The sequence below is a fragment of the Pristis pectinata genome, chromosome 25, assembly GCF_009764475.1.
Source record: "Pristis pectinata isolate sPriPec2 chromosome 25, sPriPec2.1.pri, whole genome shotgun sequence".
NCBI classification, from domain to species: domain Eukaryota; kingdom Metazoa; phylum Chordata; class Chondrichthyes; order Rhinopristiformes; family Pristidae; genus Pristis; species Pristis pectinata.
Window position 1 is genome coordinate 8,440,404 of NC_067429.1, and position 243,793 is coordinate 8,684,196.

A 243,793-nucleotide genomic window follows, 5' to 3' on the forward strand; every position below is an offset into this window, starting at 1 on the left:
CTAACGCTGAACAATATGTGTGCTGAGGGTCCGAAGAACTGAAAAACGTATTGAGTATAAATAGAATGCTGTGCATTTGTGGTTTTGTTCAAAGCAAGACTTGAAACCATGCCAGTTCAGCAGTAGTCTATGGTGTTGTTTAGCCACAGTAGTTACTTTACCCATTTGTCTAGTGACAAAAGTAATCCCAAATAATTTGTGTACATAGCATCAACTTCACCAAAGTTTATTTTCATCGAATTTCTTCCACGAAGGAGAGAGGCTATCTCTCCAATGAATTGATGAACTGTCTATCCCACAAGAATTAGACACATTAGACACATTGGACACGTCTTGGTTTCTGGATCAAGAGCTATGTTGGTAGGTGCAATATTTTCTTGTAATCGAAGTATTTACTGGAGGATTACATAGGAATACCTTAGAGAAACAGCACAGAAACAGACCATTTGGATGTTGAATCTCCACTTGAACTTCCTTGTTTCTTTCCTTATCTACATCTTTCAGTGTGACCCTCTATTTCCCTTTCCCTCACTTTCTGGCCTAGCCTTTCCTTCTATGTACCTGCACTATCGTCTTCAACATCTCCCTCAGGTAAGGTGTTCTATGTTCTTACCAATCTCTGGGTAAAGGTGTTACTTCTGAGTTCCTGACTGGACCTTGTCGATTATCATAAATTGATGGCTTCTGCTCTTCCCTGCAGGTGAAATCATTCTTTCTCCAGCCACTCTATCAAAACTTTTCATCATGTTAAAGACCTCTATTAGATCACCCTCATCCTTCTTTTCTCAAAAGCGGCTGTTGATCCTTTCTTGATAGGTATGTCATTACACTTCTGATACCGTAAATCATCTCTACACATTTTTATTAAGCCAAACAGAACTGTTCGTAACATTCTAAATGTGGTCCAAGCAAGGTTGAGCAAGACTTCTCCTCTTTTCATTTCTGTCCTTCTAGAACTAAATTGGTTTGCTTCATTGTGGACCTGTTAACCTGTGGCACATCTTTAGGGCTGTTAATCTAACTTGGGTTGAAGGGAGGAGTGATCTCTAGTGCCATTCTCAGGAAGAAGAAATTTCTCCTCATCTCAGTCTTAAATCGCTTATCCTTATCCTTAGACTGTGACGCCAGGTTCTGGACCCCCCCACCACTGGGAACATCCTTCCTGCATCTAATCTGCCCAGTCCTGTTCGAATTTTGTAAGTTTCTATGAGTTCTCCTCTCATTCTTCTAAAATAGTGAATTTAAGCCTTATTGACTCGACCTCTCTTCGTCCAACTGTCCTGCATCCCATGATCATCTCTAATGAACCTTTGCTGAACTTCCTGAATAGGAAGAACATCCTTCCTCAAATATGGTTGCTACACAAATGCGAGCTGTTGGTTGTTCTTGCCCAGCTGAGGTCAGCTAACAGGACCAAGGGACTGACCTGGCAGATCCATTTAAGAAGCATTTCTCTGGGACTTGGGGTCACGGCATTTATTTTTCTTTTCTGGATGCCCTTGAAAGGTAATTCTAGGTCTCCTGAAACCACAGAGAAAGCTAATCCATTCTTTGAATGCAAAAGCATGGGATAGAGAACCAGAAGGGAGATGATGGGAGCTTTCTGTGATGTGGAATGTTCTGCCTACAAGGATTCAACAGTATCTTTCAAAACATAACTGGATGTATATGGAAAATGATAGAAATGTATGGCACAGAAGGAGACTATCCTGTCCACGATGGCCAAAAGTGGACTTTAGGTTAACCTCACTTTTGGTCCACAGCCCTGCAACTTACAAGTCTTCATCCAGCCACTTTTCCAGGGTCATGAGGGGCTCAACCTTCACCCCCTTTCAGGCAGCTGTTGAAAGGGGATTAAAAGAAAATGGGATTGTGGAGTAAAAGCAGGGCAGTGGGATTAATTGGAGAGCCAGCCCATAGAGAAAGGATTGTATGCACTCTCACTGAGATGCTAGAGTTGAAGGTGCACAGCCTGAATGATTGGCATGTTGTATCAGCAGCTGAATTATTTGCAATGCAGGTCAGTGATTACAAGAGCCAGTGCTGAACATTGATGTCAACACTCAGACTTGCCCGCAATACACGGTCTAGAAAACCTATAGCTGGGAGTGTTAACTGCTCAGCATGAAGTGTGCCAGCCTGACCTATTTTTAACATTTGATCTCTGCACAGGGTTTAGTTCCTGAGGGGCTACACTGTCTCCCGTCACGTGTCAGTTGCTGGAAAAAGGGTCAATTTGCTTTAACCCTCCTTGTACCAAAGCTCTTGCAACTCATTGGATTTGCAGGAAAATATTTTTCATTTTCTCTTAGCAGTTCTCTGTCCTCCTCTGCCCTCCTGTAAACCACATGGTCACCAGTGACACAGACCATAAATTGGAGGCAGGGTGGGATTTATGGTCAGTCGGACTTCAGGGTAGAAAATCATTCTCTGTTGCTAGTGTTAAATGTGCAAGGAAGTAATTGGTTGCAAATTATACTTAGCTTCTGAAATTGAATTCCACTGCAGTCAGTGGAACTGAAGTTCAGGAGCAGATTACAAAATGTAGTTAAGCTATTTCCAAGGTCTGATTTTTTTATTTAGCTCAGACAGAACCTCTTACAACTTTTATTAGTGTTTGGCAAAACCAGGTACTTTCAGTTGTTGAAAAAAAATGTTACTTGAGAGGTGTATTAGCTACACGTTGGTACAGTGGTTAGTGCTGCTGCTTCACATCTCCCAGGCCCGAACTGACCTTGGTCACTGTCTGTGTGGAATTTGAACATTCTCCCTGTGACCGTGTGGGTTTCCTCCACGTGTTCTGGTTTGCTGCCACATGCCAAAGACTTATTGGTTGGTTAACTGGCTACTGTAATTGTTCCTAGCATAGGTAGGTAGAAGAATCACAGAGGACTTGATGGGTATGTGAGAGAGGATGGGTTGCAGGGATTGGGGGAATGGGACCGATGGGATTGTTCTTGGAGCCAGCATAGACTCATTGGACTGAATGGCCTTTTTCTATATCTTTGTGAAAGAAGATATGAAAAAAAACAAATCTGCAATAATAACAAGTACAGACTAGTTCAGTGCTTATATTTATTTTTAGCAAAATCTTCATTATCTTTAACAGTGAGTATTTTCTGTGTTTTGCCCCATTTCCACCCATGCATTAACTATTCTGGTCTGTTTCACCACTGGCCAGTGAACCCCTCAAACAAATGGGATCTATATGAATATTTGAAATCCACTTGCAGCATTCTTAAAGTAAAATGAATGGAAATGGAACTTCTACATGGTGGGCTTTTGCTGCCGGCATGGAGTTTACTCAGTGAAAACAAACTCTATTCTTCAGGTAGTCCTTCAGTAGATTCCTCATTTTTTATCAGTTAAAAAACCAGTCTCCCCTCCATGGACTCTGTCTACTCTTTCTGCTGCCAGCATAATCAAAGACCCCCTCCCATCCCAATCATTCTCTCTTCTCCCTCTTCTCCCCACTTCTATCAGGCAGAAGATACAAACGTTTGAAAACACGCACCACCAGACTCAAGATATGACTCTTGAACGGACCTTTTGTACAATAAAAGTGAACTCTTGATCTCACAATCTACCTCATCATGGCCCTTGCACTTTTGCACCTTATTGTCTACCTGCACTGCACTTAATCTGTAACTGTAACAATATATTCTACATTTTGGTATTGCTTTTTCCTTTGAACAACCTCGATATACTTATGTTTTTAAATGATCTGTATGGAAGGCATGCAAAACAAAGTTTTTCACTGTATCTCAGTACATGTGACAATAATAAACCAATTACCATTTACAATTAAAATTGAGAAGTCCAGGACCAACGTATTGAACATTTAGCATCAGTCCCTGAGAATAAATTTCACTCCTTAGAACTAAACAAGAATATTTTTGAAATAAAAACAGAAAATGCTAGAAACACTCAGCAGATCATTCAGATTCTGTGGAAAGAGTTAACATTTCATGTTGAAGAACCTTCATTAGTTCTGCTGAGTGCTTCTAGCATTTTCTGTTTTTATTTCAGAATTCCAGCATCTGCAATATCTCTTATTCTCAAGAGTATTTTGCCCCAAACAAAACAGACAGCAAAGCAAATAAAACTACTTAGAGCTTGTGTAACCATAACTATAGAAGCAGCCTCTGCTAATAGCAGCAAACAGAACCAACGTGGGAAGTTGATCCCAATGTTTTACAGCAGACTGGTCTCTGGGTGTGATTGACAGGGGAGATGTTCAAACACCTCCACTCTGTCTAGGAACAGAATTGTTACAATATATACTCCATTCAAAGTGAGGGGATAATTCTAGCTTCTCTGATCTCAATCAATCACCATCCTTCATGTGTGAGAGCCAGCATTTGATTTTGGAGAGGATCACAGCCCATCCTAGTCCAGTTCTGCTTGCACTGAAGATCATGCCTAGTCTGATGTCAATACCACTCAAAGATTCAAGGCAAGATTCAGAGAAGCAACCACAAGGCAGCAAGTTTCAGGAAAAACAATTGAAACATTTAAATTTTCGAGGGATTTTGACATGATAGCTGGGAAGAAACCGGCCGGAGAGTTGGTGACCAGAGATGTTGAATTATAAAATATAATACTTAAGATGACAAGAGACCTAGAGGAATATCAGATTTCCTTCTCTACATAGCAAGTTGTTTTGATCTGAAATGGACTCTTGAAAGGCGCTGGAACCAAATTCATTGGCAACTTTCCAAAGAGAATTGATAAGAAAGGAAAAAATGTGCATGGGTCTAAAGACAGAATGCGACTACATTCAACCTGCTGGAGGAACTCAGCAGGTCAAGCAGCATCTGTGGGTGGAAAGGAATTGTTGACAATAGGGGTCTAAACGCTGCACCCAAAACATCGACAGTTCTTTCCCCCCACACCTACTGCTCGACCTGCTGAGTTCCTCCAGCAGATTGAACTTAAGAAATGGGTGCAAGAGAAGACCAGTCATCTCCAGAAACCTGCTCCTTCATTCAGTGAGATTGTAGCTGATCTTCTACCTCAATTTCACCTTCTCCAACTGTTCCTTAACCCTCAGCGGACCCAAAAAGCTATCCAAAGACCTCCACCTTGAATACACCCAGTGATTGAGCATCCATGGGCTGAAAAAGTCCTGAGACCCCTAAACAATTTCCCCTTGTGGTGAATATAGAATTACTTTCAGATTAAAGGGTTATCAAATTATGATGGTGTTAAGGAGAAATTTCTTCACTCAGATGGTTGCAGATTTTTGAGGTTTCTGCCACAAGGATTTGTGGACACTGTGCCACTGCATATTTTAATAGCTGAGATAAATACTTCTCTGGAAGTCAAGTGTTGTGGGATTAAAGAAGTCCAAATCAGATTAGCCGTGATATTATTGAATGCTGGAATAGATTTGGGAGAGTGGGGTTGTGGTGTGTGGGGTAGTTTTATGAACTATCCCTGCTCTTATTTCTCTGTTCTTATGCAAGTTGAGTAAAGAAATTTCTCCTTGTGTCAATCTGGAAGGGTGACCCTCTATTCTAAGATATAGTCACTAGTTTCAAAGTCAAAGTCGAGTTTATTGTCATATGCACAAGAACATGTGTGCACAGGTGCAATGAAAAACTGACTTGCAGCAGCATCACAGGCACATAGCATCAGATAAGCAGCATTCACAAGAAAAGCACAAATTATACACAATTTTTACAATAAAGAGTACAATTAAAACAAAAAAAAACAAAGTCTATTTTAGTGCAAAGTGATCAAAGTGGTCATAATATTGCTAAACTGTAGTGATTAGGGTTGTGCCAGTTTGTTCAGGAACCGAATGGTTGAAGGGAATGGTTCTTGAACCTGGTGGTGTTGGACTTCAGGCTTCTGTACCTCCTGCTCAATGCTAGCTGCAAGAAGATGGCATGGCCCGGATGGTGGGGATCTTTGATGATGGATGTTGTCTTCTTGAGGCAGCGCCTCCTGTAGATACTACCGATGGTGGGGAGGGATGTGCCCGTGATGTATTGGGCAGAATCCACTAATCACTGCAGCTTCTTGCATTCCTGTGCATTTGAATTGCCATACCAGACCATGATGCAACCAGTCAGGATACTTCTGACTCCCCATCCAATAGAAACACACACATCAAAGCCCGAAAGAGTTTCACTGAGATCACTGTTCGTTCTTCTAAACTCTGGGCAATAGAGTCCTAGTTAACTCAATCTTTCCTCATAGGGTTTGTGACAAGCAGCCTTGTCACTAACCCTACTCCCTACATTCTGATCACAAGGAGAAATCTAACTTTGATTGAAATGTATAAGAATCTGAGGGAAAATCGTAAGCTGGAAATCTGAAATAAAAACTGCAAGTACCCAGCACAATAGGCAGCATCCGCAGAAGAAAAAATAAAATTAACATTTCAGCCTAGAGACCCTTTGTCAGAACATAAACGCCCTCAGGGGTTTTGGCAGGATGGATGTGGAGAGAATATTTCCTCTTGTGGAAGAATCTAGGGTCACTGCTTAAAGAAGAGATGAAGCAAAATATTTTCTCTCAGTGGGTCATCAGTCTGTGGAACTCTCTTTCCCAAAGGACAGTGGTAGAAGAGTGTTTGAATATTTCTGGGAAGGTAGATACTTGATAAACAAGGAGATGAACTGTTACCCTGGTAGACAGGAATGCAGAGTTGAGGTTACAATAAAATTAGCCATGATTTTATTAAATGGTGGAGCAGATTTGAGGGGCCTAGTCCTGTTCCTAATTTGTACGTTTGTATGTAAAGAATCAGCTTCAATGGAAAATGACAATAGCAATAAACATGACAATAGCAGTAACAGACTATAAACCTATCAGCCACCCCCAGTTACAGGAGGGATGGATCACAATCCAACTTCAAGTTCATGTTTATTGTCATGGGCATAAATACTCAGGGTATAATTGTCATGAAATTTTGCTTTTTGCAGCAGCAGCACAGGCAATACTTTGTTAATGTAAAATCCACTATTAGCCTTGGTTGAAGTTTAGTTTGCCCCATATTTTCCCAGCTGAAAGCAGCTGCCTCTGCAAAGATCAAAAAAAATGAGCAAGGGAATTTATGTTCATTGGTCTCAAAAATTACTACAGTTACTTGCAAGGTTATACTGGGAGCTCACCAACTCAGGACATTTGTGAATTTCAACCCATCTATCTTTTCCTCATTTAAGGATTGTGGACATAATTGTGTTTAATGCCAACACCTAATTACCCTAGTGAAGGTAAAGGCAAGCTGCCCTCATAAACTGCTACAGTCCCTCTGGTGAAGGTATTCCCCACAGCACTGTTATTCAGTAAGTTCTAGTCATTTGATTGTCTTCTTAAGTAGATCCCTGGGACTACTGCTGACTTGCTTCCACTGCAGTTCTGTGGGTTTTGAGATGCCTGATGAGTTCAAAGTGAGACCTGGAGACTCTGTCACAAGTAGATTGGGAGAGGCTTAATGGGATAGGCAGGAGGGTAGTTTGTGAGGTGTCTGCTCTTTCTGTTACTTACGCTAGGTTCTGTGTTCTCCTTAATGGACTTGATATTCTCCACCCCATTCTGAATGCTCCTTCTCCATTTTGAATGGTCAGAAACAGGAATATCCATGAGTTAATGAGGTGGTCACACTTTTACAAGGAGGATTTGAGAAAAAAACTTGAATGTTCTTCCTCTGAACACTTGGTAATCTCTTGCCATGACAGCTTTTCTCGGGAGTCTGGTATTAGGCATGTGACTATCATATCCTGCCCAACATGGTGTTGTACAGCAGGGATAGGTTAGTAGAGAACCTTTGTTTTGCCAATGTTAAGTGCAAGACCCATTCTCTGCTATGTCTGAGTGAATGTTTAGATTGTGATTTGGAGCCTGGCCTTCAAAAGCACACCTGTAGAAGTGTCATTTGCATAATGCAGCTCAACTGCTGAGGTTGGAGTGACCTTGGTTCTGGAATGGAAGCATCATGGATTGAATGGGTTCCCATTTGTCATGTCAATTAACTACATGCAGCAGGAGACTTGCTTGAGGTAACATGCAGCATTGAGACAAAAAGGATTGAGAAGAATGCTGGGGCAATAATGCAACATTGTCTGATACTGAAATTGGGTCTATTGATAATTGGTTTATTATTGTCACATGTATTGGTATTGGTTTATTATTGTCACTTGTACCAAGGTACAGTGAAAACCTTGTCTTACAAACTGATCTTACAGTTCAATTCATTACACAGTGCAGTTACATTAAGTTAGTACAGAGTGCATTGATGTAGTACAGGTAAAAAAAAACAATAACAGTACAGAGTAAAGTGTCACAGCTACAGAGAAAGTGCAGTGCAATAAGGTGCAAGGCCACAACAAGGTAGATCATGAGGTCATAGGTCATAGTCCATCTCATTGCATAAGGGAACTGTTCAATAGTCTTATCACAGTGGGGTAGAAGCTGTCCTTAAGTCTGGTGGTACGTGCCCTCAGGCACCTGTATCTTCTACCTGATGGAAGAGTAGAGAAGAGAGAATGTCCTGGGTGGGTGGGGTCTTTGATTATGCTGGCTGCTTCACCAAGACAACGAGAGGTAAAGACAGAGTCCAAGGAGGGGAGACTGGTGTCCGTGATGCGCTGGGCTGTGTCCACAACTCTCTGCAACTTCTTGCGGTCTTGGGCAGAGCAGCTGTCATACCAAGCCGTGATACATCCTGATAGGATGCTTTCTATGGTGCATCGGTAAAAGTTGGTGGTACTGAGATACAGTGAAAAACTTTGTTTTGCATGCCATCCATACAGGTAATTTCACAACATATGTACATCGAGATAGTACATAAGGAAAGCAGAATAAAGTGTTACAGTTACAGAGAAAGTGCAGTACAGGTAGACAATAAGGTGCAAGGGTCATGACAAGGTAGATTGTTAGGTCAAGAGTTCATCTTTATCATACAAGAGGTCTTATCATTCATGTAGCAGATGAAAGATGAAGATGACTTTCTGTGGCCAGTCAAATTTGAGAAGATGCCTCACAGTTCAACTTGATTATTGGACTCAAAAGCTTTTATGAGGTCAGAAAAGGCCATGTATAGTGGTTGATACTATTTCATGCCTTTCTCTTAGAATTGATGACCAATCACATACTGCTAGAGGATGGCATCTTTTCCAACTCTGGTGTTGAAGTCAGACAGGAACATCAGTTTTTCTCCTTCTAGGACGTTGGTCAGGGATTTTTAAAGATTGGAGTAGAAGTCCTCCTTGGTTAAATTTGTAGCTTTCAGGGTTGTGGCATTTGTGCCTGTAACTGCAGCGTGCAGGGGAGGAGGAAGGGTGCAAGTGACATGTGACATAGTGGCAAGTTTGAAGGGAGGTTTCTGAAACAGGGAGGGAAGAGTCAGGAGCCATAGCAGAAACTGAAGGAAAAAAGGAATGGGATGGGTGGATGAAAGGTGAGAGGAGTCAAGGGAGTGTGAGTGAGTGAGTGAGTGAGTGAGTGAGTGAGTGAGTGAGTGAGTGAGTGAGTGAGTGGGACGTGCGTGTGTGTGTGTGTGTGTGTGTGTGTATTTGTGTACATGTGCAGTTGTGTATGTGAGTGTGTAGTTGTGTGTACAGTTGTGTGTGTCGTTGTATGTATGTAGTTTTATGTGTGTGTGTCTGTGTGTCTGTGTATGTCTGTATGTGTGTCTCTGTGCGCATCTGTGTGTCTGTAGTTGTGTATGTACGTTTGTGTGTGTGTGTGTATCTGTGTGTCAGTGAGTGCATGTGTGTCTGTGTCTGTATGTGTGTGAGTGTGTCTGTGTCAGTGTGTGTGTCTGTCTGTGTTTGTGTGTCTGTGAATGTGCCTGCATGTGTGTATGTATGTGTGTGCATGTGTAGTTGTCTGTAGTTGTGTGTCTGTCTGTCTGTGTGTCTGTGTCTGTCTGTGTATGTGTGTGTCTGTAGTTGTATGTGTGTGTATGTGTGTGTGTGTTTGTGTCTTTGTGCATCTGTGTGTGTGTGTGTGTGTGTGTGTGTGTGTGTGTGTGTGTGTGTGTGTGTGCGCGCACTAATGGCATGCAGCAGAGACTGGTCTCCAGTCATCCTGTCACTGGCCCAAGACCTCACTTTGCTAAAGCCAAGTGATAGTTGCCGATGTTAAATCACACACAGGAATTCCACTCCTCAACAGGACATGATGTCAGGATCCTCACGGACAGTCCCAGCAGTGACAGACCAGAATGTGGCTCCATTACTGGAGCTTGTGAAGTTAGATGCTTTGACATTGACATTGTCATCTTCAGTGAGACATGATGGGCAGGAGACAGACAGAATAGAGGTGAGGCTGGGTACATCTTCTAGAAGGGAACACCAGAAGAGGAAAACTACCTTCTTTGGGTGGGTTTTGTTGTTGAGAATGAGAGAGTCTGGTGGCTCAGTGACTCACGATTGTTTCATGATCCCCTGGCTCACTCTGGTACACTGGTTGTTACAACTGAGCAGGTTGCTGGGCCACTGCAGAGATCTGCTGGGTTATGAGTAAGGACGGTAGATTTCCTTCCTTGAAGGATATTAGTGAAACAGGTGGCTATTTATAGCAGTTTTGTTGTCTTATGGTCATCATTACTGATATTGTGATCAATTTTAGATTTAGAACATAGAACAGTACAGCACAGGAACAGACACTTGGTCCACGATGATGTGCCGAACTAATAAAGCTAACGACACCTAATCCCTTCTGCCTGCATATGATCTATATCTTTCCATTCTCTACATATTCATGTGCCTATCGAAGAGCCTCTTAAACGCCTCCACCTCCACCCACTATCCATTTATTTGATTAATTAACAGAATTCAAATTCCCCCACTGTCACATTGGGATTTGAAAGTGTCATTTCTCCATTATTTTCCACTGATGACAAGTCTAGCTCACTGGAGTGGTGAAAAACAAAAGGCCAAGTCCAGACTGATCACCATTCTTTCCCTGTGCTAAATCCCTCCACCCTGCATCGAAAAGCAGGTACGCAAACTCAGCGACCTGAGACCACAATTAGAAAAATCCCAAAGAACACGTGTTCCATTCACCAGCCCTTTCTCTGCCCACATCACAGCACCATCACAGGATCTGACAGAGATATGATTGCCCCACAGCCTTGGACCGCTTCATGCTCCCATAACAAACAGCTTCCCCACTTGGGAACAAATCAGAAAAACTTCCCAGGCAATTGAGTAATCCTTGGCACAATGCTTGTTCAGGTAAATCAAACTGAAAAGAAGCCGATAACATGATCATTTCATCTGTTTTTTCCCAGTTTAAACAATCCACAGTGGTAACAAGAGGCAAGTCTTTGATGTCAGAAGCTTGTTGAAACTAATAAGATTCTGACTGGGTCATCAACCCAAAACACTAACTCTTTCCACCTTAGCTGCTGAGTATTTCCGGTCGTTTCTGCATTATTTAAGGTTCTAAAGGGGCCATGAGGATATTTTCCTTGGTGGGGGAGTATTAGACCAGGGGCGTAGGCTCAAGATAAAAGGATGCTCATTTGAGACTGAGTTAATGATGAATTTCTTCTCTTGAAGAGCTGTGAATCTTTGCAATTTCCACCCCAGAAAGCGGTGGAGGATGAGTCAAGGCTGAGATAGATTTTTGGACTTTGCACAAATCAAGGGTGATGGGGATTATGCAGCAAAGTGGAGCTGGGAGACGCAGTGGTACATTTCATGGAACCACTGCCTCACAGTGCCAGAGAGCTGGGTTCAGTCCCGTGCTGTCTGTGTTGAACAGTCGTCGTTTCGGGTCGAGACCCTTCATCTGGACCAGATGAAGAATCTCGACCCGAAACGTCAGAATCAGGATCAGGTTTATTATCACTGACATGTAATGAAATTTGTTGTTTTGCAGCAGCAGTACAGTGTCAGACATAAAAATTACTATAAGTTACGAAAATAAACAAATAGTGTGAAAGAGGAATAACGAGGTAGTGTTCATAATAACGAGGTAGTCGACTGTCCATTTCCCTCCATATTTGCTGCCTGACCTGCTGAGTTCCTCCAGCATAGAACCATAGAACCATAGAACCATACAGCACAAAACAGGCCCTTCGGCCCACCATGTTGTGCCGTCCATCAGACCACCCTCACACTACCTAACCCCTTCCTCCCGCATATCCCTCTATCTCACATTCCTCCATATGCCTATCCAACAAGTTCTTGAACCTGTTCAATGTATCTGCCTCCACCACCACCCCAGGCAGTGCATTCCATGCACCAACCACTCTCTGGGTGAAAAACCTCCCTCTGACATCTCCCCTGAACCTCCCACCCTCAACCTTAAAGCCATGACCTCTCATCTTGAGCATTGGTGCCCTGGGAAGGAGGCGCTGACTGTCTACTCTATCTATTCCTCTCAATATTTTATATACCTCTATCATGTCTCCTCTCATCCTCCTCCTTTCCAGTGAATAAAGCCCTAGCACCTTAAGCCTCTCCTCATATTCAATACTCTCCAATCCAGGCAGCATCCTGGTAAATCTCCTCTGCACCCTCTCCAACGCCTCCACATCCTTCCTATAATGAGGCGACCAGAACTGAACACAGTACTCTAAGTGTGGCCTAACTAGATCTCGTATGTTGCTCCAGATTCCAGCATCTGCAGCCTCTTGTGTCTCCTGTCTGTGCTGAGTTTGCATGTTGTCCCTGTGACTTTTGGTTTCCCAGGTCCTCTGTTCACAAGGACATGATATCCGGCAAGCGTTCAAGGATCTCCAGTTGCCCTACCTGAGCGCCAGACCACAGACGGTAGCAATCACTTCACCTCTTTCTCACTTGTGTGCCAATAATAACCAGCTTCTAAGAAGAATTTTGCACATTGTAAGTTATAGTGGCACAATGGTTATGTTACTGGGCTAGAATTCCAGAGTCTGGCTCTTAAGATCCAATGATATGTATCCACCGCAACTACCTCAGTTAATTCATTATATCTGGAATGAAATAAATCAGTAACAGTGCTCATTAAATAAACACCTTGTTGTTGAGTACTCTTCTGTTTCACCAAGGTACATTAGGAAAGGAATTTGCATTTTAAGTTTACCCGAATTGGCCTGAATTGGCATTCAAGGAAGCAAATCTACTGCTCTGGTCCATACGTGACTCCAGTCCCAGAGCAGTACAATGGATTATTATTTTTATTTAACATTCATACGTACACTGGCATTGCCCACACTTATTGTCCCTAGGCTGAGGAAGTAGTTAAGAGTCAACCATATTGATGAATCTGAAACACTTATGGGCCAGAGCAGTGTATTTGCTTCCTTCAAGGACATTACCAAACCAGGTGAATTTTTAACAAAAATCTTACAGTTTTGTGTTAAAAAAAACATATTAGATTTTTCATTCCTGATTTATTTAATTATTTGAATTTAAATTCCCCAGCTCCCAAGATAGGATTTGAACTCCTGCCTTCAGCATCAAAGATCTAGAACTCTGGCTATTAAACAAAGAACACAGAACAGTACAGCACTGGACAGGCCATTTGGCCCATGATGTTGTGCCAATCTTGATGCCAATTTATACCAAATGTCCTCCTCCTGTGTATCATCCATATCCCTCCATTCTTTTCATATTCATGTGTCTATCTTTAGATAGAGTTTAAGCCTCTTAAACTCCACCAAACTGCCCAATTCCACTACTACCCCTGGTAACTAATTCCAGGCACCTACCACTCTCTACGTAACTCTCTGGTGTTTGACATTTCTACCCTGGGGAAAAGATTCTGACCTCTACCCTATCTATGCCTCTTATAATTTTAAAACCCTCTATCAGCTCTCCCCTCAGCCTCCAATGCTCTAGGGAGAACAACCCAAATTTTTCCAACCTTTCATAGCTCATACCTTCTAATCCAGGCAGCATCCTGGTAAACCTCTTCTGCACCATTTCCACAGTCTCCATATCCCTCCTATAATGGGACAACCAGAACTGCACACAATACTCCAAGTGCGGTCTGACTGAAGTTTCATGTAACTGCAGCATGACTACCTTACTCTTATACTCAACACCCCTACCAATGAAAGTAAGAATTCCATACGCCTTTTTAACCACCTTATCCACTTGCATAGCCACTTTCAGTGAACTATGGACCTGGACCCCAAGATCCCTCAGTACCTCAATGCTATTAAGGGGCCTACCATTAACTGTATACGTTCTCCTTTAATTTGACCTCCCAAAGTGCAACACCTCACACTTGCCCAGATTAAACTTCATCTGCCACTTCTCTGCCCATATTTGTAACTGATCTATGTCCCGCTGTATTCTTTGATAGTGCTTTACACTGTCCACAACTCCTCCAGTCTTGGTGTCATCTGCAAACTTGCTAATCCACCCATCTACATTTCCGTCCAAATCATTGATACATAACACAAGCAACAGAGCTCCCAGCATCGGTCCTTGCCGAACACCACTGGTCACGGACCTCCAGCCAAAATAACAGCCTTCCACCCCTACTCTCTGTCTTCTATGGACAAGCCAGTTCTGAATCTAAACTTATAATTCACCCTGGATCCCATGCATCTTTATCTTCTGAATCAACCTACCATGAGGGACCTTATCAAATGCCTTACTGAAGTCCATGTGGATAACGTCCACTTACCCTCATTAAGCACCTTTGTGGCCTCCTCAAAAAACCTCAATCAATCAAGTTTGTAAGGCATGACCTGCCCTGCACAGAGCCATGCTGACTGTCCTTGAGCAGGCCATACCTTTCCAAATGCGCATAAATCCTATCCCTCAGTATCCTCTCCAATAGCTTCCCTACCACTGACGAGAGGCTCACTGGCCTATAATTACATGGATTATCCCTATTTACCTTCTTGAACAAAGGCACGACATTTGCTATTCTCCAGTCCTCCGGAACCTCGCCTGTTGCTAGTGAGGACACAAAGATCCTTCTCAAAGCCCCAGCAATCACCTCACTTGCTTCTTTCAATATTCTGAAATATATGCCATCAGGCTCTGAGGATTTATCCACCTTAATGCTTTTCAGAAAACCCAGCACTACTTCCTCCTTAATCTCAAAATGTCCCAGCACATTAGCATGCCCCACTCTGTTTTCACTATCCCCAATTCCTTCTCCTCAGTAAATTCTGACACAAGGTATTCATTTAGTACCTCAGCCACTTGCTCTGACTCCAAGGACAAGTACTCTCCTTTATCCTTGCGTAAAAAATGCCTTAGGATTATCCTTGACCCTGCTATCTTTATATTGTACAAGGGTCCAGTCTGATTTTAGCTTCCTAAACCTTACATATGCTTCCTTTTTTCTTCCTGACTAAATTTAGGACCTCTCAGGTCATCCAAGGTTCCCTAACCTTACCATCCTTGTTGTTACTCCTTATCGCAACATGCCGATCCTGAGCTCTGCTCATTTGGTCTTCAAACAACTCCCACATGTCATATGTGGACTTGTCCAACAACAGCTGGTCTCAATCAATGCCCCTTAGCTCCTGTCTTATCCTGTTGTAATTTGACCTCCCCCAATTCAGTACCTCTCCACAAGATCCAATTTTATCCTTACTACCTTAAAACATAATGAATTTTGGTCACTTTTCCCAAAATGTTCACTCACTATCAGATCTGTCAGCTGGCCTGACTCATTTCCCACAACTAGGTCCAGTATGTTTTCTCCTCTTGTTGGACTCTCCGCGTACTGTTTCAAGAACCCCTTTCAGATGCACTGAAGAAATCCTGCCCCATCTAAGATTCTTGTATTAAGCAAGTTTACTAACTCCACTCCCATACTTCGGTATCTCCTAAATGGGTACAGCAAGCCATTCAATTAACAGGGTACTTACAGATGGGCAATAACTGCAATCCCTACAGCCATTGAAAGAATAAAATAATAACAAAGCTTTGGTTTAATAGGCCAGTTCATTTAGTCATAGAGTCATACTGCACGGAAACAGGTCTTTTGGTCCACCAAGAACCCATTGATACTAATCTTATTTTATTCTCCCCACTTTTCTTTTGACTCCTCCCAGATTCTACCACTCATTTACATGCTGGGGGCAATTAACCTTACAACTCAGGCATCTTTGGGATGTGGGAGGAAACCAGAGCAGCCAGAGGAAACCCACATGGTCACAGGGGGAACCAGCACCAGAGGTCAGGATTGAACCCAAAGTACTGGAGTAATGCAACAGCAGCACCACCAGTTGCACCACCATGCAACCCTTGTGCAACTATTTCCCAGCACTTTGGTCACCGGTATAGGCAAGGACAATCCCAGAATAAACACAATGGATCACCGAGTCTGGCTCCAGTAAAGCAGGATTCTCCTCACATCAAAGCAACCTATCTAGAGCCTGAAGCAGATAAGGCCATTGACTATTGGTCCTTGGGGCTCCTGTTTAACTTGTCTACACAGTCACCTCTACTTTGACTTGGAAAATTTTTAAGACAAAGGAAAGAGTTGATGCTTATTTTTGCACAACTGCCCAAAGCAAGAACTTTTAAATAGCCTCCACTGAGCAGGTTCAACCACTTGTAGAAGCAGCCACAACCACCAGTGAAACGACAATGGCAGATAAAAATATAGAGGCATGTGGTTTAACCAGCTGCCTTTTGAGAAATGAGGACTGCAGTTACACTGGGCATTATAATTGGGTTTGTCAGTTCAACGATGTGCAGCAAGTAAATGTGTTTGGGACGGGGTATCTGTGAGTTTGAGCTTTCATTAAGGTGAGCTTTACATTTCAGTTATAGTGGCAGATATATATCAGAGTAGTCTACAGGGACAGTGAAACTTGGAACAGTTGTGAATTCCCGTGTGCAGCTCCTGCAAAAGGTTTATTCTCATTCCATTCTCCAGAAGTATGCCCAAAATTTGCAGCTATTGAATTTCCTGCAGCAAGGGCATTAACATAGCCCTCTATTGCAAGCCAACACAAGCAAAAGAAGAAGTAAACAGAGAACAGCTCCATGTCTGAATTGAGTTTATTTTGTCAGACTATTTATTGACAACACTGTGCTAGCCTATGAGGAGGAGGTGGGGCAGAGTGTATGACTCATTGCAAAGGCTCCACTGTACTGCAAATACAAACTCAATTTATTCAGGAGGCAAAGTTTTTAAAGAATGTAGGAAGTAGAAATTATAGCAACTTCTCCCAATAAAAGCAAGGTAACTTCTCCAGAAGAACCAGAGAGTGGAGGATAGTTACATATAAATTAAGTGTACAAAATAATTCTCAGTCACCTACAGCAGATTGGTCATCAAATCTGAATGACAGGGCGATGATGTATTAGTTCCATGCTGGTCAGCTCTACTTAGCTAAAGTAACACCACTTTATACTGTTTTATTCAATTATGTGATGTTAGCATCACTTGGTGATATTTTTGGGTTTGACCCTGGGTTCCATTTCAGTTCAGTGCCTGGTCTGGTAGATCGGACCTTCATGATCAGGCTTGGTCCCCCAGCCCATGAGTTAGCCCTGGTAATCACAGGCCCATGTTCAGCGAGCAAACAACACTGGAGCCTGCAATTTTTGAGCAGATTCGGTAGATTCCGTGTCCCAGGTCTCTGCTTCGTTCTGGCCTATGTTCTCTTCCTCTTCCTCTTCCCTCCATCATTGTCACAATTTACAGAGGTTTACCAACATTCTCCATTGATTAAGTTTTTGCTTCTTGTTATCCTTGCGGCTTCATCCCTAAACTTTAGAGAATTTGATTTTAACATGTTTATAAAGAATCTGTATCCTGTGTAATACAACCTTTGTAATATATTTACAAGTCTGGCCAGGATGAGACTTGAATGTCATGGTCAGATTACTAGACCAGCAAATTGGACTATTGATCAAAAGGTATGAGTTTGATTCTACCTACAACAGCTAGAGAATTTAATTACAAGTGATTAAACAAAGCTGGGATAAAAAGTAAGTAAGTCACAGTCATGGTAATCATGAAACTGGTGAATAGAGTCAGACAGCACTGGAACAGGCCCTTCGGCCCTCCAAGTCTATGCCAACTGTCAAACACCCATTTATACTAATCCTACACCAATCCAATTTTATTCTCCCCTCATTCTCATCAACTACCCCCAGATTCTGCCTTTCATCTACACAGTAGTGGCAATTTACAGTGGCCAATTAACCTCTCATCCCACCCGTTTTTAGGATGTGGGAGGAAATCCACAAAGTCACAGGGAGAATATGCCAACTCCACACAGAGAGCACCAGGAGTCAGGATTGAACCCAGGTCGCTGGATCTGTGAGGCAGAGGCTCAACCATTTACACCAGTGTGTCACCCGCTGTGTTGTTATAAAAGATAGATAGATATTTATTTATTAGTCACATGTACATCGAAACACACAGTGAAATACATCTTTTTGCATTACTGAGAATGTGCGGGGGGGCAGCCTGCAAGTGTCGCCACTCTTCCGGCGCCAACATTGACTTTTTAACAAACAGACCGCAATCAGTGAGGATAGGCAGCAATCCCTCTGGCACGATTATTCTCAACACTGGTGCACCTCAAGGCTGCATCCTCAGCCCTCTACTCTACTCCCTATACACTCATGACTGTGTGGCCAGATTCTGCTCTAACTCCATCTACAAGTCTGCAGATGATACGACCGTTATAGGCCGTATCTCAAACAGTGATGAATCGGAGTACAGGAAGGAGATAGAGAGCTTAGTGACATGGTGTCATGACAACAACCTTTCCCTCAATGTCAACAAAACTAAAGAGCTGGTCATTGACTTCAGGAAAGGGGGTGGTGTACATGCACCTGTCTACATCAATGGTGCTGAGGTCGAGAGGGTTGACAACTTCAAGTTCCTGGGAGTGAACATCACCAACAACCTGTCCTGGACAAACCATGTGGATGCCATGGCCAAGAAAGCTCACCAGCGCCTCTAATTCCTCAGGAGGCTAAAGAAATGTGGTTTGTCCCCTTTGACTCTCACCAACTTTTACCGATGCACCACAGAAAGCATCCTATCAGGATGTATCACGGCTTGGTATGGCAACTGCTCTGCCCAAGACCGCAAGGAGCTGCAGAGAGTTGTGGACACAGCCCAGCGCATCACGGACACCAGCCTCCCCTCCTTGGACTCTCTTTACCTCTCGTTGTCTTGGTGTAGCAGCCAGCATAATCAAAGACCCCACCCACCCAGGACATTCTCTCTTCTCTCTTCTTCCATCGGGTAGAAGATACAGGAGCCTGAGGGCACGTACCACCAGACTTAAGGACAGCTTCTACTCTACAGTGATAAGACTATCGAACAGTTCCCTTATACAATGAGATGGACTATGACCTATGACCTCATGACCTCACGATCTACCTTGTTGTGACCTTGCACCTTACTGCACTGCACTTTCTCTGTAGATGTGACACTTTACTCTGCACTGTTATTGTTTTTTTTTACCTGTACTACATCAATGCACTCTGTACTAACTTAATGTAACTGCACTGTGTAATGAATTGACCTGTAAGATCGGTTTGTAGGACAAGTTTTTCACTGTACCTCGGTACAAGTGACAAGAATAAACCAATACCAATAATAAACCAATACCAATACATAGCATGCCCACAACTTCCTAACCCATACATCTTTGGAATGTAGGAAGAAACCGGAGCACCTGGAGGAAACCCACACAGACACAGGGAGAACGTACAAACTCCTTACAGACAGTGGCCGGAATTGAACCCGGGTCGCTGGCTCTGTAATAGTGTTATGCTAACCGCTACACTACTGTGCCGTTCTGGTTCACTAATGTTCTTCAGGAAAGGAAACCCATCATCCTTACCCAGTCAGGCCCATACATGATTTTGAACTGTTTTGAACAGTTATGAACAGACTTGTAATATAACAGATCTATAATAGTAATCAGTAATATAACAGATCTGTTATGAACAGATTTTGAACAGTTGCTACTTAACTGTGTCTTCAGCTCAAGGACAATTAGAGATGGACAATAAATACTAACATTGCCACCAACAGCCACATCCTGTGAATGAATAAAGAAAAAGCTTGTGCATCGTGATAACCTTTTACATGTGACCTGTACTTAAAGCTAACCAAAGGAATGTTTCGTTTAATTCTAAACACAGTGTAGGAGGGACAATGGGTTTAAAGGGAGGAAGAGAAAGGAAAGCTCTCTACAAGCCTGTGATGAAGGTCACTTCTTGGCCTTAGGGGCTCTCAGTTCACATTAGCAAAACTGAAGTCTCCCAACATCTTGACTGCCTCCCACGAAACAAAGGCATGGCGCAAGGATACTTAAATGTTCAAAAACGATTCACAAGATTCTAACTACATGACTATTGCCACTGTGTGTTGCCTTAGACCGCCTCACATCTACTTCCACCTCCAAATGCAAGGAGTTCATGGACTGACTGGTCACTGAGATTAATAATCCTCAGTCTGTAGCACCGAAGTAATGACAATGTCTTCTTCTTGTCTTCCAAAATTCTCTTCTACTGAAGTCAATGCAGCTTCACTTATGCCCTCTCTTAGAAAAAATCTATGACAGAGGATGATGAGGGGAATGGTGTCTTCTCAAAAAGAACGTGTCTTTTGTCTTGGGTTGAGTGGCCTTCTTCTGTGCTCATGCACTGCTGTATTTATATGCAAGAAATCTGCATTTATAGAGAATGATTCTTCAAAGTCTCATCTTTCTGGTCCAGTTGAACTAATATCCTGGCAACACATTTTTTCATAAAATCATAGAATTGTACAGCACAGAAAAGGGTCCTTTCAGTCCACCGTATCCATGCTGCTAGAGATGCTTTTCCACACTAATCCCATGTGCCTGCATGAGGCCATGTCCCTCTACTCCTTTGCTATCCAAGAACCAGTCAAAATATTTTTTAAACATTGTAATTGTATCTGCCTCTATTACCTCCTCTGGTGGCTTGTTCCAGATATTCACAAACCTCTGTGTGAAAAACTTGTCCCTCCTTTAAATTTCTCCCCTCTCACTTTAAACTTTTGCCCTCTAGTTCTAGACTCCCCAGCCTTGGGAAGATTCTGACTATCCTCCACGATTTTTTTATGTTGTCTGCAAATGTATTAATTATACCACCTATGTTCTCATCCAAGTTATTTACATATTACAAACAAAAAAGGTCCCAGCACTGATTTGATAAGTATCTTTTGGACAGGTGACCTGATGATACACTGACAAGGTTATTACAGGAAGACAACAACTTCAACCCACAATCTATGCTGAGTAAGACCTCAGCCTGGGAACCTTGTGGGACGATGATTCGTCATATGAGAAGAGACTAAGCAGACGAAGCCAGTACTCTACTGAGCTTAGAAGAGTGAAAGGGGATTTCATTGAAGCATATCAAACTCTTATAGGGTTTCACAAGATTGATGCCGCATTAATGTTTCCTACAGCAGAGGTGTCTAGAAGCAGGGGCACAGCTTCAAAATAAGGTGTCAGCCACTCGGTTCAGAGAGGACAAGAAATTTCTTCACCCAGATGATGGTGAATCTTTGTAAATCACTGTTCAAGAGGGCTGTGGAGGCTCTGTTGCTGAGTGTATTCACAATTGAGAATGATAAGTTTTTCAGATATTAAATAAAGAAATCTAGGGTTAGTGCAGGAAAGTGATGCTGAGGTAAAATATCTGACCAAGCACAAAGGGTTGAATGGTCTATTCCATGATCTTATCACTGCATAACTGAAGAGAAAAATGGCTATTATTATTCATTCATAGGGTATGCATGACATTGCCAAGGCCAGCATGTATTTCTCATCCCTTGTTGTCCTTGAGAATGTAGTGAGGAGTTGCCTTCTTTAATTGCTGAAGTGCTTCAGTACTATTGAGTAGGGAGTTGCAAGATTTAGGCTCAACAACAATGAAGAAACAACGACATCTTTCCAGGACATTAAGATATGGAGGTGGTGGTGTTCCCTTACTGCCTGATGCCTTGTCCTTCTTGATGGTTGAGGTTGTGGGTTTGGGAGGTGTTGTTAAATTAGCCTGAGTGAGTAACTGCAGTGTATTTGAAGCTAAGATAAGATTTCTTTATTAGTCACATATACATCAAAACACACAATGAAATGCATCTTTTGCATGGAGTGCTCTGGGAGCAGCCCGCAAATGTCGCCACACTTCTGGCGCCAACATCGCATGCCCTCAACTTCCTAACTCGGATGTCTTTGGAATGTGGGAGGAAACCGGAGCACCCAGAGGAAACCCACTCAGACAGGTGGAGAACATACAAAATTCTTACAGACAGTGGCCGGAATTGAACCGGGTCGCTGGCGCTGTAACAGGGTTGTACTGTAATAGTGTTGCGCAAACCGCTACACTACCATGCGTGACCGTGCCAGCAATGTCAGTCACCATGTACAGTGATGGAAGGAGTCAATGTTTTGGATGTAGAGATGGGTGTCAATCAAGTAGGCTGCTTTATCCTTGACACTGTTGAGTTTGGAGATGCATCCTCTTAAACAATTCAGGACACTATGCTCCTGATGTCCCCAGTTTTGATTGGTATCCTTAACAAAACATGGGCAGCCATGAGGTGAGAATTGCGATCTAATGCCCTTCATTGCTTGATAATCCACTGGTGAGGGAGCAGACAGATAGACTGCTGCTTCAGGAAGCTGACCTCAGTGAAGATAAGGATAAGAATGTGGGGTGAGGCGAGCTGAATTAGTAAATTGGTAAATTTGTTTATTATTGTCACATGTACCGAGGTCCAGTGAAAAACTTTGTTTTGCATGCCATCCATACAGATCATTTCATCACATCAGTACGTTGAGATAGTACAAGGGAAAAGCAATAACAGAATGCAGAATAAAGTGTTACAGTTACAGAGAAAGTGCAGTGTTGGCAGACAATAAGATGCAAGGCCATGACAAGGTAGATTGTGAGGTCAAGAGTCTGGGATATGGTGGTGAAGTTATTATTTTACTGGATTATAATCCTGAGATCTGGACTAATGATCCAGAGCTACTGTACAAATACAAATTCTGCCACAGCAGCTGCTCTCTAGATACTCTCGCTGGCCATTCAGTTCAAGGGCACTAAGAGCGGCAATAAACACTGGACAAGGAAGTGATGGCAACATCCTACAAAAGAATTCATAAAATTGACAATTAAAGATTGCTTTGTTCCAGAGGAACAATAGCTGACAATTATGCAGTTGGCTGATTGCGGTAGCAGCTGGATTTAGAGAACTGATCCACCTCATCTACTACCTTAGATTAAACAGAAGGAGCATGTTAAGGCAATCGGATTTCATCTAACTGGTAAATGTAAGATTGATATGCTTTATGTACAGTGATCTGCACTGAGAATAAACTTTTAGGTAAAGGCCTAAAAAGTATAAAAGCTATGAAGAAACAATGAAGTAAATTTGGGATCTTTCTGTGCATTGCCTGCAGCGCTCAACTCTGAGTCAACAGGTCATGGTTCATCAGGCTAGTGCAGTGGGTTAAGCAGTAAAACATTTACGTTTCTGGCCAGTACTGAGGAATGCAGAGCTGTCTGAAGAGATGCCTTTAAGATAATGTGTTAAACCAAGGCTCCAACTACAGGTCCTCCCCTGGCTACCAATGCCTGACATAAAAACACAAGCATTTTAGAGACTGGCGGGATGGATGGGGATGGATTTGCCGGCTGCTACAGGGTTGCAGGCAGTTTCTGCCTCCCCTTTCTGCCCTGAGCCACAACAGTCAGGGGCTTGGTCAAGCCAAGCAAAGCAGACTCACGCACACGCTCAGTCACTGAGTCAGTGAGGTCAGCCGGCGGCTGCACTTTCCATGCCTGCTCGCTCCCCTGCCATTTGTACTACATTGAGGTAGTACAACAAGAAAGCAATAACAGAATGCAGAATAAAGTGTTACAGTTACGGAGAAAGTGCAGTTCAAGGCCATAATGAGGTAGATTATGAGGTCAAGAGTTCATCTTAACGTACCAGAAAACCATTCAATAGTCTTATAACAGCGGGATAGAAGCTGTCCTTGAGCCTGGTGGTACGTGCTTTCAGGCTTTTGTATCTTCTGCCCAACGGGAAAGGGGAGAAGAGAGAGTATCCGGGGTGGGTGGGGTGTTTAATTATGCTGGCTGCTTTTAGACAGAGTCCACGGAGGGGACAGTGGTTTCTGTGATGCGCTGAGCTATGTCCACAACTCCCTGCAGTTTCTTGCGGTCCCGGGTAGAGCAGTTGCCATAACAAGCCGTGATGTATCTGGATAAGATGCCTTCTATGGTGCATCGATAAAAATTGGTGAGGGTCAAAGGGGTTATGCCAAATTTCTTTAGCCTCCTGAGGAAGTAGAGGCGCTGGTGAGCTTTCTTGGCAATGCTTGGGAGGGAGTCGGAGATTGGGACTTGTTTGTGGGTCACTTCAAAGAAAAGCAGATCTGTCTCACGCTTCACAATCCAAAGTTTCTTCCAATCTGTGCATTAAAATTGGAACCTCTGGTAACTGGACCCTGCAGGAAGACATCTTGGGTGGGGAGTCTGGAGGTTTGTGATGGTTGAAAAAGTTAACATCACTAGGATCTGGGGAGGGTCAGGGTTACTTTAAGAAAAACAGAGCCAAGCCAAGTTAATCTTCTCTTGCCAGACAGGCCGTGTTTACAGCTTGTTAACACCTCTCTAAGATGGTAATTAGCTAATTTCACAGTTCAGACTACACTGTCTGACTGCATGGAGCTGAACATGGTTTAGTTTGTGTGTGTGTGTGTGTGTGTGGAGTGGGGAAGGAAGGGGGGGGGGTGAATTGCAGCAAGGTTGGAAGGGGACAAACACAAACTGATTTTAAGCTGCAAAGGTCCTGTCAAAAGCAAACATTTGTTCCTGAGTGTAAAGGAACAAGGAGAAGTTTCAACTTTAATTTCTTAAAAAGTTCCCTTGTGGCTGGCCAAGTTTATTCATTCAGCTGTGACAGACGGAACAGGAGGGACGAGCTTCCGTCCTCCAGTCTGCGTTGGGTTAGTTGACCACTGCAGGTGGGTTGTTAGCAGGGACAGTTACAAATGCCATTAGCATACAACTAGGGAGGGAGGGCGAACAATGAATTCCCTCTCCTGACCTCGGTCCACAGGGGACACATTTGAAGGGTGCTTAGGTTGTAATACCACACCATTTTGGTCAATTAATTCACTGTCACTTACGAACAAGAATAACACATGATACTGATGGAGACCAATACTTGGATGACCTTCTGGCACCCATTGACCTGAACCAAAAGATATAGGAGCAGAATTAGGCCATTCAGCCCATCGAGTCTGTTCTGCCATTCAATCATGGCTGATTTTTTCAACCCCATTCTCCTGCCTTCTCCCCGTAACCCTTAACCCCCTTACCAATCAAGAACCTATCAATCTCTGTCTTAAGTACACCCAATCACTTGGCCTCCACAGCCCTCTGTGGCATTGAATTCCACAGATTCACCACCCTCCTCATCTCAGTTTTAAAGGGACGTCCCTTTATTCTGAGGTTGTGCCCTAGGATCCTGGACTCTCCTGCTAATGGAAGCATCCTCTCCATGTCCAATCTATCCCAGGCCTCAGACGGGGAGGGAGTCAATACCTCTAGGGAAAGAAATCGAGGGGCAGGGTGTGTTGATAGGAAAAGCTCTTAAAATCAATGAGATTCAGTAACTGGCAGATGGATTTTCTTTTTGCCAATCTGTGAAGTGCCTTGGGAGATGTCTTGCATTGCAGATGCTATGTTAGAGCAATGTGCTGTTGGGCTTCACAAAGTAAAGGCTGGGGGAGAAACAGCTTTTAAACATAGACTGACGTTTAAAGACCCTGGGAAGTCTCTGACCTTTCCCAGGTCCCATAATCATTTCTGCACACCTAAGGTGGAAGCTGGTTAAATCCTGAATTTGCGATTCTTTTGTTTCAATAAAGGCACCCCTGTGGAATGCATCAAGTCTTTTAATAATGCAAACTCACTAACGTCCTACCAAGTTCCCACAGCCAGTTGATTGAGTGTTAATTGAGGACAGGATGAGACTGCTGTCACAGAGAATGGGCAATAGGCCTGTTGCAAACACAAATTAAAGCAAAACTTGTTTTATCTGTTTTTTCCAGACATTCTCCTGAAGGGAATGTTTCAAGAATCACCATTGAGTTTAAGAATGCTAACTGCACACAATTCATTTCTAAATGCACTAAATGCATTGCCCTTTCCAGGGACTCTGCAAGATAAGTATAATACCTGCTTCCCAGGCTCAAGTAGCTAAAGTCCTAGGGCTAAATTAATGAACAGACAGCAGCTATGTTCCCAGCTCCCCTTGAAGTCACATCTTATCTTTTGTCATCTTTGGCCAGTGTACTGGCTACCTCCCCTCTCCCACTCTCAGTCCTGATGCAGGGTTTCGACCCAAAATGTCGCTAATTCCTTTCCCCCCAACAGATGCTGCTCGACCCGCTGAGTTCCTCCAGCAGTTTGTTTCTTACCCAGATTCCAGCATCTGCAGTCTCTTGTGGCTCCTCTGTGGAAGAGACTTGGCTGCAAACATGGGGAAAGAGCCCTTTGATACCATCTGGACCCCCAATCCCACCAAGCGAGCAACTGACCTACCATAACCTGCCAATGCAGAATGTCCTAATATCCTGCAGTTGGAACCTGATCTGCACATGACAAGAGTCAGGAAACCTGGGAAATATAATCTGAATGTGACGTTCAAAACGCATTAATGATTTCAATAAACTTGAAAGTGAGCTCATGAGTGAGGAGGCTGGCAAAGGCCCATCCACTGCCTTTGCGTGTGAGCATGTGCATGTGTGCATCTGTGTGTGCGTCTGCACATGCCTGTGCACATGTGTGTGTGTGTGTGTGTGTGTGTGTGTGTGTGAGAGAGAGAGAGAGAGAGAGAGAGAAGCAGTCCTTGACTTAAGCGACCTTGGCTCCAGCCCACAGTAACCTACCGGCTTTGTTACCACTACCACTCCTGAATGACAAGAAGTCAAAGACACTATCCCAACTAAAATACAGAAGTGCCTCAGGAACAGGTGACATCCTCTCTGAAATCCTAAAGCTCAGGGACGAAGAGCTTCAACCACAAATTCACAGTTGTCCACGTGTGAGAAGAGGAGGATGTTCCAGAGGACCTCACATATAACACAATGGTGATCACCTTCAAAGAGAGAGGCAAATCCGACTGAGGGATCTCCCTGCTGTGCTTTGCTCAGCTAAGGATAAGGGTATTTGAAGATCAAGATATCACAACTGGAACAAAGCTCATGGTCTACCAGGCAGCAGTAATCTCCACCCATCTATATGCTTCCGAGATCTGGACAACCTACTACAGGTTCCTCAAGGCACTGGAAAGATAGCACCAATGCAGTCTCCACACGATCCTCCAAATTCACCAGGAAGACAAGGGAGCCACTATCAGTGTTCTATCCCAGGCCGCCATCCCCAACATTGAGGCCCTAGTTGCACCCTGTCAGCTTTCCTGAGCAGCCACATCATTCAGTGTCAGAAACACATGGCCTACTCCAAGCTCTGTGTCACAGAAAGCAGACAGAGAAAAAAGATTCAATGATGTGCTCAAAGCCACCTTGAAAATTTGCAGCATCCCTGCTGACTTGTAGGAGTCCCTGGCCCATAAGATCTCAAAGTGGAGAAGGAGCATTAGAGATGGTATTGAGAACCTTGAGCCCATGAATTGCACACTGAAGGCCTGCATCAATGACAAAAGGAGCACGTCACTTCACAAACTACCCCCTCCCCCCAGCTTCCCTATCAAGCACCCGCTGTCCCCATCTGTGGAAGAGCCTGCTGTTCCCACATTGGCCTCATTAGTCACCTCAAAACCCACAGAGCTGGAGTGGAAGTTAAGTCATCGTCAACCCTGAGGGACTGCTTAATGAGGCTGTGTGCATCACATGACTCTTGCGTCGGGACATATTTTCACTCTGCTCCCCAGGGCAGGTCACATGATTCAGTGTGAGAATACCACAAGTTATTAATTTTCAGTCCTACCCGGTGTTTGCGTGCCCGGAATACTATTTTCACTATTTTTAAATAAGAACAATGAAGAGAAGTGTGGATTTATACATGCATATACACACCCTCCCACACAAGTGTGACTCTGTGTGTTTGTGTGTGTGTGTGTGTGTGTGTGTGTGTGTGTGTGTGTGTTTGTTTGCTTGTTTGTGAGAATGTATGTTTCTGTGTGTGTGTGTGTGTGTGTGTGTGTGCGTACATGTTTGTGTGACTGTATGTTTCTGTGTGTTTGTTCTTGTTTGTGTGACTGTATGTTTCTGTGTGTGTATTTGTGTGTACATGTTTGTGTGACTGTGTCTGTTTGTTTCTTTGTGTACGTGCTTGTTTGTGTGACTGTGTATGTTTGTTTCTGTGTACATGTTTGTGATTGTGTGTGGGAGGGTGTGTATATGAATGTATAAATCTGCACTTTCTTTCATTGTTCAGTATTTAAAAATAGTATTCAGGGCACGCAGCCACCGGGTAAGACTGAAAATTAATAACTTGTGGTATTCTCACACTGAATCATATGAGCTGCCCTTGGGGACCAGAGTGAAAATATGTCCCAGCGCAAGAGTCAGGTGATCTGCGTCTTCCCGGTTTATATTTAGACGGTAATAAACTCCATTCTGTTCCTTGGCAGAGAGGCTGAGAGGAGCAGCTGCCGCGGATAGGGTTATCACGCCACATCTGAAATGCCTTGACAGTGCAGACTGTCGACTGCAGGGGGACGAGGCAGGATCGCACATTTAACACATGATAGGGGAGGCCAGATGGGATGGGAGGCAGATTCCTTTACACATCCTCTAGTGGCTTATTTTCAGAAGGAACAGCGAACCAGCCATAGAACACCTCACTCCCCTTCCCGCTACATTCCCCTCCTTCCCAGATAAGCTTCTCCAAAGTGAAAACCTATATCTCAATTACTTGTAAAAAGAAATATTAAAAAAATGCTGAGATTTTTATTTTATTTTGGGAGTTGATGGTGCAGTCTAAGGATGGTTTCCTTAAAGTGGTTTGCACTCATGGGCCAGGCATTGGATGTTCCTCAGCCCCGGTGAGTCTGTAGTGGCTACCAATGGGTTTGAGGTTCCTGTGTCCACTGATGTCTATTTTTCTGATAGTAATAGCATTGTGATTTCATTTTATATTATCCTTCTGAAATCTATTTGAAATCAGTTTTCTTTATTAGCTTTTTCTCCTTAAGACAAATGACCAAATGCAACTAGTGTCATGGAAAGTAATTGGAGCAAAGGGGCTACTTAAACCCTTGTTCCTGTGTTGGCTTTTTAAGAACTAGCTAAGCGCCCCTCCAGTTCTTCGGCACTGTCCTGCAAATTTATCCTTTCCAAGTATAAGTTCAATAAAGGTTTTCTTCTGCAGAGCTCTTACCATAGCAGCAGATTATTCCTTTAACACATAAACCCACATTTCCTTCAAGTTTCTCTCCTCTTGCGACTGAGTAAAACGGAGGTGGCAGTCCACAAATGCCAGCCGTTCTCTGGTGCCAACCTCAGTCTGTGAAATCCAAACCTGTCTCTTGGCAATGTGGTGTTGTAGACACAGACAATTGGACCCATACCGCCAACTCACTTGTCTGTCCTGTCCACATTTTGTGAGGATGGAGAGGACTGTTCCCATTTGTGGATACATCCTGCGTCAAAATGCCAGGGCACCGTGGGGTCATAACTTGGAGATGAAGGAACTGAATGGGAACGTGGATTTAAGCCTTAAACCTGCATTGCATTTAACCTCCGTGGTCAAATGAAATTTAAAAGGTACTCAGACGGGTACATGGACGGGAAAGGTTTAGAGGGATATGGGCCAAACGCGGGCAAATGGGACTAGCTTAGATGGGAATCTTGGTTTGCATGGACCAGTAGGGCCGAAGGGCCTGTTTCAATGCTGTATGACTATGATTCTATGAATAGACAATGACAGAACCACCTACTCATGCTTCAGAGAGGGGAGCAAGGCTCGAGTTGCTCAATAAAGAAAGATATACATTTATGCGGCGTCTTCCACTTCCCTTTCAGGACATCCCAGAATGCTTTACTACCAATGAAGTGCTTTCAAAGAATAATCACTGTTGTGATGCAGGAACTGCTGCACACAGCAAGATCCCAGAGACTCTTGCAAAGTAAGTTGAATCTCTGGAACTCTCTACTGAAGAGAGTTGTGGGGGCTGGATCAATGAAGGTATTTAAAGAGCAGGAACATAAAGCTTTTGAAAGACTGGGGGATTGGGAGCTATGATGAACTGGCATGGAAGAGGAGATGAAGCTGGGGAGAGATCTGGCTGAACAGTGGGGCAGACTAGAGGAGGCAAGTGGGCTGCCCCTGCTGCTATGTTCTTGTGTTCTGTCATGTGATAATGGCCAAACAAACCACTTGGTAGTGTTGACTGATGGATAGATAATGGCCTGTACCCCAGGGATAAATATTTTTTGGAATAATATTCATCATTCATATTTATTTATTTTTGTAATTTATAGATTTTTATGTCTTTACACTGTACTGCTGCCGCAAAACAACAAATTTCATGCCATATGTCAGTGATAATAAATCTGATTCTGATTCTGCTGTGGCATTTTTGCTCACACCCAATAGGACAAGTGAGACCTGCATTTAAACCTCCCAGTCAAACAGTGTAGCACTCCCTCAGTACTGCACTGGAGCATCAGCCTAGATTCTGCACTTCTCTCTAGAGAGCAACTTCCTGATATAGATGCAGGAGTGCCACCAACCTATTCATTAAAGTAAGTGCTCACTGATCAAGAAATGGCATTCATTTCGGAGAGGAACAAAGATCTGGGAACGTTATAGGACTGGAGGAGATTGCAGAGAATAGAGAGGCTACAGAGGAACTTGACCTAAATATGAACTAATTTGGGTGAACTTAACCACCAGCCTATATACTTCAGCTTTACAGTGGAGCAACCCACTGAAAGATCTGTAATTTTATTCCTCTTATTCATTTGTTTTTTTCAGGCCTCTCCTCTACTAATACTGGATAAAGAAATGGCAAACTATTCCATTGGATTGCCTATCTGGGACTATCCAAGCCAGGAGAACCACTCTGGTGGCAGAGTAAGGACAAGAAGCACGCCAATGGTCAGAGAGGTGGGAAAACATTACAGCAGTTACAAATATTGTAAAGGCGCAAATAGTATTTTCTAGGATAGTACCAATGGTGAGGGACAATTTACGTGGTGATGGTGGGAATTCTGGTGTTCATCTCATGTAATAGAATATTCAAAATCATGAAAACTTTTCTTAGAATTCCATATGGACCATTCAAGCCATCTGGCCTAATGTCCCATTGAATCACCCGCTAATTCTATCCCATTGTTATAAGGTTTTGAACGGACCTCTTGTATGATGAAGAACTTCTGATCTCTCAATCTACCTCCTTATGTAACTACCTACACTGCACTTTCTCTGAAACTGTTACACTAATTTCTGCATCCTGTTATTGTACGACCTCGATGTACTTATGTTTGGAATGATCTGTCTGGATATCACATAAACAAAGTTTTTCACTGTATCTCGGTATATATGACATTAATAAATTACCAATTACCAATTCTCTTCACTTAACTCCTTCACTTTAACTCTCTACTCCTTTCTCCTTCACATGCTTCTCAGTCGGGAGGAACTGTTACCCAAGCAAGAAAGGACGACACAAATTTATTAAGGGATCAGAGATACCATGAGCAAATATTATCATTGGTATCAATTATGTTTTCATTTGTTCAATCATTGGATCTGTCTCTCTGGAAAGGCCAGCATTTATTATTTTTGAGAAAATGCAGGCCTCTTGAACCGTTCCAGTTCTTTTGGTGAAACTGTTCCCACAAGCTGTTGGTTAGGGAGATCCAGGACGCTGACCCAATGACGATGAAGGAGGTAGTGTAGCGGTTAGTGTAACACTATTACAGCGCCAGCGACCCTGGTTCAATTCCTGCTGCTGTCTGTAAGGATTTTGTACGTTCTCCCCGTGTCTGCGTGGGTTTCCTCCAGGTGCTCCGGTTTCCTCCCATATTCCAAAGACGTACAGGTTAGGAGCTGTGGGCATTCTATGTCGGTGCTGGAAAAGTGGCGACACTTGCGGGCTGCCCCCAGCACATTCTCAGTAACGCAAAAAGGTGCATTTCACTGTGTATTCCGATGTACATGTGACTAATAAGTAAATATCTAATATCTAAATGTATACAGATTGGGCTGGTCTGATGCTTGTAAGGAAATTAGAGATGGTAATTTTCCAAGTACCTGATCTGTCTGCAGGTAAATTCACTAGAGATTATCAGAAGAGAATTGGATGAGTTACTAAAGGGAAATGATGTATTGAGGAGTGGGGAAAGCATAAGGGAATTGGTCTAAATGGCTAGATCTACCAAAGAGCTAGAACATGCATGATAGGAATAATGGATTCAGTTTGTGTGCTTGTAAAAATGAAAACAAAAGCCATGCTCAATAAAATTAGTTTTCTTACCATGGAAGAACTTCTTAAGGAGCATCACAGTGAAATTTGGCACTAAGCCACGTACTTGGGCAAATGATAAAAAGTTTGTTCAAAAACTTAAGGAAGTGAGGAAATGGGGCGAGATAATTTTGGGAAGAGAATGACAGACCTATATTGTACAGCTTCTAAAGATGGAGCAATTAAATTCAGGATGATCAGAGCTCCAGAAATTGAGAAGAACAAGGATCTCATAGGGCTGGAGGCGATTACATAAGAAAGAAGAGGCAAGGTCAAGGAATTTGGAAACAAGGGTAATATTTTTAAAGGATTGCTTGGCCAGATGTTGTTGTTAGTCAGCTGGGTCAGAGGCAATAGATGAATGGGACTCAGCTGTAGTTAGGATAAGACAGAGCTGTTTTGGATGGCCTCAGATTTACAGTGGTTAGAAGAAGGGAGGGCTCTTTCAAGAGTAGAATAGGGTTGTTCTGACCCTATCACATAATGTTTTATTCCTATCTGTTTAGATGTCTACATCGATTCCCCTCAAATGCATCAAAGCTTTTCACCTCAACCACTCCTCGTCACAGTGGGTTGCTCATTCTAACCACTCTTTGGTTTAATTGGAGATTCTCAGAATCAAAATCAGAATCAGAATCACTGACATACAGTGCGTCGTGAAATTTGTTGTTGTGTGGCAACAGTACAGTGCAAGACATAAAAATTACTATTGTTAAAAAATTAAATAAATAGTGCAAAAAGAGGAATAACGAGGTGGTGTTCATGGGTTCATGGACCATTCAGAAACCTGACGGCGGAGGGGAAGAAGCTGTTCCTAAAACATTGACTGTGGGTCTTCAGGCTCCTGTACCACCTCCCAGATGGTAGTAACACGAAGAGGGCATGTCCCAGATGGTGAGGGTCCTTAATGATGGATGCCTCTTGAAGATGTCCTTAATGGCAGGGAGGGTTGTGACCATGATGGAGCTGGCTGAGTCTACAACCCTCTGCAGCCTCTTTCAATCCTGCGCACCGGAGCCTCCATGCCAGGCAGTGATGCAACCAGTCAGAATGTTCTCCACCGTACATATGTAGAAATTTGCAAAAGTCTTTGGTGACATACCAAATCTCCTCAAACTCCTAATGAAGTAAAGCCACTGGCATGCCTTCCTCGTGATTGCAGTTTGATGTGAGTGTAAATGTACGTTAGAAATACAGTGACTGGGAGGGTCCCAGGTTTAATCCTTGCTCTGCCCAGGAATTGCTAATCTCAGCACATCAGCTATGCAGAAACCACAATAGTCCTCAATCCTCTCTGGGTAAACACTACAATGTAAAATTGCCTGTTTACCGGGTGCACTCCATTTCACCAAGGTATTGAGGTGCAGCTGCTAGAGCCACTGCCTCACAGTTTCAGTAACATGGGTTCGATCCTGACCTCTGATGCTGTCTGCGTGGAGTTTGCACATTCTTCCTGTGGGTTTCCTCTGGGTGGTCCAGTTTCTTCCCACATCCCAAAAATGTGTGGGCAGTAGGCTAATTGGCCACTATAAGTTCTCTCGTGTAGAAGGATAGTCAGTAGTTAATAGTCAACAGTCGAGTTTATTGTCATCTGCACAGATACATGTCTGCACAGGTGAAGTGAAAAACTTACTTGCAGCAACATCACAGGCGCATAGCATCATATGGTTGAATTGATGGGAATGTGGAGAGAATAGGTTACAGGAAATATTAATGGGGGAATTTGATTGCTTTCGAACTGGCATAGATTTGATGGGCAGAATGGCCTTCCATGTCATAAGGAAATATGGTATAATACGGTCAAATACGGTCAACCTCGTTGATCAAGTATGAGATAACCTGCACTAGACTCTCCTTGATGTTCATTCCAATTTCGTTTTTATGAAGCCCCAGTAATGATTCATCACACCTTTTCAGCACTTCAGTGTCAAGAATGTCTTACTTCCATTACTGATCTTAATTACCTACTTTCTATGACATAGAAGGAAGCCATTTGTCCCTCTGGTCCATGCCAGCTCCCAACAAGGCAATCCCATCAGTCTTGTTCCCCTCTTTCCTTCTTTCTCTCTCACCCTGCGCCTTATTCCCTCTCACGTGCCCATCAACACCCCTTTTGATTCTTTTGCCACCTACCTACACAAGAGGTAGTTTGCAGTAGTCAATCTATCAGCTGGTCCAAGTTCCAACCTGGTCCAACCAAGTTCCAAGTCTCCAACCTGATGGCATCAACATCAATTTCTCTAACTTCCAGTAACCACTCCCCCTATTTCCCCTCCCCCCCCTTTGGTTTTCCCTTATCCCTCTGACCCCTTTACCCCTTCTCTTTCCCTCCCCCACCCTCGCAACCTCACCCACACCTTCCTTCCTCTGGTTCCCCACCTCCTTCCCTTTATTCCGTGGTCCATTGTCCTCTCCTATCAGATTCCATTTTCCCTTTGCCTCTTCCACCTATCACCTGCCAGCTTCTCGCATCATTCCCGCTCCCCCCCTCACCTGGACTCACCTGTCACCTGCCAGCTCGTGCTCCTCCCCCTCACCCCACCCTTTTGTTCTAGCTTCTGCCCTCTTTCTTTCCAGTCCTGATGAAGGGTCTCAGCCCGAAACGTCGACTGTTCATTTCCCTCCATAGATGCTGCCTGACCTGCTGAGTTCCCCCAGCACTTTGTGTGTGTTGCTCCAGATTTCCAGCATCTGCAGTCTCTCTTGTGTTTCCATAACGACATTAGTGCAATGTTTGGGATGTGGGAAGAAACCAAAGCACCCAGCAGAAATCCGCACCGTCACAGGGAGAAAATGCAAACTCCACACAAGCAGCGCCCAAAGTCGGGATAAGGCAGCAGCACTAACTGTTCCACCACTGTGTCATCATCCCGTGTGGGTCCTAAGGTGGCTGAAGAGTCCAGTGACGGACCCTGCCATGGGTGGGGCCAGCAGTCCTTGACTGGGCAGGGCAGTGGGTTGTTTGGGATGCCATGTGCTCTTTCAGCTGATTGCAAATGGTCTTCACATGCTCTTGTCGTAGACAGTTGAGTATCTTCAGAGATTCCTCGTCTCTGTTTGACTGCTCACATCCCAGAGTTTGCCAAGAGTAGGGAGGATGTTACAATCTTTAAGGGAGACGTTGAGAATATTTTCAAAGCACTTTCTCTGCAACCTCCCAGAGATCCCTCTCCATGATGAAGCACAGAGTGCTATGTCTTATCTTATACCTATGATGACATAGTAGGACACAAAAGAGACTGCAGATGCTGAAATCTGGAGAAAAATACAAAGTGCTGGAGAACCTCAGCAGGTTAGGCAACATCCATGGAGGGAAATGAACAGTCGACATTTCAGGTTTAGACTCTTCATCTGGGCTGACACAGCAGGAGGCCATTCAGCCTACTCACTCCCAACGGAGCAGTCTCATCAGTCCCATTCCCCCGCTCCTTATTTCCCTCTGCCTCTGCAACTTATTGTCTCTCACACATGCCCACGGAATTCCCCTTGATGGAGGCAGATTCTGCAGATGCTGGAAATCTGGAGCAACACACATGATGCTGGAGGAATTCAGCAGGTCAGGCAGCATCTGTGGAGGGAAATGGATAGTCGATGTTTCAGGTCAAGCGAAATGGCCTCCTACTATGCTGGTCCAGAGAAAGGGTCTCAACCTGAAATGTTGACTGTCCAATTCCCTCCACACATGCTGCCTGACCCACTGGGTTCCTCCAGCATCTTGTTTGTAAATCTCCTTTTGTAACTAACCACCCTAAGAAGTAATTTACAGTGGCCAGTTAACCTATGACCAAAAATTTGGGACATGAGGGGAAACCAGGATACCTGGGGGAAATCCAGGGGTTCACAGTTCTGCAGATGCTGAGATCAGGACTGAACCCAGGCCTCCAAAGCTGAGGCAGCAGCATTAACTGCTGCACCACTGCACCAGCCTAAAAGCAGGTTATTATTGTTGACCCGGGTAAACTGGGTGCATCATCCCACCATCGGTAAAGCCTCTTAATTTGCCCAGATTTTTTTTATATTTCAAAAATAAACTTTATTCATAATTTTAAAAATATACAAAAGAATAAACAGTGTGAAACTGGTCAATACATTCAGTGGTGTTAACTTATTTTTTAAACTATAGCACCATTGCCACTCATGTGGCCCCTGGGGTGATACACCCCTTCACTGTTCCCCACCCAACTCAGCCCCTCCATGTGTGTTAGTGGAAGGTGCCCAGACTGACATCCTTCCCCACAGAACCTTTGCATTGGCTGCACCAAGCTTCAGTGCATCACTCAGCACGTACTCCTGCAGCCTGGACTGTGCCAGTCTGCAGCATTCCCTCATGGACATTTCACTGTGCTAGAAAACCAACAAGGTTCAGGCAGACCGAAGGGTGTCTTTCAGCGAGCTGTTGATCTTCCAGCAGCACTTGATGTGTCTCGGTGTGTGTCCCCGGGAACAGCCTATAGATCAGAGAGACCTCTGTCACGCAACTGCTTGGGATGAACCAAGACATGGACCCTTGCATCCTTCTCCACGCCCTCTTAGCAAATACACAGTCTGTAAAGAGGTGGGTAATTGTCTCTTCCCCCACTGCAGCCATCCTGAGAGCAGCATGCATCTGTACAGGAAGGATATGACTGTGAAGGCCCCTCTCACCGCCATCCAAGTGAGATCTTAGTGTTTGTTGGTGAGTTCTGACGATGAGGCATTCTGCCAGATGACTTGGACAGTTTTCTCAGGGAACAACCCCACTGTATCCATAGAGTCCCTATCCTGCAGGACGTTCCATGCTGATCAATGCCTGGTGGACATGCGGTCAAAGCTGTTTGCTTAGAAGAACTCTTCCACAAAGGACAGGTAGTGCGATAAAGTCCAGCTGACTGGGACATTGTGCAGGGTTCATATGGTGATGGTCTGGTTGTACGAGTACTGCTTGTTAAGACCTGGTCTCACAGACACCCAACTAAACTCAATACACAAACAGCATTAAGGTAGCAGCTTCACAAAATGAGGGACCACTGGCAAATCAAGTCAATGTGAATTTGAGATAAAGTGACAAACTCTGAGAAGCTCCCCTTATTGAGTATATTTGTATATTTGATTTACTGTGGCTAGACACTGCATTCAAATGTAAGTGAGTTTCCTGGCTGGTTGAGAAGGGAATATAAAAGGCACTTCCCCATTCTAACAGTCTAGATGTTTAATTCAAGTCTTTTGAAATGTTAAAGATTTAGATTAGACATTTACATTTGCAGCCCTCTTCCCATTTACTCCCCTCCTGAGGATACTTTTGGAAAAACTTTGTTGAATAGTTTCCTCAAATTTACACTGGAGTGAAAGAAGGGAGAAGAAAACAGAATCTCTTTTGACCAACATTTGATATTTTTCACTCAAAGCTTCACGTACCTCATTCCCAGGATCTTATGAGAATCCACTTATCCATGGACCAGTCTCGGCTCAATGAATGCCACCTGACTCAAAAGGTTATGGGAATAAGCCACACTCAAGGAACTTGTGTAGGAGTTTCTTCTTGTGGAGAGTGGTGAACCTCTGGAATTCTGTGGAGGGTTATGGAGTTCACTGGAGGTATTTAAAGATGATATAGATACATTTTTGAAAGATCAGGTAATTGATGGCTCTGTGGAGCTGGTACAGAAGAGGAGTTGAGGCCTGGGGACAGATTAGCCATGATCATATTGAACAACAGGGCAGATTTAAGAGGCCGGATACCAAAAACCCATCCTTGGTCAGTGGCACTAAATGGGCTGTATTGTTGTGACTGTATGTTCTATTCCATTTCTGAAATCTGCTTCACACCAGAGATGAATTTCACCATTTGTTTTGACACTGCGCTCGCAATTCACCATGAGCAGTTTTGGCTGCTAAATGTGCTACATTACTTTAGTGCACTGGTTACAACAGGGAGCACACTTTAAAATGCCTGGAACATCCCAAAATGGACATGAAAGGTACCATCTAAATGCAAAAATGAAAGAGAAGCAAAAAGTTATAGATGCTGGAAAACTGAAACCAAAACAAAAAATGCTGGAAACACTCAACAGGTCAGGCAGCTCTGCTCTGAAGGGTCCCAGACCTGAAATATTAACAGGTTCTCCTTCCACAGATGCTGCCTGACCTGACGATCAAAATCGAAGTATTTTCTTTTATGAAATCAATTTAAACAAAGCCAGCGTGTCAGCATGTGATGTTAGGATGGACCAAAATCAAATTCTGGAACTGCATTGTTGGTAATCAAACTAATTCTCTATGAAAATATGTAAATAACCTCTATCCACCTGTGTTTCTTTCCCCCTCCCCCTTGAACTTTCACCTTCTTTACATGTCTCTCACTCTTTAATCTCCTGCAGCCCTAAACCCGTTGAGATCTCTGCTCTCTTCCAATCCCGACACTTTCGATTTTAATTGCTCTACTGTTTACAGCTGGTCCACTCCATAAAACTCTGGAATTTACCCCCTAAGACTCTCTGCCTTTCTTTCTTTTTTTAACATGTTCCATAAAACCCAACCCTTTGATCAACCTTTCAGTTGCTCACCTTGATATCATGAGGCTTGATATCAACATTTGTGTGATAATTCTGCTAGAATGCTTAAAATATGTCAAAGGCAATGTACAATTGTGAGTTTTTGTTGCATAATTGAAGAATAAAAATAGACCAAGGGAGATCATATTACTTTATGATATTGAAGGATGGCATGCAGCCCATTGTCTATGCTGCCTCTCAGAGTACACCTATGAATCCCTTCTCCTACTTACCTCTCTACAACCCATTCTCTCACACATTGAAATCAACTCCCCCATGGTTCTCCTGCCTCCTAGCTACACCAAGAGACAATTTAACCACTGGCACGTCTTTGGGTCGTGGGAGGAAACCAGAGCACACGGGGAAAGCCCACACAGTCACAGGGAGAAAAGGCAAACTACCCAATCAGCAGCAGAAGTCAGGATCGAAGGAGCTGTGAGGCAGCACCTCTCCTAACTGCACCACGGTGTTACTCACTTTTGGTGAAAGCTGAGCTCTCTCCACTTTGGTCTTTTCAGAAACACAGAATGTTATCTTGTGAAACCTACACACTATCGCGTACATTTTTGGAAAGAAATAAACAAGGCACAATTGGAACCGCTTGAAATTGGTTTCTTTCTAAGTCCCAGTTTGCAGTACAAGTCAGGAGCTGTTAGGCACAACTTCAACACCTCTGATGTGAAGAAGCGAGCCCCATCTCTCTGCATTTGCAGTGTTAACGAGGCTGCTTCTGACTGGGTGGCTATCGACGTGTTTACAGCTAGCATTAAAACATAATGCTCATCATTTGCATCAATGCATTAGTGAGTTGTGATGATTCATGGAGTCTGCAGATTGACTCAGCTCGTACCGTGCACCATCACACCATGGCAGCCAAGGCCAGAACAGGAAATCAGGCAGCCTGTTAGTCCTCGCTGTGAAACCCAGTGTTGCTAAAACGTGAGATTCCGCTACAAAGCTTTCTAGCAAAACAGATCTGCAAAACGTTAGTGAGGCGTGCAACCTCCAACACTGTTACGTAGAAAGACAACGAGAAAGGTTTCACTTTGGTGCATCAACATAGCCAGTGTGAGCATCAATACATGCTACTAACACCCAGGTTCAAAGGTTACTTCCTGTTGCATCATTTCTCAACCTGATGCAAGTTAAAATGGAGGACATGAAAACTATGTAGATGGCTCAAGTAATGTAACTGCTGTAATCTAGGTAATCCCAAGCATGTTGTTCTCCCATTCTGTGCTCTCAACTGCAGTTCACACAGGGGCCCCCAACTTGAGATTCCAAAGGATCCTAATCCAGCATTGTATTTTCTGTCACAGCAAAAGTTCATCCTATTTATTTGTGGGTCACCATTCTGTCTTTATGTTATAAACAGTATTGATACCTGCCCCATCCTCACAAGTTCAGGATGTCTCAAAATACTTTATATCCAATGGATTGCTGTTGAAGCATTGTCACTGTGGTAAGCACATGTTTCTTTAAGATTTTTCGGCCCATTAATCCTGTGCCAGCTCACAATTGCTTTATGGGTTCAATAGATTGGAAAAGTACGGATAAGGTAAAAGGGAAGGAGAGTGCAGCAGAGGTTACTGAAATCTCCAGAATAAAGAATAAGACAGAAAGGTTAAAAAGGGGTTAGAATTTAACTTCCGGCAACATGGAGACAAATTTGAGAAGAAGGGTGGTAAATACAGGACTGAGAGAGTTATATTTGAATGCACACAGTATACGAAATAAGGTAGCTGAGCTTATAACACAGTTAGAAATTGACAGGTATGACATTGTGGGCATCGATCACAGCTGAGAGCTGAACATCCAAGCATACACATCTTATCGAAAAGACAGGCAGGTGGGCAGAGGGGGTGGGGTGGCTCTATGGTAAAAACTGTAATCAAATCCTTAGCAAGAAGTGACATAGGTCAGAAGATGTAGAATCCTTGTGGGTAGAGTTAAGAAACTGCAAGGGTAAAAAGACCCTGATGGGAGTTATATACAGGCCTCCAAATAGTAGCCAGGATGCGGAGTACAAATTACAACAGGAGGTAGAAGAAGCATGTAAAAAGGACAATGTTACAGTGGTCCAATAAGCAGGTAGATTGGGAAAATCAGGTTGGTACTGTATCCCAAGAGAAGGAATTTGTAGAATGCCTACGAGATGGCTTTTTAGAGCAGCTTGTGGTTGAGCCCACTGGTGAAAAGGCAATTCTGGATTCAGTGTTGTGCAATGAACCAGATTTGATTAGAGAGCTTAAGGTAAAGGAACCCTTAGGAGACAGTGATTATAATATAACAGAATTCACCCTGCAGTCTGAGGGGAAGAAGCTAAAATCAGATGTGTCAGTATTACAGTTGAGTAAAGGTAACTACTGAGGCATGAGAGAGGAGCTGGCCAAAGTTGATGGGAAGGGGACCCCAGCAGGGATGACGGTAGAGCAGCAATGGCAGGAGTTTCTGGGAGTAATTCAGAAGATGCAGGATCAGTTCATCCCAAAGAAGAAGAAGCATTGGAAAATCACAAATGTCATTCCACTCTTTGAGAAGGGAAAAAGATAATAAATTATAGGCCAGTTAACCTGACGTCAGTGGTTGGTAAGATGTTAGAGTCCATTATTAAGGATGAGATTTCAGGGTACTTGGAAGCATATAATAAAATAGGCTGAAGTCAGCATGGTTTTCTGAAGGGGAGATCTTGCCTGACAAATTTCTTGGAATTCTTTGAGGAAGTAACAGGCAGGATAGACAAAGGAGAGTCAGTGGATGTTGTTTACTTGGATTTTCAGAAGACCTTTGACAAGATGCTACACCTGAGGCTGCTGAACAAGATAGGAGCCCATGGTATTATAGGAAAGGTACCAGCATGGATAGAAGATTGGCTGACTGGCAGAAGACAAAGAGTGGGAATAAAGGGGGCCTCTTCTGGTTGGCTGCCGGTGACTAGTTGTGTTCCACAGTGGTCAGTGCTGGGTTCACTACTTTTCACGTTACATGTTAATAATCTGGATTTGTGGCCAAGTTTGCGGATGATACAAAGATAGGTGGAGGGGCAGGTAGTGTTGAGGAAACAGAGAGTCTGCAGAAAGACTTGGAAGATTGGGAGAATGGGCAAGAAGTGGCAGATGGAATACAGCGTAGGGAAGTGTACGGTCATGCACTTAGGTAGAAGGAATAAAGGTGCAGAATATTTTCTAAATGGGGAGCGAATTCAGAAATCAGAGGTGCAAAGGGACTTGGGAGTCTGAGTGCAGGATTCCCAGAAGATTAACTTGCAGGTTGAGTTTGTGGTAAGGAAGGCAAATGCAATGCTGGCATTCATTTCGAGAGGACCAGAGTATAAAAGCAAGAATGTAATGCTAAGGCTTTATAAGGCGTTAGTCAGACACATTTGAGTATTGTGAGCAGTTTTGGGCCCTAGATCAAAAGAAGGATGTGCTGGGGTTGGAGAGCGTCCAGAGGAGGTTTACAAGAAGGATCCCAGGAATGAAAGGGTTAACATGTGAGGATCATTTGATGGCTCTGGGCCTGTACTCACTGGAGTTTAGAAGGATGAGGGGGGATCTCATTGAAACCTACCGAATATTGAAAGGCCTGGACAGAGTGACTGTGGAGAGGATGCTTCCAGTAGTGGGAGAGTCTAGGACCAGAGGGCACAGCCTCAGGATAGAAGGATGTCCCTTTAGAACAGAGATGAGGAAGAGTTTCTTTAGCCAGGGGGTGGTGAATCTGTGGAATTCATTGCCACAGACAGCTGTGGAGGCCAAGTCATTGGGTATATTTAAACGGAGGTTCTTGATTAGTAAGGACATCAAAGGTTATGGAGAGAAAGCAGGAGAATGGGGTTGAGAGTAAAAAATAAATCAGCCATGATCGAATGGCAGAGCAGACTCGATGGGCTGAATGGACTAATTCTGCTCCCATGTCTTATAGTCTTATGGTATTTCCCCATTAACTTTTCCTGTCCCCTATTTTCCCCTCATTCCCATCAACTTTCCCCAGATTCTACCACCCACCTACACACGAGGTGCAATTTACAGCAGCCAATTAACCTACTGGCACGCATGTCTTTGAGATGTGGGAGGAAACCGGAGCACCGAGGGGAAGCACAAGTGGTCACAGTGAGAACGTGCAAACTCCACCCAGGCAGCACTTGAGGACAGGACTGAACCCAATTCACTGGAGCTGGAGGACAATGTCTCTACTAGCTATATCACAGTGCCTTCTTCAATGCAACAAGACGCCATGGGTAGCATTGTGATAATGACCAGGTTTTTTGCTTACTGGAAGTTCACTGAGGGATAAAGTTTGTGCAGGACATTGGAGAGAACTCCCCTGCTTTTTTTTCAAATGAATCACTTGTCATCTCTTATTTCTATGTGAATGGGTGATAGTGACTCTGCTCAACTCATTCAGAAATGAATGACCTGAAACATTAACTCTGTTTCTCTTTTCACACTTGCCACTTGACCTACAGAGTATTCCCAGCATTTTCTGTCTTCATTTTATATTGGTCGAGTCAAAAGTTATGTCTCACACTTCAGAACTGGGCATGAATTTGACCGAGGTTGAAAAACCTGGATTTACCAGAACGTCTTCATTTCTGAGGCAACCATTTCAATGGGGCATTGGAAAGAAGCAGCTACAAGTGAACACAAATCATCTCGCACAACTCCCCAGACGGCTGAACTTAAAAAAAAATGATTAATTACTTCCTTTCATGATCACAGTATGTCCATAAACTGCTTACAGCAGATAAAATATTTTTACATGTAGCCACATGTTACGTGTGAAACCTGTCGGCCAGTATGTACATATCAGGCTCCCAGTGAATGTGGTGACACAATGGCCTAGAAATTCTTCAACTATTACATGGTGTGTTAAAGAGCCACTGACTGTTTGAGGATGGCCCCACCATGGCTCCTGAGGCCCAAGGTTTTGGGTGATACTGTACACAGATCACACACTTTCCTCCACAGTGTGGAGTGTAGCAACGAAATTACAAGTCTAGTTGGGGATTGAGAGGGAGACAAGGCTGGGAGCTTGCTCAGGGTCTGAGGATTGTGGCTACCCAGATATCAGGACCAGAGGATGGAGACAACAGGGTTTGTTCGGAGATTGTGAGGAGAATGGGATCAGCACAGTGGGGGCTTGAACAGAACAGTTAAGCTAACTAATCAATGGGCTGGGCTTTCTAACAGTAGGTGCTGACTTGCTCAGGGATCTCCCCATAGAACCCAGTGCTCTGTGGGAGTGTCTTAGATTGGAGGCCAATGTAGGTCAGCATGCACTGGAGGCCATGCACTGGAGCACTGCATAAGTGATGGAGCGCACCACCTCACAAACTACCCTCCTTGCCTGCCCTGTCAGGCACCTCCTGTCCCATCTGTGGAAAAGTCTGCAGTTCTCATTGCTTCGTTAGACATCCCAGAACCCATAGAACCGGAGTGGCAGCAGGTCATCCTCAACCTCGGAGGTCAGAAGGAGAGAAGCTGACCTGGAGAGCATTGGAGTTGTGTGCAGTGGTAACAAGACCAGGATCAAGGGTGTAAGCAGCAGATGAGCTGAAGTGGGGGGGTGGAGTCAGACAGCGTCACAGGAATATGAGGTGATATTTAGTGGCCAAAATGTACCTGTTGCTAATCCAGGGTTCAAATACATTAACAATCCTAACCATCCCATTCTTCAGACAGAGGCTGCAGAGAGGTATACAGGAAAATAAAATCTAAAATCTGGGATCCCCTGCACTGTGTGACTCAGCTGCACAATGGATACCATGAAAGAAACAAAACATTAAACAAATTCAAATTTTATTAAATGAGATTCATAAGTTTTGATTGAAAGAATCAGAATGCCAGTAAAGTACTTACACCTGAAGATTATCCATGAGCTCAAGTGTTTGTGCATCTTTCACCTAATAGACAACTAGGATGTGAGGTGATTCCTCCTCGCCAGTATCTAGGTTTGCACAGAGAAAACACAGACCCGTTGAGGTAGTGGAAGTGTGCCAGTAGGAATGACTTCCCAGTAAATGTCGGATCCTTGGGAGGAAATAAAATGTAAGATTGTGAAAAATAAATCCCATGCCAGTGTGAGGTGACAGAAAGATACCACATCATGAGTGGCATGAGGAAGCTTGGAGCTTGTGGTTAATCACCAACTGTATTAAACCAGTGTATCAGATGGGAGTGCTTGTGTGTGAATTAAAAAAAGATGAGAGAGCACGTGTGAGGGGGAATGTGTGTGAGCAAGTGGCAGTTTATCTCAAATATCACATTTCAATTCTGTAATTAAAGCTAGCTGTTAGAATCAAATTTACACAGATATATCTTGCTTTTATATCAAAGTGCAGTTGATGGGACACATGCAGAATATATTCCAGTGCTATCCTGCCTCACCTATAACCTACTGTAAACATGAGCTTATCTAAATTGTACTGCCCCCATTCCAATTCACACCAAGCATTCCTCACCCATCAACTGTATTGGTTAACATACCTTGGCTCCCTGAGCAGCCACACCTTATTCTGTGGTTAAGGTTCATCATGGCCTCACCTTACTCTTTCTTGGTGATGTCTTCCAGCCCTGCATTCCCCTGCAAGGTGCCAGTGGCTCCAATTCTGGCCTCTTGAGCGACGGCAGCTTTCTTGGTCCCACCTCTGTTGGATGTCATGGTCCCCTAGATCTGTGCATTTCTCCACACTCCTTTGATGCCTCTTCAGACAACGCACCTTGATCAAATAGAGGCACAATAGACTGCAGATGCTAGAATCTGGAGCAACGTCTACAATTCCTTGTGCCCCCACAGGTGCTGCTCGGCCCACTGAGTTCCTCCAGCAGACTGTGGCACCTTGATCGAATGTCTGGTCACCTGACCAAGTCTGTCCTTTAGTAAAATGGAGATACAAGACACTGCAAACGTTGGCATCTAAAGCACCAAACAATCTGCTGGAGGAACTCAGCAGGTCCAAGCAGCATCTGTTGGGGAAGAGGAATTGTCGACATTTTGAGTTGAAACCCTACATCAGTGCTGAAACATCAATGATTCCTTTCCCACACAGTTGCTGTTCAACCCACTGAGTTCCTCCAGCAGATTGTTTGTTGCTCTCTCCTTTAGTGCATTGGTATTAAGTTTTAAGTGCATTTGGCCTCATGAGGCACCATGGAAAGTTTTATAAGCTAAATTCACAACTAAAGTGCTTAGTTTTGATGTTCTTGTCACCACTCCATAGAATTGGAAAAAAGGCCCAAGAGATGCACCTTGGTGAAGCTGCTATTGGTTCAAGAAGACCAGTTGCAGGAGTCCAGTGCCCTCCAGATTACATGATGAAATCTGCTCTGCAGCCACTCACAGCTCAGCTAGCAGTCATCGTGAAAGGGAGGGAAAGTGAGGCACAGATACAGGAACCAAACAAATGAGCAGAGTGGAAGTACGTTTCCCCTCAAGTGAAACTCTGCAGCAGTTTAGAAGAATTATTTTAAGTGAACACCTTTGACCACAAGTACATCAGGCAGTGGTCAGCGTGGAACGTACTTCAGACACTGCAGGACAGGGATGCTATGGATTTTGTGGGTTTGTTCTCTGAGCAAACGGTCCAAACCATATGGCAGAATGCCTCATCGTCAGCACCAAGAGCTTGATTGGATGGCAGTAAGAGGTGCCCTCCCAGTCAGAGCTTTCCTCTCCAGACAACATTTCACCCCCAACGTACGCTGCTCTCGGGACGGATGCTATAGGGAAGAAATGGCCACCCACCTCTTTGCAGACTCTGGATTTGCTAAAGGGGTGTGGAGAAGGATGCAAGGGTCCGTGCCCCGGTTCATCCCCAGCAGCTGTGTAACAGAGGGCTCTCTGATCCACGGGCTATTCCCAGGGTCACACACCGAGACAGACATGAAGTGCTGCTGGAATGTCATCAGCTCGGCGAAGGACGCCCTTTGGTCTGCCTGAAACTTGTTGGTCTTCCAGAACAGCGAGATGTCCGTGAGGGAATGCTGTAGACTGGCACAGTCCAGGCTGCAGGAGTGCATGCTGAGGGATGCACTGAAGCTCAGTGCAGCCAATGCTAAGTCTCTGTGGGGAAGGACCACAGTCTGGGCTCCTTCTGCTACTGCACATGGAGGGGTGGCATTGGGTGGGGAAGCCCCTTGAACAATGAAAGGGGTATCACCTCAGGGAGTCACGTGAGGGACAATCGTGCTATGTTTGTTTGTGTTTTTTCTTTAACATTTACACTACTGAATATAACGACCATGAATGTTAAGGTTTTGTTTTTGCACTGTTTATTCCTTTGTATATGTTTTTTATTATGAATGGTTTTCTTTTGAAATTTAAAAAAGTTCAGAAGCAAGACTGACATGCAAGTGGTCTTAGTTACCTTGAAAAGTGACACTTCACTCAGTAACTTCCTGGCCATTTGATATTGTAGCTGCTTAAATGGGTACTGCCTTCGAGGCAGGAAGTGAAGCTTCTTTTAAACAGAAGTTCATCCCTCAGCACTGACAGTGTGGTTAAGGCAACAACGACAACTCTGTCTGCACCAATGTCAAACTCACATATACTCCTCAGAGAGTGAAAAACTTTTCATGAACGTAGTGATCACCGTGAGGGCCAATGTCGAAGGTCTACCTGTAACAGTGCTGAGCTCTGTAAACAAGGTGGTGGTTGTGGGTACTGTTCTGGATCAAATGATCCCCATTACACTCTTGGTTGTTTGGTTCAAGTCAAGTCAAGTTTATTGTCACAAGTCCATGTATGCACAGGTGCAACGAAAACCTTACTTGCAGCAACATTACAGTCACTTGGCATTAGAGGCACAACATTCAGAAGAGAAAAAATAAATTAAATATAAATTATACATAAATTATACAAGAATTGTACAAGGAAGAAAATTGTTCTCTTTGTCAGGAGAATAGCTTGTTCCAACTTCACTGAAGCATCAAGTCACGTAAATGTCTTTTACCTTGAAAGAGTACAGGTGACACCAGACATGTGATTCTCCCATTCTGTGCTCTCAACTGCAGTTCACACAGGCACCCCCAATCTGAGATCTCACTAAATACATTCCAAAAAAATATTCTAATCCAGCATTATACTTTCTGTCACAGGTTACTTGGGCTCATAGCCTAGAAAAGCCTCCAATGTGGCTTTTTTTGCGTTGCTAAGCTTTGACAGACTCCCCCCACCCTGTGACACCCACCCACATCCCATCCCCCACCATTCACCCCGCAACACTTCCCAGTGCTGAAAGCAGGACTTGGAAACAGCTGCAGAGTCACTGTTGGCATCATCGCTTTCAATTGCAAATTGAGGAGCTGTGCTCTCACAAAATATGCAGACACTGCAACCTCCAGAATAAACATTTCAGGCTTTTCGCTTGGGTTCAAAGTCATTTGGAGACGCATGTGACATCCTGATGGGAAAGTTACATTTTCCTCACCAAAAGAACACAGCAGGCGGCCAGAAGCTGGGGAGCAAATTTCCTTCAAAACTCTTGAATGAAACAGAAAATAGGTGATGTGTTTCGCACGTCATAAAACCCATAGACTAGTAAGAGAATAGTGGCCATTGTCTACTTCAGAGGGTGTGGATTCTCAGTCATTGAACATATTCAAGCCTGAGATTGATGGACTTCTGGGCATGAGAAGATATGAGGACCGGGCAGGAAATTGGACCAGGCACAGAATTATCCACGACACTGAAGGGCACATAAGACTCAAGGGGCCAAATGAACTCTTCCCACATTTATTTCTCATGTAACACACAAGGTGCTGGAGGAACTCAGCAGGGCAGACAACATCTGTGGAGGGAAATAGACAGTCGATTTTTCAGGTCGAGACCCTTTATTTGGGACGCAAACATCAACTGTCCATTTCCCTCCACAGATGCTGCCTGACCCACTGAGTTCCTCCAGCATCTTGTGTGTTGCTCCAGATTCCAGCATCTGCAGTCTCTTGTGTCTCCTCTTTATTTCTTATGTTCTTACTACTGTTCACATTGTTTCTCCAGCATCAGCCACACATAGAACCAACATCGTCTCTGACTCATGGAAATATGAGTGTGAATCGCCACAACCTTTCCAAACCCCGCATTCCTCTAACTCTGGCCTGTCACGCATCTCCAATCTTAATACTTTACCATTGAAACCAAACCTTCAGCCCCCTTGCTCCAATGCTCAGAGGTTTCCCTGAAACCTTTTCAACCTTCCTTCCTCGTTTACATTTCTCTGACCAAGCTTTTTGTTATTGAGTATCTGGTTTAGTGTCAAATTTATACACAGTTAGTTCTGTTATAATGTGATAGTTATGTTCCTAAGAAGCCTTGTGTTATAGAAAGTCAGGTTATAGCAGAACAGGCTGTAGTTGCCTTCAAAGAAAAGATTTAAACAGGTTTTCTGAATTGTGCTGCAAGCAATGTGGCCTGTGTAATGCAAACAGTGTTTCCTAATCCATCAATCGTGTTATAACCAATTCGTGTTATGGAAATACGTGCTGTAGCAAAACTACCTTGTAATAATATTCTCATAAAGTGCTCTATATATTAAAGGCACCATATAAATGTAAGTTGTTGTCATGGAAAATTGCCAATAGACAGCTATAGAAACTAAACATGACTGGCAGACCTTCTCCATCTTAGGTAGTTCCTCATCATCAACAATGACTGGCTTCCATTGTGGTTCTGTGGGTACTGAGGTGGCTGATTAGGCTGGTGTAGGACCCACAGATGCTGTCACAGGTGAGGTAGGAAGTGGTTGACAGAATGGATGGGTGAGTGGTTTGGGAGATTATGCAATCCTGTCGTTTATGCTGGGCTTCTCCTTGCTCCCAAGAAACTTCTCAATGCCATGCCAAATGTTCTTTCTTTATTTTGAATGGTCATGGGCCAGGGATTGCCATGCGTCAGTGAGGGTGGTACAATTTTTCAAGCATCCTTGAATCATCTGGTAATCTCTTCCACTTATACAGTGCCTCTACTATGTCAAAAATGTCCCAAATGGTTTGACAAGAGCATTTTCAAACAAAATTTGATCTATTAGGAAAGATAACTGAAAGCTCTGCCAAAACGGTGAGTTTTAATTTTAAGAGGAATGGGAATTTGAGAGGCAGCAAGAGTTAGGGAGCGAATTTCAGAGGTTGGGATGTTGGTGGCTGAAGTAATGAAGCTCAACTATCCAGTACTTTGTAGGGGATTTTATTACACATTATATGACACTTTATCACCTTCTCAGATTGTCCAAATCATTTTGGAATCAATGGCTACCTTTTTTAAGTGTTGCATGGATAAACGTGCCAGTGAATATGTACTAGCCAGAGAGAAAATTTTAACCTTGAAAATTACAAAACCCTTATGGTGCCTTTACACCCACTTGTGCATAATAAGGTCCCATAAACATTACAAGCCTGAATGTTCTCGTTTGAGATGGAAAGTTGGCTGTTCCCTGCTATTCTTCAAATAATGCCAAAGAACATTAACATTTCATTGGCAAGCACGCACTTCAAGCTGAGGACACTCATCCCCAGTATCCCAAAACCCAAACTCAAACTTCATTACAGGTGTCTTATCAAGGTAGTGTAGGGCTTTTGCTCATCAGAGGAGAGCAACTTGTCTGGCTGGTGTCTCTAGTGAGATTGGAAATGTGTTTGCAAGAGTTTGCTCAGTTCTGGGTCTCAGGAAATATCAAAAACACAATTTTGCTCGGAATATCAAGCTGAGAAAACTTTCATGAATGGCTAAATTGGGGGGAAGTTTGGCTCAGTAGTAGAGTATTTGACTATAGATCAAGAGGTCTCTGGTTCAAGTCCAGATGCCCTTTCAGCTACCTCTTGTTTCACAAATAAAAGTTGTTTAATGTAGTTGATGATCCACAGCTAGCCTATCTGAGGTGGACTTGGTGGGTCAAGGGCCTGTTTCCATGCCCTGTGGCTCTCTCTATGACTCTCTTTGATAACACTTCCAGCAAAGCAAGGCTAAAGAAATTTGGCATGTCCTCTTTGACCCTCACCAATTTTATCCATGCACCATAGAAAGTATCCTATCCAGATGCATCATGGCTTGGTATGGTAACTGCTCTGCCCGAGACCGCAAGAAACTGCAGAGAGTTGTGGACACAGCCCAGCACCTCACAGAAACCAGCCTCCCTCCCATGGACTCTGTCTACACTTCTCACTACCTCGGCAAAACAGCCAGCATAATCAAAGACCCCATACTACCCCAGACATTCTCTCCTCTCCACCCTCCCATTGGGCAGAAGATACAAAAGCCTGAAAGTGTGTACCAAGGATAGCTTCCATCCCACTGGTATAAGACTATTGAATGGTCTCCTGGTACAATAAGATGGACTCTTGACTTCAAAATCTACCTCATTATGGCTTTGCACATTGTCTGCCTACACTGCACTTTCTCTGTAACTGTAACACTTCATTCTGCATTCTGTTATTGTTTTCCCTTGTTCTACCTCAATGCACTGATGTGATGGAATGATCTGTATGGATGGCAGGCAAAACAAGGTTTTTCACTGTACCTCATTAGATATGACAATAATAAACCAAATTTACCAACTTACCAAAGCGGCACTCCAACACTGAACTGAATGCTTCAGCACTCTAATTAAACTGACTGTACAGAGGGAACATGGCAAAAACAAGGCATCAATTTCAGAGCCAAGTCAACGCAATCAATAGTCCAACATGGGATGAAGTCTTACTTACTCCCGCTTACATCTACCATCCAAGCTGTTCCTCAAAGCTTCATTCTCTTACACACACTCTGAGGAATGTCCCAGGAGTCATGTTTTACTCATGTACAGAATATCTTGTTTATTTGCTTCTGTCAGCTCATTAATGGTATCAGGATCCCTAAAGACTGACACAAACCAAAGTAAAAATATACTTGATTTGGCATTACTTACTGGAATCATGCTTCTGCAAAAGTGAAATAGAGCCTAGGTCACCTTAAGCCAGGAATAATAATTTCAATAAGAAATAAATAATCTATTTTAAACTCTCCAGTTCAATGAAGGTTGAATACATGGCTTGATTCACCACTGTGCAACTATCACTGTGATATTCATATAAATTAACCAATTTCAAAAAGGCAGTGGAATTTTTGTTGATTCATTGGTGGGATGTCAGTGTTGTTGGCATTTATTGGCCATCCCTAATTGCACTTGTGAAAGTGGTTGTGAACGGCAGTCCTTCTGTTGAGGGGATCCAAGAGTGCCACTGGGAATGATGATTTAGACACAGCAATGATGAAGAAACATTCCTTCTGGAGAGTAGGAATGTGGAACTCCCATCACAGGGAGTAACTGAGGCAAATAGCATTGATGCCAACGTAGGAAAGCTGAATAAACACATGACAGAAAGGAACAGACAAATATTGAAAAAGCAAAGAACTCCATGCTGAAAGTCTGAAATAAAAACTTGCAATGCTGGAAATGCTCATCAGGTCAACAAGTCTGTGGGGGGAGAAAGTGAGAGAACTGATCTGTGCACAGTTAGTGGTTAGGCTGCTGATCTTTCATAAGGACTAGAGAGGTGAGCAGACTTGTAGCAAGTATTGGTATTGGTATTGGTTTATTATTGTCACTTGTACTGAGGTACAGTGAAAAACTTGTCTTGCAGACTGTTCAGACAGATCAATTCAGTGCATTGAAGTAGTACAGGGTAAAACAATAACAATACAGAGTAAAGTATAAAGTGCTACAGAGGAAGTGCAGTGCAGGTAGACAATAAGGTCATAACAAGGTAGATTGTGAGGTCAAGAGTCCATCAAAGGGAATCGTTCGATAGTCTTATAACAGCAGGATAGAAGCTGTCCTTGAGCCTGCCAGTATGTGCCCTCAGGCTCCTGTATCTTCTACCTGATGGAAGAGGGGAGAAGAGAGAATGACCTGTGAGGGTGGGGTCTTTGATTACGCTGGCTGCTTCACCAAGGCAGCGAGAGGTATAGACAGAGTCCATGGAGGGGAGGCTGGTTTCTGTGAAGTGCTGGCTGTGTCCACAACACTGCAGTTTCTTGCGGTCACGGGCAGAGCAGTTGTCATACCAACCCATGATGCATCCGGAAAGGATACTTTCTATGGTGCGTTGATAAAAGTTGGTGAGTGTCAAAGCGGACATGCCAAATTTCTTTAGCTTCTCGAGGAAGTAGAGGTGCTAGTGAGCTTTCTTGACCATGGAATCTATGTGGTTGGACCAGGACAGGCTATTGGTGATGTTCACTCCTAGGAACTTGAAGCTCTCAACCCTCTCAACATCAACACCATTGATGTAGACCGATGCATGTACACCGCCCCCTTTCCTGAAGTCAATGACCAGCTCTTTTGTTTTGCTGACATTGATGGAAAGGTTGTTGTCATGACACCATGTCACTAAGCTCTTTATCTCCTTCCTATACTCCGAGTCATCATTATTTGAGATATGGCCCACTACAGTGGTATAATCTGCAAACTTGTAGATGGAGTTAGAGCAGAATCTGGCCATGCAGTCACGAGTATATAGGGAGTAGAGTAGAGGGCTGAGAACACAGCCTTGTGGGGCACCAGTATTGAGAATAATTGTACTGGAAGTGCCGCTGCCTATCCTCATTGATTGCGGTCTGTTAGTCAGAAAGTCAAGGATCCAGTTGCAGAGAAAGGTGTTGAGTCCCAGGTCTCAGAGTTTGGTGATGAGTTTGCTTGGAATTATAGTTTTGAAGGCGGAGCTGTAGTCAATAAACAATAGTCTAACGTAGGTGTCTTCACTGTCCAGATGCTCCAGAAATGAGTGTAGGACCAGGGAGATGGTGTCCACTGTTTCAGCGGTAGGCGAGTTGCAGTGGGTCAAGGTTGTCTGGGATGCTGGAGTTAATGCGTGCCATGACCAGCTTCTCAAACCACTTCATGATGGTAGATTTCAGAGCCATTGGTCGGTAGTCATTGAGGCACGTTACCTTGTTTTTCTTAGGTACCGGGATGATAGTCTTCTTAAAACAGGTGGGAGCCTCATATTGAAGCAGGGAGAGGTTAAAAATGTCTGCAAATACCCCCGCCAGCTGATCAGCACAATATTGGAAGACACGGCCAGGGACACCTTCTGGTGCAGATGCTTTCCTCAGGTTCACTCTCTGGAAGACCAATCATATGTCCTCATTGGTGACTGTGGGTTTGGGTGCAAAGGAGGCTGTCAGGGTGGGTGGTGACAAACCAATCCCCTTCTGTTCAAAATGTGCATAGAATGTGTTAAGCTCATCGGGAAAGGAGGCACTGTTGCTGGCGGCGCCCAACTTCATTTTGTAGCCCGTTATAGCATGTAAGCTCTGCCACAACTGGCGGCTGGTCTGAGACTCAATTTTGGACTGGTATTGTCTCTTGGCATCTCTCATAGCTTTACAGAGGTCGTGTCTCGATTTCTTGTAACAGTCAGGGTCAATTCACTTGAATGCTGCAGTCCTCGACTTCAGTCGGGAGTGGATCTCCCAGTTCATCCATGGTTTCTGGTTTGGAAATGCCCAGATTGTCCTCTTTGGTACACAGTCCTCAACGCAATTGCTGATAAAGTCCGTGATGGTGGTGATATTCTCATCTAGGTTGGCAGCTGAGTACAGAGGCAGGGAAGGAAGGAACAAGAGGGACAGTCTGGGACAGGGAGGAAGGAAGGGGAGATTAAATAACAAAAAACAGTGACGGTGCAAAGCAATGGACAGTAAGGAAGAAAAGGTGGGACCAGAGGCAGTACAAATGGAAGCACCCGACTCGTTATCAGTAACCACTGTGCAGAAAAGTATTGGAGCAGTAGGTCAGTACTGGAAGTGTTGAATTTATGTTAACCATGGAAAGGTATAAAATGTCTAATTGAAGGTTGACCTGCAGTTCCTTGATTTAGCTTCATTAGAATAGCATTGGAACCTGAGGACAGAGAAATCAGAATAGGATTGGGACGGTCAATGTAAACAACAGGCAACCAGAAGCTCAGGGTCACTCTTCTAGACTAAATGGTGTTCTGCAGAGATGCCACCCATAGTGGGCAGTTCAGACTGTAAGAAGTACATAGATCGTGGCTGCATCGGGAAGAAATGTTTGTGCTGCAGGACATGGGGAATGTCCGAGATAACAGTGCGGTTGTTACGCCTCCTGAGCATGTATTGGAAGTTGTTGTGGATGCAGGAGGGATTATTGGGGGGATTAAGGAGTGGATGAGATTGTTTCTGGCAGAGCATTCCCTTGGAATGCTGAAAGGTGAGGAGAAGGGAAGATGAGGTTTGCCAGCAGCGTCACACCAAATGTAGTGGATATAGCAGCAAGTGCCCTGTTGAATTTGGACACATGGGAGAATAAAGGGAACTCTGGATGTGACTCTGGGGCAGAGGGGAATGTGTTACTGAGGTCATTGGCCGTGAGGAAGGAAGTGGGGGTTGGTGTTTGAGAATTCAGTAACCTTAACAAGTTGCTTATTATAAATCAAAAGGAGGTCATTTGGCCCATTATATCTTGTCCAACAGAGCAATCCCATCAGTCCCACTTGCCCTCTTATTGTTTTACCTGTGGTCCTACTGCTTGGGGTAACACAGCAGCACAGTAGTTAGTTCTGCTGCCTCCCAGCTCCAGTGATCCACGTTCGATCCTGACCTCTGGTACTATTTGTGTGGAGCTTGCACATTCTCCTGTGACCATGTCAGCTTCTCCCAGGTGCTCTGGTTTCCTCCCATGACATAGAGATGCGCTGGTCGGTAGGTTGATTAGCCACTGCAAACTACCCCTAGTGCAGGATAATTGGAGGGAGGGGGATAGTCGATGGGCATGTGAGAGAGAATAGGTCACAGGGAAATAAGTGGGGGAATGGGATTGATGGATCACTCTGAGAACCAGCACAGAATCAATGAGCTGAACAGCCTCCATTAAGGAAATATGAAAATAAGAATAATATGAAATAAGTTAGGAAGTCATTGATCAGAGCAAACCTTGAACTCTGCATCAGCAGCTGAGTCAGATCATATGCTTTAACTAACATTAAAGAAGTCTCAACCATCAATTAAGACTTCCTTCAGTATTGTCAGTCACCCAGGTTACACATTAGATGTTTGCACAAACAATGTCAATTGTACACTACTTGTGGCCACTCAGATGCCACAGCAACATCACACATACAAGCATGCAGCAATTTCAACTCAATCTAATGCTTCAACAAAAACATGGCTCTTCAAGCACAAGAAGTTGGTTTGAAAGGGTGAGCAAAGTAGAAATATTGAGGCAGTTCATGTCATACCAGTAATCTGCAATGAAATAATCCAGAGGTAGTGAGTGACAGAAGGATGAGTTAAGGTAGAATGGGAGTTCTGAGGGCAAAAGGGTCTGGAGGTAGAGTTCTTGGGCAAAGACTTGGGCATGGAACTGAAGGCGATAGAAGAAGAACTTTGTGTTGAATGGGGCTTGAAATTCATTGGGGTTTGGAGATAAATGAAGCTAAAATTTTCACAAATGGGAGATGGATCAACAAACAATCTGCTGGAGGAACTCCGCGGGTCGAACAGCATCTGTGGGGGGAAAGGAATTGTCAATGTTTCTGGTCAAAACCCTGCATCAGGACCCAGTATGAGGGATGGTTTGAGTTGAGCATAAAAACCAATATAATCCAGTTAAATTTAAATGCCCTGTTTCCTGCCATACGCTCTATGTAGATATTTAAATAGATGCTTCGCTGAAGGAGCTCAACTAAATCAATACCGAGGGTATTTTAACCTTGTTGTTGGTGTGAAATGGGTTTTAGTCACAGAATATCTACAGCACCGTGGAGGCATACAGGACAGACAGCCCAGCCTGAACTGCCTGTTTTATGTACTAACAGTCCAATCGACATTTTCTTTCACACTGCATTCAATTCCAAGCAACATTTTTCTGTCGTTAATTAATCACTTTTCAGCCAACAGATGTGGTGTTTGATGCTCATTAAATCACAACCGTTAGGTTGAATAGTGATACTTGCATTAATATAGCACCTTATCAGGTCAAATGTTTTTAGGTTGAAATATCTCAAAATTCTTCACTCAATGAATTAATTTTCACAGCATCGCTCTCCATCCCTCAAACAATCAATGGTCTATACTACATTTATGCTTTCTCAAACACCCATCAATATTTTCAGCGTTTTAGGCAGGGATAAAGATTATAAATTTAAATCAGTCAGGAAGTTGCAGGCAATTGATGTAGAAATTAAAATTCCCCCTTCAGCTGTTCTTAAAAACTTTATATTGTATATCTTCTTTAAACTACATGGTGGTTCTGAGTAAAATGATAAAAATTCTTTCTGAAATGTATGCATTCCTGAGGTTGGAATGCCTGGATTATCTTTTATTCTCTTTCCTTTGGTGTTTCAATCTTTCTCTTTTCAATATTTCTTCTTTTTTCAGAATAGATATGTGTGGCACTGCCAAAACCGTATGTATTGCCTTTCCCTCGATAGTCTGAAAGGGTGGAAGTGTGCCTTCTCCTTGACATTAGAAATTTAAAAATTTTGGTTCTTGGTCAACAGTGATCTGAACTTTCTGCACATGAATTGTAAATTCCAAATTCCACCACACCCATCACAATAACGAAGGAGCTTCCATTTCTGTAGTGCTGTACACAACCACATGACATCCCAGAGTGAGTCACAGCTAATGATAGCCTTCAAGTATAGTCTCCACTCTAATGGAGGAAAGGTATGTAGAGCAAGCTCCTACACACCACACGTTTAACAATGACCTGATGATCTCTATTAATGCTATAAGGGATAAGGGTTAAAGGATAAAGGTTGGCCAGTACTCCTGGGAAAATGCCCTTCTCATTTTTCAGTTAGCGAAAGTGGCATTTTTATGTGCTTGTGAAAGAGCAGAGGAGGTTATGGCTTAATTACTCATGGAAAGATAGCACCTTGACAGAACAGCACTTCTTCAGTGCAATGCTGGGATGTTGGCCTCAATTTTGTGTTCAGGTCTCAGGGAGGGATTTAGTCCACAACCTTCCAACTCAAAGGCAAGTGTACTACCACAGTCCCAGGACTAACACCATGTACAAATCAGGACAAAGACTTATTGTTGTTTATACACGGAGTCATAGAGAGATACAGCACAGAAACAGGCCCTTTAGCCCACTAAGTCTACACCAACCATCGACACTACATCATTTACACTAATCCTACATTAATCCCACATTCTCATCAATTTCCCCCAGATTCTACCATTCACACTAGCGCAAATTGCAGTGGTAATTAACCTACTAACCCACAATAATTGGTTTAATTGGTAATTGGTTTATTATTGTCACATATACTGAGATACAGAGAAAAACTTTGTTTTGCATGCCATCCAGACAGATCATTCCAAATGTAAATACATCAAGGCAGTACAAAAGGAAAAACAATAACAGAATGCAGAATATCAGAATTGATTGTGGACTTAAGGAAGGGGAAGTCAGAAGAACACACACCAGTCTTCATTGAAGGGTCAGCGGTGGAAAGGGTGAGCAGCTTCAAGTTCCTGGGTGTCAACATAAGATAAGATATTTATTTATTAGTCACATGTAATCGAAACATATAGTGAAATGCGTCTTTCTGCGTTACTGAGAATGTGCTGGGGGCAGCCCACAAGTGTCGCCACTCTTCCGGTGCCAACATAGCATGCCCTCAACTCCTAACCTGTAAAGTTTTGGAATGTGGGAGGGAACCGGAGCACCCAGCAGAAACCCACACTGACACCGGGAGAACATACAAACTCCTTACAGACAGCGACGGGATTTGAATCCGGGTCGCTGGTGCTGTAATAGCATTACGCTAACCACTATGCTACCATGCCGCTCCAGTTAACATCTCAGAGGATGCGGCTCTACTTCGTTAGGAGTTTGAGGAGATTTGGTATTTTCGACAGATGTACGGTGGAGAGCATTCTGACTGGTTGCATCACCGCCTGGTATGGAGGCTCCAATGCACAGGATCGCAAGAGGCTGCAGAAGGTTGTAGACTCAGCCAGCTCCCTCACGGGCACAACCCTCCCCACCATTGAAGACATCTTCAAGAGGCGGTGCCTCAAGAAGGAATATAGTGTTACTGTTACAGAGAAAGTGCAGTGCAGGTAGAGATATAAGATATGATATACTTTAAGAGGAGTGTTGAAGACCGATGACATGGTCTTCAAAAGCAGTTACTTCTGAATATTTTGTTCACCAGCATAACATGAACATCCTGACCCCAGTCTGAATAACTCCCTAATCATCGTCATTTATTGCTACACAAACCAGCTTATTCAGGTATGCTTTGTTAGAAAGGTAAACTGCTGCTGTTGTAAATATATTAACTTCCTATAATGGGGCAAAACAGTATAGGACTTGTGATAATGGTACAAAAAAAACAATATAATTAGAAAGATATTCATGTAAGTTCTGAAAACTGGGAATATGGATGTTAACGGATGTGACAAAGTTCAGTGCTCAAAACCTGAACTACTTTTCTGTTTTTAGGTCTTGAAGAGTCTGACTTATATATCCAAGATTGTTTTTAATCTATGTTAATTGCTTGAAATGTACTTGTAAGTATCAAGAAACCGGATATTTTTGAATTGTACAAGGTTCTGATTGCCATTCAGTGTGAGGAATCCTTAGGGAAAAGGTATCTTGATTCATAACATAATTCAAACATCAATTAGATTTGTGTCCGGATTTTTTTTCAGCAAAGTATTTAAAAAATCTGTAATGTACTGGGAGCAACAGAAGTGCATAGCTGCTAATCTTAGCTGATAATGGTTTTGTGTGGTGGGAATAAGATACCAGGCATCAAAGGGTTAACAATATGCAAATGACATCCTTGCCTTCAATACCTGTAACATACAACAAATATCACGCAGCCTGTGGGCTCAATAGGGGTGTGGAGCAAGGTGTGGGGTAAGGATCCAGCATTTGATAAGTATAAATGCAAATGTCACGGTTGAACAGAATTATCTGCCATCGAGTCTCTGAATGTCAAACCGCTTCAAAGTCGAGCTAAGATTGAAATCAAACAGCTATTGACTTTCTGTTTCAGTATTTTACACATAACCAATCCTTAGCATCTTCCAGCTCAGCTTGAAATTTCTTCACCGTGGAGGATGATTGGACTTCCTTTTACTTTTGCTCTCTCCTTCTTTCTTTCCAATAAAATCTTACCACTGACCTTTTGAAAACTCTTGGTTAACTATTTTCTAATAGACAAGGAGATTGTCTTCAAAAATTTCCTGCGAATTGTTCAGTAATAGGGTATGAGATGGAGCATTCATTTAGCCACTTGAGTTGTGGGAGTACAAAGGGAGTGTGGGGGGAGATGGAGGGATATGGAGAGAGATGGAGAGAGTGAGGGAGAGAGATGGAGTGAGAGAGAGAGAGAGAGATGGAGAGAGAGAGAGAGAGAGAGAAAGAGAAAGAGAGAGAGAGAGAGAGAGAGAGAGAGAGAGAGAATTATGAAATAGTTATACCAGGTTGTAATTTGATGTGAGATATTTATATATGTGTAAGGAAATGGACGACCTTCCTGCCCCATTTGTACCAGCTATTGTGTCACCTGTCATTTTAAAAAAGCACTTCAAATTGACTCCGTCAGTGTGTGGATAACAGCATCAAGCTAAACTGGAACAGAACAGATTAATTTGTTCTGTGTGAGAAACAGCAGCAGATCATAGAGAAAAAAGCACACTTCACAGTTTTCTGCAGCTTAATAAACACCTCAAACGTTTTGGGAACCCACTGTTTCCAATAACTAACAAGATTACATATTTGAAATTGTCTGTAATAAGATGCACTTAAAAATTTTAAAAAGCTGCAGATTCCAGAAATCTGAAATAAAACAGAAAGTGCTAGAAACACTCAGCAGGTCTGATAACATTCAAATCTGATAAAGGGTCATCGATGCGTTATGTAAACTCTCTCCACAGATACTGCCTGACCTGCTGAGTGTTTCCAGCACTCTCTGTTTTATTTATGATGGGATGCAATATCTTTGCAGCAGTCTATAAATAGAAAAAAAAGGCATGGTTAATAAATCAGCAACTGAAAGAGGAAGATATATATTTTAGTTAGGTCCCTTCAGTGGGAAGCAGTGTCCTTTGAGAGGTAAGGTGTCCTTTTGACTGATTTTTCTTTGAATTTTATTTACAGCGTGGTAACAGGCCCTTCCAGCCCAACGAGTCCACGCCGCCCATTTTAAACCCAAATTAACCCACCCGTACGTCTTTGCAATGTGGGAGGAAACCGGAGCACCCGGAGGAAACCCACGCAGACATGGAAGAACGTACAAACTCCTTACAGACAGCGACGGGAATCGAACCCCGATCGCTGGCGTTGTAATAGCGTCGTGCTAACCGCTACGCTACCGTGCCGCCCATTTTGATATAACAAAAGTCTATGCATGAAAAATTCAATCTGTACAATTTATCTAAGAAGGGTGTTTCAGAAAGATCTTTAGCTAGCTTTAAATGCACAGTCCAATACTGCAATAAGTGCCTCCAAATAAATAGCTGTATAGAAACATAAAGGTCATTCCACCTTTTAATAAGATCATGTCTGATCTGTGAATGAACTCCACATACATGCATTTCCCTTTATCATTTAGTGCTTTTGGTCACAGACTATTATAAAGGTCAGATTTAAAGATATCAATTGACTGAACATCAGTTTCCATTGTGGAATAAATTTCCAAATTCCTACCACCCTTGTAACTTCATTCCTGAAAGATGTGGCTCTAATTTTTAGACCATTTGCCTTGGATCTGGCTCCCCAACCAGTAGAAATAGGTTTCATGTCATATGCACAAGTACTTGTATGCACAGGTGAAATGAAAAGCATATTTGCAGCAGCATCACAGGCACATTGCATCTGACACACAACATTCACAAGAAAAGCATAAATTATACAAAATTATACAAGAAAAAACACAATTAGAATGAAAAAATAACAAAGTCTATTGTAGTGCAAAGTGGCCAAAGTGGTCATACTGTTGCCATACTGAGGTAGTGATGAAGGTTGTGCAGGTTGGTTCAAGAACCGAATGAACATAGAACATAGAGCACTACAGCACAGTACAGGCCCTTCGGCTCACAATGTTGTGCCGATATTTTATCCTGCTCTAAGATCTATCTAACCCTTCCCTCCCACCTAGCCCCGCCCATTTCTCTATCATTCATGTGCCTATCTAAGAGTCTCTTAAATGTCCCTAATGTATGTGTCTCCACCACCTCTGCCAGCAGTGCATTCCATGCACCCACTACTCTCTGTGTAAAGTACTTACCTCTGACGTCCCCCAGTATCTTCCTCCAATCACCTTAAAATTATGCCCCCTCCTGTTGAAGGGAAGTAGCTGTTCTTGAACCTGGTGGTGTGGGACTTCAGGTTTCGGTACCTCCTGCCTGATGGTAGCTGTGAGAAGATGGCATGGTTCGGATGGTGAGGATCTTTGATGATAGATGTTACCTTCTTGAGGCAGTGCCTCATGTAGATATTTCTGATGGTGGGGAGGGATCTGCCCGTGATATATTTGGCTGAGTCTTAAGGTGGGGTGCCTGGTATTACAGATGTTCTCTAACCAGGGATTTCCATATCTGTGGTATAACTTCTAAAGCCTTGAAGTCCAACATTTTAAATTTTCTGATTATTTTCCGTAGTCTTCTGTATCTTTTTATGATTTCTGCAGAGGGCTTTTTGAATCTCTTTATCCATGTGTGTGTGTGTGTGTGTGTGTGTGTGTGTGTGTGTGTGTGTGTGTGTGTGTGTGTGTGTGTGTGTGTTGAAAGAGAGAAACAATGTTAGTATATGGTATTAGATTGATAGTGGCATAATTTCCTTAAAAATGATAATCCAGGGTGGATAAAGGAACTCACTAACCTCTGGTATTATCATCACATATCATAGAGAAATGAGATTAATCAACAAAGTGTGATGTGCATGTGAAATTTTCATGAGTTTGGGATACTGAATGCCAAATTCTGCTCATAGAGTTACTGTTGATTTAACAGGATTCATTTATAATAACAATTGCCTTAAAAAAATTGATCTCCCTTTGCCTTTGGGGTTACACACCCAGATTATTTTAACCTGTATTTTCTCTTTATCTCTTTACAGATGCCGCTGGATTTGTTGCATATTTTGAGAATTATCAGATTTTTAAAAAACTATTAATAATGTACGCGTGCATTATACAGGACTTTAAAACATCTCTGTCAATCATCCACAAGAGCAAAGAAGATGCTGGAAATCTGAAATAAAAACATGAAAATTGTGAAATTACTCAGCAAATCAGGCAGGATCAATGGGAAAAAAAAGTAAAATTAACCTCATAAATGTTATTGAACTGAAATTTTGAGTCTGTTTCTCCCTCCATAAACACTATCTACCCTGCTGAGTATACCCAGCAATTTTTTTGTCTTCATTTCATTTCCTAAATTTCATTTCACAACCTGCAGTTTAAATCCCAATTAATTCCCACATAATGTCTGCTTTTGCAGTATTGAGTTGATGTGGTGTTAATTCCTATTCCAATTTGGCATCAGCTGTGGATAACTATGCCCCAATTTTTGCCCCTAAGTCAATTGATTGTGGGTTCAATCACCACTTTAGTAATTTGAGAGTTAAAATCTAGGCTGACACTAATAAAGTACTTAAGGAATGCTGCATTGTCAGAGGTGCTGTTTTTCATGCAGGCTGTTTAACTAAGGCCTGACTGGTCTCTCTACTGGACATGGAAGATCCAATGGTAGCATTCTGAAGAAGAGCAGGATTTTTCCAAGTATTTTGTCTAACATTTGACCAGGAATCAATCTTATTCCACTTCTGATTGTAACAGATTCCTGTGCACAATTGCACAATTTGGCTCCTGTACTTCTGATAATGCATCAGTAACTATATTTCAGAGGAACTGCACTGGTTGTAAAATGTTTCAGAATAACCAAAAGGTATCCGAAGGGCTATATAATACAAATGTGCGTGCGCATGTGTTTGTGTGTGTTGAGAGAGTGAGAGAGGAAAACAATGTTAGTACATGGTATTAGTTTCGTAGTAGTAGAATTTCCTTGGTAATGATGGTCTAGGTGGTTGAAGGAATTTGACGAAAACAGTTTGGTTCAAACGTGTGGGGTCCCAATCAGTTCCTGGATTTAAGAAAAATTACATTTATAACTTTTAATTTTGAATCAATCAGTTCCGATGAAAGGTTATCGCCCACAAACGTTAACCCTGTTTCTCTCTCCATAGATACTGAGCTTTTCCAGAACTTTCTCTTTCCTTTCTGATTTCCAGTAGGTCTGGTGTTTTACTGTCGAACTGCGGGCACGGTTGAAATAGTCGGTAAGACCGAGACTGCAGCTGGGAAGGTGCGACAGAAAGTAATGTGCATGAAAACACAAGTTGCTGTTGGAGGATAAGCATTATCCAGGACTTCTTTGAAATCCAGTGACACTTTGAAATAATTTGTGATCTTTTCCATCCACCTCCGGCCCCATCATCGGACAGTCCGACCCCCAGCGTCCCGGGTCAATGCTATTAAGTCACCTGAGATTTATACCCATATTTCTCCGGTGTGCGACTACCGAGCCACCAATTACTCCAGACAGGAATTCAATCGCCACGGATGATATGCTTTCTCCGTTGGTAAACTTTCGTTGCACTGAGCAGCGTTCAATAGCTGTACCAATTTATGTCCATTTTATCTGGAAGGGAAATTGTAAACTTATGGGATAATGTTCAATGAGCAAACTTTTTTGTAAGGTTGGAAACGTCGCCCATCTAAAATGTAAGATTTATTTATTGAGATGAAGTGGCAATTTTATTTGTAATTAGGGTTCACATAGAAACCGTGTGTGTGTGTGTCAATGTTTACACCAGATTAAATAAATCCAAGAAAAGGTTTTCCCGCAAAATATGAGAGTTTCGTTTAGGTGTGTGCGACTAAGATCGACTTACTTCAGAAGGTAACTGCCCTGGAATTATAAATTTATTTCTAGCAAATTGCAAAGCCAATTCCCACCGTTGTTGTAGGCTTGAGAAGCGAAAGGTTTATGTGTGGTCACTTATACCAGGGGTAACAGAAACATTCAGTCAACAGATTGTAGTTTCTGTACAGTCGGATGTTGAAATATTTCGGTACGGCGTTGAGAGATCGACGCTTTTAGGAAGAGAGCTACATTTAACCCATGGCAGTTAATAATTCTACGTATTTGTTTACCTGCTGCACAGCACCAGGTAATCTGGATTTAGTGAGATAACATAAAAATGGCGAGATAGTTTCTCCCCCTCCCCCTGATTGTGTCTGTTACCAGAATCCGCAGAATCTTGTATTGATTGTACTCTTATTGTACTCTTGTCCGTCCTTCCTTACGATTGGGGCTCGGGAAACAAAAACCATTGTTATTGCATCGATCAACTAAATGTGTGAATGAAAACACAGCAGTTCGTTTACATTAAATAAATCAACCATCAGCATTTAAACTGAGGGGGCACAGGATGGGGGGGGGGGGGTTCACTAATTGGATAATGGTTCTGGATACAGTGGGGACCCAGGCAAACGGAGTTGGGTTATTTTGCGTGGGAGAGCGCAGACATGATTTACAGAATCTTCTAAACAACGGAACCAGTAAATCGTTGAATGAGTGTGGGGTCTGTGTTTAAAAAAGGTAAAGTGCCTTACATCTGAAATTATCAATTAAAATAATGATTTTATTTTATTGAAAATATTTGATTGGAAACATGCAAAGTTAGCAGAGTGTACGGAAGGTCACTTTTCTCGTTAGAAGTTGCCTCTTTGAGCACCTAGATCAACAAATTAGATCCCCTACTCATCAAAAAAAACGCTATCGAGGGGGCAAAAAAGGTTTTCATAAAAAAGCAACATTGTGGATTATTGTTTTCTAGTCACATGTAATTTGACCTTAAATCCCCCTCAGTAAGGCTAGTTCATATATAAACCATAAACTATGTTTATTTGATTTAATTTGAGAATTCATCCTCAATATATTTAATTATTTGCTTTCCTAAAATAAATGTTAAAAAGTACCAATCTTCTTAATAAATATGTTATCGTTTTTGACCAGTTTATTAAATCATCTACCTTTCTGCAAGTTTACTCTGATCAGTGTGAGACAATTAAATCGCAATGACACTTTGAAGATGTTGTCTTAAATGTAAAATATCGTCAATATTGTAACTGCTATGACGTTCAAGATGGTCTCTGTGATAAGCTAATCTCTCTTTAGTTGTCTGCTTTGTGGAGTGCAGTTTGGAGAGGTCTGTCACAATGGAACAAATTTCAGGTTGATTCCTGAATGTTCGCACTTAATCAAGGGGCTAATGATATAACGCGTGCAGGAGGACATCTGTCTGGGTCCCAGTACACAATCTCATAAACCGTCTGCAACTCACGGCTGGCTGCAGAACACAGGGTTGGGAATGGCAATGCTTTTACTGGGAAGCGTCGTTACAGATTTGCCTTCACCTTTATTTCAGTTTACGGAGGGGAAAATTCCTCCCTACATTCATACAAAATATAACGAAAAAATTTTCGTGACTAACATTTCATCGTAGTTTTGCCCAAGTCTTCATTTAGAACACATTGTTCTTTCTAATGGTTAAGACAGAATTTCTTTGGGGTGCTGCATTATGTAACTTATCTGACATTACTCACTTCCTCCCCCTTAATGATTAGTGTGCAAGTATGCTGTAGACGAACCGATTTGAATCATTATTTTGTAAAGGTGTTCCTTGTATGAGTTGAACGGGGAGGGAGGGTTTAGGAAGCAGTTCATTTACCCAAGTCTATAAGGAGACAATCTCAAAAGTGATAACTGAACCACTTTTTTCGGTCATTCTGAATCACCTTTTCGGCCTTAACCGTTTTTCTTTCCATAGATGCTGCCTGACTTGGTGAGTGTTTCCAGCGGTTTTTATTTCAGATTTCCAGCATCTGCAGTGTGTTTTATTAAAATATTCGTGCACACTTTTTGGTTGTAGCCTTGTTCCCCCCACCACCCCTCCCCCATTCTAGTCACCGGTTCTACTCCTGAAAATGATGACTCCCTGCTTTTGAATTCAAGTTCACTCCTGCAAACCCCGTCGTCGATTTATTTTCCCTGTTAACGTTATCCCGCCCGAACTGTAAGTCGACATTTTCCAAATTCACTCCTGTATTTTTTGTAAATTAAAATCCAGAAATCATAATCTTACTTGATGAAACTTATTAGGGTAATTAAAATAATCGTCAGAACCAGTGGGCAAAAAGTTTTTAAGCCTTTCAGTATCTAAAAGTATAAAGGGATGGCTCTGACCACTGAGAAATATTGGACGAAATAAGCGAAATGACTCGTGCCCGGTTAAAATAAAATTGAACACACGAAAAGTCTGGGCTCGGATTGCGTTCAGAAGGTTATCTGATTTGCATTATTCTTAGTAAGATCCAATTTTTAAACAGTAATTTGTCATTCGGCCCGAGTTGCCTGTGCCAACTCATTGAAAGACTTGCCTAGTTTTGTCCCGCGCTATCTTATCCCCATATTCTTACAAATCAATCCTCTTGCTCAACTTGTTTACAGCAATCAGAACCTCTCCTTTTTCGTGTGGCACTGCAGACATTTGCAGGGTAATGTTTAATATAAAAGATTATCCTTAAATTCTTGCCACACATTTTTTTTCAACTCCTGGCTGCAATACAGCCGAGATTTCCTCTCGCCAATTAGTCCTGGGCGGGGTTTGAGCAAATTAGCGTCATCTCTGCAAACGACGCTGCAACCTAACCAATGAGGCGCACGCTGCTATGACTACTAAGAGCACAGAACCAATCGGATAGAAAGAGCCTCAGGCAGCAGTGTGTAATCTTTAATAGGAGCTGGTACCTGAGAGGTTGAGACAAGTGTTTAGGTACCCGTGATGGACATTATCCCACGTTGCAGCAGCTTTAAGAGACTTTGATCTGTTGCTTTTTTTTTAAAGTTTACATTTTTTCTTCCCTCTCCCTCTCTCTGGACAGTCCATGGGAGGATCGACTCCAGTCTCCGGCTCCAACTTTCCCATCACTATGTTGAACCAGCCAGAGTCCAGCGAGAACTTCAACAAAGAAGCCGAGAGGAATAAACCGATGCAAGACTACCAAGAGCTGAGATATGGAATGCAGGACAGGTTCTATTTAATGGGAGACCAGTGTCAAAGCACCCCGGACTCTGTCCCCCTCCCATACCCGAGCCAGCACATCTCGGCCACTGGAATCGCCGTGGGCAACGCCAGCAGATATTTGACACCGGCATTGCCCAACTGCCCGTACCCTGGCAATAGATCGCAGGTCCCCGGAGCGCCGAGCTACCCGTCGCCGGGAACTGAGGTCTACGCGACAGGCACTGATTCATTCTCCGCCCCCTATCCTCACTTCCAGCGGACTTCAATCTGCACTGTGCCGGGGTTGCAAGTATCTGGCAAGGTACAGGTTATACTGTGCAACTACCAACTCTGGACTAAATTTCACAAACATCAGACCGAGATGATCATCACCAAACAGGGCAGGTGAGTGACCTGGCGTTTCGTTCCCTTAGACCCACCCCGTTTTGGTTTCAGAAATGTCTAATTGACCACAGAGCGTTGGATAAAAAACTGTAGATATCATTAATTCATTAGAAATACAAGATACCTTATGCCTTTTCCAATGGGAAAAAAATACCATTTGGAGAAGGGGGGAGGGGGTGAAATTTCAGGCAGACTGAATTTCAGGACACACTTGGAAGCACCTCACGCAGATTTCTGTCGCCGCTCCATCCCCGCGCTTATTAGAAGCGCTCTTTCCAATTAGTTTTGAGAATGACTGAGGTTACACGGGGACTGATCTAAACCAGAGCTCCGAGTTTCAGAATTACATTGTGCGTATGCGGTTTCCAAACATGAAAATCTCTTTCCGCTGTTACATTATAAGACTTTTTTTTGTTTCTCTCTGTAAATTATATTGTGGATAAGAAAATACAGAGCAAAAAAAAATAGTTTTTTTTAAAGTGTGATCTGGCACCGCACCCGTCAGAACTTGTTAGTTTCCGGGTTGTATTTTTGGAGAGCGTTAAATGCACACCCTTCTTTTTTGAAAATAATTTCCCTCCCCCCCGCACAAGAGAATTTACACCGTGGTTTCTACTAACGTGGAATGTATTATTTGCAGGCCAGTGCATTGCGAGCGGGTTAAACCGATGTCTCATGAGCTCAGTAGTCTCATCCCTCCACTCGCTACCCAATGCCATGAATTTTTTGACCCCAGCAGTTTGCCCCTAGGTTAAAGTGGAAGGTTCGGGAACAGGGAATGCCATCAGAACAGCTTAAACAAGTTCACTTGAGTTAGCTGCTAAGGTAGTTAAGAACAGGTCAAATAGTCAGGAGTATGATGCGGTATGTATATAGATGTTTGGTGAGAAAGATTTCTGCAGAATTATTCCCTCGTACGCTTGTCCCCAAAGCTGTAAGAAAATCGAGTACAGCAAGATCCCACGATAAGGAGCAGTTTTAGTGATGTTTGGGATAAATGTTGACCAGGCCTCCAGGAACAACTGCCCCGCTCTACAAAATAGCCAAGAATGGGTTTCCATCCATCAGAGAGGGGAGTCAGGGCTTTTCACATCCCATTTGGAAACGGTCCATTTGGAAGTTTTGGAAAACCTGGATTGAAATCCACACCTTCTCCGTTCTGTGTGCGGATTTACAGTGCCAACGCGGGCAGCGGCTGGAGGGGTCAATGCTTGCGCGGAGACTGTCCGCGATGAGACCACCCTGCTTAAATGGCGAGTACTTTTGTTTTAAACGAGATGGTGATTTCAGAAGTTACAACTCTTTCCCTGCAACACAGCTCCCCCAACCTCCAGCACACCCTACTTCCCCCGAATCTGAAACATTTTTCTTTTTACAAACCGTTTCTACAGCAGGGTGCAGGTGGCCGCTTATTCTGTTCTGGTTTCCCGTGCGATCTGCTCGATAAACCAGCCTGAATATGTGTGTAGAGGCAGGGCGAAAGGGACATCCGTGTTCACACCTGTTACTCGGGATTACAGAGGCAGCAAATTTCTTGTGATCGAGGATAATTTTAAAGTAAAGAGGTGTTAGTTCCAAAACTTTTTACAATGATGCATACGTGGTCTGAACGAATGTGGAGATTCAAACAAAAAAATTGCAGTGGCTGGAAATCTGAAATACAAGCAGGACATACTGGAAATATTCAGCGGGTCAGGCAGCATCTGTGGAGCGAGAAGCAGTTAACGTTTCAGGTCGGTGACCATTCATCAATGATATGCCTGGTAAGGGGACGCTACAAATGCCAGCCAGCTTTGCAAGGAAGACTTGAACTAAGCAGTTTAAATTCCCCCTGGTTCCGCCATTGTCAGAGGTTGGGTTGATGTTTGAATGAAGTTTGCAAAGTGTAATCAATCGCTTTATTAGCCGGAGCGCGTGTGTTTAACGGTCAATCTGTAGATTATGCGGTCTGCACATGGGTTTGTACTTGACTGCCGTGTGATTATTGAATTAGAACAAGATTTAGGGGGAGTTAGGTACTGAAGGGGGGGGGGGGGTGGAGACAGCAGTCACTTTTCAACAAGACTTAGGAACATTGGCGTTTCTTGAAGAAAATAAAGAGCGTTCTATATACAGGAATTTCAACATCTGTGCAGTCTTTTGCTGTTTCGCGCTATATCTGGTTCGCCTCCTCCAACGCTGGTGATTGTGTTTAACAATGGAATAGATGATGGCTAACCATAGCAGTCAGCTTCTATCAGTGGGTTTTCAACAGACTCAGACATGACAACCCCCAGCGGTGAAGAGCTTTGGGAACCAGAGGCTGGAGTTCACCAATACTTTCTCAATCATGCTGTAACTATTTGGAGTCCTGTTAAACAGAACCACACAATTGTTAATTCACAGTACATTTTAGGACCCTTTTCAAGTCCGCCAGAGTCTATAGACTCAGATATTTCCAGGGATCTCGGCAAAATAACACAGTAAAAATTACGCTGGAAATCTGAAATTAAAACAGTAAATGTTGGAAACATTCAGCAGGTCAGGCCGCATCTCTGGAGAGACATAACAGTTAACGTTTTCACAGGTCCGAGACCCAAGGGTCGGCGATCTACAATGTTAACTCTTAGCTTCTCTCACCACAGATGTTGCCGACTTGTTAAGTAACCGTGGTTCACGCGTCAGCAAGAATAATAAGCTTCCAGGACTTTCAAGGCAAAAGGGAAGAGAGTCACCTCAGCCCAGTTCAATTCTCTCCTCATCAGACATCAAAAGTATAGCTGGGCAGGTTAATCCGGATTGGGAGAGAGTCCTGGTCCATTGCCACTCTGATAAAGAAAGGAGAATCCGATTCTACTTGTAACTGTGTTGGTAGAATGGGTTAGTTAAGCGAACTCAGCAAAGACTAGGATATAAACGGGGATCTTAAGTGACCGTTACTTATACCAACAGTGTCTTGCTCTTATACGTAAGTTTTGAACACATTTAAAAAAATCCTGTTTGAATTTAAGATGTTCCAAAGTATTTTGCAACCAAGGAAGCAAAGTCTGAAATGGTACTTTTGAAATAGGGCATTCATTTACAAGAAAGTAAAACTTGCTCCTTGTACAACGAAAGGCAACATTGAGGTATTCCTTGAGATGTACTTGTTAATGTGCAGAATGCATAAACAATATAAACATTTTCTCCCTAAACTGACAACGTACTGAAATAGTCAAAGCTTGGCTACATTCTAAGGGTTTTTTTGACTGTTTAATCATTGCATTTTAATATTCAATCAACCCAAGAATTTCAGTTTAGGGGAAAGTGCAGATGAACTATAATGACTAACAACAGTAGAAGAATACACTGTCTTTATGTCAAGTTCCACTTTTAAGCAACGTTTGATTTCTTGTAAATTTGTCGATGGAGATATTTGCAGTGGAATCTTAACCCATTGAACAAAACAGACAAGGGCTCAGACAAGGCTGTAGAAAGTATGACCATCTCCTCATTCGGAAAATGTCCCTGCTGAAGTTACCTTTAAAACATTTGGGAGAGCAATTAAGCAGCTTGCTTTTGCTGTTGTCTGCTGCTTGCTTTCTCTCTCCTTAATCTGTTTCCTCTAAGAAGATATTTTCTCTTCCTGCCTATTTTTGCCTCTCTGTGCGGATATTTCTATACGTTCTCCCCACCCATGCTCTCTGACTCTGTTCCTCCCTCCGCCTTTGTCTCCTTCCTCTGTTCTCCCCACCCGTGTTTTGTTGGAATTACCGACATTTCGTTTCTCCCATTGGGTTATTTTGTTCTACTTTGCACCCCCTGTCCGAGGAGCTCTTTTTTCTCTGCTTACAATTTCCTTCTCTCTGCATATTTCCTTTCTGTTCCTGTTTATTATTTCCTGAGCTTGTCTCTAGCTGATTTCTCGTGTGTGAGAAAGAGAAAGAGAATAGAGGTTTCTTTCGACTTTTCTCGTCCTGTGAGTTTTCCTCTCTGTATCTCTGTGGGTACATGTGCGTTAGCATGCCATATTGGAATTCTTGGTCCTGTTTTTATTCTGCAGTCGCCTCAGCAAGTTGCATTCGCCATATGTGTGTTTAACCTAACTGTGTTCTTTCATCTTCATTTTACGGAAATGAATATTAAAACCGCAAGTCAAAAATTGTTTGCAGCCTGTCCTCAGCAGAGACTCCAAGTACAACACTGTATTCAAAATGTTTCTGCAGAAAACTGCAAATAACCGCTGACTACTGCGCCTCCCACTAAGAGGGGTGGGTGGATTGAGGGAGAACTGGTTGAATTTTTGACAGGACCAATTGAATATTTGAAATGGAGTGAGGAACAGCGGTAACTGGTGTGGAATTGTTTCTAAAAAGCAAATCTCCCCATCACAGCCAGCATAAGAACAGATCGAGTCGAAATGAGTAACCAGGAGGTGATTCACTGAACTGAGATCATATTTTCTTACAAGTGTAGGAGTTTATTTTAATTCTCTGCTCTTCAAAGAAATCGCCCATCATCCAATTTAATCATAGCCGCCCAAAAGTAAAAAAAGTACACCGTCCGCAACAAACTTTCAAAAAACAGCCCCCTTTGATTGTTGAAATTTCTCCCTGAGTAACGCCCTGTTGGAAGTGACACTTCTCTTGCATCCCAGGGAGAAAGTAAACGCATTTATGTAACTTCATTGTTCAAAATATAAATCTTTATGCTCGTTTACTAAGTAAACCTGGCAGTTTTCAGAGAATTAAGTGCAATACTGGTGTCTCCTCATTTGGTTTTATCCGATTGTTAATTAGCTTAACCTTGGTGAAGTAACCCTTCATGTTATAGTGGATTTATCCTACATTTGCTTACACTTCACACTCTGCCGCCAGTTATTGAAGTCTTGTGGATTGTGCTTACATCCTTCGCAAACCCTACTTGCCTCGCCCGTCACTAAAATTAATAACCTTATACTTAAAAACAAAGTAGGCCAATTAAAATCAACCCTGCTAACATAACCAAAATAACCAAACATCGTCCACTGTAGAAAATATTACTCTCTGTGGTCGTGACGTGATGATACTTGAAGCCTGAACTTTTGAGTTACACATGTCAATCTTCATGAGACTTTTACTGCTTGAATTTGCCAGTAAAAGAAAACAGAACTTGGCCCGTTCTGCAGTCTATTTTATGCTCAGTCTAAAGACAATTTTCTCCCTGTAACTAACCATAGCCACTAGCTGCCATCCCTATAAATAAACCTCATTCCTCCCAGAGGAGAAGAGGCAGCCCTTGTGTGTTGCTTGCAGAGCTCAAGTCATTTCAATGTAAGAAGGTAGCATTTTAAGTATTGCAAACTTTACTGTACACACTAAGTTTGTTTCAAGCATTTAATTTACTTTAAAAAAAAGCCATACCCTGAAATATCTGTTCTGGACACTTTGGTTATGTTTCAAGTGAGTGTTCAGATTCCATGGAATGTCTAGGAAAAGAACTTTGGTGTGCCTGATGTCCTGGCCAACACTCCTCCCTCAGGCAACAGATAAAGCTAGATGTCATTGCAGTAGGTTGCACCTTGCTATGCACAAAATGGTGGCTTAAGTTATCCACGGTAACAAATGTGGTGAGTTGTACGTGAAACCCTTAAATTTCTGCTTGGCACCAAAGAGCATTATTTAAATCGAGGTACTTTCCAATTACATTACGATTAACTGCCTCTTATTCATTGAATTAAGATAATTACATAGAATTTATGGCATTGTAACAGGCTGTTTGACACAGCAGGTCCTGTCCTCAATTAAAAGTGCTTACAATTGTTTGCACTGAAGTATTTTTTCTCCTATCATAAACTGACAGGCTCCATAGGACAGCAGTTCCCCAGCCCTGGGATGGGGGTCACTAGGATGCTTGATGGTGTAACATTAGTTTTTTTTACACTTGGAAGAGTAACTCATTAACTGCAGCATACCAGAATCTTTTCTATTCAACAAACATTTCTAAATGATCAATTTATTTAGAATTTAAACAAGTCAGGCATGATTGCACCATTTTGGGATCACAAAAGTCAGAATCAAAATCAGGGTTTATTATCACTGGCATATGTTGTGAAATTTGTTTTGTGGCAGCAGTACATTGCAAGACACAAAATAAAGGCATCCAATGTTTAGATCAAGTCTAGCTAAGAAATAGGTGGTGAAGCATAATTAGCCAGCCTTATGATTTTAAGAACAACACAAGCAACGGTAGGTCTCGAGTCAACATTCTCACATAGTTCTGGCCAGGGTCACTGGGTGGGGGTTAAAAGCAGGAACACTAAGATAAAGGTGCTGAGGACAAATTCAGCAACTGCTGTTCTGGCTATAGTAGTCTAGTTAAACACTGGTCAGGGATTAAGCCTATGGGCTGCTTCTGGAGCGCTCTCAATGATTGTTTTGCTCACATTGTTACCAGATGGAATGATGGTGCATCCTTTACATAATATCCGCGAGGAGTTTATTGCAACTTACAATCATTTCAGTGAAATTTATCAGTGGGTGTCTGAATAATTTTCCATCACACCCATGTACAGTGAAATGATATATTATAAAGTTTGCTCATATATATTTGGAGTTTTTAAAAGCAAGCTTTTTTTTTGCTATTGAAGATAAATTAAAGCCCCGTCACTGGTAATGAGAACAGTCTTTGCAATATAGATATTAGCTTTCAGCTATTTTTGACTATGCAAGAGTGCCTATGTCACTTTCATGTCAAAACACAAAGACACAACAGATTGAATTAAACAAGCAGATTCAAGAAGCAGGCTCAATGTATTTTTTGGTTAACTCAGCACACTGAAATATGTTGTTTGGAGAAGCACCTGTTAGACCAGCTTGCCCAAATATTCATAAATGTCATTACAGGTCTTCATGTACAGGAAGCCTGCAGCCAGTTCATCATTACAACCTATTAGTCTGTGCAGTGCTGGGTGTGTGTTGTAGGCAAGGAGCCATTTTAATTATCTATCGCTTCCCTCTCATATCTTGGCATACTTTGTACATGATTGTTGCAGTATCTTGCTGTCAAGCACTTCTCTGCATAATATTTATGGTGTCTAATATGACTGTGCTAAATGTGTATCATTTCATGCTTCTTGTGTACCATAAACTCCTGATAAATGCTCACCTTAATTCGTTGGGACAACTTACACCCAGAATATACTTCTGAAAGGGAGCAGATGTGCAATGGGAGCTTTTTACGTTTAAGCATGATAGTTTTCATGTTTCATAAATTAACAGGAAATGCACAGTTAACTAGTTAACATTTTGGATAAGTCCTTTGATTCTCAAATGCATGTGATGTCTTTTAAGAAGGGTAGTGAATGCTGTCTAGTTGCAGTGGTTTCTGCTTATTTCAAGTTTCTTGGATGTCTCCTCTGCACCGCTAGCCCCTGCTCCACTTCACCTTTATCTTTTGTTACTCAAACTCCCTTTTGCGTGTTGTCTGTAAATGAAAGTGCGAGTGAGTGAGATCATGTGCTGCTGTATTTTGCTGGAGAACAAACACTCTGTTTTCCAGTGCTGAGTGTTAAGGACATGCCTTCTCTTGGCCTCACTGAGATACTTGCCAGCTCAGTAGTAGCACGTGTTGGTGTTGTTCTGGGAGTAGCTGAACTCTGCGTTACCCCAACGCTGTCAGGAGACATGTTTATAAACCTGTTCAATGAGCCACGGTACAGTTGGCCCTGGAGCGAGATGAGATCCAACTTCTTAGAAACAACATTTCCTGAAGCTGCCATTAAATATGAAATAATCCCACTTTAGGAGGGCAGGATTTCAAACGGCAATGTCCAGCTATGGTGTCTTTCAATATTTGATAATGGTGTGTTTAAAAGCCACACATTACACAGCAGCTTGGAGAGTGTAGGCTGGATCAGTTAAAAGAAATGAAGTACAGTCTGTGTGCTATTTCCCATACAAGAAAATTCCTAAACCTTGGGTGAGTTTGGGAATACAACATTGGTTTGTGAATTTTTTTTCAATTTTAATCATGCTTCAATTCTAATTTTATGTTCATGTTGTTTAACAGAGATCGATGTTTGATACTTGTTTCCAGTGACCTACTAATGGGTCACAAGGAATATCAGCAAGCCTGTATCAGCTCGCTTCAATAAATGGTTCAAAAAATAAAACAACATTTAATGCAGGATATAAAACTGCATGTCATGTTTAGGATAGATCACTGGGCTCTGGAAATTGCCCAAGAGGGAATAGCTACCCGGAATGGCAATTTCTCAATGTAAGAAGGTGCCTGAAGCTAAACCTTGGATCTGTTAACCCTGCATGTTAAAAATATTGTGGTCCATACATGGCTACGAGCAGAGCTATTCTCCATCAGACATTTTTTCCTTGTCTATAGAGAGTGGTTGTTATTAGGGTCATAGATTCATGCAGCGCGGAAACAGGTCCGACAGTCCATTGAATCTGTGCTGACTATCGAACACAATTTACACTACTCCTATTTTATTTTATTCTCCACCCATTCCCATCAACTTCCTGCAGATTCTACCCCTCCCCTACACATTGGCGGAAATTCAGAATGCCCAATTAACTACCAACCTGTATGTCTATGGGATGTGAAGAGACCGGAGCACCCAGAGGAAACCCACAGCAGAACTTGCAAATTTCATATGGATAGCATCAGAGGTCAAGGATTGAACCTGGGTTGCTGGTTCAATCCTGACTTTCCAGTGCTATCTGTATGGAATTTGTGCCATTTTTTTCCAGTATTATGTTCTACATGTAGGAACCAGGACGGTGGTACTTCTAACTGTGGGTGCTGGCAAGTTTTATTGAAAGGGACAATGAGGGAAGAGAGGGAGGAAGAGTGGAGTTAATCCCCACCCTCACCAAACATACAACTTCAACAGACTTCTGACGCATTTTTGCTGCAGAGATCAATTCAGCACAGGAGAAGGCCAGTCAACTTATGGAGTCTGCACTGGCTCTTTTGAAGAGCAAATTGCACTGCCCATAGAAAGTTCTATCTGCAAACGTGGGAGAATTCATTACCTTGCCAGAGGGAGAGGGAAGGTGAGAGTATATGACACCTAGGGCTGGCACGGGAGTGTAGCAGTTAGTGTAACGCTATTACAGCGCCAGCGACCCAGTTCAATTCCAGTCGCTGTCTTTAAAGAGTTTGTACGTTCTCCCCGTGTCTGCATGTATTTCCTCTGGGTGCTCCAGTTTCCTCCCACATTCCAAAGACATACAGGTTAAGAAGTTGTGGGCATGCTATGTTGGCGCCGGAAGCTTGGCGACACTTGCGGGCTGCTCCCCAGAACACTCTACGCAAAAGATATGTTTCACTGTGTGTTTTGATATACATGTGACTAATAAAGATATCTTATCTAGTATAAATATCAGAAAACTCACATAATTCCTCTGGGAAAATCAACAAAGATACTTTTTCACTTTCACTTCATCCGCTCAAGCCCTCGTTTTTAGGGCGAAGTGTCCCACATTCATAACAAGTTTGAAGATATATATCTTTTTCTGACAAAGCTGCTGAGAAAGATAATGTTGAATAGCTGCCTCAGAGCATGAAAGAGCTATCCCACTCCTAATTTTGCATGAAATTCCCTATCCATTGTGGAAAAGTTAGGAGTGAAAGAATTCAAAGTGGCTGGCTTTTGCACACAAACACACACACTATTTTATGGATGTGTATATTTATAACCTCGCATCGTGGTCGAGGTGGTAGGGGAGTTCATCTGAGGCCCTTCTTCTCAGTCTGCCCCCTCCTCCCCCTCCCCTCCCTACCCCTGCTACATGTTGCAAAACTATCTTGGGCTCTCCCGTTGAAGGAGGCCAAAAATCCTGTGCATTCATTCCAAGCGACTGGCTTCACCTCCTTCCATCGGTTGTGAAAATTACTGTCGGGTGGACACCTGATTTGTCAGGACAGCGGTGAGCTTTCTCACACACAAAGAATGACTTCATTGACAGGCACAAAGACTGGAGAGATGCCTATTGATTTTGGCCGCATCCTCTGATGGGAGCTGGCATGCCTGTTGGAGACAAGTTAGTGGGATGGTAGGAGTGGATGGGATGGGAAGTAAAGGGTTAGGGGTGCAGGGAGAAACAGTGCTGTACTACAGTACTGATCGTATTATTCAGGTCACCCAACCTCAGTACCCTATTATCCACTACATTGGTATTTACACACTGCAATCTTCAAAACTGCAGCTATCGGCAAATTTACCACATCAGAGAAAGTCCTTAGTGCTGATAAAAGACTAACCAATCTGTTAACTCTGCAAAAAAAGTTAAAAAGAGGAAGGGGTCACAGAGCCATAGTTTAAAATGCAAAGATCTTTTTAAATCTTACAGTGGATTATGTAAATCATAACAAAATAAGATCTAATTCATACAATAGCTCACAGTTCCAGCAATCCTAAGCTTCAAGGACTGTTTGTGTATACGTCTGTACATTCAGCCTGTTACCTTGTGGGATTCTCCTGCATGCTCTGGTTTTCTCCCACATCCAAGGACATGGTGGTTAGTACGTTAGTTGCCACTGAAAGTTGCCATTAGTTTGTGGGCAAGTGGTGGAATTTGGGAGCAGTGTGGGAATGCGGGAAAAATAAAATGGGATTAGCGTAAGTAGGTAGTTGATAATTGGCATGGACTTGGTGAGCAGGAGGACCTGTTTCTGTTAGTTTACTGATTCTTGTGGGAGGAAGGCAGGGATATTCCTATAGTGAGACAACTTGCTTGATTCATTTATTGTTAAAATAGGATAGAAAAGAATGTCACAAATTGGTCAGAGGCTTAATACCAGAAACTGTAATTTCTGTAAAACAATTTCTTGCTGCAGACGTCACCAGCGATAGCTTTCGGATTTTGTTGAAAGGTAGTCGACCTGAAACCTTTATGGCCAGAAAGCTGACACTTGACAGATGCTGGAAGAGTCTCTTCTGGCACAGTGGCACAGCTAGTAGAGTTGCTGCCTGACAGTACCAGAGACCCAAGTTCAATCCCGACTTCAGGTGCTGTCTGCATGTTCTCCGTGTGACTGCGTGACTTTCCTCTGGATGCTTCGGTTTCTTCCCATGTGCCAGAGATGCGCAGGTTGGTAGTTTAATTGGCAGCTGTATATTGCCCCTAGTCTACAGATGTGGTAAAATCTAGGGGGAGGTACTGAGAATATGAAGGAAGGAGGGGAATAAAAAATTGGGATTAGTGTAGAAATGGGTGCTAGATGCTCGGTGGAGACAACAATCCTTCACAGTCCTGACAAGGTGGTGGTGAGCTGGCTGCAGAGGCACTCATTTGGTTTGGTGGCAACAGAATGACGGTTCCAAAAAATACTGCAGATGCTGGAGATACTCAGCAGGTCAGGCAGCATCTTTGGAGAGAGAAACCATCAAGTCAATAACTTCTCTGTTCCAGTTTTTATTTTGGAATTTGTGACACCATTTGAGAGAGCTGTTAAGGGTTTAGTCTGTGGGTCTGGAGGTCAGAGTATGTTAGTGCACCAACTATGACAATCTGGTAGCTTCATGGGTTCCATCGTTAAGGCAGGACTTTAAATTCCAGATCTAATTAATTAATTGATTAATTTGAATTTAAATTGCATATTTGTCACACTGGTTCTTAAACTCATACTTCCCCATCACTAGTCCCAACCTCTGCATTCCTAGTTCAGTAATGTAACCATTGTGTTGGCATACCCCTTTGTACCAAAGTAATTACATTTTCCATGCATGCAATTTTCTTTAAATAATAAACTCTCTTCCTGGATATATTTTTGTTTCCTTCTGAACCATGTGCATTTTTCTGCATTGAGATGCATCTGCCAGCACTTGGCAGAAGCCTCATGTTTATTCAAATCCACCTGTTGCTTATCTTGGGTCTTTTATTCCCACCCAGTCACTTTTCATTAAATTTGTATCATCTATAAATTATGTCCTTGCACTTGTGACATCTTTCTCCTGTTCTTCCATTCCATAGACCAGAAAAATCATGCACCTATAATACGTGGCCTGCCAGAGCCTTGGAGCCGAAATCTCCAGCACCGCTTGTGGTTTCTGCTGTTCCAGTTCTTGAGTACTTTTCATCCCTGTGCCATTAGCAGCTGTTCCTTTGGTTACAAAGGTCCTGAGCTCTGGAATTTCCTTCCCTGTGTTTTTGTCTCCTTTAAGGCACTTCTTATAAACAATCACTTCAGATGAGCTTGCTGTCATTTGCCTGAATTTGGTATTGAAATTTTGTCTGTTAACCCTCCCAATGCAGTACCTTGAGACATTTGGATACATTCAAGGTACAGTGTTAATAGTGATTGTTACATTTCCTTAAAAAATGCTACCTACCATCTCATCATACAAGAAATTCAGCTACAACATTACAATTCATAGATAGTCCAAAAACAATATTGTCGCAATTCTCTATGTAATTTAATGGATGTACTTATATATGAAATGATCTGTGTGGATGGCACGCAAACAGAAGCATTTCACTGTGTCCCAGTACATGTGCCAATAAGCCAATTACCATTATCATTAATCAATCCTTTCAAGAAGTGACATCACTTTCCAATTTATTTTATTTGCAAAGGAAACACAAGGGGATGGTTCTACAAATTCTGGTTTTACATGGAAATACATGAGCAGTTACACTACTGCTAGTAGTTGATGTTTTTTAGACCACACGGTTTACAGTTTTGGGACTTCTTGTGCACTAGGACTAGATGGTTGACCTAAACCTAGTCCAGAATAAGCTAGGGGAATTTGAATAAAGCTGGAGGTTGTGTTGAGAGCTGATACATGCAGTACTACGTCAGCATAGGTAGGGGTGTTTCAAAGGCAGCAAAAAAAGAATCAGAAATGCATTTAAATGCAGAGGTGTACACAGGGGAGAATCTGCAGGGACACAAACCCACCCAATATACAATGAAACAAGATGTGATGTTATGGATGCATTTACTTGTCACATAATATTATGGAAAAGTGCACAAATCCTTCAAAAGATCAGCAAATTTAGTTTTACCTGCAATTTGAGTGGAATTCTTTGCATGAATAGAAATAAAATAATTCATGTGGGAAATGAACATTTGGGGTTTATGACTGATGATAAATTCAAACCATTGCCATAATGCTTTCAAGTAGTAAATAAAACGAATCATATTTTAGAATGTGTCAGAATGTCAATATTCATCCAATGTAGTGCAGTTATCGTGATAAATTACTCATTAGTGCAATTGAATTTTTGTGTGTGTTTAGTCCTTGTGGGGGAACCTCCCTGCTCTGAAGCTGAGACTGCTGTAGACTCATTGCTAGAGACTGATTAGTCAAATACTCTGTTATCATAGACTGTGTTTTGTGGGGTGGGTGAAGATAAATAGTATGGATTATGCTATTTTTCTCCATCTGGAACTTCGTAACGTTAGTTATCTGTGACTGAGATTATACTACAAATTGTTACAGAGTGGTAACGAGACAAACTGAGTGAACAGAAAAAAAATTTCATGAAAATATTTCATAAAAGATTCAGGCATCATAAAGAAACTGCAAGGAAACCAAACATAGAACCACAATCTGGAATTCAAATCAAACCTTTTATATCATTGCTTTCTCATTTGGGTTATGGGTGTACTGTGAACTCTAACCATTGAAACATTTTAATATTATTTTTATATTATAGCAATTTTAAAAATTGCTTATTAACATTCATAGTAGGTGCTATATTTGTGGGTTTGCAGTATTGTTCCAGTTTCCAGTTTTCCTTGTACAGTTTGTCAAAGACTGGTCCTGAGACTTGTGGATGTTGGCAGGTTAGTACTTTTGATTGCTATGAGTGCAAGACCATTTAATGCCCACCATGTAACTTCCAATGAGATGGCAACAGCTGTAGTCACCCAGTTGACTTCCACAGAACTGTAGAGACAAGGAGTTCCAGGACTTAGATCCAGTGATGGTGAAGAAAATGATATATTTCTATGTCAGGATGATACGTGATCGAAGGTGGTGACATTTCTATGTGGTTGTGTGCTTCTGGCTGGTGGGAACCCTGAATTGGGGAGCACTATTACAGAAGCTTTGACAAGTTACTGCAATGAATCTTGTAGATGACACACTCTGCAGCCACAGTGTGTCAGCGTTGAAGGGGGTTTCAATTTTTCAGGGTGATGGATGTGTACTAGCTTTGGATGGGTTGGGTTTTTGGTTATAGTTGGAATTTCACTCGTCTGATGGCGAGGATTCCATCAGACTTGTCACATGCCTTGCAGATGGTAGAAACGCCTCAGTATGTCAGGAGGTGAATCATTGGCCTGCCTTGGTAGCCAAGTTATCTACAAGATTGATCTAGTTACATTTTTGGTCAATAACCTCAAGGATGCTGATCTTGGGAACGTCAGTAATCATGATGCTGTTTGATGCCAAAGAGATCAATGATGATCAATTAGCAATTTAAGTATAATCTTTAATTTATTCATCAGTCCCAATATTTCCTCCTTTGCCGTGAGGCATTTTTGCCCACTTGAGCTTTGGAATTCACGCTGGAATTTATGCACTTTTTTTGTAATCTTTATGTTCACACAAACCCCGCTTGGCAAAAGCCCATTGAGATTGTGATCAGGAGTAGGTTTCAGAGCAGACATTAATTTGTAGTTAGCAGTAAGTCAGTGTTAACTCATTTGTGCCGTTGTCAGTCAGTCTCTTCTGAAATTTACTCATTGTCTTCCTTGTGTGCACTATACATGTTTAAAAAACCTGCACCCTGGCCATTTCAGAGACTCTTAATATTGAGCTGTCACAGTCTGATTTTCATAACAACTGGCAGATATATGTTTCAAATCAGTTCCAATCCCCACTTCCATTTCATGGGCTTAACTGTTTTCTCAGGGGTAGCACAGTAGCACTAATAAAGCTGCTGCCTCAAAGCTCCAGCAACCTGGGTTCAATCCTGACTTCTAGTGCTCCCAGTGTTGAGTTAGCACATTCTCCCTGTGACTGTGTGGGTTTACCCCCTTGGGTCTCTGGTTTCCACTGCCCCCCCCCCCCCACCCCCACCAAATCCTAAAGACATGCAGGTTGGTGGGTTAATTGGCCACTGAAAATTACACCAAGTGTGCAAGTGAGCAGTGAAATACAGGGGGAATCGATGGGAACCTGAGGAGAATAAAGAAAAGGTATTAATGTAGGAGTAGTGTAAATGAGTGTTTGATGGTTGGTGCGGACTTGTTGGACCAAAGGGCCTGTTTCTGTGCTGTGTGACACTGTCTCTATGATATGATCTATGTCTACCTAACCATCCTAATACAGGAAAAAATTGCACAACTAAACATCTTGCAATTTTTGTGGACTGCTCAAATATTTAAATGGAATTAATAACTCAGCTGTATCACAGGAATTATTAGCTCACCTACAGTTGCTTCAGCAGTTTCACAACACCACTGCCTAAAAAGGCATAAATTCAGATGTTCTAAACCTTTAACGCCCATTATACCATACAACGGAAACAGATTGTCCTCTTAAGGTTCACAATAAGTAGTTCTGCAACGTAAATGGTAGAGAAAAAGATGTTTTGATTTTACTGAATTTCAGATCCAAAACCAATGCAAAGTATTTTCCATTGACATCATCCTCTGTAATGGTTTCGAGTGCTTTAACATAGAGAAACACTGTTGCATATGCAAAGAGAATAGTGTATATGTTTTCCAAAGTTTCACCCATCCTTCTGTATCATTGTGGTCTGAATTGCAATAAGTTGACTCAGAAGTGTAGACAACCTTAAAACAAGTTCAGCCCGTTAAACGTTTTACTTACTGTGTTGTCTTGTATATCAATGAGTGTTACTTTGGGCACTGCATTGCCTGAAATGTGTGTATAAAACAATGTGTCAGAGTTGATAAAAACAAATTAGTGCACAGCATTGGTCAATCACCAGACCAAATGAATTTTACATAAGCCTGTTAATCATCATTCTATCAGAAAGACTTAATCCTGCAATTTTCTCATCGTGTATTCACTGCTGCTGTTCCAATAAAGCTGTGAAGGTTCTCTTCAGATATGGCTTAACCAAAGTCTTATACAGCTGCAATGTGACTTCCCAACTTTTATTCTCAATGCCCCGACTGATGAAGGCAAACATGCCATATTCCTTCTTTACCGGTATTCTTTAATGTAGATTAAGGCCACGAGATTGTGGTCAACCCTCTTGGTTATCTTCCCATAACACAATGGGATCACTACATCCACCGGAGAGCACTTGGGTCTTTGTTCATTGCCTTTTCCTCTGACAGCACATCAATCTCTCAGTAATGCACTGTAATGTCAGCCTAGATTTTGTGATCAGATCTTGGGAACTGGATTCAAACTCAGCCTTCTCATTGAGCCACAGGAATCATTAAACCGTAAGAAATGAACACTGACTTCGGGGCAGATCATGCATTGGGGCCTATGGCTAATTGAGTTACATAAAGAAAGGTGTCGTTAAGAAGGAGAAACTGTTTCGTGATATCATTTTCAGCTCAAGTCCCCTCAATAAACATGCCATGATCTAAGGCTGGTAGTCCTTCCTTCAACTCTTGTTGAGATTTTAGATCACAGCAAGTCTTGAATTGACATCCTTTCCAGAAACCAGTTGTGGGTCTCGGCTTTAGTGTTTATTCTCTGCTTAAAAACCTTTTATGCGCTGTGATCCCCTCATGTTCAGCAGAGTAGGCAAGTCAGAAAAATCCATTGCGACCAAAGATTCTAAGTAAGTCACTCCATCACCATGCTAAGCCTGTGAGAAGCCAACCAATTTAATTTTTTAAAAATAGCTTACTTTACAAAGAAGTAGCTAATATCAAAAATTAAATTCAATGCAAATTGTTTGTTTCAACAAAACATCTAAAACAGAAGATTCTAATTCATGAAAATCACTGTACCCAGGCACAATATGAAACTAAACAGTATTGCATGAAGTCTCATTTATGCTTTTTCCCAATTACTAGTCTTAGCCTGCTGACATTTTCTTGGTGGCTGTTCTGAAAATTATGTTTCTTTTTTATTTTTTAAAACATCTGCCGCTGAATAAATAACTGTTAGGTTATAAAATTGGTTTGGCATTCTTTTTAATTTAGCGTCTTTGTAGTTGTTTGAGTTTCCTCTCTCAGAAGAAATGATTAGCAATAATTACTTCTAATAAAAATGCATTAGCACATTCTAAACAGGTACTGTCACTGTTGGCACTGTTAATCATGGGCAGCCAATTTGCACTCACCAAGGTCCCACAAACAGCAGAGAGATAACAGACCAAGTAACTTTGGTGATAAAGCAGCGAATACTCTGCAGATAAGCAGCAACTGTAGAGAAAGAAACAGCATTTGAAATCGGACTTTTCATCAGAACCGATGAAGCATAACAGCCTCAAATATTAACTCCAGGAATGTTGCCTGACCTCGGAGCAATTCTCTGAATGCAAAACTGGTCTGTTGTCAAATGGTTCATTTTCCCAAAATACTAAGTACTGACATTTTTCTCCCCCTCTTCTTCCAGGCGGATGTTTCCTTTCCTGAGTTTTAACATCACGGGGCTGGATCCTTCTGCTCATTATAATATTTATGTGGATGTTGTCCTGGCAGATCAGCATCACTGGAGATACCAGGGAGGAAAGTGGGTACAATGTGGCAAAGCAGAAGGCAATATGCAAGGTTAGTGCGCCAGAGACTAAAGGAATGTGTATTCATGGTGATGGTTCCTGAAAGTACTTTAAAGTGGCCCACACGTGCATACTCAGCTTTGGTTCATGCACCCCTTCTGCTGCCTTGTTATGAGTTTATAGGAAGCAGTAGATCAAGATACATTCATAATTCAGCAGTACAATCCAATCTGTCTGGTGATTTCACTCAATATATTTTAATTCATCGGTGTCCATATGCAATAGGAAAATTCTGATGTATGCTATTATATATTTATATCTGTGGCTAATGGTTAACTTTCCATGTTAGTGCATGATGGGCACTTGAAGTTGCAGAGACAATGTATTTCGAAAGCATTTTTTATCCATAAAATTTCCAAACTTCCTCATTCATTGCAGCCTGTCACTCGAGGTCCAAAACACTTTTTGTTAGTGGTCTGTTTTTAGGCCTTGAAGCAAAAATCTGAATGGCAAGGGAATGTCCTGAGGTATGAAAGCTGATATATAATTTAAGGATTTAAACTCTACTTCAGTATAGTAACTTGCATTTACATATAGGGTAATGTTCGATGGAGAATACAGTTCTGACAAGGTTGAGGTGTTGGTTAGAAGCTTTATTTAAGAATGCAAACCACGCAAAATGTGTTTCAGTTAAAGAGAAGAGATTGTGAGAGTAAATTGGAAGAGCCAAAGGATTGAGCCTGGATGGGTTGAAGACTGTACCGCCAGTATTGGAGGGACAGGGGTCAGTGCCCGAGGTCTGCACTGAGTTTCTACTCCAGGTCACTCTGCAGCACAGGTTGAATTAGGCTGTCAGCACTTTCTGGGCTCAAATGCCTAATTGACAGTCACCTTCAGGATGCACAAGGGGAATGAATGTTATTCGAGAGGGGAAGGCAGAAAAGCATTTAAAAAACGATTAAACCTCAGATTTTCCGTCATTTAGTACTTTACTGTGTGAAGTTCTCAGAAACCATCCACACCCTGTGGATGAATTACATTCCCACCTTTTAGGTTTTACATAATTTACTGCACACTTGTGATATTCGCTCCACAATATTGCATTGAAATAATGAATGCCCTGGTTTTACTTTGGCTCATGTAGTTAATAAACTTTCATCATGCCTGGCACATTAATAATTGGAATAGTTTTAGTCAATACAGCACCAAGTGCTGCCAGTTATTTGATGTAAAGTTGCAACTGTGGGTACACCCAATGAATTTCCCCTCTCCTATTCAGGGTGTCACTGTGGTACAGTTGTGCAGACCCAGTCCTCGTGTACGATCACAACCTGCTTCTGTTTTATATCTGACCCTCAGAATCTTTGACATCAATTTGTCTGTCATTAGCTATTCAACCACAATGCCGCATCAGCAGATCCTACTGATGTTCTCGCATCCAGAGACGTCAGGCAAGCTCATTTTAGTGATGAGAAATCCTGATCTTGGACGGTGTTCTGTACTGATTGAGATTAGGTCTAACCCACCACAGACCAGAGACTGAACCTGAGCCCCCTCATCCCCAACCTGTATGAAAATTATTTCATTTCAAAAACACCTTTCACATCCTTAGGATCACCACCCCCTTTCCACCCAAAGCTCTTCACAACCAGTGGCATGTTTCTGAAGCCTCGTCAACTGTTAGAACATAGAACACTACAGCGCAGTACAGGCCCTTTGGCCCACAATGTTGTGCCGAAATTTTATCCTGCTCTCAGATCTATCTAACCCATCCCCCCCACATAGCCCTCTATTTTTCTATCATTCATGTATCTATCTAAGAGTCTCTTGAATGTCCCTAATGTATCTGCCCCAACAACCTCTGCAGGCAATGCGTTCCACGCACCCACCACTGTCTGTGTAAAAACTTGCCCCTGACACCCCCCTTATACCTTCCTCCAATCACCTTAAAATTATGTCCCCTCGTGTTAGCCATTGTTGCACTGGGAAAAAGTCTCTGACTGTCCACTCGACCTATGCCTTAGAATGTAGGAAATGTAGCAGCCAGTTTAATCCAACATGCTCCTGCAAACAGCAATGTGATTCGGCCAGATGTTCTACTCTCAGTTATGTTGTTTGAGAGAGAAATATTATTCAGTACATTGGGAATAACTACCCTGCTCTTCTTTTTATTTGAGTGAACTCAGTTTAACATCACATTTGAACAGTGCCTCTAACAATCCCTCAGTACAACGATAAAGTACTGAGGTATTGAGGGTTTTTGTGCTAACATCTCTCGAGTGGGACATGAAACCACACCCTTCTGAGGTGAGAGTAGTATGCAGTGAGCCATGGTTAACACATAACTTGCTGAGCAAACATGTACCAGAGTAGACCAAAGTTTGCAGATGGCCTGAATCAGTGTTTTGCGCAGTCAACGATTGTGGTGAAAATACTAGAAATTACTGAGAATGAGTGTTTCACGGAACTATTATTTTTCTCAGGTGACGTGCTTGTTCTAAAGAGCCATTAGAATCACAGAATTGTTGCAGCAGAGAAGGTGGCTGTTCAGCCCATCAAGTCTATGCTAGTGCCTACTAAGGCAATCCTGTTAGTCCCATTCCCCTGCTCTAACCCCATAAAGCTTGTATTTTCACTTACATGCCAGTCCAATTCTACCCTGAAAGCCTTGATTGTTGCTGTTTCTGCCACAGGCAGTGGCATCTCTCCCCTTTGTACCATTTGAATCTGTCCCCTAATCACTAATAGGAACAATTTCCCTCTTTATATCACACCTAAACTAGTCATGATCTTGTACACTGTTATCAAGTCACCTTTCAGTCATCTCTGCTCCAATGGAAACGACTCCAGCACAACCGATCGAATCTCATAGCGGAAGTCTATCGTTGATGGACTACACCAGAGAACTGAGAACCATGAGACACCCCACACCTGCCCTCCCAAACCTCCCCAAAACCATCCCTCACCATCTCTCATTTCAATTAGATTAAGCTTTCCTTGTTTCACAGCCTATCTACCCACCTCAGCTCAACTATCGTTGTCACGGTCACATAACAGAATCAAGAGTCAACTTTTAAATTTCCAAATCGCCATCTTTAACTTGTTGGGGAAGAGAGTTGTAGGCTTTTACCACCCTTTGTAGTGGAGAAAAGAAATCTTTCTCCAAGTTCACCACCAAACAACTTGGCTCTAATTTTAATTTGAATCTTCCTTTTCCCTCAGTATTACTACACTTAGTGTTTTACTTCACATGGTATAACATTCAACTGAAGTAGGGATGAATTTATATCTTTGCTCCCAGTGACTTTCCTCTCCACTTCTGGAGTGACCATCATGGTTTGTGCATTCCACACCCAATGACAATGGATAATTAAAAGCATCATTATTACCATTTTTATATCAAAGGCAAGCACTGTAAAATAATCTGAGGAAGGGATTGCAGGGGCATGACACGTCTGTAAAGACTCATTGGAAAGGTGCATTGGTGGTAACATTTAAGAACAGAGACTGAACATGCCCAGGGATCGGTCACTTTAATGCCAATAGACTGGATTGGAATCCCCACTAAAACAGAAAATAGCAAATCATCCAATAATTAATAGTCCACATGAATTTCCAAAGGCAAAAACCTAATTTGGCCAACCTCAATGAATTTGCTGAAATATCATTGTCAATAAATGAGGATAGAACAGTAGATGCTATTTTACCTGGATAACCAAAAAACCTTTCATAAGAAGCAACATATTCGTTCAGTTCATAAAAGCTCGTGGTGTAGGAGATAGAAGACTGCTTGTCTAATACAGGAAGCAGAGTAGACATAAATGTGTCCTTTTACCAAGTGGTTTGCCACAGGGATTGGTTCTGGGCCCGCAACCTTTTCTTCAATTCATATCAATGACTTGGGTGCAGGCACCAAAGTTATGGTTTTAAATATGCTGATGATTCAAAGATAGGAACATACGTTGTGAAGAACACATAAAAAGGCATAAATGGATATAGATTGGTTAACTGATGGGCAAGGATCTGGAAAATGGAATGTCATGTGGGAAAATGTGAAATGGTCCATTTTAGCAGAAAATGGGAAAAAAGTATATTATCTAAATAAATGGAGACAGATTGCAGATCTTTGAGACACAGTTCTGTGTGTCCTAGTGCAAGATTTATAAAAGGCTAGTATGCAGGTGTAGTAAGTAGTTAGGAGAGAGCTAACAGAATGTTATTGTTGATGACAGGAATGTTATTGTTTATAGAGGAATTAAATACAAAAGTTATGCTTTAGTTATATAGGGCATTGGTGAGATCACATCTGGAGTATTGAGTACAGTATTGGTCTCCTTATTTAAGGAAGGACGGTAATACTTTGGAAGCAGTTTAGAGAAGGTAAATACCTGGAATGGGTGGGTTGTCTTATGAGGAAAGATTGGACAGGCTTGGCTTGTATCCACTGGAGTTTAGAAGAGGGAGAGTTGACTTGATTGAAATATATAGGATCCTAGCATGGATGTGGAGAGTAGTACTGTCATTTTGTTTTCTCTGAGGGTTGTGAGGGATGGTGCAAGTAGAGTCTTCCAATATTTTTAAGACAGAGATTGATAGATACTTGAAAAGCAAGTGGATAAAAGTTTACCATAGGTAGACAAGAACGTGGACTTAAAGTTACAATCAGTCCGGCCATTGTCTTATTGAATAGCAGAACAGGTTTGAGGATCAGGTGCTGTTTTACCACTCCTACTTTGGATGTTTATATGTCTGTAAGATGTGAGGTGAGTCAGGAGGTGAACAAAAGAATAGATAGCTCGTGGGACTCAACAGAAAGTGCTGCATAGGAAGTGAAGGATACAAGCATCAGTATTGGGAACACCAGTGTCTGTTCACAATTTATGTCAAGGATTTAGACATTGGAATCTGTCATTTTAAATTTGTGGGTGAAGAGCAAACTGCAAGAAAGCATTAATAATAATGGACATAATAATGAATTTCCACACAGCTAAGCCTGATGTAACAAAAAGTAGGATAATGCTTATTACTTATAAAGAGGGTGAAGGACCAAATTGTCCTTGGAGAATAAACACAGAAGTTACTGAAAGTAGCGACACAGATGGCCACCAAAAAGCAAACCTATTTCTGTACTAGTGTTTATACATACAAGGATGGACTACAAAAGGAAACTGCAGTTCTATGGCATCTTGGTTAACCTTCACCGGGAATGATCTGTACAGTTCTGGTTGCCTTGTTACAAAATGGACAGAGGACAGAAGATAATTTACTAGGGTGGAACCAGCAATGTGAGGTTATATCCAGTGAGAAAGGATTAAAAAGCGTGACCTACAAGAGGTCGCTATTTTTTGAAGGAGAGAGAGAGAGAGAGAGAAAGACGCAGAAAGGAGTTTGGCAACATCTATGGAGAGAGAAACAGAGCTAATATTTCAGGTCAATGACCTTTCATCAGAATCAGGTTTACCATCGCTGACTTACATGAGGTGAAATTTGTTTTTTTTTGCATTAGCAGTACAGTACAAAGATATAAAATTACTATAAGTTACTAAATAAATAAATATTGCAAAAAAAAGAATAATGAGGTTGGTTCATGCATGGACTGTTCAGAAATCTGATGGCAGAGGGGAAGAAGCTGTTCCTGAAATGTTGAGTGTGGGTCTTCAGACTCCTGTACCTCCTCCCCGATGGTAGTAATGAGAAGAGGGCATGTCCTGGATGGTGAGGGTCCTTACTGATGGATGCTGCCTTCTTGAGGCACCACCTCTTGAAGATGTCCTCGATGGCAGGGAGGGTTGTGCCCGAGATGGAGCTGGCTGAGTCTACAACCCTCTGCAGCCTCTTGCGATCGAACCCAGATGCTCACCTGCTGTCTGATCCTGTGGAAAGTTCAACATAAAAAAAATTGATTCCATATCTCTCTCCCCAGATGTTACCTGTCCCGTTGAGCTTTTCCAGCATTCCTTGGTTTTACCTTGGTTCCAGCATTGGTTTTGTTTTTGGAAAATGTTGTGCTGTAGTTATCAATAGATCAAAAACAAAATTCAAAAGAAACTTCTTTATCTAGGGTATGGTGAGATGATGGAACAAGCTGGCAATGGGGAGTAATCACTAAATGCTCTTAAGGGGAGATTAGATCAGTGGTGCTGACCAAGTTGTGTAAGAAGAGTGGAGGGGGCACAAATGGAACATAAAAGGCATGTATGGGCGGTTGGGCTGCTTCTACGTTGTATCAAGGAAGCAATGAATTGTTACAGCAAAGGAGGCTATTTGTCCAATCAAGTCTTTATAGAACAAATAACGTATGAGGAGTGTTTGATGGGTCTGGGCCTGTACTCACTGGAGTTTAGAAGGATGGGGGTGGGGGCGGGGGAATCTCATTGAAACATACTGAATATTGAAAGACCTGGATAGAGTGGATGTGGAGAGGATGTTTCCAGTAGTGGGCGAGTCTAGGACCAGAGGGCACAGCCTCAGAATAGAAGGATGTCCCTTTAGAACAGAGATGAGGAGGAATTTCCCTAGCCAGGGGGTGGTGAATCTGTGGAATTCATGGCCACAGACGGCTGTGGAGGCCAAGTCATTGGGTATATTTAAAGTGGAGGTTGATAGGTTCTTGATTAGTAAGGTCGTCAAAGGTTACAGGGAGAAGGCAGAAGAATTGGGCTGAGAGGGAAAAATAAATCAGCCATGATCAGAATGGTGGAGCAGACTCGATGGGCTGAATGGCCTAATTCTGCTCCTAGATTTTATGGTCTAATCTGGAGAGTTCTATTTTCCCTGCTCTTTCCCTAGAGGACAATTTTTTTTATCCTCGAGATATTTCATCACTTTAGATGTCTCAGGCATCTCTGGGTTTTTGCCGTTCACTTTAAATCTGTGTTCTTTCACCTCTCTCTAATGGAAACTACCTCTCTATTTAAACCAATGGTGTTGACATAATACTTCTGTCAAATCTCTCAAGCCTTTCCAGCTGAGGATGACACTCTAGTAGGTATTTCACCTACTTGAAATTCACAATTCTTGGAACCAGATTTTGTCTTTTCTCCACTGTCTTGCAGGGTCTTCACGTCTCCCTGTAGTGGGGTGAGCAGAATTGGATGGAACTTTCTTTGAACAATGATTTCCCAACAAAACAAAATAAAATGCTGGAGGAACATTTTGTCCTCCGTTCCCCTTGACTATAAAATTTTTAACTAGCATTTAGTCAACTAGTCCTTCCACTTTCAAAAAGGCGAATTCTCTTGGAGGTATCCCTAGGCCACTTTAATCATATCACAGCTCAGGCACCGAACTGGCTCCTGACGACAATAGCAGAGCTAATAGATCTGCAGCCTCACAGCTCCAGCGAACCAGAATCCAAACAGTAGAATCATAAAGTGCTGCTTTAAATCACATTCCCTCACGTTAATGACTTGTTAATGGTCACATTAACAGCCACTCTTAAAGACGTCCATTTGTCAGAGCATTAACAAATGAGCTGAACATTCAGTTATCTAAGTAGATATATCAGGGGTTGATTTATAGTGGCTGAAAAATGGCAAGACCTTTGTTCATTCCTGCGACAAATCCACACGCAGTGTAACGTATAACTTTTGCAGTGGTGGTTCTAGTGAGAATTAAATGGCTTGCATTTATACAGCACTTTTTACAACCCCAGGACACTCTAATGTGATGTACAAACAATATCTAATGTAATTGCTGTTCTTGTATATGAAACACAGCAGCTGATTTGCACACAGCAAGCTCCCATAAACAGCAATGTGACAATGGCTGGAAAACCTATTTTAGTGAAGTTGGCTAAATATTGACCCATACTTGGGAATAAGTCTTATGCTCTTCTTTGAAACGGTGCTATGAGATCTTTTACAACCACCTGATGCAGTGGACAGCTCACTGCTTCAACATCTCAAAGTGTGTAGCATTCCCTTGGTACTGCATTGGAATGACAGCCTAGATTTTCTTGTGCTGAACCCATAATATTCACATACAGCAGTAAGAATGCAACAACAGTGGTCAGCTGAGGCTAATGGTCTCCACAGCTGTATAGGGGTGAGAGCAGAGAGTGTGTGGTTTGATGCTGCAGAATACAAAGCACAATTCCAATTCCTAAACTTAAAGTACTCCAGACGTTGGTATGCTTCAGTTCCTACGTAACTGAAGTACGATGAAGGGTCCTGACCCGAAATGTCGACTGTCCATTTCCCTCTACAGATGCTGCCTGACCTTCTGAATTCCTCCAGCATTTTATTTTGTTTTACTGAAGTATAACTTCCTCATTTTGGTATTCAGTTCCCTGAATAACAAACAATAATCAGCTTTCCTAATTATCTGCTGTATGTGCATGGAATCTGTCAGAACAGGGTACCATGGTGTCATGATGTGATGAAGTTTGTGGCACTGTTGGTTACAGCAGTTACTCAGAGCCAACTAAAGCAGCAGTGAAAGGGTCAAATACTGGTTTGATTCCTCACTGCAAGTCCAGACAATTCAAACGACAAATTAGGAATATGAGTAAGATTTCCGCTGTAGAAATTCTGGAGCTGCATCTTACTGCTGAGTTGGCAGAGTGAGTATCCCTACATATAGGGAAACATTACTCTCATCTTAAAGCTATTTCATACACAAAGAAGAATGACCCATCTATTAAAAGGTTTAGTATTGAATTCACTCCCACGACACTTACCCCACATGCCCACACCACACCAATGTACTGTTACTGGGTTTCACTGTCCCTCAGACATTTAAACAAACAGTTTCTATGACTCATGACTTTTCCAGCCGTGATCAGGTGTCCCGGTGGATAATACACTGTAATATTTTCCAGCCAGTTCTTTATATTTTAACAATCTAATATTACTCCAACTGTTCCCCTGCACATTATCCACTAGAGGCCTCAGCGCCCTTGTCAGTTAACATCCGTGATTTAACCCCTTCAGTTTTCAGACTCAAACTAGAACATAGAACACTACAGCACAGTACAGGCCCTTTGGCCCACAATGTTGTGCTGACATTTTATCCTGCTCTAAGATCTATCTAACCCTTCCCTCCCACATCACCCCACATTTCTCTATCATTCATATATCTATCTAAGAGTCTCTTAAGTGTCCCTAATGTATCTGCCCCCACAACCTCTGCAGGCAGTGCGTTCCATGCACCCACCACTCTCTGTGTAAAAAAATTTTACCTCTGACATCCCCCTTATATCTTCCTCCAATCACCTTAAAATTATGTCCCCTCGTGTTAGCCATTGTCACCCTGGGAAAAAGTCTCTGACTGTCCACTCGATCTATGCCTCTTATCATCTTATACACTTTTATCAAGTCACCTCTCATCCTCCTCCTCTCCAAAGACAAAAGCCCTAGCTCACTCAACCTATCCTCATAAGACATGCTCTCCAACCCAGGCAACATCCTGGTAAATCTCCTCTGCACCCTCCCTAAAGCTTCCACATCCTTCCTATAATGAGGCGACCAGAACTGAACACAATACTCCAAGTGTGGTCCAACCAGAGTTCTATAGAGCTGCAACATTACCTCGCGGCTCTTGAAATCAATACCCCGACTAATGAAGGCCAACACTCCACGAAGCTAGGATGTGATTATCAGAAAGAAAGGCTTTAGAAAGGGATTTGTTGCTTCACATTAGGAGGGAATGGGCTTCTGCCTTCAAAACAGGAACGGAGTGCCTCTAGGCTGATTTTCCTCTCCATTCACAGCCCAGGGATGTGGGAGCAATTACAACACCCCTGCGTTGGTTTGTTCTCCGGGAATTTTCTGGGCTTGGAGTTTGGAATTGGACAGTTTCACTCTTGCTCTGTCTAAAGCTCTTAACTTCTGTGGTGGCACCCCCAAGATGTTTTAGAAACCAATGCAACAGTCGTGATTCTCCGTTTCGACTTGAAACATCGACAGATCCTTCCTCCTCACCTTCCCCGCACCCCCCCCCCCATGGATGCTGCTCGACCCATTGAGTTCCTCCAGCAGATTGTGTGTTGCTCCAGATTCCAGGATCTGCAGTGCCTTCTGTCTCCAATGTAACAAGTCTATCTGATCACCTTTTAGTTTAGAGATCAGCAATGCACCATGAGATCAATAGCATCAAATTATCCTTTCTGAAGCTGTCAGTTGCTAGCCATTTTTATCCCCCTCCCCATTCCCACACCGACATGGCTGTCCTCAGCTTCCTCCTCTGCCAGGCTGAGACTAACCACAAACTAGAGGAACAGCACCTCGTATTCTGCCTGGGTAACCTACAACCTGACGGGCATGAACAGTGAGTTCTCCAATTTCAAGTAACTGTTCTCCTTCTCTCCCTTTCCTCGCTCCTCCTGATCTACCCAGTTGCTCCTACACCCACCCCAGCCCCCACCCCCCCACCATTTCTTTCCACGCCTCCATTCACTCCATTTGCCCATCACCCACACACTCTTCCACTGGGTGCCCTCCCACCCCTGTTCCTATCTGCCCACCCTCCTTCCTCACTTGAATAAATGCTCCACCTTCCTTCCCTATCAGATTCCATCGCCTGCAGCCCTTTGTTGCCTCCGCCTATCACCTTCCAGCCTCTAGTCACTATTTCCACTCCCCCCTCCTCCATCTGCCTATCACCCTTCCTTAGCTGGATCCCTCTTTTTGTTTGCCGGCTCTTGCTCCAACCCTGTCCTTTACCTCTCTATTCTGGCTACCTCCCCTCTTATCTTTCAGTGGAAACGAAGGGGCTTGACCCAAAACGTCAGCTGTCCATTCCCCCCCACAGATGCTGCCTGACCCGTTGATCTCCTCCAACATCTTGTTTGTTTATCCATCCACAAGACTGTGCTCTGTCCTCTGATTGTCTGTTAGAAGGCACTAGAATACACCCTGTGGAAGATTCTGCCATCTTATTTCTGCATTACAGAATCTTGTCATCTTTGAGCTTTGGAGAGATTTTTTTTACCAAAGATGTGATGTAGTGAATCTTCCTGTCTTGCCTGGAAGAAGCAGAAGTCCAACCTTGGTTCAGTAGCTGGCATTATTGCTTGAATATGAAAGTTGTGGGTTTGAGTGCTATACCAGACAGCTGCCCGTGCCAGCTAATTTGATACCTCACTGTAACACCAAGGGATTGTTAGTCATAGAGGTATACAGCACAGAAACAAGCCCTTCAACCCAACTCGTCCACGATGACTGTCTAGGCTAGTCCTATTTGCCCATATTTGGCCTACATCCCTCCAAACCGTTCCTATCTGGGGGCAGGTATATGATGATGTAGCGGTTAGCGTAACGCTATTACAGCGCCAGCGACCCAGGTTCAATTCCAGCCACTATCTGTAAGGAGTTTGTACGTTCAATATTGTGGTGGCACAACATCGTGGGCCGAGGGGCCTGTTCTGTGCTGTACTGCTCTATGTTCTCCCCGTGTCTGCATGGGTTTCCTCCGGGTGCTCCGGTTTCCTCCCACATTCCAAAGACATACGGGTTAGGAAGTTGCGGGCATGCTATGTTGGCGCCGGAAGCGTGGTGACACTTGCGGGCTGCCCCCCAGAACATTCTATGCTAAAGATGCATTTCACTGTGTGTTTCAATGTGCATGTGACTAATAAAGACATATTATCCATGAATTTGTCCAAGGGATTGTTGAGCTGTCATCTTTGCCACCTTTCAAATGTAACATCATCTTTTAAAAGTGAGGCTTCAGTGTGACATTTCAGAGGACTAAGCACAAGGTGACCTCCAGCTTCAGTCATTAGTGACTTCAGCCATGGAAGCTTGCTTCACGCATGCTCACTGTCCAGTCGAAACCTTGAATTTCTCATCTGGAACCTGATGGTGCCATTATCCAGTGATTTATGTGGTAAATCAATGGAGCTAACCTGTTCAGGTGAAACAGAAAATAGGAGCAAGAATGAGACATTCAGCCCTTCGAGCCTGCTCTGCTGTTCAATACAATCATGGCCGATCTCTAAATACCATGGCCACAATCTCTCCCCACGCCCTTTGATGTCTTTTACATCCATGTCCTTCTTAAATACATTCAACAATCTGGCCTCCATAGCCTCTGTTGCAGTTGCCCACTCTGAGAAGAAATATCCCATCATCTCGGTACAGAATCTGATGCTGACCACGCATTTGGGACCCCCCTCCCCAAGCCAGGAGAAATATCCTGATACAGGGTCTCAACCCAAAATGTCAACTATCCCTCTGCCTCTACAGATGCTGCTTGACCTGCTGAGTTACTCCAGCAGCTTGTTTCCTGTTCTAGATTCCAGCATCTGCAGTCCCTTGTGTCTCTGGGAGAAATATCCTCCTTACGTCCCAGCTGTTTAGTCCTGTCAGAATTTTGTAAGTTTCAATTAAATCCCGTCTCATTCACTCCAGTAATTACAAACCTAGTAAACCTAATCTCTCATACAGCAGAACCACCATCCCAGGAATCGTTTGGGGAAGGTGACTGTGTATCGAGCTGTGAGATCAGTGTCCCAGTCCCAGTCCCTTTGCAGACACAAGGATACATCCAACTAAGTAGTGAGTGAGATTATTGGTCCCCTCAGACAGACAGGTGATTTGATGCCAATGAACACACTGTATATAGTGTGTTAAAGGCACTCTTTCAAGAAGACTTGAGAATTCTCTCTGTTGTTTAGACTATTGTTTATTATTCAACCAACATTACTTACAAACAACAGATTGGTTAACAATACACTACTGTGGCGGAAACTTAATGTGTGCAATGTGGTTGCCCTGTTTCCGACACTACACAGATAATTCATTGGCTGCATCTTACTGAATTTTTTAAGGTAGCTTTTGATGCCTGGAGAATGCAGTGTTGCTTCCTTAAGACTCAAACCTTTACCCCAATGTCTGCGATCCCAAGGGGAATTTGTCGGTGTTTGCCCCAGGACATGAAGCAGGAAGACCATCTAGTTTCACTTTAGCTTGTAGACAACCTCATGAGACTCCAGCAATCAAAACCACTGCTGGTGTGACAGAGTGACTTGGCCTAAAGATCATACAGCAAGGAACCATGTTGAATCTTGTGTTAATCAGTAATTCTATTACAAAGTATACCAAACTGTTTAAAATATCTCCACACTAGCTGTTCAAGGTAACAAGAAAATTGCAGAGAAATTTCAATGACATACCACAAAGTTACCCCATGTTGCAATAGATTTTCTTGATTAGGTGCAGCTGCTTGTTAATTTTCTAACTAGCTGGTAGCTTTCTTGGAACTACCATTGACTCATTTGAAATTTGGTTATTTTGGGCGTTCAGCTCCTTTGTTAGTCATTAACTAAAACAAAGGGCATACTATGTAGAATCATTCAATTAGCTTGCAGGATATCCCAAAATACTTTGTACACTATGGTGCACTTTTGAATTGCAGGTGTTGTTGTAATGGAACATGAGCTAATTTGTCACCAGCAAATTCCCACAAACAGCAACGTGGAAAGTTCTACTAAGATCTCAAATATTTCCTCATGGTCAGATTGGAAGTACACTCCATCTGCCTGATGATTGACTTTGTATTCTGGACATATTCATCCCACTGCAGGTAATCGGATGTACATGCACCCAGACTCACCGAACACAGGGGCTCACTGGATGCGCCAGGAAATCTCCTTTGGTAAACTCAAACTGACCAATAACAAAGGAGCATCCAACAATGTCACTCAGGTAAGCCAGGCCTCACCCGTTATTGCAACAATTCCAACTAATGAACCTTATTTAACAAGACAGGACTTAACACAATCTCTGCCCCTCACCACGAGTGGTGTACTGACCATCGCCCATCTATATACCTGGATTTAAGTCCAAGGGAACAGGATCAACATGACCCTGGAACAGACCTAGTCTCAGCAGGTTCTTTACTCTTGTCTGTGCTCTATGTTCTACGTGACCTTAAAATGGTGCTGGCAAGACTTAAATGTCAAGTTACAGTGAACTCCTGATTTCCATTTTCTGGACTCTTGTACAAAGATTGGTCAAGTTGGCAACATGGTGCTGGCAAGACATGGAATTTGGGGATGGATATTCAACCACTTGCTGGAGATTGAGAGGGTCCTCGTCAAGGATCAAGGAGGTATAATATCCCCCGAGAGTTTTAAAGAAAGAATTAGTTATTAAATTAAGGAAGCTTGCCTAAAGAGTCAGAGCCCATGGTGTAGCACATCTATTGAGAACAATGCATCACTTGATTTTTGGGCTTGCAATGATAGATAATGAGACCAATATTGAGGAAGGATTTCCTGCTCCTGATCTCCACAGAAGCGGAGCAGATTGGAAGCAGGACACCATTGGGTGGGCAGGACACCTGCCAGAAACGTGCCCACCAGGACCATGATTCAATGCACCATGCTCCTACCCCACCACCCCCGACACGTCGTCCATTGTTAGCACAGCTGATGAGCATGGATCAAATTTTGGGAGGACCTCAAGCAGGCAGACTGTGACTTTGCCTACTTGGCTTTGAACTTGCCTGTGATTTGTGGTTCCATCGACACTGGTCAGTCTCTGGAACCTTGCCAACTTGACCAATCTTTGCACAAGAGTCCAGAAAGTGGAAATCAGCGGGATTTCACCGTAACTTGACATCTGATTCTTGCCAGCACCATGTTAAGGTCACATGGAACATAGAACAGCACCGCACAGGAACAGGCCCTTCGGCCCACAAAGTCTGTGCCAACCATGATGCTAAATTAAATAAAACCGATCCATTTCCCTCCATTCTCTGCATGTTCATGTGCCTGTCTCATTGCCTCTTAAAACGTCATTATCGTGACTGCTTCCACCACTACCCCTGGCAGAATGTTCTGTGTAAAAAACTTGCCCTGCATATCTCTTTTAAACTCTCCCCCTCTCACCTTAAAGCTATGTCCTCTAGTATGTGACATTTCTACCCTAGACACTGACTATCTACCCTATCTATGCCAATGTAACCGCGTGGCATTGCAAGTGATGGCCTCCTCTCCTCTGACTGATGTATGGGATTCTATTGCAGATGATTGTGCTGCAGTCTCTACACAAGTACCAACCTCGGCTTCACATTGTACAAGTGAAGGAGGATGGCACTGAAGATCCATACCTTACGTCAAAAATGCAAGCATTCACGTTCCCCGAAACACAATTCATCGCGGTGACTGCCTACCAGAACGCAGACGTAAGTTGGCATTCGTCAATGTTTTGGCCGACGATATATTTCTGTCAGTCAGGGTCCTTGGAAGGTAATGAATGGAATGTGATGCATGTTCCTAATGGAAATTGGTATTGGTATTGTTTTATTATTGTCACATACCGAGGTACAGTGAAAAACTTGTCTTTACATACTGATCCTACAGTTCAATTCATTACACAGTGCAGTTGCATTGGGTTAGTACAGAGTGCATTGATGTAGTACGGGTAAAAACAATATCAGAACAGAGTAAAGTGTCACAGCTACAGAGAAAGTGCAGTGCAATAAGGTGCAAGCTCACAACAAGGTAGATCGTGAGGTCAGAGTCAAACTCATCGTATAAGGGAACCATTCAATAGTCTTATCACAGTGGGGGTAGAAGCTGTCCTTAATTCTGGTGGTTTGTGCCCTCAGGCTCCTGTATCTTCTACCTGATGGAAGAGGAGAGAGGAGAGAAGAGAGAATGACCCGGGTGGGTGGGTCTTTGATTATGGCGGCTGCTTCACCAAGGCAGCAAGAAGGAAAGACAGAGTCAGGGTCTGGAGTAGTTAACCATGATTCCTAGAGCTTTCTGCCTCAGAGAACCAGTGGGAAATTTCCTGGAGTATTTAGAGGTATCAGCCACATTTCATCTGACTTTGGGTCAGAAACGGGTCAAGTTTAATCCAGATACCTGAGTGAAAATCAAGGCAGACAAATCAATATATTAGAAAGGTGAAAAACAAGTTGCTGGAGGAACTCAGCGAGTCAGGCAGCATCTGTGAAGGGAAAGGGATGGTCGGTGTTTCGGGTCGAGACCCTGCATCAGGAGTGAGAGGGAAGGTAGCCAGTATAAAGAGGTGGGAGAAAGGGGTGAGTGAGAGCTGGGTGGTGATAGTTGGAACCAGGTGAGGGTGGGGGATGACGGGTAGATGGAGCCAGGGGGAGAGGTAGTTTTGAGACAGAGGCTGAGGGATGACAGGTGGAAACAGATAAAGGAAAAAATGGGCAGACAGAGCCAGGTAAGAGGAGGGGAGAGGAAACCAGAGACAAGAGGCTGGAAAATGGATGTGAAACCAGACGGGGGAGGGATGGAAGCGGATGGGGGAGGGGATCGGAAAGGTAGGCCAAGGGAGAAGAAACCTAGGTGGTTAGATGTGTGGGTGATGGGGAGATGGAACCGGATGGGGGAGAGAAACAAATCTAGATAGTGTGTGTGTGTGTGTGTGTGTTGGGGGGGGGGGGGGACAGTGTGAGGGTGGAATGGAAAAGGTGAGTTGGGAGAGAACTGAGGTGGACCAGTAGGAGTGGGATAGGAACACATGGGTGTGGGTCACCTGGGGTGTGAGTGCTGCATTTTCAAACCCTGCAGTCACCCTGTAGCTGCACAGAACTACCACAGAGTAGGGAGCAGGAGGACTGGCAGATTGCTGCCAAGCACCCACATTTAATTCATTCATGGATGTGAGCAGCGCTGACAGGGCCAACATTTGATGCCTGTTCCTGAATGGCCTTGAGAAGGGCAACTGAATCTCTGTAGTCCATGTGCTGAAGTTATTCCTACAATGTAGAGAGATCCAGGATTGTGACCCTGTAATAATAACGATATATTTCCAAATCAAGAGTGTTTGAAACTTGGACGTACCTGACTTGCCCACCGCTTTTGTCCTTCCTAACCTGGTAGAAGTTGTGGATTTGGGATTGTGGCACCTTTGCTTGCTGCTGTTGATGACTTAAACTTCCTCTGATCAACCCTGAGTTGAATTTGGAGAGTCCACTAAGGAGCAATGTGCAGTTCCGAGCCTTTACATTTTAGAATTTATGTTCACGTTAACTTTTCTCTGCAAGAAATCAAGATGAATTATGTTATTTGATGGAAGATGCTTTACAGTTGTCCTTGCAGTCCGGTAGGACATGAGCCTGGAATGAAACCCTTAGACATTCCTTGACTTTAACAAGGGTGTTAACTCTTATGTGTTTGGTTATCCTCACTAACTCCATGGAGAATTAGAGCTAAACAGAGCCTGCAGGGAGGAGTGGGTTCTGGATGTCTGAAACTTCTTCAGCCCAGTGTAATTGCTGCAGGCAGACACCATGTTGAGTTGTTTTTAGGGATTTCTACCTTTGCTTAACCATTCTGGAACATTTCCCTTGCAGATCACCCAACTTAAAATAGATCACAACCCTTTCGCAAAAGGCTTCCGAGACAATTTTGACTCGTAAGTACATTTAATCAAGTGATGTCTATACCGGCCGCAAATTACCGTATTTGTTTTTTGTGCACCGTACTGAGCTGAAAGGTAATCTTTTTAACCCCAACAACTTGCTCCCAATGGGCAAGATAGAGTTAAAAGCCTGGCAGGGTTCTAATCACCGGGCTGGTTCCTGGGATGGCAGGGCTGTTGTTTGAAGAGAAGTTGGGTTAACGACGTGAGTATTCCCTAAAGTTTAGAAGAATGGGAGGAATCCCACTGAAGCGCACAAAATTCTGATAAGGTTTGTTGAGCTGGATGCAGGAAGGATGTTTCCCTTGGCCGGGGAGTCTAGAACCAAGGATATTCATCTCAGGAAACATTCACAACTGAGGAAACATCTCAGTATAAGACATTCAGGACCGAGATGTGGAAAAATTTATTCGCTTAATGTGTGGCAAAACTGTGGAGTTTTCTACTAGTAAGCATTGTGGAGACCAAGTCGCTGAACATATTTAAGAATGAGATTGATAGCTTTCCAGGCACAGGAGGCATCAAGCGATATGGGGAGAGAGTGGGAGTATGATATTGAGATAGAGAATCAGCCACGACAACATTGAATGGTGGGGCAGGCATGAGGGGCCAGATGGCCTACTCCTGCCCCTATTTTTATGTTCTGTACTTCTGTATTTTGACTGAGCAATTTGCGAGACTTTCCTACAACATTAGTCCTTTACTACAAATCTATTGTAGAAGGCAAATGCAATGTTGGCATTCATTTCTAGAGGAATAGAATATAAGTGCAGGGATGTGATGTTGAGGCTCTATAAGGCATTGGTAAGACCTCACTTGGAGCATGGTGTGCAGTTTTGGGCTCCTTATTTAAGAAAGGATGTGCTGACGTTGGAGAGGGTTCAGAGAAGATTCACTAAAATGATTACAGGAATGAGAGGGTTAACATATGGGGACCGTTTGGCAGCTCTTGGGCTGTACTCCTTGGAGTTCAGAAGAATGAAGAAGGACCTCATAGAATCATTTCGAATGTTAAAAGGCCTGGACAGAGTAGATGTGGCAAAGTTGTTTCCCATGGTAGGGGAGTCTAGTACAAGAGGGCACGACTTCAGGATTGAAGGGTGCCCATTCAGAACAGAGATGTGGAGAAATTTCTTTAGCCAGAGAGTGGTGAATCTGTGGAATTTGTTGCCAATTTGTGGAGGCAAAGTCATTGGGTGTATTTAAAGCAGAGATTGATAGGTATCTGAGTAGCCAGGGCATCAAAGGTTATGGTGAGAAGGCGGGGGGAGTGGGGCTAAATGGGAGAATGGATCAGCTCGTGATAGAATGGCGGTGCAGACTCGATGGCCGAATGGCCGACTTCTGCTCCTTTGTCTTATGGTCTTATTCCAGGAGTCAGTTATGCAGTTTTTGAGCAGAAAGCAGGGTGAGATTCCTGCCAGACTAAACCCAAGATCAGGAACAAAAGAGAAATGTCTCCTTGTGGTCTATGAAGAGGTGGAGATGTGCCCCCAGTTTTTCTGAGCTCCACCTTTGCCACTTTTGCACCCCCCTGCCAGCAGTGACTCCTCCCCTCAAGCCTCTCATCTACCCAAATTTACGCTGGGGTCCGTCCACGTATGTCAACAGCAAGCTCTTTGCTGAATTGTTTATGCCACTGATTTTGGGCAGGAATGTGCTGCAGAGTGGGTGAAAACCCAGGAATTAGAATGGCTTGATTCTTTCACTCTGCTGTACACATCTCCACCCAGTCCTGTCTGCCCTGAATACATGCCGTGTTAAAACCAGGGCTAGCATTTCTATTTGGTTGTACAGAATGTGGAACCTTTCTAGACCTAAGGGACACGGCAACTCATTTTGTCCAGTGTAAGCCAAGGGAGAAGGGCTGCCAAATGTGTGTAGTTATGATGCAGGAGGTTAATGGCTGAATCCACCCAACTTACCAGTGAAGAACTTCTTGTTGTATGTAGTGCAAGGTCCAGTTTGTTCACTGGGGAAGTACCAACCTTCCCAACTGGGTTATCTCCCAGATCACACAGAAAAAAATCTATCTCCCTGGAGAGGGCTTAGGTGATTGAGACTGAAAAATAGAGTCGACTCACATGGAGTTTCCCAGCTTGGGGTATGGCATTGTGGAGCAGGCTCTATGACAACGGGACCTGTTACCCACCCACCGCGCCTCCTATCCCATCTCCTGGGAGGATAATCCAGAATTATTCCTGGAAAGCATCACAAATCATATAATTCTGTAACATGATTACTGATTTATCTGCATGATCTGATCCCAACCAATTTACTATGAGCAAACACTATCTAACTATCTGGGAATCCTTCAGGCTTGGCACAGAGTTTTGGTAATTTATGGGAATTACTGAGGCTTGGCAGTGAGGATGGGCAAGTTCTAGGTCACTGAGTCCCCCAATGCATCAGAACTCCCCTCATACCTGTGACAAGCAATTGTTAACTCTAAAAGCCTCCTGGGTGACATTTATGCCTCAGAGTGTGATCCACCCCTCTAACTTTTTTTTCCAGAATGTACACCAATTCGGAAGGAGACCGACTAACTCCCTCTCCACCAGACCAGCAGAACTGCCAGCAGTTGGTTCCCAGCCCACGTTACCAGCCTTTTCTACATGACCAGTACATGAACGCCCTGCCACAGGGTAGGTACTACAATGGGGAACGGACTGTGTCCCACACATCCAAACACCGGGAAGACATTACAAACCCTCATCGCTGGTTCATGTCACCGGTACAGCAGTCCAGCACCAACCGGCTAGATTTCAGTACATATGATCCTGAATACACAGGGAATGCATTTATGACTTACAGCATGAAAGGTTTTCCTCTTCAAGCAAGCCCCCATGCCCTTGGTTACTACCAGGATCATCCATTCAGTTCAGGGAATACCTGGGGCACCAGGGGAACCTCTCAGTATCACCACAGCAAGCCTGGTTCTGCACTGACCTGGTACAGGCCTGTAGGTGATACCAGGCCAACGCTGCCCAATGTAGAGGACAAAAGCAAGGAAACAGAGGACTCTTCCTGGCTTGAGCCTCCCTCCGTAAAGTCAGCGGACTCCTCGGATTCGGGACTGTACGAGGTTGAATGTAAACGGAGGAAGGTATCTCCCTATACCTCAAGCACCGAGAACTCACCCCCCAATCAGAACAGCGAGAGGGAAAATGGAAGTGATACCGGGTACTACAGCTTTTATGCCAACTGAATCAGTCCCTTGGCAATGGCAAATGAGATCAAACCCATTGATACAACATCTGTGCTGCAAACCAACTCTGCATCAAGCCCTGATACTGATCACCATCTCGCCTCACCACTCACCACTGGGTTGAAGTGCCCGTTGAAATCTAGGAAGTTATCTACAGTTGTCCTGAGAGAAAGGGAGAAAGCTTTATATAACTGAAGAGTTTAAAACTGCCCTCTGATATAAAGGGAGCTCCCCGCAGGATTTTGAGGCCATGCTGTAAGTGTTTGTACTGAGGGGCTGCTGTTCTAGTCAATGTGATATAAGTGGGTGTTGCAGGGAAATAAAAACATTTCATTCAAGCACAATTTTATTATTCACTGGTGGGTTTTTATGTCCGGTTATGTTATTCTCTGTTATGTAGGATGCCAGCCAGATATCTTACAATTGCAATATATAGGGGGGAAAAAAGACCATTAAAAACTGGTACCAGCTATAGATCATTTGAAGCATCTGGTTGCAAAACAGAGGCAGAAGATGCTTTTAATTTATATATATATATATATATATATATATATAATCGTGTTTAAAGAGTTATTGTTTCACTTTAAGAATGTGCTTTTCTAATTGAATATTTTTCATCACACTGCCAATGAAAGTGGCAAGACGATTGCTGGCAACTTCAGTACAGCAGCATTGAAGAAAATTCACCCCGCCCCTCTTTGTCGGGGGAAAGCACAATACTGGGGCTGTGATGGGGTTGGAAGTTGGCCTAGAAGTTGACCAAGCTTTTATTTTTGTTTAAGAAAAAAGGTTGTTTTATTCCTATCAAACAAATTAAATCTTCAAAAAAAAGAAATAGCTGTGCTGATAAATATTTGTCATTATTGGCAGTTTGCATTCCTACCATAAACTGATCTGGTAAAATCTCCCTTATTCATCTTGTTTCTTTGGTCTCTCATTCCCTTAAAGTCCAACCACCAACACTCAGTCGCACATTTGACCCCTCCCTATCCGGAAGGCACTGACTTCCTGGGGCAGGATCCCTAACATTCCTTTTCCAGGAGTGGATATTTAAAATTGCGACGGACATTACTGGTAGTCTCAGTCTCGTCTTCGACCCAGTGCCCGTTATGGTGGAAAGCATTCCCAATGGCATTCCAAGCCAATGAACTTCTGCCTGATATATTGTCCTCCTCCCCAACTTAAAAGTTGGTGTGGCCAATTCTAAAGCCCTAACCACTGCCCTTGGGTGAGTTTAACTACCAGGTTTCAAACCAAGATTATTTGGCAACTGAGGCATGGAGGAGACAGCTGTTCTATAACTGTACAAATATTATGTGGAGGCTGTATGTATATATGTTTTATGTAATTATTTTGGGACCAGTTGTAAATGGCTTCAATTATGGAAAATGTAAAGGCTTTGAGATCAACCAATCAACCAACATTGGTACTGAACACAAATGTGACTTAAAAATATCAAGATGCACAATAAGTTATATTAAAATTGCTCCTCCTGTGTCAGTGTTAAGTGTGAAATCTTTCTTCAGCATGGAGTTTTATCCTTGACTACTTAATTTATTCAAAAATCCTCAGTGTACATTACTGATTTTGTACAGGTTAATGTAGTATATATTGAATAAATGTAGCTCAAATGCCCAACGGCTGTAGCTATTTCATTTTTTAATAAAAACAGAAAAAAATAAATCATCTTTTGTTGGAAGTTGATTTTGCATCAAAAAGACTTGCATTTATATATCACCTTTATTAACCTCAGGACATCTCGAAGCGCTTATGAAGTACTTTTGAAATGTTACCACTATTGTAATTGAGGAAGTGCTGCAGCCAATTTGGTGAAATAAAAAAAAAATTGGAGTTTCTAGATGACATTTACAACTTCAAGATGTTCCAAAGCAAAGCACTTTATAATTGCTGAAAGCCTTATTGACCTATAATCACTGTAGTAGGAAAAGTGGCAGCCCACACAGCCAGCTTTCACACAAACAAAGAGAATGACCAAATAATTTTTTAGATAGTGATTGGAATAAGTATTGGTTGGGACACCAGGGAGAACTGAAATAGTGATGGAGCCTTTCACCTTTAGCTAGGAGAAAAGAGAGGGCCTAGGTTCAATAGCTCACCATGTCATATGGTATGGCAATCTCTCTGTATAGTCTGAGAATATGTTAGGCAGAGGGAACTTGTGCATGAAACATAGATGTTAAGCTTGCAGGTACAAGTAATTATGAAGGTAGATGGAATACCTGGTTCTAATGGAAAGATGATAGGATACAAAAGTTGGGAAGTCTTGCTACAGTGATTACTGGACATCAGCAAGACCACACCTAGAATAATGTGTACAGTTTTGATTATCTTATCTATTTTCATTAGAGGCAAGGAAAGTTCAGTTGTTTGATTCCTGGGTGAAGGAGCAGTTGTATGAGGAAACATTGAGCAGGTTTGGTCCAGAAAAGGTACAAGACTTTGAAGGTGGTTTGACAGGGTAAATGCTGGGAGGATGTTTGGAGGCTGAGGGGAGACCCGATTTTCTTTGGAGTGTCAGAGGCTGAGGGAAGACCTGATGAAATTTTATAAGATGAGAGGCATAGATAAGGCAGATAGCCAGAATCTTTTTCCCAGGGTAGAAATGTTGAACACTAGAGGGCATGCATTTAAGAGGAGAGGGAGAAAGTTTAAAGAGGATGGGTGAAGCAAGAGTTTACACAGAGTGGTGGGTGCCTGGAACACACTGCCAGGAGGTGGTAGTGGAGGCAGATATGGTAGTGCTGTTCAAGAGGCTTTTAGGCAGACACATGGATATGGAGGGATATGGATCGGGTACAGGCAGAAGGGATTAGTTTAATTTGGCATCATGCTTTGCAGAGATATCGTGGGCTGAAGGGTCTTCCTGTGCTGTACTGTTCTATGTGCTATGTTTCCCTCTGGGGAAAATCTAGAACTTAACATTATGGTTTATAATAAGGGGCCATCCACCTAATGATGCATGTAAGAAGTTTGTTTTCTCAGAGGATAGTGAATCTTTGGATTTCTCTATCCCAGACAAAGCAGAGTCAAATAGACATGTTTTGATAAGATCTTTATTAGTCACATGTATATCGAAACACACAGTGAAATACATCTTTAGCATAGAGTGTTCTGGGGGCAGCCCACAAGTGTCACCACACTTCTGGCGCAAACATAGCACACCCACAACTTCCCAACCCGTACATCTTTGGAATGTGGGAGGAAACCAGAGCACCCGACCCACGCAGACATGGGGAGAACGTACAAACTTCTTACAGACAGTGGCCAGAATTGAACCTGGGGCTCTGGCGCTGTAACAGTGTTATGCTAACTGCCACAGGAAGGTCAAGGATTATGAGGAACACACTGGAAAGTGCTGAGGGCAAGATCCAATCATCCTTGGCCTTATTAAATAGCACTGTTCCAATTTCATAGATTCCCATTACTCCTGAGTTGGTTTACTTTATGTAGACGAACACAAGATGAGAAATGGAAACATGGGAGTTCCCTCTAAACCACTCCACACCTCGATCCTCCAGGTTATCCCTTTTGAAACCTTTTGATTCTGCATTTTATCAACCATCCCACCATCTCCTAGTGGTTCAGTATCAAATTGTACCCTGGAACGCCTGTGAGACACTAGCAACAGTGTTAAAATGTGGAAGGTGCTATATCAATGTGAGCAGCTGTTGAGTTACTGGGGTCTGTTTAAATGAACAAACTAGTTTCATCATTAACCATAAGATCAGTTCCATACATTTGTGGGATCAGAACCAGAAGCTCAGCCTCTTCCAATTTATATATTAATGACCTGCATGAAGAACATATTGCACCATGTTTGCCAATGACACATAGGAGGCCAGTGAGTGGGCTGCATGGAGTCTGCAAAGGTCTGTGGACAGGTGAGGTCAGTGGTCAAGAAGGTGGCATCTGGAATAATGTGAGGGAAACATGAGGTACTTATTCACTGCAGTAAGGAGAACTGAAAAACAATGCTTTAATCAGTGAGCAGCTAGTAAATATGTAACACAGTAGTCTTGGGTATTGCTCACTGGAAGAAATAAATATGCGGATACAGCAAGCAATTAGGAAGGCAAATAGTGCAGGCTTTTATTGAAAGTGATCTGGAGTACAAAAGGAAGTTGTGGGAGATTTTGTAAGGCTTTATTGAGTCTTATTTCATGTACTCTGTGAAATATTGGTCTCCATGATAAAAATGGAGTATGTTTGCTTTGAAGTCAATAGAGTCATACATCACAGAAATAGGCCCCTTCAACCCACCATATCCATGTCAAGCATCAATTACCCATTGTCACTAATCTCATTTACCAGAACTTCATCCACACAAGTCAAGTTTACTGTCATGTGCACAAGTACAGTGAGGTACATGTGCATTGAAAAACTTGTTCACAGCAGCATCACAGGCATAAAGATTCAGACAACATACAGAATATAAATTAAACATAAATTACACAAAACAGAGAAGAGAGAGAGAGAAAAAAACAAAAGGCTGTAAAATACAGGGCTTTAGTGCAAAAAAAAGACATCATCATAATTCATGGTAGTGCAAGAGGTGGTCTGTAGTGTTCCGTTGCTTAGGGAGGGTTAGGGTTGTGCAGGTTGATTCAAGAACCTGATGGTTATAGAAAAGTAGCTGTTCCTGAAGCTGGTGGTGTGGGACTTCAGGCTTCTGTACCTCCTGCCTGATGGTAGCAGTGAAAAGAGGGCATGACCCAGATGGTGGGGATCCTTGATGATAGATGCCACCTTCTTGAGACAGCGCCTCCTGCTTGTGCTGTCAGTGGTGGGGAGGGCTGTGTCCAATACCCTCTGCAGTCTCTTGCATTCCTGTGCCTTGGAATTGTGGTACCAGGCCGTGATACAACCAGTCAGGATACTTTCGACAATGCACGTCTAAAAGTTTGTGCGGTGTAAAAGTTCTTACTTACCAAAAGTATTTGGTAACATGCCAAATTTCCTTAAGCTTCCAAGAAAGTAGAGGTGCAGGTGCGCCTTCCTTATGATTGCATCTATGTGCTGGGCCCAGGATAGGTCATCCTTCAATGTCTTGTGGTCATCTAGAAAGTCTTTAAAATGTTGTGAGAGTGCCTGCTTCCTCCACCTTCACAGGCAGAGAAGTTCAGATTCTAACCATCCTCTGGGTGAGAAAGTTCTTCCCCCCCTATCCTCTTATCCTTTACCCTAAACCAATCTCCTCTTGTTCTTTTGACACCTCTGTTAAGGGAAAAGTTTCCTACTATCTCCCCTTTCTTCGCACTTCATAATTTTGTACACCTCAGTCAGGTCTCCCCCTCAGCCTTCTCTACTCCAAGGAAAACAAACCCAGCCTATCCAATCTCTCCCCACAACTGAAATATTCCAGCCCAGGCAATATCCTGATAAATCTGCTCTCCACTCACTCTCTAATCACATCCCCTGAAGCATGAGTTCACTAGATTGAGTCCTGGTTCTACGAAGAGACAAATAATATAAACCTCTACCCAGTTAAGTTGACAGGACTGAAAGATGATCTGAATCCTGATGCAGGGTTTCGACCCAAAACATCAACTGTTCCTTTCCCCCAACAAGTGCTGCTCGACCTGATGATCCTCCAGCAGATTGTTTGTTGCTCCAGATTCTGGCACCTGCAGTCTCTTGTGTCTCCTCTGAGAGATGGTCTGTTGTACCATGCAAGATCCAGGGAGGGATTGACAGGGTCACAAGCCTGAATGCTGATTCCTCTGGCTAGAGAGCTGAGAACTGAGGGACATTATATCAGGATGAGGGTCAGCTACTTATGAATGAGGAGAAATTTCTTAACCAGAGTGTTGAAATGCTTTGGAATCCTCCTCTCCTTTGATTTTGGATGCTAAGTCACTGAGCCAATGCAAGACTGAGCTTCATAGATTTTTGGACATTTAAGGGACACAGGGATTGGGTGGGAAAGTGAAGATCAGCTGCGACCTCAGCGGTGAGAGAGGAACAGGATTAAGAGACTGCGTGTCCTACTCTTCTTCTTATGCCCATAACATGCAGATTTTGCTTGGTTTGTGAAGCACACACGTGTTTGCAAAGAAAAATAAGATGAGCAGTTCTACGGCGCTTTTCACAAGCTCAGAGTGTCCCGAAAAATTTTAAAAGTGTGAATGAACTCATCCGAATGAAATGTAAGAGACATGCAATGTTTCACAAGGTCTCTCTGATTACAGAATCAAGGCATTAAAATTTGATTGGATAACAACTATTGATTTCTAAATCTCATATTCCCTCAGTTTTGTGTTGGAAGTGCTTTGCCTTAGGTTGCAGTGCCATCTACTGTTAACCAAAGTAAGGCTGCAAGAAGTTGGATGAAGTGTAGGCCATTCCCCGATCTGATATTTGGTCTCAAATGCATTAACAATCAAACTGCTTCAGGGAGAGATGTGCCAGCCGATGACTCTACAGAGGATAGCAGGAACATTCCTGCATTGACGAATCATAGACTCATAGAAAGATACAGCACAGAAACAGGCCCTTCGGTTCACCAAGTCCATGACAACCATCAACCATCCATTTCTATATTAATCTTATTTTTTTATTCTCCCTCCAGTTTTACCTCTCTACACACTAGGGGTAATTTATAGTGGCTAATTCGATTGGACAAACTTGGGTTGTTTTCTCTGGAGCGTCAGAGGCTGAGGGGAGACCTGATAGAAGTTTATGAAATTTTCATAGATAGGGTAGACAGAATCTTTTTCCCAGGGTAGAAATGTCGAATACTAGAAGACATAGATTTAAGGTGAGAAGGGGGAAATTTAAAGGAGATGTGCAGGGCAATTTTTGTTTCCACAGAAAGTGGTGGGTGCCTGGAACAGGCTGCCAGGGATAGTAGTGGAAGCAGATACGATAGTGGTGCTTAAAAGGCTTTCAGACAGACATATGAATATGCAGGGTATGGAGGGATATGGATCATGTGCAGGCAGAAGAGATTTAGTTTAATTTAGCGTCGTGTCTGGCACAGACATTGTGGGCCAAAGGGCCTGTCCTGGGCTGTTCTATGTTGAATTAACCCACCAACCTGCACCAGAGCATCCGGAGAAGACCCATGCAGTCACAGAGAGAATGTGCAAATTCCACACAGACAGCACCCAAGGTTAGGATTGAACCAGGATCTCTGGTGCTTTGAGGTGGCTGCTCTACTAACTACACCATTGTGCCGCTCCTGGCTAAAGGAGACAGAATAGTACGAAGTTATTTTGTTCCACCCCTCCACCCTACTTCCCCACCATGGAGCAAGCAGGAACAGAGCACAATGCAACCCACTGGAAAACATGACAGTCCCCTCAAATGACCACCTGATCATATACTTACTTGGGCAGATTAGCCAAAGTTATTTGGTGCTACAGGAAATCCTAGCAATGGCATTGTACAGCTTCCTCCTCCCCCAGCCCCACCCACCACAACAAGATCACATGAAATGCCTCTTCCGCCTATCATCTCCCAGCTTTTCATATCATTCCCACTCCCCCCCACCCTCCCCCAACACCACCTACCTACCATCCGCCTCTCACCTGGACACACGTATCGCCTGCCGGCTCGTGTTCCTCCCCCCTCCCCCTTATACTGGCTTCTGCCCTCTTTCTTCCCAGTCCTGATGAAGGGTCTCAGCCAAAACGTCGACTGTTCATTTCCCTCCATAGATGCGGCCTGACCTGCTGAGTTCCTCCAGCAGCTTGTCTGTTGCTCAAGATAACATGGTTACCGGTGTACCCATTAGAGAAAATCAGCCCAAATAATTGTGGGGAAAAGGTTAACCATTAAAAAGCCAAGGTGATTGTTCAAGGTTCGGCAAGAACCTAATGCCTCTTTTGTGCTTCAAAGAGGATGGGGCAATCAAAACTGGTTGTAACTCTGCTCACAGAATTCCCACAATAAATCCATGACACATCTTGCACCAGCAAAACCAATCAAAGGCATAGAAGGCAACAGACCTAATGCAGGTAAATGGGATAATAGTGTAGATAGGTACAATGCACAGCATGGATATGGTGGGCTGAAGGGCCTGTTTTTGGGCTGTATGGTTCTATAATTCTGTAACATATATGCTGAACCATTTGCAATGGAAATTATGGAGGTGATCAAAATCAGCTGAGAAGACAGGCAAGGTACCAAAAGTGACCTGTTCCTCCCACTGGTCTGAAGGACGGGGTGAGGCAGCAGCAGAGTGGAAACTATAGAAGTGCCACTTCGGATGTTTATCAAGATTGAGGTCACTCTCTCCACAAACATTCCCCACAGTACCATCCTCAAAAATGCACAGGGTTTAACTGAAAATGTCCGAAATGGGATTGATAAACCATGCTTTAATGGTTATGGCAGTGGGTAAATAGACTGCAATGAATAATAGAGTAGGTTTAACATAAGCTACCATTAACTACCTCGTTATGACCTTGCACCTTTTCGTTTACCTGCACTGCACTTTCTCTGTAGCTGTTACACTTTATTCTGCACTCTTGTTGTTTTACCCTGTACTACCTCAATGTACTGTGTAATGAATTGACCTGTATGAACGGTGTGCAAGACAAGTTTTTCACTGTACCTTGGTACACGTAACAATAATAAACCAATACCAACATATGAAACAGTCAGCCATCTGTCTTTTTGAGCTTCACTATTCATTAAGGTCACAGCTGATCTTCTACCTCACTATGATTTTTCTGCTCTACCCCATATCCCCCAATTCATTATTACCCAGAAATACTTCAGTCTCAAGAACTACAGCCTTCCAGAATTGAGAATTCCAAAGATTCACCATCTCTTTGTATGAAATTTCCCCTCATTTCAGTCCAAATTCCAAGACTGTGACCCTTGTTCTGGACTCCTCAGCTGGACAAACGTTCTCTGTGAAACCAGCCTGTTGAGCTTTGTAAGAATTGTTAATGAGGCCTCTCCGCATTCTTCTGAACTCCAGTGAATACGGTCTCAGTCTGCTCAGTCTCTGCTCATGTAGTAAACCCACCATCTTAGGAACCAGTTTAATGAATCTATGCTGCACTTCCTCTATGGCAAGTAAGATATCTTTTAGTCACATGTACATCAAAACACACAGTGAAATGCATCTTTTGTGTTGAGTGTTCTGGGGGCAGCCCGCAAGTGTCGCCACGCTTCTGGTGCCAACATAGCATGCCCACAGCTTCCTAACCTGTACGTCTTTGGAAAGTGGGAGGAAACCAGAGCACCCGGAGGAAACCCACGCAGACACGGGGAGAATGTACAAACTCCTTACAGACAGTGGCCGGAATTGAACCCGGGTCGCTGGCGCTGTAATAGCGTTACACTAACCGCCCAAAAACTGCACACAAGACTGGAAAGCCTGGGTTTGTTTTCCTTGGAGCAGAGAAGGATGAAGGGGGTGGGCGGTGAGGTACATAGGAGACTGCAGATGCTGGAACCTGAAGCAACACGCAAAGCAATGGAGGAACTCAGCAGCTCACCTGGACTGATGAAGGGTCCTGACCCGAAATGTTGACCGCCTGCTTTTCTCCACCAATGCTGCCTGGCCTGCTGAGTTCCTTCAGCATCATCATGTTTTTCATCTGGATTTCAGCATCTGCTGTCCTTTGTTTCACTAGTAAGACTGGTACTTGATGGCTCACAGGGACAGGGTGGACTGAAGGGCCCGTTTCTGTGCTGTATGACTGCAAGGTGAGAACAAATGCAGGCAAGCATTGGATGGTGGTGGTGGACTGGGCAGTTTGAGCCTCTGTTCAAAGAAGAAGCAAAAGGCCCTCAGACAATTCTGGTGTGGGATATTGGTGTGGGGAGATTGGACATCCATTGTGAACACGAGCTGATGGTGATCAAAAACCGGAAAGCAGCAAAGTGGCAGAGGGCATCAGAAGTGTCACAGACGTAAGTGGGAAGGGCCTGGACAAGGGGAGAAAGAAAGAAACCAAGGTAAGTCTTGTAGTATGAGAAATGGCTCAAACAATGTTTACCAGGACAATCCCATTTGTGGATCAGGGAAGGTGGTAGAAGAGGACAGTGCATGTTTGGGGAATGAGACTGGAGGTTGAGAAGGAAAGATCTTCAAAGATGACATCAGTGAGTGGCTGGGAGATGGCTTGATGATTAGTAATGGGGACATAGTCCAGAGGGTGCTATGAGATGTCAGAGAACTGGTATTCAGCCTCTGCGAGATTTCTCAAACAATAATAGCACCAGCCTTGTCATTAGGTTTGATGACAACGTTTGGGGTTGGTCCTTGGTGATTGGAGTGCCGCAGTTTTGGAGAGCAGAGGAGGGATTGGTTAGAGCACATCACAGTAGTGCTGGAAGTGAGAAAGTCACCTATAGTTAGTAATGAATAGACCTAGAGAAGGTAAGAGGTCAGAGGGCAGGACCCAGGTGGGTTGGGAATTCTGACAATGGCTGTGGACATCTGACCAAAGAACAAAGAGGCAGCCAAGGATGATTCCAATGTAATGACAGTCATGGAATTCATTGAGACGAGGACACAGGAGAAGAGGCTGGGTGCTGAGGACCGATTATTTGGATCAGAGGGGGAAGACCAGAAGGGCTACTCAAGCTCCCTTCTTCATCTCTTTTTCCCAGTACACTGATGGTAATATTAGCACTATTCCTACTCTCATACTGAACACTTCATCGCCTTTGTTGCTTGTTTTCACCCAGCTATCACTTTCACTTGGTCCATCTCTGCCATTGCCCTTTCCTATGGACTTCTCTATCTCCACTACAAGAGATAGGTTATCGACCAATATTCAATGCAAACCCACAACCTAACACGGCTGTGTTAACCAGACCTCTTTAAATCCTACTTCAGGAGAACTTTCCATTTTCCCAAGTTTCTGCAACTCCATCATATCTGTTCCGATGATGAAATTTTCCATATCAATGCTTCCATAATTGTCTTCTTTGACCTCAGCCAAGGTTTCTACCCCCTACCAGTTGACATGGCTCTCACTGACTTCCCATACTTCTGCTTTCAGCCCCTCTCCTCTAAGCAGGGATTCCTCTTGTCCTTTTACATTCAACATATCATCCACAGAACGCCTATTTCCTTCAACAAGATGGTACCATCATAAACATTGGTGCTCACAATGTTTCCTCTTCTGCACTGGAAACCAAACGTAAATTTGGTGATTGCCTCGCTGATCACCTCCCTTTGTTCCAGTCTTGCAGTTGCCTGTCATTTAATTCTTCATCCCGGTGTCTTTGGTTTCTTATGCTGTTCCAGTGAAATCCAATGAAAGGTCAGGTAACAACTTCTCATCTTCCAATTAGGCACGTTATAGTCCACAGGACTCGAGATTGAGTTCAGTGATTTCAGATAACCAACCTTTTGCAGTTTGTGTCCAAACTAGTCAAGTCCGATGAAAGATCGTCAACTTGTAACATTCACTCCATTTTCGTCTCTCCACAGATGCTTCCTGACCTGCAGATTATTTACTGAATGTTCCTTTACTTCAGACTTCCGTTAACTGCTGCCTTGTATCCAGACGGCACAGGCCTCTCCACTCAATAACGCAAGCCGTCATTCCAGGAACCTAGCAGTACTCCACTGCGTTTCCTCAAAAAGCAAGCAGAAGCTTGTTGGACAGAAGAGTCATGCAGTCATTCAAGGTACTGCTGCACAGCTCCAATGACCCAGGTTCAATCTTGACCTCAGAGGCTGTGTGGAGTTTGCACGTTCTTCCTGTGACCATGTGGATTTCTACCAGATGCTCCGGATTCCTCCCACATCCCAAAGAGGTGTGGTAGGTTAATTGGACACTGTAAATTGCCCCTAACATAAGTGGGTGGCAGGAGAACTGAGGGAGTTGAAGAGAATGTGAGGAAGGGAAGGAAATGTGGGAATGGGATCAAGGGGAATGCTCAGAGAGCTGACGTAGACTCCATGGACCAAACTGCTTCTTTCTATGTCATAAGAAAGTGTGAATGTAGAGAGATTAAAATGCAACTTCTGGACACACTCATGAGATACAGATATTGGACGAGGAAGAGTCCTGCCAATACCTGCACACAGTGTAGTCTTCAGTTTGAGGGTGAAGAGTAAAAATAAACACCACAAGTACTCAGATGTTTGAGACACTATTTTTAATAAACATTATTTAAAGCTGCCAAGTACAAGGCTTTAAACATCTTGTCATACTGTGTCAGTATTATACAGAAGTCCTGATGACACAAGATCTATTTGAATATTGCTTCAATCATGTTCCTAAACAATACAAAAAGGTTTCTGAAATTCATAACTTAGACAATGATTTTTTTTTCCCCAATCAGTTCCAGACTTTCTGTAACTTTTGAAATGATTCCTATGAGTTGCTTCCGCACCTGGGTCAGTCCAGTTTTGCCCAATCTCAATGCCATTCAGGGCCAGTGCCAATCCAAAGGCTAATGGAGATACCACACAAGTCTAAAGTGGGCATTGGATTTTCACTGGGATGCAAGTGCAGACAATTTGTTTTGCAGTGTGAAAAGGGTGCCAGATTAGCAAGTCACAATGCCACAGTGGTGGGAGGAACACATTGCTCTGGAGTGGATGGAGAAGAAAACGTATTGACGTTTTGCTGAAGTGTTCACATTTCAGCCAAGCTCTAACCCACAAGGGTAGGAACCAGAGCTGCTTTTTATCAACAACTGCCAGAAAGTGTGTAGACATCAAGTGGGGGGAAAGGTTGGGGTCATTAGGTGGGGAAAGGTTGGGTGCATTCAGCTTGCTCTTCGCAAATCACATAACATGTGCACAAATTGATGAATATTTCACAGGGGTAGGAACTGTCATGCAGGACGCTTAATAAAGTGAGGCAATGAGGCTCAGTGGGACAAACAGGATTTTCTCATTTCTTCACTGTTTGAATAAAAAATAATTTCTGGAAAAATGGAGTGGTATCCACAGAGCAAAACTGATCACCAGAAAATGAGGAACGCTATAATCAGGGGTATTACCCTCTGAGTTCCATTTCCCAATTCCTGGGGAAAATCTCCAGAAGTTTACCCTTTATAACCCTCATAGCAGAGTCTAGCAGCAAAGTAACATTGGTCAGCGTTGGTCTCAGTGACACTGGAGGATACAAACTGCTTTACTTCCACCAACTCTCACCCCCAACCAATGGTACAATGACTGCTTTACTGCAAATACTGCATGAAGATTGCAATGAATGAAATGCCCTTTTAACAGTGTAATATCACTGAAGGGTTTAGGCTTCAAGGGACGTTCTGGAGTTTGACCTCATTTCCTAGAGGGGTGGAGATACAAAGGGTGTGGAAGTGAGGGTCAGGAAGAAACTGCAGGGACGTTTGTATTTAGTATATTGCTTATTCTTCCAAAGTAACAGAGTAATCTTGGAATAGTGTAAACTATTCCCAGGTTATTGGAAGGGGAAGAAACCAGCAAATTGACTTTTACATTCCCTATGGTATCATGGAATATCACTAATACTGGCACAGAACTAATATTTTTCGATAACTGGAGTGAGCAAGGCATGGAAACAATGGTCATTGACCGATTGCACTTCACAGACATAATCCTCTCCCCTTTTCTCAGAGTGTAGCATTGAAAAGTGTCCAAAATCAAATCTGCTTAATGTGCAACTTTTCATTCCCATATGAAAGAAAGCTCAATGTCCACTTCCCCCATTAACCAATACACAAGATTTGCTTGGAGATGATTACAGGCACTAATACATTACTAATCTGGTCATCAGATAAAGTCAACAAGAATGTATAGAAACAGAAATCTCCAAATCAAAACTGTTGTGGTTGAGAATAAATACTTAATTTTGACTAAGCTATTAAAAGAAGCCCAAAGTATATTTTTTTCTCTTTTCGTATTATGTCATGCTTCATTTTGAGTTGCTTCCTGGTCATTATTTAAAGATGCGATTGGGTTGAAATTCCAACTGAGCCATTGTTGGGCAGAAGTCTCAAAATGGTCATTGTTTTGCAAGACTCATGGAATAATGCAGAGTGCAACAAATGTAATCCCAGAGATATACAAGGCCAATTGACAATAATACATGACTGCAGAGGTTGTGAAATGAGTCAATGGAAAAGAAAAAAATTTAAAACAAAATCAGGCAACTTGGGGGAAAAAAAAAACATCCTGCCAACTTGATAAGGGCTTTGTATTACTTCCAAATAGAATCTTCATCCCATGATATTTATTGGGAGAGAGAAAGCAAACCCAAGTCAACACTTTAAAATTTCCAACAGAAACATTTAAGCAAGGGATTGCAATACTTCCGTGACTGGAAAGAGACTATTGGATGGGGAGAGTCCAGACCCAACTGTACCAGGAAGATTATTAACTTGGCACTCTGGGGAGGATAAAATCAAGTGGATTTTCTTTATTCAAATCTGTCTGAACAATCTTGATTAGCACAATTTTGGATCAGAATGAGCACAGAAAAAACTGCCCCAAAACTGGTAGGCTTGTTAAAAACTGAACATTCTGTATTTCACTCCATTTCCCTCAACCCACCTCAACTTTGCAGTGCATGGATTCCAATCTGAACGTCATATGTCTCTGGATCCACATTATACAGATTTGATTTTGAAAATTTTAAAACAAATCTTGCTCTAGCTCAAGTGGCCAGTGTCTCAAAACATTACAGAAGCAAAATGTACAGAGATATTATGATGAGAATGAGTGATCAACTGACAAATCATCTTAATAAAATACACAGAAGCACAAGGTCAAGGGTTCTGACACTGTCTGTTGTCTGCCTGCAGATAACACCTCAGGGAGGTATAAATACCAGCTTTATACAACCTCAGGGTTTGGGTGCGGGGAGGGGGTGGGAGTGGAAATTCGGCAGCAATGAAGCCATTAAATGATAAAGGTGACTGACATCCACACTTTAATTAACAGTTCCAAATACATATCCAAGGTGTTCAGGCCATACACCAACAGTGCACGAGAAGGAGCCTTCACCAAACCAGAAGGAAATTCCAAGCCCTCCAAATGTTAATTTTTTTTAATATAAACTTTCTCCCTCTATACCTTCATAACATCTTGGTTCATCTGTGACAGGGCCCAAGGCAACCAATCAGCACCTCATGCGAAGAGGAGTCTAGATTCAGCTGCAGATTGAAAGTGCTGCAAATGTGCAGTAAAATCAATTTTGTTTATTCATCTTTACAACTCACTAGTTTGACCAGTGAGCAGCGACTGACCCCACAACAGGTTCCTTTTTAAATCTGGAGATATTTAGACTCGTTCACGGCAAGTCACCAATTTAAAACAAAGTGATTTGCAAGCATCCCACTGCCAAACTCCTTATAGTCCTTCTTGTGCTTATTCACAAAGGGGCAAGAATCTACGAGCATTGAAAGGATTGATGGCCCACATTCTTCACACATGAGGCTGTGTCAGTGAACATTAGGAGGATACTTTTACCAAGAGAATCACTGTGGAATCTACATCCTGTCCTTGCACAATGTTTGCCCTGCATGCTATTTATGATGAAATGCTGGACACAGAGTGATCCCTTCCTTGCTCCTCACCAATGCCCCACCCTGCTCCTCCCCCCACCAACTTTACCCAAGCCAAGGAACATTGAAAGCAACTGTATCATCTTGCAATTCCCCCCAGCTGCAAATCAACTTTTCTTTTTCCCCCCCTTCCCCTCAAAAAAAAACAGGATTAACATAGGAATACATAAAAACTTAAATAGGGAGATGTTAATGGAGTTTTTGTTTTAAGTGGTTCAATTAAACACAAAGAATTGGATGTGTTTATGACCAGGGAAATGCTCTCATCAGAAAAATGTACAACTCTAACTTCCTGAAGCTCTCTGAATGATGGTAAATATGAGCAATGGCTTCCAAGAAAAAAGGAATTATCATTAGGCTTTAATATTTGAATGTAAATGCTAACATTAGATGTATATTAGTGGTCTAAGATCTTGGTATAACAAACAAAATAGTGCTTTTCATTGCAGAGAATTTCAACAGTATTGCTAATATCCATTGTCTTGCCATGACTACCTTGTGCCTTGGCCAACATCGAGGGGAAAAACTCGAGATGAAGGATGCCAAGTTAACCAGCAGTGGAGCTCAATTCCATCTGCATCCAATGTATAAACGTGCAAGAAAAAAGTCAATGGATTGGTTATCCTTTCCTTCTTTCATTTACACTTGATGGAACCAATTCTAGGATCCACCAACTGACCCCACCTCACCTCCTCCAAAGCAGAGGTCAGCTAAGTTGGCATAGACTGTTGATCAATCCAAAGCCCAAACCTTCCTGATTACTGCCTCACTGGATTAAAGCAAAGAGAGCTAGATCATACAACCACTCAGCAATGCAAGTGGGAATTGTAATCCTGTGGCCATCACTGCACAAACACTATGAAAAGCATTTGTTTGCATCCACCATGATCTGATCACATTACCAACATTGTTAAAGCAGAAAGAATTGCAGTGCATGGCAACTTTTTCACAAGCCCAGTGTAGTTCAGCCAAGACCTTATGAGCAGCACCAAACATTGCTATTCTGGGAGCTGCAGACTATCCAGTATATCCGGCTGACCTGTCAGCCTTCCCTGGGATGAGCGCCATTATATCTACAGTAGGTCACAGAGAGGGTCATAGTTGGTGGCCTGAATTCCACCAGATTTGGTGGGGGGTTTAAGGAACCCTTGGAGTCACAGCAGAATGGAGCGAGTCCACAATGTTACACTGCAATAATCTGCCAAACACCAATACTTTAACATCACCACTGGATTAAATTTCATAAATACAATGTTGTACAATAATGTGACGGGGCAGGAGCTGGGGTAAGAGATATTATTCATGCTTGTACAGAATGGAGAGACATCCGAAGGGGTCACATTCTGTGCCACAGGTATTGGCCACCACTGTGATCGTATAGTCATTGGTATCTACAGGTTAGCTGGCAGTGCAGCTCTCCCACAGGGTTCAGCACAACTGATTTTCAGACTGCTAACTGATTGCTTGAGCAGAGCCGGGACTAACAACTGCAGAGTTTCAGCTGAGGAAAGTCAGAACTCACGCACAGGAACAACATGAAATCGCACCACAGGACTCACTTTAATCACGGTTCCCCCTCCCTCAGCCACGGTGGTGCAGTCTCCAGAGAGGCATGTGGCTTTACAGTACTGACTGCAAACTGCACATTGTGCTGTGCCTTGGGCACTCTGCTGTGATGAATTTGCCAGTTGTGCATCCTACAACTTTTACATTTGTAACCTCTTCATTGCTAAATAACTTTCTATGATTCACATGCAGTCAGGGCACCCTGACAGTACTTGATACCTTAGACTAAAAGCGCAGTATTTTGATGTTAATTCATCATGTTATCTCCTGTATTATTGGTTAATTAGCATTAGTATATTCTGGGATAGCTTTCCCAAACATCATGGTTTTTTGTACATTTACTCCCACTGAACACCTGGCTCTATAAACTCCTCCCAAGGACCCCTGTGACTGCTTCCTAACCCCCAATTTGTGCTGTGTCCACTGCTCAACAATGAGCTCCAAGACCTCTCACTCGTCAATGAATGGGAAACAAATACAACTTGCTGGTGAGATGGTAAGTTCTTTTTAAAAGAAAGAATCCTGTATCTTTCTTGAGGAATGTTCCAATTGTTTTCTGTGCTGGCACTTGAAGAGACCCAAAACAATCTTAAAAGAAAAATGTCAAGTGTCATTTTGCCACAGGAAAACAAAAGCTCCCCCTCAAAACATGCTAGCAATGTGGTTCCCATTATGCGCTAGGAACCTGCAGAAACGTACAACCTGATGTATGAGGTGTAACACTCATTCTGTGCAGTCACCAGTCACAACTCCCCAGTGAGGCACTCTCTCAATCTGTCCAAATGTATAATCTTTCTGATTAAAACATAATGTACATATCAGTGCTAAAACACAAAATATTGAATGCTTCTTTTTAAGATCTGCTAAATACTGTTTCAGTCCTGCATGTGTCATTGGTCTACTGCAGGGGGTTTGGCTGAATTAGAGGTTTCCAAACATACAGTTGGACTATCAATTCCAAGAAATTAGTAGAGAGGGAGGAAATTGCTTTTGGAATTCTTTCTCACTGTATAACACCACTGTTCATGAGATCTATTTCAGAGAGTACCTCTGTAGCAAAGGGAACCTTTACCCTGTGTGGGTGCCAATTATAAGTCATATCATAAAACCCATTGCATTAGCAGTCAGACCTTCAGCAGCAGTGAAGTAACTCAAAAGATGAGAAAATTCACCTCCCAAAATAAATATACACTATTTTCTTTTAAAATAAAGCTTACTTTTTTTTAAAAACTAAAATACTTCATAAAACAAGCTGTTCGATAAAATATTCTTTTTCATGACTTGTGAAACTTTCAAACAGAAAGGTGTCCATGAAGAACAGATGTGGATATGTTACATTTAAGTCAGGTGATGTGGAAAGGTGTAACAACCTTAGTGTATTTCCAAATAATGCACTTTGAGTTAACCAGAGACACTTACCCCTACTCCCTTGTGCTAGAGTGGGGAGGAACAATATTTTAACAGCACATACACTGTGCTTTAGATACAAGTGTGCTGAACAAGTGTGCTCTCTTGTATAAAAGTTAAGGCACCTACTATGAGGTATACCTGAGAAGCAGGGAGCAGGGAGAGACCTCAGGGGGATAAGGGGAGGTGCAAAAACTTTCCACGTGGCCCAATGTGCAACTGGGCCCTCACCACAGCACTGGGTTGTCCACCTTTGAGAATCCAGGGTCTTTCCTCAACTCCCAGTAAGTGCCGTTGCTCATCCACGATTCTTTTCCATTGGCATCAATGGTTTTCCTGGAAGGAAGACAAAGTGTGGCTCATTAAAAACAGAGAGGCAGCTGGACAACAGAACAGAAGCAGTTACCGCTCTTGGCTCCAAACCAGAAGCTGTGACTTCAGGTCCCAAAGCAGAGGCTTGTGTGGAAGGATCAGGGCTCTCTCCACTGCAGTACTGAGGGAACAAAGCAGTGCCAGAAGTGCTGTCCTTCAGATAATCCTTAGATGGAACCAAAACTCATGCAGGAGGGAGGGACCCATCAAGTTGGAGAACAAAGGAAGCAAATGGGTTATCATTATTTATTATTTGCAGGTTGTGTGCATTGCTGACAAGGTCAGCGTTTAGTGCTCTTGAGAAGTGCTAGTCAACTGTTTTTTTTGAACAGTGTCAGCCTCCTGGCAAAGGTGCTCCCATGGTGTCATTGGGAAGGGAATTCCAGGATTTAGAACCAGTGATAATGAAGGAATGGGGATACATTTCCAAGTCAGGATGTTGCACAACTTGGTGTGGTACCTGCACATTGCACCAGAAACCTTTGTTCTCCTTGGTGGTTTCGACATGGAGACAGTGGCTTGAATCAGCAAGGCCAGTCAGTCACTTGGTTGCCTCGAGTAATGAATCACAGAAACATCAAGCCGTCAACCAAGATCAAAGTGTACAAAGCAGTCACACTCACTAGCCTTTTGTAAGGCTGTGAGACTTGGACACTTTACATGGAACACATCAAACAGCTCGAGTGTTCCCACATGAGATCTCTGCCATCACTCATGGGCTTGAAACGGCAGGGCAAGGTCTCAGAAGTTCTGGACAGGGCCAGTGTGGTCAGCAAAGCCATGATCCTGAGGCCACAGTTGCACTGGACAGGCCATCCATATGGACAACTCCCATATGCAATGCCAGGTCCCTTATCGAGTTCTTGCTCAGCACCACCTGAACCAGGGATGTCTAAGAAAGCTACACAAGGGTTGTATCAAAGACAGCCTCAAACATAGTGGCATTCCTGCAAGAAAGTTGGAGTCTTGTGCCCAGGACAGAACAGGCTGGTGTGCTTTGACCAAAAGAACCTGCATCAACTTGGGACCATGTTGAGAATAAACACTCATTGAAAACCTGATGGGACAAACAGCCGCTGGATAAACAAAAAACAGGATTTTTATTTTCAGTTTAAATTCCAGAAGGTTGTGAAAACATCATGCAAGAATGAGAGACAATTTTATTGAAATGTACAACTTTATTTTACGTGACTTGACAGGGTAGACGTAGATGCTGCCCCTGGCTGAGGAATCTAGAACCAGGGCTCCAAGTTTCAAATTAAGGGCCTGAGATGAGAAGTTTCCTTACCCAATGGGCAGCAAATCTTTGGAACTCTCCATCCAAGTGGCTGTGGAAATTCAGTCGCTGGGGACATTGGAGAGAGATTGGTCAGACTTTTGATATTAAGAGAATTAGGGTGGATAAGTCCTGATGAGGTGGCCCCTCGGACCTTGTGGGAGGCTAGTGCAGAAATTGCAGGGGCCCTGGCAGAGATATTTAAAATGTCCTTAGCCACGGGTGAGGTGCCGGAGGACTGGAGGATAGCTAACGTTCCATTGTTTAAGAAAGGCTCTGAGAATAAGCCAGGAAATTATAGGGCAGTGAGCCTGATGTCAGTCGTGGGTAAATTATTGGAAGGTATTCTGAGGGACAGGATATACAAGCATTTGAATAGACAGGGCCTGATTAGGGATAGTCAACATGGCTTTGTGCGTGGCAGGTCATGTCTAACCAATCTAATAGAGTTTTGAGGAGGTTGCCAGGATGGTTGATGAAGGGAAGGCAGAGGACATTGTCAAAGGTCTTGCTAAAGTCAATGTAGACAAAGTCCCGCCTGGGAGGCTGCTCCAGACGTTTAAGTCGCTTGGCATTCAGGATGAAGTAGTCAATTGGATTCAACGTTGGCTTGGCGGGAGTAGCCAGAGAGTGGTAGTAGATGGTTATCTCTCTGATTGGAGGCCCGTGACTGGTGGTGTGTTGCAGGGTCCATTGTTATTTATCATCTACATTAACGATTTGGATGATGATGTGGTAAACTGGATCAGCAAATTTGCTGACGACACCAAGATTGGGGTGTAGTGGACAGCGAGAAAGGCCGTCAAAGCTTGCAAAGTGATCTAGACCAGCTGGGAAAATGGGCTGAAAAATGGCAGATGGAAGGTAATACAGACAAGCATGAGGTGATGCACTTTGGAAGGACAAACCAGGATAAGATTGCACAGCGAATGGTAGGGCACCAAGGTGTGCAATAGAACAAAGGGACCAGGGAATACAGACCCATAGTTCCTTGAAAACAGCACCACAGGTAGATAGGGTAAAGAGAGATTTAGGCACATTGGCCTTCAGAAATCAGGGGATTGAGTACAGGAGTTGGGATGTTATGTTGAAGTTGTATAAGACATTGGTGAGGCCAAATTTAGAGTATTGTGTGCAGTTCTGGTCACCTACTGGCAGGAAAGATATCAATAAGCTTGAAAGAGTGCAGAAAAAATTTACACGGATGATGCTGGGACTTGAGGACCTGAGTTACAGGGAAAGGTTGAATAGGTTAGGACTTTATTTCCTGGAGCAGAGGAGAATGAGGGGAGATCTTATAGAGGGAAACAAAATTATGAGGGGTATAGCTAGGGTGAATGCATGCAGGCTTTTTCCCCTCAGGTTGGGCAAGACTAGGTCATAGGTTTAGGGTGAAAGACGAAATATTTAAGGGGAATCTGAGGGAGAACCTCTTCACTCAGGAGGGTGGCACGAGTGTAGAACGAGCTGCCAACGGAAATGGTGGATGTGGGTTCAATTGTAACATTTAAGAGAAGTTTGGATAGGTACATGGATGAGAGAGGTATGGAGGGTGCATGTAGACGTAACTAGGCAGAAAATCAGGCTGGCACGGACTAGATGGGTCGAAGGGCCTGTTTCTGTGCTGTAGAGCTCTATGACTCTAAGGAATATGATACTGTTGCAGGAAAGTAGTCCTGAGATAAAAGATTAGCCGTGATCTCAGTGAATAGTGGAGCAGGCACAAGGGGCTGAATGGCCTTCTCTTGCTTGTTTGTTATGCTTCATGCAATGAATCAAATCGACAAGTCCAATACCAGACAGTGGCGACAAGAGAATGCACGAGCTTGAATCTGAAGCAATAAAATGGTCCCGATGCAAGGACTCGACTCGAAACGTCGACAATTCCTTCCCCCACCCCACGGATGCTGCTCGACCCACTGAGTTCCTGCAGCAGATTGTTTGTCGTACTAGACAGGCAGTGACACCGGTGATCTGACTCTCTCCTTTACTCCCACTACCTAGCACCAGTGTCACAGCACCTAGCCCCTGCCTACAATGGGTACAGCAGCCCTGACCTATCACCACAACCAAACGCTACTTACGTAAAAAAACGAGACTGGTAGACCATGTTGTTTTCTTCCATTATCCTCCTCCTGTCCCTCTGTAACTGTTCAATCCTTTGCTTATGAACTTCTGCTCCCTCCGCGTTCCCCTCCTCGAGATATCTGGCGAAATTTAAAATGAAAAACAAAAATGATCAAGAGGTAACAAGAGAGCACACAGGGTTACTGGCAAAGACTTAACGGGGAGATGCTTCTGTTTTTGCCACTGGAAAACTCAGCCCCGAAAGGTTAATGGAAGTAGAACGGGTATGGTATCGTAGGGGTTATGTTGCTTGCCTTACTGCAAGAATTCTGGATCATTGATCTGGAGACACAAGTTCAAATCCCACTGTGGCAGCTGGTCGAATTTGAATTCCCTAATTAAATAAAACTGTAATCACAAAATAAAAGCTACTTTCAGTAACATGAACCATTATTGTAAAAGTCTATCTGGTTCATTAATGTGCTTTGGGGAAGGAAATCTGCTGTCCTCGTCTTGTCTGGCCTCTCTCTGACTCCTGACCCACCAACATGGTCAACTCTTAACTGTGCCCTCAGTCCAGGGGCAATTGGGGATGGACAACAAATGCTGGCGTTTCCAGTCATGTCCACATCCTGTGAACGACCTTAAAAATAAAGATTCAAATAATTTTCAGAAAGGATTTGCATGTCTATTTGAAGGGTTTAAGGAGGAGACAGTAGGCAACTAATTGGACATGCCTTCAAACAGCAGAACCAGATGCATTGGGTTGAATGGCCTCAAGCAGTGCTTTATGTTGTGACGGCTCTGGAGCCCTTGGGTCGACCAGCCAGATGTTGCACCAGCTGTAAGTCAGGCCTGTTCCCAAGATGCTGGGAACTAGTCTCTGAGGAGCTCAAATTAGAACACGTGCAAAAACCTGTCCACTGTCAGCTTACTATTAACATTTATTGAAGAATAAGGATTACAAAGATATTTTTGATGAGATTCAATGGACCTAGAACTCGCTGCCTGACAGGTGAAGGCAGAGACCTTCACCATATTTCCAAGTGCCTTTAAGGTGATTGGAGGAAGGTATAAGGGGGATGTCAGGGGTAAGTTTTTTTTTACACAGAGTGGTGGGTGCATGGAATGCACTGCCTGCAGAGGTTGTGGGGGCAGATACGTTAGGGACATTTAAGAAACTCTTAGATAGACACATGAATGATAGAGATATGGGGGGCTATGTGGGAGGGAAGGGTTAGATAGATCTTAGAGCAGGATAAAATGTCGGCACAACATTGTGGGCCGAAGGGCCTGTACTGTGCTATAGTGTTCCATGTTCTATGCCTGGATAAGGCTTGTAGAACAGTGACTGCAGGAGCAAGAGCTGGAGAGTGAGATTAATTACATGTTCATTTTCGGCTTTTGTACTGCAAATTTCTGATTCTACGATTGTATGAGGTCTTGTGAAGGCATGCAGTGAAACCTGCTCCTTCTTCAGCCCACCCCTCCCTCTCTCCCAGGAAACCCTGCACCAATATGGGGCTACGTGATTAACTGAGCTTTACAGGTAGGAGGGGAATGCTAGTGAGCTGTGCAATGATGCAATGTTTTTTCTTATTATTCCAACAGAAACTTTATTCATCATAAAAGACACACTATATACAACAATAAAGCAGTGCAAACTTTTACATTCGTGTACAGGTCAATCATTAGCGTTACCTTTTTATATATAAAAAAACATAGCACCAATGCCTGAGCCACTCGTGTGGCTCCCTGGGGTGTTACCCCAATCCCATATTTACAATATTTAAGGGGCTTCCTCACCTGTCCCCACCCCTCCCTCTCCAGTAGCAGAAGAACCCTAAACTATCGTCCTTCCCCACTGAGCCCATCTTCAGTGCGTCCCTCAGCACGTACTCCTGCAGCCCGGAATGTGTCAGTCGGCAGCTTTCCCCTACGGACATCTCGCAGTGCTGGAAGACCAATGGTGGCACAAAGTGGAGCCGTACAGGACGTAAAGTCCTTAGAGAAGGTGCAGGAACAGCTCTAAGGAAGGGGGCAGGCTGCAACATCCTGGTCAGCGTGGATAAGTTGAGCCGAATGGTCTGTTTCCATGCACAAGTCCATAATTCAAGCTCATAACAATAGAGAAATCGGCTTAATGCAGAACAAATATCTTATGAACAATTAAGATCTGAGCTGGAACATGTTAAATGTTGGCCTTGGGAGGAACCACTGCAGTCTCAAAGCTACTGGCATATTGATTAAAGTGCTGGTCTCACTTCAGCCTACCTTTGGTCTGGCCTCAGTCGTGTGTCAGTCAAGGGCAGGACCCATTTAAGGTCAGGGGTCAACTCGTTGAGCTCCCGAGCAAACGTGGTGAAACCATAATAACTTTCATGGTCTTTAGGTATGGGTTCTGAAAAATAGAATCAAGAACATTACATAACTGAACAAACGTTACCACAATAAACATCTGTCGGCGAGTTGAAATCAAATGCTTAAAGAATTTGTGTTCTAAACAGGAAAATACCAACACAAACTGAAGTGTATTCAACCTAATGAAGAGATTAATGAAGTTTAACTGGACTTTTAAAATCCTATACGAGAGCAATATCCAATTCAAAAGGAGGAACACTGTAAACACACATAGGGGATTCATCAGTATCATGAAAGGACATTTCAGATTCAGACTGTTCAACAGAAGCTATTAAGGCTGCAAACAGAGACAATGTTACTGCCAGCCAGAGTGGAGAATACTCAGTTGATCAAGCTTGGACATCATCCTTGATTGGGATCAACATTTGGACAGAATTTAAGTGTAGCTATCCTCCACTCACTGCATTTTTTCCTGGAAGAATTACCCTGCTTTTACTGTGAGAAGCTGCTGTGATTTTTGTTTCTTCTGCTGTACAACAGCCTCTTTACTGTGAGCAATACTCGGCCACAGTTCTTTACAAATGAAGTGTGGGCATCACCAGCACTTACGGCCCATCCTTAATTGCCCTCCATAAAACGGCAGTGAACTGTGTTCTTAAACTGCTGTGGTCCGTGTGGTGAAGATACTCCCACAGCACCATTGGAAAGGGAGTTCCATGACTTAGGCCAAATAATGAAGCAACAGCATAATTATGCTCAACAAGGTGGTTTAAGCTGCTGCAGTGGGTGGAAGTGCTGTAGGGCAGTGAGGGAAGGGTGGAGGGAGGGACACAGGCTGAAAGGTGATAAGTGGAGATACAAGAGGCTACAGATGCTGGAACCTCTGATAAATATTTGGCTATTCTGCACTCGGACAGGTACGTGGACAGGAAAGGTTTGCGGTATATGGGCCAAATAGGACTAGCTTAGATGGGAATCCTGGTCAGCATGGACCAGTTGGGCTGAAGGGCCTGTTTCCGTGCTGTATGACTCTCCAACTCGGTAATAGGCAGATGGAACCAGGTGAGGGAAGGGAATTCTGAGGGATGGGGGAGGAGAGGGGGAGGAAAAAGGAGAGAAGGGAGAACAGGGAGTGTGGGTTACCTGAAGTTGGAAAATTCAACATTCATATCGTTGGGTTATCGACCATAAGGTGCTGTTCTCCTAGTTTGCAGTTGGTCCAACCCTGGCAGTGGAGAAGGCCGAGGACTGACAGGTGGGTGCGGGAATGGGAAGGGGAGCTGAAATGGCCCGCAGCTCGGAGTAGCCATTGCGGACAGAGCGTAGGTGTTCTGCAAAATGGTCGCCTCGTCCTCATCGAGAACACTGAAGGAGGTAGACGAGGTTGGAGGAGACGCACGTGAATCTTTGACTGACTCGGAAAGGCTATTTGGGTCCCTGGATGCTGGCGAGGGAAGAGGAGTAGGGGCAAGTGTTGCACCTCCTACGGTTGCAAGTGGCAGGTTAGGCTTGGATCTCACACTCTGATTGGGACCGATTTAGTGCTCGTGATGAAGGAAATGTGATTTATTCCCTTGGGACGTTCACCATGTTAGGTGAATACAAGCTTTAGCAGTTGGACTTGCAGCTGCCTGACCTCACTACCAAAGGCTCTGGGACAACACAGTGGCTCTTACTTGGTTTCCAAACGCACTTAGCGGATTGCGGGCCGCCGTAGTAAACTCCCTCATGCCACTTGCCGAACAGCTGATGGACAATCCTCCCGTTCTGATCCAAAACCGAGCCTTGGACCTCATTTACGTTTGAACTCCAGTACTTGGTCTGGAGATAGAAGAGAGAACGCACCCAGAGAGAGTCAGAGAGTCATACAGCACAGACACAGGCCCTTTGGCCCAACCGGTCCATACCGACCAACACACCCATCCAAGCTAGTCCCGTTTGCCAGCGTTTGGCCCATATCCCTCTAAACCTTTCCTATCCATGTACCTGTCCAAGCATCTTTTAAATGTTGTTAACGTACCTGCCTCAACCACTTCCTCTGGCAGCTCGTTCCATATACAGACCATCCTCTGGGTGAAAATGTTGCCCCTCAAACTTCTATTCAGAAGGATCAGGAGGGGATCTCATTGAAACCTACCGGCTACCGAAAGGCCTGGATAGAGTGGGTGTGGAGAGGCCGTTTCCATTAGTAGGAGTGTCTAGGATCAGAGGGCATAGCCTCAGAATCAAGGGACATCTCTTTAAAACTGAGACGAGGAGGAATTTCTTCAGCCAGAGGGCAGTGAATCTGTGAAATTCATTGCCACAGAGGGCGATGGAGGCCAAGTCATTGGGTGCATTTAAGGCAGAGATTGATAGGTCCTTGATTGGTAAGGGGGTTAAGGGTTACGGAGAGAAGGCGGGAGAATGGAATTGAAGGAAAAGTGAGCCATGATGGAACAGTGGGCCAAATGGGTGAATTCTGCTCCCGTATCTTATGGTCAATTAAATCTTTCCCCTCACCTTACACCTATGCCCTCCAGTTCTTGATTTCCCACACCCTGGGAAAAAGACTGTGCGCATTCACACTATCTATGCCCCTCACGATTTTATACACCTCTACAAGGTCATCCCTCATTCTCCTACACTCCAACAAATTAAGTCCCAGTTCATGCTGCTTTCTGCTTGAAAACCTGTCAGTCCCTGGTAGAATAAACGGCCAAGCAAGAGCAGTAAAGGCCACTGCGTTTCGTGCGGTCAGCCTCGTACTTCACCTCCTCTTCCTCCCCTTCCAGGCTCAACAACCAGTGAACCCGGAGGCAGGTAACTCAGATCCCGACGGGGGGGTGGTGGGGGGGGGGGGGGGTGCGTGGAAGAGACGCACCTTACAGAAGGTCAGCCTGCAGTGGCAGACACTGCTCTTGGTGTTAGTGATGGTCACCTCCCCGTAGTGCTCTATCCACCGCTGACCACTCAGGATGTTGTGGATGCAGGAGGCAACTTTGTTCCACTGATAGTGATCACCAAACCTGGGCAACACACAAAAATCACAAACAAAATAAAATCCCAGAAAAGGCAAAAAAAAGGCACAGTAGTGTAGAGATTAGCATGACGCTATTACAGCGCCAGCGACCCGGGTTCAATTCCGGCCGCTGTCTGTAAGGAGTTTGTATGTTCTCCCCGTGACTGCGTGGGTTTCCTCCGGGTGCTCCGGTTTCCTCCCACATTCCAAAGACACAGAGGTTAGGAAGTTGTGGGCATGCTATGTTGGTGCCAGAAGCAAGGCGATACTTGCGGGCTAGCCGCAGATGCATTTCACTGTGTGTTTTGAAGTACATGTGACTAATAAAGAAATCTTAAGTGCACCAAAGCTGAGGAAAAACTTTTGAAGGAGACACAAGAGAGACTGCAGATGCTGGAATCTGAAGCAAAAGAAACTGCTGGAGGAACTCAGCAGGTCAGGCAGTACCTGTGGAGGGAGATGGACAGTCAATGTCACTGTTGAAGTGCAGTCACATCTATGATGCAAACAGCACGACAGTCGGCATGCACACAGCCAGCTGCCACAGCAGGTCTTCCAGTGCGCCGAGATTGCCGCCCGCCTACGTCCAGGACCCTGCTATTCCTTCCAGCTGGGTCCAGGATGCGGGCTTGCTCCGAGGTGCAGCCCCTTCCTCCGGGAGGCCGGCTCCCCGGTCAACAGACCGGCCGGGACTCAGCGGGATACTGCCCAGGGCTGCACTCATAGAACGGCATGGACAGATGCCAAGGCCCCGCCCACAGCAAATGCCCAACATTAAAATAAAATCACTTGGACCTGCAAGACTAAAATTAACTTTTAAATGTTCAAAAGTTCAAAGTGTAACCACACACACACACACACACAAAAAATAACACAAAATCAAATCAAAGGCCTTATTTACCTTTGTCCCAGCAGCCCATTCCTGCCAGTTCCACGGGTCTGCTGTGCCCGGATTACCTGGCATGGGAATCGACAGGGCGTTCGGCCAAGCTGGTATCTGACAAATCCGTGCTGCCCCCCGGGACACCAGGAGGAGCCCAGCGGCACAGGTATCCCATGGCCAGCTCTCCACCGGGCAGAAGAGGGTCTGCTCGGGAATGACCCAGGAACAGGCCAATCACTTGGCAGGTCTGGGTGGAAGACTGACCCCCAGTAGTGTTGGCTGAGGGATGCACGTCTGCCAGCGTGCAGTGGAAGAAGATACAATGATGTTCCAGAGGCATTTGGACAGGTACTCGATATGAAAGGTGTGGCGGGATATGAGCCCAATGCGGACAGACGAGACTGCAGTGGGCATGGGTGAGGTGGGCCATCAGGGTCCATTGCTGCGCTGTACAATTCTATGAGAACCCTGGGGATAATTCCCCTGCTTTTCAGCACACTATCATGGGACCTGTCACAGCCACCTGTAGAACTGAACTGGAAGGGTCAGCCTAGACTCTGTGATCCATTCTGCAAAATGGAATCCGAACTCTCAACCCACAGACTATCACAATATTCATCCTAATGCCCTTGACCGCTCTTGCAAAGAGTGAACGTAGCTCTGAGATGTTGCCCTGAAACTCCTGGATGTCACTGTGCACTTGGAGTCTGATGGGAGTTTCCCGTCGCAGGTGGGCCAGCCTCCGTCGACCAGGACCAGTCTGTGCCCTGCTCAGGGTTGGCCACGTTCAACTCAAACTCAAAGTCAAGTTTATTGTCATCTGCACAAGTACATGTCTGCACAGGTGCAACGAAAAACTTACTTGTAGTAGCATCACAGGTACATAGCAGCAGAGACACAACATTCACAAGAAAAACATAAATTATACACAATTTTTACAAGAAAGAACACAATTAGAACAAAAAAAAGTCCATTGTAGTGCAAAATGGTCAGTGTTGCTGTACTGAGGTGGTGATTAGGGTTGTGCAGGTTGGTTCAAGGACCAAATGATTGAAGGGAGGTAGCTGTTCCTGAACCTGGTGTGGAACTTCAGGCTTCTGTACCTCCTGCCTGATGGGAGCTGCGAGAAGATGGCACGGCCCAGATGGTGAGGGTCTTTGATGATGGATGCTGCTTCGTGGCAGGTCGATGCTCGGTGAGTGTCAGTACTGTTCCGTGGGTGTAGCCAGCCGCTCGTCCCGAGACAGAGATTCCTCAGAGTGCAGGCCAATGAACAGGGAGCCGGTGTCCCAGAGCACTGGGCCTGGGACCAAGCTGCAAGGGAGAGCACGGTTTCTGGCTGTGGGCCAGCGAAGAACTCGGGGCAGTGGAAAACCTGTCTTGTTCCCGGGTATGTCACCGTTGTGAGAACAACAAACAATCTGCTGGAAAAACTCAGCAGGTCGAGAAGCATCTGTGGGGAGGGAAGGAATTGTCGACACTTCGGGTTAAATCCTGCATCAGGACGGGTTATGGGAGCTTGCTGTGCACACAGACTGCTGAGTTACTGTGGAGGACGCAAGGTGTTGGATTGTGAAGGGGAGGCACCTGTAAACCAAGTTCTCATTTTGTAACTAACAGTGACCGGCTCAGACTCAAAAATCACCTGACGCACATCGAACGCAATACAGGTTCAGTCTTGCCCACCCCGCCACCAATGAACACACACTCCTTCAACCCGCGGGGCAGCATGGGAGAGGACAGAGGTTCGGCACCTCACCCCCTGCAGCTCTGCCAACCCCTCCCCGAGGGCCTCCAACCTCCCTGGCCCTGCCTCCACCACGCAGTCCCCTGGTCTGAACCACATCCCAGCCAACTCCCACATTCCCCCATGGACCACCACCTCCAGCCTCCACCCCTCCTGCAGACTCACCCACCACCCCCAGAGGCTTGATTCACCTTCCCACAACCCCCCCTTCCTCCATTGACCCAGCCCCCTCCCCCATCAATGGCCCCACCAACCCCAACGTATCCCTTCCTACATCCCGACTCAATGGTTCTGCCCACCCAGCCGCACACCATCTCCTGATGCCAGGTTTGGACCTTCCTCATCCCAACCAGCCGCATAAAAAGGAAAAGTCCCCTCCTGCCCTCACGGGACCGTTCCCCGATCCCTTTAAATCCGAGTCCTCTGATCCTGCCTCTCCGAACAGTTTCCCTTCATTTGTTCCACAGAAGCCATTTGAAACATCAGCTACTTACTTCGGTAAGCTCATGTTCACCATCCCGACGGGAACAATCTCAAGGGACTTGCCCCAGAACTTGTTCTTCCACCTCACGTCTGAAACCAAGAAAGGGAAAGAGTCACAGGCTGGTTACTGCGTAGCAGGAAGCCGTTCAGTGCGTTGGTTACGCGCTGGCTCCCGGTGCAGTAATCCCATCGGTTCCATCACTCCAGTGTCCGAGCGAGCTGGGATGGTTAGGTGGTGGTGGGTCTCGCTAGCCTGCTGGAGCTGGTAGACACGCTGTTCCAGTGGCGGTCAGACTCACTGCGTCCCTGACCGTTCTACTCACGAGTTAGGAGCAGTGGCCCACTCGCCCCTTGGAGCTTTCTCAGTCAATGGGAATGTAGCTGCTCCAATTGAAGTCTGTCCCAAAATTTAAGACATAGACTTAGAACAATGCAGCACAGGAGCTGGCCCTTCAGCGCACGATGTCCATGCTGACCCTGATGCCAAATTAAACAGTCTGCCTGTGCATAGAACATTACAGCACAGTACAGACCCTTCGGCCCACAATGTTGTGCCGACATCTTATCCTGCTCTAAGATCTATCTAACCCTTCCCTCCCACATAGCCCCCCATCTCTCTACCATTCATGTGTCTCTCTAAGTTTCTTAAATGTCCCTAATGTATCTGCCCCCACAACCTCTGCAGTGCGTTCCACGCACCCACCACTGTGTAAAAAAAAACTTACCCCTGACATCCCCCTTATATCACCTTAAAATTATGCCCCCTTGTGTTAGCCATTGTCGCCCTGGGAAAAAGTCTCTGACTGTCCACTCCATCTATGCTTCTTATCATCTTGTACACCTCTATCAAGTCACCTCTCATCCTCCTCTCCAAAGAGAAAAGCCCGAGCTCACTCGTCCTATCCATATTACCTATCCAACCATTGTCCAAATTCCTCCATTCCCTGCCTGTTCATGCGTCTGAATAAATGGTAGAATAAATGCTATTGTATCTGCTTCTGCCTCTTCCCCTGGCAGGGTGTTCCAGGCACCTACCACTTAATTTCCTTTAAACTTTTCCCTGCTCACCTTAAACCCCATGCCCTCTAGTATTTGACATTTCCAAATTGTATCCTCATTGACCAATTCCTGCCTGCATCCTGTACATTTCTGCCTCTCGAGCCACTGAGGGCTCTCTGGAGATGCTTGTGGGATCTCGCAGTGAGTGGACAACAAAAGCCTGAGATGGGCCACCAGATGCTTCCCTGGCAAAGTCAGTGATGGCATCAAATTCAACCGAGCTGAAGATCATCAATGCATAGGACCCGAATCCGTTGCTTGGGCAGAGATTCCCCCACTTTTCTAGGTTTCTAGGTAAATCACAGGAAAAACAAAAGGCTTGCTCTTGTGCTCCATCTCACCCTATTGAAAAAGGTGCAAATTAAAATTTAATAGATGATAGAATCATTCGGAGCAGTCACCAACCCCGCAGAGTTTTAGATTTAACTTCCAGAACTAGTCTCACCCATTGACTGTGGAGTGCCAGCACCATCTAGTGGTAATCCAGGAAAATGTCAGGAGAAGGAACTAAAGATAGCTGTGTCAGAGTCCCCAACACTTCTCCCAAACTTTGTCACTGCCTTGATGCACCTCCAACCATCTTACTGTAGGAGGGCAGCCAATCTTCAGAACTCAACGGGAAACTATTCAACCTACGGCAACCTCACCTTAAAGTCAAGGTCATCTAAACCTCAGCAGTGAGCTGCTGTGTGCAGACAATGTTTGCTTAATGCACACTCAGAGGCAGAGTCACCATTGATGCTTTCACTGAATTATACCAGAGGATGGGCTTTGACATCTGCAAGGTGGTGGTCCTGTACCAATCTGTGCATCACACTGTCCTCTGACAATAAAGATTCACAACACAACCCAAGAAAACTTAAACCACTTCTCACATCTTGGGAGCCAGCTCTTAGCGAAGGCAGACGTGAATGAAATCCATTTCTGCCTTCAATATGTCAGCACAACCTTTGTTTGATTAAGGAAATGGTATTTGAAGATTAAGACCTCAGACGTGGCACAAAATTCATGGTCTACCATGCAGCAGTGATCCCTGCCCTTGTATATGCTTCTGAGACCTGGTCTACCTGCAGGAGGCATTTCAACGTACCAGGAAGATGCCACCAACAACGCCTCTGCGACATCCTCCAGATTCATTGGAAGGAGAAGCAAACTGATGTCAGCATCCTCTCTCAGACCAACATCCCCAGCAGTGAGATCAGAGTTACATTCAATAGTCTAGCTGGGATAGGCTGCTGTATTTGCATTTCCCCCCACAGATATTGCCTGACTCGCTGAGTCCCACCAGAATCTTGTGCATTGCTTTCCTCCATACTTGGCATCAGCCTCCTGAAATAGACATCATTCTGAACTCAAGGATGTGCTTAAAGCTTCCATGAAGAAATGCAACATCCCCAGTGAAGCTCTGGCCCAACGACAGCTGAGTAGAGGAGCAGCATTTGGGATGGTATGGGGAACTTAAAGGTCATGCATTGAGAGCACACAGAAGCCCCACATCAGCAGTGGGAGGTTTACATCACGGCACAAACCACCCACCCCGTGGGCACGCCTGCTCCCTCTGCGGAAGAGTACGTGGTTCCCTCCACAGCCTCATCAACCACTTCGGAACCCGGAGAACCAGAGGGAAAGCGAGTCATCCTCAATCACGAAGCAGAAGAGAGCCTCAATTGGGAACTCCACTCGAGACTGCTAAACCCTTCTCTCTCCTTCTCTCCAACCCCAATTTTGCCATTCCCACTCCCCCCCCGACACTAACCTTGCCAGAAGAGGAAATTCTCAGACTCAGCGTGGCAGACCGAAACTGGAGGGTGATGACTAACCTGCAGCAGAAGACAGAAAGCACAGTGGGAAGTGTTACATTGGCAGCGATCCACCTCCCCCATCTCCTTCCCTACCCAGCTCCCTTCCCTTCAAGGGCACGGTCCTTGGGAGGGTTACAGACACGACAGGCTTGTCTCCACCTCAGGCTGGGGTCTGGGCAGCTCACCGGAGGTACTTCTCCAGCACCAGACTCTGTTCTCATCCAAAATCCACGCAATGTTGGCACTTCCCAAATGTCACGTACAAAATAAGCAGCCACTCACTGAAAACTAAGGTGTGTAGAATTTCTTCTCAGAGACGGGAGTGAATCTCTGGAATTATCTGCCTCGAGGGCGGAGGCCAGATCATTAGATGTATTTAAGGTGGAGATGGATAAATATTTGTCAGATAGAGGAATTGAGGATTAAGGGGAATTGGTACAGAAGAAGAGTTGAGGCCAGCAATATATCAACCTTGATCATAATAAACAGTGGGGTGGAATAGAGTGGTCTATTCCTGCTCTTATTTTCATGTGTTCTTGTAGGGTTACGTAGGTCACAGCAGAGACATTTCTGTCCAATTTGTAACATGGGCTAACTGGGGTGTAGAGTGCAGAGCAGAGAGAAGGCAGGCTCAGGTGAAAGATCTTCACACTGACACGTTAACTAGGTTTTTTCTTCCCACAAGTGGTGCTGAACACATCAGTTCTTCCAACAACTTTATTGGGTCTCAGGAAGAGCAGTAGTTTAACACCAACTTGTTTCAAATGAATGGATAATATAAAATCTCCACTGAGAACAGGGTTTGATTTTCAAATAAAGTTGGACATGACCAAAATCTGGAGTTAAACCACACCGTCTGTTAGCTGAAGGTGACCCGGCCTGGATGTACACAATTCCCAACAACAACTTCTACAGGAATTGGGAGTTACGGTCCACCACAGGCTCACACTTGGTCTCCAGGCTGCCAGTGGCCTTGAGTTGATTTCAGATGAGGCAGCCCCAGGAAGGGTAGAGGTAGAGAAGGGTAGAGGAGAGGCATCTATGCTTTTCCCCCCTCGATCCAGATAGGAAAGAAGGTACTGGGGAAGATTGGGAACAATGCAGTTTGGTCCCACACCCCTTGCTGAAAAGTGGACTGGATCAGATAGTGGAGCTGTCTCCCACAGTCAAATAGCTTAGGACAGCTCACAGCCTGACTTACATCCATCGGGCCACTTAGTCGAGATACCTTCAGTCACCTATTGAACTGGAACCATCTGTGCCAATAATTTTTTTTAAAAATTGGCTTGTATCAAACCCCAAGACCTGGAGGAGAGGAAACAAAAATGAGAAGCCATCTATCGACAGTATTACCTGCTCTCCAATAAACCGGAAGCCCTTGTCTTCTCTTATACATTCATACGTTTCACCAAGGACGGGGTTAAACGGCTTGCATCTTGCTCTGTAATAAGCCGAGGCGTAGCCTGACACAGCAAAGGCAGCAACGTAAACCTGCAGGGAGAAAGGATCTAACTGTAAGTGACTCCGAGCCAAGGAAAAGGCCACAGAGCCCCATCACTCTCGTGACAAACCTCCTGCAGTCTGAAGATACAAACAGAACTTGACAGCAATATCCAAAAGCCCCACTTCTAAAGTCCCATCTCTTCTACATAACTTGATTTCCCATTTCCCCCATTCCACAAGTAAATTCCCATTTGATGCCAGTTTTGTTCAACTAAACTAGTCAACTTTTATCAACGGTTTGGGTTTTGTCCAATTTTCTGGAGTCATCTTTAAATTTTGGAGCTTTAAATCTTGCATTCACTTGAGATATCTGCAGAATGTTTATTTTAAAAGAAATTTGCAACACTGTCTTATTAAATATAATCTTTATAAGTGCGTACATAGTTTCTCTTCTCTCCCTCAACCAATGCAAATCCTGGCTTGCTTCAACCCCCAATCTTCTCTCTGCTGTATCCTGATTTGGATGCCCCTCTATATTCCCATGCTATGTTGGTGCCGGAAGTGTGGCGACACTTGAGGGCTGCCCCCAGAACATTCTACGCAAACAGATGCATTTCACTGTGTGTTTTGATGTACATGTGACTAATAAACAATCTTATCCCCTTAAAATCTCCTTCCCATTGAATGTCTTAAAAATATTTTTCAGTTCTTTTGCTTCTTCCCTTCCAATTCAATTTCTGAGGCGCAACCATTATGTATTTGTATGTCAGCGAATAAACCTGTCACACATCAATTACTGCCACGTCCCATGTGTGACCACTACCGTTGGGTAGGACCCACATAACTTATGGCTCATGAAACTTCCACAGGCCATTTCCTTTACAAATGTGGGCAGGAGTGGGGACCAATCTCCATCTGCATTCCCAGTGTGATTGTCTCTTACCCTCTAAAACTCTTCTCTTGCAGGCTACACAAGCTCATGACTTCTCACAGGTAACTTTGGCAATTTATTTCAAAACTCAAAGAGCCTGCAAACCTTTTTGTTTGTGGGGAGGGTTGTACAAAAACACACGGTGTCATCCACAAGATGCACCGCACAACTTGTCAAGGATTCTTTGATAGAACCTCCCAAATTTGTTACTTCTTTAAACAGACAAGGGTCCCAGGTGGATGGAAACACCACTGACCTAGTCTCACGTGGTGCCGACTTTGTAATGCATCAAGGTTTCTCAGAGGTCAAAACCCTGAGAACTCCCAACTAAACCACAGTGGTGAAGGACTTTGTCCATAAGACTCAAGGCAGCTCACCACAGCCTTCTCAAGGAAAACTGAGAATGGACAATAAGTACCTCTCCAGGTCGTACACCACCCTGGCATGGAAATATGGCATTGTTCCCTCTTCATCTAACTCCTGGAATTCCATAACCAACAATGGCGTGGGGAGTACCTTCACCGCCAGCTTCTCAAAGGGATGGACAATAAATGCTGGCCTATATATAAAGTGACGCACACATACTGAATAAAATGGCTAAAAACTTCTAATTATATGCTGGAAATGATGACGTGTTGCTTGAATATTGATTTTTTTTCTGCATACCTTGGCAAATGTATAGTTACCAACAAGCCTTCACAGTTCTGACAACCCAACCTGACCCATTCATTCACAGAGCACAAGGACTGCTGGCAAGATCACCTACTTACTCCCCTCGTGGCTTAGAGTCAACCACGTCGCTCTGGGTCTGAGCCACAAAGTCCTGACAGGGCAAGAACAACAGATTTCCTTCCTGAAACAGCATTAGTGAACCAGATGTTTTATTTAAGGATATATGGTGATGGTTTTATGGTTGACAGCTTTTTACAACAGTTTAATTAAACTTAAAGTTCCCCAGCTGCCTTAGTGAGATTTGATCAAGCTTCTTCAGAGCATCAGTGCCAGTGGTGAGATGACTAGCCCTGAAAGATTTGCATTTCTATAGCACCTTTCAGGACATCCCAATTAGCTCTGCAGCCACTGAAGTGCTTTCTGAAATATTGTTCTAATACAATGGAGTTCATTATTGTAACCACTATGTTCGTTAAGATAAATGAATATATTGGAGGAAGGTAAGGGAGTTCTTTTGCACTCGAGCAGGCAGCACCCACCCAGCTGACTGGTACCACGGAACAGTTGGGCGAACTCACCATGCGTTCAAATGGATCCAAAGTCCTGCTTGCCGTGTCCAGCAGCTCCGTGAACTCCAGCTCCTCACAGAGTCTCTGCAGCGTGTTCAACGGCTCGTTCAGCTGGACCGGCATGGAGACCTTCGACAGATCTTTGCCGATGTTGTTCTTCAGGATATTCCAAAGGCTGACGTTGCTCAGATTCGGGCCAGGAGCTGGGAGAGACATCCTCCTTTGAACTCCATCGACGGGACTGCAGCTGGGAACCTCTTCAACTTTGGAAATAAATAGTATTTTTTTAAAATATATAGAAAAGGCTCTTTAATTACTTGTGTCTCATTTCCCCCCCCCCCCCAACTCAAATGAATAAAACAGTAAAGAGAGCTCTGAGGAATTCCTCCAACAGAAACCAGTCTCTGACTTTGATCTGCCCCACCTCTAATTTCCCAACAGGAAGTTGTGTGGCCTCCAATTTTGATCTCATCTGCATTCCCAAGCGGTGTCTTCAGCTGCCAAGACTCCAAGCCAGGAAACTCTCTCCCAAAACCTTTTCTCTCCTTGAAGGCATTCAGAACCAACGTCTTTGACCCAGTTTTTGTCACATGCCCCAACCTGTGACCTGGTGTTAAACAGTTCAATAACCATTCCTACGAAGCACCTTGGGATGTTGGAGATTCGATATAAACACGTTGTTGTCAAAGGTTCTCCCTGGTGAGTCTATATCTGTCACTTGCTTAGGCCCGCAGGATACCTATAATAACTGGGCCACAGGTGCAGTGTTTCCCCATTTGTCCAGCATTCCAGGTGCTCTGGTTTATTACTGCCGAAGATCTAGGTGTCCAAAGCAGCGGCAAAACTCAAGGTCATTACACAAGAAATAGGAGCAGGAGTAGGTCATTCGGTCCCTAGTGCCTGTTCTGCCATTCAATATTATTGATTATTTACCTCAGTGCTAGTTTCCCACACAAGCCCCCATATGAGCATTTACCAGGATGCTGTCTGGATTAGAGGGCATGTGCTACAAGGTTGGACACTAGGGTTGTTTTCTCTGGAGCAGTGGAGGCTGAGGGGAGACCTGATATAAAATTATGAGAGGCACAGATAGGGTGGAGAGTCAGAATCTTTCTCTGAAGGTAAAAGTATCAAATACTAGAGGACTAAGATGAGAGGGGGAAAAGTTCAAAGCAAATGTGTGGGGCAAGCTTTTTGCTTATAAACCACAGAGAGTGGTGGGTGCTTGAAATGTGCTGTCAGGGTTGGTGGTGGAAGCAGATGTGATAGAGGCATTTCAGAGGCTCTTCGATAGGCACGTGAATGTGCAGAGAATGGAGCGATGTAGACATTGTGCAAGCAGAAGGGAATCAGGTGTCACTAACTTAATTAGTTCAGCACAACATTGTGGGCTGAAGAGCCTGTTCCCGTCCTGTTCTATGACTCACTTCCCTTAATATGCAAAAATCTATCCATTTCTGTCCACAATATAGAGAATGGGCCTCTCCAGCCCTCTTGGGTAGAGAATTCTAAGGATTCAACATGTTTCTCCTCACTGCAGTCCCGAATTGCCGACTCCGTATTTCGAGACTGTGACCCACTTGACGTGGACGAGATGGACCGAAGGTTTCTGCGATCCCATGGTTCTCAACAAACTGGTCAGGGGAAACAACATCGACTCTCTCAAGTCCCGCAAGAATCTTGCGGGTCTCCTGATCTTCCCAACTCACCTACAGTCTGTGCAAGACTTGCTAATATTTCAAAAGCAAGGGACAAAAATTTGCATTTCTGAGTGCCAAAATTGGCAGATGTTGTAGCAGTTAGTGTAACGCTATTACAGCGCCAGCGACCCGGGTTCAATTCCAGCCGCTGTCCGTAAGGAGTTTGTACGTTCTCTCTGTGTCTGCGTGGGTTTCCTCCGGGTGCTCTGGCTTCCACCCACATTCCAAAGACGTCCAGGTTAGGAAGTTGTGGGCATGCTATGTTGGCACCGGAAGCGTGGTGACACTTGACGGCTACCCCCAGAACACTCGACACAAAAGATGCATTTCACTGTGTGCTTCGATGTACACGTGACTAATAAAGAAATCTTATCTAATTAGTGACTTTGGCACAGAGCATCAGATGATGGTTTTGCAGATCAGTTAACTCATGACACTTCAAATATAAAACTTATTGTCAAAGTACAGGTTCAGGGAAAACATATCCTTTGGTGAGGAAAATAAACTACATTTACACAGCAGCTTTAATTTTGTTACAAGAGGCATTTGGTCAAAAATTTACATTGTTCTAAAGGTGACTAAACGCTCAGTCACCAAGGGAGGCTTTAAAAGAACTTTGTGGTCTTGGGAGGGATTGGGGACAGAATTGGAGAGCTTGACACTTAAGTTACAGCTATTAATCATAGGGCAAGGGTGGGGGAGTGGACTGTGCCCAGCAGGCCAGAACTGGGGAACACAGATTTCTTGGAAGGGTTATGGAGAGGATGAACAGTTTGTGCAATGGAATGGAGATGACAGAGGCACAAGGCAGTGGTGTGGGAGGGCTGGAGTTATCGGCATAAAGGATTAAAACTTTATTTGCTTTAAAAGGGAATTAAAGTTTCTTTGCACCCACAAACCAAAATTTGGTTCTAAGCAAATGTAGCAGTGATTTGCATGGGATACTATCAACCACACCAAATTCCATCCACGCTCAACGTTGTAGATTGAGAATCTCACTGCTAACACCGTGGGGGGAACCAGAGATCACCCATTTGAGCCCGAGCTGCTGAATTTTTCCAGCATTTTTTGTCCCGTTAGAGTCATCTGTCCGTCAGACTTTTTACGTAGATTTTCTATTCTCAACCCCTACAATCACCCCCTGCACCCCCTCCCCACTGGAAGGAAGCTAAAGGAAAAGGAAAAGAGGGCACTCTCACACATCAGGTCAGGCCTCATTTGTGAGAGAAACAGTAAAACAATTCAGGTCAATGATCAGAACCATCAAAACCTGTCACCTGATGAAAGATCACCAGCCTGATACGTCAACTCTATTTCTTTCTCCACAGATGCTGCCTGACCTGCTGAGTATTTCCAGCATTTTGTTTTTATTTCAGATTTCCAGCATCTGCAGTTTAGTGCTTTGTGACTGCCCTCACACTCAACAGTAGGGTCCACACATGGAATGATAAAGGGACCCTGAAGGCGCAACCCTTTTGCCACAACACTGACTTCTCAAGTCCATCACTGTCTTTTGGCTTCTTGTTGGGGGCGGGGGGGGGGGGGCAACGGGAAAAAAACATGTTGCTGGGTTGCTAAAGGTGGTGATCCAAAGCAAAATGTTGAAGATACTGGAAATTTGAAATAAAAACAGAGAAACACCAAGCATTTTCAGCACTTGCTGCTTTTATTGTTAAAGACAGTATTTGTGAAGATGAGGGATGCTCATCTGGGTGAACGGACCACCTCCCTAATGCAGACCCCAGGATCCCTCCAACAGGGTGTGTCTGGGCTGCTCTGAACACACTTTCCCAGGCTGGAAAATAGATGAAGTACAAACATGCAGATGCAAATCTCATCCTGCAGTTTAATGCATCCTCCTGTAGGCAGCAGGCTGCTAAACCTTCCTTTCTGCTTTCTAGACAAGAAATTCTGCAGATGCTGGAATCTGGAGCAATACACTAAACGTGCTGGAGGAATTCAGCAGGTCAGGCAGCATCCACTGAGAGCACGTACCACCAGACTTAAGGACAAATTCTATTCCACTGTGATAAGGCTATTAAACAGTTCCCTTATACGATGAGGTGGACTATGACCTCACAATCTACCTTGTTGTGACCTTGTACCTTATTGCACTGCACTTCCTCTGTAGTTGTGATACTTTACTCTGTACTGTTATTGTTTTTACCTGTACTACATCAATGCACTCTGTACTGACTCAATGTAACTGCACTGTGTAATGAATTGACCTGTACGAACAGCATGCAAGACAAGTTTTTCCACTGTACCTCCGTACAAGTGACAATAATAAACCAATACCAATAAGTAAACAGTTGACATCTTGGGCCGAGACCCAATGAGAAACGTCGACTGTTTATTTATTTCCCTCCATGGATGCTGCCTGACCTGCTGAGTTCCTCCAGCACTTTTTGTGTATCGTTTCTGCTTTCCATACGTTTTTTCTCCAAGACTTCATTTTGTGAATGAAACCACAGAAGTTTCCTACTCAAGCTTCATCTTTCCAAGAACTACAGAGCGTAGCCTCCAGTTCCCCGAACACTCTCTTCCCCCAAAAAGCAGCCTTACTCATCATGCTTCTTTCCTTTTTCCTGGTGGCTTCTGTTCTTCTTTCTCAGTTTCAAACTCTTGTGCAAGGGAGGGAGGATCGCATGTTAACTCACTACTTCACTCACTCCCTCGAGCTTGTGGCTTACACCACTCAAACATCTGTGATAAACCCTGCAAACCCTTAGTCATTTGGGATTCTCCATTATTCTCCTTTCACCAGAGGTCACGGGGCGATAAGGTGTTCAGGCTCAAAACAGAGAAACTAGTAGATCAGGAGAAATTATCTTCACCGACAGGGAAACTCATGACTAGACGGACACAAGCTTAAGGTAGCTGGCAAAGAATCTACAGAGCTGAAAAGGGAGGTTTAAGTTTACACAGCCAGTTTATATAGTCTGCGTTACATAGAACATTACTGTGCAGTATAAGCCCTTCGGCCCACAATGTTGTGCCAACATGTTATCCTGCTCCAAGATCTATCTAACCCTTCCCTCCCACATAGCTCCCCACTTATCTATCATTCATCTGTCTAAGAGTCTCATGAATGTCCCTAATGTATCTGTCCTCACAACCTCTGTAGGCAGTGCATTCCACGCACCCACCACTCTGTGTAAAAAAAACTTACTCCTGACATCCCCCTTATACTTTCCTCCAATCACCTTAAAATTATACCCCCTCGTGTTAGCCATTGTTGCCCTGGGTAAAAGTCTGACTGTCCACTCGATCTATGCGTCTTATCATCTTGTACACCTCTATCAAGTCACCTCTCGTCCTCCTTCTCTCCAAAGAGAAAAGCCCTAGCTCGCTCAACCTATCCTCATAAGACATGCTCTCCAATCCAGGCAACATCCTGGTAAATCTCCTCTGCACCCTCTCTAAAGCTTCCACATCCTTCCTATAATGAGGCGACCAGAACTGAACACAATACTCCACGTGTGGTCTAACCAGAGTTCTACAGAGCTGCAACATCACCTCGTGGCTCTTGAACTCAATACCCCGACTAATGAAGCCCAACCACCTTACATTATCTGATTCTCTCTATTCTGACCTTGGTCACGGGAAGAGTTCCTGTGGTGAGTAACTCGCATCCCAACTCCCCAAAGCCCGTCCACCATCTGCAAGGTTCAAGTCAGGAATGTAGCACTCCCAAGGTGCAGCATTAATCAGCCCAGATTTTCTTGTCTACACTGTAACCTTCCGATTCAGGAGCTTCCTGAAGTTGGAGAAGGAGCAAGGGTGGGAGGCCAAGTTGTTGGAACGTCCAAGAGGATGGAGGGGATGGCCAGCAGATCAGTGACGACAGGAATGCTGGGGTGGAGGAGGTTGCACACAGCAGCAGGAATGGGATGAGGTAGATTCTGAATGAAAACAAACATTTGAAAAGAGTGACACAGTGTTGACAGGGCAAAAGGACAACTGAGCCCAGGCCAGCAGGATAGATGGAGTGGAAGAGGAGGGAGAGAGAGTGAAGGGTAGTGAAGATATATACACACACACAAACACACACATTGAGGTACGGCAACTGCTCTGCCCAGGACCACAAGAAACTGCAGAGAGTTGTGGACACAGCCCAGCACATCACGGAAGCCAGCCTCCCCTCCTTGGACTCTGTCTTTATCTCTCGTTGTCTTGGTGAAGCAGCCAGCATAATTAAAGACCCCACCCACCCGGGTCATTCTCTCTTCTCTCCTCTCCCATCAGGCAGAAGATACAGGAGCCTGAGGGCACATACCACCAGGCTCAAGGACAGCTTCTAAGCCATGGTGATAAGACTATACAATAACTCTTAATAACCTTAATAAATAGATAACCCTTATACGATGAGATGGACCCTTGACCTCACAATCTACCTTGTTTGACCTTGCACATTATTGTCTACCTGCAATGCACTTCCCTGTAGCTGTGACACTTTACTCTGTATTCTGTTATTGTTTTTACCCTGTACTACCTCAATGCACTGTGTAATGAATTGATCTGTACAAACGATTGCAAGACAAGTTTTTCACTGTACCTCAGTACAAGTGACAATAATAAACCAATATACACACACATATACACTACATGTAATAGGGGAGTCTAGGCTACAGACAAGAAAGCAGAGATGAGGCAACAAACAAGACCTGTATTGGATGTCTAGAACAAAGGGTCGCTGATTAAGGATATCTGGATTAAGACATTGAGAACCGAGTGAGGACAAATTCTCCACTGAGATGCTGATGAACTCTCTACCACAGAAGGCTGTGGAGGCCAAGTCACTCCAAGTCATTTCAATGCAAAAGGATCAAGGGATATGGGAAGTGTGAAAATGGCTGTGAAATAAGATCAATAAGCTACGATGGAGGCTCAAGCACTGAATGGCCTACTCCTGCCCTTTTCTCCTAAGCTTGTGTTCCTATGTTTATTAAATATACGATCTTATGGAATGAGAGAGAGAGAACAGATTTGAGTCGGTGCATGGCTGACACCTGCTCCACTAACAGTCTCGTGTACGCAGGGCAAGAGTGAAGAGGATGAAATGGGGAAGGTAGGTGACGAGGATGTGGATAAGAAGTGAAATAAGCAAAATGGCAAAGGCCGAGGCAGAGCAAGTGTCCTGAGTTGAGGTGACGATGGAGTCCGTTAATAACTCCAGCAGTGGTTGAAGATAATAAGCTATGCTCAAAGATGTTGGGGGATTATTGCTGTTGTAAGAGGAGGGATAGGCTGGAAATGGTTGTTCACATTGCTGATGTAACACAATCGCACTGCCTGAACCGGCAGTCACAACATTTCAGTTGTATCTGAACAAGCATTTGAATCACCAAGGCATAGAAGACTACGGACCAAGTGCTGGTAAATGGGATTAGTATAGCTGGATGCTTGATTGCCAGCATAGACTTGGTGGACCAAGGTGCCTGTTTCCATGCTGTGTGACTCAAACTATACCTGTTAGTTCATGCATGGCTGTATCCACGTGGTCCAGATTCTCCTCAGAGTTGCTGTTGGTGATCTCACTGGTTGTGGAGTCATCATCATCTGACATCTACAATAGGGAAAAGTGCCATAATATTTAGTGGTTCTGGTCCTACTGAGATGATTATTTTATTGTAGTCTGAGTTCTAACTGTGACAAAGCACAAATCTTCATACAACACTCAGCAGGTCAGGCAGTATCTGTGGAAAGAGAAACAGAGATAATGTTTCGGGTCAAAGACCCTCCGTCCCCTTCCTACAACAGAGGGAAGATGGATTGAACAACCCCCATCTGTTTGACAGAACAGTGTCGTTTGCATTCTTTTGCTATTTGCCATGCTTAGAGCTATTAACTATTGGAACCAGATTCCTAGTCAATTGAATGGTCAGGTACAACGTTGAATGTTATGTTATACCACAAGACCCACAGTCAAACTTCAGTTTAGTTTTGGCCAGTCACAACCAGACTGCATTTGGAGAGTTCCACTGGGTAACTGTGAGCTGGGAAAGAGTAGAATCAACCATGGCTCCGCATCACAGCCACTGCCTAGTAACACCTCGCACATCGATGCTGTGAACAGATAGAATTAGGCTTGGCAATAATGGTCTTGCAGTGAAAAAAAGTGACTGCCATTCATCCTGCCAGTGGGGGAAAGGGATCAGAACCATATTCCAGCAAGGGTCAAGTATTTGGGAGAGGAAATTCAGCCAGGTCTACTCACGTACTTCTCAAAGACCTTTTACGTTGTACCAGTCAGGTTTGTGAACAGTGATAAGTACCACAGTGGAACAAAACATACAGCACCGTAATGGTTCAGTTACTGAGCTAGCACTGGAGGGAGGAGTTCAAATCTCAGCAGATCTCAAATAGCTAAATAAATTTGAAGGCACAAGAGACTGTAGATAGTGGAATCTGATGCAACAAACAACCTGCTGGAGGAACTCAGTGGGTCGAGCAGCATCCGTGGGAGGAAAGGAATTGTCGACATTTCGGATCGAAACCCTGCATCAGGACTGAGAGTGGAGAGGGGAGATGGCCAGTGTAAAGAGGAGAGGGGGGAGTGGCGAGAAAGGATTCTGAGGTGATTGGTGGCCCGAGGATTGGTGCAAGGTGACAGGCAGGTAGTGAATTTGAAATCTCAATGTTGGTCATGAAACTCTTAGACTGTTAGAAGATTACAGCACAGTACAGTACAGGCCCCTTGGTCCACAATGTTGTGCTGACATTTTATCCTGCTCTAAGATCTATCTAACCCTTCCTTCCCACATAGCCCTCCATTTCTCTATCATTCATCTATCTACCTAAGAGTCTCTTAAATGTCTCTAATGTATCTGCCCCCACAACCTCTGCTGGCAATGCGTTCCATGCACCCACCACTCTGTGTAAAAAAAAAACTTACCCCTGACATTCCCCTTATACCTTCCTCCAATCACCTTAAAATTATGTCCCCTTGTGTTAGCCATTGTCGCCCTGGGAAAAAGTCTCCGACTGTCCACTCGATCTATGCCTCTTATCTTGTACACTTCTATCAAGTCACCTCTCATCTTCCTTCTCCAAAGAGAAAAGCGATGTTGTAAAATACATTGGGTTAAATAATTCCCCTCAGGAAGGAAATCTGCAATATCTACCCGGTACGGCCCACATGCAACTTCAAACCCACTGATAAACTTTAACTGCCTCCTCAGTTAGGGAAGGATGATTAATTCCAGCATTGGTGGCAACTTCCGCAGCCCACTTGTGAATAAATAATGTGACTGAGCTTCCAGATGGCAGTTTAAGTCTCCTTCCCACTCCAAGTTTCAAAGAATTTCAATATCCTCAAGGAACACCATTTCATCTTTTAATTAGGCAATCACAGCCACCCAGAGTCAGCCTTCGCAACTAATAACAAACTTCCATCTTCTCAAACAGCAGATGCTGGATATATTCTTGCTGTCAATACTTGCACCTTTTGGTTCCTTCTTGTCACTTCCATTCCCTTTATCTTTGAAGTATCCCTCTCATTACCAGATTAGGAACCTAAATCTTGCCTTTTGTCTCTTTGTTCTTCCACTATTCCCACACTCCGTTTTCCTTCACTCTGGACTCAAAAAGCAGATGAAAAGTCATCGACAGGCGGAGTTAGTCCTGCTTCTGCCTTGGAAGTGCTGCCTGGTTTGCTGAAGGCAGCACAGACATGGATCAAATCCAAGACATTCTTGGCTCACTGCTCACCCACAACTGTGGGGAGAATGTTCACTCATCCAGAGAACCAGACAGAAGTCTTTCTGGGTCTTCAAATTCCTAACAAACATCCAAACAAGTTCCCACTATTTACCTCATTGTAGGAAGAGCAGGCTGACAACATCACATCTTCAGCATCGAAGTACTCAACGTGTGACTCAGACAATGAGATGTTGCTCTCCAGGGATAACTGGTTGGTCAGCGATGCGTTGTGTGTAGTCTGAAGATGCTTTATAAAGAAAAACAAACATTAGCTAAATGCGCCATGAGCAACTTCCCCACCTACAAATCACATCTTGGCCAACCATAACCAGGTTGCATTTGGAGAGTTTGAATGGACCTCAGGTGCCACTGAGCTGGAGAAGGTGAAAGTCAACCGTGCCTCCATATCCCAGCTGCTGCATGCCGACACTGTGGCAGGACAGGGAACAGCACTTATGATTCCCATCACCCAGATCCCCACCCACCACCTCAAGTAGGCCATCCACCACCCACTACCTCAAGTAGGCCATCCAAGACCAAACCTCAGAGAGGGTTAACAATCATACATGTTCTGCTACATGAATAGGCATCTTATTTGTTTTTTCAAGGTAGTGTAGTGGTTAGTGTAACGCTATTATAGTGCCAGCGATCTGGGTTTAATTCCAGCCGCTGTCTGTAAGGAGTTTGTACATTCCCCCCTTATCTTTGTGGGTTTCCTCCAGATGCTCCAGTTTCCTCCCACATTCCAAAAAGACGTATAGGTTAGGAGCTGTGGGCATGCTATGTTGGCGCCGGAAGAGTGGCGACACTTGCGGGCTTCCCCCAGCACATTCTTAATGCAAAAAGATGCTTTTCACAGTGTATTTCGATGTATATGCAACTACTAAAGATATCTTATCTTAAAAATACACTGGTTAAACTTGATGGATTTGTAGACTCTCAGTGCAGAGGGAGACCCACATGCCTACAGTAACCCCGTGAAAGAACTACTAATCCTGTTATTGAGAGGAAGGCAGGGAGTCATTGGAGGGGTGCGCTGTGGTGGATGAAGAGAAACATTATGTCACTGCAGGTTGTAATAATCTGGAATTCACTAATTGAATTTGGTTCCAGAAGGGAATTGTGTGCCCCTAAAGGGAAAATTTTGCGGGACTCCAGGGAAAGAGTTCGGCTATGGTGACAAGTGATAGCCATTTCGGAGAACTGCCACTATACCAATGAACAAATGGCCTCCTCATACTCTGAACACCTAATTCCACCTTGACAACAGTAGCTCATCCACTTTTATCACAGTTCATCTTCCGCCAAAACCCTCATCTCTCAACTACCAACATGCCCAATGCATTTCCACCCAGTCACCCTTCTTCTGCCTAACATCAGCCCGAGGTCATCAATTCACTGCCCTTCCTTGCAGTAGGTCCCACTCACCCAACACCCCAGAACTCCATCAATCCTGCTGGTGTATGGTCATAGAACAGTACAGCACAGGAACAGGCCCGTCAGCCCAGAATGTTGTGCCAAACTAATTAAAACAGTAAGTAAATACCCAGCTAGTCCCTTCTGCCTACACAACTCCATATCCCTCCCACATTCGTGTGCCTATCTAAGAACCTCTGAAACGCCTCTGTCATATTTGCCTCCACCACCATCACCCCGGCAGCACATTCCAGGCACCCACCACTTTGTAAAAAAAACTTGCTCCGCACACTTCCTTTGAACTTACCCCTTTTCACCTTAAATGCATGCCCTCTAACATTAGGCATTTCTACCGTGGGAGAACGATACCAGCTGTCAACTCTATCTATGCCTCTCATAATCTTATAAACTTCTCTCAGATCTCCCCCCAGCCTCCTCCATTCCAGGGAAAACTGGTTTGATTTTAAACTATGGTTGATTTTAAAATTCTCAATCTGCTTTTGAAATCCTGTCCATGGCTTTTCCCTCCCCAATTTCTAATCTGCACGACCATTCCTCTCTTGGATCTACATTCCTCCAATTGTCACCACATTTCATTGCTCCACTAGTGACAGCCATACTTAGAGCTGCCAAGCTTCTCACTGAACCTCTCCAGCTCCCTTTAAAATCTTTCTCTTTAAGCATTTATGGGAACTGTACTGATATATTATTCCGGCAACATGCTGACAACACGTTTAATCCAAACACACTAAAACAAAGGATCGAGCAAGCTTTTCAAACAATGGAGCACATGACCAAAAATCTCATTGACCTTAAATCAGTTAAATAGAAGGGTTGAGCACTGATAAGTGACTGCACAATTCAAAGTCAGCAGCAGCTAATAATGTTTATCGAAAGGTCTGTGGTGAACTTGGAAGGGCATTTCCCAGGTGACAGGTACCAGTTGTTAATCCTTAAATCAACAACCGAAACTGATTCAAAATCTCTGCATCACCTACCGAGGGCAAAGTTATTAGCTAGCTGATAAGTTGCAGAGAGCAGAGCAATGGCAGTCCAAGAGTTGTGTGGGTTAATCTTAACAATTAGAATTGGTGTTTCTCAAAGTACAGAGCGGAGTCACTTGCAGGTATGCTGCCTCATACCTCCAGTGACCCAGATTCAATCCTGACCTCCGGTGCTGAGTGTGTGGAGTTTGCAATGTTCTCACCCTGACCCGCTGAGTTTCCACTGGATGCTCCAGTTCACCTCCCAAAGAGGTGTTGGTTGGTAGGTTTATTGGTTACTGTAAATTACCACAAATGAGGATGGGTTGCCAGAGAATCAGGGTAGACTTGGTGGGCACAAGAGAGAGAGAGAAAATAGTTTACCGGGAAATAAATGGAGTGATGGATTCGATGGACCAAATGGACTCTGCATCATAAATTTCTGTCATCTACTCGCCTGTATTTCCTTACAATGTAGAGAGGCATTCAGCCCATTATGTCCACACAATCCAATTGGGAGCTCTCCAACCTAATAGCACTTCCCAGCTCTCAGTCCACAGCACGACATACCATGGCTCTTTAATCGCTTACCCATGTACAAAGCATAAATCGAGTGGACAGTCAGAGACTTTTTCCCAGGGCAAAAATGGCTAACACGAGAGGGCATAATTTTCAGGTGATTAGAGGAAGGTATAAGGGGGACATGAGAGGCAATTTTTTTTAAAAAAACACAGAGTAGTGGGTGTATGGAACACACTAGCAGCAGAGGTTGTGGGGGCAGATACACTAGGGACATTCAAGAGACCCTTAGATAGGCACATGAATGACAGACAGATGGAGGGCTACGTGGGAGGGAAGGGTTAGATAGATATTAGAGCAGGATAAAATGTCGGCACAACATCGTGGCCCGAAGGGCCTGTACTGTGCTGTAATGTTCTATATTCCATTAACTGTGTCCACCACCTTTTCCAGCTGCGACTTCAGACCCCCAGCAACCACTGAAAGGAAAAAAGTTCTCTTAAATCTCCACCTCCTCCAACCCTTCCACCAATCACCTTCAATCCATTCTCCCACCTTCCTCTCCTTGGTAGTTGACCTCTCCAAATAGAACCAGTCCTTCCTCTTCGTCTTCTAGGTTGGTCATAACAATTCATTTTACAACAGTGTTGCCGAGTTACACAACACTCCCACCACAAAAATTTCCTTCAGAGTTTGCACAAAGTACAAGTCCAGCCCATCCAAACGTTCCTCATTAGAAAATCTCAAAAGGCTTAGTCCCCCTACCAAGCGTGTTGCTCAGTTCTTGGAGTCACTATTGGCATGAAATACATTATGTTAATTTGAAAGCATCAAACCAGAAGATCAACATTCTTACAGAAACTAACCCAAGCTTCTTGTTTATGCAAGACAAGAGGAAACCAAAAGCAGCTAGAAAAAGAGTTGTATTTCTGCAGAGTTTTCACCTCCTTTTCAGGACATCACAAATTACTTTACAGCAGTGACTACAGCCATAAAGTACTTTGAAGTGTAATGTAGAAAACATGGTTGTTAATCTGTACACAACAAGCTCCCACAAATATTCACTCAAGTGTACAAATTAGGAGCAACAAACAATCTGCTGGAGGAACTCAGTGGGTCGAGCAGCATCCGTGGACGGAGAAGAATTGTTGACTTTTTGAGCCAAACCCTGCACCTGGACTCAATGTGGAGAGGGGAGGTGACCAGTATAAAGTGAAGAGGGGGAGGTATGAAGTAGGAGCTGGAGCAGGGCACACAAGCCTGTTATGCCATTCAGTAAAATTGTAGCTGCTCTGACTGTAACTTGACATCTGCATTCCTGTCTCTCCATGGTTAACTTTCACACCCGTTGATCAAGTACCTACCTCTGCCTTAAAAAAATGTTCAAAGACTCTGCTTTCCACACCCTTTAAGGAAGAGAAAAAATTGCACCTCATTTCTCTCTAAAATGGGTGATGCCTTATTTTTTTTAAACATTGATGCTCCCACAAAAGGCAACATTCTCTCCACATCCACCCTGTCAAGTCATTTCAGGATCTTACATGTTTCTCATATGGCATGGAATGAGTCCTTTCAGCCCATCGTCTATGCCCATTCTCAGATTAATCCCACTTCCTCACTTATTTCCCTGTAATTTATTCCCTCTCACATGCTCATCAACTCCTCCCCACCCACCCACACCAGGGGCAATCTACAGCAGCAATTAACATACCTATTGGCACATATTTGGGATGTGGGAGGGAAGCAGTGCATCAGGGGGAAACCCCACGTGGTCACAGGGAGAATGTGCAAACTCTACACCAGTAGTACCAAAAGGTCAGGATTGAACCCAGTCACTGGAGATGCGAGGCTGAAGCACTACCTGTTGGACCACTGAGCTAAACTCGTCTTTAAACTCCAGCAGATACAAAACTAGCCCGTCAAATCTGTCCTCAAAATAATCTCCTATTCCAGGTATCAGTCTAGTGAAGTTTCTCTGAACCACTTCTAACCCGTTAACACTGGTCCTTAAATAAGGAGACCAGTACCGTATACAGTACTCCAGGTTTGATTTCACCACTGCACAGTATAATTGAAAAGCGTTACCTCTACTTCTGTATTCAATTCTCCTAACAAAGAATGATAACACTGTTATCTTGCCTAATTACTTGCAGTGCCTGTATGCTGACCTTTTGTGTATTAAGATGTGCAGATCAACATCTCAGAGCAAATCTCTCACCCACTTAAATAGGCTTTTAAAAAAAATTTCCTGCCAAAATGTCACATTATCCCACACTATACTCCATTTCTCAGATCTTTGCCCACCCCCCCCCCCCCCCTTAAGCCATCTACAGCAGCCTTTTTAAATTGCAAACAAAACATTTATAAATGACCAGTTAAGAGCCAAATATTGGCCAGGGCATGAGGGTAATGTCCCTGTGGTTCATCAAAACAATGCCACAAGTTCCTCTGTGATAAAAACAGAAGATGCTGGAAACACTCAGCAGGTCAGGCAGGATTTATGAAAAAAGAAACAGGTAATGTTTCAAGTCAGAAATCCTTTGGCAGAACATTAACTGCTTCTCTTTCCACAGAGGCTGTCTGACCTGCTGAGTGTTTCCAGCAAATATTTTTGGATTTTATTTCAGATTTCCAACATCTGCAATTTTCCCCCATTGTCATGAGAACTTGTGTCCTTTGGAAAATAATAGGATAAGGCAGAGCCAATGTGGACTATGAAAGGGAAATTATGTATGACAGATGTTAATATTTATTGAAGCTGTAATTAGCACAATAAATGAAGGAAAAACCATGAAATTCCAGAACGTTTTCTGTCAGGTGCCACATAAGAAGTTATTAAAGAAAATTAGAGCATGAGGAATTGGGGTAATATGCTGGTACAGATTAGTAACTGAATGGGAGCGCAGATTAGGAATAAATGGGTCCTTTTCAGGCTAGGAGGATGTGTCATTGGGGCCCTGACTGTTTATCTGACATCAATGAGTTGGATGAAGGGATCAAGTGTAACATATCTAAGACTCTGATTGTGCAAAGCCAGGTGGCAGTAGTTGCTGTGAGGAACATTCAGAGGCTCATCGGGGGGAAGAGAGGCAGGGTAAGTGAAGAAGCAAGGACAAGGCAGAAGGGATATAATGTAGAAGGAGTGTGGCATGTTTGCTTTCATCAGCCAAGGAGTTGGAACACCATGTTACAGTTATACAAAATGATAGGCCACACCCGGAGTATTGTGTGCGGTTATGGTCGCCACACTACAGGAAGGACATGGTTAAGCATGAGACAGTGCAAAAAAGGATTCACAAGAATGTTACCTGAATTCAAGGGCTTGAGTTATCGAGAGAGATTGGATAGGCTAAATCTGTTTTCTCTGGAGCAAAGAAGGCTGAGAGGTGACCATGATAGAGCTATACAAAATTATGAGAGACAATAGATAGGGTAAATAGCCAGAGTCCATTTCCCCATGGTAGGTCTAAAACTATAGGGCATAGGTTTAAGGTGAGAGGGAGGAGGTTTCTTTACAATATTTTTATTAAATCCATGAAAACAAATACAGAGTACATGCATCAAAAAAGAAAGTAGAAATACTACTGAATACATTGTATTAAGTCATACTTAGGATTACAATACTCTAAGTCAATAATCACATATAGTAGTTAGTTAATAAGGAAAGAAAAAATTGAAATATTTTATTACAAAAAAAAATCTACCCCCACTACCAAAACCCGAAGCTGTTAGTTAGAAGAAACAGCAAGGAAAAACCTTAAAAAACGTAACAGTGTCAGCCAATATCTGCATTTTAGTCCCCAAATCAGAGATTTTGAAAATAATTCAAAAAGGGTCCGGGAGGAGGTTTAAAAGGAGATCGGAGGGATAAATATTTCACACAAAAAGTAGTTGGTATCTGGAATGAGGACAGGTATTTGAATGAGAAAGGCATAGAGGGAGATGGAATTAAAAATCAGTCAAGTGGGATTAGTACAGATTGGCAACGACGTGGGCGCCCGAAGAGCCTGTTACTATGCTGTGCAACTCTGACACTATAATGCAAGGGGACAGAATGGCGACAGATGGAAAGGAATCAGTGGGACCGAGGTTTTTTTGTATACAAATCATTAAAAGCTAAAACGCAAGTGCAGCAAGCATATAGGAAGACAAATGATACAGCAGATTTTATTGCAAGAAAATGAGGTTACAAGGGTAGAGACTTCTTGCTCCAACTATATCAGGCCCTTGTGGAATCTGGAATATTGGGTAAAGATCCAAAACAAATTTTATAAAATCTCCATGAATCTCTAGCTACGTAATGTTCTACCCGTAATTTTATGCTCCACTGAATCAAGAGCTTTCACAAGGTCAATAAGACAGTTGTAAAATTTATTTTGGCTTACTCAATTATTTAAAACTACAATGTTTTGATTACAACCTGGATGGCTGTAATCAACCCCTCCTGCCCATTAACACAAATAGCTTCTACTAATCTCTTAGCCATAATCCTTGTGAAAGTCCTTAAAGTAATAGATACAATTGTGATTGGCCACTAATTATCAATAGTATTTAATATAATCGAATCATCTGACTTTGGGAATTAGGACTGTACCACTACCCTTAAGATCCGCAGAATCATCCTACGTTTGATCCAGAGAGAAAAGATTTTTGCTATCAACTCCCAGTCCATCCCATAAAGTCTGCTAAGGGACAGACCATCTGGACCAGCTGCTGTATCCTTTTTAAAGCTCTCGATAGTCTCATTTACTTCCTTAATTGTTACCCCAGAAAGGATAAGCCTTGCAATAAATAGAATGCAACAAATGTTCACCTGATCGATTCATAGGATATGGCTGGAGAGGGAGGCAGTGCAGAACTTTTTTTCCCCCCCCGCAAATGAGTAGACAACACTCTTTAGATTTCAGAAGAATGAGCAGTGATGTCATTGAATCATACAGGACACAAGAGATTAAATGCAGGTACATTTCACCCATCTGTCTTCTAGAACCAGGGGTCACAGTCTCAAAATAAGGGGTTGGCTATTGAGGACTGAGATGTGACTGCATTTCTTCACCCAGAGGCCAGATAATCTTTGGAATTCTGTACCAAAAAGGATTGGGGAGGTCCAGTCACTGAGTATGTTCGAGATAGATCAGTACAAGTCTGGATATTAAAGGAATCAAGAGGTTTGTAGAAGATGGTGGCACCAAGGTAAAATAATTCAGCTGTGATCTTACCAAATAGCACAGCAGAAACAAGGGGCTGAATGGCCTACTTCTACTTTTCACATCCACCTGAGGGGGCAGAGGGTACCTCAGCCAAAAAGAAACCTCAGTGCAGTATTCCCTCTCCTCTGCCTGGGAGCGTCAGCCTAGTTTTTGATGCTCAAACATCTACATCCTGGCTCAGAGTCCATCCACTGAGCTAGGGCTGACCTCAAACTCACAAATGTGTGTGGTTTCTGATATCACTGAGCTCAGGAGTTCCCCGTTTCAATCAAAATATAACAAAACATCTACAGCATAGCAACTGGTCACACCACACATGGTTATGCTGTCCATCAGCTCCTCCCGTCCATTCCCATCAACACCAAAAACATATCTTCCAATTCCTTTTTCTTTCCTCCTTCCCTCCCCCTTCAAATACTTCTCTAACCTCTCTCCAAATCATCCAAACACTTAAAAAGAAAGGGGTGGTGGATGATGGTAACATTGCCATAAGCCCCCCTGCCAATTTGAAGATGCTTCCAATTGCACATCTCATGACCTATTTACAACCAGTGACCTATTTACAATTTACAAGCTGTTGAAGCAAATTACTAAAGGGAAACACAAAGCAATTGCAAATCTATTGATGAAAAACACTATGATGCTGGAGGGACTCAGCAGCCAGGCAAAAAGGGTCTTCTTCAGGAAGGGCCCTGACCCAAAACGTTGACCGCCTGCTTTTCTCCGCAGATACTGCCTGGCCTGCTGAATTCCTCCAGCATCATCGTGCTTTTCATCTAGATTCCAGCATCTGCGGTCCTTTGTTTCTCCTGCAAATCCATTGAGGTCAGTACAAGAAGTCCAACTTACTTCCTCAACTTTGACAGGGGTCGATGGGTTAGTCACGATGTCTGCAAAACTGGAGAGACACTGGATTCTGTGAAGACGGTTCCGGAGATCAGCATTCTGGGACATGACCTGGGGACATCCATCAAGATAATTGCTTAAGTTAGCCACAAGGAAGTTTATCTGCAAGGCAGGGTTTGACACAGCATCAACATTTCCCAACTCCTGCAAGTGTGGTGTTGTTGACTCGGGAACCCCGTTCTGCTGATCCATCTTACACTACAAACATCCGAAGACATCACAACACAAGAATAAGCAGCTTGTATATAATTTCTAAACTCTCCTCTTTAGAAGGAAATAATCTTTTCCACAAACACCCACCGCCTTTTCACACATCACCAGGACAGAGTGTCAGTCTATTTGACCATAGCTTGGGCAGTGCGGGCATAACTACCATTTAAAGCTCCAGGTTTCTACACGAGTGGTTTTCATTACACCTTACCGGAGAACAGGTGACATTTCCCCTCATTCACCAAAAGTGCTGATGAAATGGTAGTGTGCCTAAAGTCACCCTGATTGTGATCAGTTGGCTCAGCACAGAAGCTGGGATATTTGTCACTGGTAAATGCCAAGGCACAGTAGTGTAGCGATTAGCATAACGCTATTACAGTGCCAGCGACCTGGGTTCAATTCCTGCCACTGTCTGTAAGGAGTTTGTACATTCCCCCAGTGTCTGTGTGGGTTTCGTCCGGGTGCTCCGGTTTCTTCCCACATTCCAAAGATGTACGGGTTAGGAAGTTGTGGGCATGCTGTGTTGACAATGGAAGCATAGCAACACTTGTGGGCTGCCCCCAGAACACCCTATGCAAAAGATGCATTTCACTGTGTGTTTCGGTGTACACGTGACTAATAAAGATATCCTAAGCAGTGCCCATATGCAGTCTATGGTGTGTGAGGTGTTAATGACAAATAGAACATGTCCACTGATGGGAAGGACTCACAAGAATAAAAAAGAGTCACCTTAAAATTAGCAACATTATGCTTAATGCCAACAGTCACACAGATCAGGAACTCCCTCTCCCCCCCCAGAACAGCTGCCAAGGTTTGGTGTCAATTGAAAATTTCAATTGATGGATTTTTTTAAAAAAAGGAAATAACAGGTCAGGCAGCAGTTAGAGAGAGAAAAACAGGTCACTTGAAAAGTAACTTTCATCAGAAGTTAGAAAACAAATAATCTTATTGCTAAAATGAGGGGGAGGACTGGAGAGAGAAAAACAGGTCACTTGAAAAGTAACTTTCATCAGAAGTTAGAAAACAAATAATCTTATTGCTAAAATGAGGGGGAGGACTGGAGAGAGATTTTTTAAAAAAAGGGAATGTGATAGGCTAGAGACCAAGAGAAACTGGATGATACAGACAAGTGGGGTGCAGGCTGAGAGAGGAGGTGAAAGCTCAATCACAGCTGATTTGTCTGGATTAGGTATAAATAGAGGAAGATGAATGAGAAGAGAGAAGAAAGTGAAATAATACTGATACTACTAAGATACTACTGATAATAGTCCTGATGCAGGGTCTCAGCCCAAAATGTTGACCAATTGCCACCACGGTTGCTTAATCTGCTGAGTTCCTCCACCAATTTGTTTTTTGATCCAGATTCTAGCATCTGCAGTCCTTTGTGTTCCCAAAAATAACACAATACTGGTACGGTGAAATACAGGACACAGCAGCTGCTGGAAAATCAGAAATAAAAGAGAAGGGTGGATCTGTCCAGCAGGTCAGGCAACATCTGTTGAAGGGGGAGAACAGAGTTAGCATTTCAGGTCAATGACCTAGCCTCAACACTGGCCAATTCTGGACACAGTCCCAACTTATTTGTCACTCTCTCTACATTCTCCTTTAAATGGAACAATTGGAACTCGATATAAAAAAACACAACAGGGAGGAGTTCAAAAGAGGAATGTGCTGCAGGCTGCTGTGAAGGTGTGGTCAACTGCCAGAGAGAAGGGACAGCCCAAGAGGCTTCCTCACCTCAGACAAGGTGTTCTTCAGGTTTGCGATCTGGACAGTTGATGCACTGGGATCCCGTTCCTTCTCCACCCATACCTGTTTGAGCCTTTCCTTCTCTATTGCCAGGGTGTTGAAGAGCGACTTCAGATTCAAGAAAACTATAACAAGAGGAAGGAAAAGTAATGAAAGAGGTCACCTTTATAAACCAAATATCCACGTTAACTTCACAATTTTACTTTCCCTTACAGGTTTGCCAGCAGCCTGCCTTGACAGTGGATAGACTGTCGAAGGAATGTAGGTAAAGCAAAAGGTGTTCATAAACCAGCTGCACAGAACACAGTAGGCAGAGGGTGCAGGGACATTGTGACAATACAAGTGAATGGGAAATGTTGACACCATTGCTTAAGTAAAGAAGCATTAATACAAAATCTGAGCTAAAATGATGACATCAGGAAATGAGGCCAGTGTGTCCTATGTGCGACTGTGCTGTGGATTAGTTACCGAAGCCAGTCACAGTCAAAGTAGACAGTCAGCCTCAGACTGGGTTGGAGAAAACTAGTCTAATGTCATTCCATTCCCGATTCGTGGGTGCTTACACCTAGCACCAGTTAAGGCACCTCCTTCCAAACAAAGAACAGGATTGACCCAATCAGACCCTCATTCCTATTCCATCATTCAATTTGATCACATGCCCTTTCTTCCCCCACCCAATCTCCATCATTTCATATCTTTCGATGACCTTATCCAAAAACATATCAATGTCCATTTGCAAGTTTCAGCTGAAACCAATATCCGAGATGTTGAGGAAGAGAAGTCCTGATTTCCATTACCACATTTGTGAAGAAGTGTTTCTTCATATCTTGCCTAAATGTCCAGGTGTTTGTTTGAGGATACCATCCTCTTGGTCTGGGCTTGCCCAACAGAGTTTTTCCTGTATCTGCCTTACTGAAACCCTTGAAAGTGGCTCCTCAATCAGCCTCAACCCAAGTTAAAACAAGGCAAGTTTATCCAACCTGCCCTTAACCCTACAAGTTTTGCAATCACTCTGAGAAACCCAAGCTGTGCCCCTCTTGTCATTACCTTTCTGTGATACCGAACAGAAATCCTGCTGTAGCTGCAAGTACTCCTCCTTTACGGCGAGGGGAACAGAAACGCTTTTCAAGTCCAGGCAATCCGGCAGGCTGGGAGTGGAAACGTGTAATTTCCCGGGACGCATGGCATCGGAGGACGCCTGGAGCAAGGAGGTTAAAATGGTTCCTGGTCAACATTCAGTAAATGGAGGCAGAGGTTGGGTGACAGTCTAATATACACTCACAACCTGCTCAGGAGACAAAACTAGCCCAGACTGTCACCTCCAAAGTGTGGGTCGTCTATGGTGTACTTTCTGATTAGACCGTGTAGAACTATTGAAAATAGACAGTGCTTGTGCCTTTTATTTTCCCTTTCACCATGCTAATGGTATTAAGTCTACAACTACTCTCAGCAGGGAAGGTTTCTCTGTACAACTAAGAGACCTACTGTTAATCCTAGTGTTCATTTTTGTAATTTGCTTGGCGACAGACTCCCATTGCATGGTGAAAATTACTGGAAAGTGACACAAAAGCAGCCAACAGCAACTTGGGACCCAGGATTTTGTTTCACACAATATGATTTCCACACAAAAAAAAACACTGGGGTGAAAATCTGTGCTCAGTCCCATCCAAACACGTGACAGTAGCCACTGCATATTTTGCACTGATTCTGAAGTTCCCACTGAAGCAGACGTTGCTGAATTTCAGAAACAGAGTGTAACAGACAACTGCTGCCATCATCCACATTTAGCACATGCAACAGAGGACGAATTTCTAGCCCAGGCTCTTTGGTTTGACATCAATACAAATATATTTTTGCTTCATACAAACTACTGTAATTATATGTTTGTCCAGGAAACTCCTTGCACCTTATTATGGCCACTCTATTTCCCCTTCTAAAGGTGCAAGCCCTTAGTTCCCATTTCCAGTGCCTTCCTCTCCCCACACATCTTCCTGACCAGAGTGCCCATTTCTCACATCTTCCAGCACAATGCAGACTTTCCCTAAAGCAGCAGCCGGTTAACGTGGTTGGATGGTGTGGACTGGGCAACACAAGTTAGTCAGGAAATTAACAGAGCTCCCTGCTCGCCTTCACAACACGCCATGGCTTTTTACACCAAACTAAACCGGCAGAGCTTCCACTTGTTATGGAACGGCACAGCATTTCCTGGGTACTGCATGCTGACATCAGCCCAGATTACATACTCAAGCTCTGGAGTGAGGTAGTCTATCATATCCTGCCAACAAGGCAAGAGCACTAACTTGGAACCCATTTGTTATTATGATTAACATTACTGAATTCCTCAATTAAAATCAAATCAATAGTGATGAAAGGAAACCCTCTGGGGTATTGCACATGACAGCAACGCAAGGAGAGATTGGATAGGCTGGGACTGTTTTCCCTGGAGCAAAGGAGGCCAAAGCATGAATTTATAGGGGTTTATAAAATGATGAGAGGCAATAGATAGGGTAGGTAGTAACAGTGTTAATTCCCAGACTAGTGGGCATAGGTGTGAGATAAAAGGGGAAAGAATCAAAAGGGAATCTGAGGGGCAAGTTTTTCTCCACACAGGGGGTGGGGGGGGTTATATGGAACGAGCTGCCAGGTACAATCACAATGTTTAAAAGACATTTGGGCAGGTAATTGGACAGGAAAGGTATAGAGGGATATGGGCCAAACACAGGCAAATGGGAATAGTGTAGCTTGGCATCTTGGTCAGCATGAACAAGTTAGACGAAAGGGCTCATTTCCATGCTGTATAACTCTATGAATCTAATCTATAAATGCTCATAAAACACCCATTGTGTGATCACTTTCACATGAATGTTGGGCTAAAACAGTGAGACATTGTACTAGCGCATTAGAGTTTGTAGGAACCTCATTTGCAATTTTAATAGAATGCGTCAGACTGTTTAAAACACAGATGTGAATTCTCACAAAAATACCCAAAGATGCCACAACAGTGAGCTTGAATTCGGTTCTACAATGCCTTGAATACAAGGCAATGCCTTAAACCCTATTCACTGAAAACACAGTGGAGTACGGTTCAGAAAATTTAGGACAAGGAGTCAAACCAAATTTACAATGATTATAATGCAGGCCCGAAAATGCAACTCAGCTCAGTTTAGTACAAAGGGTGCAATGGCGAGAGCTGCTGGTCATCCAATTAACCAGAGCACCATCTCCCTTCTGAATGGGCGGCACAGTGGTGCGGCAGGTAGTGCGACTGTCTCACAGCTCCAACAGCCCAGATTCAGTTCTCAGCACGGTGTGGGGTTTGCACACTCTTTGACAGTGTGGGTTTCCCCTGCATGCTCCAGTTTCCTTCCACGTTCTAAAGATGTGAGGTTTGGTAGGTTAATTGGCCACCGCATATTACAACCAGTGTAGGTGGGTGATGGGTGAATCGGGGGTGGGGGGTGTGTTAATGGGCATGTCTGAGGGGATAACTTCCAGAGAAATAAGTGGGGGAATTCGATTGGTCTGAGAACTGGCATGGAGTTGATGGGCTGAATGGCTCTCTTCTATATCTTAAGGAAATATAATAGGACATAAATGATACCACAGCACTATCTACCCAGGGGTAAGGAGTTATCCTTGATTCCTATTCAGTGTTTATTCCTCAACCAACATCACTGAAAAAGACAGGTTATCTGGTCATTTTCACATTGCTGCTTGTGGTAGCTTGATGTATACAAAATGAATGTTATATTTTTTGCATTGCGATAGCGACTTTGGAATATCCTAAGCATCATGAAAGGATCTTTAGAACTACAAATCTTTGTTTAATTTTTATACTAATCTGGACCATCACACCAATACGTCAAAGGAGCCTCCAATCACCATCCTATTTTCCTGTACTTTTTTATATCCCTGCCTTATGGATACATTAGCAGAGTGGTGGGTGCAGGAATGCATTGTCAGCAGAGGTTGTGGGGGCAGATACATTAGGGACATTTAAGAGACTCTTAAGATAGACACATGAATGATAGATAAATGGGGGGCTCTGTGGGTGGGAAGGGTTAGATAGATCTTAGAGCAGGATAAAATGTCAGCACAACATTGTGGGCCGAAGGGCCTGCACTGTGCTGTAATGTTCTATGTTCTATGATACTTTCAGTGGCATTACAGCCTCTGCATCAATGGCCACTTTCAGCAAAGAATTCCACATTTACTAACTCAGCATAAAAGACCACTTTTTCAAACATCTTCCAGTGTTCTTCTTTAGTTTGTGTCAGGTTGTTAGGGCACTCGATCAGTTAATACCAACAGGCTATTCAACTAGCTTATCCTCACTTGATGACTGAACTTGAATGGGAGATAAACAGTGAATAACTTCTTCCCTTCGGTCCAAGTGCCCTAGGCCAAAGGCAAATGAGGTCAGCTCAACAGGAACCGGAGACACTCCTGACTGAGTTTGACAATGGGTAGGGTATTGACACATAAAATAACCAAGCAGGAGAAAACTGCAGGAAATACTGATGGACAAACACTACCCCAGTTTATTCTCAACACAAATGGGAAGGTCGGCCATGAATTTGTTCTTCATTTTCCCAACTACTGCCAGCGTGGAAGAAGATCGGAGTTATGGAACATTGTGGACAACCTTTAAGGTCTCTTCCCAACAGGGCAGGTTTCACATGGTCATACAGATGCCCACCAATTACCTTAGTCTCATCCTTGGCAAAACTTTGTGTGCACCATATTTTGGAGGAGCGTTTTTCTTTCTTTGATTTGTCAGCAAGGAAACCCTGGAATAATTGAAAACATAAACATATGGTAAATGCAGGAGGTTTGTGGAAACACATCTTTTCTTATCAATTCAAAATGTTTTCAGGCTGGCAGAACCTTTCAATATTAGTAGTGTCACAAATTAAAAGATGTCATTCAGCCATTTCAAATGATTAAAGAGCAACAACGTCAGGTTTAATTTAAAAAAAAAGCACAGGGATACTCAAATGCATCCCATCTCAGTCAGAATACACAAGATATATTCTACTTATTTTTGGAATGATTGTGGCATCTTGCTTTTACTCCCCCTCAGAAGATACAAAGCCTGAAAGCACGTACCACCAGACTCAAAGACAGCTTCTATCCCATTATTATAAGACTATAGTATGGTCCCCTAGTACAGAGGTTTTCAACCTGTGGTCCGCGGACCCCTGAGGGTCCGTGGCGGGTTGCCAGGGGGTCCGCGAGCAAGCCAAGAAAAAAATGGAAAGGCGACCTGTTACAAAGACGTAGCTTACTTGCTTGCTCCAGTTTTCCACTGTTCAGAAAATCGGCCATATCTATTCTATCTGTTATAGGCGAAAACCTTGGAGACTTAGACGGTGTGCCCTTCTGGTAAGCTGCCGCTTAATAGTCGATTTGTGTAGGCAGAGTAGTCAGTAGTGTTCACTACTCACTACTATTCCATTATGCACTGTAGTGTTAGTGAGACTGAGTGACATTGTTGGTGCGCTTTAATAATATTGCTTACTTACTGTGCATTTACACCACAGTGACATCACTGTGCAAAAAAGTGTGCAAGCATGTAAATTTTAGATTAGTTTTGATAATTTTGTTTATCAGTAATAGTAATTAAACTATCTAGCGTGTATTGCTGAGTGTGGAGAAATTTCTGAAGAGAAAAGCTGACCAGAAACCGGAAGATTCTGATGGCGAAGGGGATAAGGGTGACTGAAAGAGAAAACAACGCAAGTCTGATCCAGAATACATTTCATATAGATTCATCGCAGTGGGGACAAATGCGGACCAACCTCTCTGTGTTGTGTGTTTGCAAACACTGTCCAACGATGCAATGAAACCAGCGAAATTGAAGCGCCATTTAACAACAGTGCATCCAGATATTGCCAGTAAGCCAAAGGAATATTTTGAGTGGCAAAAGGAGCTGTACCTCAAGCAGAAAGGCAAAATGACAGCCTGCGCCACTGTAAATGAGAAGGCTCTTCACGCATCATATTTGGTAGCATTACGAATAGCACGTTCCAGAAAGCCTCACACAGTTGGAGAAGCGCTTATACTGCCTGCAGCAGTAGATATGTGCGAAGTTGTACTGGGAAAAGAATCCAGTCAAAAACTGAAAGCCATTCCACTGTCTGATAACACAGTAAGCAGAAGAACTGGCAATATGACGGAAGATATACAGAGCCAGCTGATAGCACGTCTTCAGCAAGTCAGATTTGCGATTCAGCTCGATGAAAGTACTGATGTTGCCAGTGCTGCACAGTTGTTGGTTTATGTTCAATATTGCTGGGAAGGAGAGGCTTTGGAAGACTTTTTGTTTTGAAAACGCTCCCAGGGCGTACAACCGGTGAAGAACTTTTCCGTGTGCTTGACATTTTTTTTTTGTACAATCGGCATTGGAGTATGCACGGATGGTGCTGCCGCAATGACGGGACGGAAGTCGGGTCTAGTCGCACGAGTGAAAGAAGTTGCTCCACATGTAGCAGCAACCCACTGCATGATTCACTGTGAGGCTTTGGCTGCAAAGGATATGGATGAAAATCTTGCAGATGTGTTTTCCACGTGCATTAAAATCGTTACTTTATCAAAGCCAGGCCGCTCGATCATCGTTTGTTTGAAAACATATGCCGTGAAATGGAAGCCGAGCATAAGCATTTGTTGCTATATACAGAAGTCAGATGGCTGTCACGAGGCCGCGTTGTGCAGCGTGTAAATGAATTGCGAGATGAACTGCTCATTTTTCTAAATGAGCATAACGGATCATTGGCACAGTTCTTGACAGATGAGACGTGGGTTGCCAGATTAGCTTATCTTGCAGATATTTTCAACATTTTGAACAGCTTAAATCTATCATTGCAAGGACCTGGCTCAAATGTTCTGAAAATGCATGACGAAATCAATGCCTTCCAGAAAAAACTCCGTATCTGGAAGGGAAGATATGAGCAAGGTGTCTATGATATGTTTCTGTTGCTGGCTGACTTTCTGACAGTGAATGAGACTAAGACAGAGGCCATTGCGAGCACCGTTTTGAACCATATTCAACAGCTGTCACGTTATTTCCATGAGTATTTCGGCAATGATGACACGAGCCTGTTTGATTCAATTCAAAATCCATTTGAATGCATGATTACTGATTTAACTGGACATGAACAAGAAGAATTGGCTGAACTGTCACGTGACAGGACTTTGCGCTTGCAGTTCAACCGAATGTCACTGTTGTCGTTCCGAACAGTATGTTCCCAGGAGTATCCACCGCTGTCCGGCAAAGCCGTCAATGCTCTGTCACCATTTGCAACCACTTGTGAGAAATAGCATTTTCTGCAGTCACTGCTGTTACGGACTCAGTGAAAGTCCCTTTAAGATAGAGAGTGTGTGTGTATGTGTGTGTAGGGCGTGCTTACGTCAATAGAAAATAAAGGACATAATGATGTTGTTAAAGAAGTTAGAAGGAGAAAGAGAGAGAGAGAAGGGAGAAAGACACCAGCCTGCTAGTTTTCTCTATCGATGGATGAGAAACTATAACTGTGTCTGCCACTGAAATCCATGTATGGAAGTTGGAAGTAATCCGGTGGAGTTCACTTTGTTGCTGACCTGTAGAAGGAAACAGGTACTTGTGTGTGGACGACCACGATTCGGATGCTTTTCGGGGTGAGGAAGTCACTACCGAGTAAACACTGGAGTGTCGTTTGGGTTCCATCGTGGAACATTTGGATTTCGTATGTACTCTCTCTCTGTTTTTCTACATCTATGTCTTATCTTCAGACAACGGTGGTTGTTGAAGAAGCCCTTGCTCATGTTTCACCTTATGGCTTGCGGAACTGAACTTTAAGAACCATCCCGAAACTCGGAGTTTGGGACTTTGTCACACACACACACGAAGAGTTTAGTTTTGGGGTTAACGTTCAAGGTTTAACATTTTTGAATTCTAACATACTAACATTTTTACTTCTATTTTACGTATTATCATAAGTAGTGATTAATAAAATAGTTTTTAACACTGAAACACGCTCAGTGTGTTTCTTTTGTTGCTGGTTCGTGACACTGCCATGAAAACCAAATACAGATCAAGACCGAATATTGAGGATGACATACATGTATGTTTGTCGGACATACCATCACGTTTGGACAAACTCTGCAGTGCAAAACAGGCACAACCTTCATACTGAACTGAACACTGAAAGACACCACTGGTAATTATCGGTGATTGAAATAGTCACTATTTCAATAGGGCCTATGCGCAGTAATTTAAGTGTTGTATGCATGAATTATCGATTGTTTGATTTTGTGGGCTTTGGGGGTACGCCGTCTAACAAGGACAAATAAGAAAAATTGTAAACAATGTAAACTAAACAAAAAAAAAATTTCAAAAAGAAAAACAAACAACAAAAAAAAATGGGCTAAAATTTCTCAGTAGAAAGAGAATAATATCATGTTGCCAACTCCATTCCTCCAAGTTGGAAAGTTATTGAAAGGGGATCTGCATCATGTGAAAATATTGAATAAATGGACTCCAAACTTCCTCAAATTTAAGCGAAGAATCAACAGTGCCACTCCTAATTTTTTCCAAGTTTAAACATGATATAGTTTGAGAAAACCATTGAAAAGTAGTAGGGGGTATTGTATCCTTCGAATTCATACTTTTATCAAGCATGGTCAGTATGGCTTCACGAAAAGGAATTTTACTACAAATTTAGTAGGGTTTTTTTTTTGAAGTATCAACAGAATGGATAGGGAGGAATTGATTGCTGCAATATATTTGGATTTCTACAAGTCCTTCAACAAAGTTCCACACAAAAAAGTTACTTCACAAGGAGAAGATTTCGTGGTGACACAAGAGACCACAGATGCTGGAATCTGGAGCAACAAACAATCTGTTGGAGAAACTCAGAAGGTCAAGGAGCATCTGTGGGGGAAGGGGGGGGGAGGAGAGAAAAGACTTGTCGACATTTTGGGGCAAAACCCTGCATCAGGACCAAGAGTGGTCTTAGGTAACTCTCAGTCCTAATGCAGGGTTTGAACCCGAGAAGTCAACAATTCCTTCCCCCTCTCCCCCCCCCCCCCCCCCCGATGCCCCTCAACCCACTCAGTTCCTCGAGCAGAATTGTTCATGTTGTTGGCAGTAGCATGGATAAAGGATTAGCTAACTATGAAAAAGAGCAAGCAGGGATAAGGGGGTCATTTTCAGGTTGGCAAGCACCAACCAGACCTGTGCAGAGCAACATAGATCAGTGCTGGGACTGTAGCAGTTTGCAATTCATATTAATGCTACAACAAGGAAATGAATGCACTACAGCCACATTCATGGATGTTATAGCTGTGGAGTGAAGGCAAGCTGTGAGGAGGATACAAACAGCTTACAGAGGGATTTTGATAAGGTAATTGAGTGAACAAAAAGTTGCAAATGGAGTATAATGTGAGAAACCTTGGAAGACAGAATGACAACACATTATTTAAACTGAGAAAGACCACACCACAAAGGGATTTTGGGGTACTTGTACATTAAACACAAACATACAATGCAGCAGGTAATCAGGAAGACCAATGGAATGCTGGTTTATAGAAGTGGGGAAGTCTTACAACACAAGTAGGGAAGTCTTACTACACAAGACACTTGCGAGACCACATCGAGAGTATTGTGCATAGTTTTCACTCCATTGTTTAAGGAAAGACATAATATCATCGGAGGCAGCTCAAACAAGGCTCACTAGGATGACCCTCAGTAATGAAAAGATTGTCTATAGCCCAATGGACATTGAATATTTCAATTGCAGGTAACCCTTCCCTCCTGTGTCTTCCCTCCCACCCACCTCTGGTCCACCTACTTTTGTTCCCTTTCCCATACCAGCCCCCCTCACCCATTTTTATTCCCTCCCCCTCGTGGTTCCATCCACCTACCACCCACACACTTCACCCACCATATCCTCAGGTGTGCTTTAAGAACATCCCTGAATTGTCATCTCTGTCCCTTTGGTAATCTTTTCCTATGAAGGAGTTTGGCATTGAATTTGTTTCAGGAGTCTTGATTTCGGGCAAGCAAATGATGAGGCTTGTCCAACAGAGCCCACTGCACGTAATTAGGGGCTCAATGCCAAGGATGCTGGCCTGGGAGAGTAGAGGCCTGGGACACTGGCTCGTTCATCTTGCCAGCAGAATTGGTGGAGTGGCAGAGACCACACTGGTAGCATCGCACCAGTGCTTTGAAGAGCGTGCTGCAGGTAGATCACGTCCCAGAAGTGCAAGGACCACTTGCCCTGGAGACCGTGAGTTTATGCCAGGTTCAAGGTCCATTGACTTGTAGCTTGATCTCTGAACTTGTTCACTGAAGCACAGGAGAAAATGGCACACTTGCAACCTGCCCCCTCTGTGCAATATTACTCACTGACAATAAAAGTTTTGACCATAGATAGCGCTGAAGAATCCACAACCATCATGGTTGTCAGCAAGTTGCTGGTTCACCTGCACTCTTACGCTAGCCTTTCTTTTTTAAATTATTGGTTTTCCGTTGGGCCTCATGCTTCAGGGGCCCGCAGAGCTGTTTCTATTGCCTTGGAGGGTGGAGGAGTTTCCAATCTAAGAACATCTCGTGACTGTAGTTATATAGCACCTAGATCTCCTTGTTATTCTCAATAAAAAAAGTCCTGCTGTTTTCTGATAGAACATCCAAGGGTCTAATTCTGGTGGAATCCATGGCAGTCCAGGCACTGTGGACAACCTTTGGTTCCTCTTGGTTGGGGATCATCAAGTTGCTGATCAAGAGGAGTTTTCTTTATAGGATCGCTAAGACCAACAACGTTGAATTTCTAGCAGCAAGTACCCTACATCCGAACCTAATCCCTACATCTGCAGTTCTGTGGTTAAGTTGCAGATGGACAAGTAGTTGACCATCTACCAAACCCTGACCCCTTTTACCTCAGACTTCATCTAGGCCCACTCCATTGTCTGATGGATGCAAACAGCGGTCCCACAGGCTGAATTGCCTCCTCCTGTGCTGTGCGATCCATCAATCCATGTAATCTCTCCAATCATGATTTTAAAAAGGTTTCACCTTATTAATTAAAATAATAAATCATAACCTATTGCTTAATTTAATGTCACAAATTTTCTGAAGGGCCTGTTCTGAAGCCAAACCAATACAACGAAGAGAAACAAAGGACTGCAGATGCTGGAATCTAGAGGAAAAACACAATGATGCTGGAGAAACTCAGCAAAGGGTTCTGACCCGAAACATTGACTATCTGCTTTTCTCCACGGATGCTGCCTGGCCTGCCGAGTTCCTCCAGCATCATCGTGCTTTTCAATACAATCAGGAATTTCTTTCTCTCTCTCTCTCTCGGAGATGGACCTTCATTATTTGATTCCCTTCGAGTCAAGGCAACTTCCTTGTTGTTGATAGTACAGAATAATAAGCTCAAGATTCCAAAATGAGTAAACTGATTTTACCTTCATGGCAATTAATTTCAAACTTGCTCAAAGAAGAAACCATTTAGCATCTTGTGCCTCTGGCTTAAACTATTTTTAGCCACAACTAATGCTGAACAAACAGATTTTGCACACCCACTTCAGCACTCAGAGTCTTATCTCAATATTTCAACTGAAATTGATTTCCTCATACTTGATTTACAACATTACCACGGGTTTCCCTTCTGAACATCATTTCCCATTGACTCACACTTCTTTTTAAATCAACTATTCTTATTTGTGCTTCTCTTTTAGAGTCACAGCCTCTTGACAACTCACAAATGCAAGGGCACTGGCAGTTCAGCTAATTGACCATTGTGTCATGGTGAGGGTCCTGTGGAACTTTGGGAGGCTGTCAAATCTGTTACAATTCTGGTCAGCCGATGTCTGTAGAACTACACCTGCCAACAACACCAGAGTATGGTTAGCAAAGCAACCAGAAGGCAAGGTCTCTCCTTAGTTCAGAAGCACGGGGGGGAGGGGTGAATTAACGCACCATTAAAAAACTCAAATTGTTAAGATCAGCGAACTTGATACAGCGTTCTGTTTTATTTTCCTTTTGTACTACCTTTATGTACTTGTGCATGGAATGATCTGTCTGCATGGCACGCAAACAAAAGCTTTTCACTGTATCTTGGTACATGTGACAATAATAAACCAATCGCCAAGGCTGGGATTTTGGACTTTACATAATACAAAACTGCACGAATTGTAATGAGGGAAAGTGCTTGAACTTAAAAGAAACAGAGATGCTTTGAACTTGGATTACATAGCCCTAGGACTTTATTGCTATGCTCAATTTTCAATGCAAAACTGAAAAGCAATGGAAAGTTGCACAAGTTTCCTTCTGGATTCTTTGTGTATCTGATTACTAACACATTGACTCTAGATTATGTGCAGTAGCTTCCAACAACATGCACCTGGATGCCTCTTCCATAATCTCCATTCACACATGCATGGCCCACACTCTCCGTGGGCCATTTGCGCACAAGCCAGGAAGGTCTGCTTCGTTGGTACTTGGAGGGAACCTGCGTGACCTGCCCAGGAAGTCCGTCATAGAGTCATACAGTCAGAGAACAGAAACGTTCCCTTTGGCCTAACTGGTCCATGCCGACCAAGATGCCCATCTAAGTTAGTCCCATTTGCCTGCATTTGGCCAGTATCTCTCTAAACCTCTCCTATCCATGTACTTATCCAAATGTTATTGTACCTGCCTCAACCACTTCCTCTAGTAGCTCATTCCATATACGATCCAACTTCTGGATGAAGAAGTTGCCCCTCAGGTCCCTTTAAATCTTTCCCCTCTCACCTTAAACCTATGCCTAGTTCTTGATTCCTTCTCCCTGGTAAAAAGAACATGTGCATTCACCCTATCTATGCCCCTCAATTTTATACACCTCTGTAAGATCACCTCTCAGTTTCTTACACTCTAAGGAATAAAGTCCTAGCCTGCCCAACCTCTCCATATCATTCAGGCCCTCGAGTCCTGGCAACGTTCTCTTAAATCTTCATTGCACTCCAGCTTAATGTCTTTTCTTTAACAGGGTAACAAAAACTGTACACAATACCTCCAAATGCGGCCTCACCAACATCTTGTACAACTGCAACATAATGTCCCAACTCCTATACTGGAAACCCAGGTCAGGTAGGTCCCCTTTAAGCAAGGTACATACCTTGCTTTCCCTCATCGGTGACCCTTGCCACTCCCACCCCTACCCCACCAAACCTCCAGTCGATTCACTCGCCATCAATCTGGTGCTCTTGACTACAGATCCCCCTCCTACTGAGCACTCAAGGATATGTCACAAACTTCGTCCATCCCTGACCCTGCCTCTGCCACGAGGCCCTGGACCCAACCACAGCGGAGTGTTGAAAAGGCCTTTGTGCGAAGTTTCGTTCTGAATAGAACAATGGGCCTCGTGCTAACCCTGCTACTGTCGGGACTTTGAACAAGACTCCCACTTGCCCACCACGAAGTGGGCAACTCATGCACCCATACAATTAATATCCTCGGATAATCAGCTGAGCATCACATCATGGTTTTATATCAGACTTTTTCCCCAGGGCGACAATGGCTAACACGAGGGGACATAATTTTGTGATTGGAGGAAGATACAAGGGGGATGTCAGGGGCAAGTTTTTTTTTAAATACACAGAGTGGTGGGTGCGTGGAACGCACTGCCTGCAGAGGTTGTGGGGGCAGATACATTAGAGACATTTAAGAAACTCTTAGATAGGCACATGAATGATAGAGAAATGGGGTGGACTACATGGGATGGAAGGGTTCGATGGATCTCAGAGCAGGATAAAATGTCGGCAAAACATTGTGGGATGAAGGGCCTGTACTGTGCTGTAATGTTCTGTGTACCCTTAGCACTTCAGAATCAATACTCCTTACACTGAAACTCCAAACTCAGAACTTGCTCAAAACTAAGCTTACAACAGTTTATTAGTTTTTAATTTCACTGCAACATGACAACCCTAAACATCACCTCTGCACTGTGAATTCTTTTTCATATTTTGAGGCTAACATAACAATATTTAACAATTATTGGAGAATCAGAAATTTATGGCACAGAAGCCATTCAGTCCATCACATCCATCCCAGCCAACAATGGACTGTAAGTTAATCTCACTTCCCAGCTCTGGATCCATGGCATGCAAGTTACAGATCTCCAAGTGCTGGTTCAGGTACATTTAAACACGTTGAGCGTTTCTGCCGCCAGCAGCCATTCAGTTGGCAAGTTCCAGGCCACTGACTATTCAAGAGAGATTATACAAACTAATCAATGCCTCCCACTTATTGCCCTCTCTACAAAGGACAATAGGTCACTCCCATTCACCCTGTTTAGAGCTTTCATAACTTTACACACAATCAAATCTCCCCTCAGCCCCAAAGGGATATGCATACACACAGATGCACTTTATTCCTCAATGTTACCACCAGGTTAGGTCCACTTGAAAAAAAATCTTAATTTCTAAACCGTGTTACAAGCTTGAATCAATTCTAAATGGCAGTCTGTTTCTGTTCAACCACTAACTGGCACTTTCAACAGAATTAAAATCTTTTCTCCTTCACAGTCTGCAGAGGGGAACCCAGACGCGCGCCCACACATGCATGCGTGCCCAGACATGCGCCCACACACGCACTGCATTCCTCCACCTTACCACCAGGTTAGGTCCAGTTAAAATCCTTCCTCCGTACCTGAGCATCACAAATGACGGGTGCCGAGTGAACCCTGTCCACGACCTCCAGCTTCTGCAGCAGTTTATTCAGTTCCGACAGGTTCAACTGACACTGACTGAGATCTTTAAAAAAAACACACAAGATTTAGAAACCAATATGTTGCATCTGAACCTTTTCCTCCCAAGCTTCAAAGCCCAGAGACAGTCTACCGTTCCTCTTTACTGGTAGAGCATCAGGTGATTCAGTATATTGCACCACTTTCATTTCCCCTTCAGGATCTGAACCTGTATGGGATATGATAAAGATCTTCTCCCACCTCATTCCCAAGTGACAGGCAAGTTTGGGTTGTGAAGCATGACCATCCCCAAACACATCCCCAATCACAACCCCAAAGCAAAATATTGCAGATATTGGAAAAATAAACGACAGACAATGCAGGAAACACTCAGCAGATCAGACAGCATTTGTGGAGAGAGAAATAGTCACTGTATCAGGCTAATGATCCTTAATTATATTACCAGCATTGTACTGCTATATAATTATTCATTCGAAACACCACAGGTTCGTTTTACTGCATTGCAGCTGTGTGGGTAAATGGCTTTTGCCCTTTCACTGCCCAGATGTGTATTTCCAGAAACTTTTCCAACTTGCTAGCACCTGTCATTTTCTTTTAGTTTTGTCTGAACTCTCCCAAATTTTTACTATAGACCTGAAATTCTAGCCTCATTTAACCAGCAGCTTGATGGTTTAGAGAGAATGCAAGTGACACGCTGTCTGGTTAGTTCCATCTACTGGGCTGTCTGACATCTGCAGGAGGCCAAATGTTATGCAACAAAAATACATCATTAAATACATATAGTCTCTAGGCGTTACCTTCACCACAATGGTCCCATTCCTCAGAGTGCTGCAACCACTCTGCTGTCATGGCTTGTCCACTTGTAGACGCTGAAGGGAGTTGACCATTGTCTTCAAACTCCCCGAGGGATTCGCTCTTCTGTGCCTAAACAATATGATAATCAAGTGCTTATTTTCTCCACAGAAGCAGAGCACATTCAGATTGCAGTTAGTTTAGAAAATTCTCCATTGAATACAATTTTTTGAAAGTTTATCCCGGAAGCACCTGCAAACCAACCTTTTGCCATTCATGCACCAGCACTCCCAAGTCTCTCTGCACAACAGCATGCGGCAGTCTTTCACCATTTTAAATAGTGATCTGATCTATATTTCCTTCAAAAGTGGATGACCTGGCATTTACCAACATTGTACTCCATCTGCTAAACCCTTGCCCACTCACTTAACCTATCTACGTCTCTTTGCAGATTCTCTGCACAATTTGCTTTGCCACTCAATTTAGTGTCATCAGCAAACTCAAATACACGACTTGAGGGTATAGTGGGCAATGTGGTCATTTTGCCAGGGTCTGAGGGAGAGAGGCTGCGCGTGATGAGGGCCAGGTTGCCTTCCCAGGTTTCAGGGGTGTCCCAAAACCCTTTACAGGGTGCTGACGCTGTTAGAAAGGAGGAAAAGCAGCAGCTTTCACACACAACTAGATAATTTTTAGCATAATTTATACACCTGATGGAGTAACATGAAGCAGAATCGTAGCTCGAGTGATTGTGGGAGGGAAGGGTTAGATAGCTCTTAGAGCAGGATAAAATGTTGGCACAACATTGTGGGCCAAAGGGCCTGTACTGTGCTGTAGTGTTCTAGGTTCTATAATAATCTGCTACGTTGTGGTACCCTGCCGGTAAAGTGGACCACCTGACAGGACTCTAGCCAATGGAAAGTCAATGATTGGATGTGGAGAGAGAACCTCCAAAACCAAAAAGTGGCTCCAAGACCACTCAGAAAGCTTCACACTGTCACATTGACCAAGACCAACTAACTTGACACCAAACAGTGATCAAAATCTCTGCAAAAGTACCAAAATAATGGTCATTTACTTACTTGGTAACCTTAAACACAGCTCATTGAACAACATCACCATGAGGATGGAAGGAGAATGCATCTGAAGCCATTATTACACAACATAGCTCATACCTTGCCGCTGAGAGGTACAATACTGCTGGCAGACAGGTAGTCTGCAGTTGGAGACATGGGAAGGCTGTATCCATTTGCTCCATATGGGACTTTAATGTGGTCTCCTTTCTGGAATAATCGATGATAGCAGAGCTTGGATACCCAGGTGGTGAAGACTTCCTGAGATTTCACCTGCAATAATAGCGTTGAATCCAGTGTCATTGGGTAAGAGTTCACTGGTGTTGAAGAGTGAGCAACACGAATCTTATAAGTCCTATTGTTTCAACTACACAGTTCTGTTTGCCACACTATAGGAAGGATGTGGAGGCTTAGGAGAGGGTGCAGAATAAGCTCACCAGCATGTTGCCTGGATTGGAGTGTATTAGATACAAGGGGAGGTTGGACAAACTTGCATCATTTCCTCTGGAGCACTGAAGGCTGAAGTATACAAAATTATGAGAGCTGTAGATAGGGTGGATAGAGTCTTTTTCTCAGGATGCAAATGTCAAATCCTAGAAGGCATAGGTTTTAGGAGAGGTGAAGGTTGGGGGGTGGGGGGTGTAGTTTAAAGGAGAAATGCAAGGCAAGTTTTTATATAAAGGGCCTGTTCCGTGCTGTACTTTTCTATGTTCCACGAACATGTCCCTTTGCACTGTAAAGCAGTTTGTTTGCAAGACCTCGAAAAACTTCTTCACCATAGTTGGAAAAATATATACAGCTTTTTAAAACTCAACAAGCAATAATCATCCACTGTGGCGTCTCACTCCAGTGAATCAAAGTTTACACAGAACATTGATGGCATTTAGTGACAAAGCTATACTAAGTCAGTGGGTAATTCCACCATCAACCATGCCCAATGACCACACTGCAGTAAGTAACCCAGACTGAAGCACACTATGTATGGAACTATCCTCCACCTTGAGTATTTCTAGCAAAATTATCCTGCTTTTATTGGGAGAAATTACTGTAGCTTCTTCCGCAAGTTCTGTCTTCACCACTGTTTTATCAAAACCAAGTGAATTCACTTAGTTTGTCATCTAATATTGCAAATTGCAGCACAAGATCAATTATTACCTAGTTCCTAGTAGTTTTATATATTTACAGGTTTAAAAACCAGCACAGATTACCTTCAGATGATAAAGGTTCTCTTCTGCATCTAAGTCAATACGCTTGGATTTCTTGTTAATGGACATTACAGAAAGGCCAATGTTGATGGAACCATGAAGTTTTCCTCTAAGAATCTGTAAATTTAGCAGAAGTGACCTTATTACTTTTCAATTAAATTCCATTGAACAAGACAGACAAATGAAGAGACAAATGCTTACATCTTGCTGAGTCTTGGCATACTTGAGAACTCCCTTTTCTAAGATAAAATATCGCTGAAAGACACAAAAAGGAAAATTTTACCTTTTGAAACTATTTTTTTTCCTCATTATTCTAATCACTGAATTTATACATTGAACTATTGTGATGTCTGTCAATGTGACCTTAAACCCTCAAACACAGGACCTAAATAAAGCCCATGCAGATCCAGTTTAAATCCCAAGGTCAGCTTTTTTTGGTTATTTATTTTTATTTATAAGATCCAGGCAGTGTGAGCAAGGACAGCATTTATTGGCCTTGAGAAGATGGTAATGAGCCACCTTCTTAACAGTGGCTTGTGAGGACATTTCACAGGGCAATTAAGAGTCAATCACATTGCTGTGAATCTGGAGTCACATATTGGTCAGATTGGATAATAACAGCAATATTCTTCCTTGAAATATTTTTAAGCAACAGTCAATCGTCACCATTACTGATAATAGTTTTCCCCTTCACCCCCATTTGAAATTTAATAAATCAAATTAATTAATGCTACGATTTGAACTTGCACCTGTGCATACTAGTCCTGACCTCAAAATTATTACTTGTGTTATTAATCCCCTATTAATGGTGTTTTGATATTTTGTACAGAAAAAAAGACATTTTCATTTAATTACTAACATCTATAAATCAAGTGAATCACACGTGGAGGAAACAGGTTGAGAAAACCAGACCCAGCAGGGTTGGGAAGAGACAGCCTATGGGTTCACTTCCCTTTCGGGTCTCATTTCAAACCCATTACAGGTGACCCCCATTTTATGGCCATTCAGGTAACAGAAGTTTGCCCTTAGAGAATTCACAGATCACTACCTAAAAATTTCAGATATGGAATAAAATTTGCTCTTATGGAATTTATGGTAAATTGATTTACTATTGTCACATTTACCGAGGTACAGTGAAAAACTTTGTTTTGCATGCCATCTATATAGATCATTTCATCACATCAGTGCATTGAGGCAGTACAAAGGAAAAGCAATAAGAGAATGCAGAATATTGTGTTACAGTTACAGAGAAAGTGCAGCACAGACAGACAATAAGGTGCAAAGCCATGACGAGGTCGATTGTGAGGTCAAGAGTTCATGTTATCATGCTAGGGGGCCATTCCCTTGTCTTATAACAGTGGGATGGAAGTTGTCATTGAGCCTCGTGGTATTTGCTCTCAGGCTTTTGAATCTTCTGCCCAATGTGAAAAAAGTAAATAAATGAACACAAAATTTATTTTTTTCGACTTGTGAACAGATGACGCAACGCTGCATTAAGGAAAATCACAATACGGACCATTTTCTTGAAATGCAACAGCTGCTAACCCTGCAAAGCAAGGGTCACCTGTACTCTCAGCAACATTCCAGTTCGATGATCCTCCCAAGAGGTTTGACAGACTTTCCTCTGCACGAGTGAGCTTTGCAGCAGCAGAGCGAGCTCACCAAGGAGGGAGAAGCGGGGAAAGGAATGACTCTGGAGCCAGTCCGACCCAGCAAAGCTTTACTGTAAGGAAGACCAGAATGAGCCTCTGGCCTGGGCCGTCCCACCATCAGGAATGGCTTAGACACACAGGCTCAAGTAAAAGGTAGATTTAAGGCAGGTTCAAATGAGTAGAGGTGCTCTTAAAACATAGTAGTGTAGGCATCCCTTGATAAGGCACTAACCTTATGCCAGCCTTTCAAAGGCCATTTCCTCTTCTTCAGCAGGTATCCCTCCTGCCTCTCAAGATCCAGAGAAGCATGGCCATCTCCCAGTGGCTCCTCCATCACCTCCCAGTTCTCAGAGTTCTGGAACAGAGGCAGTACTTGAGACACAGTGGTTCACCTCAAACTTCATTATGTTTTCTGAACTCTGTAACCAGTTGTGGCTGATTTATTTCATAAGCTTTCAGCTCATCTTAACCAGGTAAAATCAGATCAAGAGATGGCAGCCTTTACTGCACTACAGCTCAAACCAACTAACTACCCTCAAAAGAAAATGTTTCAATGTCATGAGAATTTAAAGCAGCTGGCTGAACAAACAACTTGTAGATAAGATTAGATAAGATAAGATATCTTTATTAGTCACATGTACAGTGAAATGCATCCTTTGCATAGGGCGTTCTGGGGCAGCCCGCAGGTGTCACCACGCTTCTGGCACCAACACAGCATGCCCACAACTTCCTAACCCATACGTCTTTGTAGGCATTACAATGTGGAAACCAGAGCACCTGGAGGAAACCCACACAGACATAGGGAGAACGGACAAACTCCTTACAGACAGAGGCCAGAATTGAACCCGGGTCACTGGCGCTGAAATAGTGTTGTGCTAACCACTACACTACTGTGGTGCCATACAAAGTGCACATGGGCTCTCCTGTCAGCTCAGTGGGACTGCGCACACACAGACGTGGAAATGGCTGAGGATCTCACCCGAGTCAAACAGATACAGAAAGGTACACAAAGGATTGGCAAAAAATCTGAATGATCCCATCACCTCAAGCACATTACCCCCATGGAGAATTAATGCCTACAGAAGAGCCAAGGAAAATACCTTTTAAATTTATGGGACCTGGGCGTCACTTGCAAGAAATCCTATTCCAATTCAGGACAAGCTAATGTTACATTTATGCATGGACTGTATGTTGTGGTATCTATCGCTGTCCCAATTCGCCCTGGGAAAAGTGGTGATAAACCAAAATCTTGAACCCATTTTTATTCCAAAATATAATTCATTCATAAAAAGTTCTAAAGTATATACATACTATTCAATTCAACATTTTCATAACAAGTAACCTTATTCCATTACTTAATATTAATACATCAGTTATTACCCATTTACAAACTTAAAGCAAATAATTCATGGTTGTTTGAGAGGAGTCCAGAACTAGGGGGCATAGATTTAGGGTGAGAGGGGAAGGATTTAAAAGGGAGCTGAGGGGCAACTTTTTCATGCAGGGGGTGGTGTGTATACGGAACGAGCTGCCAGAGGACCTAAAACACAGCAGAGGGTTGTGGTGGAGGGAGTGCATTCAGATTGGAGAGCTGTGACTAGTGGTGTCCCACAGGGATCGGTTCTGGGACCTCTACTTTTTGTGATATTTATTAATGACTTAGATGAGGGGGTGGAAGGCTGGGTTAGCAAGTTTGCAGACGACACAAAGATTGGTGGTATTGTGGATAGTATGGAGGGCTGTAGAAGCTTACAGAGGAATATTGATAGGATGCAGAGCTGGGCTGACAAGTGGCAGATCTGGAGTTTAATCTGGAGAAGTGTGAGGTGGTACACTTTGGAAGGACTAACTCCAAGGTGGAGTAAAAGGTTAATGGTAGGATTTTGGGCAGTGTGGAGGAGCAGAGGGATCTGGGGGTTCATATCCATAGATCACTGAAAGTTGCCTCACAGGTGGATAGGGTAGTTAAGAAAGCTTATGGGATGTTAGCTTTCATAAATCGTGGGATCGAGTTTAAGAGCCACGAAGTAATGATGCAGCTTTTCAAATCTCTGGTTAGACCACACTTAGAGTACTGTGTCCAATTCTGGTCACCTCATTATAGGAAGGATGTGGAAGCGTTGGAAAGGGTGCAGAGATTTACCAGGATGCTGCCTGGATTAGAGAGTATGGATTATGAGGAGAGACTAAAGGAGCTAGAGCTTTACTCATTGGAGAGAAGGAGGGGAGACATGATATACAAAATATTAAGAGGAATAGATAGAGTGGACAGCCAGCACATCTTTCCCAGGGCACTAATGCTCAATACAAGAGGGCATGGCTTTAAGGTAATGGGTGGGAAGTTCAAGGGAAATGTCAGAGGGAGGTTTTTCCACCCAGAGAGTGGTTGGTGCATGGAATGCACTGCCTGGGCTGGTGGTGGAGGCTGATACATTGGTCAAGTTCAAGACATTGTTAGATAAGCATATGGAGGAATTTAAAATAGAGGGATATGTGGGAGGAAGCGGCTAGATAGTCTTAGGTGTGGTTAGAAGGTTGGCACAACATGGTGGGCCGAAGGGCCTGTATTGTGCTGTATTTTTCTATGGTTCTAAGGAAGTGGTTGAGGCAGGCACAATACTATCATTTAAGAAGCACTTGCATAGGTACATAGAGAGGCAGGGCTTGGAGGGGATATGGGCTGAACACAGGAAAATTGGGACTAGCTGGGTGGGCACAGTGGTCGGCATGGACTAGTTGGGCTGAAGGGCCTGTATCCATGCTGTATTGCTCCATGACTCTATGTGTACAGATAGGAGGGCCCTGAACTGTGGCCTGCCCCCATACAGCCCCTACAATGTTTCTTTTGTTAAAGAGCATTATTTACTTATTTCCATGTTTACTGCAAGCCACACGGGGGAAGTGCACCACAGAGCTGCAGTAATGGTCCACGCAAGGATAGCGTGCAACTTGAAGGGGAACCTGCAGGTGGCAGTGTTTCTATGCCTCTGCTCCCCTTGTCCTTGGAGACTGTTGGGTTAGAGCTGTTGAAGAAACCTCAGTGAGCAACTACAATGCATTTTGTAGATGGTGTACCGTCAGCCTGTGGTGCAGGAAGTGAATGTTTAAAGAAGTGAACACGTGGAGTCGGATGCGGCTGGTTCAAGGGAAGAGATGGAATTAAACTCATTTAAACTGAATAATGTAGAACATTAGTGGAGGAACAGGCCATTCAGCCCAACTAGGGTTTGCTAGTATTCCTGATCTATTCTAGCATCCTTCTATTCCTCATCAACACAACCTTCTGTCCCTTTCTCCTTCATGTTTACCTGTCCTTTCCTTAAATTCATCTGTTCTACTTGCCTCAGATGTATTTGTCATCAAGCAACAAATGTTACTAAGGCACACAAAAAAAAACACTCCTTTTGAGAGCAAACATTTATTTCTACAGGCCATCCCACCCAGCTCCAGGCATTCACTCCCTCCACCACTGTCTCTATGTTAAGACCAGGTGCCCACATCTGTCACTTCATGTGGAAGCTTTAGAGAGGGTGCAGAGGAGATTTACCAGGATGCTGCCTGGATTGGAGAGCATGTCTTATGAGGATAGGTTGAGCGAGCTAGGGCTTTTCTCTTTGGAGAGGAGGAGGATGAGAGGTGACGTGATAGAGGTGTACAAGATGATAAGAGGCATAGATCGAGTAGACAGTCAGAGACTTTTTCCCAGTGCAACAATGGTTAACACAAGGGGACATAATTTTAAGGTAATTGGAGGAAGGTACAAGGGGGATGTCAGGGGTAAGTTTTTTTTTAAAAACACAGAATGGTGGGTGCATGGAACGCACTGCCGGCAGAGGTTGTGGGGGCAGATACATTAGGGACATTTAAGAGACTCTTAGATCGACACATGAATGATAGAAAAATAGGCGGCTACGTGGGAGGGAAGGGTTAGATAGATCTTAGAGCAGAATAAAATGTCGGCATAACATTGTGGGCTGAAGGGCCTGTACTGTGCTGTAGTGTTCTATGTAACCAAAGATGATTTCTTTTCTTAACTAAGATCCAACAACAAATCATGCCCGGACTAAATACTTCACATTGCTGCCACAATAAGCAGAGGGAAGGTGGAGTGAATACCATCATTTTCAACACTGATGCATGGAATCAGAGACTATTCATCCCATTGCAACCATGCTAGTCATTTATCAGATTACTACTCCTGGGAGCTTGTGGTGGACAAATTGACAGGTGCATCTCCTGCAGGACAATGGCCACAGTGCAAAGAGTTCACTACAATAACTACTGCAAAGCCACACAGGGGTGTGTACAAATCCATGACTCTCTTTCCATTCTACCTGGCGCACACTGGTGGGTTTGGAAGATGCATTGCTGCTGCTCCTCGTCAGAGGCGATGTTCTTTGGGAGGCAGGAAGGACCTTCTCATCACTGTTCATGGCCGTCAGATGTCCAGATACCACGAGCCCCAGGCAATGGAAGGCCTACACACTGAAGCAGCTTCTACAGGCTGATCAGGCACTCTCTCCTCAGGGATTCACACATTTGGATGCAGTCAAACATTCCTAAAGGAGGCAAAAAAAAATTCAGTTACTTTAAAAACAGTTAAAAAATTAGATTGGCAGAATCAATAAAACCCTATTTGGTCATTATTCCTTTGGTGTACGTGGGAGATTGCTGGCCTCAAATATGACGTGTTTCTGCACTAATGTTCGACATTATTCTGTTTAAATGAGTTTAATCCCACCTCTTCCCTTGAACCATCCCCATCCAACTCCACATGTTCACTCCTCTAAACATTCACTTCCTGCACCACTGGCTCACTGTGCGCCATGAACAAAATGCATACGCACAGAAGTTCGGCATTGGGACGTTGAGAGGTCCTGAAAAGCCCAAGACAAGTCCCTCTCTGAGCCAGGAGATCCTGGGTTCACAAAGGTTGAAGAGAACATGGAACGACCGTGGGCCTGTCCTGAGCAAGGGATGTGGAATGGGCAGATTTCACCTGCTCCTGTGCCTTGATGCAACAAGTGAAAGGAAAGTTAGAGGCCTCCCATATGGGCTGCTGTCCTCACTTATGCTCCGAATTTACAAATGGCTGTTTATACAGAAAGTTATGCACTCTAATCAATGTTTTTCATATCACAGATGCATCAGTCAGAGTTGGGTGTATCATCACATGGTTAATCAGGCTTAAGTGGTATTTCAAGGACACATTCTACCTGGAAGTCAATTAAAAACAGCAGATATTACATGGCCAATCTAACCAAGCTCATAAAACAAAAGATAAATGTTTTATCCATTGATAACTCTCATCTGCCATCAATTAAACCACAGCCTTGTACTTTATTCTGCTTCCTTTAATTGGTAATTGGTTTATTATTGTCACATGAACCAAAATACAGTGAAAAGGTTTGTTTGCATGCCATTCAGGCAGATCATGCCATACACAAGTACATAAAGGTAGTACAAAGGAAAACACAAACAGAATGCAGAATACAGTGCTACAGTTACAGAGAAAGTGCAGTGCAGGTAGACAATAAGATGCAAGGGCCATGACGAGGTAGATTGTGAGATCAACAGTTCATCTTTCATCCTTACTTCTTCAAATCTGCTTTGATCTGACAAAACTACACTTCAACCTTTCCATGCTCAGGACAATTACCTTTTACAACTGAGTAACGCACAATGTAAAGTCCAAACTAATCCTGAAAAGTCCCTGGGTTTCCATGCATCACTCTCCAGTCCATATTGATGTATGGAGAACTACTCCAGGGCTATTTGCTTTCCATTTCTTCCTGTGTCGATAATTTAGTTACTTCTAGAAAATTTCTTTATCAGAGTCACAAATTCATGCTATCGATACCTCAATAAATCGATACACCAAAACCACCTAGAGTACCAGTCTTGTACACAGACACAAAACCAACTATCACACAGACCTTCCGACTGCTCCACAATATACCATCGCTATCACTCTGTTCAACACAGCCACCTATTTCACAGCATATCAACTTTAAATAGTGTGTTTCAAGGGCAGATGTTGAATACTTTGAAGTTCCAGCCAAACTTGTGATGAAGTCAATCAGAATGACCTCTTGCAAGGTTGCTATGACAGAGAACAATTGATCTTAGTCTCCAAGGCAGTGTGGGAGTCCTGCATCACAGGGAAACCACAATCAGCATTAATCTTTATTTGCAGACTTAGCCCTAATGACCTGACTGCACTCCTTACCACCCAGCCCTCCCCATCCACCCATCACCAATGAGGGGGTAAACTACTGCTGAAGTAACATGTCAATGGCAAATGGGTATCAGTACTGGGCGATTTACTCATTCTATTTGGCAATTCCAAACTGACATCTTGGGGCCTTTAGCTTGCAGATCTTTGCTGATACTACATTCCCTTCAGGGGGAACAGAAGAACCAATCCATTATTAGTTTAATCCTGGCAAGTGTGAGGTGTTGCACTTTGGGACGTCAAGTCTAAGGAGAAAGTATAGAGTTAATGGCAGGACCCTTAACAGCATTGATGTACAGAGGGATCTTGGGGTCTAAGTCCATACCTCCTTGAAAGTGGCAGCACAAGTAGATAGAGTGGTAAAGGCGGCGTATGGCATGCTTGCCTTCATCTCTAGGGACAGAGTATAAAAGTCAGGAAGTCGTGTTATAGTTGTAAAAAAAGTTACTTTCGTCAGGCTGCACTTGGAGGATTGTGTGCAATTCTGGTCGCCCCATCACAGAAAGTATGTGGAGGCTTTGGAGAGGGTTTAGAAGAGGTTCACCAGGATACTGACTGGATTAGAGGACATGAGCTAAAAAGGAGAGGTCGGACAAACTTGGATTGTTTTCTTTGGAACGTTGGAGGCTGCGGGGAGATCTGATAGGAGTTTATAAAATTATGAGGCATAGATAGGGTAGACAGCCAGAATCCAGTGGTAGGTGCCTGGAACATGCTGCCAGGGCTGGTAGAGGCAGCCGAAATAATAGTGGTGTTCAAGAGACTTTTAGATAGGCACATGAATATGCAGGAAACGGAGGGATATTGATTATGCATGGGCAGAAGGAATTAGCTTAATTTGGCATCATGCTCAGCAGACATTGTGGGCAGAAGGGCCTGTTCCTAAACTGTACTGTTCCATGTTCGACGCAAGTATGCCAAGGTTATTCTACAGTTAAAGACTGGCCAGGATTTTTTACCAGCAGCTAATTCATCTATTGGTTGATGATAGTAATAAGTCTATAAATTATGTTAAAAAGTTAAAAACATACACTAGCTAAAAGCAGCTTACAAAAATAATGGCCCCTGTTTTAGTATCATTCGAGAGAGGGAGGGAACATGGAGAACCTTGAGGATTGAGGAGTGGTCAGAGGTTCACACGTCACGTACAAAGCTCCCCAGAGAAGGAAGATGCATTCCGCCTCACAACACAGCAGCTCACATTACAAATAAGAGCTCTTTCCTGGCTTGCAAGTCATCGTCTGGACAGAAATTCCGAGTCAGCATTAAAGATCGATTGATTGGACAACTGTGGCAGCAGCATTGCATCACAAGCTCCAACCCTTTACGCAGTGCAAAAAAAATATCCCCAAGAAATAGTCAGGGGACGAGGGGAACCAAGAGCATCAGCTCAGCTGTCATCACAAGAGCAAGGTCTTGGGTTGGAGAAGCTTGCAGATCCCAAGACCAGGCTCTCTCGACCTCTGCCCCCAGATGACCTAGCATATAATCTAGGCCAAGACTTCAGTGCAGTTTGAGAGGAGTGTTGCATAGTGTGGTCTTTCAGAGGAAATTTCAATCTCGATGAATACAATATATTGTGGTATTATTCAAAGCATGTAGTTTCTTTGGATTCTGGTTAAAAGGCATTTATTCCTTCTATCTATTAGCCTAGTTCACAACATTCTCCAAGTTCTGGTTCTTTGTATCCTCTTCTCACCCTTTGTACCCCCAACAAGTCCACAATTTTCCCAATTTTAGCCTCACACTTCCATGCTTAATGCTGGAGACAGGAGACAGCAGATGCTGGAATCTGAAGCAAAAAAAAAACCCCAAACTGCTGGAGGAACTCGGCAGGTCAAGCAGCAGCTGAGGGGGGAAATGGACAGTCGACGTTTCGGGTCGAGACCCGTCACCATTTCAATGTGTCGACCTGAAATGCCAACTGTCCATTTACCTCCATAGATGCTGCCTGACCCACTGAGTTCCTCCAGCAGTTTGTTTTTATGCTTAATGCTGTTTCATTCTCCAGCGTTCACTGTTTAAACTTTTTTCCTTTAAGACACTCCTGATATCCCGATCTGGCCCAGAGTCAAATCTTTTTTTCTTAATGATGCCCTTTTGAAATACCTTGGGACAACATTGCAGTCACCACACAAGCAACAAGAGCAATAGTTATTCACATACTTTTCCCAGGACTCCTGAAAAGGCAAAAGGCAGCCAGCTTCATCCGCAGTGCTGAACGGATTTGTGGAAAAGGAAGTGATCACATCCCATGGAATGGACGGAAGAGTCATTCAAGGTCATTCACTCCATAATGACCATGTTAGCTCTTTGTAGTGCAATCCCAGAGGAGAACGAGGGGTAGATTTATACTGGACAATAAAGCATGGATCTAAGCCCTCTTGAACTCGAACCTGGGATGGAAGGCAGTCATAATATTTAAATAAAGGACTCAGGAAATTCTCCTGCCTCTGCCTGTAAATTAGATGAAATGAGTCTGGAGAGATCAGGTAATGAAAGACTTATGCTTGTAACACAGTCATAAGGCTTCCTATCACACTGAGTTATGGCTAAATAAATTGGCATCAACAGAGAGAACTCAAGTTGAATTTGTAAATCATTCGAGCCAGTCATTTTGTAAGCATATGTTCACAGAACACAAATAACCACTGATGTCATTTCCATCAGCTAATAAAGATATGTTGACATACTGCCAATACTACTCGGCATCACTTATGAATGACAGAAAGAACTTGGGATCTCGATAAGTGCTCCAACAGAACCAGGGTTGAGAGCGAGGGAGAGCGAGGGAGAGCGACACACACACATACACACGACTACAAATGCCAGATCTAGAGCAACAAACAAGAAGCTGAAGGAAACTGGTCAGTGGGTCAGACAACATCTGTGGAAGAAAATGGCCAGTCAACATTCCGGGTCGAGATCCTTCATCTGGACCGAGGAACACATTTAGACGGGAGGCACGGGCAGTGTTTCGACAGTGTGAATGGCAACAGCAAAGTCCCACTGGGACTTGAACCACACCACAAAAAGTAATCCTTGTCTCAAGGTTGTTTCTTTACAAAGAGCCTGACATCATATCCATCAGGATTACGTTATGCAGAAAGCTAGAAATCTGACAGGTTTTAACTAGAAGCAGGATGCGATGGTGATTAAGGGTAGGGTTTGAACCAGGAGTTGGTTCCTGTGAGAACATTCTAAATTCCACAGCCTACTATATAGTTTTGAAGTGTAATCACCAAAGCAGCAAACATAGCAGCCAATTTCCTCTCTGTAACCTCCCACTAAAAGCAAAATAACTGCATCAAATAATTAGACCTAGAGTATTGCATACGGTTTTGGTCACCCTGTTATAGGAAAAAAAATGTCATTCAGCTGGAAAGAGTACAAAGAAGAAAATTTACGAGAATGTTGCCAAGACTCGAGGGCCTGAGTTATAGGGAGAAGTTGGGCAGGCTTGAACTTTATTCCTTGGAGCGTAGGAGACTGAGGGGTGACCTTATGGAGGTGTATAAAATCACGAGGGGCATAGATAGAGTGAATGCACAGAGCCTTTTTTTTAAAACCAGGGAGAGGGAATCAAAACCTAGAGGGCATAGGTTTAAGGTGAGAGGGGAAAGATTTAAAAGGGACTTGAGGGGCAACTTCTTTGTGCAGAGGGTGGTGCGTTTATTGAACGAGCTGCCAGAGAAAGTGGTTGAGGCAGGTACAATAACATTTAAAAGACACTTGGACAGGTACATGGATAGGAAATGTTTGGGAGGGACATGGCTAAACATGGGCAAATGGGACTAGCTTGGTGGGTATCATGGACAAGTTGGTTGAAGGGCTGTTTCCATGCTGTAGGACTCTAAATAATTGTTTTTTTGTGATGTTGATTAAGGTATTGGTCATGACACTGGGGATAATGCCGCAATCCTTCTTCAAAGCAGTGTCATGGAATCCTTTATATCCAAGTCAGCAGACAAAGCTCTGCTGAGTATCACATCAGGAAAGAAAGCACCTCTAATGGTGCATCGGTCTCTCAGCACTGCACTGGAGTGCCACCCTGGACTTCTGTGCTCAGATCTGTGGGCAACTCTTCAAACCACAACCTTCTGACCCAGAGGTGAGACAAATGCAGAGTTAATGTATCAGGTCCACCATTTTTCATCAGAACGGGAAAAATTTAGAGAAATCACAGGTTTTGAATAGAGAAATAAGGAAACAGGAGGGGAGCAAAAGGCAACAGAGAAGGCCTGTGATGCAACAGGAGGAGATATTAAATGGTGAAACAGATGCTTATGATTCCATCACAGAACGTGCTTTATGTTCAGTCGTTCCTTTCACTGTCAATGCACCTAACCCGACTAACTTTTTCAGCACCTACACAGCTCAATTTGCCACATGACCCACCTTTCTTTCATTGCACATACTGCCAGACTTGTAGTTCAATTAACACACAAAACACTGGAGGAACTCGGCAGATCGGAGAGCATCTATGGAGGGAAATGGACAGTTGACATTTCAGGTCAAGACCCTTCATCTGGACTGAAAGATAGAGGGGGAGGTAGTCAGTATAAAAAGGTGGAGGGAAGGGGTGGAGCAAGAGCTGGCAGGTGATAGGTGGATCCAGGTGAGGGGGGGGGGTGTGATAGGCTGATGAGGGAGGGGAGATTGGGAATGGCACCAGAAGCTGCAAGGGCAGAGGTGGAAGTGACAAAAGAATCTAATAGGAGAGGAAGGTGGAGCATGGAATAAAAGGGAGGGAGGGAGGCGAGGACGGCAGAGAGGAGTAGGGGAGTAGAGAAACCGCCCACACCCCACCCCCACTTTGATGTGCTTCTTAACACAAAACCACACCAGCTTTTTGTTTGGGTGTAGTACAACTAATTCGACAGAGTGCATAAAGGGTATCGATTTCAACTGGAAAGTAGTGGAGGCTGAGACTTGTGGCTGGGTTTATCAGAAGTTGAAAAGGTTGCTTGCCAACTATAAATTACTGTTCAAAGTCCACAGTCTGACTACAGTTCAACCAGTCAAGACAAAAAGACTCATACAGAAGAGTAAAATTTAGTACTGATGTTCAGGGATGCAAGAGGTATTCTATCAGTGCAAGTCCTGCTGCATATCCCCTCCATCACTTCCCTATTTGTGAGATCTCTAGCTTTTCCCATATCTGGTGAAAAGTCAGAGATCTTCGGTTTTCAAAATACAGAGTAGAAACAGAGGGAGAGAGACCTCAACCCAGGAACTAGAAATGCATGCAGCAAGGAGAAAGAGCCAACTTCTACAACTTTACTTGTCCCCTCCTGCCCATCCCATCGTATCCTCACCCCAAACACCCCTCAACTGAGTCCAGGACAAAGACCAACCCTGGGGTCCATTTGTACTCCAGATCATTCAGTAATGACCAAGAATCAAGAGCTGAGATCTTCTCAACAAGTTTGGCTCATTGCATACCAGAGAGGGCTCCATTTAACTTTGATGATAATCAATGGGCCAGTAATTCTTCAAATATAACCAAACACCGGCACTGCAACCAGGCGAGAAGTACCATGCACATCACTATTACAACTGCTCGAGTTCCTCCTGCTTTGGACAGTACCTCGTACTTCAGGTGGTAACTTGAGCTATTTAAGGAATTTTCTACACTCAACGAGAGCAACCTGCCATCCATATTATTCTCGTTTTATAAAGAATACAAAGGCCTGGTGACACAAGAGACTGCAAAAGCCTGGTGTTTAACCAGGGCGTGACACAAGCCAGGCTCAAGATCATAAACCATAACAACAAAAGAGCACCTGAGCCCAAGTCACAAGAACACTTCCACCCAGCCATGCTGTCTTGAAAACAATGACACTGCACAGCCAACCTTTAACTTCTGCTTCAGTGACATTTACTCACCTTGAGCCTCTGCAACAAGTACTGGAAGACTACTTAACCACAGGAAGCAAAAGAGCAACATCTTGTTGCTGTCTTATCAGACATCTGTATGTCTGGTTTTTATGTGGGCTGTTTTTTTTTTTCCAAAAACAATCTAGGGTATATTCCCTGAAATTTAGAGAGTGAAGTAATATAATTTTTCACAACATTAAAGGAGAAATTGTACTATAGACAGAGAAAAAACTAGTTCTGCTGCCTTGCAAGTTTAGAAATTACAACTAGGCCCTTCAGGAGCGAAATAAAGAAACACTTCTACTCGAGAAGTTGGTCGGAACTGGGAACTCTCCTGGTCAATTGTTAAGTTTAAAATTTATCATTGAAATACCAGCATCAAAATGTATCAAGATGTTTCAAGGAATTAGGAAAAGCATTTGCAGTACAACTCCAATGATCTGTTATTTGGAAGCTGCAATGGTTTGGCATCTGGTTAACACACACTTTCAACACATCAGGGCTCTGGTTTCTGCACTCCCTTTAAATTTACCAGGTTCACTGGAAAATTACAAGACCACATAATATATACAATGGAGTATCAACAGGAAAGACATCCAATAGTCTGGAAAATCTGAGAGTCCGGCACCAAAGTCCCAAGTGTGATGGATCATTGGCGTTTCACTGCGTTAAGATTTAGGTTATGGGTCTGCCTGTAAATGGACACATCAAAAGCTTCATATCACTAGGAACTGATTTTTGAGTCTATACAGATACGTTTATTGGAACAGTCTGCAACAGTCTCCTGTTCATTGATATATTTTCTGTCATCTTTCTACGCAAGAGATCTTATTTTAAATGCACATAAAACTATGAAGGAATTTGATAAGATAAACAGAAAATGATCCCACTTGTAAAAGGGGTGAGTGGGCAGGGAGTAGGAGGGTGGAGAATCCCAAAACCAAGATTGAGCTCAAGAGGAATTCAATAAAAAAACTCCAAAATCAGTTTGAACACAAGACCATAAAAACCATACGAGACAGGAGGAGCAAGACAATCACGCCCTACAAACTGCTCCAACATTCAAAAGATCATGGATGACCCAATTTATGCCCCATTACTTTCCACTCTCCCAGCCACACCAGCATGTAGGTTTGAAGTCTGACTACATCACTGGTTCGTGCAACCTGGGCTATTTTGTAAGGCTAATACACTCATCGGAACTATCGAGTTCTCCAATAACAAACAGGTTAATTCTAATTTTTCAAAGAATAAGTTCTAGTGAAAAGAGAAAGGAGATATGCACGCTGAAGTGAGATGTGAAGGAACTTGTGTTAACATAAACACAGTTAAGCTGTACATGTTATAAAATGGATCATCGTATTGTAAGATCATTCTTAATGCACCAACAACTTGCATCTTAGCAACACTTAACATTTCAGGGAACTTCACAACAATGTTAAATCAAATGTGAACACCAAAACTTTAAAGAGATACAAGGGGAGATGATCTAAAGCTTGCTTAAAGAGCCAGGCTTTAAGAAAGTGCTTTACTGATCACAAGATTATTTGTTGAACATGTGGTGCAAGTTGAATAAACTTTCAGTTGTGGAACAAGGCAGGCCAGCCAGGAACTCTGGTTAGACCACAACTGGAGTCACTGAGTCATACAGCACAGATACAGGCCCTTCAGCCCAACCAGTCCATGCCGACCATTCCGCCCACCCATCTCGTCCAAATTTCCTATGTTCAGCCCATATCTCTCTAAGCCCCGCCCCTCCATGTACCTATCCAAGTACTTCTTAAGTGATATTATTGTACCTGCCTCAACCACTTCTTCTGGCAGCTCGTTCCATATACTCACCGCCCTCCGTGTGAAAAGGTTGCCCCTCAGGTCCCTTTTAAGATCTTTCCCCCCTCACCTTATACCTGACCTATGCCCCCTAGTTTTGGGCTCAGCTACCCCCAGGGGAAAAGAATGCTGCCATCCATCTTATCTATGCCTCTCATGATTTTATAAACTTCTATGAAGTCACCCCTCATTCTCCTACGCTCCAAGGAATAAAGACCTAGCCTGGCCAACCTCTCCCTATAACTCAGGCCCTCTAGTCCTGGTAACATCCTCAAATCTTTTCTGCACTCATTCCAGTTTAACCACATCTTTCCTCCAACAGGATGACCAAAACTGTACACAGTACTCCGAGCGTGGCCTCAACAACGACTTACAGTATACAACTGCAACATAATATCCCAACTCCTATACTCAATGCCCTGACTGATGAAGGCCAGCATGCTAAGTGCCTTTTTCACCACCCTGTCTACCTGTGATGCCACTTCCAATGAACTATGCACTTGTACTCCTAGGTCCCTCTGTTCCATTACACTCCCTAGTCCCCTACCATTCATAGTACAAGTCCTACACTAGCTTGACTTTCCAAAATGTATCACCTCACACTTATCTATAATCGAAATCCATTTACCACTCCTCGGCCCACTTCCCTAACTGGTCAAGATCCCCTCGTAATCTACAATAACTTTCTTCACTACCAACAACACCTCCCAATTTCGTGTCATCCACAAACTTATTGATCAAGCCTTGTGCATTCACATCCAAGTCATTAATAGAAATAATGAATAACAAGGGTCCCAACACCAACCCCTGTGGCACACCACTAGTCACCGGCCTCCATTCCAAGAAGTAACCTTCAGCCACTACCCTCTGCTTCCTACCTCTGAGCCAATTTTGAATCCACCCAACTAGCATTCTCTGGATTCCGTGGGACCTAACCTTCCAGTCCAGCCTACCATGCGGGACCTTGTTGAAGGCCTTGCTAAAGTCCAAACAGATGATATCCACTGCCCTGCCCTCATCTACCCCTTTGGTTACCTCTTCAAAAAAAAAACTTCAAAAAGGTTCATCAAGCATGACTTCCCATGCACAAACCCATGCTAACTCCTCCTAATCAGACTGTCTATCCAAATGCTGGTAGATCCTGTCCCTCAGAATTCCCCCCACTACTGACGTCAGGCTAACCAGCCTGTAGTTCCCTGGCTTGTCCTTGCTACCTTCCTTAAACAACAGAACAACATTAGCCACCTTCCAGTCTTCAGGAACTTCACCAGTGGCTGACGATGAAGCAAAAATCTCCACAAGGGCCTCTGAAATTGGTCCTCAAAGTCCTAGGATGCACTCGGTCAGACCCTGGGGACTTATCCACCTTAATGCGCTGCAAGGCTGCAAATATCTCCTCCCTCTAATACGACTGTTCTCCAAAACATCTCCACTAGTTTACCTCATCTCTTAAGCAACCATGATATTCTCCTCAGTAAACACAGAGAAGAAATATTCATTAAAAATGCCACCCATCTCCTGTGGCTCAAGACATAGCAGCTCTGCTGATCTCTAAGGGGACCTACTCTCTCCCTGGCCACCCTGTTATTTTAAATAGAGCTATACAATCTCTTGGGATTTAAAACCATAGAACATAGAACCATAGAACAATACAGCACTATTAGGCCCTTCGGCCCACCACGTTGTGCCAACCTTCAAACCACACCTAAGACTATTTAACCCCTTCCTCCCACATATCCCTCTATCTTAAATTCCTCCATATGCTTATCTAACAATCTCTTGAACTTGTCCAATGTATCAGCCTCCACCACCACCCCAGGCAGCACATTCCATGCCCCAACCACTCTCTGGGTGAAAAACCTCCCTCTGACATCTCCCTTGAACTTCCCACCCATTACCTTAAAGCCATGTCCTCTTGTTTTCAGCATTGGTGACCCCGGAAAGAGGCGCTGGCTGTCCACTCTATCTATTCCTCTCAATATCTTGTATACCTCTATCATGTCTCCTTCTCTCCAATGAGAACAGCCCTAGCTCCTTTAGTGTCTCCTCGTAATCCATACTCTCTAATCCAGGCAGCATCCTGGTAAATCTCCTCTGCACCCTTTCCAATGCTTCCACATCCTTCCTATAATGAGGTGACCAGAACGGGACACAGTACTCTAGGTGTGGCCTAACCAGAGTTTTGTAAAGCTGCATCGTCACTTCGCGGCTCTTAAACTCGATCCCCCGACTTATGAAAGCTAACATCCCATAAGCTTTCTTAACTACCCCATCTACCTGTGAGGCAACTTTCAGTGATCTGTGGATATGAACCCCCAGATCCCTCTGCTCCTCCACACTGCCCAGAATCCTGCCATTTACCTTGTACTCCACCTTGGAGTTTGTCCTTGCAAAGTGTACTACCTCACACTTCTCTGGATTGAACTCCATCTGCCACTTGTCAGCCCAGCTCTGCATCCTATCAATATCCCTCTGCAAGCTTCGACAGCCCTCCACACTATCCACAACACCACCAATCTTCGTGTTATCTGCAACCTTGCTAACCCAGCCTTCCACCCTCTCATCTAAGTCGTTAATAAATATCACAAAAAGTAGAGGTCCCAGAACCGATCCCTGTGGCACATCACCAGTCACAGCCCTCCAATCTGAATGCACTCCCTCCACCACAACCCTCTGCTTTCTACAGGCAAGCCAATTCTGAATCCACACGGCCAAGCCTCCCTGGATCCCTTGGCCTCTGACCTTCTGAAGAAGCCTACCATGCAGAACCTTGTCAAACGCCTTACTAAAATCCATGTAGACCACATCCACTGCACTACCCTCATCAATCTTCCTGGTCACTTCCTCAAAGAACCCTATCAGGCTTGTGAGGCAAGATCTTCCCTTCACAAAGCCATGTTGGCTGTCCCCAATCAGTCCATGATTCTCTAAATGCTCATAGATCCTATCTCTTAGAATCCTTTCTAACAGCTTACCTACCACAGACGTAAGGCTCACCGGCCTGTAATTCCCTGGACTATCCCTACTACCTTTTTTGAATAAGGGGACAACATTTGCCACCCTCCAATCCTCCAGTACCATCCCAGTGGACAACGAGGACTCAAAGATTGCTTAACTTTAACTGCTAGATCCATCTCATACCCTCTCTTTGCCCTCCTGATTTCCTTCTTAAGAGTATTCTTAATATTTTTATAGTCATCAAAGGATGCACTCACCCTTGACCTTCTAAGCCCAATGTATGCTTCCTTCTTTTTCTTGACCAGAGCCTCATTACCTTTTGTCAGCCAAGGTTCCCTAAACTTCCCAGGTTTACCCTTCACCCTAATAGGAACATGCTGCTCCTGGACTCTTGATATCACACTCTTAAAAGCCTCCTACTCACCATTCATTCCCTTCCCTACAAACAGGCTTTCCCAATCGACCTCTGCTATATCCTGCCTAATTCCCCCAAAATTAGCCCTGCTCCAGTTTAGGTCCTAATCTGTGGGCCTGTCCTATCCTTTTCTGTCAGTATCTTAAAACTAATAGAATTATGGTCACCAGAGCCAAAGTGCTCCCTGACTGCCACTTCAGTTACCTGCCCTGCCTCCCTAAGAGAAGGTCCAGTACTGCACCCTCCCAAGTCGGGCCCTCTATGTATTGACTCAGGAAACTTTCCTGGACACATTTCACAAATTCCACCCTGTCCAGTCCCCTAACATTCTGGGTAGTCGAGTCAATACTGGGGCAATTAAAATCTCCCACTAATATAAGCCTATTATTCTTGTAACTATGAGCAATTTCTCTACATGACTGCTCCTCAAGTTCCCTCTGATTGTTGGGAGGTCTATATTACAACCCCACCAGAGTGACCCTTCCCTTGTTTCTAAGTTCTACCCATATGGCCTCACTGGACAATCCCCAAAGAATGTCAACTCCAAGTACTGCTGTTATGTCCTCCGTCATCAAAAAGGCAACACCCCCTCCTCGGTTACCTGTACCCCTGTCACACCTGTAGCATCTCCTGGAATATTGAGCTGCCAATCCTACCCTTCTCTCAGCCATGTTTCTGTTAAGGCTAATAACATCCCAGTCCTCAGAGCCAACCCACGCTCTGAATTTGTCTGCCTTACCAGTTAAACTTCGTGCATTGAAACAAATGCAGTTTAACTGGGTATTCCCTTCCCTGCTTTTACCGTGCCCCTGGCTATCCTGATTACTAAACTTGCTCTTGCTGGTTGCTGCTTTATCCCACGACTTGCTCCTGCTCAGAGTCCCACCTACTGCCTAATCACTAGAGTTCAGCAACACTATGACCATTTTGTACTAAAATGGACTTTGTTTTTATTTTGTTTTAATTCTGTTCTTCATTGTAAAATTTGTATACAATTTATGTTTAATTTATGTTTGTCTTGTGAATGTTGCTTATATGATGCCATGTGCCTGTGATGCTGCTGCAAGTAAGTTTTTCATTGCACCTATGCATACAAAAATAAACTCAACTTTGACTGCATGCATCACTTCCAGAATGACAGAGGTCCTTGAAGCTACATTAGAGATTTACCAGCATGGTTTCAGGGATGAGCAAGTTTAGCTACAAGCTTAGGTTGAATATTTGGGGATTGATCGCTATGATGCAAGGGATATAGAGGGGAGATTTGATGGCAGTGTACAGGATTATAAACCTGTTTAGATCAGGCAGAGAAAGACAAATTATTCCCATTAGCCAATGATACAAAGACCAGGGGGTATAGATTCAAGGTTGCAGGCAAGGGATATTGTGTGGGGTGGGAGGCTATGAAGAAAAATGGTTTAACACACCAAGTGGTAATGACCTGGAACTCGCAGCCCACAGGAGTGGTGGAAGTGGAGATAAGCAATGATTTCAAAAGGAAAGGAAACAAAGGACTGCAGATGCTGGAATCCAAATGAAAAACACAATGATGCTGGAGGAACTCAGCAGGCCAAGCAGCATCTGTGGAGAAAAGCAGGTGGTCAACATTTCGGGTCAGGGCCCTTCTTTCAGCACTGAAGATAGGAAAAGGGGAAGCCCAATATATAGGAGGGAAAAGCAGAGCAGTGATAGGTGGACAAAAGAGGGGAGGCGGGGTGGGCACAAGGTGGTGATAGACAGATGCAGGTAAGAGATAGAGATAGGCAGGTGCGGGGGAGGAGGGGAGAGCAGATCCACCGAGGGATGGGTCAAAAGTAAGGAGGCTAGGAAAGGGAAGGAGAGAAGCAGCATGGTGGGGGGTGGTGTTTGTGAGGAAGTGGGTGGGGATTACTTAAAGTGGGAGAATTCAATATTCATGCCGTTAGGCTGCAAGGTTCCAAGACGGAAAATGAGATGTGAGCTGGTTTGATTACAATGTCAGGGTTGGTGCGGAGGGAGTGGAGAGCAGAATGTTCACATGGGGTGAGGTTGGAGTGGGTGAGGGGGGCAGAAAAGTCAAGATGGCTGATGTTGCGCCGATAGTTGTCTATGAATAGGTCCAGGGAAGGTAACAGGCCCGATGGGGGAGTCCAGGTGGAAGAAGAGGGCTGGAGGCGGGAGAACGGGTCATTAGGAGGGGGAGAGGACTCCTCACCGAAGAAGGAGGCGTGGAGGAGGAGGAAAAAGAGCTCGGCATCTCGGAAAGAGCTCAGAGAAAGAGCTTTCAAAAGGAAACTGGGTAGGTACTCGGGAGAAGTAAACTTGCAGGGCAAAAGGGGAATAAAGCCGAATTGACTGGATTGCTTTACAGAGAGCCACCAAGGATGCAAAGGCTGAATGGTCTCCTGCACCACAATGACTGTACAAGTAGCATGTCATATCAGGAGGCAACAAAGACAGAGTTGAGATGAAGGGTCTCGACCTGAAGCATTGACCATCCATTTCCCTCCATAAATGCTGACTAACCCACTGAGTTCCTCCAGCACTTTGTGTATTGCTCCAGATTCCAGCATCTGCAGTCTCTCAGGTCTCCAAGACCATAAGCAGTCTGGGTTGTCCCAAAAGGGGAAGAGCCAGAATTAGCAGCTGGTGAGTGCAGTTTGTGGCGGGGCCCTGGTCTTGCATAGAGTCACATTTGTAACTGCTGACATTCCACAGTAGATCAGGAGGCAGAAGTCACAAAGTTGCAGTCAGCCACTCACAGAAATTTCACAAATGTACTGCAACATGCAGAGTCCAACAAGGAAGCACAGAGTTTGCAGCAACTCCCTGGCCTTTTAGTGACACTGGTTCAAACTGCCTACAGCAGTCTACCTGCCTCGTCACTGATTTCAATGCAGAAGCAACGGGTGTAAGAATCAACAATTTTACATTTATTTTAATTGCTCAAGTTCATTTCAGAGCTTTTCGAAATCATTTATTAAAATATTTCTTATTTGACGAGTTTTTAAAAACAGTTTTCGACCCAGGGAGTTGTGTAAAGTGCTTAGCTGGCTGTCAAAACTTTTCTTATTGCACTAGTTCTGGACCCCCCTGTTGGACCACAGGGTCACACCACAATAGATGGAACCACCTTCCCTCTGCAGTCACCAAGAGAAAAGGCACTTGGCAAGTTTGGACTCAACACTGCATGCAAATTGAGAACCAATGACTTCAGCCCTCCAAATTTTTAGTTGAAGGAAACTTATGCCAACCCGGTACTGGATGTCAGATAGATACGTGACAGCATGATTTACAGACTGCAGAGAGGTTGAGAAACCCAATACCTGATGGGAACCTCGTCAGTTAATAGCAGAGGTATAAAATTACAGATCAGAAACTGGAATCTGTGGAATAAAATGCTCATCGCAGCAGAGTGATAATGACCCCATGTTGAATGACATTTGGAACCCAATCCTGTTGAGGGTTTAAAAATAAGCTTGATGCACATCAAGGACAGTGAAACCTTTGTAGAAAGGACTGGACAGTAGGTGGGCTCAGTAGGGAGGTGGGTATTGGGTTCAAGGACAGGTAGTTCTTATAAATATGTTATATTGTTCTTAAATATCTTGGAGCCAATTTGAGATGACATCACGATGAACCAGGAAGAAATCAGTGTCTAAGCCATTAGTAGAATGGTCACATTTTCCCATTTTCCCCGCAATACATGAAGCAGCAAGTGTGAAGTTGGGGATTATGGTGAAGAAATGTGGGTACCTTCCAAGCCCCCTTTAGTTCCAATGCACCATTTCCATCTCGTCCCATTTTATCCAAGTATGTTTACTGGAATGCCCCTCTTGTGAATGGCTTCTCTGCAAACCATCTGGTGTCTGAAGTGAACAGGCTTCACAGAGCAGATCCTCTCTGTGGCACACAGCGTCTGCCCTTAGTCGTACTGCAGAACACACAAATATTGGACTGATAAAGAGCTCCCAACTAGAGAGTGTTGACTGGCTCTTCAACTGTAAAAAAAAAATCAGAATTGATCCAGTCTTATTCTCACACCACAGAAAGAAACCAAGCACTTAGGCCCAGCCACAACTCATTGGGACTACAGGTCATCATGAAACTCATCCAACATCCCAAAAAGCAACTGGTTTACTTAATCCATGTCAGGGTTCCAGGTCAAAAGGAAAACAAACAAAACCCAATTTCTACAGTCAGAATCCACAAACAGAAACAATGCAGATTATCATTGGGTGGTCTGCAAAGGATCAAGCAGAATGGCCAAATGGTCTAGAGAGCCAAGTGACTTACTCATCTCCTCACTGTTGCCCTCAATCCCAGAGCTTATGGTGTAGCAACACGTATAAAGGATGACCAAAAGACATCCAATATATTGTAATTGCCTTTCTGGGTCTCTCACTCCCATTATTGTGGAAACCAATTAAATATCTCAATAGGCATAGGAAGACTTGCAAAAAGAAAAAGCAAAATCTCAATGATTTAATAATTAACACAGCCTAAATGCAGCACAACTCCTTGTGGTATTTTATACTGAGCAAAGACTTATCAATAGAGCTAGTTTGAAGGTGTGTGAATGTGGAAGGTGGGAGACTCCCGAGTGGAGAACTGTGCCAGGCAAAGGCTTCGAGACTAATGCTGATGTTGAGGGAATTGTGAAGACTTGAAAGATGGAGAAGTGAAGAAGCACATTGATTAAAGTGCGATGGAGTAAGACCACATGGGCTCTCACACACAAATCCAAAGGAGAATAAATGAAACAGCTGACAGAGAGACTAGGGTGGGGCACACACAACAACATGCAAGGAAATAAAACACCACCTAGGCAGTAACTGACACCAAGGTCTCTGTCAAGCAAAACTAGCCTTGGAATTTAATCCTCCACTTAGATTACACTTCTTGGGATGCCTCAAATTCTTAAGAAGGAAAATTTGCAATGTAGAAAATGTTGGCAAAGGCTAACTTGGTTTCCACAGCTCCATACTTTATCCCAAGGTTCTACTTGAAGTAAGGTTTACCACAGTGGTTTCAGGGACTCTGGATTTATGGTGGTGTTGTATGACCGTTACACAACCAGAAATAGCAGTGAGAGGGGCTTGCAGCAGTGGCCAAGGTACAGACAGGAGTGCACCAGAAGGGCAGCTTCACCACCGATGCATCCAGCACCCTGCCCAGATAGGTCACCAGCAAATAGGAACTACTACATGTGGTAAATGAAACCCTACAGGTCAAGTCGCTCAAATAAACTAGGAACTACCAATCAGCTCCACAACAACTGACAGGACTAACTAGATGATATCACCCAAATTCCTCCTCCTCCCACCTCTCCACATACAAGAAGAGAGCACATTTTAAAATATATCCAAGTCCCCTAGTGGTCCCCAACTCCCCTCCCCATTTCTGTAATCTCCTGTAATGTTATAATCCTCCCTGTATTCCTGTCTTCCTCTCTTAGTAACTATACCTGCAGTCTTGTGACCCAGTCTCTGGAGTTCACTCTACAAAATGAGCAAACTCAAGACCACCCTTAAAATGTCCTTTAACGTGGATTTTATTTTTAAAGGCATCTTTTCTAGCCTCTCCTCCCTTGACATGCCTCTGTGAAGTTATATCACATTGGAGGCATGGTAACATGTAGGACTCCTAACCCTATCTCTCTCTCTCTCTCACACACACACAGTCATGCTTGACAGCAAATGACCATTAGATCATAAGATACAGGAGCAAAATAGGCCATTCGGCCCATAGAGTCTGCTCCACCATTCAATCATGGCTGATTTCTTTTCCCCCAACCCTATTCTCCCACCTTCTCCCCATAATCTTAGCCCCCTTACCAATCACGAACCTGTCAATCTCTTCCTCAAATACACCCAATGACTTGGCCTCCACTGCCCTCTGTGGCAACAAATTCCACAGATTCACCATCTTCTAGCTGAAGAAATTCCTCCATCTCAATTCTAAAGGGACATCTCTTTATTCTGAGGCTGTGCTTTTGGATCCTAGACTCTCCTACTGATGGAAACATCGTCTCCACGTCCACTCCTTTCGGTATCCGGTAAGTTTAAATGAGATTCTCCCGTCATCCTTCTGAGCTCCATTAAATTCAGGCCGAGAGACATCAGATACTTCTTATACATTAAGCCTTTCATTCCGGGGATCATTCTTGTGAGCCTCCTCTGGATCGTCTCCAGGACCAGCACATCTTTCCTTCGATATGGGGCCTAAAATTGCTCACAATATTCCAAATACAGTCTGACCAACACCTTAACAGTACATTCTTGCTTATATATTCTAGTCCTCTTGAAATGAATGCTAACATATCATTTGCCTTCCTTACTACCAATTCAACCTGCAAGTTAACCTTTAGGGAATCCTGAACAAGGACTCCCAAGTCCCTTGGCACCTCTGATTTCTGAATTCTCTCCCTATTTAGAAAATAGTCTACACCGTCATTCTTCTTACCAAAGTACATAACATTATACTTCCCTATGCTGTATTCCATCTGCCAATTCTTTGCCCACTCTCCTAACCTGTCCAAGTCCTTCTGCAGACTCCCTGCCTCTGCAACACTACCTGCCCCTCCACCTATCTTGGTATCATCTGTAAACTTGCCCACAATGCCATCAGTTCCTTCATCCAGATCATTAATGTATAAAGAGAAAAGTGTAGTCCCAACACGGACCCCTGCAGAACTCCACTAGTCACCAGCAGCAATCCTGAAAAGGCCCCCTTTATCCCCACTCCTTGATTTCTGCCAGTCAGCCAATCTTCTATCCATGCTAGTACCTAACACCATGGGCTCTTATCTTGTTTAGCAGCCTGGTGTGCAGCACCTTGTCAAAGTGCTGTCTATGCGGTTCTGTCCAAGATTATCCCTGCCTCCAGCTAGTGCACACATAACAAGCACACTGAAACTTCAGCTGCCTGACATCCTGAGGTTAACCACACTCCTCCCCACCCTGCTCCCTCACCCTCCAGAGATCTGCCATGTGATACAGAGACATGGAAACACCAGATGCAAATGGTCAGTTTAGATTATCTACTCAAATTCCAAGTACTGGTGGCAAGACCCATAAAAGGAAGTACTTTGTTAGGGAAAGGAAACAGTCGATTCAACTCTTGCTGATGAAACCGTGGACTGAGAATTCTGTCAGGAACAGAGATGGGGTGACCAGAGTTTGTGGGGTAATCTGTCAGACCAGCGAAAGTATTCAAAAGGTAAGCAAAATACAAATCACCCATTCCCACTGCCCAGATGCAGTGGTGGGACACTACCTGATACAGAGAGTTCAGAACCAACCACACTCCAGTAGTACATGGGCCAGACAGAATAAGGAACACTGGTTTTCGCAACAGCTAAAGTTTCACTTCTACTGACAAGTCTGCTAATTTCATAAAGGGATGGACCTTGCTCAATGGGAACCAAGCAAGTCAAAGGTGCACCTTAAATCTCCAACTTATGCATGGTGTTTCAAACTAGGTTGTCGACGATGAAATTCGCCACTGTCTTCAATGCAGCGTAACAAACTGTGGTTGACTGAGGTAAAAGGGTATTTGACGATCAAGACCTCAGACCTGGCACAAAACTCATGGCCTAATGGACAGTAGAGATCCATACCCTCCCATATGCATCCAAGGCTTGGACTGCCCACAGCAGATATCCAAGCCATTGGAAAAACACCACCAATGCTGTCTCCAAGAGATCCTCAAAAGTCACTGGAAGGACAAAGAAATGAACAGTGTTCTATTACACGCCAAGGACCCCAGCATCAAGGCCCCAAGGACACTCAGTTGGCCACACTGTTCACATAATGGACACCAGACTTCCAAAACAGACACTATTCCCAGCTCTGAAGCTGCCGAGTACTGGACTCAGCCCAATACCTCACGGGCACATCACTCCCACCATTGGTAGTATCTACACGAGGTGCTGCCTTAAGAAGGCAACTTCTATCAAAGATCCCCACCATCCGGGCCATGCCATCTTCTCACAGCTACCATCGGGCAGGAAGTACAGAAGCCTGAAGTCCCACACCACCAGATTCAAGAACAGCTACTTCCTTTCAACCATTCAGTTCTTGAACCAAGCAGCACAACCCTAATCACTACCTCAGTGCAGCAACACTATGCCCACTTTGACCTACAATGAACTTTTTTTTGTTCTAATTGTGTTCTTTCTTGTAAAAAGTGTATAATTTATATTTGTTTTATTTTTCTTGTGAATGCTGCTTATCTGATGCTAATTATCAGTGATGCCGCAAGCAAGTTTTTCATTGCAAGTGTGCATGCAAGTACTTGTGCATGTGACCATAAACTCGACTTTGACCTCTGTCATGTGAAGAGTAGACAGAGAAAAAGATTCAAGGATGTGCTCAAAGCTTCATTGAAGCAATAGCCCCATCGAAATCTCTGGCCCATCGATGCTCAAAATGGAGTGGCAGCATTCAGGAAACTATGCAGAACCTCAAAGGCTTTGCATTAGGAACATGCAGAAGCCCTTCCTAAGCAGAAGGAGTTGATAACGTTGCAAAGAACCAACTGGCCCGCCCTATCAGTCACCTCCTGCCCCATTGATGAAAGAGTTTGTAGTACCCACATTGACCTTATTAGCCACATCAGCACCCACAGAACCAGAGTGAAAGCAAGTTATCTTCCATACCAAGGGACTTGCAGAGATGAAGATGGTTCAAACTCCCTCAGGCAGCCCACCCAATAGCTCAGAGTGCTATTTTGAAGGCATTGATACTGAAGTCCATCGCTTCCAAATTCTTCTGCACAATTTCAGACTTTTTTTTGTGCAAATCAAATTTATAATGGGCTCTTCTACCTTCCCAAGCACACAGAGCTAACTCTAGGCAAAGTGATTCAGAATGATCAAAAGGACAGGCTAAGCTGGCATTACAGGAGTGATTCACATTTTCTGGTTTGCCCAGACTCCTGGTTCACTGACCTATATCAGCTTCCAGTCTGCTAACACCTTGATCTTCAAATAGATATCCTGTTTTGCAAATCCCTCCACCACCTATCTGCCTCCCATCTCTGCAACCTCCCTCGTCTCTCTAATTCTGACAATAAATATCTCCAATTTAATCACTCACCACAGGCAAGTTGTGCTTTCACCTGCCAACTCCCAAGATCTGAAACCCTTTCCCTCAACCTCACCACCTCCCTTAGAACACTAATTAAAAACACTAGCACTCTAAACACTTTGACAACCATCCTGGCATCTCAGGAAGGAATGTACTAATTTATGTTGATAGTGAAGAGTCTTGGGGCATTTTACAGTGCTGGGCATACAAATGCAGGCTATGCTGCTTATTTCTTGTGGTTTTGTGCCAAGAGAACTTCCATCACAAGATAGCATCTGCATTCATATCATCCTCATTACATGTTCCAGCTAACAGTTGCCTGCCTCTTGTCGCAGTTCCCAGCTTTATAGCAGACGGTGCAGGAGATGTTACAGGTTCTCCAGGTCTGGGCGTTTAGGAGGAAACTGTCACAACAGATGTTGGCTGTTTGCTAGTGCTAAAAAAAATCAATCAGCAAACAAGACACAAGGGAGCTGGTCCTTCTCCTTTGTTAGGCCAGCCTTCTTTGATTTGTACCAACAATAGACTCTCTACACACACACAGAAACAGCAGCAAATTTGATCCTGCCCAGTTCTTATGGCTGGTGAGCCTTTTGGTCGGAAGGGCAGGAGGAGAGAGAGGACAGAGACAGAGGCAGAGACAGATCAAAGCAGGTGCATTAAATCAAATGCAGTCGCATGCAAAATATGGCAGACCTGCAGGGAAAGGCAAGTCGATGGGAATGATATACAAAGTAGGGAAGAGAAAATGACTTGCATTCATGGAGGGAAATGGATGGTCGACAACTCTGGTCGAGACCCTTTAACTAGATTGAAAGATAGAGGGGAAATAGCCAGTGTAAAGAGGCAAGGGAAAGGAATGGAGAAAAATCCACCCAGTTCCAACTACACCCCACCCCACATCGCCCTGTTTCTTTCCCCTCCCCATCCCACTCCACGCCCATCGCCCACACTGCGTCCCCTCCCACACTGTTCCCATCTTCCCTCCCCACCTCCCTTATTTGATTCCATGCTTCACCTTCCTCTCCTATCAGATTCCATCATCAGCAACCCTTTGTTGCCTCCATCTATCACCTCTCAGCCTCCTTCTCTATTCCCACTCTCCCTTCGTCCATCTGCCTATCACCCCTCCCCACCTGGGTCCACATATCACTTGCCATCTTTTGCTCCCCCCTTCCCTCACTTCTTTATACTGGCTATCTTCTCACTATCTTCCAGTCCAGATGAAAGGTCTTGACCAGAAATGTCGACTGTCCATTTCCCCCATGGAGGCTGCCTGACCTGCTGAGTTCCTCCAGCAGTTTGTCTTTTGCTTCAGATTCCAGCGTCTGCAGTCTCTTGTGTCTGCATACATATCATGCCTTTCACAACTTTGATGTGGGCCTTGAAGTATCTCTGCTGCAATGTGGGAAAATTGGAAACCGACCTATGCACAGGAACAGCCCACACAGCAACTTCAGAAAGGTCAGACAGTCGCGCAAGAGATAAACACAGGCCAGGATACTGCTGAGAACTCTCTTAACTAGGTTCCAAATAATGTTTTGTTTTTAAAGCACTTGCCTCCGGAGATGGGCTCCCTCAGTGCTGCCAAGAGGGTGTACAACATTGACTCTGTTTTCAAACTGCTGGAGCACTGGCTCATTGGATCTAATGACCTCTTTCTATTCCCAAGAACTCCTAAGAGCAATTTACTTTGGACTCCACTGTAGAATGTAGGCTGCACAGCAAATCCCAGCAGTACAGTCAACCTACATGAAGAAGCTTTTTACTGGGATTTAAATATAGACTATCTAGGACACTAACATGGGGCTCCTCTTTCAGAGAGGCAAGGCAAAGATGATTTCTTGAAACAGAAAAAAAATTCTGAGAGTGGAAGGCACAGGGAAGGGGAAGTTACTGGAATCTCTCCAAGAAATGCCTTTAAACAAATGAATCTATTGTACAGTTCAACCAAACCAAGCGAAATGTTGCGCAGCTGCTGAACTCCATTTGACAGAGAGCACAAGCACATCACTGATTCCCATACGCTATGGTCAGTCCAGGATGGTGGCCTGAGTCTTAAAGCAACAAGCTCACAGATCCACTCACGGCAGCTGAAACACTGCCGCAGAAATGCTGCTCCACCCAGCAGAATCTGCCCATTGTCCAATCATCAAACACATATTCTGTACTTTGTGAAAGGCCGTTTCTGAAATTAGGGAGCACAATTAGGATAAAGGTTCATTTAGCCCCAGTAATTTTTGATGAAGGGTCTGATCTGTGCTGCATTGCTATGACTCTAATTTGGTCTAGATAAGAGTCACATAATCAGAACCTGGCACACTAATAATATGAACAACTGTAATCTATCATGCTTTTTCAGCAGACTGAACTGGATAGGTACTGTTTTAATGACGCTGGGTGAGGATTAAATATCGGCCACGTCTCCTACTCCTATAAAGGTAATGGGATCTCACACATCCACCAGAGTGGGTAGACAGAATTCTGGTTCAAGCTCCCAAAGACGGGACTTCCAACTATGCAGCATTCCCACAATATTACCCTGATGGGCAGGCATGATAGTGTAGTGGTTAGCATAACGCTATTACAGTGCCAGCGACTCTGGTTCAATTGCCGCTACTGTCTGTAAGGGGTTTGTACGTTCTCCCGTGTCCACATGGGTTTCCTCTGGGTGCTCCAGTTGCGTCCCACATTCCAAAGATGTACAGGTTGGGAAGTTGTGGGCATGTTATGTTGGTGCCGGAAGAGTGGCAACACTTGCAGGCTGCCCCCAGCGCATTCTCAGTAACACAAAAAGATGCATTTCACTGTGTGTTTCGATGTACATGTGACTAATATATAAATATCTTATATCTTACATAGAGTTGTTTCGAAAGCACAAAAGGAATGCTACCACTGCGGGAGGAACTTAGTTTAATGAAACTTTGGGTTTCATTCTAAAATTATCTCCGATTGCTTTCCCATTGGAACTATTCCATTCCGATGGTTCAGCGCAAGAATGTTCAGCACCCCGAGGGTGGTTCTCTTTGGAATTCTCAACACAAAATGTCTGTGGAGGCTCAGTGAACAGTCAGCACAGAGACAGAAATATTTCTGGATACTAAGGGAACCACGAGGTATGGGGTTCGTTTGGAAAAGTGCCAAGAGCATATTAAGTGGTGGCACAAGAAACCAAGGGGTACTGGTACTGCTGCTTCTATTTTCGTACCTTCTTGGCCTTTGTGCCTACTCCATCACTCAATAAGATCATGACTCATCTGAGCTTGGCCTCGGATCCAATTTCCTGCCCTTGATATCCCTCTGCAGTACAACAATGATACTACTACAGATCCAATCATCAGCACCTCAGTGATAGGAGTAACAGAAAACAAATAAGCAAGGGGCAATCACCCATACACTTGGATCCTCAGAAAGGGCACAGGATAGAAGTTTAACTCAAGGAATGTATTGACCATATAATCCCAAAGACAAGTTCTATTTCTTGCACAGTCCACTTTGCAAAGGTCCTTCTCAAAAGAATCTAGGGACTGATGTCTACAATGGGAGAGCTGTCCCACAGAGTGGTCAGGCCTACTGGGCTTGACAATATCACATCTTACAGACATGTTACCAGACTCCTCTTCACCCATTGGGAGGTCAGGTATGCCAGAGGTGGAGGACAAGGTGGTGTACAGGTGGGAGAGAACAGCTCTGGGAGTCCTCAACATTGACTCCAGACTCCATGAAATCTCATGACATCAGGTCAAACAACAGGAAGGAAACGTCATCCTGATTACCACCAACAATTCTCCCTCAACTAATGGACCGTGTACTCCATGTTGATCCATCTTAGTTTCCTCCTGGGATCCCTGGAGGGAGCAAGGGTACAAAAATGTGTTCTACACCAGGGACTGAAGGTTCATCACCGAGAGTCACTTGATAGCACCACCAATGAATGTCCTAGTCAAGTCTTGATGCACATCCTGAAGCCAGACTGGGTTTGCGGTGGGTAATGTGTGAACCAACACAAGATAAACATTCTTGACCTCTTTCTCACCAATGTACTTGTGGCAGATGCATCTATGACAGCAACAGTAGGTGATAACCAAAAGGCTCAAGGACAGCTTCTATCCCACTGCTACATGACTCTTGAATGGACCTTTTGTACCATAAAGATGAACTCAATGTCTCAGCCTACCTCATCATGAGCCTTGCACCTTATTGCCTACCTGAAGTTCACCTTCTCTGTAACTGTAACACTGTTCCGCATTCTGTTATTGTTTTTCTCTTTGTACTAACTTTTCGTACTTGCGTTTTAAAATGATCTGTATGGATGGCATGCAAAACAAAATTTTTCACTGTATCTCAGTACATGCGACAATAATAAACCAATTACAATCCTTGTTGAGCAAAATTTCATCTCAGAATAAATCTCGCAGCTCAAAACCGGGCATTCAGGAGGTAGTGTAGGCCATTCGCAGAAACAGGCAACCTCTTCCTAAATTTACCATCATTACCAAACCAGGGAATCAACAGAAGGGCACGTGCCCTTCAACAGACCAAGTGCACCCAAAAATGAGAAGTCAACCGGAAAGTACAACACAGCAAATAAGCATGCAACAGACAGAACCAAGCAACATCACAACCAACAGACTAGAACAAAGCTCTGCAGCATTCCCATATTTAGTTGTGAATGGTGGTGGACTAATATCTAATGCGACAGGGAAGCTTCAAGGTGGCAGGGCCCAGTACGTGAGCACTAAAGACAAGGCTAAAGTAGTCAAATATCAAAAGAGGCTACAGAGGGTTGTAGATTCAGCCAGTTCCATCATGGGCACAACCCTCCCTGCCATTGAGGTCATCTTCAAGAGGCAGTGCCTCAAGAAGGCAGCATCCATCATTAAGGAGCCTCACCACCCAGGACATGCCTTCTTCACGTTATTACCATTAGGGAGGAGGTACAGGAGTCTGAAGACCCACAGTCAACGTTTCACGAACAGCTTCTTCCCCTCCGCCATCAGATTTCTGAATGGTCCATGAACACTACCTTGTTATTCCTCTTTTGCACTATTCAGTTTTGCAACTTATAGTAATTTTTATGTCTTGTAGTGTACTGCTGCCACAAAACAAATTTCATGACATACGTCAGTGATAATAAACCTGATTCATCTTAGCTTCCTCCTGAGATCCCCACCACCACAGAAGTCAATTTGATTCACTACACACGATACAGCAGATAGATGGCTGAGAGTACTGGATACAGCAAAGCCTATGGAACCAGAAAACATTGCGGCTACAGTAATGAAGACCTACTTTTAAGAATTAGCTGTACTTCTAGCCAAGCTGTTCTGTGACAGATGCAACATTGGCATCTACCCAACAATGTGGAGAGTTGAAACAAAAATAGAAAGTGCTTGAAGAACCTAGCAGGTCAATTTGGAGAGAGAGAAACAGAGTCAGAGTCAATGTTTTGGGTCAAGGATCCTTCATCAGATCTGGAAAGGAATTAAAAGACAAGTCTTGCTTTAACCTGGAGACAGGGCAGAAGGGCAGAGAGAAAAAAGTGAACATCTGTGATAGGGTGCAGACTAAAGATATCAGGGTAAAAATTACTTTAAAAACTGGTAGTTAGAGACAGAAGAGAAAAACAGAAATAAATTGAAACTGAAAGGTACAGCCACAACTATGGAAAGAAAATGCAAAGAAAAAAAAAAGGACATCTTACCCAAAATCATTTAATTCAATATTAATACCCAAGGACTGCAATGTGTCCAGACAGAAGATGATATACTATCCCTGAACAACACAGAAGGCTGGAAGACAAAGATCAGAGTAGGAGAGAGACGGAGAACTGAAGAGACAGATCTGGAAGCTCAGGTGTCACCCCAACGTGCTCTGCAAAGCTGTCATCCAATCCACATTTTAATGTTGTGCAGTCCGCACAGTGAGCACCTCATGCAGAACACTCGATTGGGAAAAGTGCAAATGAATCACTGCTTCACTTGGAAGGAGTGTTTGGATTCCTGGACAGTGAGATGGGAAGGGGTAAAAGAACAAGTGTTGTATCTTTTTTAGTTGCATGGGAAAGTGCTGCGAGAAGGGGTGTGAATAGTGGAGATGGGAGAGTGAACTGGGGAGCTGCAGAGAGAATAGTCCCTTCAGAATACTGAAAAGGGGAAGGGAAAATGGATCCGGCAGTGGAATGTCATTGAAGATGCTGTAATTATGGAGGACAATCCACTGAATGTGGGAGGGTGGTGGGATGGAAGGTGAGGACCTTGTACTGCTGGGAGGAGAGAGTGTGTGAGAGAAGAAGTGTGGGAAATAGAAGACTACATTTGAGACCCTTTTACCTCCTACATTCCTACCATCTTGGAACTCACACAGTCCTTCTAGGTGATGCAGCAATTCACTGCACTTCTTCCAATCTACCATGGAGCATTCCGTGCTCTTGACATAATCTCTACATTGGACAAAGCAAATGCCAATTTAGTGAACTGCTCTGTTCAGTCTGCAAGGACAAACCTTACATCCAATCACCTGTCACTTTAATTCTCTACCCCACTCAATCTGACCTTTGTCTTTAGACTCCTACGTCACTCCAATGATGCCTGATATAAATTTGAGGACCAGACCTCAGCCTGGGCTTTTTGCAGCCCTCAGGACAAATATTGAATTTAAGAATTTCAGATAACATCCCTTTAACCTCCCTCCCTCTCCACAGATGTGGCTGCACCTTTCTGTTTCAATATATTTCCCTTTATTCTCTCCCATCTCCAAAAGCTTGGTTTCTCACTTCTCCAGTTCTTATGATGGGTCCTTGACCTGAAGCATTAATTCTGTTTCTCCACACCGAAGCTGGTTGACCTGGTGAGTGCTTCAAGCTTTTCCTATCTGTTTTGGATTTCCAGTATCTACAGTTTCTTCCTACAGTCTGAAGTCTGCCCAGATATGTCCTATTCACAACAGGCAGACGAATCCAACCCAGCTAATGACGACCTAATCAATCTACTCTCCAGGTCACCTGCGGAGTGATGGAAGGTATTGCTGGCAGTGCTAGTGAGCAGCATTTACTCACTGATGCACAATTTAGGTTTAGCCAGGGCCACTGGGTTCCAGACTTCGTCTCAAACTTGGTTCAAAGACCTGAATTCCAACTGTCGACCACATTCACGGCAGCATTTGACCAAGTGTGTCATCAAAGAGCCCTGGTAAAACTGAAGTCAATGGGCATCAAGGAGAAAACACTCCAATTGGAAGGAAGATGGTCGTGACGGTTGGATATTAATCATCTCAGTTCTTGGACATCATTGTAGTTCTTCAGGGCAGTATCCCAGCCTTCACCTGCCTTATCAACGATCTACCTTCCATCATGAGGTCAGATAGTTCACTGATTCCATTAGGAGTGACTGAATGGGTGCATGAGACTTACAACAGACCTTAACACCTTACTACAAAATGCCAGATTCAGTTTCCAGCTGGCTCAGGCACTTCCCTTAATTACTCAAGTTATTTGAGTGTCAGGGAACACCGTGCACCTGAGGATTTAGCGTCACAATCAGCAGTGTCACACCGTGCCTCCATTACAACCTCATGCACAACACCATTCTGAAAGCAGCTTCACCACAAGGGCTGACTTGGTTTGAACATACGGCCCGACAGTGCTTGGGACAACTGTGGGCAAATAAACTTCAGCCTTCCCGACATTGGCCACATCCAATAATAAAGGTTAGAATAAAGCTCTGGCACAGTTACCACACTGCAGTTTATAATGCTAAATACCCAATGAGGGTTTAGAATCATAGTCCTAGAGAGATGCAGCATGGGAACAGGCCCTTCAGCCACCATGTCCATGCTGCCCATCCATCACCCATTTACATTAATCCTACAATAATCGCTTTTTTTAAATTCTCCCCTCATTCCCATTAACTCTGCCCAGAATCCACCACTCACCAACACACTAGGGGCAATTTAACATCCCTTTGAATTCATCTCTGGGATGCGAGAGGAAACAGGAGCTCCTAGAGGAAACCCAAACAGACACAGGGAGAACTTGCCAACTCCACACATACAGCACCCAAGATCATATTGAACCTAGGTCCCTGGCACCACGAAACAGTGGTTCTACTAGTTGAAACACTATGCCGCTGGTTTCTTCTTGACATATCCAGGAGGCCAGCATTGCTTTAAAACAGAAAATCAAGATGTATTAAAAAAAATACAACCCAAGCTATGAATGTGGATACAGCACTGACAGTTCTACAGAGTTATTCAGCTATGATAATTTGCACTTGGTTGCATGTAATCTTGTGCATAGACATGCAACTGCTTGTTATCACATTGGTGAGGTCCTACAGCACAAGGGAAGCTGCACATCAAAAGTACTTCACTGACTACAAAGTGTTTTGGAACACATCGAGTTTGTGAAACATCTTACAGGAATGCGTCTGCTTCTCTTATCTAGAGACGCTTTCCCAGCTTCAGGGGAAACTTCACACACATCAGTGCTGCAAAAACCATGTTGCCAAACCCATCCAAAGCAGGCAGGCATCTCAGTCCAATCGTTGCCAGAATGAAACGTCTGAAAGCCTTTCTTCAAACTGATACCAATCCTTTGACTGAAAGTCCTTCATTCCATGAAGCAACCCTATTAGAGTTCAGCTTTAGCAGTACTCTGCAAGGCTGCTAAACTCCACATCACATCTATGAATTACACATTGTCTGGTGAACTTGACAGCAAAGCTAGGCAGAGCCAGTGCTGACAGGCTGGTAACAGATGAAGCTGGGAACAACTGAACTTAAAAGGTGTAAACCATGCAAATGCTATAAATCTACCAAGTTCAAGCCAGTCCTTTACTGATATTCACACAACACATCCAGCCAGGGTTACTCAATAGCTCAGCAGTGAATATGTCCCACAACCATAGGATGATTCAATGGAATGCAGAACCATTATAGCTGGGGCTGTTCAGGAGAAAGTACACAGGCTTGCAGTTTAGCCCTGGACTCAATCTGCAAAGTGAGCAAAGAGAGTAACCCTACCTCAAATCTACTGACAGAAACCCAAGTCAATTCTCACCAGTAACGGAGGAAAACAGACTGATTCTTGGTGCTGGCCTTTGTCTGATGGTCTTTCGCCTCAGGGAAAATGAGGAGAGAGAGAGCGAGAGCGAGAAATCAGACAGAAACTATAAACATCAGCCAAGACAGTAAATCGACTGCACACGAGGAAACTGTGGACACAAACGCATGCCGCAAGCCCTTGACCCATTTTCCCTGCTTCAAAGCATCGCTAAGAACCTGCCCCAACTCCCAGGCATAGCATTCATCTTTCACTCGAGTTATTGCAGTGGCAGTATGTGGAAGCAACTCCTCCCTGCCGTCCCATTAGCCGTGTACCTTCTTCTTCCTTGCAGGCAGCCCCTGATCTCCAGCCTGATCCAGCGGCCAACCTTCTGACCTTGCTCAGAAGCGAAACCCCAGCCCCAGACGTGCTTCAACAGATAACGGCGGGACCCCCCTCGAAACTCACAGCTCCAGGCTCCAGGCAAATGCCAGCGGTTCTTCCTGATGGAAAGGGGGGAGGGGGGTGAAAAAAAAGAATGAAAATATATCCCAGGAAAGCGGATCCGGATGCAACTGGGTCAAAGCTCCAACTCCAGCAGGTCTCCAACGGGTGTCCAGCAAACTCCGCCCTAGCCCCTCTTTTATTTCCAAAATGGAGCGTTCACTCAGGAATTTTCGCCGCTCCAGGGATTGAAATGCTTCCCTCTCTCCCGCAGCAACACCTTCAGCGCTTGCTTGTAGGGCAGCTCCTCACCTCTTCCGCGTCCACTCGCCGGGCTCCGTACCGTCACCCTGCCCCGTCCCGTCACCCTGCCCCGTCAATCATCGTCCTGACCACGCCCACGTGTCAATCGGGGCTCAGCCCCCGCCCTGCCTGTCAATCAGACAAAGCAAACCCCGCCCACCGGACCATCGGGGCTCAAACGCAAGGTCATTGACCTGAACCCTTAACTTTGCTCCTTCCTTCACTGATGCTGCCGCACCTGCTGAGTATTTACGGTTGTTATCTCAAGTGATCTTCCTCCCCTGTCAATCAGGGCTCAAAGGATCAATGAGCTTAAACCACGCCCCTGGTGTCAATCATGAACAACCGCGCCGCCTGTCAGTCAGGGTTCAATCCACGTCCCCTGTCAATCAGGCTAAATTCCACCCCCTCCTTCCAAGGTCCAACAACTAACGGGAAAATGAAATACCTGTCGCAGCCAATGGGAAATCGGGTTGCTTACGACAGCCAATAGGGAAGAAACATACACGTTGCAGCCAATGGTGAAGGTCACTTCATGTCGGAGGCAGGGGAAGAGCAGTTACTAATAGGAACCAATGGAAACAGACAGATATTTTAGCTAATATCAAAGGATACATGCCGCAACCAATGAGAATGCAACAATGTCTGAAGGTAACCAATGGCTGCGCCCCCGTGAAGTTGGAGCCAATAGAAAAAGCGGATTAGACCGATTAATCAAAGCAATGGCAGGACGCATGACTAACGACTCTATTAACGCTTGTGCATAACATTTGAACATAAAGTGAAATAACCACAGATGTTGGAAATCTGCAATAAAATTAGAACATCTTGGAAACACTCAGCAGGTCAAGCAGCAACTGTGAAGAGAAATAGCATTGCTCTCTTAGATTGGTGTCGTCCTGATGAAAGTCATCAGAGATTCATCCCATAAAGTTAAAAAAAACTATTAAGTTATTAATTGGTCATTTTAGAGTGAGGAATCAGTGTTGGGATCACTACTATTTACAATATATAAATAACTTGGGGAAGGAAGCAAATGCAGGCATGGTAGTGCAGCCGTTAGAGTAATGCTTTACAGCGTCAGCGACCCAGGTTCAATTCCCGCTGCTGTCTGTAAGGAGTTTGTACGTTCTCCCCGTGTCTGCGTGGGTATCCTCCGGGTGCTCCGGTTTCCTCCCACATTCCAAAGACGTACAGGTTAGGAAGTTTTGGGCATGCTATGTCGGTGCCAGGAGCGGGGCGACACTTGCGGGCTGCCCACAGAACACCCTGCGCAAAAGATGCATTTCACTGTGTGTTTCGATGTACATGTGACTAATAAAGATATCTTATTTTAAGTGTACAGCAACCAAATTAACTACAAAAAAGTGCTAAAACAAGTTGCAAAGAAGATATTAACAGTTTACAGAGAGATATGCCCCATCTGCACAGATGCTGCTTGACCAGCTGAGTTCCTCCAGCAGTTTGTTTCTTGCTACAGATTCCACCATCTGTAGTTTCTTCTGTCTATGGGGAGATGTTGATAGGCTAGGTGAGTGGGCAAAAAGTTGGCCTTAAGAGGGTTAATGTGGGAAAAAGTGAAGTTGTTTGCTTTAGGAACAAAGAACATGAGTATGGTTTAAAATTCCAGGAAGTTGAAGCATAGAGGGATTTGAGAATCTTTATGCATGAAATACAAATCTGACACACACGTGCATCAGGTAACAAGGGAGGCTAATGGAATGTTGGCCCTTCTAAAGGGTTGAAGCATAAAAGTAGGGTTATTTTACTGCAACTCCATGAGCGACTGGTAAGATCACATCTAGAGTACTGTGAACAACTCAGTCCCCCTTTTTAAGGAAAAATATTATTTCATTGGAGGTAGTTCAGAGGTTCACTCAGATGATCCTGGTTATGGGACTCAATTGGAGCAATAAATGTCATAACTAATGGAAAAATAAATTGATTTGGAATTTGCATAATAAAATTGCTGTGACTCACTACTATTCCATGAAGAATCCCATCCATAAATTATGATTTCGTTCAGAGGTCTAGATAGTGTCATAAGTTAGACATTAGTGCTTCACCTCAATGATACAAGTTCAAATGCAGCCCAAAATACCAATGAGGTAAAACATTAACTCTGCTTGATCTGCTAAGCATTCCTAGCATTTTCTGTTTTATTTCAGATTTACAGCATCTATAGCAGTTTGCTTTGTAATGGTACAAAAGCCCTGACCACTGGCTGTGGAGCTGGAATGCAGACTACGATCCTGGTCCTAGCTGACATGGCAGCAAGCTGTTTCTAATTCACCATGAATCGAGTCATTCTTGTTCAGGCCACAGGATGTAGAGTTATACTTGAGGCATGTTCTTTATACATTTCATTTATACATTCTTTGTGGAAGTGGACACCATTACTAGTTGCCCTCGAGAAGGTGAGGATCTTAATTGATGATGCTTATTATAGCTCTTTGTAGTGGTTTAATAGGACTTGCCACTTCAGAGGACAGTTAAGAATCAAAGTACGTTAATGTGCATCTGGACTCCAACCAGGTCAAAACAACAAGTTTCTTTACCTCTGAAGGAAATGGAGTTTGTCTGAGAAGCTGATAACTTCATGTGCAAGAGCTTTATAGTTCAGACTCTTCTCGATAAACCAAATTCAACTGATAGGATTTCAACATGAAACTCCAATAGTCCAATAACAAAACCACACTATCCAGCTGTAATCTTCACACTGAAGCATATAAAATTACATCTGTAAGCATGTACTGCATTGCAAATGCTTTAAAGTGTGAATTGTCACACAAAATACTAAAGTTGAAGCATATTTAAAGATAGCTTATTACTATGTAGATTGTTAAAAACAGCGGTATTCAATTATTACCACTGTTCTATAAAACTCAATCTGTTCAGAGAATTTACATTCATTTATTCTCTCTCCTGTTCCAGACAGGAATGCATTTTAAGGATGTAATAACAGGTATCCAGGAAAATAGTGGTAGGAATGTACAGAACCAAAATAGATTTAGAAAAGGAAAATCATGCTTATCTGTGGCAGTTCTTTGTGGGTGTGACTTTTAGAATAGGTAAGGGGAAAACCAATGGCATATAGTGTATTTGTAATTTTAGAAGGCTTTCAAATAACATCCCACACAAGAGAATGAGCAACACGGTTACAACAGGTGGAATGGGGGGGTATTATACAGACACAGACTGAGAATTGGTTATCAGACAGAAAGCAAGGAGTGAGAATAAATGGATCATTGTCAGGTTGGCAGGCTGTGATGAGTTTTGCAGAAATTTGGAGTTTGGACCCCAGCTCTTCAGAATCTACATCAATGATTTGGCTAAGGGAGTGAAATACTATACTGTATTTCCATGTTAGCTGGTGGTACCAAATTAGTGGGATTGCAAATACAGAGGATATAAAGAGACTTGAAGGGGATATGAATAAGAGGAGTGAGCAATTGACGACATAGCAAATGGCATACAATGTGGGAAAATATGTGCAGCAAAGTGAATGGATTCATAACAGAAAAGCAGAGTATTTATCAAGTGGTGAAAGATTGGGTAGTGTTGATGTTCAAAGGGACTTAGGTATATATAAGCACACCTGGCTCCCTGTGAACTCCCAGCCAACATCCAGGTGCAGCAACGAAATAATTAGCCTTTGTTAGGCAAGGATTTGAATACAGAAAAGGAGGTCTGACAGCAATTGATGAGACCACACCTGGAGTATGGTGTACAGTATTGGTCTCCTCACCCAAGAAAGGATGTCCTTACCCTAGAGTGCAGCAAAGATTTTACTAAACTGTTTCCAGGTATGGCAGGTTCGCCACACGAGGGGAGATCACGTAGACTGGAATTGTAATCTCTAGAGTTTAGAAAACTGAAAGGAGATTTCATCAAAACAAATTTCTTGAAGGAGCTGACAGGGAAGATGCTTCGCTGGCTAACGAGTCTTTTACCAGGGAACACAGTTGCACAAGAAGGGGAATTAGGACTCTGCTGAGGAGGAGAATTAAGACTATGGAGAGGAGAAATTTCCTCAGAGGATGGTGAACCTTTGGAAAGCTCAGCTCCAGAGGGCCTTGGAGGCTCGGTCACTGTGTTCATTCAAAACACAAAGATCATCAGCTTTAATGGAAGCAAGAGATAGAGGATAGTGCTGCAAATGGTACTGAAGTAGAAGATCAGCTAGGATTTTAATGAATGGCAGAGCTGGCTCATTCATATGGCCTTCTCCTATTTCTAATATTCTTATTTTTTTTAAATCACGTGAGCTGCAACTATTTAGGATAATGGGTAAGGCAATCAGTATCACTACAATACTCCAAGTTATCACAAAAAAAACATTTATTTTGTCAACTTAATCCATGCAAATGGTATGACTGCTGGAGCAATGCCCTTAAAGAGTGATTGAGATTTGTCTATTTATTTCCTTTACCTCCCTCCTGCTCTTCCCCCAGGTCCCAAAGTTTCACATGCTTTACCCATTATTCTTATACAAGCCAAGCAGAAGGTGGATCATTGCTTTTATTCAATGTCCACTTGTGTACACTTGCATGGGTATTAATAACAGGAACTGCATGCCTTATTTATCCTCTCTCTAGCTCAATTACAGCAACTCCACATCAGTAACAGAGAGCATGGAAAATTAAGCATCCACCCACATTTTGATTGGCAAAACCAATGAACAAAAGAGTCCACTGTACTACTGTACATAATAGAATCTTGTTTTATGAAGTGCACTATTAGTCATTTTGCATAGTGCTTTAAGCAATTTGTTCAGCATTGGTCCTGATGAAGGGTCTCGCCCCAAAACGTCGACTGTTTCTTTCCATGGATGCTGCCTGACCTGCTGAGTTCCTCCAGCACTTTGTGTACTGTTCATATCAAAGTCTATTTCCAAAATTTTGACATCCGTCAATTTACACCCATCATGGAATGCAGCCACAGCCCACGAGACATTTAATAGTAATAGACGATTCTGCTGCCACAAGACGACATATGTCAGTGATAATAAACCTGATTCTGATGTAATAGAATGGTACAGTTGCTTAATCACTATTATGGCAGGCTGCTCACCAACACCCACGGATCATACATAAAAGGTAGAAGCAGAAAATGCTAGATGTGCACACAAATATAAACTCCAAAAATAAAGAATATTCCTTTAGAGAACCCAAAACAGCAACATTCTTTCTAGTTTGAATGTTGATGTGCATTTCCGACTCTTTCACATATCCAGCGTTGTTTTTCCACCTTTAGCTAACACTCTGAAACTGTAGTCATTAATCACAAACATTGGGCCATATTTCACAATTGGTCCTCATTGAGCTGGAATATACAACTGATCAAACGATCCCTGCAAAATGAACATATAGAGATGGAAGATAAAACTCAGTTTTAAATTAGTGTGTTATAATGTGTTCATATATTTGCTTTAATTTATAATCTTACAGATCAGGCCATTTACAGTGATATAGAAGGCAAAAACTGCATTTTAGAAGAGGAAGATGGGAGCCACAATACTGTTGCATCCCCCAATAATTCAATAGTTCTTTACATCTGAGCGCAAACAAATGTTTGTATTTATTTCCGCTTCAATCCACGTTTTAACCCTACAAAATGAACATATGCAGATGGAAGATAAGAATGAATATTTAGTATTAATTATTAGTATTGCAGCTTTGAGATACAAACTTTGCTTTTAGTCCGTATGCTCTGTGAGCACTAAGATCCTTGGCTTCTCTCGGCTTCCTTCAGCTCCACCTTTGTTGAATCTTCCTGTCCAGTAGCAGCTTCACTCTGTTGTTTCAAGTATTGCTCCAGCAAAGTAGTGAGGAGCACAGGGCCGTTGTTCAGGAGCTGATATGTCTGTGATGTCATCTGAGTCAGCCCACTTACAACCTCCCCACGAATGACCTGCAGTCCTGGGAGCCTGGAATATTTAACCACTCCCTGTCTGCTAAAGAGGGCATTTTCAATACAAGCACCTGTGTAGGAAACACAGTATAATCAACAGATATTCATTTTAATGTCCTCTATATCCTGATAATTAAATGATTTTCTGATGGAGGAGGATTGCCAATGGGTGGCACGGTAGTCTAGCAGTTAGTGTAACACTATTACAGCACCAGCGATCGCGGTTCAATTCCCGCTACTGTCTGTAAGGAGTTTGTACATTTTCCCCACAACTGCATGGGTTTCCTCCGGGTGCTTTGGTTTCTTCCTACACTCCAAAGACGTACGGGTTAGTAAGTTAACATGGGTGTAAGTGGGCGGTGCAGGCTCATTGGGCCAGAAGGGCTTGTTACCGTACTGTATAAATAAACTATATAAAAAAAAGTTTAAAGACTCCCTCAGTCTACAATACGTCAGAAAACACAAGGGAAAACAAGAACACATTTGTCATCATTAATATGCTGAAAAGGAGAGTTATCCACACAAAATTTGACTCCAGGCCACAGAGGGAGATAACAAAACATGGCCAAACACTTCCTAAAAACCTCACAAAATGTTTTGTTTCAAGGTCTTAGAAGGAGGGGGGTGGGGGGGAATGCAAAGAATAGAGCCTCAGCAGTTAAAGGCATGGGCATTAATGATTTATGATTAGGGACTGGCAAAAGACTGGATTTGGGGAAATTATAGAGATCTCATAGGATTGGAAGGGGTTACAGAGGTGGGAAAGGGTGAAGCCATGAAGGAATTTGAAGATTAGGAGAATTTTAGCACCAAGATATTCTAACATGAGTTCATAAATCAGCAAGCACAGATGTGATGCACAACAGGAAAGCATGCGAAAATCCAGCACAGCCTTACATTAATTTTAAAGTCACATTTCTCTCAATGTTTCATTTATCATGTCTTATCACAAATTACTCGCACACAGTATCCCAACATTTTTATTTGTGTGAAGTCTAATCTACGTTTGAATGAATTACTACTAACTGCTTCACTCTCTGGGGAATCCATTTCAAAGATGATACAGACATCACCTAATCACTGAAATTTTGATTCCACAGACTAGATGCAATAGAGATGATAATCAGGAAGCCAAATACAAAACCAAGGTAAATCTTCAAATATAGTTTATTCCTTGACACCACTTATTTCTTTTTGCAGCAGTTAAAGACATGACAAACAAGGGCTGGCAGTAATAAAGCATGTAAACAAAATTGGCTGAAATCTTCTATAATTATGAAAATTTTTGATGAAAATCATTGGTCCATAAGGTAATTTGGTTTCTACAACTATATGCATTTTAACAACCATGGAATTTATATTGGCGATGCTTCAATACAATATTTTCTGTTTTGAAGAATAAAGCATTGTAATAGAAAACATGCAAAGTAATGGAACATGTGAAATTAACTATGAATAATTCACAAATTACAAATAAAAACAAGAGGTTCTCAATTGTATCTGGCTCTGCCATTGCTCTAAAGCAGCTCTTACCTAGTAAGGTGATCTGAGTTGTACTGCGCACAATCTGGAGCAGCTCTTTTGTTTTGGGTTCCTTACTCACAATAATGATATTGTGACCAATAAACAAAGGCAGCAGGTTCTTGTACTTGGTGTCTGTTAGATATGATCGCAGGACCTGAGACAGAAATAGTTGGAAGTAAAATAAGATGTAAACTTGATCCACACCATAAAGGATTGCATTTTTATGCTGGCTTGTAATATTGAAGTACCCTACATATTGCTCTGATTTTAATAGATCACAGCACAGTGATGCATCTAGAAGAGCTGCTGCTTCACAGCTCCAGCAACCTGACCTCAATCCTGACCTCTATGCTGTCTGTGTGGAGTTTGTGCATTCTCTCCGTGATCACACGTTTCCCTCCCAGTGCTCCGGTTTTCTTGCACACCCCAGGGAATATGGGTTGGCTGGGTAATTGGCCCTGGTGTGTAGGTGGATTGTAGAATCTAGGGCTGGGCAGCAATGGGTATGTGGAGAGAATAGGATGCAGGGAAAATTAATTGGGGAATGCAATTGCTCTGTGAACCGGCACAGGTTCAATGGCCCAAATGATCTCCTCCTTTGTTGCAAGGAAATATGGAATATTGACTGTGGAATCTCTATAAACAATAAAGAAACACAACAAGGCTAATTTTACTGTTCTTACTGACAGTCTTTGCAAAGTGCCTCTAAATCAGAAGGTTTATGCATTCACCCACTCTACACAAGCACATAATCCAGGCCAACTTTTCAGTGCAGTACCGAGCATGTTAGAGATACAATCTTTTGATTAAGACATCCAGTTTCAAACTAGTATCCAGGGCACTGTTCAAAAAGTAGAGTCCTGGCCAATGTTTGCTCATAAACAACCAGATAATCTGGTGTCAATTAATTATTCCCTTTGTGAAAGTTTGTCTGCAAAACATTGGCCTACATCAACCATACATTCCACTCAAATCCAGATCAGCACCAAAACAGAACATAGATATAAAGCTTAAATGAAGATATGTTTAAGACCTGTAACAAATAGGAAGTGAAATTACCAAAACATTAAATTACAAAAAAATCTCATCCGCAAGAATATCTTGAAAAACTATGTATTGATAAATTTCAATGGTGATTTACAAATGGATTGAAAATCAAACTGTTATAACATCTGTTCAGTGAAAGTTCTGCAGTGTGACAGCTGGTAAACCAGTGAGTGCAGTCAGGGAAGAGAAGGTACAGATGGAGAAGAGCAAAGAGTCAGAGAAAAGAGAGGGAGAGGAGTGACCACTGCAGGGAAGGAAGGGTTAAAATGGCAAGATGGAAGTTAGAGGGTATGGGCAGTATGAGTTGGAGGGAGGAGGACTTGAAGCAGGAATTAAATATTCCATCATGCAAGCCTATTCCACTATTCAATAACATCACAGCTAACGTTTTACCTTAAGAGTCACTTTCTTGAACTATCTCCAAATCCCTAAATTCCCTTAACCACCAAAAACCTATCAACCCACCTCAAGTATACTCAGTGACCGAGCTTCCTAACCCCCCCCTTGGGTTGAGAATTCAAAAATGGCTGACCCCTTATTTTAAGATGGTGACTCCTAGTTCTAGGTATCCCAACCTGTGAGAACTCTGTACTTATCCTGTCAAGCCAGATAAAAATGTTTGCACACTTCTTAACTCAAGAGTGTATGGGCCCTCTGTGCTTAATCTCTCGATAAATGCAAACCTGCTTTCCCAAGAATCATTCTGGTGAACCTCTGCTGCATTCCCTCCAGTGCAAGCATATTCCTCCTTGGATAGGAAGATCAGACCTGTACAATATCCCAGATGTGGTATCTCTAGGGCCCTATATAATTAGAGCAAGATCTTTCTATTCATGTACTCAAATCCTTTTGCAGAAAAGGCCAATATATTATTTGTCTAACTGTTTGCTCTATTTGCATGTTAACATTCAGCGATTTATGTACTTTGGATATTTACAGGGTGGATACCTGGAGGACGTTTCCCTTAGTGGGGGTGTCTAGGACTAGAAGACAATTTCAGAATGAAGGTTACCAATTTAAGATGGAAATGGGGAGGACTTCTTCCTGCAGATGATCATAAGTCTTTGGAATTCTCTACCCCTGACAGCAGTGCAGGTGGAATACCATTGATTATATTAAAGGCATAGATGAACAGACTTTTGAATTTCAAGGGAGTCAAGCTGTAAGAGAAGAGTGGGAAATTGTTGAGGCCAAGGTCAAATCAGCCATGATCTTACTAATAGCAGAGCAGGCTTGAGGGACCAAAATGGCCTTCTCCTGGTTCTTATGTTTTTACAAAAGCATGTAAACTTTCAAACGTTTTCAACCAACAGGTACAAAACAGATGACACAGTGCAGATTGGCATCAAACAAGGTTTTGTCACCACCCCAACACTTCTTTCAATTACGGCTGCAGTGCTGCACCTCACCCCCACCAAGTTTCCTGCTGAAGCAGAGATAACAAAGGACAAATGGGGAACCGTTCACTTACATTCACTCTACTCCACAACCAAGGTCATTGAGATGTAGTATGCACATTACATTTGCATATGTGCACATTAGGAGTTGGAATATGCCTTACAGTTAATATCCACAAAGGTCCTCTACCAAATTGTCCCCATTGCTCAACACTGCCGCCCAACAATAAAGACCCATGGTAAGACCCTAGAAAACATGGACTACTTCCATATCTTGACCCACTTCTCAATGAAGGCAAAAGTTGTTGTTAAAATTCACCATTGCCTACACCGTACCAGTTCAATCTTTGGTCATATTAGGAAAAGAATGTTTGAAGATACAGCCCTCAAACTTGGCACTAAGCTCATGGTCCACTGGACAGGAGCGATCCCTGTTCTTCTAAGGCTACCTAAAGCAGACACCTCAAAGTAATGGAGAGGGACCACCAACACTGTCCCCATAAAATCCTCCAACTCCACTGGCAGGTGGACTCTTGACCTCGATCTAGCTCATTATGACCTTGCACCTTATTGTCTACTTGCACTTTCTCGGTAGCTGTGACACTTTATTCTGCATTCTGTATTGTTTTACCTTGTACTAGCTTAATGCACTGTGTAATGAATTGTTCTGTATGAACGGTATGCAAAAGTTTTTCCACTGTACCTCCGTACAAGTGACAATAATAAACCAATTCCAAGAATAAACAAACCAATGTCAACATCCTCTCTCAGGCCAACATAACTACAACTGAAGCCCTAATTACTCAGTTGATTCTGATGGGCAGGCCACGTTGTACACATGCCTGACAAACATATTCCACAGCTATGACTGAGTGAACAGAGGAATGATTCAAAGATGTTCTCACAGCTTCCTTGAATGTGTAACAAAATAAAGTAGTATTTAGGAGGGCATTGAGAAGCTTGAGTCCATTAGTAAAAAGCACATAGAAGCCAGCATAAATGGCAGAAAGAGTCCACCACCTCCCAAACGACCCATTCCCCTGCTCCATCAAGGATCACCTGTGGCAGAGTCTGCAGATTCTAGGCTGGCTTCATCAGTTTCCCGAGAACCCACAGAACTGCAGTGGAAGCAAATCATCCTCCACCCCAAAGGACTGTTTAAGAAATAGCAATGGGTGAAATGGTAGGGTAATTTATACAGGCAATTTGTATTATAAAAATGGTTATAATTATTTCCATTGAAAATATCAAAGTGGGAATGTATAACTTTGAAAAAGTATGGAATTTATTTATTCACCGAGTTCAATTATCTCCCATGTTCCAACCAACCTTCAAACAACTCGGTCTCACCTCCCTGTGAGCAATACCAGAGAAATCTCAGTTTACTTTTAATTTTACATGCTAAATGGGTATGTTCTTTTCTGATTGTAGTTTGTCCTTATTTTCTCAATGGGTACAGTGCTAGAAGCAAGGTCCCATTACCTCATTCAAATACTTTTCTTCAGAAGCTGAGGCTGCAACTGTTTTTGGGCTTAGAACCAAGTTTTCATCCTTCTACAGGAGTGATTTTCAGCCCAGACCATAGGATAGGTTTGCATATGGAGAGCCTTCACACTGGCAAAATAGTCGAGTGTTATGGAACCTCCAGGAGCTGATAATTCCTGGAGGAGCCAGAAAATACATTTAGGAGTCCCTAGGAATTATCAAAAAGGGTCCAGTGAAACAAGTATTACTACCTAGTCGGAAGAAATTCAATGAATGTCTTCAATAATAGAATGATACGGATAATACAAACCTGATTAGGGAAAAATTTCATGCGAATATTGTGTTTTAGCAATCGATGTCGAAGAAGCCTCAGCTCCTCGGAATTGATGGAGTTGTTCTGGAAAACTGCAATCATTTTATTCTCTCTGAATGCCATTTCCACATCACGCCGTATCAGTTTCTCTAAGGTAGATGGCTAGAAAAGAAGTTTGTATAAGCATTATTATACATTGTCTCACTGACTAAAAATAACCAGCAAAACACTGTTAGATGCACAAGACAGATCCTATTGTAAGGGATCAGTAGTTAATTATAGAGGTTGATTAACAGACACCCTTCACCATGAAATTGACAACACCTTCTGGCCTCTGTAAAAACACAGTAAAATGCAGAAATCTGGAAGCTGTTGTCAGTGTTATGCTGCTCCTCCAGAGCATCTGCAGCATTTGCTAGGTGAAATTCATTTCAGTAGTTTGAAACGAATTTCATATTCAAGAAAAATTCCTGTAAAACTCACTGAAAATGAGCAAATTGAGATGAGTGATGTGTAACCGATAATTGCTCAATAACGACTGGCTTTGAAATGTTAGCATTATTTGTATACCATCCAATTTTCTCAATATTACTTCAAAACTCCACAGCATTTAAACAAAATCTTTTATATTCCAACTTTTACATTCATCTGCATGAATGCCTCAATCTTCATTTAGGACATTTTTAACTTCCTAGTTTGCTCTTTATAAAATTCTGGTTGGCTTCAGCATGATTGCTCCTTAAACAGTTCTGTAAGAAAGCTGTGGAATATTATCATAATAACACATTCTTCTTCCATCAGTGCTGTTGATAGTTATCAGCATCAAGAATGTTGATTGCTTTTTCTCCTCTATCTCAAGAGCATGAAGGACAATTATTAACATCATACCCCAGCCAGGAACAGTTAATTCACACTGAATCCTTATCTGACTGCTAAAGTTCCATGCTGGACTGACATTTCATGAAATGCATACACAAATTATGATTTTAATCAGATTTCTGTAAATCAGCTGTTGTTACATAGTACAGTTACAGTACCAAGTCTTTGCTACTTTTATTTGCTGCAAAAACAATGCTCATAAATTGACTGCTGGCACAAATCCAACAACAGAGCAGCCCATCCATAGCTTTCAATAGATTTGTCTTTCCTCTCCATTCTGTTCTAAAGGAATATTTTCCCCAAGAGCTTTCTTCAGAAGGAAACATTTTTAGCTCTAATGTAAAAGATTGATGGCAGAGAAATTCATATTGTTCAGGTGTAACATCTGATTTCTTAATTCCACCTGAGAAAACAGACAAAACCTTATTTTATTGTATCCTTTTCACTTTTGTAATTATAAAAAATAATTACAATTTAGAAGATATACGTGATAAAAAGGATATGATGAAGTAAACAACTCTATTTTATATCTTTTTGATTCTAGTAATTTTTTTTGTTTAGTAGGAACAATGTTCCATACAAAGCACCCACCTGGAAAATGTCTCATCTCCACACAAGGCCTTCCCAATATCTATTTTGTTTTGCCACTGATGAAATACCAAGCACCCCTACCTTACGTGGGCAACAATTTAAAAGATTAAGCAGTATCAGCAATATATCTACAAATTGCAAAGTCTGCTCTTTATCAAAAATTGAAGGGAATGGTGAGACAACCTACACAGCTGTTGTTACAAAGGACGACACGAAATAAATAATTCTTTGCTCCATGAAAAATATACTTCAAGATTATATTCAAGGTTAAGCTCTACAAAACTTTGCACACTACGGAGGAAAGAAATGTTAATTAAAGCAAAGTGCATGCCCACTAAATGTCTTCACCTCCTGAACTTCCTGCTGCCTGGGTCTGATGCATCTTTCCGGGATGGCAGGCTTTGGTGGGATATATTCCGTGACAGCCAATAGCTTCTGACGCAGTATGTGCATGGGCTTGCGGTGGCGTGTAACTGCTTTAGATCCATGGCGCACAAAAAATTGGAATGGAAACCACCCTTTAAAACAAAAAGGAGTCTTCACCTTAATAAACCGCTCGAGAAGCTAAACATCTTCATGTCATTTTTTAAAAAACTTTCAAGCAGTCAGCATGAGCTTAATAGAACACTAAATTTAGCCATCCCCAGCAGGTAAAAGGATGGAGGAGCCGGGAAAGGGAGAAACCATCTTTCAACAATATCACACTGGTTCACCTTCAAGGAGACACAAGAGACTGCAGATGCTGGAATCTCAAGCAAAAAAGTAGCTGCTGGAAGAATTCAGCAGATCAAGCAAGCACTTGTGAAGGCAAAGGGATTGTCGGCGTTGAGACATAATGCAAGGTCTCGGCCCAAAATGTTGACTGTCCCTTTGCTTCCACAAATGCTGCTTCAAGCAGTTCTTCAAGCAGTTTATATTTTATATCTTCAAAAAAGTGTATGACAAAGACTTGTAGTGGCCAAAGTCTATTTTCTCCTTTGAAAAAGTCCAAATCAAGAAATTGTTCAGGATCCTACAATCAAACAAACATTTCCTTAAAGTCAGTCCAGTTCATGCAGGTGCCAAGAACAATGAAACTCAACGGGCAATTGGACTACATGCACAGCAGCCAAGCATAACCGAGTTTTCACACAAGTGTCTATGTGGGGTCAGCATCAGGGGAGCCCGGGGGTGAGGGTGTCAGCATCAGGGGAGCCTGGGGGGGGGGGGGGGGGGCGGGTCAGCATCAGGGAGCCTGGGGGGGGGGGGGCGGGTCAGCATCAGGGGAGCCTGGGGGGGGGGGGCGGGTCAGCATCAGGGGAGCCTGGGGAGGGGGGGTCAGCATCAGGGGAGCCTGGGGGGGGGGGGGAGCCTGGGAGGGGGGGGGGGAGCCTGGGGGGGGGGGTCAGCATCAGGGGAGCCTGGGGGGGGGGGGGTCAGCATCAGGGGAGCCTGGGGGGGGGGGTCAGCATCAGGGGAGCCTGGGGGGGGGGGGTCAGCATCAGGGGAGCCTGGGGGAGGGGGGGGGTCAGCAACAGGGGAGCCTGGGGGGGGGGGGTCAGCATCAGGGGAGCCTGGGGGAGGAGGGGGGGTCAGCATCAGGGGAGCCTGGGGGAGGGGGGGGGGTCAGCATCAGGGGAGCCTGGGGGGGGGGCGGGTCAGCATCAGGGGAGCCTGGGGGGGGGGGCGGGTCAGCATCAGGGGAGCCTGGGGGAGGGGGGGTCAGCATCAGGGGAGCCTGGGGGAGGGGGGGGTCAGCATCAGGGGAGCCTGGGGGAGGGGGGGGTCAGCATCAGGGGAGCCTGGGGGAGGGGGGGGTCAGCATCAGGGGAGCCTGGGGGGGGGGGTCAGCATCAGGGGAGCCTGGGGGGGGGGGGGTCAGCATCAGGGGAGCCTGGGGGAGGGGGGGGTCAGCATCAGGGGAGCCTGGGGGGGGGGGGGTCAGCATCAGGGGAGCCTGGGGGAGGGGGGGGGGAGGGGGGGGGGGGGGGGGGGGGGGGGGTGGGGGTCAGGGGGAGCCTGGGGGTGAGGGTGTCAGCATCAGGGGAGCCTGGGGGGGGGGGGTCAGCATCAGGGGAGCCTGGGGGAGGGGGGGGGTCAGCATCAGGGGAGCCTGGGGGGGGGGGTCAGCATCAGGGGAGCCTGGGGGAGGGGGGGGGGTCAGCATCAGGGGAGCCTGGGGGGGAGGGTGTCAGCATCAGGGGAGCCTGGGGGTGAGGGTGTCAGCATCAGGGGAGCCTGGGGGTGAGGGTGTCAGCATCAGGGGAGCCTGGGGTGAGGGTGTCAGCATCAGGGGAGCCTGGGGGTGAGGGTGTCAGCATCAGGGGAGCCTGGGGGTGAGGGTGTCAGCATCAGGGGAGCCTGGGGGTGAGGGTGTCAGCATCAGGGGAGCCTGGGGGTGAGGGTGTCAGCATCAGGGGAGCCTGGGGGTGAGGGTGTCAGCATCAGGGGAGCCTGGGGGGGGGGGGGGGTCAGCATCAGGGGGCGCCGGGGGGAGGGGGGGGGGTCAGCATCAGGGGAGCCTGGGGGGGGGGGGTCAGCATCAGGGGAGCCTGGGGGAGGGGGGGGGGTCAGCATCAGGGGAGCCTGGGGGTGAGGGTGTCAGCATCAGGGGAGCCTGGGGGTGAGGGTGTCAGCATCAGGGGAGCCTGGGGGTGAGGGTGTCAGCATCAGGGGAGCCTGGGGGTGAGGGTGTCAGCATCAGGGGAGCCTGGGGGTGAGGGTGTCAGCATCAGGGGAGCCTGGGGGTGAGGGTGTCAGCATCAGGGGAGCCTGGGGGTGAGGGTGTCAGCATCAGGGGAGCCTGGGGGTGAGGGTGTCAGCATCAGGGGAGCCTGGGGGGGAGGGTGTCAGCATCAGGGGAGCCTGGGGGTGAGGGTGTCAGCATCAGGGGAGCCTGGGGGTGAGGGTGTCAGCATCAGGGGAGCCTGGGGGGGAGGGGGTCAGCATCAGGGGAGCCTGGGGGTGAGGGTGTCAGCATCAGGGGAGCCTGGGGGGTGAGGGTGTCAGCATCAGGGGAGCCTGGGGGTGAGGGTGTCAGCATCAGGGGAGCCTGGGGGTGAGGGTGTTCAGCATCAGGGGAGCCCTGGGGGGTGAGGGTGTCAGCATCAGGGGAGCCTGGGGGTGAGGGTGTCAGCATCAGGGGAGCCTGGGGTGAGGGGTGTCAGCATCAGGGGAGCCTGGGGGTGAGGGGTGTCAGCATCCAGGGGAGCCTGGGGGGAGGGGTGTCAGCCATCAGGGGAGCCTGGGGGTGAGGTGTCAGCATCAGGGGAGCCTGGGGGTGAGGGTGTCAGGCATCAGGGGAGCCTGGGGGTGAGGGTGTCCAGCATCAGGGAGCCTGGGGGTGAGGGTGTCAGCATCAGGGAGAGCCTGGGGGTGAGGGTGTCAGCATCAGGGGAGACCTGGGGGTGAGGGTGTCAGCATCAGGGGAGCCTGGGGGTGAGGGTGTCAGCATCAGGGGAGCCTGGGGGTGAGGGTGTCAGCATCAGGGGAGCCTGGGGGTGAGGGTGTCAGCATCAGGGGAGCCTGGGGGTGAGGGTGTCAGCATCAGGGGAGCCTGGGGGTGAGGGTGTCAGCATCAGGGGAGCCTGGGGGTGAGGGTGTCAGCATCAGGGGAGCCTGGGGGTGAGGGTGTCAGCATCAGGGGAGCCTGGGGGTGAGGGTGTCAGCATCAGGGGAGCCTGGGGGTGAGGGTGTCAGCATCAGGGGAGCCTGGGGGTGAGGGTGTCAGCATCAGGGGAGCCTGGGGGTGAGGGTGTCAGCATCAGGGGAGCCTGGGGGTGAGGGTGTCAGCATCAGGGGAGCCTGGGGGTGAGGGTGTCAGCATCAGGGGAGCCTGGGGGTGAGGGTGTCAGCATCAGGGGAGCCTGGGGGTGAGGGTGTCAGCATCAGGGGAGCCTGGGGGTGAGGGTGTCAGCATCAGGGGAGCCTGGGGGTGAGGGTGTCAGCATCAGGGGAGCCTGGGGGTGAGGGTGTCAGCATCAGGGGAGCCTGGGGGTGAGGGTGTCAGCATCAGGGGAGCCTGGGGGTGAGGGTGTCAGCATCAGGGGAGCCTGGGGGTGAGGGTGTCAGCATCAGGGGAGCCTGGGGGTGAGGGTGTCAGCATCAGGGGAGCCTGGGGGTGAGGGTGTCAGCATCAGGGGAGCCTGGGGGTGAGGGTGTCAGCATCAGGGGAGCCTGGGGGTGAGGGTGTCAGCATCAGGGGAGCCTGGGGGTGAGGGTGTCAGCATCAGGGGAGCCTGGGGGGTGAGGGTGTCAGCATCAGGGGAGCCTGGGGGGTGAGGGTGTCAGCATCAGGGGAGCCTGGGGGTGAGGGGTGTCAGCATCAGGGGAGCCTGGGGGTGAGGGTGTCAGCATCAGGGGAGCCTGGGGGTGAGGGTGTCAGCATCAGGGGAGCCTGGGGGTGAGGGTGTCAGCATCAGGGGAGCCTGGGGGTGAGGGTGTCAGCATCAGGGGAGCCTGGGGGTGAGGGTGTCAGCATCAGGGGAGCCTGGGGGTGAGGGTGTCAGCATCAGGGGAGCCTGGGGGTGAGGGTGTCAGCATCAGGGGAGCCTGGGGGTGAGGGTGTCAGCATCAGGGGAGCCTGGGGGTGAGGGTGTCAGCATCAGGGGAGCCTGGGGGTGAGGGTGTCAGCATCAGGGGAGCCTGGGGGTGAGGGTGTCAGCATCAGGGGAGCCTGGGGGTGAGGGTGTCAGCATCAGGGGAGCCTGGGGGTGAGGGTGTCAGCATCAGGGGAGCCTGGGGGTGAGGGTGTCAGCATCAGGGGAGCCTGGGGGTGAGGGTGTCAGCATCAGGGGAGCCTGGGGGTGAGGGTGTCAGCATCAGGGGAGCCTGGGGGTGAGGGTGTCAGCATCAGGGGAGCCTGGGGGTGAGGGTGTCAGCATCAGGGGAGCCTGGGGGTGAGGGTGTCAGCATCAGGGGAGCCTGGGGGTGAGGGTGTCAGCATCAGGGGAGCCTGGGGGGGGGGGGGAACTGGCCGGGAAGATGGAGATCTGGGGCGGTGACAGTGAACCCCTGGGTTCGAGCCCCCGCTCCCTCCGCCCCGGCGCTCACTGGATCCAGCGCCACAGGACGGACGGAAGGACCGGGGGACCGGGGGGGGCCGAGCGGCGCCACCGCCCGCCCGGCCCCTCGCTCACCTCTGGAGCTCAGCAGCAGCCTCCCGCTCACCGCCGCCATCTTCTCGGACACTCCACAACAAACTCGCCCGCGATTCGTCGGAACCCGAAACCCGCAGCTAATCCGAAGGGACCGCAGAACCGACCAATTAGCAGCAGGGGAGCAGGAGGAGGAGCCAATCAGAATAAAGGAGGAGCCGCGAATGCAAATCCCCATTGAACGCAACTCGACCCGCCCACAGCGCCGAGGTCCGTCCACAGCGCCCCCCGCCGGACTGGAGGGGAAGCTGCAGCAGCACCTCCCCGTCGCCGGACCGAGCGGGTTGGGATCTGCAGAGACACCAGAGATTGTTCAGATACTGGAATCCGGAGCAACGCACACAACATGCTGGAGGAACTCAGTTGGTATTGTTTTATTATTGTCATTTGTACCGAGGGACAGTGAAAAACTTGTCTTGCATACCTTTCATACAGATCAATTCATTACACAGTGCAATGAGGTAGTACAGAGTAAAAATAACAGAGTAAAGTGTCACAGCTACAGAGGAAATGCAGTGCAGGCAGGCAATAAAGTGCACAGTCATAACAGTGTAGATTGTGAGGTCAAGAGTCCATATCATCATATAAGGGAACCATTCAATAGTCTTATTACAGCAGAATAGAAGCTGTCTTTGAGCCTGGTTTTATGTGCCCTCCGGCTCCTGTATCTTCTGCCTGACGGGAGAGGAGAAAAGAGAGAATGACCCAGGTGGGTGGGGTCTTTGATTACGCTGGCTGCTTCACCAAGGCAGCGAGAGGTATAGACAGAGTCCAAGGAGGGGAGGCTGGTTTACAATGATGTGCTGGGCTGTATCCACAACTCTCTGCAGTTTCTTGCGGTCCCAGGCAAAGCAGTTGCCATACCAAGTCGTGATGCATCCAGATAGGACACTTTCTATGGTGCATCGATAAAAGTTGATGAGTGTCAAAGGGGACATGCTAAATTTCTCTAGCCTCCTGAGGAAGTAGAGGTGCTGGTGAGCCTTGTTGGCCATGGCGTCTACGTGGTTGGACCAGGACAGGCTGTTGGTGATGTTCACTCCCAGGAACTTGAGCTCTCAACCCTCTCGACCTCAGCACCCTTGGTGTAGATAGGTGCATGTGCACCATGACCCTTCCCAAAGTCAATGACCAGCTCTTTTGTTTGTCAGAGAGAATGTCACAGCTGCACTCATAGAGGACGTACTAGAGGGCTCATCCACTGAGGCAATGTGGGTAGAGCTCAAAAATAAGGGCACAGTCACTCTGATGAGATTATATTATAGGCCTCCCGACAGTCACCAGGCGATAGAGGAACAGATATGTGGACAGATTATGAAAAGATGTAAAAAGCAACAGGGTTGTTATAATTAGTCACTTTAACTTCCCCAATATTGACTGGGATTTCCTTCCTACTGGAGGCTTAGATGGGGAAGAATTTCTTCAGTGCACGCAAGAGGGTTTCTTGAAACAGTACGTGGATAGTCCAACAACAGAAGGGACCATAATGAATCCTTGGTAAACTCTCCTTCCTCATCCTCCTGGTTTCAGCTTCTCAGTGCGCAACACTCTCATTTGTGGTAGAGTATTTGAGAGAGAGTATTTTGGGAATAGTGATCCCAACTCAAGTTTTAAAATAGTTATGAATAAGGATAAGTCTGGACTTCATGGAAAAGTACTAAATTATGAGTTATTTATTTTATATTAAGTTATGATTTTTTAGTTATGATTTTATTAGACAGGAGCTGGGGGGAGTTAATCGGGCAAGTGGCAAGAGCTCAGGACTGGCATGTTCTGGTAAGGAGGAAGGACAAGGTTGGCAGGGTAATGGAAGCTCAGATTACGAAAGAGGTTAGGAATTTAGTCAAAAATGAAAAGGAACTGTATGTAAGGTTTAGAAGCTAAAATCAGACAGACTCTTGAGGAATATAGAGATAGCAGGAAAGAGTTCAAGCAGTGCATTAGGAAGGCCAAGAGGGGCCATGAAATGTTCTTGGCAAGTAGGATAATGAGAATCCCAAGGCATTTTATACTTTAAAAACAAGATGATAACTAGGAAGCGGGTAGGACCACTCAAGGATAAAGGAGGGAATTTATGCTTGGAGTCAGAGGATGTGGACAAGCTCCGAAGTGAGTACTTTGTGTCGTTATTCACTAAGGAGAAGGACATGGAGGATAGTGAGAGCAGTGTGGGGCATGCTAATATGCAAGTGCATTTTGAGATCAGGAAGGTAGTGGTGCTGGGTCTCTTGAAGAGCATCAAGGTGGATAAATCCCCAGGGCCTGGTGGGATATATCCCAGGTTATTGCAAGAGGCAAGAGTGGAAATTGCTGGGGACTTGACGAAGAATTTTGTATCCTAACTAGGAACAAGCAAGGTCCCAGTGGACTGGAGAGTAGCCAATGTTGTTCCTTTGTTCAAGAAAGGAAATGGAGATAATCCAGGAAATTATTGATCAGTGAGTCTGTCATTAGTGGTAGGGAAGCTATTGGAGAGGATTCTTAGGCATGGGTTTTACACGCATTTTGAAAAACATGGCCTGATTAGGGACACTCAACATGGCTTTGTGCAGGGCAGATCATGTCTTACAAACTCGATAAGAGTGTTTGAGGAGGTGACAAAGGTGATTGATGAGAGTAGGGCAGTGGATGTTGTCTACATGGATCTTAGTAAGGTATTTGACAAGGTGCGTCATGGTAAGCTGATCCAGAAGGTTAAGATGCATGGGATCCACAATGACTTGGTAGTTTGGATTCCGAATTGGCTTGCTGCTTGCCTATAGAAGACAGAGGGTATTGGTGGTAGGGTGTTATTCTGGCTGGAGGTCTGTGACCAGTGGTGTTCCACTCTGTCAAACGATACAACAGAATGTAGATCAGTTACAGACATTGGCAAAAAAATGACAGATGAAGTTTAATCCAAGCAAGTGTGAAGCGTTTTTGGGAGGTCTAGTACAAGGGAAAAGTAGACAGTTAATAGCAGGACCGTTCACAGCATTGATGTACAGAGGGATCTTAGGGTCCAAGTCCATAGCTCACTGAAAGTAGCCAAGCAAGTAGATAGGGTGATAAAGAAGGCATATGGCATACAGAGCCGCACTTAGAGTTTTGTGTGCAGTTCTGGTCACCCCATTACAGGAAGGATGAGAAAGCTTTGGAAATGGTGCAGAAGAGGTTTACCAGGATGCTGCCTGGATTGGAGGGTATGAGCTATAGGAGAGGTTGGACAAACTTAGATTGTTTTCTCTGGAGTGTCAGAGGCTGAGGGGAGACCAGATAGAAGTTTATAAAATTATAAGAGGCATAGACACAGTCAGAATCCTTTTCCCAGGGTAGAAATGTAAAGTACTAGAGGACATGCATTTAAGGTGAGAGGGGGAAGGTTCAAAGGAGATGTGTGGGGCAAGATTTTTTTACACAGAGGGTGGTGGTTGCATGGAATGGGCTGCCAGGTGGAGTGGTGGAAGCCAATATGATATAGGCATTTAAGAGGCTGTTAGACACATGAATATTCAGGGATATGGATTGCGTACAGGTTTATGTAAGAGAATCAGTGTTCAGCACAGACTTTGTGGGCTGAAAGGCCTGTTCCTGTGCCATTCTATGCTCTAAAGTAAGAGAGGTATGGTGGCAGATGGGAACAATTGGGGGGATGGGATCCAGTGGTAGGTGTGTGGGTGGAGTAGGTGGGGGAGAGGAATGAAGCTGGGAGATGGGGGCTAGTGGGAGTGGTAGCTTGGAAAGGTGAGAGAGCCTGGGTAGATCAGAAGGAGAAAGAAAGAGGCAGAGGGGAAGCAGGAGTTCATTGTCCATGGATTGTAGACTACCCAATGGAATATGAGCTGTTGTTCTTCCCGTCTGTGTTTGGCTTCATCCTGGCGGTGGTCGCTTTGCCGAGCACTACGCTCTGTTCACCGTGTCCATCTAGAGCTCCTGGTCGCAAGCCATTTTGATTCCCCTCCCCATTCCCACACCGAGCTGTCTGTCCTTGGCCTCCTCAAATGCCAGGGTGAGGCCAAGTGCAAACTCAAAGTCTCCTTGGAAAGACTCATTGGAATCACTGGCCCATGACTGCTCAGAACGGAATAGAAACATTTGAGATGGCATGCAAAAACGCAAAACAACTGTAGCACCTCCCAAACTCTCCACAAAGCACCTCCTGTCCCGTCTGTTGTAGAGTCTGCAGGTCCCACATTGGCTTCATCAGGATCCACAGAACTGGAGTCGAAACAGCTCATCACTTACACCGAGGGGCTAAATAAGTACCAACAGAATAACTATTTCAGCAGTGTGGTCCCAGTTGAAATTTGGAGTCAATGAAATTAACTTCCAGCAAGGAGTCAGCGTGCTTGAAGTGGAATTACAAGAGTGTAAAAAAAACAAAGCCAGACATCTCTATAGTTTAACTGACTGGCACAATGGTGCAGCTAGTAGAATCACAGCCTCACAGTGCCAGAGACCCAAGTTCGATCCTGACTTCCAGTGCTGTCTATTGGAGTTTGCATGTTCTCCCTGTGACCCAGGTTTCCCCTCGGTGCTCCGGTTTCCTTCCACAAGGACGTGCAGGTTGGTCGATTACTTGGCCACTGTAAATTCACCATAACGTGAGGGTGAGTGGTAGAATCTGGGGGAAATTGATGAGACATGGGGAGGATAACATATTAGGTTTGGTGTATGATTAGTGTAAAGTTGAGTCATTGCAGATGCGTGGACTTGGTGGGCTGAAGGCCCTGTTTCCATGCCGTATGTTTCTATGAATCTAAAATGCTGGGAAGAGCTTTCTTCAAACTCTAAGAAATTTACTTCCTTATTTTGGTCATTCTGTAGGTGGTGCTGTTAACCAACAAAAATGCTGCAATTGCTCAAGAACTGCCAATAAACGTGGTAGAATCTGAGTAAGCAAGGGGGTAAGAACCACCCTCTTCCTTTCACAAACCACAGTGATGAGTCATTGTTTAAATATCAGTTGGCACAGACACAATGGGCAAAATGACCTCCTCTGCTATAAATGACAATCAAAACAAAACTGCAGATGCTGGAAATCTGAACCAAAATCAGAAAATGCTGAAAACACTCAGCAGGACAGGCAGCATCTGTGGAGAGAGAAACAGAGTTAATGATTCAGGTCAAAGGCTCTTCATTTTTTCTGAGACATCCAACATTCGAAAATTATCCTGCTGGCCCTATTCTGCATTATCTGCAGTGCCTAATATCACTTTGTGTTAGAAAGAGATATTGTTAGTTTATGCTAATTTACATTGTGTTAGTTGATGTTAACTTATGTTAGTCATGTTTGGAATGTACTGTGCTGTAATAAAAAGCTAATTTTCATGGCATTTATACCCGTGTATGTATGCCTATGACAATAAACTTGAACACTGTATAACTTCCTCTGATAGTTTTATCAATAAAATTCAACTTTCAATCGGTTTTCTTGACTGAATTGGCTGGTTGAACTCTTCTGTCTGAGTCACAAGGTTTGCCACAGACTGAACACAAAAACCTAAGCTAATGCTCCATTGCAGCAATGAAGAAGTGCTCTTTCGTATGACCGAGGCCTTGTCTACCCTCTCACATAAATGCAAACTATCTCCAACACTGTTTCAAAGAAGGGCAGGGGAGTTGGCGTTCATTCAGGAGAGACACAAGAGAATACAGATGCAGGAATCTGGAGCAACAACCGATCTACTGGGGGAACTCAGCGGGTCGAACAGCATCCCACCAACCCTGGTCATTGTCTCTTCTCCCCCCCCACATCCACCCTCCCCCCCCACCCCAGCAATCTGGCAGAAGATACAAAAGCTTGAGAACACATACCACCAGGCTCA

At 44.0% G+C, this 243,793-nt stretch overlaps 3 protein-coding genes across 5 annotated transcripts; 1 reads left to right on the forward strand and 2 right to left on the reverse strand.

Annotated features, from left to right (window-relative positions):
* Positions 1 to 63,662: 63,662 nt before the first annotated feature.
* On the forward strand, positions 63,663 to 107,001 carry tbx21 (T-box transcription factor 21). The gene is made up of 7 exons (XM_052038599.1): positions 63,663 to 63,833; positions 67,895 to 68,421; positions 85,886 to 86,040; positions 99,516 to 99,637; positions 100,962 to 101,120; positions 103,269 to 103,330; positions 105,851 to 107,001. Exons 1-7 carry the CDS (start codon positions 63,813 to 63,815, stop codon positions 106,542 to 106,544), a joined length of 1,740 nt encoding a protein of 579 aa, XP_051894559.1. The 5' UTR covers positions 63,663 to 63,812; the 3' UTR covers positions 106,545 to 107,001.
* An 11,624-nt stretch (positions 107,002 to 118,625) lies between these two features.
* Positions 118,626 to 219,739, reverse strand: LOC127582930 (oxysterol-binding protein-related protein 6-like). 2 transcript variants are annotated; one of them, XM_052038588.1, is made up of 24 exons: positions 219,712 to 219,739; positions 219,291 to 219,458; positions 187,858 to 188,082; positions 183,756 to 183,878; positions 182,073 to 182,126; positions 181,875 to 181,988; positions 180,769 to 180,939; positions 179,602 to 179,728; positions 178,747 to 178,850; positions 168,782 to 168,865; positions 165,123 to 165,273; positions 164,064 to 164,200; positions 162,060 to 162,167; positions 153,195 to 153,329; positions 150,851 to 150,947; positions 143,688 to 143,941; positions 141,417 to 141,554; positions 140,018 to 140,081; positions 137,214 to 137,292; positions 133,952 to 134,096; positions 132,765 to 132,909; positions 131,002 to 131,128; positions 128,745 to 128,867; positions 118,626 to 125,348 (listed from the first exon to the last, which is right to left on the reverse strand). In XM_052038588.1, the coding sequence occupies exons 3-24, from the start codon at positions 187,954 to 187,956 to the stop codon at positions 125,240 to 125,242; spliced, it is 2,688 nt and encodes an 895-aa protein (XP_051894548.1). In that variant the 5' UTR covers positions 187,957 to 188,082; positions 219,291 to 219,458; positions 219,712 to 219,739; the 3' UTR covers positions 118,626 to 125,239. The 2 variants fall into 2 exon arrangements, with proteins under 2 accessions (XP_051894548.1, XP_051894546.1); XM_052038586.1 differs by having other exon boundaries at positions 219,291 to 219,733.
* Positions 219,740 to 224,029: 4,290 nt separating this feature from the next.
* mrpl10 (mitochondrial ribosomal protein L10) lies at positions 224,030 to 238,115 on the reverse strand. 2 transcript variants are annotated; one of them, XM_052038663.1, is made up of 6 exons: positions 237,969 to 238,115; positions 233,200 to 233,369; positions 231,379 to 231,543; positions 227,149 to 227,293; positions 225,394 to 225,686; positions 224,059 to 225,055 (listed from the first exon to the last, which is right to left on the reverse strand). In XM_052038663.1, the coding sequence occupies exons 1-5, from the start codon at positions 238,006 to 238,008 to the stop codon at positions 225,424 to 225,426; spliced, it is 783 nt and encodes a 260-aa protein (XP_051894623.1). In that variant the 5' UTR covers positions 238,009 to 238,115; the 3' UTR covers positions 224,059 to 225,055; positions 225,394 to 225,423. The 2 variants fall into 2 exon arrangements, with proteins under 2 accessions (XP_051894622.1, XP_051894623.1); XM_052038662.1 differs by having other exon boundaries at positions 224,030 to 225,686.
* Positions 238,116 to 243,793: the final 5,678 nt, after the last annotated feature.

Coding starts and splice junctions, on each gene's coding strand:
- tbx21 (XM_052038599.1), top strand. CDS start 63,813: ATGTTTCAGAATAACCAAAAG. Junction 63,834..67,894: donor TGTTTCAGAATAACCAAAAG/GTATCCGAAGGG, acceptor CTCTCTGGACAG/TCCATGGGAGGATCGACTCC. Junction 86,041..99,515: donor AGCAGAAGGCAATATGCAAG/GTTAGTGCGCCA, acceptor ATCCCACTGCAG/GTAATCGGATGTACATGCAC.
- LOC127582930 (XM_052038588.1), bottom strand. CDS start 187,956: ATGAACAGTGATGAGAAGGTCCTTCCTGCCTCCCAAAGAACATCGCCT. Junction 168,866..178,746: donor CCGTCATTTGTGATGCTCAG/GTACGGAGGAAG, acceptor CAATTATTCCAG/GGTTTCCTTGCTGACAAATC. Junction 153,330..162,059: donor CCCCTGTCAAAGTTGAGGAA/GTAAGTTGGACT, acceptor TTCTTTATAAAG/CATCTTCAGACTACACACAA.
- mrpl10 (XM_052038662.1), bottom strand. CDS start 238,008: ATGGCGGCGGTGAGCGGGAGGCTGCTGCTGAGCTCCAGAG. Junction 227,294..231,378: donor TGAAATTTTTCCCTAATCAG/GTTTGTATTATC, acceptor TTTCTGTCTCAG/GTCCTGCGATCATATCTAAC. Junction 225,687..227,148: donor AACTCAGATCACCTTACTAG/GTAAGAGCTGCT, acceptor TTTCCTACACAG/GTGCTTGTATTGAAAATGCC.